General features: G+C 38.6%; 16 protein-coding genes across 26 annotated transcripts; 8 read left to right on the forward strand and 8 right to left on the reverse strand.

Annotated features, from left to right (window-relative positions):
* The first annotated feature begins 263 nt into the window (after window positions 1-263).
* On the forward strand, window positions 264-20,029 carry LOC128257722 (band 7 protein CG42540). The gene is given in 10 exon segments (XM_052988875.1): window positions 264-1,499; window positions 1,501-1,958; window positions 4,288-4,323; window positions 5,151-5,260; window positions 5,940-6,012; window positions 6,699-6,781; window positions 13,447-13,650; window positions 14,928-14,983; window positions 17,246-17,426; window positions 17,502-20,029. Coding segments are annotated over 10 exon segments (1,653 nt in total). The 5' UTR covers window positions 264-1,425; the 3' UTR covers window positions 17,880-20,029.
* Window positions 20,030-21,916: 1,887 nt separating this feature from the next.
* On the reverse strand, window positions 21,917-58,670 carry LOC128257196 (tyrosine-protein kinase Src64B). Of its 4 annotated transcripts, none has more exons than XM_052988078.1 (8): window positions 58,488-58,670; window positions 57,764-57,888; window positions 44,314-44,344; window positions 27,317-28,200; window positions 24,697-24,913; window positions 23,855-24,108; window positions 23,473-23,780; window positions 21,917-23,411 (listed from the first exon to the last, which is right to left on the reverse strand). In XM_052988078.1, exons 4-8 carry the CDS (start codon window positions 27,579-27,581, stop codon window positions 22,797-22,799), a joined length of 1,659 nt encoding a protein of 552 aa, XP_052844038.1. In that variant the 5' UTR covers window positions 27,582-28,200; window positions 44,314-44,344; window positions 57,764-57,888; window positions 58,488-58,670; the 3' UTR covers window positions 21,917-22,796. The 4 variants fall into 4 exon arrangements, with proteins under 4 accessions (XP_052844038.1, XP_052844037.1, XP_052844039.1 ...); XM_052988077.1 differs by having other exon boundaries at window positions 57,764-57,960; XM_052988079.1 differs by lacking the exon at window positions 57,764-57,888.
* Window positions 53,463-55,613, forward strand: LOC128257195 (nucleoporin Ndc1). Its single transcript, XM_052988076.1, is given in 2 exon segments — window positions 53,463-55,009; window positions 55,011-55,613. Coding segments are annotated over 2 exon segments (1,806 nt in total). The 5' UTR covers window positions 53,463-53,770; the 3' UTR covers window positions 55,578-55,613.
* A 625-nt stretch (window positions 58,671-59,295) lies between the features above and the next one.
* LOC128257518 (histone deacetylase HDAC1) lies at window positions 59,296-63,920 on the forward strand. Its single transcript, XM_052988564.1, has 4 exons — window positions 59,296-59,539; window positions 59,973-60,085; window positions 60,235-61,480; window positions 63,359-63,920. Exons 1-4 carry the CDS (start codon window positions 59,497-59,499, stop codon window positions 63,520-63,522), a joined length of 1,566 nt encoding a protein of 521 aa, XP_052844524.1. The 5' UTR covers window positions 59,296-59,496; the 3' UTR covers window positions 63,523-63,920.
* Window positions 63,921-64,458: 538 nt separating this feature from the next.
* LOC128257964 (axotactin) lies at window positions 64,459-135,175 on the reverse strand. 7 transcript variants are annotated; one of them, XM_052989290.1, is made up of 22 exons: window positions 130,075-130,137; window positions 128,210-128,584; window positions 121,098-121,672; window positions 120,118-120,391; window positions 118,090-118,309; window positions 116,633-116,768; window positions 114,412-114,696; window positions 106,874-107,404; window positions 106,520-106,716; window positions 102,090-102,422; window positions 101,182-101,714; window positions 97,796-98,010; window positions 96,549-96,948; window positions 90,025-90,272; window positions 89,203-89,658; window positions 85,087-85,287; window positions 83,384-84,007; window positions 81,366-81,547; window positions 80,657-80,986; window positions 80,024-80,339; window positions 79,505-79,641; window positions 73,083-73,948 (listed from the first exon to the last, which is right to left on the reverse strand). In XM_052989290.1, exons 2-22 carry the CDS (start codon window positions 128,218-128,220, stop codon window positions 73,556-73,558), a joined length of 6,597 nt encoding a protein of 2,198 aa, XP_052845250.1. In that variant the 5' UTR covers window positions 128,221-128,584; window positions 130,075-130,137; the 3' UTR covers window positions 73,083-73,555. The 7 variants fall into 7 exon arrangements, with proteins under 7 accessions (XP_052845253.1, XP_052845252.1, XP_052845255.1 ...); XM_052989289.1 differs by having other exon boundaries at window positions 128,210-128,643; window positions 130,075-130,134; XM_052989293.1 differs by lacking the exons at window positions 73,083-73,948; window positions 130,075-130,137 and adding an exon at window positions 64,459-64,996 and having other exon boundaries at window positions 128,210-128,643.
* Window positions 70,094-71,196, reverse strand: LOC128257967 (uncharacterized). Its single transcript, XM_052989299.1, has one exon. It carries the CDS (start codon window positions 70,568-70,570, stop codon window positions 70,217-70,219), a length of 354 nt encoding a protein of 117 aa, XP_052845259.1. The 5' UTR covers window positions 70,571-71,196; the 3' UTR covers window positions 70,094-70,216.
* Window positions 86,944-89,039, forward strand: LOC128257965 (polyglutamylase complex subunit TTLL1). Its single transcript, XM_052989296.1, has one exon. The coding sequence runs from the start codon at window positions 87,401-87,403 to the stop codon at window positions 88,850-88,852; it is 1,452 nt and encodes a 483-aa protein (XP_052845256.1). The 5' UTR covers window positions 86,944-87,400; the 3' UTR covers window positions 88,853-89,039.
* Window positions 108,678-110,828, reverse strand: LOC128257966 (uncharacterized). The gene is made up of 2 exons (XM_052989298.1): window positions 110,095-110,828; window positions 108,678-109,449 (listed from the first exon to the last, which is right to left on the reverse strand). The coding sequence occupies exons 1-2, from the start codon at window positions 110,638-110,640 to the stop codon at window positions 108,838-108,840; spliced, it is 1,158 nt and encodes a 385-aa protein (XP_052845258.1). The 5' UTR covers window positions 110,641-110,828; the 3' UTR covers window positions 108,678-108,837.
* On the forward strand, window positions 117,544-124,693 carry LOC128257968 (uncharacterized). Of its 2 annotated transcripts, none has more exons than XR_008267925.1 (2): window positions 117,544-117,779; window positions 117,869-118,063. XR_008267925.1 is itself a non-coding variant. In XM_052989300.1 (2 exons), the coding sequence occupies exon 2, from the start codon at window positions 124,284-124,286 to the stop codon at window positions 124,548-124,550; it is 267 nt and encodes an 88-aa protein (XP_052845260.1). In that variant the 5' UTR covers window positions 117,544-117,779; window positions 123,701-124,283; the 3' UTR covers window positions 124,551-124,693. The 2 variants fall into 2 exon arrangements, 1 of the variants encoding a protein (XP_052845260.1); XM_052989300.1 differs by lacking the exon at window positions 117,869-118,063 and adding an exon at window positions 123,701-124,693.
* A 186-nt stretch (window positions 135,176-135,361) lies between the features above and the next one.
* On the reverse strand, window positions 135,362-136,631 carry LOC128257268 (mitochondrial 2-oxoglutarate/malate carrier protein). Its single transcript, XM_052988215.1, has one exon. It carries the CDS (start codon window positions 136,561-136,563, stop codon window positions 135,658-135,660), a length of 906 nt encoding a protein of 301 aa, XP_052844175.1. The 5' UTR covers window positions 136,564-136,631; the 3' UTR covers window positions 135,362-135,657.
* A 263-nt stretch (window positions 136,632-136,894) lies between these two features.
* On the reverse strand, window positions 136,895-138,069 carry LOC128257255 (mitochondrial 2-oxoglutarate/malate carrier protein). Its single transcript, XM_052988199.1, is given in 2 exon segments — window positions 136,895-137,271; window positions 137,273-138,069. Coding segments are annotated over 2 exon segments (936 nt in total). The 5' UTR covers window positions 137,960-138,069; the 3' UTR covers window positions 136,895-137,022.
* Window positions 138,070-142,000: 3,931 nt separating this feature from the next.
* LOC128257281 (serine-rich adhesin for platelets) lies at window positions 142,001-264,039 on the forward strand. The gene is given in 10 exon segments (XM_052988234.1): window positions 142,001-142,677; window positions 190,322-190,372; window positions 213,724-213,794; window positions 227,142-227,243; window positions 227,657-229,868; window positions 255,354-257,344; window positions 257,346-258,377; window positions 258,794-259,189; window positions 261,231-261,458; window positions 263,544-264,039. Coding segments are annotated over 6 exon segments (5,988 nt in total). The 5' UTR covers window positions 142,001-142,677; window positions 190,322-190,372; window positions 213,724-213,794; window positions 227,142-227,243; window positions 227,657-227,659; the 3' UTR covers window positions 263,676-264,039.
* Window positions 143,823-144,838, reverse strand: LOC128257289 (uncharacterized). Its single transcript, XM_052988244.1, has one exon. It carries the CDS (start codon window positions 144,390-144,392, stop codon window positions 143,970-143,972), a length of 423 nt encoding a protein of 140 aa, XP_052844204.1. The 5' UTR covers window positions 144,393-144,838; the 3' UTR covers window positions 143,823-143,969.
* LOC128257293 (uncharacterized) lies at window positions 147,606-148,355 on the forward strand. The gene has a single exon (XM_052988247.1). It carries the CDS (start codon window positions 147,822-147,824, stop codon window positions 148,113-148,115), a length of 294 nt encoding a protein of 97 aa, XP_052844207.1. The 5' UTR covers window positions 147,606-147,821; the 3' UTR covers window positions 148,116-148,355.
* On the reverse strand, window positions 162,171-162,924 carry LOC128257292 (uncharacterized). Its single transcript, XM_052988246.1, has one exon. It carries the CDS (start codon window positions 162,610-162,612, stop codon window positions 162,271-162,273), a length of 342 nt encoding a protein of 113 aa, XP_052844206.1. The 5' UTR covers window positions 162,613-162,924; the 3' UTR covers window positions 162,171-162,270.
* On the forward strand, window positions 219,469-220,332 carry LOC128257291 (uncharacterized). The gene has a single exon (XM_052988245.1). The coding sequence runs from the start codon at window positions 219,677-219,679 to the stop codon at window positions 220,061-220,063; it is 387 nt and encodes a 128-aa protein (XP_052844205.1). The 5' UTR covers window positions 219,469-219,676; the 3' UTR covers window positions 220,064-220,332.
* Window positions 264,040-272,542: the final 8,503 nt, after the last annotated feature.

Raw genomic sequence — 272,542 nt, forward strand, 5'->3', positions numbered from 1 at the left:
CATTGTCGAACTTTAGTTAGACAATATTTTTTTTTTTAAAAACCTTTGTTCATCTACCAAAATGTTCGAGCTCAATTTGTAAACTCCTAAGTTTTGAAATGTGTTTTCTTTTAAATATTTAATTTTGGCAAAGGCAAGCTTAGCTTTTCAAAAAGGTGTTTTGTTAGTAGACTTGGTGGTATTTCTGTGTTCAAAGCTTATGATATTTTCGCCCTGTGCACGGCGACAACCCCCCTTTTGGCGCTTAATGAAGCGTAAACGGTAATTGACAGCTCAAAGCAAAGCTCTGGAGCTGCAGGTGACCTAAAATATTCGACAGTTCGAGGGGCTTTGGAGGCGGATTCATTAGAAATTCGCAGCCAAGCGTGGCGGGCTGTGGCAGGATGTGTTTGGATGTGTTTGGATGCCAGGATGCCAGAATGGCAGTGCCGGTGCTCATATCATTCCATGCCAGTTAGCAAACACACAGAGCACAGAGAACAGAGCACTCTTGTCTTGTCTGACTACAATGGATGCGAGTGGTGGAGCAGGTGGTTCGGGCATCAACAGTGTCGAAGGTGTCATAAATTGGGTTTGTCACCTGTACACCTGCACACACACACACACACACACACACACACTAGAGCTCGTTTCTATTTCGAGTAGGGGAATGTCCTGTTTTAGCACACACTCTCTCTTTGCCTTTTTATTTTGGTTTTTGGGTCGAGGGGGTTCTAAAAACCAGCATCTTTCCATCTCTGTTGCGCATTTCCCCAGACAAAAGCTTGGCGAGAAGAGAAAGCTTCGGCGTTCCTGAAGTTCCTGAAGCCAGGACCCAATGTTTCGGGAAGTGCGCAAGGTCAGTGCAAGCTGGGAAAGGTGAAAGTTGAATCTCTAGAATCTCTGCGATGGCTGCGATGAGTGCACCTGCAATCTGCAGCAAGTGAGAGCAAAAGCTCTTTGATCCCCGATGCCTGGTGATAAGAAAGTTGAGAGCGCGTGAGTGAGCTTTGGCAGGTCCTGCTGGCGAGGATATAAAAGGATGCTGGCTGTTGGCGCACTTTCAGTTGGATTCCGAGCGAGGCAGCAGCAGCAGCAGCAGCAGCAGCAGCAGCAACATCAGCAGCGGCAGTGGTTGTGGTTAAGGCTTAAAAACCAGGAGAGAGTGCCACCGTACCACCGAAGGGAAATGGACACAGAGCTGGAAAAACTAGCTCAGCCTGGTGTGTGTGTTCAACCCGTCGTGACACAGTAGTAGTGCCAGTGTGTGTGTGCGTGTGTGTGTGTGTGAGTGTGTTTGCAAAGAACAGAGGCTAGTGCGATGCAGGCCTAGAAGTGGGCGTACCAGAACCAAGACCAACGGAAAGCTGGAACGGAACCACTCTGATTGACCAGGAGCCACCGGGAACAGCCGCCGCACTGGCGTCGTTTTGCGAGCGCGGCTTGATGCCCGATTCGATGATGGACATGGAGCATCGGGACCATCAGCTGCACCGCCAGCAGCAGCAGCAGCAATCGCATCCGCATAACGGCCAGTACCAGCACGTTTGCACCGCCAGCACCGTCATCCACCAGCCAATCGGAGGATCGGGACCGCGACAGGGAGAGGGAGAGGGAGAGGGACAGGGACAGGGACCACCAACATCTGCACCAGCAGCAGCAGCACCACCATCTTCAGTCCAACCATGTGGCCTCATCACCACTGCCCGTGAATGCCTCCATACAGCTGCATCAACAGCAGCAGCAGCAGCAACCTCAAATCCGGGAACGCGAGCAGCAGCAGCAGCAGCAGCATCACCACCAGCAGCAATTGCAGCCGCAGATGCAACAACAACAGCAGCAGCAACAGCAACAACAGCAGCAAATGTTGCAGCAACCACAGCAGCAGATGCAGCAGCAGCAACTGCCCCACAGTCATCATGCCTTAATGCAGCAATCGCAACAGCAGCAGGCCATCCATCGAGCCGAGGCGCATAGAGGTGAGCTGATGTTGCTGCTGGCTCTCATATCGAGTATGCACTGTAGGCTGTCTAAACTTGTTGCTCGGCCTCAAAAAAAAAAAAAAAAAAAAAAAAAAAAGGACCACCCCCACCCAATTCGCATTGCATACGCATAAAAACACCAAAATTCTCGATTAGATACGCCACAAATCACAAATTCGGACTTTTTTGTACATTCAATACGTATTTTCTTTCTACCGAATGCGTTGTGTATCTGTGCTTAATCAGGTTAGGTGTACATAAATGTCTATATAGCGTTTACATCTCGAAGCCATTTCTCATATGCATGCTAATCGCTTCATTAGGTCCTCTTCCGACAAAGCGGACTTCTACTCCCTGAAAAGTGCTCTGTCTCTCGCATTTGCCATGCAAAATTCAATCAGAAATTGCTTTAACTTGCGAGTATACCAGGACCACCACAACACAGCAACACCATCAGCAAGCAGCATGAACAGCAACAGCAGCAACAACAAGCTGACCTATTTCTCGAGCAAAGCTTTTTGCCAGGGGCTGCCGCTCTGACGTATGCGTTGACGTGGCGGTGGAGGGGATTGGAGGGGGTTGAAGGGGGTGGTTGGTTGTGGGTGTACGAGTGGGTTGAGTGGGTAGCAGCTGGACAGCCGTTGGCTGGTCATTAAAAAATTATGACCACACATTGTTCTCCCAGATTGTACATTAAGGTAGATTTAGCCCTTTTTTTTGTTTTCTTGTCCCACACAAATGGAATAACAGAAACTAAACAGCCAGCAGCCAAAAAAGAGGCCAAGCCATGCTCAAATAATAATATTAGTGATCGTAAGCCTAACAAAACTAAAGTGACAGTGCTACAAAAAAGAAACAATCTATAGTTTAGCAGTGAAAAGGTTTTTTTTAAATATTTACTGTCTTTATTAGCAATTAATTTCAGCTTAATTTAAAGCTTCCCGATACCATTATCTCTATTTCAAATATCCCTTTTTTTGTGTATCTAGCTTATCACGACAACAATTAGATTTAGAAACATTCCTTAAGCTGAACAAAATGTATTTCACTCTTCGTACCTTTCATTAAAAAATCATGACCTAATTGGTCAGTACTTTCATTTGTTTGTGATACCATTATCTCAAATTGGGGCATCCCAGATATTATGTATCTACAAAATCATGACCTAATTGTTTGGAAACATTTCTTAAATTGTTTGTGATACCATTGCCTCAAATTGGGACAAATTTTAGTATAAATATTCCTGAACCCAAAAGCCCATGACCTGATCCACACATTTTTTTGTATGTGGTGGGTGTGAATTAAACCCACTTAAAACCAGGCTTAAGGTGATGCAATTAGGGTCAGGAACCCATTCATCTAATTACAATTTCAGCAGCTACTTTTTCAAAGGCTCTTCCTCCATCGTTTTATCATTTTTATGGAAGCAATTTAGCTATAAATCTATTAGGTCTGCGGTCACCAGCCTCGGGCGTAACACACAAATCCAGAAAGCCTTTCATCTCGGCGCCAAACTCTCGGATTGCGCCTGGCACATTCAAATCGCAATTATTCTGAAATCAATTTCAATAAAAGTTTGCTGCGGTGGGCCAGGAGTTTGGAAAGTGCGAGATGGAGGAGACCAGAATGTTTGGCAGCTTGTTGGCTTAGCCAGGCTCTAGGATTCGCCCATCAAAAAGTTTTCCTTTTCTCAGTGTCGCTTTTCATGTTTTGTCTGTGTGTGTGAGTGTGTGTGTGTACTGGAGTGAGTGGGTGGGTGAGAGAGCTCGTTAAAAACACTTTGCTGACGTCGCCGTTGCTGGGTGTTGGCATTGTGGCAACTTTTCAATGAACTGTAATTGAAACTGAAATGCAAACTGTGCCGTGCCGTGCCGCTAATTGCCAGCAGCTGCAGCTGAACTGCAGTCTGCTAACTGGAAACTTAAAACGGGGAAACCAAAAAACCAAAAACCAAAAAACCAGAAGGCAAACAAACTGCAAGAGCAGCGCGTAAACAGCATTTAAATGTGTGGCATGAATAATTTATGATTTTTCTTCGTTTTGTAGTTAGTTGGTTTTTCAGTTTCGTAGTTTGTCGTTCGAGCATGCTATTAACCCAAAAGAAACCACAACCAAAGAAAAAGAAATAAACATATACTGCATGGCATGGAGCAGCTAAGTAGATCCCCGGATCAGCAGAGCACTCAAAACAGACGAACCAGCTCCCAGAAAATCAAAAAAAAAACAAAAAAAAAACAAGCACACCCATTGGCTAGCTGCTGATCGAGCCGAAAAGCATTCCCCCCGATTAATTTCTCTTGTTGTTCGATTTATCGTATTCTTGCAGATACACAAGCAAAACATTCACATGGATTTCTCTATTGTAAGTCGCACCAATTTGGACAATGCCCAAGAAAAAAACAGAAAAAGATCCCCACATCCCACAGCCAAAATCAAACAGAAAACGAAACACACAAACAGACACACGAAGGCTACTTTTTAACCTGTTAACATAACTATACTCTACTTTCTATGTGTAACTTTCTATAACTATAAAGTACTATCTATGAGTATTTATTGAGATATATGTTTCCTTTTTAATGTATGCACACTCCTTGTTTGCCTGTATTTCGATATCCGTGTATCCGCCTCTTTTTTCTCCGGTGAGCGCACCTAAGTATGCTACAGATTTTTTTCAAACTCCCCAAGAGAACAACATTTCAACTTTTACGACGCGACGAGGGCCCCATCGAAATTATGGCGCGTCTCAAGTATCAATAAGCAAAATGGGCGACTTGTTGCCCCCTTTCCACAGAAATCTTGCACAAACTTCAATTTTCGGCTAAACTTTAAGTGTAATACGAGAACTCCTTCGTAATGAAGAATGCCCTCTTTTTTCTGCTCAGTACTTTTTTCCGACATTCTGTCTGCGATTTTTGTATGCGCCATGCGGAGGTCTTTCGTTTAAAGATTTTTTCGTATTATTCTTTTTTTTTTTTTTTTGTTTTTCGCTGGTGCTCAGCGCATTATTCATGTAACAGTCTTGGCTTTCCACACCGAACAGAGACCAAGGAAAGCGAGGAAAATACAAAACGAATTTATAGCTTAAGCCTTAATTTGCAGCATTTGCTTTGAGCACTTGATTCCATCCTGCCATGCTACATGTATTTATAAGAATATTTCTCGTTTTCTCGCCACGTTCTCTCGCAGCGGACGAGGAAATCAGCGATAAGGCATCAACATGCGGAAAATTGTTAATATTTCTCTCCGTGGCTCTTGTGATAATGACGTTACCCTTCAGTCTCTTCGTCTGCTTCAAGGTAAGCATTTATTTCATTAAACTTAATGCATTTCTATGGTCTTCTAATTACATTGTGTATAATAAATTTGACGAGAGGTTTTCAAACTGAAAATGTGCATATTTATTGAACTTTAAATACAGCTGCTTGCAACCTAAAAAAATTATAATATTTCACAAACATTAAATTTGTTTTACATCTTAAAGTAATTAAAAAGAAATTAAATATTAAGATGATTATTATCATTTCAGTTACGTCTGAAAATCAACACACATTTAAATTATGAACATTCAAGCTACAAAGACTTTAAGAGTTTATATTTGTTTGTAAAACGCGTTAAGTGACTTATTAAAAATCATTACGGAAAACCTAGTTTTTTATGCTATTTAAGCGGATAAACTATTTTTTTAAATTTTAAGCCTCTTAGAGACTGGCAGATTAATTTGCAAACAAAATGGAAATGAATAAATGTAAGTTAGTAAGAGGATAAGCATTTGCTTTTTCAAAACTATAATATAGTACATAATAAAGGGCATTTTTCAATATGAGAAAAGTAGTTTAATTGATTATATATTACCTAAAACAAAAATCATTTTAAAGAAGCTATTAAGCCCAGGGTATTTTTCAGTTGTATTGTTGTTACTTCTCCAAGTTTCAATTTCGTTTCATGAACATTTTACTAACGTGGCCCATTTTGCAGGTGGTGCAGGAGTACGAGCGCGCGGTTATCTTCCGTTTGGGTCGTCTCATGCAGGGCGGTGCCAAGGGCCCAGGTGAGTACTGACTGCAGTTTCAGTCAGGTGCAGGCTTTCAGGTGCGGTGGTGAGGTGGTGAGCTGGCGATGAGGTGGGGTAACGAGTCTATGCAAATTTTAGTGCCGCTCACTGGCGACATGAATTTGTGTTAATTGCTGCACTTGCTCCAAATTAGCGACTCTGGGGCGGGCTTCTGCTCTGTCCGTGTGCTCTTTGCTTTTGTGCTCCCATTCCGAGGGAGCAAGAGATTACGCAAATCGGGGCGAACTTCTTCCACAGTTATGACACTAGTTTGCATAATTTTTGAAGCATTTGCTGGCTACTATGATTTTCTAGCCCAAGGGTAATCATCGAAAACAATGAGTCTTCTCGTCAGAGCTCTCAAGGTTTTCTATTTTATTATTTTCGTAGCAAAAAATACTCTTTTTGAAATCATAAATAATTTTTTTATACTCTAGTTTATACATACATTTTTTTAACATTTTTATTCTGTACCTTTGTACTTTAAATCGAAAAAGTAGTTATTAAGAGCCACAAAATATAAAGGTAGTTTTTTTTAACAGAAAAAATGGAATATTATATTCTCACATATAAGTAAATGCTCCAAATCATAGTTTTTTTTTAGACGTGAAATCCCTGTTAGCCAGTGTAGTTTTCACAGTATCTCATAACGAGCGTTTAAAGCATCTGAACCATAATTGCAGGTATCTTCTTCATCCTGCCCTGCATTGACTCCTATGCCCGTGTGGACTTGCGTACCCGCACCTACGATGTGCCACCGCAGGAGGTAAGTTCCGGTCACAGTTCCGGATGGGACCAAACTAATAGTGCATAAAAAAAAAGCAGCTATAACCTGCACTGGCAGCCCACAAAGCTGCTGGCTTCTTCGATGTTGTTGTTGTTGTTGTTATTAACCAGAAGTGGAAATCTTTTAAGTTTATATACTTCAAAAAAGTCCCCCGAAACCCGAACCCCTCACACACAGACATACACACACACACACATAAATGACAACTTAAATCGGTGCCAAGTAAAGCGGAAACCAATTAAACTTTTAGCTTTTGCCACAAGTTATTCCAGCCGACACGTTTGTTAACAAGAGATATATATGTATTATTTGGTTGCATTTTCTTGTTTTGTGTTTTGACCAAAAGTAAAGTACACTCACAGCCAGACACAAAGATACAAAGCTACAGATTTTGGCCCTGATGGCGGAATCCGCAAGTGAAGCTCGGCTGAACACAGCCGGAATCTGAGTTGTTGTGTGGATTCTGCTGACAGGACACCCACACACATGGCCACAAAAAGCCAACCAAAACACCCAGGCACACACACTTACACTTACACTTACACTTACACACAGAGCTACAGATACAGATACACAAGGATACAGGACGCGCAACTGGAGCGTGAATTACGCATACGCAACGTTGTCTTTCAGTTTCTTCGTTCCTTTTCCTTTGACGTTCCTTTTTACCCCTCGTTCTTGTTGTCGTCGCATGTCACGGTGTTTACTTTTGGTTTCTAGTTTTTTGTGTCTTTTCTTTTCGATTTTTTGGTTTTCTTCCCGCTGCAGCCCATCTATCTCTTCAATTTCCCTCTATACACTCTATATCTATATATTTCTATGTCTATGGCTATCTGTATCTATTAACGTATCTATCTTCACTCCCCAACCAGCTAAGAAACCCTCTTTCTAACCACTACAATATCAAAAGAACAACATCATCAACAGCAAAGTGAAAAGAAAACCATTTTGTGTTGGCCACATTTATAGTTTATTTAATTTTTTACCCACCCACATTTCGAGTGGCTGCAGTCCATTTTGTTTTTATATGAAAACGGAAAAAGTGGTTCTAACACCCACAAAAGCAACCGTACACACACATTGAAACACACTTTTACATTGCTCTCTCTACTCTCTCTCTCTCTCGTTGTTGTTGTTGTTGTTGGTAGTCTTGTTGTATCCTATATATATAAATATATATTTTAAATACTTTGTATGGTACTTGTTGTCGTATTGAAGTTGAACAATGTTGCAGAATTTTTATTATTATTGCCATTGGTGTGCACTCAACCACGCGGAAAAACATACCTTTCCCCCACGCATACATACACACACACACACTCAAACACACCCACACAGATACAGGAGTCTCATCAAGATACGCGCTCCATTTATTTTTGGGAATTTTTCATCCTTTGGTTCGCTTACTTGATCTTTTATCGCAATCAAGCCCAGCCCGAAACCCCACACTTTTTTTTATTTTTACCTGTGCATGTTTCATTGTTCGCTTCCCGGACTTAAATGAAATATGGAGAAGCGAAAAAAGCGAGGCTAAAGTGAATTTTAAGATAGAAATAATGGTAACTGGTTCGATTTCAATCCGCCGGCTTTTCAACCATCTTGCTGACGTCACGTGGAGCAAACTCACTCACACTCATATACGAAAACTCACACACCAAAGCCAAAAATAACCCCTTTTTTAATATTTTTCCTTTTTTTTTGCATATCCGCCAGCATTTTCGTGTTCCATTTGAGTTTGTTCGGTTTTTTGTGTAAATCGCATGAAGGCCACTGCAGCAACGATGAAAACAAGATGAAAAAAATGGAAAAAAATCCCCAAAGCCATCTCGTTGACGTTGTTATTATTCACAAACATCACAAGACACACACAAGCCCAGATTTACATACACATTCACCCGAAAATCTCCCCTTTAAGTGCATACGAAATGCGATTTTTGCGCATCATTTCGTTTTACTTTCATTTTGGGTTTCTTTTCGTATTCATTTTGAATCATATCGTAATCGTTATCGTAATCGTATTTAGTTTTTGATGTCTTTTGAACATTAACTTCAAGTTATTACAATTTGCATAGTTAAAGCTCTGATTGTCTCCTGCAATTAGGAATGAAAAAACCCAAACCAAAAAATTATCAAAAAAAAAAATAAACTACAAAAAGAAAAGTGCCAGAATGCATATCAACAGAAAATTTTATCTCTCTCTATCTATCTGTCTGTCTCGCTCTCTGTGTTCAGCCGAGCACCACATATGCATATGCAAACGAATTGGTGGGCGGGGGCGGGGCAAAACCACAAAAGAACTGTACGCATTACGCATTGGCTATCTCTCTCACACGCACACATATGTCCCCTCTATCTGCCTCTCAGCCTCTTTTTCTGTCTCTCTAACTCTCTATCTCTGTTTGTCACTCACTGTCTGTCTCTATCTGTGTCTATTCAAAAAACGAAAAGTTAATGAAGAAATGAATGTCAAATGTTTGTTCACTGAACACAGGGTGCTGCACTCACACAAACGCAATTTCCAAGACCACCCATCCACACAAAGACAGCAAAAACACCAGAACACAGAAAAAAACACCAAAAATAAAATGTAGGTCTTGCGTAGCTTAAAATGCAAGTGGAACCCCATTAAAAACTAAACAGAAACACTGTTATTTGCACACCCTCCCACCAAATTATAATCTGTCTATCTATATACCTCTCTCTCTAACTGTCTACATCTGTCTTGCTCACTCTCCTGCTAAGCAGCCACAAAACCAAACCGATCTCTCACTGTCTCTCTATATCTCTCTCTCTGTCTTATCTATCTATACGTCTCTGTCTCTATCTGACTGTCTATCTTACCCACGCTCTATACAAAACTATATTATATACTACCTCTCTCTGTCTCTATATATCTTCATATATATTGATTTTGTTTTATGAGCTATGTAAGTTTTGTTTAGCAAAACCATATATAAGAACCGGAACCAAAACAAAAACTAACCAAATACCAAAGCAGAACCCTCAAACGAATCACAAAAAACTAAAAAAAATTACTATCGAAATGCACTTACTTGATAAACCCCCACTCTCCCCTGTTCGGTTGAGCGTTCAAATAATTTTTGAGAGCATGCTAAATATATATTTTCATAAGTGTCTATTTTAAAAAGCTTTCTAACTGTCTTAAACGAAAAAAACCAAACAAACAGCCACAAATTTTTTATATTGTTGGTACAAACTGGAAAACAAATGGATAAAATCGAAATAAAAATAAACCACACAAAAAATATAACACACACACACAAAGCACACACAGACATCAAACATTCGCCGTATAGTTCACACACTCACATACAGCTTTTAGTTTCTATAAAAAAAAAAAAAACATAGTCACAGAACAGTACCAACACCACCACCCCCGAAAAAAACCACCCCGTCCAAAAAAAAAAAAAGAACAACAACAATTATGTATTGTACAACTAACTAATTAAATCGTTACCATTTGATTTGTTTGAGCACAAGCGAAAGGACGCACCCCTCCCAAAAAAGTATGCAAGAAAACACATTGTATATGCGATATATATATCCGCACAGCGAATATACATATATACATAATGTCGAGTTCATCTATGTGTGTTTTGCGTGGTTTAAGCTGTTAAAAAGTGGTAACTGAACTCCTGCACGCATGCAGGCCAAAAAGCCAAAAGCCAGAGCATTAGAAAGAACGCTAAAAGCGCCTCCCGCCCGCCAAAAACGTGCTAGAATCGTAACTGTAATAGTGATAATATAGTTGCCATATAGTATATCAAAAAAGAAAGTTAAAGCTAGAGCTAGTCACAGCATCACAGCATCAGCATCAGTAGTTGCCCCATAGAATAGGCTATAGTTAGTTATAAGATATTTAGTAAAAAAAAATTTGGAACCTCTAGCAAAATATATTAAAAGAAACAACGAAATAAAGGCTAACCAAACTATTTTTTTGTCGAACTAACACTCTGACTCTTTCAAACTGTCGCTCTCTCTCTCTATCAGTTTAGTCGTTAGATAATAAAAAACCTATTCAATTCAGTCCATTCCCAAAAAAAAAAGGTACCAAAATCGATTCAATTGCTGACAAATTCCCAGCATCAACTGTGCAAATTGTAATAAATAATCTAATTATGTTTTCTTGAAAACTCATTTGTTTGGGTGTTACAGTGTATAAACTATCGTTTGGAATTTTCATTTCACTTCATTTCATTCACTTCCGGTTCCCCTTCTCTGTACCTCAATTTCTGTACTCTTGTTTCCATGGTTTCATCATTGATTCCAGAACGTTTTCACATTCAATTCTGTTCTGTAAAATGCAATGAACAAGCGACGTATCCCACCCACTCTGCCATCACTCCACGCCACCTGAACACAGATCACAGCCCACCACCCACCACCCACAACCCACCGCCCAATCACCACCCTTTGACTGCCACCACCCAACTATTGTTCGAAATAATAAGCCATTGTTCGGGGCAAAATGATTTAGGGCTTTGTCCATGGAGCAGGCAGCAGGCTTTGGTTGCTCGAACGGCATTCATAATGAAGTGAATCGTGCATGATTAAGCCAAGGTATGCAGAGCGAAGGCCCTAAAAATATTTCAATAGAATGCACACAATGCACTGCAATGCCCAATTGAATTTCAGGAATAATTTGCTTAGCCCATCAATTAATAGGAATTAAAGCCGACTTAAGTATACTACCAGAGTAGTATACTGAAACTCAAATTTATTAATCATACGCACTGTGGCCACTGCTCCAAAACTAAAACGCACAACGAACTGAGGCACATAAAAGGTAAATAAAATAACTTTCGGAGAATAAAATGAAATGCAGTCAAAAGATAAAAATAAAATTAAACACACTTAACTACAGTTTATGACTGCAATATCACACACACGCCCCGTGGACCAAGTCTTGAAACTTCTTTTCTACTATCTCTGTTATAAAATATTTAGAATAGAGAAAAATTAGCTTAAATACAAGAATGGAGCTCCCCGGCTCCAAAAGCAAAAATTCTACACATAGTCTTCAAACTTTTACAAAATAAGAGCCATTTATCCTCGCATAACAAATAGAATAAATCTTTCTAAATTCAAATGCATAACTGGAAATTGCAGAAATATTTATTTGCGACCCCGCCTTAGAACTTCTCCAATTGCTGCTGCTCACATTTCAGCCGATTCACATGCAAAATGCTTGAGATTTGCCTTGCCGAAAGTTCGCCCACAAAAGGCAGGGCTTGGAAAACCCTCGAAACTGGCCGAGTGGAAACGATGACACTAAACAACATTGACACCACAGCTTCAGCTTTGTAGAGGCCGTAAAAAGCGGTCTAGACTACGCTGAACAATGTTTGGGCAGGTCATAAAACGTAAAGCGCTCCGTCGTTGAGGGAACAACTTTTTTGCCACTGGTATATGTGTGTGTGTGTTTGTGTGTGTACTTGTGTGTGCAAGTGCGGGGAGATAGTTGGGCATAAGTTAAGCCAACTTATGCGAGCAGGGCCCTTGGCCAAAAGGAAAGGAAAGAAAAATAAAAATTTGAGAATTCGATTTGGGCATCATGAACCGAGACTGACACCATTGGGGCAGGGCAAGTAAACTTGCGGTCAGGATGGGAGAAATCCAACAACAGGGTACCCGAAAATGTGTACATAAACCGCCCACGACCCCCCGTCACATCTCTATTCCCCCCCCCCAACCCTTTTCTCTCCCACTTGATGGAGAGTAAGACCTTTTCTACAAGCGATTTAATGCCTTCGGTTGTTAAGTTTGTTAAGCTTTTGAGTTTTCTACTTTCTTGGCTTATCATTTGCGTCGCTTACACATGTACTCGTATAATTTGCCCACTCTATGTACCATAACTTATACACTGTAACCTCTTGAGCTCTTGAGTTTTGCTCCACGTAAGACCGTATCGCTATTGCGAAGATGATCGAATGCCACTCGAGCAAATAAAACTTGTGTCGGCAAATTGCTAGGATAACTCTCGCTGCCACAGGATAAAGTTCGCTGAATGCAAAACAATGCGAAAAGACTTTGGGACTTTGGGAGATGCACAGACACAGACACAGCAGCACATTCAAATGCAAATGCATATGCACAAACCCACAGATGCAATAATCAAAATGAAAGCACTGCTTTTGTGTGTGTGTAGGTTTTTGTGGTGTGTGTGTGTGTGTGTCTTTCGACATTGTCAGTCCTCCGGTCGGAGGCAAAAAGTTTTGCACTCCCTGCACTTAGTTCTATTAGAGAAAAGCGACCCTACCCAGCGGCTAAGAAGCCAGCGACGTTCAAGTCAAGTGCATTCGCATTATACCACTCTCTCGGCTATAAAGTGCACAGCAGCCGCCGCAACTGGCCAGCCACTAATACAGATACAGATACAGATACAAAATGCCTAGCTTATCACCATAGTACCACCCACCATGTATTTCGAAGCGCCTCTATCTGTATATACGCACATATTTTTTACGTCTGTGTATGTGTTTGTTGGCAACAATAACAAGCGAATAATACAAATAACTAACAGACCAACTACAACAATAGCAGGAACAATAGAGAAAGCAAAAAAGCAATGTCCCCAAACCAAAACAAAAAAAAAAAAAAAAAATACCCACTGCATCTTGTAGGTTCTCACAAAGGATAGCGTTACGGTTTCGGTGGATGCAGTGGTTTACTATCGGGTATCAAATGCAACGGTCTCTATCGCGAACGTGGAGAATGCTCACCATTCGACCAGGCTACTGGCACAGACTACTCTACGAAACACAATGGGAACTCGGCATTTGCATGAGATACTCAGCGAGCGTATGACGATTTCCGGCACAATGCAGGTGAGTTCAAACCAGTTGACAGTTACCAGTTGGCCCGGCCCGCCGACAAACTCTCTCTCTCTTTCCCTCTCGTGAGACGCGACTCCGTTGAGCTGCTTCCTCTAATTAACTTAGTATACCGACACAAAGAAATATGCATTGTAGAAAATTAATAACAGCAATTTGCTTTCAAAATGAGAAGAAATTTTAAAGTTATATATTTGCAATTTTATGAAAAAAGAGCTTGCATTTTTTTCGTCATTTATAAGTGCCATTGTGATGAGATGCCCGGCGTTGGGCGCCATTTTTGCTTCCAAATGCTCTACGTTGGGCGCCATTTCCATTACCGTTGGATTCAAGAAAAAATCCTCCATTTATTACCCACGAAGATAAAATCATATTTTTCTTCCGCAAACTAACCAAGTTCTTACTAAATCTTTTAGAAACTTTTATCTCCATTTGAGAAACCACATTATTTCTTTGCGTGTACAAAGGAAACGAGAAAATCCACGCAGAATAAATGCAGCCTGGCAGCTACTTGCCAGTTCCGTCTGCTGACAGATGACATTTAAGTCTCTGTTTCTAATTATGCAGCCTTAAACCTTAAAGTTTGCGGCAAAACTCCGTCGGCAAAATATTAATTGCGAAATATAACAGCTGCCAAAGGCTATGTCTGTCGGAATCCGTGCCTGGCATGAGAATAATCTCAGAGCCAAAGCGTTTTTTCATAGCTCCAAATTGAAAAGGCAACGGAGAGGCGGTAAAGTTTGCGAGCCGCATATCTTAGCAGATGCCAACTTAACCCAAATTCCATGGCAAGCCTGCAACGGGTCGTTTTATTTATTTATTTTCCATGCCATATGAAAAATAGTTCAAAATCAGGCGAAAATCTCGAGCAGCATCAGCGTGCATGGTGCACGGTGCATGGTGCACGTCGAAGCGAACATGTGCAAAATGCCAAGTTGCCATGGCTCCTTTCACTCCCCTCGACGATGCCAAGTGCTGCATTTTTAGTTTTTCATTTCAAGGATGCTGCACGACCCACAAACAATGTGCGGCAAAATGCACTAGGCGAAAGGGGAGAGGGTGGGGAACAAAAGCAAAACCGAAACAAAACTGTTAACGACCTGAAAAACGCGTGTAAACAAAAACTAATGTATTTCTACTGCTATTTCTCACACGGCTCATCCACCTCCAACCGACTAACCAACCAACCAACCAACAAACCAACCAACCATTCAACCAACCAACGACTCTATTCTACCCACCCAAACCACCTGGCGTCCAATCATAAACAGGTTCAACTCGACGAAGCCACCGATGCCTGGGGCATCAAAGTTGAACGTGTTGAAATGTAAGTAGCACAGGTTTTTTAACCCCCCACACAACACTTGCAGTGGCAACCTGGAAAAGTTTCTATGTCAAGCTATAAAAGTAATGTTATAAACGACGTCTCACCTCGCCTAGTCCAAGTTGATATGGTCTAAAGGATATTCAAAGCAAGCTTTGCCTTTTAGTGCTACTTGGTACTCATGGGGTTGATTTGTTTAAAGGCAACGGATTAGTTTTAGTGTTTTCCAATTTTATAGCTTGGGGCTTTCCAAAAGGGAAATCGAGATAGTGTTCCACTTAAATTGTAAACGATTCAGAGTGTAAGCTGATTTGAAAGAGCAATTTCTAAAATGTACTAGTCCAGATAACTTTAATAGCTTGTGCTTCATTGACACACATTTCATTGTAAATGGGATATTATAATTTTTGAACAGGATTTTGGCATTAAAGGATTATAATGTTTTTAAACAATTTAATTTATATATGGTCATTGAAATAAACCTATGAGAAACATAACATAAAAATATGTCTATGAACAAGAAATGTTATAAAAGCGGAAGAAGTACTAATATTATTATAAATCATTTTTTAAGTTAATCTAAATTAAACTAAATCTGGTAAATTTTATTATTACACTATAAATATAAATGGTTATATAAGGTGAAGTGATTCATTTTAATTTTTTAGCTTATCCACTATCAAAACTAGTCACTTTTAAGATAGCACCAACTTACAAACAAGTTTTTCCCACAAAAAGGATATAACAATTCAGCCAATTGACATTTTATCTGACAAATCGAGCATTTCTGATCCTCTAGAAGCCCAACATGAACGTTTTGAAACTCCAGATGCCCATGCTATTTTTTGCTGACTAAAGTCCTTGGGGTGCCGAGTAATTCCCAGCTTATATAAAATTTGAATTGGCTAGTTTGAGCCCCGGCAAACATTGTCATAGTCCCAGCAAGGCCAAAGCATTAGAGCTGGTTGGTTATTTGTTATATTTGTTTTACCATTTTTCCGGGCGTTTATCACAATAACGCTGGCTGTTAGATAGGAGTGAGTGGGAGCTGCCCTTTGTCTGCTGTCACCGAGGCCCTGTTGTTATAATTTATTATTTGCCGCTCACGGGGGGCAAGTGGCTACTTTGTCTGCTTCAGTTTTCGCAGCGCCAAGTGTGTGACGTTGGCATGTCAAATGCTCATACATGGCCAACACAATATGGCGAAATGGAGGAGCCTGCCGGTGTGATGGCCATGTTCAAACAGCTGCAACAACTTGACGGCTGTGTAATTGTTGTTGTTGTTGTGGTTATGCTGCGGCATGCTACCTTTACGCCAAAAACTCCCACTTCCCAATCCCGCCTACCAGCAAAAACTTGGCCGTTTTGCCATGAAAACGGTTTCATTTTATGGCAGTTGTTGAATTTTTCATTATTGCATCTCACTTCTTACTTTTTCGCTGTCTGTGCTATGAAATTGATCCGCTGCCTTATAACATCCTCAAATGGCCAATAAAATGATGCGAGCAATTGTGATGGTGTTTATGAGTTATATAACTCGATTTAAATTTAGAGACAAATAGGGTCATATAAATATTGTTTGATAAATTTAACTTCACGGTTCGTTGGTCGTAAAAAATGTTTTCCAAGACCGCGGTTGAATTGAAGATGCCCCATTACGCTGAGCTGTGAGGCACATTAGCATGAAGCTCCACACTTCTGAGTTGATAGCTACCAATTTAAAGAAGCACTTGGATAAATAACTTTTATCTTCAATTTACATTTAAACTTTGTCATGAACTTAGATAGTCTTTAAGAAATCAAAAAGCTAATGTTAAACTCCAAAAATATAAATAAACTAGGTTGGAAAATATATTTTCAGAAAAGTGTTATTGTTTAATTTGGAAAAAATAACCAATAATAAAAAATTGTATTGGATTATTTAAAAATTATCCATTTTATTTTTTCAATTACATGTATGAGTGAAAAAAAATAAATTAGCGAATAGAAAATCTAAACTTTTTAAAAAAATTTAAACACATAAATATAAAATAAATAAATAAAAAACCCTGACAAATAAGAGTTTCTATTCCTTAAAATGTCTTTAAAGCTTGCTTGAAGTTTGCCGTATAGGGATATAGTTTTATACTTTTATTCCAAAATTCATGAGTTGAATTTTTCTGAGTGTGCGAAAGCTAGTGGAAGCAAAAGTGGTCTTAGCTGAGGGCTATTTCCGCTATCTGCAAGTCACCCGGACTAATCTCATTTTCTCCATCCACCGAGCAGCAAGGACGTGCGTCTGCCCGTGCAACTGCAACGTGCCATGGCCGCCGAGGCAGAAGCCGCCCGAGAAGCCCGCGCCAAAGTCATTGCCGCCGAAGGAGAACAGAAGGCGTCGAGGGCGCTTCGCGAGGCGTCTGAGGTGATTGGCGATTCGCCGGCAGCCCTCCAGCTGCGTTACCTGCAGGTGGGTGTTTTTTCAAGGGATTTCCTAGAGATTTATTATTGATTTAAAAACCTTAAATCCTTCAATTCGAATCAGACGCTCAACACCATATCCGCGGAGAAGAACTCGACGATTGTTTTCCCGCTGCCCATCGATTTAATAACGTATTTCCTGAAGACCAACGAGGCCTCAACGCAGAAGAACGCTCGAGCGGCAGCGGCAGCAATTGGCAATACACCGCCACCATTGCAGCTGGCACCGCAGCAGCAGCCATTCCAACAACAGCAGCAGCAACAGCAACAGCAGTTCCTGCAGGATCCACAGCAGCAGCAGCAATACCAGCAGCAGCAGCCGCAACAGCAACAGCAGCAGCCGCAGCAGCAGCAACAACAGCTACAGCAGCAACAACAACCGCCCCAGCAACAACAAGATCAGCATTATCAGCAGGGGCAGCAGATCTCATCAGCCATGTAAATCAGCTTAAGATCAGAAAAAAGATTCGGCCTTGTCGACTCGAAAATGCCCTGCACAATTTGAACAGAAACTGCTGGGGATAAGCTTAAAGATTGCATTTAAAGATACCTCAGGGATCTAACAACATCGACGTCTCTTCGTAATAAATGCTTACCGAATATCGATAAAATAAAAATTTGTAGCTGAACAGGCAAGTGTTTTTTAGTCGGCAATATTCCATTTCATGTTTTAGAAGTAGGTAACTCCATAAGACCTAAGAATATGTGCATAATGCATATTTTTGAGTTGCTAACTTGTGGAAAATGAGCTCATAGTAGGTATTTAATATTGGGAGAAAGAAATACATTTATTTTCCTGGGGTTGACAAAAAAGCAACCTTTAGGCAACACCCCTAAACAATGTAGAGTCGATTATTTGTGCAGAGCATAATCAATTCAAAAACACAAAAACAAACAAACGGAAACAACGATTCAAGAGAATCAAAAAACTTAGTTCATAACACCGATAAGTGCGATTCGAATTCGTTAGCCGGCAGCAGGTCCTTTTGAAAAACTGGGGATCTGTGGTCAAATAGTTACGAAAATACAAACCTAGAATAGTTTCATACGAGGCGAAAAATAGAGTTTAATATTTGTAGCTTTACGACCAGAGGATGCAATTCTAAATATTAAATGTAGGACTTAGCGGTGCAATTCAAGATTACCACACAAAATTTAGATCAAATCAAATTACTTATTATCAGCAAATACAAAATTCAAAATCCCCTCATATAATCTGTAGTCGCTTAGGTGAAAATTCTAAAACCAACCAGTTTTGAACGCCTCAAATTGTGAAATTTTAGATAGTCAAAAATGGTTGGTTTGGTTTTGTCTTTTCACACCACAAACTAAGATATCTGCAGATTATAGTTTTTTTTTTTGTTTTTATTGTTCTACAAAGGTCCGTTTTTTTAAGGCTAGTTATTCGGAAAACTATTATCTGATTACTTTTGTAACCAGTTTTTGAAAGTATTTCAATAATAAAATATTAAACGATATTAATTGTTTTTCCTAAATTACACAGTCCTTATTTAATTTTTGATTATTATATTAAATTAGTTAAATGTTCATACGAAAGCGTAACTTCGTATTTTTCTCGATGACATTCACTTCATTAAGAAAACGGGCCTTCGTTGAACAAAAATATATCTCATAGAACCGTTGACGAAGTCGTTTTGTAAATGTTTATCAGTAAGTTGTTTGACCTGTTAATTATGAACGATTCTGATGACTTATGCTGTATACTAGCTATGCAAATTAACGTATAAGACATGATTCAGGTTAGCCCGCATATACTAGAGTTAATGTTGTCCACAAACCAATTACAACTTTATAGGACTTTAATGACTCTAGATATGAACAGTTGTACTTATATGGTACACCCCATATTCCTACAACTAGTACAACTGTTAATCTGTTTCAACTGGAGTAAATCCGGTAAACTAGCCGATTTTTTTGATAATTGTGGGTTTAGAAAGATGTTCAAAAGACTACTATCGTCTTTTAAAACTTCACTAAACTCACATGCACAAATCAAATCTACTAGTCAGTAACGTTCGTAAGTCAAAAGTACGAATGCCAAACAATAAATAAGAGTAATACGAATTTATTGTACATACAATAAATAAGTAGGTACAGAACTGTTTTATCCATTGAACTTTGACACCAATTAAAATTGGATATTATTCGTATAGGATAACACACCACACACCACACACAAACACTAGCAAAGGAAGTATATAGAAGTATTGTCTCTCTCTCACGAAGTAGCAAGTGGCTACTTAAATACGTCTACTTGTATGTCTATATGTCAGTAGATGTCGAAGTATAACAAATAAAACTAAACTAAAGTGCATTTGCAAAACACAGAAACGTTTACTTTTTAGCGCACTTCATGGATTACAAAAAAAAGAGTTATTGAATTAATTATATATACATATACAAGCATTACGAATTACATATTATGTACAATTTTGCCTTTGAAAAATTTTTAAACGGAAACGATTTCATTATTCACATACGATTAGATATATGTGTAAAGGAAAAATAAAATTTCTTCAACTTTTTTGGTATCCAAAAGAGCAAAAACAAAAAGCAAAGCTGGTCTTTTATTTATATATCTAAAATCATGGATGATACTAACACTGGTAAAGAACGTATTAAGTCCAAGTACATCTTACTCAATTTAAATATATTTAGATTTTTATCAATTGCAATTTTGTATTATTTTTAATAAAGAAACATTTTCAAATCCTTGTCATTTCCTTTGTAAATTTAATGTTTTTTTAAATTTATACCATATAAATCTTTAATATAATGAACATGTAATATATAATTTGGAACTCAAAAGCCAGATAATTATTTCTTTTCCATAGTTTTATAATTGTAAAAAGCTGAGTTTTAAAAATGGTTAGTCCTTGTGGCAAAAACAGTGTTTGTTTTAAGGTAAACAGAATTTATTTAAAATTACAAAGCTGGTCCAAGATAATACCCAAAATATAATCAAAGTCCCGAATAAAACAACCAGTTCTTAGTTATTACATATTTTTCAATTTTATTAGTTATTATCATTATTATTTGTATTATGCATTACACACCTAACCGACTTAACGGACACATTTCTATCATTTTACATCAGCTAAATTCAGTTTCCATTCATATTTGCTTCGTGAATCTGCGTACTAAACCATTATCCGCAATACATGACAATTCTCAGTTGTGTCATTACTATAATTATTCATCCGACATTGCTATTCGTGTGTGTTTTCAGGCGATAACCGCTGGCAGCGCATGCGACACGCCTACCCAGGCAAAAGGCTGAAACATTTTTAAAATCTTTCAATTTGATTGCCGCAGTTTGTATAAAAAATTTGTGAATTTTTTTGTTCTTGTTGTGGTTAATGCCTCGCGTGCCACTTGCGCTGCCAATGGCTGTTTTACTTTGTTTTTATTTAGCTGCCACAAAATCATTCATTATTAGTTCGGTATTATATTATTCAATTTAATTTCTCGTTTATTTCTACACGTTATGTCAAGTTTATATACAAAAATTCATCAACTACGCTAAACAATTTCAGTTTTGCCTGTGAATTATAACAATATTTTAATTAATTATTTGCAGTGATTCCGTTGTGATTACGTTGAATGCCATTTCATACAATGATTGGTTGTTGTTGTTGTTCTCGTTAGTTTTGTAAGCCTGGTTATCCTATAAACTGATCGATCTCTGTGTGTTTGTATGTTTACGTGTGAAATGCTTTAAGTTGCCGTAAAAATCTTCTTTACAAATACATATATCTCAATACGAAATGCTAAACTTTGGTTTTATGCTACAGAATGTGCAAACAATGGCCAACACAATATATGCTATATGTACTATATCGATGAACGACAAACTAAAACTATAACAAAAATCAAATAAATTAAATAAAGTCTCCTCATCAATCGATGCGATGTTCGATTCATGTGTGTGTTGTGTGTGTGGATCTGTTCGAGTCGGTCATCTAGAATCTAGAAGCTAATATAGGTGAGTGTTTTGTGTGATTGATTGGTTGATTGGTTGATACGTTGATACATTGATCGGCTAGAATCTTTATCGTCTGATATTTTGCATTTGAAACCCTTGAGATAGCAGTTTATCCTTATGGCTTGTGTCGGGCTATTGATTTGGGCTGCACACGCAAGGAACAGCAGGTCTGGAGAGGAACTAAATGCGGGCCAACGCTGCAGGTTGTACATCAATAGATATATCTAGACTACATGGACAGTGCCCAATCGTGTTGCTTGTGCTTAAGTATACGAACAAAGAATAAACAATAATTTTGGCATAAACTTAAATGTACTATAAACATTCATTGGTTCAATTGCTAACAACGAAATACGTAAAATGCGTTTTTTGTTTTTCCTTTTCAATGATTTGTACAAAATGCAATTTTCGCTTTTCTCCTTTTTTTTTTCTTAGCCTCAACTACTCGAGGAAGAAGCAACATGTTTTATTTATTTGTTTCGGGTGATAGATCATCTAGATTTTCTGGCTTGGAAGTAGAGACGAGGGGTGGGCGCCACCTTATAAGTAAATGCCATCATTGGAGTTTCTCATTAGCAACAATTTGAAATACGTAAATGTTCGATATCTTGATACGGATACGGATTGATTGAGTCAAATAATACTTGGCTTAGTCGATAGTCGTGTTTGTGTCCGTGGAAAGTATCAGAAAAAACTATTCAGCAGAGGAGGGAGTTTAAGATCAAAAAGTTCTAGTTGTAGATTGGATTGGTTTGGATTCGATTGTTTATACATAAAACCTAAGCACCGATTAAAGTAGCGTTAAATTGAAGCTGTATTCGATTTGAAAATTCAATATAGAGTTGCCATCCATTTCTTTCGTGTTCTGTTCGTTCATGATTTCTTCGTATCATTTTTTTTTTGCGGCCCGTTTCCGTTTCTGGGTAAGCTTACAAAACTAGTTAAATACTTTCTATTTCCATAGTACATACAGTTAGGTATATAAATTATAAAATAGTTTTGCGTGTAAAATATAAAATTTTGTTTTTTCCGATTTTAGTTTTTTTTTTTCGCTTGTTTTGTTGGTTTTTTTTTGTTGTTTGTTGCTTGTAGTTGGTTTCTGAATTGTTTAGATACGCTTAAACACATACATATACCATACATATAGAGTTTATGTGAGTGTGTGTGTGTGTTGGTTGGTTGGTATGCAACTATGCCATTAAAAAGACTTAAGAATTATAGTAAATATGCATATAAATGTATAATATATATGTATAACTTTATATACTATATACTATATATATATATATATCGTACGTGTGTGTATGCCAGTGAGAGAGTGTAGGTGATGTGTGTGATTGGGCTGGACTGTTTTTAGTCTTGCACCTCTCGATACGGCACCTCGGACGTGACCGAGAAGGACTCGAAGTAGTGGTTCAAGAACTCGAACGTCGGCCGCTTCTCGGGCACCGCATCCCAGCATTGGAGCAGCAGCTGATAGATATTGTCCGGGAAGTAGTGATTCGTGGGCTTCGGCATACGGAAGCCGCGCTCAATGTTCTCGATCACCTCGCGACTATGCATGCCCGGATAGGGCACTTGTCCGTACGTGAACAACTCCATCAGCAGTATGCCATACGACCAGACATCCGACTTGATCGAGAACTTGCCGTAGATGATCGCCTCGGGCGCCGTCCACTTGACCGGAAACCGTGATCCCTGCTTGGGGCAGTACTCATCGTCGGCGATCACACGCGCCAATCCAAAATCACATATCTTCGCCACATTATTCTCCCCGATCAGCACATTGCGGGCCGCCAGATCGCGATGGATGAGCTGCTTGGACTCCAGATACTCCATGCCGCTGGCCACCTGCGTGGCTATGTAAATGAGATCCTCAAAGTGCAAGTAGCGGCCATCGCCCTCGCGCAAAAAGTCCAGCAGACTGCCCTTCGACATGTACTCCTGCACAATGTAGATGGGTTCCTCCTGCAAATGGTTACGAATCATTAATAAAACATAGTATTAGATATGTTTTAAACCCACTTACCTGCGAGCAAACCGCATAGAGGGCCACCAGGCGATTGTGACGGAACTTCTTCATGATGGCCGCCTCCTGAAGGAATGCGGCCGTGGACATGGTGCCCTCGCGAAGTGTCTTCACCGCCACATCGATGCTGTTGCGCCACTTGCCGTAGAAGACCTCGCCAAAGTTGCCGCGTCCCAGTTTGCGCAGCAGCTGAATCTCGGAGCGCGGAATCTCGTACTTATCGCGCAGCTCTGGTCCCAAGTCCCACATCTGCGGTTGCGGTTTGGGGCAGGGACGCGACAGTATGTGACACAGGCCAAGAGCGTTTTCTTCAGAGATAAGCAAATAATTTAATAGGTTTTACAGTCACACACACACACGTGATTGTAGGCTCTATACTCACTGCTATATGCCATGACGAGGGCCTGAAGCGAGGGGAAAGTCTGATTAGTGGCTATGTAGTAGCCACCATTGTCCAGCGGCTTGATGCGGTAGTGCTTCACATGGTATCCACGTCCGTCCTCCCAATCCTTCACGGACAGCGAGTAGCCATTGGGATTGTGCTCCGAGGGGCGGACGAGGAAAGTGCCACGCGGATTTTCCTCGGCCAACAGCAGCTTATCTGCCTCTTTTCGCAGCACGTTCTCAAAGAACCAGCTGAAGGTAAAAGAAATTGTTTTAATATTTAATTTATATGCAAGGTGCATAGCATATTTTTATGAAAGCTTGCGGGAAGTGACCGATTTTAAAAATATACTTTAATCTTCAAGGCTTTTAATCTTTTAAGCATAAATAAAAACCAACTTTTCGTCTTCATTATCGTTTTAAAAAAAAAACAATGAAGTGTTAAGTTTTTAAAATCGTCTTAATCTTAGTATTACTAAAACTGTGATATTATAGAAATTTGTGAAATTTACATCTTTTTGTGGCATGAATACCGATTTTGATGACTTTTTTTTTTTGGGTAGATAAATAAGTAAATGTATAAGATATATTTTTTAATTTTTTTCATATTTTTTATTTTAATAAAGGATGTAGCTTTAATTAAATTTAAGGGACAGACGTTCATCTTGGCCACTAAAATTATCCAAATACAGATACTTTACAAAATCCTTGGCTAGCCTTAAATCATTTAAATCTTGAGAAAACTGGCACCATACACAGATACATTACAAAATCCTCGCACAAGCGCTCTTGTAAAATTACCTTAAATCATTTCAAATTTCAAGGAACACAGGCACTTACTCTTCGCTGTTGACGCTCCGCTCCTCGGCCACAAAGTTGAGCGGGATGAGGCCCTCCTGTCGGGTGGTCAGATTCACGACGCGCCACCAATCGGACTCGGTGTCGTCGATGACCTCCATGCGGTCGCCCTTCATGAAGCTCAGATCGGATTCATCGCGGGATTTATAGTCGTACAGGGCCACGACCACGCGCTTGAGCACGACGCCAGGCACACCGGCTGGAAAAAAAAAAAAAAATAAGATTGAAGGATGGTGTAGAAGAGGTCGAGTTAGTGACAATTTTCGTCTGGCTGGGCAAATTTGATTTGCGTCCTTAAATTGCAATTTATGGCGACAAATTGGGAAATAATATTTTTTTTTTCATTATTATTTGCTTTGCCTATTTGACTAACCAATTTGCCAGCGCCGAAACTTAATTAGAATTTAATGAGTGTTAAAGTAGATAGTATGGGAGAAATGAGGGTGCCAAAATGCAAATTGCAAATTGGATAGCATACTTTTTTGGAGGCCATAAACAACAAAACAATTTCATTTCATGCCTTGTGCCCGCTCAGCTGCCAAGCCACAATTTTTGGCGCTGACTTGCATTTGGCTAATTGATTTAGCCCACACAGCAAGGCAACGGCAACGGCAACGCATAAATAAACTGCTCTCGCCGCCGCTTGCCAGTTGTCAGTTGCCTTGGCCGCTCGCTGCTGCCCTCCACTGGTCGGTCGGTCATCCCCCTTTTGAATCGTACCCCCTTTCACCACACCAGCACCAACACACCCATGGCAATGCAGTGTTCGTGCTGACAAAGGCGGTACAAATCACTGGCCAAGCACTCAACCTCTTGATGGGTTTACACGACCTAAGCGGCTTTACCGCCATAAAGGCGGATGGCGGATATATACCAAGTATAAAGCAGTACTGTCATGTCACGGATAGAAATGCCAGCAGTTGCAGTTAATCGGCTGCCAGCGAGGTCTGCATTCTCAACTAGTGGCAGGTCAAATAAAAAATAATGCTGCCATTCTATTGCTACTCAAATGTGACAGTTCCATGATGGGAATATCACTTTGCACTGGTACTGTCGAAATATGTCTTTAGTTTGGTTTTTAAAAATAAAAGAATATTTAAAATACATCTATTAAAGTTTTCCCTATCTGTTGTATTTTTTTGTGATTAATATTCATTACTAAAATAGCGTTATGTTTTTTTGTGGAAATTCAGAACAATTTTATTTGCATTATGGAAGGTTTTCTCTGTAATTTAGCATTTTCTTTTTACTAAAGTAACATTATGGCTTAAGTAATAGCTCTAATCGTTTCCAAATATATAATGACCTTCAGATAGATGATAACCTTTAGCTAACAGTTAAGTAAATGAATGTTTTCTTAAAGACCACTTAGTTATAAAAATAAAAATCTATGTTAATCTAACACAACAGCTTGAAGCGACCCCATTGTTTACATTGCTAATTTCTTTCTCAGGCAATTTCCCCCTCTGAACATTGCAATTTGCTGGCAGCAAATATAAATAGATGCCCCTGGCAATTAACAAAACTCTTCCTTCAGCTGCAACAACTCCTGGCCCAACTCTCTGGGGTCTCGTAAAGAAACGCAATGTCGTCGTGTCGTGTCATATGGTATGCAATATCGCCGTCAAGGTGGCATTAAGCCAACACCATTAGCAGGCACTTCCCGTCCCCTTCCATTTTCTGGGCCACGCATCCGAGAAGTGGTCAAGGTTAACGACTGTCATCGTATTACCACTGCAAATATGAGAGAATTGCGTTGCCACCACCCGTCAAATGACTTGACTCCACCTCTGATCCTCCTGGGAGGCGAACTCTAATTATGAAAGTGCGGTACGGGTAAGCAGATGGTAGGTGGCTATGTGGCAGGTTAGTAAGTTGGCTGGTTGCCTGGTTGCCTGGCTGCCTGCTTGCCACATCATGCAAACACAAGGCCAACCAGCGGGAAAAAGCCAATCTCTGTGGCAGGCAAAAAGTCAAATTGCTAATTAAAAGCTGGAATTATCACTCCACCCACCGCCCAGGAGAGTAACAGCGCAAAGATAATTACTAATGCATGATAATATGTAAACAAACAGGGAAACTCCAACAACATGAACTTCATTAATATGAAAACGAATGTTCAACCAGTAAAAAAAAGTTAAATGTGAAACAAGTTCTTAATTCCTAGCTGCAATTTTTCATAGTTTTAATTAAATTGTGTTATACAAATTTGTAGTAAAACTGTTTGAGTAGCACAAAAAAATGATTTAAAATAAATTTATTTTATGGCAATATTTAAAACTTGTGTAGATTCTATCAAATTTTTTATGCTTTAGACATTTAAAATCCTATTAAAAAAAAAATTAATTACACATTTCATTCAAGTGTTTCAATATTAAAGACAATTTGATGTCAAAAAAAATCCTTTTTTTGTTCTACGTTGTTTGACTTTCAGATTCATAGATATAGAAAACAAATTTTTAAATTACACATTTCAATAAAAGGGTTTTAATATTTTGTTCTGCGTTATTTGACTTTCATATTCTTTGATACAGAGTCTTGACTATAATTACTAATGGATGATAGTACGCATATTAGATTGGGTTATCCGTCAAATACTCACTTGGTGTGGTGCGCGGCCTGATGATGTCAACGCCGCCCTTGCCGCCGATTTTCAGTGGACCCCGATGATTGGGGTCGGGTGTATAGCGCGAGTCCAGCGAACCCCCGTTGTTGTGCTTCTGGCCGAGAACGCCGCCCATGTTGCCGCCGCCGCTGCTGTTGAGGTGCGTCTGGCCAAAGGTGTAGTCGGATTTCTTGTAGCCGCCCGTGGGATAGGCGAGTGCCAATTCCTGATCCTGTCGCTTGCTGCAGCATTTGTTGCCCATGGCTTATCCAAGTACCTCCCGGCGCGAACTCTTGATCTTCAGCTTTATGTGGCGCTTTCACTCTTAAATTATGCTCTATTCTTAATTAATGATGCTACTATTATGTTATGTTTTCAGCTTCAGTTGGGGCAACACATATTTTGGCAATTAACGAGTTGTTGTTCCTAACAATAATTAAAAATTTGTTGCAGCCGTGTGTTGGTTGTGATTCCTTTGTTCGGTTACTTTATGGTAAGTAGTTTAAACTATCAGTCAAGTTGTTGGGTGCTTATATTTTGGGCCCCTGCCTTAAGTTTGCATCAAAAGTAGCAATTGGAGGGCATTTGCATTAGTTCATCTATCAACTGCTAGCTGCTGTGTCTTATTGCTGTTGGCCGAGCTGCAAAAACGCATTTCGTCTTGGATATATATAAAAAGTAGCCAATGCTGCTGGTTTCTGGTTGCCAGTTGTCAGATGTCAGAGTTGCTGTTGCATTCACAGCTGCAACTGCTGCTCGTTGATTGAGTTGATCCTTGCGGTCTGTGTGTGTGCCTGTGTCTGTTGTTTGTGTTCCTGTGTCCTGCCAGCAATTTCAGCCAGCGACCGTCTGCACATTGCTGGCCATCGGTCGTCAGTCACCTGTGAGCCGGAATAAAAGTAAACAAAAGCAGAGAAACCGAAATTAGTTAGTGTTAATAAATATTCATTAAATAAGCATTTCGCCCAGACAAAGGTCCCTCAGCAGCCAGTCACTGACCCGTGTGCCCATTCAGCCGGACAGTTGCCTTTTGCCAATTGTCCGGCATCCTGTGGCTTCCTAAACGTTTTTGGCACATTATTACACTTGACTTGGCCGGCAGGCAAAGCCAGTTATACAGTGAAATCCCCCTTTAGAAGCTTTGGGTTCATCAGTCTCTAATCATTTAGAGATGCCCAGAGATTTGAATATTAAATTAAATATAACATGTCATATTTAATTGGCTTAATTTGTTTGGCTTATTAATATTATTATATGATTTTTGCCATTCATTTGTCTACAAATTTTATGTAATCAGTAATTAGCTATCTGTATCTGATATAATCCGTAATCTGTTTACTGATATAATTAAAATTTGCTGATACAATTATATTTATGCCATTCTGAAATAATAGCCGCTTTAATTACCATTCTTCACCTTGTGCTAAATGAAATTTATTTGTAGCAATAAAATAAAGCAATTAAGCCATTCAGCCATTAAGTTAGATTTTGTCTTGTGTAATATGATAATGTTATATAAAAAGACCAAAGTATTTTGGAGTTGTAGTCTTTAAAGGAACTACTTGCATTTTTGTATATTTTAGTTTAATAAATAATTTAAATAATTTAATTAAATTTGTGTGCTTACAATGATACAACTATTTAGTAAAAGTAATAAACTGCAATTTTCTTTATATTTTATATATATATTTAAAAATAAAACTTTTAAAAATCGAAAAACGAATTATTTATTTTTTTTTTTGCTCCAAAATCCCAATCTTTTCTGTTAAAACTCACTTTTCCTAATGAAATTCCCACAGAGATATCGCTGTTATCAATGTTTCTGACTTGGAAAACTCAGCACTCTCATCTGCCGGAGGCCAACAGTTTGCACACAACCTTTCGACGATGCCACAATAACCACAATACAGCAAATGCAGGAGCAACAGCAGCAACATCAACCGCTGCAACAACTGCAGCAGCAGCAGCAGCAACCATAACAACAAGGGCCAGGACGCAACCATTTGAAAGGATGCCAGCTGGGCAGGCTCAACTTCTCTGTGCCATTGTCTATTGACTCAAGCCTGGCAGGCATCTGTTTATTGTTCAATTGGATAATTATGGTCTCCAATGCGGAGTTGAGGATGGCATGGGCGTGCGTTGTGAGGCAAAGGTTGAACCACTCGATGGCTCTGCCACGCTGCCACTCTAATACTCTCACACTCCCCTGGCAATCTAGATTGCTGCTGCAGTTTCCAATTTTAATTGTTATTGTTGCGCATTTGTTGTGTGTGCGCAGCTGGCATGAAATTGTCGCTCTGCCCGGCAGTTGCCAGGATGCATTTGCGGCATTAGCTAATATCCTGTCATTGTTCCGGTTCGCCTGGCATGGCATGCCGTCAATTATTAAAGCCATGTTTAAGGCGAGACTCGAGTGAGTGCTCGGGCGACTCTTCAATCCTCAGCAAACAAAAAGGATGCACACTCGGAAAATCAATTTTCCACAGTTCTGGGAATTTACATTTGTTTAAGAACATAACCCTTGATCTTATTAAATTAGAAAAAATTTAGTTCCCTTGAAATAAAGGTTACCATTTACTGTCAAAAATAAATACAATTTTGCAATTTACTATTTTTATATATATTAAAAATAAACATATAAGTTTTATTTATTTGGCTTTACTTACATACTATTTTGGCAAAATACCTCATATTGCTGAGCATTGAACCAGTTTTTCTTGCAGTACAACTAGAAGGACAAACAAAATGCAAATGCTGGAAAGTGTTGCCGACTTGACAGCGAAGAACGGCAGTCAACAATTGTCTAAAGTGTGGAAATTGTGCCAGGACAGAACATTTGAACTGTCTGGGTTTCGTCGGCGCGACGTCTGCGTTTATTGTCCTTTCAACTTGATAAACACAACGTGTGGCGCTTTAAAATTCGCCAGCAACAGCCATAAAAGTTTGAATGGATTGCGTTTGCTTGCCCATAAAAAGTCAAAGTTTGTTTTTCGGCGAGTTCATGAACCCATTCGAACAGTAGCAACAACAAAACCGAAAAAGTTCCACGGGGGTCAAGCAACCTTTATTATTTTGAGGGTCGACGTAAACGAAACAGAGTAGCCAGCATTGAAGCTTCGCATAATGTTGGGAAATTCTACACAATTATGGCGCAGCTTTACGAGATGTACTTTAAAAGTCAGTGACTGGATTATATTTTACTACCCGTTCAACAAAGAGAACGCAACAGTTGAAGCGCTTAGGATAGGATAAAGTGATAGGATAATGCTAATAATGTTATCAACAACTTACAAAGATGAGTCAGTGTTTTCACAGTATTAAAATAATTTACTTTGTTGTGTAACGCGGAATGGGAACAATAAGACAGTACTGTTTATTACCTGCACACAAATTATATTTACTTTATTTATTAAATAACAGTAATAAAAAGTTGGTTATATTCTAGTGTCTAAAATATCCTTTAAAAGGTTTTTAAAATAACCCAATAAAACATTTGTAAATCGGCTTTCCCAAACGAACTTTTTTATTTTTAAAAAACATTTCCTAGAAATTTTGTTTGGTCCTTCTGAATATATTTTATTCGCATCCTATTTTTATTTAGGGTATTAACACGTCCCACCAATGTAAATGCCATAAAATCCTTCAGGATAATAGTATTCCCACTTTGATGCTTTTTGTCCCTAGACCGACAGGTGGCACATAGGACTCACAGGATTTATAGACCCCACGCACCGCCATATCGAAAAACCCAATCCAAATGGCCGATTGGGGATTGCTGGCATAGAGTTGGCATCGAAAAAGTGTACGAATATATCATAGTTGATGGTTTGTGATGGCCAGAAAACGAGGAGTAGAGCTGCCAGTAACCAATTTCTGGATTTCCACCGTTGACAAGCGATACGGTTTAATTTCTCCAATATGTGTGTGTGTGTGACATGAAAATGTAATTTTCCAGTTTACTTTCTGGGGGATAGTAAACGGGTCATGGGTTGTCGATGGTGTTGTGTTGTTGCACAAGAGCAATGAATTTCCATCGTTGAAGTTGACAAAACTAAATGAATACTTAATTGGATATTGCGGCTTTGAATGCGCCCGAAAGACGGCAACACGAATATGAAAACTTGTCAGTTATGATGCGTGCGGTTGTGTTACGATATGGAAATAGTAAATATGGGTTAAATAAATCCAGTTCTCTAAGCTAATTAATTTTAATTTAAGGAATTGTGAGAGCAAATTATAATATTCGGATTATAAAATTTATTTATAGAAATTAGAGAATTGAAAATTGACTTAAAACTGTTCCTGAAAGTTTTGATGATTTGTAATAGAAATCTCATGCAAAACGTGAAGGAAAATATGAATCGTATATGGTATAAAGCCAAGCATAGTTCAAAGCTCAAATTTTAACAACAAAGGTATCAACTGCTAAAAACAGAAATTCATAAAATTTAATCAAAATGCAGATCTGTATAAATAACAATTTATGCAATTTCTCTTTTGCCTTCTGATCCCCAAGCATTTTAAACAAAGCTTTTGAACTACATTTTGGCCAAATTAACAATCTGCCCCGAAATAGTTGCGTCAATGGTCTCACCACTGTCTAATAAAATCAAATATTATGCAAAAGAATGTGATTCCCCTGGGTGGTGGGTGCCAAAAGCAACCGCATGTCAGGCCAAATCCTCGAGGACATAAAGGCATTAACTGTAAATGCCGTAATGCCGTCATTTCCCGATGACAGCCCCACACACAAAAGCACAGAAACGAAACACACACACTGAGTAGAAATGTGGAGCGTCTTTGATAAGGGGGGTTTTCGGGGGTTGGTTGGCAAAATGGAAATGGAAATGGCTCTGTTTCGCCCACATTTTTTTATTGCGCTCCATTATTATTATACTGGGTTTGCCGCAGCCCCACTGCCATCGTCCCTCGTCCTTCGTCAGCTGTAGCCACATTGTTGCCTACTTAAAAAGTCAATTTGTGTGACGTCCTAGTTGTCATCCTGTTGCCGTGTGGATGCCGGCTTTTCCGCCCTCGAACTCCTCTCCGAAATTTTCCCCCCATCATTTGTCTTATCTGTGCGTTCAACCCAGAGTGATACAGTCGTTCACCTTTAAGCGTCACGTGCTATCGATTAGTCCATCTAAAAGAATTACACAAATAAATACACACACAAACACCGACATCTGTTGGTTCGGAAATGTGTGCCAATGAAATTTCCCTCATCTAAGTAATGAAGAACCCAATAAATTCTCGATTTATGTATCTCACAAGTGAACAGGATGAGCTGGCTGTAGATTAACTAAAGCATTTCACATTTGACGTTGACGTGACATCGAAATTGAATTTGTTGCATAAAACATTGCATTCAACCCGTTTGACTGCCTTCCTTCCTCGACTCTTTAATATTAAATGGCACTTTACTTTAGAACGCCATAAATATATGCAAACATAAATATATCATAGTGTTTATTGGCACGTACTGTGAGCTTTTCCACGCTAGCAAATAAATATCAATTTTTATACATTTATCCTTATATCGATACAGTCATAAATAATGCATTAAGGGAAAAGTTCACAAAAAACAGGAAATTTATGTTGGCATTATGGCAAAAATGTTGATGAAATTATGACATCTCGATGGTAGCGTAAAATACTTTTAATGAAAATTAAATTGTTAATCAGACAAGTGGAATATTTTGTAGCCAATTACGAATTAAATGGCAATCATTTTAAGTTATTTTATTGAACGAAAACCGGAAAAAAATGTATTTAAAATTAAACCGTAGTCTATGAGTATCAATTTATAGAAAATTACTTCTTGGAAGTTGGATTTAATTGAACTATGTCTGATGATTCCCAAATTGAAATGGAACTTAATGAATGAGAACATAAATTAAGCTAATTTATGCCAGAAGCAAATGGGAAGTTGACAGCCAGATATAAGGGACCAATCAATTTATTTATGCAAGTATCTATTACCAACTCCCTGAAACACTTGGCACGGAACAGATCTTCCCGTCAGATTCTATTTACGAGGGTCTGCTCTTGGCAGTGTAACGATTTCCGTTCTCTGCCTACGAGACCATTAAACAAATGAACTAGAAGCAATAATCATAATAAGCCTCCCCCACATCACATGCACTGAGAAATGAGGATTTATATCAGTATTATTTTAAAGACAAATATTTAGTAACTGTAAAAAAGTATTTTAATCCGGGAAGAGGCTGTAGTTGTATGTTTTTGCGTTATATAATTTTTATAGTATTTTTTTTTACAGGAAATAGTTTACAACTTTAAAACATTCCTTTAGAATCCTATTTATTTCAACTGTCTTTCTCACTTATTAATCATTTAATCCTTGAATTTATAACCTTCTTATTGTAATATATGTATAATACTTTAACGCACCATATTTTCAATATTTTAAGATTTATTGATTAAGCATTTATTCAAGTGTAGTTATATTATTATGGTTTTGTATGGTTTGACCGACTTCAGGGCCAGTCAGACGACAAGTTCATGTGACAAAAATCAATCAGATGGCGTGAGCAGCCGCAACCATATGGAGATTAACGCTATATATAGACTGGGAGAAAAAAACAAAAAAAAGAGAAGTACCAGAGGGTTGGAGATGGAGAAGGTTGAAGGGAGTAGCTTTATAGTTTGTATGCACAATTAAAAAAAAGTCACGTACTTGGATGCAAAAAATACACAACGACTAAAAACAGCGGGAAAGATTAAATCAAAGGCAAAAAAACAAATTGCATGGAAAACAACCTTTATTGTTCTGTGCACCCTGTAAATTAGTTCTGTGTGAAACCAGCATAAAATCTCATTTTCCGACTCCCCCCAAAGTTTCATTAAATCACAATAAATCTAGCCTACGCCAACCATAAAGCAAAGTTTCGAGTAGGGTATCCCTAGGGTGTTATGTGGCCAAAGCTTACTGTAGGGTATTCTAACTGGGTTTCGGTTGGTACAGATTTGCAGATTTATATGTTGGCGCTACTACAACTTCTGATTCCCAGATGTACGGCGTAGGGTTAAGGAATGTTGGGGCCTTACAACAAGGAAAAAGGGGGAAAAAAAGCAGGGAGAAACGTGTTTTGTCTAGGGGCGGATTTAGGGGCGTGACCCGCTTGTAACGCACAATTTCACGCAGTTTTTTGTTGTTGTCCGCAAACGTGAGGGCTATCAAAAGGAAAAAAAACTCCAAATATTAAAGCTTTATAAGCCGAAGAAGGAATATTCTTATAGAAACAAAGGAAAGGTTTAAGAAAAATATTTTCTAAATGAACGCAATAAGGAAATACTAAAGTAAAAGCTAGAAAAACTAAACAAATATATAGCTTTTTAAAACGTTATATGTTTATCCAAGTAATGTGTATGTTTAATTGATTAACATTGTTTTTTCTGGATGTTTATCTATATAATATGTTTTTCTGGATATTTATTTTATAAGTGTTTTGATGTAATATTTATATTTATGTTATTTTTATATTAAAGTAATATGTTTTTGCGTTTGTAAATTCGATCCCCCAGAGCGATTAAGCACCAATCTGGCCCTACTGTTGATAGTACCCTCTGTCAGAGCATTAAAAGAGGCTGTCTGATGAGAAGATGTAAGGGGAACCGGAAGAGCTGCGTGATCGGAACGCATAACACTTGCCTCCAATGATGAGCGTCTGCGTGTTCTGTGTGGTCTGGGTTTGTCAACCTCCGAGGGGCGAAAGCAAACAGCGAAAAGGCAGGACGCGAACCTCCTGAAGGGAATGGGGCGTGTTACAACATCACGAGATGAGCTCATTACTTTAATGGGTTGCCACCTCCTCAAACGCCTGCGGTTGCGGGATGCCAGGCAAACCGACAGACATCCTGCGGCTTATTCGCGTTTATTTTAATGAAATATTTGTATGTGGCTAGAAGTTAAAAGTTATGATTTTTATTGCGAAGAAGACGGAAAGGGAAATGGATTGTGTGGATTTAACAGGCGGCAATCCAAAGACACGTAATTAGTTCGCTAAATAAACAGAACCGCTGTCAAAGAAGTTGGACGAATTCGCAAACAACAAGAAATAACCCAGAAATCTAATTACCGTGTGAGAAACAACAGCGGGGAATGGCAAAAAAAAAAGGCAACAAAAAATAAGGAAGCAAGGATTACGGCAAGGAAAGTTCAGAACAGGAGTTCATTGCGTGCCCGGACATCAAAAAAAAGTGGGCAAGAAAACCCAGGAAAATTGGGGAAAAAGCGGAAAGCAAGTTGCCAAAAAGGAGGCGTGGAAAGGGCTGAACGATGACGAAATCGAGTTGCTGAAGAAAAATGTGAATTCAACACGCCGATGGAGTTAGTAATAAAATTCTGAACGGTCAAACATGCCATAGATGACGTTCTAGAGGCTATCCCTCAGGAAATAAATTGTTTGCGAAATATTTAAATATATTATGGGGTAATAAAGTGAATTAAATCCTTATCTGATTGCAATGCATTTTACTCAAGGGATTATTATAGTAATCTGTGCTATAGCTAATTTTGTGACGACAATATTTTTCTTTTGCCACTTTTAGTAAGCTCTACCATATTTGCATATTTTTTCGATTTCTGTCCATTAATAATTGCTTTGTTTTCTACGATTACAGGAATTTAAAAAATACAATTAATAAAAACAATGAACAACGTTTTTGCCAGCTCCAACTGAGTTGTGCCAGTAACTGAAAACACTATTGTTATCGTATCCATTTTTCCTTCTTTCCTCTTAAACCGACGGAATATGTAATAGTTACAATTGTTGGTAGTACAAACAACCGTAATTTTCGTCAACAATAACACGAGTTGCCTTTTCATAGCCATGAAGAAACTTAATTGCAGGTTAAGCTGACGGCAGGGGAAATGGGAGTGACTAACTAAGGAAAGTTTCAATGTGGCGGACTCGTTGCAATATTAAAACAATATTTGTACGCGATTAGATGGCAGCAAACAACACCCACAAGGACCAAAAGTGGACAAAAGGCGAAGGACGTGGCAAATTACAGCGCTCCGGGAAATGGCGTTACGGCGCCAGGATGACGCGGCGAGGTGGCAATATTTACACGCTTTTGTTGACCCGTCCGCGACGTCAGCACTTGGCTAAAAAGGCTAAAAAAGCCGTCAGTGACCAGTTAAGTGGAGGCAAAGCCCAGTCAAGTCGCTGTTGCCAACATCAACGTCGACTCTGGACTGTCGATGGCCATGACGCCAGCAATAGCGGCACACACAATGGGGGCATTAACGCCCGTATCCTGAATCCTGACTCAATGCCACACGCAACTTCTAGCGAGTTTAATTCAATGTGGGGCCAGGCCAAGTAAATGAACAAATCAAATATATAATCCAGAAATTAGCAGCCCCGTGTTTGTGGTAATAATCCATAGGCGGCAGTAATATCCCCTTCCTGTGTATCCTGCTAATTATTGTAACCTTTCACTTTATTACGATAAGAAATATGGTTTGAATATTTGACATTTTCCGGCCACCGTTTTAATATAATGCCATGTGACCGATTAATGCTCAGTTTTCTAACCGATAAGTAATCTCGTTGTATTTATATCTTTACGGCTGAGAGGATGATGCTAGATAAGATAAGATTATATTAATAAAAGAAGTGTTCAATGACCCACAGCGAATACAGTGACCTCTCCGAATAAAACAAAACACCAGCTGAATTGGCTTATAAATAATTAAACTACTTCTTTACAAAAAATTGTTTATTTTATGTAATTAAATGGTTCATTTATACTGTGTATAGTTTAAAGCTGTTATTATTATGCTGTAATTAAATGCTATGAAATATATTCTATTGCTACCTGCTAAAATTTAATCTACACTGCCATAAATATTTTTTAAAAACTAATACTAAAGCCTTGCCATCGATAGTTTTGATAGTTTTTAATGAAATGCTTGCTTGACTATAAATAACTGCCTTAAAATTTTTAACGTCTGGTGTGGCATTCGTAGTCGTTAAACGAACACTATTTATGGATCTACCTCGCACACAGTCTGCTGGCTAACTCTTGGAGGTGGAGTTTCGACTAGAGTGCAGCAATTACTCAAAGTTTTTCCCCAATTCGAAGTCTTGTAGCCATTGGCAGCTCATTTCTCATGTGTGGGTCCCTCATCGCACTTCCAATTGGGTCAAGCGCGGGATTTCGACACCCAAAAATGTATATGTGAGGGAATCGAAGGGTACGGGGAAAGAGGGTAGAGCGGTATTTCAGCCCACCGGCTGATAAGCCATTAAGCCTCCACGTAGCAGTTGTAACAGAAGCGGCAGCAGCAGATGCGGTCGCTTATCAGACAACACAAAATTTAAGCGGTCGAGAGTCGTTGTTAGTTGACCCCAAAACCCAAAAAAAAAAAAATAAAAGTGAAATGTACAAACGAATATCGATAGAGTGCATTTAATGGTCGTCTGTGGAGGAGGTGGGTTCGTTTATCGCAGTCGTTGCTCCAGGTCTTTAATGGTAGTCCCCTGCTATCGCTTTCGTTCAGAGATGGAAACACAGTGACTGAAATTGTTTTTTAGTTGAATGTAAAGTTTGCATAGCGACATACCTATTTTTTATGTTTAGAAAAGTTTTGAAGAAAATACTGTATGATAAGAGGAGTCTTCCTCTTTACTTCAATAATAATTTATATTTCCAATAAATTAATTTCTACTTTTAAAGAATTCAAGCTAAGTAAGTTGGATTTATAAAGCTTGAACTTAATTTTGTAAAATTCTGTATGTTTCACTTCTCTTTATTTTAAAACCATTCCATTTTTCACGTTCGTTCAAAACATGACAACACATTTTTCCCATCACTAGTCAACAACTTATGGTATAACTTATCACACAATGAAATCAACAAGACAAATTATCGAAAATGTAATGTCGCACCCCCAAAACACCAAAAATTTCAGAAGCAGAACTCGGCATGTGGGCAACAATCGCGATCGAGAATCAGAGAAAGAGCCAACCTTCTCTTTCACTCTGAACGTGTTGGCTGCATTTGCATGCATAAACACATGACGTGCTCCACATTCGAGTGACATTTGTTGCGAGGGGGCGGCGATGGGGAGCTGCAAAAGTGTTACACGCAACAACAACTGAACAAGCAACGAAAGGTGTCCAAAAAAATAAAAAAAAACTATATTCTCAAGTTTACGGACTATGGGAATACCTTGTAGTTAATGCTGGAAATCAACACTCTTTAATTTCTGATTAAGAATAATAATTACATTATAAAGCAATAAGGATTTATACTTTTTTGAGTAATGAATTTTAAATAATTTTTAAAATTATTTAAAGCAAGCTTATTAACTTTTTTGTCTTTGAAAAGCTCTTAGAAACAAGATTAATTAGCTTAAACTTTTTCAATTTGTTACCTTTACAGTAACGACCTGATTATTCGTTTTTTATTCGATGTGTCACAAAAGTTGCAAAAGCACATCAAACTCTAGCTCCTCGATACCGTGTACCAAAACTAAGGGGAGAAAAAAAAAGAACAAAATGAGGCTGCAAAGCCTTGTTGCCTTTTATATCGCTGCCATTGCAATTTTGGCGCAGTGCAACGCAAAGTGTGGGGCGAAAATGTGGAAAACTCGGAGGGTGACCGAAGGAAATTGGGGCAAAAGTGCAGCAGCAGCAGCAGCAGAAACAGAAGCTGACCATGGGGGGATTATCATGGGAGCCGGGCTAAATGTCATTAGAGCCAGACTAATTGAATGGGCGATAATAAAAATAAAAGGGGGGAGCTTGAGAAGCAGAGAAATGCATGCCAGATAGTAAAGCCAATAGTGAAAGTCTCTATTGGGGCATAAATTTAAATAACCATACAAATTGCTTTGCGATTTCCATCGAATAATTCCATTTGCAGGATGCGGAGGCAAATTTTAACAGACTTTCAGTTGGAAGCGAGGCAAAAGCGGAAATTTCCCCAAACATCCGACTGAAGTATTTAATTTCCTACTCAACGATGCAGTCTGAGCTTCAGGCTGCCAGTGATGTCATTTCTGTGTACGTGTGCAGACATTCTAGGGGGTGTTAAATCAGGGAAATGGGTAAGTGGGTGGTGGTGGGTGGTGGGTATATAGACCCAGCCAGACAGCAGACATGGAGGGAAAAGTCAGGGGGTCTCAGTCAGGTAGCGGTAACATAACATAACATAAATAGAAAACAGCCACAAAGGCTTGACAACGCGACAAAGTTCTGTTCGAAACCGCCTTCTCACAACACCCACACCCACCTTCTTCAAACACCCACAACAGCCCACGTTACACCCCCAGGGACATATCAGGTACATCCTGCAACACTCCAAGCAACCCCCGCAGTTACATACGCGGCAGAAATTATGAATGAAACGAAAGATAAGCAGAAGAGCAAGCAACACAAGGGGGAAGCAAAAAATGAAAACAAAACAAATTCTTAAACTAACTAAGAATGCCATTAAACGAACTTGAAATGCGCTGGAAAATTCACTTTAAAAATTCTTGTGCATTATTTTAAAAACAAATATTTAAATACCTATTTAAATCATTATGGTTGGGTTTTGTATTTAAGGTAGGTGTTACACAATTTTGACACTGTGAGTTGTCCGTTTAAGAGAGTTTGTTGTCCGTTTAAGAGAGAAATGACTGCTAAAGAGTTAAAAATCCTTTCCTTTGGTTCCTTAACTAATTTACTTAATTAATGAAATAAAAAAGCTATGTTTTTGTTGGCAGTACTAGTTCAAGCATCTTTGCAAACGAGCCGCTGTAGTCTGTTATCAAAATTGTATTTCATATTTAATGAATAGAATTTATGCTTGTACCTCTTTCTCTCATTAGCATCAGTGGCAGATACAATTTTTTTTTTGTCTTAAAACCCGCCCTTTCCAACTTTGGAGCTAAGTTCCAAGTTTGTCACAAAGTTATAATGCTCTCATTAGGCTTGAGGAATATGCCAGGACACAACCGGGGACTGGGATTCAGCCGGTTCTTAGGGGTGGACTGCGGCATTCTCTCCGGCATTCTTCCGCTCATTTCCCCAACTTCAAATGCAGCACAACACAGCGCAGAACAACAATGCAGCTCAGTTTTAAAAGATTAAAAAATGTTCTGTGGGCACCAGGAACTTCAACATCATCAGCAGCATCAACAGCAGCAACAACAGCAGCAGCAGGACTTTGGCACAGGATGCAGTCTGGGGGCATGAAACTTTTTAGCACTTTTATTGCTGCTGCCACTACAGCAAACTGTCTGAAACAGACAACAACGGCGGCCACACTTTGCCATCAGACGGGACGACAGGCACAAATTGTCAGGTTGTTGACGAGTCAGTCGCTGGCTGATGTTGCTACCTCTGCCAATGTTGCTGCACTTGCAAGTTGCAGCTGCAACTGCATTTGCCGTCTGACTGCAGACATAAACAACAATTTAGAGGAATACAATAAACAGCAATTCTAGCGGGGAACGCAACTTGCCACTCGCCCTGGTCATAAAGCAGGTCTCTGACTCTATATATTCACCGAAGACAGGGGGAAAATCCATCAAAGATACGTCTACCTATGCCGAGCACTGAACAAATATTTTTAAGGTTTGAATGTTTGCTTTCTGTATACTAAATATTCATCCTTTTGTCCTAAGAATGAATAACAATAAACAGTTTTCAATATTAAAAAGTAGAAATATTCTTTTAAAGGATATGAGGGTACACCCTGCAAGTAATGGTGTGTAAAATTTCATGCATCTATCTACTCTATTCAAAATTTGTTTTGTCAAATTCAATGTTATATCAAGATATCATAATCATTTACATAAGATGTAATAAGAAAATATTTAAGGCAAGGAAGAGACCTATTTTCAGGTGATTCAATGATCTCCCATGCTTATGTTTTTAGCTCCTTCTCATAAGATTAATCCCTAGCGATACACTTGAACAAAATTAAACTACTCATTTAAGTTGTGATTACCCGTTGCGCTGCCTCAAGTGGCCGGCGAGCAAAGTGTGCTTATCAACACCAGAAAATGCAGAAAATGTGGGCGTGCCCAACTGACAACGGAAGCGGTGCAGTGCAAGTTTAAACAAATATTTTATAGAGCACACACGATGGCACCCGGCAGCAGGGCAGCATCCGAAGCTTCCTCTTCAGGTGCAGCAGCTGTGGGTTAATGCCGGCATTAGTGCTGCCTGCCGTGCGATGGTTTGTGTGTCTGGGAGGGCTTGACATAGTTTGAAGCGGGCGCTTAACGCTGAGTTATCTTAAATACAAACACACGCACCCGCAGCACAGGGGAAAACAAACACTCGTGTTCAGAGCTGAAGTTGATTTATGCAACAGCTTGCCAAGGCAACTGATTTTGCACTGAAAGATTCAGGAAAATAAGAGCATCAGTTTGGAAGTTACACAATATAAATTAACTATATTGTTTATATTAAAAGGTTTTGCATAACCTTCGGTGAAACCTTAGACTACTATCTAGTAGAGCAATTTCTCATTGTCTGATGTTAAGGTTAATGCTACATTATGACTTATGACCTCAACAGTGAATCATAAAACAATTTGTAAAGTTTGAGAAATAAATACACTTATGCTCCGGTTAAAGTTCATGTTACAATATACAAAAACTATCCAAAAACTAGCCAAAAATTTGCCCAGTGCCTGAGACACACTTGCTGAGTATCATAATTTTATAAACTTAAGGCCTTTACACCTATTAAATGAAAGTGTGTGGGTGTGCTGCACACTCGAAAAACTAGCAGCGCAAAATTGCATTTCATCCCACAACTGGGCCAAAAGGAATGGGGATACGCCACCGCCGCTCCTTTGGTTTGTTGCAAATTCATGAAATTTTCATCATCATTTCATGCTGCAGTTGCAGCTTGCACTTATGTGCAGCTATTTTATGCATGAAACCAAATAACAAACCCCCCACCCCATTTGCTCCCCTTGGGCTCCGTTACTTCATTAATGGCCAAAAAGAAAAGCGAGAAGGCAACAAAACAGCAAGGCGAAAAGCAATCGCAAGTAAAAACAGCCAAAGAACAAAAATATAATCCGCATAATTTTTTGAAGGGAATGCAGTAAGGCGGGCGGGCAGGCGCTTAACCTTCTCGCCTTACCCGCTGTGGCACATGCGTTCCCGTATAATTAGTCATGAAATCGGAGACCCGAGACGTGCCGAGGGTTTGTCTAGGCGGCATTGAAGGGTTGCCCCAGTCCCCTTGGCCCCCAGAAATCGTATACCCAACCGGCCGCCAGATGCGCTTGGCTACTTGTCGCGTGTGTCATACATTTTAAACAGTGGTGGTCACTATAGTAGCATTAAATGTGCCTTTGCGAAATTAAACATTAACATCAATTAAATTTTAATTGCTTTTGATGGGCCAATAAAACAGTTGTTATTTATTAACTACAACAACTAACCAATTTCACAAAACTGCATATTTTAAAACTATATATATATATATAACTTAGTAATATAGCTAATTAACTGGTACCAAATTTCAGATGCTATTTTATTAACTTCAACTGTTTATGCCTTCTTCTACTTCGCCCCAGCATGTGGCCCAGGTGATTCGAACACGTTTCCACATTATACAACAAAAGATCCAAGGAATGCATTGATGGCAAATAAAAAGGGAACGGCGAGTGAGGAGGTTGCACATTGCCAGTACTGGCAATGCACCAATGACTTTCCCCTTTAAGGGGGCATGGATACATCACAAAAAGCTAGAGCCAGCGGACCTTACAGCTGCATTGCGTGTGGCGCAGGCAACATGGTAATTCGATTTATCCATGGAAATCCGTCAGCGGGAATAGAGAACAGAGAAAACAAACACTAAGCAAGTTTTCTAATGAAGATTGAAAACGATTAGAGGACAAACCTAATAAAAATAAACCGACTCCCAAACAGACAAACCAAAACTGTTGAAAAAGTTATCAAATCAGAGGAAATGATTACTGAAAATGTCGTTTAAAAATTCGGTTTATCCTATTCCCTTTATGCATTGTTTTGGTATAGATTTTCACATTTTTATGAAGAGAATAATCTAAAGATTTATATCCGACATAACTCTAAAATTCCAAGTATAAAATAAAATTTTATGTTTAAAACCTTAAGGCAACTCTAGTATGTTTGCCAAATCTGTATCAATAAGTTCAACATTACTATATAAAACTATCCTGCGAGATCACAAATGTAAATTTCTTTAGCTATAAACTTCAAGATAAAACTTAGTGATTTATTTTTATGGTTCTCTTTTGGCCTCTAACGAAATTGTTGCTTCGGATTGGTCAATTAGCTGCAGATGTGTGGATATGCACAGAAATTTATTACCAGTTAGGAACATGTCAAAGATATAATAACGGATTTTATGCGGTCATAAAGAATACAACTACGACTACTTTGCTGGAAAACCTTGGTTTTAGGCCTATGGATCTTGGTTTCTTGTTTTATTTTGCGCTTAAACAACTATCAGAAAACCAGACCTAACTCAATTCAAATGATTTACGTATGCGAGGCGGGGATTAGCGGTGGCAGGCGGTCGGGCAAGTGCCGAAAAACTCGTTTTGGACTCCACTTCAAGAACTGGAGCAAGCTACTTGAGTATCCACTGTTATTCCAGCATCTCTAGCTCTAGCTCCATCAGGTTTTTGATGCTCATGTTTTTGCTTTTTGAATTGAGCACACAGCTGGCAAGCAAAAAGGAAAATACTGTGGACCAAACAAAAAGAATAATTCGCTATTTATCTGGGCGTTAGGGGCAAAATAGGAGAAGTTAGGCAAACGAATAGAACCGATAGACAGATGAATGCAAAGATAAATGTGCTCCGCGAATTCCCGCTGCCAAAGTGGAACAAGTTCAAAAACGCCCGCGGTCATGTGACAAAAACTTGGCAGTCTAAAAAGGAAAACCCCAAATAACCAAAAAACCAAAACCCAACAGAAAAAAAGGGAACACTTTTCCATTAGTTTTTTGTGTTCTACTCACCTTTGATTCGGTCAAAGTTGGTTATCGCAACCTGCAATGAAAGAGAGATAGGGAGTTTGTCAGTTATAATCAAAAGTACTGTTAAATATATTAAACACTTTTGTATAGATATCGGTGTATTAAAGTATATATACACATATATATCCATGGAAGTAAACAGATTTATTGCTAGAGCTCTTCCCATGCACATTTTCACATCCGCATCGCGGCTTATCAGCTGCTGCTGTCTGACTCGCTTTTTTACTCTGACTGACTGCTTTCGGCGCAAACAGAAAAAACAAATAAAGAAGGAATAAATGTAATAATAAATCAGTGAACACATTAATATTAACTAGGAGATACCTAGTGAAAAAACCATGTCTTTGTAAATTATTTTGCAATATTGGGGAAGTAACTATGTGTATGAATAAGTATAATTTATATTATTGTCTTTCGGTAGTTCTTAATTTAGTACAATTATTGTACCGAACCACTGGTTGGCTCCAACTGAATAAATTGAACTACTTTCCCCGAAAAACGAAAAATAAATTTAAAAAATAAATTAAAATCCTGAAAATAAACCTTAATCCGGTTGAGAGCCGCCATAAAAATTGTGTTAAAGGACCATAATTGCCGTTTGTTCCCTTTCTCTTAGCCCAATATGCCTTAGAAAATGTGAAAATAATGGGAATCGAAAGAACGCGACGATGACGGCGACGCAGCTCAAATATTGATTTTCATGTTTGTATGTATAAGAGCATATTTCGTATTTATAACCCCGCAGAAACTTCATTTTTATATGCATCAGCCGAATATGCGTAAACACAAAAGACCCAAAGCAAAACAAAACAAAAGAGACCCAGACCCTGAGCTTTTTTAGCTGGGCCGCGCCTAAAATATTTCAAACACGTCGAAACAATTGCCAAGAAAAGGCGCTAAAACAGAGCGGAGGAACAAAAAAAAAAAAAAAAACAGAATAGAATCTAGGAAATTTGTTCTGTATTTTATGATATGAGTGGGAGGACCAACCAAAACCAAAACCAGAATACCCAGTGGTAGGGGAGGTCTTGTCTTGTCTACGCCCCCTTTATTTTTTTCGTTTGTTTCGAGCAATCACATTTACAGGACGACCACCCCTACGAACTGGTAGGATTTCCCTTTGTCTGCCAACTTCCCTCGTTTTTATCCTTTTCGTTGCTGAAATGTTCACGTGACCTGCTTGCCAAAGTCAACGCAAAAACGTCTCAGGATGTGTGGATTGCGCCTCGAGGCATTTTGCTAAGGTTATTTCCAGCAAAAGAGGCGCCGCCTGACGCTATAAGGCAACTTGGGCTCGGGCTCAGGCTCAGTTCGAGTCGTTGTTAGAGAAGCAGATGTATCACTTTCGGTTTCCGTCAGTCAGCTGGATTTCTCTCATCCACATGAAGCTATACCAGCTGTCGCTCGTTTTCTCCATGTCAGTATATCTGTTTCCTCGTTTTGAAGAGTGTACGCCCCAAATAAAAGCGTTGAAGCGGCGGCGAGGGTCATGCACACTTCTCATGTTTATTTTAGATCGGGTACTTGAAGATAGCGCGAGAAACAAAATTTGAACAAACAGTAGGGAGCAAAAAAAAAAAAAAAAGAACGAACGATGGAACAACACCCATTTTATTGGATTTTTTCTAGACCAATGACTTTTCACCATACCCCGAAATATCAAAGAATACTAAGTACTCTACATGAAGCCAAATTAGAACAAGTTATGGCTACTATAAAAGTTGTTCATTAGCTAGATTTTAATTTGGGATAAGGTACTTAAGGACTTTAAGAACATTGAAAAAAAAACTCTTCAAAAAAAAGTGCATAAAAAACAGAAACTAAACAAACAAAAAAATAGCTATTTCTGATAGATGGACATCCTCAAAAAGATTTACCAGTTACAAACCACACAATTTTGTTTGCATCATTTCAAAGTGAAACCGCAAATGAAATCAAAGCAAAACTCAAGTGTTGACCAGATAAGAGAGTCTCAAGAGATCTGTTATATGGCGGCAAAAAAAAATAGTTAAACTAAAAAGCTTAGGCATTGCACTGAAAAAAAGTCAACTCTTAAAAAATGATATTTGGAAACTAAACATGATAAAACTCCAAAAGAATTTAATCAAACGGAAGTCAACAAAAATAGATTTGCAAAGGAAGTCATATTTTGGGAATAAGCTGTTAGAGGGTAAATATAGATATCAACTTTAAAGAAGTGAAAATATTTAACAAGTTGGCTTATCAAAAAAAATTTTTCTGAGAACTCAAAAAGTTTCGTCATAGAATTGACGTCAAATCAATTAATTGACGTCAAAATATGGCGAAACCCTATTTTTTCAACTGCCAGTTAAAATTATATATTGTCAATGGATTAAGGGGTTTCAATATTATAAATAACTATTTGTTAATGCCTTTTCTTATATAAGTTCCCAATTTTGTATCCTGGTCAGGCCCAACCTACAAAAGGAAAACAACCGAATCGAATACCCATAAACAACGAAAGCAACATGTTTTCGGGCCGTGCTAAAAATGCAATTTATGTGGCACGGTGGCAAAAAGCGGCAGCAGCAGCTCTCGAACATGCAATATGGACATGTGAACAATTTTCCGGCAGCACAGCTGCCTTGTACAATCGATGCAAATGTGGGAAAATATTTTCTGATAGACCACACGAAAGAATTAGGAATTTGAAAATTATCCTCCTCGCAGCGAAAATAAATTGCAATTTACGAACAAAATATTTGAGAAATGCTATAAATGGGAATCGAAATTGAATATAAAACATTGGAAAAGAGAAAACGAAGCAATTTAGATAGAAATGTTTGTTGTTTGTTTGTTCGAGCTGTTTGTTTGCTGAGCAAACAGCAGTAGACTATAAAGTAAATTTGAGCTTTTATTTCATCCCCTGCAGAGTGTTAATTGAGGAGGAAATTGTGAGTGGCTCTTTTGCCCTGGTCAAATCCCACTTTGGCCTGGCTCGTGACAAACCTACATATTGATTTAAAAAATCTATGTCAAATTGATTACAGCTGCATCACGTAGCCTAGTAAAAAATAGAGGGGGAAAAAAAAAACTGCATTGGATTGAAGAAGCGTTTGGGGAGCGTTCTGGCCTTCCATTCATTTAATTCCAGTTCACTTGAGTTCAGTTTCAGTTTTGGCTTCTACTTCTGCTGCTGCTTCTGGCTGTTGCTGATTTTTCCCCTTTTTTGCGACGAGTGCAGCCCACTTTAGACACAATTCCAACTGCAATGCACTTGAGACAAAAGCTCCGGCGCAATGCAGCAGGAAAATGGTAGGGGGAAAATCCACGAGAAGAGGGGCATTGAAAATTCTACCCACCCAATTGAAAATGAGAACGAGATTTCGCTATCGGCACAATCGCAGCGTGACATTTTGTCAGTCGTTTGGACAGTCATTCAATTGAGGCAGTTGCAAAGAAATAACTCGAGTCAAGCTAAAAAGTGGAGACAAATTACTACTTCATCAGTGGAAGTGCTGCACAAAAAGTTTGTTCTAGATTCCAGTTGTTGTAATTGCCATAAAAAATGTCTCATGATTAAGTATCTAAACTCTCTATAGACGATTATAAAAAATAGGTGTTTTTTTCTCGATCAAAGAATGGGTTTAATGTCTATACTGAACAAAAACATATACTACTTTTAGAAGCAGTGCAAGTTTATGATTTAAAGACTTTATTTCATATTTTTAAATTAATAGCAAATAGCTTTAAACAGAAAAAAAATCCCTTAAATAAGCAATTCAGTTTCCTCAATAAATTTCTATAAAACCATAATTTAGATAAATTAGTTAAATTATTTTTCTTTATCAAAACTTTGCCATAGAAACTATCAAAGGAAAACAAATTTGTTTATTTTTTCTTTTCGATTTTTCCTATATTTTTTTCTATTACCAGCGTTTGTGTGGCGCCTTCATGCCTTTATGCCAACTAAGCTGAGCATGAAATATGCTATGAAAATTTGTAGCTGTCTCCGAAAGGAACACTCATTCCTCGGCTATTTTTCCACCCGCCCACAAAGCGCATTTGAGGAGCTCAAAACCCCTCTGAACTAAACTAAGTTCATGTCGCGCATGTTTGCCTGATGTGGCTACAACAAAATTTATCACGTATTTGTCACAAGGAATTCACGTGTTGGATACAAATAGTCGGGCAAATGGAAACAGTGCTCAAATAAGCAGAAAACTTTATGAATGACTGAACATGAATAAAGGTGCAATAATAAAAAATGTTGCACAAAACTTGTAAGCTAAAGAAAATACATTTGTCAGGGAATTTATCAAAAATATCAATGAATTAATCAAACAAATGACTCACTTCATAAACGGCTTTAAAAGTGTTAATCTAGGGGATTTTACACCTTTTTGTTAATCAAATAATTCCCCAGCCTTGCATTTTGCATAAGTTAAACTATTTAATTAGACGTAATTATTGCTACAACTGGTATCTTTTTGATACGGTTCTGTAAAGCTGTTTTTATGACCCTGTTTTGCACATTTATCTCTCTAAAGATTCCTGGCAGCAGTGACTAATTACAAACATTGTACCATCTCTGCAACTATTCCGCACACACGAAATTTCTAGAGTAGTCAAAGGAACTACATCCTGCAACCAAAGTAGCCGGCTAATGTCTCTTCTAAGCACTGGAGGAAAAATAACTAGAAAATTAAGAGTTAGAAAGCAGATACTCAGATGTGAGTTAGGGAATGACTCTCCCCCTCAAAAGTTGGAAGTTTAACTTTTTAATTTCATTTGAAGGTTTTGAGTAAGGAATCTCTGTGTGTGTAAGCGTGTGCGAGTTTGTCTAAGACCTCACAGAAATGTGAAGTTGTCAAGTTTGCCGTGCGTTTGGGGAATTACCAGCGGGAGTGGGAAATGAGGTAAAGAATGAAGGGTTGCTGCAAGCATCTCGAGCATTTGCTTTATTCGCTGTCATTCTGGAAATGCCTTTGCATCGAATTTACTCAGCTTCCACACTTCTCTCTACTGACTACACTTGGAAAATACACAAGTATATGCATTAAAAAACCCAGAAAGTCATATAAAGAGTGGTAAAAAGGAGTTTGCATACATATCGAAATTTATAAAAAAAATTTTTGTCACATGTAATTAAATCAGAGAATCAAAGCATTATAAAAAGTGTTAAAAATGATCAAATTCCAGTTAGTAAAATCAATTTTTAAAAATTTGTTTTGACAAATTCTAACAATTAGAAAACACATTTTAACCTATAAAATTGACTTCAACAAATACTTTTTCCTAAAAATAAATGATTTCCTAAGAATAACGAATTATTATTTAATTTTATATTTTGTATACTTTTTTTTATCAGTGCATGGGTTGTTCTGCAGAGGGAATTGTATCTCCCAAGACAGTTATTGCGGCTATGGCTTTGCCTGTGCCCCACTTTCGTGTTTATATTTATCTGGCTGGTGGTGGCCCGAAGCTGCTTCCTGCCGCCGACAAATATTCACATCCTGGTAGTGCTACTGCTCCTTGGATGGCTGGCAAATTCACACCTTGTACTGCTGATTTCGAGTTCAATGCACGGAAATTTCATTTGAATATTAGCCCCAGCAGAGAGGCAGAGATTGCATTTGGAATCGATTTGCCATTTCGTTGGCCTGTCACAGGCAATAAGCAAAGTTCCCAGGCCCCTTGGCTCGTCCGAGAAAATATTTACAAAACTTTGTGCCAAAAGACCAATATAAGCGCGCAACAGTCTCATTTTTCCCTATTTATTGACTATCTCAGCTATTTCGCTTTGAAGGGATTATCCAAGTTTTTGCCGCACACATTAAAAGCGTTCAACTTCAACTCGATTTTCTGGTTTTTCTTTTTTTTTTTACGATGGCGGTTGGAAGCCGAGAGTTGAGTTCAGTTATATTAGTTTTTGCCACGCTTTTGTTATTTATTTGCCAGAAATTACAGAGAGGGAGAGAGAGCGGAGCAGCGGGGCAGGGCTTTTCGCCTCATAAACTTTTATTGTCCTGATCCTTGTAATTAAAAAGTTTTTACTAAGTCGCAAGGCAGAGCGCTTATTTTAGTGTCATCCTATAAGTTTGGATGAGTGGCTTGAGCCTTCGAATTGGGTCGAGTTTTAGTTGCAGCTGCAGTTTCTTATACGTGACCGGCACTCATTAAAAGTGCCCTACTGAACGAAAGGATTAATTGAGCCGTCGGGATTATATTTTGAAGCTATAAGTTATTTCATGATTTAATATAATTAGAGCTAAATATAAGATTATTATAATAACGGCTTTAAAATGTAAATTTTTATTGGAATCACCCATTACAATAAACTATTTTCTTTAAATTTTAATGAATTCTTTTCTATTTTAATTAAATAGTTAAAAATGGTTATTAGAAATATTGTGAATAAAAAATACACATAATATTGTTGATAATGTAACAACTATTTTATTTAAAATTCCCTGTAAAAATGTCCCATATTTGACACTTCAATCTGAATTGAATTATTGTACTTAAATTCTTAAAGATTTTCTTGGCAATTTTTTAAAAATTTTGTAACAATTTTTTAGTGCTGAACAATATGGTCCACAGTTTTTGCCAATGTACTTAACTTTTGACCTCCTATTTTACGTGTATAATAAAATAATCCGCTCAGTAGTTTCAATCTAGAATTTTACCCGAATTAGTTTGTTTATGGCCTCAGAGCGTCAACATAAACGGAATAACTACATGGGGGAAAATTTTTGTTTTCGGTCGGATGAATCGACAAAGGAACATTCGAATGGAGGAAAAAGTAAAAACTCAATTTATGAAGCGAATACCAAAATCTCCCCTCAGCTGCCGCAGAAGGGGAGTCAATGAAAAATGCGATTGGAATGCCAGAAATGTTTGGCTTCACCTGGTCAGCAGCCAAATTATTGTTCATCTCTGCCAGTCAGTGTGTGTTTGAGCGTTTTTTTGCTGCATGGATGTGGATGTGTTTTTGTGCTCTAATTGGAGTAACAGAGCCGCAAACTTTCTGCCTCTGAATGCCGCCCATAAAAGCAGCTTTATGAAAATCGATAAAATCGAAAACTAGCCAACACACAGCAGGGCAACAGAAGCAGAAATAGGAAAAGCAACAACCACCGCAAGCTCACACAATTGAACACACGAAAAAGAAGTATGATATTTGGGAAACGAAATTGGGAATACCCTTATTACTATTAAAGGTGGATAGGATTATTTAAGCCCTAAGGTTCTAAGGTTCAGAGTTTCTCTACAAAAAAGATTAAGATACATAGCTCTTAAACTGCCGCTCAAGTTTCCTTAAATATATATTTAATAATTGTAACTAGTTTTACTGAGTTGAGTTTTACTCAAAGTTATCTGGGAATTGCATGTTAACAATCTGTTTTTGCATAAAATCGTCAAGTTACAATCACCACAAGGACTTTAAGGATTCTAAATAGTTCCTAAAAAAAAAATGCCAACTTAAAATAGTGAAACCCTCTTCAAGGGTACAAAAACAGTCCGTTTGAGTCCGGAAATGTGTACGACGGTACGTGGTTTTGGGAATGCGAATGGCTCGGAGCACGCGTCATCGTCGCGGCCTCTCAATGGCAAGGCAAACAGGACGTGGGAATGGTAACTGGGGGGCAGGACGAATGGCGGAAGGTGGGTGAGGGCAGCAGGAGGAAGCAGAAGGGGAAAGCCGGAACAAAGCTCGCCGAGTGCGAGAGCGAAACAACCACCGACGACGACGACGGCGAACGATGCAAAAGTTGGCGGCGGTTTATGGAATGAAACAATGTTTTGTTGCCCAGCGGATGTGCACTGATGGTAAGCGGTGAAGTGGGGAGTGGTAAGCGGTGAAGTGGGTATTGTCTAAGTGGGGAGTGGACAACTCACAGGAGCTGGATGCAGAAAGATAAAGAGAGATATATGGCAAGAGGGAGATAGAAGAGCTCAACAAAACAAATAATGCAAATGTTTGCAGCGTGTACAGATAAATTAGTTGAAAATAACTATGTTTAAATTTATTTAATATAATCAGATTATTTACAAATCTATTTTAACCTTCCCATACCAAAGTTTTAAACTTAAATATTTGATTAGCTTCTTACAATATATGGAACTATTTTATTAAGAACTGTTACAAAACTTTTATAAAAACTTGAAAATCTAGATCATATCATCCCATGAATTTATTAAAAAACTTATCAAAATAAAAACCCAAATGGAATTTTAAAGTTTAAAACTTTCAAATGTATAATTATATATATAATTATAAGAATTGCTTTCAGTGCTCACACATATCTGACCACTTCAGGTTCCATTTGTGAATTTGGTGTGTGTGTTGCCGAGGGGATTCCCATCCTCCTCGTCTCAATTTTCACGTTGATTTTGCCCGGCTGCAAAAGCTGCGAGTGTTTTATAGCCAACGACCTGTGCTAATCCCATAAATCTAATTGGCCCCGGGCCTCGCTCTACTCCTGGCCAGCTTTTGGGTTAGCCGGTCACACACAGGCCGATATAGCAAACAGGGGGGGACAAGAGCAACATCCTCCACAAAGTCCATGTCCATTTCCATGTCCATTTTCAGTTCCCGTTCGAAATACGCTCTACACCCGGTGGAAAATGCGCCTGCAGCTTGACCATTAAATGTGACTGCAAACTTTTCTCTGGCTGGCAAAAAAAAAACGTAACGACATTAGTTAGAACTTCAACTGGGAGCAGCTTCTCTACGAGCTCCACCTCTATTTGATCCCCCCTCAGGTGGCTGAGCTCCAATAAAGAGTCGCTCGCCGAATAAAAACAATTGCGAATGCAATGTTGTGCCTGCAGCGGCAACAACTTTATTTTTAGCTGCACTTAGTCCTGGCTGACTTGTCACCTGTATAGCACAAAAAAAAGAAGCAACAGCAACGGGGAAAACATATCTCAAGGGAAGTGAAGCTTGAAAAACTCTAGAACACTCTACTCTTTAAATCTCTGGGATTCACAGTTTTAGTACTTAAAACTTTTTAAAACATACATTATAAAATCAAATTTTTGTTTTATTTGTTCATTTGAGAATCGTAATCCCTGAAAAGTTCATACTGTTAGGTGGCCTTTTAATTCGGTAGTATTAAAAATGTAAATTTAATATGTAAATATAATTCTCAGACTTTATCCTCTACACTTGCCAATTTCCAACTATCTCACAAAATAGTACAACCTTATGTAAGGGTAACCAAAAGAAAAACTTTAAATTGGCATTAAAACTTTTGAACTTTTGGAAATGGGGGCGGTGAGGGGTTCAACGAGGGAGTAAGTTGGGTCAACGGCAGCCCATTAAATAGATTGATGACCAGGCCAACCGACTTGGGAACTATGTCAATTGAGACAGTAAACTGACGGAAAGAAGGTTACAAGTTGCACCCAAGCAGGCGTAGTACATAAAATCAGCTTTGTGCCAAATCAGTTCTATTATTTCCATACAAAAATGTCGGAGCAAAAGGTTGAGACCACTGGCTTTGTGCCCCAGTACTTTATATTGCTGCCCCGAAAGATCAAGAAACTATTGCTATATCGCTTTTTTTTTGCTACATTACTGTGCTCATGGTTGGACTATCAGATGCTTGCGATTTTCTTGTGCATAAATTTATTTGAGGTGAGACGACCTCTGCTTTCCCTTAAAGAGATATTAGGATGGACCTTGTTTTCAGTCTATACCTCGATAATGATGTTGGTTATACGAATGTGCATGGTTGGTTATGGTTTGATGTTGTGCCACATACATTATGTCAATCCCCGATGCTATCCGAACAGAATTTTGCGTATAGTCAATGAGCTCCCTATACGTATTTGCTTATTTTTATCGATACTCTCAATAAGTATAACAAGCAGCTGGTTATATGCGTCTTTTGTGGATTTGGTATATGGAAATTATTTGTTAGGCGGATCCTGGTACTATCTAATGACGTTTGGCTGCTTTAGTGGAACTTCCTATTTCCTTAGGCATCATGGAAGATGTTTAAAAAGATTCCCATTGCCCATGGTTAATCTGGATATGAAGGAATGCCTTCTCCAAATGTGGTGTGACCAATTGAAGCTATCTGGGAAGAAAGCATTTGTTCCAGCCTTAATATTTGCCCTGATTTACTGGCCATGTATGGGCTATTACGAAACTACTGAAATAAAAGGAGTCATTACTGGATTTACTGTGATCATAATGCAACCTACACGACTTTTCAAAGGTTGGTTGTTATCTACATTGATCCTGGCTAAATTACACATGGTGCAGGAGGTTTTTGGCTTGATTATGCAGCGACAATTAGTGTTAATTAATGATTCAAGACGCCTGCACGAGTATTTGGACATCAATCTATCCAATCTGATATTGGCTCGTTTCCAATATTTTCTCTGTATGATGAGAATGAAACCTATGACAATGGATAAGCAACGCTTTACCCTTTCCCTACCAATCGCCATAGCTCTGGATACCACGGAAATGTATGGCTTTCGATTGCTAGCAGCCCGTGATTTTTATGCCGCCATGTCGGGCAGTTTATGTAGTGAATTACTGAATCAGCCATTGGATTGTAAGAGAAATCGGAGTTGGAGTGAGTTGCGTGATGTTATACTGGAAACGGTGGATGATTTTGTGGTCAGAATGGAGTCCTGTTTGGAGACAGCTCCTCGCATAAAGATATGTAGTTTGCTGAAACATCGGAAACACCGTAAAGCCGGGAATTCGATCACTGGTTAAACCAACTGCTCCTCCACCACCACGACGTCGATGTGGATGTCTTCCAAAATGTCAGCCACCCGAGGATTGTTTGTGTTTCTATAACCTGGGAAAGCATATATACGAAAGAACACTTAGCTTTTGGAATTGTTTGTTGCTTAGATTACCAGGCATTCTGCAGTGGTATCGTTATTTTTACGACCCAGATCCTCTGGCAAAACTCAACCATGAATTGCGATGTGGAGAACCTTTGGTTTGGGCCCTTCAAGGACTCGTTTGCATCTGCGTGAGATCCAAAAAAGAAGACCGTTTTGGATTCATCCAAAGCGATCTAAGTCGAATTCTGGCATGTTTATTAAAGGTGGAGGAAAAGTTAATCGCCGCCGGGGAAAGGCAGGTGAGGGAGCGAGTAAAACTTTGCTCCAGTCATGATCTTTTAATTATGGCCGTCAACCGATGTTTGTACAAAATGCTGTTCACATTTGGGCCGCATTTGGATTTCATTATAAATAATATTACGTTAAGGGAGAACTTATGCCACAGGATGAAGTTGCTGCCCTAAGATTTTTAATTTGTTTTCTAAAATTGGATTTTTTTGTGTTACGGAATATTTAAAAAATATATATATTTAAGAGTTAAAAAAAACTTCTGAAATCATGAGAAGTACAAATAATTTGTTCATATAGTTCTTCTTTGAATATCCACCACTCACGCAATCATCTCTACTTAAATGGCATTTGTCGCACTTGCCACGCACTTTCCACTTTTCCTCGCTCTTTCTGCTCTACACTTTTGTCTCCTCTTCTCGCCCCTTTTCTCCTCTACTTTTCATTTCTTATCAATAAAACGCTGCTGCTGTGTGCATTGTTTGCTGGCTAAGTGGACAAACTCACACACGCACAACTGGCAGGGAAAAGGAACAAAGGAAGATCCAAAAGAGAGTGGCGAACAATTGAATTTTCTACTTGTGCTGCTTCTTTCTCCGCCACTTCTTTTGCTTTGACTACTTTTTATTCGTTTGGATTCTCCTTATTGCACCTCCCACGCTGTGTTATCCCCTTATCCGTTCCCTCGCCACGCTACTTTTTGATTGCCTTTTGCCTTTGTGGTCGTCCGTATCATGTAAACGCTTTGTGTGCAAAATAGAAAATGCGAAAAACAATAACAACAACAACGGCAAACAAACTGCGAGCAAAATAGAGAAATGAAAAGATCTCAACAAGTTTGCCGTTAGTCAAGCTAAGCTGATTTACTTGTTTAAGAGCATTTTGCGATTGCCATTTTGCATTGATTAAGAGGGGGTCAAAAGGGGAGAAAAAGGGGTAAAAAGAGAGTGCAGAGGTTAAAAAGCATAATTGTACACTCAAATGAATCTCCATTTAAAACCCCCACTCACCAATCAAAGGCTAAGAGACTGCTGGCGAAGCAACAATATGGAAATCTGCACTATTCAGAACAGGAAGAGTTTAACGGCTAAGATAAATAAGCTATAAAACGCAGTTTGAACCTAAAATCCTAAAATAGTACCCTTAAGAAAAGGTAACAAAGTAAAACAAAATGTACTAATTGTTTTTAAATTAAATAAAATCATGCGTACTTTAAATATTAAAAGATAAAATAATAATATAATATAATTAAAAATACAATAAATTTATTTCAAACCTTTCTTAACCCAATTTACCCAACCTACATATTTCTCATCAGAATAAATCAAGTGTAGATCAAACAAAGCAATGCGATAAATTTAAAAACTTCTTGGAACTTTAAATGTATTTCCTGTCATTTAAGGAAATCAAATTTCCCTTTTTTAAGTTTCCTTTACCCGATAGCCACTGTAAATACAAAATGTGAGGCAGAAGACAAACTATTTGTGGTCTTTATCAGCGGTTGCCCACAAAAAGAAAAAGGAGAGAAAAATGTGGAAAAAAAAGGGAAAGAGTCGCAGAGACAGAAAACAGACGGCAGCAATGTTAATTGAAGGGTTTTTATTTTTTTGGGGTGAGAGAGGCAAACTCCACTGCAACAGATAAGCTACAAAAACACCAAAAAAATCAACAAATAAAAAAAGTAAAAACAAATGTTGTGGCTTGAACTTCAAAGCACATGAAGCGATTTAGAGTAGAGGGTGGATGAGGGGGGTTTAATAAACAAGCCACCAAAAGGTAAATAAATAAGCACAAAATGCCGAAAATAGCGCACAAGGTATAAACCAGAAGGAGAAAGCGAGAGAGGGATAGAACGAGCAGCTGCTGCGCCGACGCCTGCTGTTCTTCAGCTTCTTCTTTCTACCCCCTCTTCCCCATTGGCTCTTCCTTCTCCCCTTTTTCACCACAAATTAAAGGCAATTACAATAATAACAACAACAACCAGAAATGCTCTTTGACTTTTTACAGCAGCCGGAGATATGAATAAATAAATACAGTACATACTCGTGAAAGTGAACTAATAGTAATACTTGATATATTTTTGTTCCTGTCTCCACCAATGGGGAAACTTTCTTATAATTTTATCATTCAAAATATTTTGTATTGTTTAAACTTTGTTATTCTTTCAGAGACCCCACTGTACATTTTATCAGCAGCAGCAGCATAAATATAAATGCAGCGGGAGAGCAAATCTGGCTCTCACTCTATTTTTTAGTTTTTGTGTTTACTTATTTGCGTTCATTGGCTTCTATTCTTAACGGCACTTTATGCCAAGGAGGTGCGAATGAAAAGGAGCTATAATCCGGTTTTTCATCGTACTTACCTTTTTTAATTAGAATAAATCAAAACTTCTACTGCGGATTTTTTCATTTGCTATTAAAAGCAAAGCGGAATTTACAGTTACGCCTGCCACCGTAGTTAAACTTGATGTTGTTTTTAATTCACGGTCTGCGGGCCAAAAAACAACATATATGAAATGTTTAAGTATTTTTGCTTTTTACTTTGCCCTAAAGTTCGACGCTAATTGGAGAAGAGATGCGAGAAGGCAAGGGAGAGAAAAACTATAATTAAACGCCAGCCAAAAAAGGTTTTAAATATCCTGCGGGCACAACAACTACAAAAACGACGAATCAAGAAAAATAAGGGGGGAAGTTAACAAAAAGTAACAGAAAGTTGCAGAGGGAGAGGAGAGGCGTTGGTCTGCAAGGGGGAAAAATACGAAAATCGCTCTTCCGGGAAAAAGAGAAAAACCCGAAAAGAGAGGAGCTGCGCAGGATATTTTAGCCGTCTGTTAAAACTATTAATTTTGATTTTGATGGGCACTGCGGGTTCATTTTGTTTTTCTCGTTTTTCATTTATTGGCCACTCCGCTTTGTCACTTTATTTCGATTTTAATTTTTCAACTTCTTCACTCGCCCCATGAGTGTGTGTGTGCGAGTGAGAGGGAGGGAGATGGAGCGAGAGAGCGCGTTTGTGTTTCCACTGCAACTCCATTCTTCTTTCTCTTTTTTTTACACACACTCGAACAGTGGGAGTTGAAAACTTACGCGTTGCCGTGTATTTTTTTCAATAAGCAATCGCTTTTATTTCAGCTTTCCTTTCCGCACTGCAAAAACTCCGTATTTATGCACTATTGTTTGTCGATAAGAAGCCGCCGAAAAACGCCGACAATACACCCACGCTGGAAAATCGCGTCCGCTCGGAGCAGCAAAAAAACACTAAGTGATTTGTTTTTAAAAAAACCCCTCTGAGATCAAAAATCCACTAACGCCTTCAAGTACCGATAGTTCCCCAAACAACCGATATTTATTTTATTGTGTTTTTGCTTACCTTTAGTGATGGCCACACTAGTTTATTAATAACCGGCTTCTGGCATATATTTAATTTAACCATACTATGCCTTCACATATTTTAAATATATATTCAAAATAAAATTTAATTTTAAAGTCCTGAGATTAATTTTATAGTGTCCGCAGAACAGAAATACCGAATTTTGGCTCAGAAGGCAAGGTTAATTGTATTGTTATCAGTTCATCAATTCAAACGGTTGGGCAGTACCCAAATATTTTTGAAAATTGTTAACGCTTGATCTTGATTTACCCGATTACTTTTAAGTTTTTCGAAAGTGTACAAAGATCTACCGATACCTCAAAACATTTAATTTAATTTAAATAAGCTATTTTTCCAATCCGTTGTCCGATAGTCACAGGTAGTTCAGACTATCGACTAGTCGGTTCGCGGGAATCAGCTTCCATCTCCAGCGGTTGGTACCAGGGTGACCAGTTATGACACATTTAAAATGTTTGGTATATTTTATGGTATATTTGAGAACGCTACCAAAACCGGGCGATATTTTCCTAATTCTTACGCGCGGCCACACTGGTAGTTGTTGTCCGCGTATTTTTCTGCTCTTGGCCATAATTTGCCAAAAACCGGAGCGGCGCCTAAGTTGAAAACCTCCTCAATATTTCGGGTCCGCCCGATCAACAAATAAGGTTCAAAGAACCAGGAAACATCGATTTGGAGGTGAACTAAAACCAGCGACAGAGCCGCAAAATGCAGTCTCATAGCAAAAAACGCGTCTGTTACTACTACGACAGTAAGTATTAAACAAATAAACATAGTAATAAGTCTATTAAATAAGAAAATCATGAGTGGAAAGTAGCTTTCACGTTTTTCAAGCCGATTTTGTGTTTTTTGCGCATATACCCAACTCCGAAGATAGCATTTTTGCAAATTTCCAGTTTTACGGCGACTGTACGAGCGCGTTCCGGTCCACAGCGCACTTTTCCGATACGCCCGCAGTACGCTTGTGTGCGTGTGCGTGTATGTACCTGTAGGTCTCTCTCACTCCCCGTTGTGTTTTTTGTTGCTTTTCGTTCGGGCGAAAGTGCGACCACAGCGGTCGTTCGGCAAAAGTGCTGCTCTTCCACAGACGCCTCGCCGACAGTGGCCGTAAAATTTGTATTTCGCATAGCGTGGCAAATAATTGTTTTTTTAAGTTACTAAAATTCGTGCTTTTTGCTCTATAGGTGACATTGGCAACTACTACTATGGCCAGGGTCATCCCATGAAGCCCCACCGCATACGCATGACCCACAACCTTCTGCTCAACTATGGGCTCTATAGGAAAATGGAGATTTACGTAAGTTACTAATTAATATAAGATCGAACTTCAATAAATTTAACTAAAATTAAGTTTTGTTTTTAAAAGGTAAAGTAAAAAATTATATTTTGTATAAGTTTTTCTAAGTAATTTATGGGTTATTCTAAATATAAATTCCCCTATTACAGCGTCCCCATAAAGCCACTGCCGATGAGATGACCAAGTTCCATTCGGACGAGTACGTCCGGTTCCTGCGCTCCATCCGGCCGGACAACATGTCGGAGTACAACAAGCAGATGCAGCGCTTCAATGTGGGCGAGGATTGCCCCGTTTTCGACGGACTCTACGAGTTCTGCCAACTCTCTGCCGGCGGATCCGTGGCGGCAGCCGTAAAGCTAAACAAACAGGCGTCGGAGATCTGCATCAATTGGGGCGGTGGCCTGCATCATGCCAAGAAATCGGAGGCCTCCGGCTTTTGCTATGTCAACGATATTGTCCTGGGCATTTTGGAACTGTTGAAGTACCACCAGCGTGTTCTCTACATAGATATAGATGTCCATCATGGCGATGGCGTGGAGGAGGCATTCTATACCACCGATCGTGTGATGACCGTGAGCTTCCACAAGTACGGCGAGTATTTCCCGGGCACCGGCGATCTGCGGGACATTGGCGCCGGCAAGGGAAAGTACTATGCGGTGAACATACCCCTGCGTGATGGCATGGATGATGATGCGTATGAGAGCATCTTTGTGCCCATCATCAGCAAGGTGATGGAAACATTCCAGCCGGCAGCGGTGGTGCTGCAATGTGGCGCCGATTCGCTGACCGGCGATCGCTTGGGTTGCTTCAATCTCACGGTCAAGGGTCACGGCAAGTGCGTGGAGTTCGTGAAGAAGTATAATCTGCCATTCCTGATGGTCGGCGGTGGTGGCTATACCATTCGCAACGTCTCCCGCTGCTGGACGTATGAGACCTCCGTCGCCCTCGCCGTAGAAATCGCTAACGAACTGCCCTACAACGATTACTTCGAGTACTTTGGGCCCGATTTTAAGCTGCACATCAGTCCCAGCAATATGACAAATCAGAATACGTCCGAGTACCTGGAGAAGATCAAGAACCGCCTGTTCGACAACCTGCGCATGCTGCCCCATGCCCCGGGCGTGCAAATCCAGTCGATACCCGAGGACGCCATCAACGATGAGTCCGACGACGAGGACAAGGTCGACAAGGACGATCGCCTGCCGCAGGGCGACAAGGACAAGCGCATCGTGCCCGAGAACGAGTACTCCGATTCGGAGGATGAGGGCGAGGGCGGCCGCCGGGACAACCGAACGTACAAGGGCCAGCGGAAGCGACCGCGTCTGGACAAGGACACCAACAGCAACAAGGCCTCCTCGGAGACGTCTAGCGAGATCAAGGACGAAAAGGAGAAAGGTGCGTAACATTTTCTTGATAAACCGATTCAATTGGGAATGATTCACCGATTCAATCAGCGATTATTTTGTATTTGCTTAGATTGAATTGTTATTCAAGGATTTTTATAAGACTTGGTGTCTAAATACTGGAAAAAGTCCACGTACCTCATGATTTTGGATTTTTATATTTTTCAAGCATTAGTACTTTATATGTTTGTAAAAATATACACAAGTAGTACTTAAACGTACTTTATTTAATATGTATGCATATATATGTACATATTTAATTAGATCATTTTTTGTTATTAAAACGTAATTCTTATGTTTATAAAACTAAATTATTATTACCGCCACTTCTTTTTAAATTTTGGCGCAAATTCTTGGCGCCAAATTTTATTTATATGTTTTGGTGCTGTATGTATGGTTCTTATATGTTGAACTTTAACTCAATACATATCTATGTACATATGCAATGAAGATCAACATCAACAATGAAGATCAACGCGCCAATCCTAACGCTTTTACATTTGCACAAACTTTGGCGCCAAAATTGTTGCACTCAATATACATACATACATATGTACATATATTGTACATATGATTCTGAATTATAAGTCTAACGACTTATATTAAACAAGAAGGAAAGCAAACTTCGGCAAGCCGAAGTTCATATACCCTTGCAGCTATTGCATTAATTAAATACTTTTGAAAACATTTAAATTATGATTTACTTGAGTATGTGCTAAAAAAAACATTGAAACTATGATTATTTGCAGCTCAATTATTAGATAGTTATTTTATATATTTTTATTATTTCTATGGGAGCTATATGCTATAGACGTCCGATTTTGATAAAATTTATACCATAATTCTGAAATAATTAAACATTGCTATATGTCGAAGAACTAAACAAAAAATTAAAAAACAGAAAAGTTATAATTTTTTTCATTTATTTTTCCGATTGTTCCTATGGGAGCTATATGCTATAGTCGTCCGATTTTGATGAAATTGAAACCGTAATTCTGAAATATTAAACCATTACTATATCTCGAAGAACTAAACAAAAAATTAAAAAACAGCAAAGTTATAATTTTTTTTCATTTATTTTTTCCGATTGTTCCTATGGGAGCTATATGCTATAGTCGTCCGATTTTGATGAAATTTAAACCGTAAATCGGAAATATTTTACCATTACTATATGTCGAAGAACTAAACAAAAAATTAAAAAACAGCAAAGTTATAATTTTTTTTCATTTATTTTTCCGATTGTTCCTATGGGAGCTATATGCTATAGTCGTCCGATCCGGCTCGTTCCGACTTATATACTACCTGCAATAGAAAGACAACTTTTGGGAAAGTTTCATGCAGATAGCTTTAAAACTGAGAGACTAGTTTGCATATAAACGGACGGACAGACGGACAGACGGACAGACGGACATGGCTAGATCGACTCTCCTAGTGATGCTGATCAAGAATATATATACTTTATAGGGTCGGAAACGTCTCCTTCACTGCGTTGCAAACTTCTGACTGAAATTATAATACCCTCTGCAAGGGTATAAAAAACAACACTGCAGAACCGATACAAATGATTCGGTTTTGGTTACGGTTATTTCAATTGCTTTTTAATTTAGTTATTGTTTTGGTTAGGCAAAAACAAAATATTTCGGTTCGTGTTTCGGTTTTGGTTACGGTTTTAAATCGGTTATACCGGTTAAGACTAACAGTTAGGAAGCCAGTTGGATACCCTGATACCAATTGAGCTAAAAAAATGTATAGAAAAAGGCTTCTTCTTATATTTATAATTTTATAAATACCTTTCTAATGATGATCATGTTCAAGGAATACTTTTAATGTTATTGAACTCCAACTAATTTGATTATTATCTTCTTTAAAGGTGATGGAGCTGATGGCGAGGAATCGACTGCGTCCAATACGAACAGCACTAGCAACAACAACAGCAACAACAAGAGCGATAACGATGCCGGCGCGACGACTAATGCTGGATCCGGGTCGGGATCAGGATCCGGGGCCAAGGGCGCCAAGGAGAACAACATATGACGTGGCGGCCGCAATTGGTTATAGAAGCCAATTAAGCGACCGCCGAAGTACAAGCCGCCGGATTTTACCTAGCGTCGTCTCATCCCGCCCTCAAACCACGCCCCCTGAGCCACGCCCACGGCTCCGACTATCCGCCCCTTCATAAGTTCCCCATGCGATCAGCTTCCCCTTACTGTGAGTTCAGCTGAAATCCATCGCTTTCCATAGGGGATAATTCAGTTATCAATGGGCGGGACTTAAACTCATCGTAAGATAAAATACAATTTATTGTAAGAAAGTCTGTGTGCAGATCGAAAGTGTATAAGCTAAGCAAACAAGTGAAAAGCGTACGTATAAGCGATCCCATGTGGCGAATCACGCAGAAACTAATCTAATCCAATAAATATTTATAAATACGATTGGACTTTGGTTATTTCTTGGGGTTTGTGGAGTTTTATTTCTTGAATCCTACAAAAAAAAAAAAATAAAACAAAGCTTTTCACACAGTCTTTTCATAACAGATTTTTTTTTAATATTTCCTATGGTTTTTATTACTTGTTTGATTTTTTGATAGTACGCACAACCATTAACTGATTGTTAACAAAGTTAGTTTTGTATATAATTAAATTTAAGAACCAAATGCATACTTGCAGCTTTGAAATTATAATAACTTATAATTATAGTATATCCTGCGTTTCTGAATAGAAGCATACCTTACTTTGTTCAAAAATTTAAAACCAAACACTAATGTTTAACTTTTTATTTGAATTGTCTTTTTTTTACTAAATTTGCTTTATTATAAGCCATTGCGCAGCAACTAAAATTTCCATTTCCTTATCAAAAATTGTAACTTATATCTTCTTAACAGAATACTTACTTTAACATTTTTAATTTATTCTGGAATTAATCAAAAACAACAACCACGTTTAACAATTTATTAATTTTTAAACCAAGGCTAACTAACAATTTTTAAAGTTTCTAACCGACACAGAGTTTCCAAGTTGAGGTTGTGGCTTTGGGAAAGAGAATCCACTGGGCGGTTTTTCCCGCCCACTAGTTGACAGTTTGTGACTAGTCTGCGAGGCGTTTGGGGTTTGGGGTGGACTAGAGGCGGGGTGGGGCGGAAAAACTGGCTGCGGCGCTAATCCAGCGATAATATCGAGTCGATGCTGGTGCGATTACTGCGCGGCTGCACTCGTGGTCCACCCAAGTAACTAATTGGATTCGCGAACTGCCGCTGCAACAGTGAGTTTTCTAGGAAAATCGGCGGCGGTGGCGGGGGCCTCACTTTCGTGTGATGTCGTCGCAGCGGCACCAACGGGGGCAATTTTCCAAACGGCTCGCCCTCTGGATTTTCCAACCCATTCGGTGGCAGGGTGGACCCTGTTCGCGCATTTGTGGCGACATCAAAGGACTCGGGCTGCTGCTTTGGATCCTCTATGTCATCGGGCGCTTTGTGGCGGGATTTGTGTCTCTGCGGTTGTTGCTGTTGCTGCTGCTGCTGCTGCTGATGCGCTTTCTGGGGGAGATTGGGCATGAAAATGGCACCAGGACATCGGGTTGGAACGGACACAGATGCAGGTAAAGGGTTGGAAAAGCGGGGGCGGGGCGGGGCGGTAGGAAGGGAGAGGTTCAGGAATTTAGATCAAATATTTTTCAGGGTTTTATTCTATTTGGCTTTAGTCAAAGTGACGTTCAATGGACATGGACGGTAGTGAGAGGTTCATGTTTGTGTGTGTGTCCAGAGAAGAGATAAAGTTTTATAATTATTTAAAGGCTTTGAGAGATAGAAAATAGTGGGAGGGAATGGCGGTTATTCAAGCTGCTTTTGGTCCGGGCAAAAGTTTATTTGGCATTTTTTACGGTATTTTGGCACCTGTCGTGATTTGGCACTTTATTTTGTTAATATAAATGCACTGAACTGACGTGGAAGTGTACACCTTGAAATTTTTTACGATTTTTTTAATTGGACCTTGAATAACTAGCTAAAAGTATGAGCTCTTTATATCCAAATAATGAAAACTAAAATATTTATATACTGTTAACATAAAAAGGTGTCTTATGGGGATAATATAATCAGAGAAATAAAAAATTAGTTTTACTATTTTTCTAAAACTATAGGATACATAAAAACGGAGTGTTCTTAGGTGGCCCCTTTAAGGTTTCATTAACTGGATTGAATTTAAGGTTTCTAGATTTCACACTATTTAACCTGTAAGAAAACATTTGCTTATAAATAACAAGTTATTATTCTAAAAAATATTATATTTAAAAAAATGCTTTAAACATAATGTTAGCCGGCAAAACGTCTACATTTTTGTTTTTATTATTTTTTTTATGTACTTTAATTTTAAAGTATAATGAAAAAACATAGCGTCATAATTTGAGTTTTTGAAATTTTCAAAGTGTAGGTTTGCGTATCAGAGTTTAGTGTGTGCACCTCGTGTATTGCATTTTGGATTGCGGAGCATGACCTGCCTGGACCCCGTCCAAAATCCATTTTGCTGCCCCATATAATCCCTGCCCCAAGGCTCTGGCCAACAAAGGAGCCACGTCAGTGCCCGGATGGTGTCTTGGTTACACGAAACCCGCCAGTCACTTCACAGCATTTTGTATGGCAGCCTCACAACTCATACTTTATGTCCCCGGTTCACGGTCCCCAATTTCGCCCCTCTATTTCCACGAACAAGGGGCGTGGCTTCGTCAGCATCTGCCCAAAAACCAACTGCAAGGAAAGCGTCTAACGCTTTTCAGTCAAGTGCAAATATGTTGGGCAAGCGACAGCGATGCATTTACATACTCCCATTGGAGGATGTTAGAAAAGAAGGAGGATTCATGACCATGGAAATATCCTAACCAGGATATGAAACATTAATAGAATTTAAAATAAACTTATTTTAAATAATCTAAACAAAGCCTAATATAATAAATTAACTAACGGTGACAGCAAATAACATTTATTAATTCTTAAAAAGTGCCTAGAAGTTAACTAAAATGGCAATTTTTAAGTTTAGCTATTTAAGATTAATTTAAGATAATTTTAATAAAAGCCACCTGAGTAAGTTAAACACGAATATACAAATCTTTGTTAATTGATGACAAAGCAGGTCTTAAAACTGTAAAACTCATTGCCATTGGGTATTATTATTATTATTATTATTATTTTCATACTTTTCCATGTTGCATTTGCATGGACCCATTTCAGTTTCATTTTCGTGGAATTTTATTGTGCTCGCCTGAAGGTTACATGCACTGGCATTGGAAGTGGTGGAAACAATAAGCAAAACTTGCACTTTCATGCAGCACACTGACACTGACACACATCCATTTGCCCCTCAACCTGCCACGCCCCCCGGTTTACCCGCCCCAGCCCAACATCTAGGACCCTTTGCAAGCCATATTATGATTGTTGTTCTGGCATTTTTCATTGCATATGCCGCGGCGCATGCATTTCGAATATGTTTGTATTAACGTACTTTGCCAAGTCATCATCCATAGCTGGAATATTGCAATTTATTACCTGCTGGAGGAAAATGTGAAAATGTTGGTACAAAAATAAAATAAATTGTGTTTTTCTATTCTTGGATTTAACTTTAAAAATGTTTCCGAGTGCAGTTTTTATCATCTTTAGTTTCTAAATAATTAAACTCATACGTCTTTAAAATGCGTTTTAAAAATAAACTTTTAATAAAACAAAATTAAAATTTAAAAATTTCAAAATTTATAAAACTTTTTCTTTGAGTAATAACTACAATAATGACGCCCTTGAACACACGCACAATAACCCATATACGCACGCATTTGGGAAGGATGGCGATGGCAATATATTTATTACACATGTTGAACAATGTAAGCACAAGTTTTGCTGCTCATTTGGTCGATGGTCAACAAGCAAATGCCTTGTTAACCATTATGGGCCATGTTTTAATGTAGCAACACACACACACACACACAAACGACAAAAAGCACAAAAAACGACAATAACTTTTCGCATTAAATGAATGCCAAGTGGCATTGAGACACTGTGAGGTAGAGGAAAAGCGATGGAAAGGGCGGAAAAATATGGGAAAAAGCGAAAGAGCCGAAACAAAGGAAAGAAAAAGTTCGCTCTTTCAACTTTTCAACGCGGAAATTAATAACAAATTGCTTTAAGCCGTCATGACGATTACTCTCTGCCACTGCCTCCATTTAATAGTGGTGACAATTTGGCATTTTTACGATATATTTATTTATTTCAAATACTAATTTCCAAAGTTAAACTTCAAACGTGAAATTTGTATTTATAGGTTTTTCTTTAATATTTTTTTGTTAATTGCTGAAACAACATTTTTTGTTCTGACAACTGAAAAATCTTTAATTTATTAAAGGCTTTGAGAAAACACAAAAAATGTTTAAAATGATTTGAAAATAATTTAAAAGCCCATTAACCTATAGGATAGCAATAAACTAATCTTTTTACGTCAATGATATTTGAAAAAAAAAAATTTTAATCAAAAACACTCACAATAAATCCATTTTTCTTAACTTTTTTAGTTTAGCTTCTTTTTTTCTTATTAAATGCCAGCACTTTCCACTCGATGGAAGCTGAAAATCAGTGTGGAAGCATAAGCACATCTTACATATATCCTGTTATTTTTTGTTTTCCTGGCAGCGCCTTAAGTCCAGAATGGACATCAGAAAAACTTTTTCCTGCACAATGAACACTTCATTGCGCACTTGAGTTAATTTGTCAAGTAAGCCAAGACGCATACATATGTTAAAATTATTGAAAAAGTTTTTGGAGTGGCAAATTGGCAGCGAAAGATTGTGTTGCTTTTGATGGGTTTTCATTAAACACAGGGACTAGAATGAGGAGCTTTCCTTTTGGCCCCGCATCTGCTGCTGGACCATGGCAATTGTTGTAAAACATGAATAATGCATGCTGTAAAAGTTTAATGAAAATGCACGAAAAGGAAACGCCACAGATTCGCCACCAATGGAAACAAACAAACTGCGACCGACACACAAAAAGTTGCAAAAAAATAATTAGAGCTAGAGCTGCCAAGCAACCGAGGCAATTGGCTTCTGTACCCATTTCCTTTTTTTTTTTTGCCTTTTCTGTATTTGATATTTGGGTTTCATGGATTTTATGAAATTTGAAAAAGTAGAAGGGAATATGTTAACGTTAATACATATAAATACTTTTTTTATCGAAGGTGTAAAAGAGTTAATGACAATTTTTGACTTTAAAAATCTCACTTTAAAAATTGAAAGTATGTATTTTGTTTACATATATGTATGCTGAAAGAACAATAATCAATAATATTTAATCAAAAATGTAATATTCATATTTATCCTGACTTCAGTAAAATCTAAATATTTTTTTTGTTACAAATATATATTACAATATTAATACTATTTAAACTATAAAATAAAATTACATTTTTGTTTAAATAATATTACATTTTTTTTTAAATAAATTTTGTCATAAATTTAACCAATTTGAAGAAAAATTTGTTTATTTTATATTTAGCTATTTGGAAATATCCATAAAATAAATTTCGGATAAATTGTGTAAAATTCGCAGCTGCGAGGCATTGGAAACATTCCAGACTCCTTGGTGTCCTGCTTTGTTCTTACGCTCCGCTTTAGATGAGCTGCACTCTCGTCGCCATTGGCCTTCGTCCATTATCCTATATACTGGATCCTGCTGGTGTTGGTGTTCAATAAACTGTAATTCGTGCGCCACTTTCATGTGCATTCATTTGTCGCCTCACTTACACACTCTCACGACACAACCACTCAGTTTCACATATATATAAAGTACACACACACACATCATGTACACACTCAACTCCGTTCGGTGGTGCACATTGTGCTTGGCGTACATGGCGTATGAGTGACATTTAATTAAAATTTATGTAGTCTAAAAAGGCAAGAATTTTTCTACACCCCGCCTCTTCAAATTTATGCAACGCCCCATTTTGTTTGAGTTGTATTAAATGTTCGCAGTTTTGCAGACCGGGTTTTTGGTAATCATGTGCAAATTTGTTTTTACACCCATTACAAGTGCAGGTCGACTGCCGACGACGACGACACTCTTTGCTCCCTGACAATTACGACTGGGGAATACGTATACATGATCAAATATTTAAATGGAAAATTGCACTTTTGCCGGAGCAAAGATAAGATGTGAAAGTGAGGGGCATTTTACTTTTCTGCTTCGCTTTTACAAATGACTGAAGCTTAATTTAAGTTTCATTTAACGTTCAACACTATCTTCTGGTTGATCGCAGATATTCTTAATTGTAATGGTTGGGCATGTTTATTTTAAATGGAATTTATGGATTTTAAGGATGTTTTTTCTTTTTGTAAATGGTTTAAAATGTACCTATTAATTCAAATATTTTACTATTTTTCACTTCATTTAGAGAGCTATTTTCTGTATGTGAAGTTTTCCCCAATTTTTTCTCTGTCATAAAATACAGTTTTTAATTTAAGCATGTAGCTAAAAATATTAATATTAATTCAGATATTTGTAGATTTTTCATACCATTTCCAGTGTTTTTTTTATATTTATGTGGTTAGTGTTTCTCAGTTTTTCTTTTGTTAAACAATACAATTGATTTGATTTTACTTAATTTTTATTGATATTAATTAAACCTTATTTACAATACAATTACTATTAAATAATCACTTTGCTGTTCTTATATTACTTAATTTTATTACATTTCGCTCATTTTTTCTCCTTGGCTTGCTGCTTTTTCTTGATCATCATCCATTGATGAATTTGCATGCGCCGATAGTACAAATGTCGCTGCAGATTCTTTTTGAAGAGCGTCTCCCTGGCGAGAATCTCCAGATCCTCGAAGCTGCACTGCCTGATATTCTGTTTAGTCCTTTCGATTAATTCGCTCGTGAGGTGAATTTTGGTGGCAGAAACCCGAGAAACGTGAATTTTTCTCCTTCTCAACTCTTCGCGGTGCATGAACATTGCATATGCGGCGGTGGGAGATTTTGGTGGCGATTCCTGGGAAGGATTCGTCTTCGAGTTCTCCTTGAATTCCGTGTTTTTCTGGATCAGACACATCTTGTCTGTGCGATTGCTTAGCTGCGTTTGCTGGTTGCATCAGCGTTGCTGGCTTATTTTATACGCAATCCTTTATTTCTGACCTGCCCATTCATGAGGCCCATCCTCGCAGGTCAATCGGTGTTCGCAGGCCAAATACTGACCTGTATGCAGTTTTTTTTGTCATTAATTTTTTTACAGCACGCGGGTGGCAGTGGATTAAAAAAATGTAATCCCATTCATTACCTAAAAAGTGTCGTAAAGTGCTCGGGAGTAGCGAAAAAAATACGCGTTCATGGCACAACTGGCTCGCTAATCCGGATATATAACCGGATTAGGACAAACTAAACGGTTTATGGGTCAGCCGTGTCATCTCATGTCCTTTCTTTTCCTGATTTTGCGGTCTCATCGATTCTCCGCCAAACACTTTGCATGCTGCTAATCCTTTCGCCAGTATGTCCTGGCAATTAGCGTCATAATGGAGCGACAGCTGATAGGTCTCTGTTTTTGGGAAATTCACATCGAAATGGGTTGAGCTGTATAGCCGGCGGCCAGGACATTACTAGCTGACCCAATTTGTAAGCATTCAAGCCAAATATTTGACTTTGATCACCAGCCACAACCGCAACTTCTTTATTATTCGTCAGGCGTACAGTGGAATTAATCATTATCGTGTTTTGAAATTAGCTACTTTAAATTCCTATTCCAAAACTTTTTATACGCAGTTTTAATACAACTCATCCAGATATTAGGAAACAGATTAAAGGTTATTTAAAGAAGGACAAATTCGAAAAAACTTTTTTAAAAGTTTTTTTTTCAAACATAGAACAAAAAAAATAAAAAACTTTTTTAGAAACGTATATAAAAAAATATTTAACAACTTGGCTTAGTAACTTTGTCTGCCCTATAATTTTAAGCCATTGGCTATCTGATTTAAATAATCACATCAGATTATTTCCACTGTGCCTTGGCCTTGTTGTTTTTTCATAAATTTATGCTTCAGGGCAAAAGGGCGATATAAACTCATTACATTGGCTTGACTGCTGTTGATGTTGCTGCCACTTTTGATGGGGCCTGCTGCTATTGCTTATTCCAGAGCATTCTCCATCCGAAATATTTGGCGTTCGTTTTTGGGTTTCATCACCCAAAAAAGGATTTTCTGGCCGGACCAGGGACTCGCTCTATGTGCGAAAATCACAACATTTTAATCTCATAATCTGAATTTATGTGCAGACTCAATTTCGTTATACTTAACGACATTTTATGCGGTTATTTTATGCAGGCAGGAGCCGAAACTGAAGGAGCTCAAGGGAATCCCAGCGCCAGACTAGCTATATACAGTAAGCTGCCCTTTTCCACACACACGTCGTTTGCGGTTTCGCTGGCACCCTTCAAAGTAAGTGAAACAGCACTCAGAGAAATAATAGTGCATATTTACAATACATTTAAGGAAATTAAAAAAAAATTTTATATGAGTAGAATATGTTTACACTTTGGCCTGAACACACCAAATAGATTTTTTGTATATTCTTAAGACCTTTTTTAAATTTTTGAAGCTAATAAAAAAATTGTATTCTGAGTACAAAAGTTTATATTTTGTCTAAATGTTTGGGTACCAGTATTGTCATAATTATGATTTAAAATAAAACAAACAAAATAAATTTCTTTTAAATTCTAAAGACGTTTAAATAATGTTTAAAATTCTGTTTTTTTTATCGAATGGTACAGCAATTTTCTCGCAGTGCAAACGTTAAGTACATCAAATATGTGTGAGAGCCAGTGCATGAGTGTCTGTGCGTCTATGAGTACTTGAGATTTTCTATGGTCGCACAAAACACATTAGTTAAAAGTACTGACCAACAAAGCCACTAACAAGCTGTCTCCCCCCTGAAAGCCCCTCGTTTTCCCCCATAATACACACTATATCGTCAGTTTTCCACCCATTTTCCCCCCACATATTGAAGTGCCATTATGTGCGCTTTACTTTTTCCATCTTCTCTGAGACTTCATTGCTCCTTGTTGTTGTATCAATCTCGATGATGCTGCTCGCTTGTTGTTGTCGTCAGCATTTTGCTGATGGAAAGTTTTTTAATAAACGCATTTAAATGAATTGATGCATGGCCGAGTTATTCTACGTAATTTTTCATCATTTAATATGAAACAAGTTAAAGTTGTGTTCTCATTTTCCGGCCAAAGAACTTTTATTACCTTCGTATATCACAACAGTAAGGAATGGAATTTACAATAAACAAAAAAAAAGGGAAATTGCAAAAAGGGAAAGAATGAAAGTTGTGCAATTCTTAAAACTTAATGGAGGCAACTTTTGCGTACCGACAAAAGCAATTTCGAGCTTAACTTTAAAAGATCAATTTACATGTAAGTTTATGAGTTTCAAAGGGGTTATTCTTAATTTGAAATGGCATTTTTTCGTTAATTTCTTTTAATTACACAAAAATACTTTTCTTATGAAAATAAAGATTTAATTTATCAAAACTAACTTTAGTTTTAATAGTGTGTTTTATGATTTCTACGAAAAACTCTTAAATGACATAGATACAATATATATTTCCAACTAATTCTAAGAATAGTTTTGGTTTCTTTTTGTCCTTGTCCAAATGTATTTAAACCAAAGTCTTAAATTCCATGTCATATTTAATCAACTTTTGGCCAAATTTGTGTGCAAGTTTCGTTTGGTTAAATTTGATGCAAAAAGTTTTTGCCATTTTTTTTTTCGTTGAGGAATATTCATGTCGATGGGCAGACAGTTTTCTTTATACACAACAATTCAAGGACTTGCTTCTTTTCAATTTGTATTATTTGCTTTGCCTTTGTCTCTGTCGCACTTTGACTTGCTTTTATTTATACAAATTGCTTTTGTTTTTTGACTCTCGTCTCGTTCTCGTGCCTTTTGTGCCTTGTTTATTCAGTCCTGTGTTGTCTTGCCATCAATTTGCCTAAATATTTATGCTTTTATACAGCTTTTCTGGCACAATTTTTTGCATTCCGTCAGTTTCTGGTGGTGGTGGCCCGTCTATTGACGCCATGGTATCCATTTTGTTTGCCACCACCACCCGGCTTGCGATTTCCATTGCTGTTGGTGTTTGTACTACTGCCGCTACTGCTGCTGTTGGCCAAATCCACATCCGTTTCGGCCACGATTGGCGGACCCCAAGAAACTTGTCGCCGCACTGTTGCCGGTCCAATTCCAATTCCAGCTCCAGAGCCAGAGCCAGAAATGGATACTGTGCCAGCTCCTCCGGAGCCACCATTTCCCCCCGATCCTGGTTTTCTCCGCTTGGAACTCAGCTGCTGAAGTGAACCGCCTCTTTGTGGCAGTTGTCGTTGCTGCGGCAGCTGCTTTTGCATTTCATGTTGCTGCTGTTGCTGCTGCTGTTGCTGCTGTCAAAGTGCAGAAATGTTTCGTATTGCTTTTTATTAAAAACTTTTTCGGCTCATATTTTTTCTGTTCGGGCCACGGTGGGTGCTTTTAAATAATCTTCATGCAAGAGACATTTCTTTTAAGAAAAGATTTTCTTTGATTAGTTTTGTTTCATTCCATTCGTTGACATACCTTCATGCTGGTTTTGTTGGCTCTTTTTTAATTTGCATGCACGCGAAATTGGTAAAGCTCACTTGTTAACAACACGATTTGCCTATTTGATGTTAGAGCAAGACAAATTGAAATTCGTCAGCTTTGGTGTGCCTTTTTTGGACAAGGTAGGGAGAAAAATTCCCTTAACTAAGGACCCATTCAAGTGCGTAATTTGAGAAGGAGAACCAAAGCCAAGCTCTTTGTATTTCACCCGTATTGTTCTTCTTTAAAGTCATTGTTTTGTTGTGCACTTGAAAAGCTAAGTGAAAACATGCGAATCTAATTAAAATGTTTTTTACAGAGGCAATCAAATACTAAATACTTTAAATATAGTCTCGAAGTTTTGAGAAGGAATTTATAAAATGGAAAGGAAAGTAATTGAAATTAAAGAAAAGGGAAATTTATCAAAAATTAAAAAAAAGCAATTAATATAAATGCCTAAACATTGATTTAAATCAGAGGCAATTTGAAAAATACAATTTATTTATTAGCTTTTTTATGGAAAATTAAGAAAATTATTTGCCCTAACACCTCAAACCCCATTTTTTAAAGTAAATACAAAATTATCTGCCTCAACACTTTAAATCCCCTCCAATCAACGCCTCCCCGCTATTTATTTATTCGATTGTGGCCTGCGTTTTAATTTACACATCATTAGCTCGCTTCGACTTCTTTGTCTTCATTAAGATTTATATAAAACTTGAGCAAACAGCACAAAATCTGTGCGATGGCCTCGACATGTGGGTGCTGCCAGTGGGTTTGCTTTTTCGGTTGTGCATGTGCAGTCTTTGTTGTTGCTGCAGTGTGTGGGGGCTTGGGGTTTCGTTTTTGCATTCTAAGCTCGTAATGAGTTTCACCGCAGCATTGTGGTAGCTGGGAAAGTTAAGTGCGTGCTGCGTTTGCGGCAGGCCAAAATGAACAGCGGCGGCAGGCGGGCTGTGGAAATGCTGGAAAAGCTGGAAAAGCGAGCAAGAAACGGAGCAGAAGCACCAGCACCAACACCAGCAGAAAGATGAAAGAAAAGTGCAAAGACGCCCACACAAACAATTTTGAATAAAAAGAAACTTGGCATGCATGACGGGAGAAGCCTCAGAAGAAAGCAGCAGTACGAGCAGAAAACACCCACCAGCTGAGGCACTTGCACTTTTTGGTGCTGTTTAAACAAAGGATGCAGCTTCCCCCTACGACTTTCTCTACAGTAAACTACCGAAAAGTGAAAAGTATATTGAAAAAATATATGTAACAGATATAGTATGTTGAAAAGATTTTGTATGTATTTATTTATATATTAAATAAAAACATTATCAGTATGATGAAAGAAAGTCTGAAATGGGCAGTCTTTAATATACTAAGTGTTTATAACATACTATAATTGGATATATTATAAAGGATTTTATTAATTCGCATATTGAACATATTAGAAGAGGAATTTTTAAGAGGACAAGAATACGAGAATCTATTTTAGACCAGAGATCGTTTGAAAAAGAAACTTTTTATATATTAAACATGGATTAAAACTGAACTTAAATTTTATTTAAATTGAATAAAATTATTGATTGGAGTGTAAGGCATATAATAAGAGTTAAGTAAATGATTTGATGTTAATTATTTAATTTTATGTCAATTGTTTAATGTTTAAGTAGCATTTTTGGTATTGTAAGTCATGATTGCATGAATATAAAAAAATATTTTTGTGTAAACAAAATTCTGTGCAAAATAAATAAAGGTACCTTTAATGGATTATTTGAAAGATCAAAAATAAAAGCGACCTAGTTAATCGAATTAAATTTTGACGGCAAAGTTATTTTCCTAGAAAACTCGTTTTAAAAAGAGAAATTCCCACCGATCAGCCACTGTATTAACCCCTTTTTTATGGAGCAACCAGCAGACTCACACTCTTTGAGAAGCGAAACTTTTTGATTTTGAGGCAGGAAAAAAGTTTTGAGTGCGCTTCAATTTCGGTTGCTTTGCAATCAGGCTCGCGTAGACGCCGCAAGTCAAGTGGAAATGTGGAAAGCGGCGGGGAAATGACGGGAAAATGTGGGCCAAGTTGGGTGTCGGCGGTAGACAATGCCGCACGCACTTTGCGCTCCGCACAACTTTCGCCATTTTTTTGGGTGTCACCAAAAGCGCCATGAAACTAACACAAAAAAAAAACCAACAAAAAAAGGTTGGAAAATTCATCGCCAGATTTGAATGTGCAGCGATTGGCCCCGAGAAAATGCCGGGAAAATTCAATTTCGCTGCAGCTTAAGCTCAGACAAAGTACATGCTAAGTAAGCTCAAAAGTAACATGCGACCCCCTCGATAGACACTTTTCCAGCTAAAACTACATGAAAGCCAATAAGTTCAATATTTTGCTTTTCCAATTTCCCCTTCAGAAAACGAACGAGGGCGACGGAAAAGGGAGTTCGAACTTCGGTGGAAGTTTGTTTTTGGGCGTGCCGAAAAGTCGATGCAAAAGTTGAAAGTTCTTGCCGCGTTTGTTGCTTAGTTGAAGGTTTTGTCTTAAGTTTTCTCTGGCCAAAAGAGTTTCTGGTCACCGCCAAGCATATACAATCTATATAAATCATGGACAGGCCCTTGATAAGCAAGCAGACCGGCTTTCCCATCATGCACCCATAAATTGTGTGGCCTGCAACAATTGTTATTCTTGGGCCCAAGTTCATTGCAAAAAGCCAAGTTTTTCTTGCAAGGGATTTCCCAGATTTTCTTCAACGCATATTCATTTGGCAAATGTCCTCTAACAAAGGAGTAGAAGGGGTGAAGTGGACTCACATCCCCCCCAAAATGCAGTTCAATTTATTTTTGGTTCGGAGGTATTTTAACTTTTTTGCTGGCCAGGGCGCTTTTTTCTATTAAATAACATTTTAGACAATTGGCTTGGCTGCAAAAACCAAAGGAGGAGCCGACTGCCCTTAGCAAGAAATTGCATTGATGCCGCTTAAGAAATTGTCCTGGCCACAACAGCCAAGCCAAAGGTTTCATTTTGTTGGTTTTTTTTGGCAAGGCTAACAAAGGAAAAAGAATTGGCCATTATACAAAGAAAACGGGCTAAGAGAAGACATGAACAACCACACACACACACACACACACACACAAAGAGAAATCGGAAACTTTCAAAGAGATGTAAAAACTATCAAGTAGCTAACATTCAAGGGTCATCCAAGCACACATTAAATGCTCCAAATTCGTATTATGCTCAGGGTTGAAGAGCTTTTTCAAAGAAATCAAAATTAATTAGGTAAAAAGTAAGTAGATTTTTGGTTTTATTTTTAGCATGTTAAGAGACTCTTAAATAAAGTACTTACAAAAATAATGTAGTTATTTAATGTTAAATGCAACCTAGCTGTAGTAAACTAAACCTAGCAAAATACTTAAGTCAAGGAAGGCCCTACAAATATTTTAATGAATTTTTAATACAGCCACAATAAAGCTTAAAATGCAAAAGCAATCTAAATCATTTAATTGATTAGCATAAGAGATTCTTAAAGCAAGTAAGAAAGACCAAAACCAGTTTTAACCATTGCCTCAATTTAATTTACCATTTAATTAAATTAATTGCAAACGCAATTCAAATCATTTGTTTTCTACTGCCACACAAAAACTATAGCATATTTTTTGGAGTTCGACTGCATCAATCACCTTCGCTGCAATTAATTCATTCAACTTGATAGTGCCTTTAATCGGCTTATACAATAATTGAGGAATAATTAAATTGAAACGATTGGCAAAAGCATTGTTCCATCCAATACCTATTGGCCTGGCCAATTTCGTCGCGATAAGCCAATTGTCAATAGTTTTTCCCCTTTTCTCCTTTTTTTTTGTTTTTCTCGGTTGGTTTCTGTTAAATTTAATTAAACAGTCCAGCCGAAAGCGCATTTAATATCAACAATTAAAACGACACGCACAAAAACACATTCGCTTACGCACGGGTGTGTGCTTTACCATTATATTGTGATTAAATATTTTTAAAATACACCAGACCGTGTTTGTTGCTATCCAAATATGCACACTGAAAACGAGGGAAATATTTTCACAAGTTTTGTTTATTTAGTTAAATTCAATTAAATGCATTTTAATTAAACAGAACATTTACCCCAAGTCGATGATGGCCGCCAGGCAGTGTGCAAAAGAGAGGGCACAACGCTGGCGCACACATGCAGACATGCAAAGTAAATAACTTAAAATGCCATTAAGAATATATTTCAAATGTTAGGGTCATGCTGAAACGTTCACGAAAATTGTTCCTATTACATATATAAATTAGAGTTGTCGAATAACTATTTACTTATTTATTAAACCAATCAAATATTTAGCTGGTTAATAAATGGGAGTTTGTTTACTTATTCAAAACCATAAAGTGACAAAATTTTTTCTCAATTTAAAATTTAAAGGACAATGAACGATATATTGTATTTGAATGTAAATTAAATAGACCAGAAAATATTTCCTTATATATAGATAACTATTAATTGACTTGTTTTAATCCCGATGAGTTTTGATTGAGTTGATTTAGAAATTGCAATTCATTTTAATTTTTAAAATTTTTAGGCAAAAAGTAAAATAACTTTTAAAGACTTTAAGTGTAAAATACATACATTTGTTGTTTGGGAGCCAATTAGTGATTTTATTTAAAAATCGGAGTATAAATTTAAGGTATGAGTTAAAATGTCTTACAACTAAAATAATATAAAATTTAGAAATTAAATAATATTGAATAATCGATATAAATGTAATGTACTTATTTATATAACAACAGGTCAAATAAAAGATTTCAAAGTAAACAAATTAAGAACAGACTATTTAAGAAACAAATGGACCTCTAAATTCTTAAAGTAATTTGCAAAAGAGGTCCTGGCAACATTGCATTGTTAGTAATACTCGATATGCTATTGATAAATCCCTTGAGTGGCAATTACCGTCGCTTTCCAGTCGTGTGTAACCCTGATTGTACTTGACATTATAACATTTGTTTATCCAATCTGACTGCTAATGTCCCCGTTGACTGTCCAAATATTAGTGCATGAATATGTGTGTGTTTGTCTTCCGGGATGTCCTTGCAATTGCATTGTGAATGATGCACTTTCATGCCTTACAGCTGTATGCCCATGTATTTGCAGGCCATTTACTTTGGCTTACATTATGTAATGACAAGCTCTTCCACTTGACTTGTGGTGTGTGTATGGTGTGTGTGTGTATGGTGTGTTGTGTTTCTGGGTGGATGAGTGCTTTTGGGTGTTATTTACATGCCAATGCCAAGGCCGCGCCTCTCAGCCCAATTCATGCAAATTGGTCTCGCTGATTGTGACTATTGGCGCCATTCTGATAAGGTTTACACTGGGTTGGGGTCCTCTGCTTACCGGTAGACTTGGCACCAGGACGTGCCCCTCATCCCCTGCAGCCACCGGCTCATTTTGGGGCAACTGTCCGTTTTGGGCGGCGGGCAACTGAGCTGATGGCTCTGAGGACTCTGCCTTTGCCTCCGGCTCCTTGGAAGCTGCACAGAAAAAAAAACAATGAAAATTAAAACTTCTTTGTTATACATTTAAAATTATAAATAATATTCTTAATCTTGAATGGAAATGTACGTCCTGCATACAACTTTTAAGAAATAAGACATTCATCATGATTTTATGTTTTAACATTTTAAAAATTTTGTACAATATACTAAATTTAGAAACAAAAATGTACACCTCAGGGAATCAGAAGAAAAAAGCTAAAATTATATACAAATACGTTTTCTGTAGAACTTTGTAGTCTGAAAAAAAGTAAAGAGCTGAAACTTCTGCTTTTAAATTTTGTTTCAGTGACAGCGGTCCGAAAGCCAATTTTAAATTGTTCATATTGTGTGGGATTTTGAGTGATTTATATGGACGCACCATTTGCTGGGGCAGAGGAGTCGGTGGTGTCTGTCGTCATCTGCTCAGGTGGCTGAGCCTGTGACTCCTTCACTTCGGTGGCAGGTGTATCCTTCTGAGGCTCCTCTTTTTCGCTGCTTTTTTCTTCAATTTTTTCCACAGGAGTCGGAGCTGGAGCCTCGTCCTCCTCCTCTTCCTCCTCTTCGATGCGCGAGGCAATGTCACCGTTTTTGGACATGGCGGTGGGAGTGCCAGGCTGCGTGGGCGTGGCACTGCCGTTCTTCAATATGCCCACCAAGGGGGCACCATTGCCGGGCTTTTTATCCTCCTGCGGCAGCTGTGATATGCACAAAAAAAGAAATTTAATTTTAAATTTGGTAAACTTTTTATTTTTAAGATACAAAATTTATTATTATTATTATCTCATTATGATTATTAATTCTGGAAGAAAGGTTTATTTTTTGTCTAAACTAAAAATGGTCTATTTTATCAGTGCACTTCAAGGAAGTTATTGAATGGTTGATTATTATTATATTGATCTCATTATTATTATTAATATTATTTCTGGAAGATAGGTTTATATTGTATGTTGTTTGCTCAGTGCACTTTAAGGGAGTTAATAAAGCATTATTACCGGCTGAGGCCATTACTTACCGCCTTGTAGGTATAGGGCGGCAGGCCATTGCCAGCGCCAGCCGTCACACCGCCCAGGAGGCCGGCCTTAACACCTGGCGACTCGTGCATTTTGGTGGCCTGCTCCTTGGACCAGATGATGTCCTCGTCCGTCTCGCGCTCGATGCGCTTCTTGTAGGCCAAGTGGCTGCGATACACCTCCAGCAGGCAGCAGATCACGATGATGACGAAGACACTGGTCAGCGTGAGGAAGACGACCTGCGTGGAGTCCTCCTGCTTGTTCTCATCGTACACGAATCTCGGGACGTAGGGGACGCGGGCCGGCGGCTCCTCCACCCACGGCTCAGGAATCTGCGATACACAGGTAGACAGGCAGGGCATTCATTAGCACAATTTGTCGCCTGGTTGCCTCGGATAATCCGATTCCCAAAACCCCCTAACAGGCATTCTCCCTCTTTGCACTGACAGAATAATTTACTCTTAACTTGAAGATTATTTGACATTATTCATTTGGACGAATTTTCGGTACCGAACAATGTAATGCAAGTAATGAATAAAATGACATTTAGAAATCGGTCTTTAAAGAGTTAATTTTTTTGTTGTACCCTAAAGTTGGCTTTACAAGTTCCACGTATTTATTTTGCAGTGTGCTACTCAACATACCCATAAAAAGTATTTTTTACATTGTCTTCACAAGTTCCCCATAATTTTTTTGCAGTGCTCTACCCACCATGCTGACGTTGACCATGGGCTCCTGGGTCGGCTGCTCGCTCACATCGAATTTGGCGTTGCACTGGGCGCTACGCACTCCCTGCGGATTGATGACCGTAATGTTGTCGGCGGTGGACTTTGTGAATAGCATATACTCCTCGAGTGGCTTCATAACATGCCCGTTCACCTGTATATAGATGTCTATCGATGGCCAGTTGGTTTACCCAATTTGCGGTGGTCGTGCAGGGGGGTTGGGAGTTGAAATTTTCATTAGTATTGGTCATTAATTCAAATTGAAATGCAAATGTGTGTGGATGGCGGAGTGGAAATTGGAATTGCGTTTGCCATCTTGGCTCGGTGGGTTGGGCTCGACTGACTCTGACTTTGGCTTTGGTTCCGCCGTTCCGAGGAGAAACTTTGGGGTGGCAAGCCATTCGTGCGTGTTTGATGCCCGTCCCGAAATTAGCAATAACATTTTTAATGCCTATCGGTAAACTCCCACAACGCCGACGCTCCCTGATTGTGTATTTTGAGGGGAGTACTCTTCCAAATTGGCAAATTAATGGCATTTCTAGTGTGTTTAAATGATAATTAAGGTCGCGACTTAGCTCTTGTGTGTGCCTATTTGATAGTGGACTTTGAATATACAAATTCAAGCTACAGTTGTCGATGGACTCCTAAGGAAATTAGTGAGAAGTAGTCATTGTTTAAAATAATAATTAATAATTATTTTTCATATGATTAAACCCAACATAATTTCCAGTATTTTCATTAATTTTACCCCACTGTGCCAATGAGCTTAATAGTCTTTGTTATTGACCAAAAGTAAAGCACTATAGTTCGATATTTCTTTAATGGAATAATCAAGGAAGTTTTATAACCCGCCCACATGTGGTGTGGGCGTGGCCGGTTGAACAGCTGTTTAATGGGCGGTTGAGGAAAGTGGAGATTTTGGTAAGAGCCTGGTTGAATTTTTAATCAAAGTGCTGGACTCTGTGCTGCGGTTTGGAGTGGCAGCAAAGCAGCAATTTAAATATGAGCCACTGTAAATCTTGAGAGCAAAAAGTGACAGAATTTATGGCAACAACGCCACGGCCACGGAAATGACTTTTTATGGCAGCGAATAAATTTAATTTTTTGGTCAACAATGTGAAGTAGTTTTACGCTAGCCCCCTCGGCGAGCACTATCTCTCCCCTGCCCCTCGGAATTTTAAGCGCTCATCTCAGTGAGTTCATAAAGTTGGAGCAGTTAAGCAGAGGACACACTGCGAGAAAATCTAAGTCCTTCATCGTTTTTCTTACTTTTGTCAAGATTAAACTATATTATACAAAATAAGAAGGTGCAACATATTTATATGTTCACATTTTGAATCAGAATTATTTCTTCAGTTCATTATTTTTTAGCGATATATTATAAACAAATTTTTTTCTGATAGTTAAATATCTTATTTGCTGAGATTTCTCTTTACAAATTAAAATTGAACTTTGGGCTAAACAAAATTTTGAAAGATTGAATTATTTAATAATATTTTTAAAGCTCTTTAATAATGAGCCGTATTTTTAGCTTGTCAAATATTAAGTAAATTTTGAAAGAATTCGAATCTTTAAATAACAAAAATAATTTTAGCGAAAGTCCTTAAAAATCCTTACATCTGTATATTTTCATGTGAACTTTATTTTGGATATTACTGATTGGATGTTATTAATATTTTTGTTAAGATTTGATTTATAACAATAATAAACAATATTGAATAATACATTTTTCAAAAACAGTTTCGTAATATTTAAAAATAAAGAAAACAATGAAAACATGAACAGTTTTCCTATAAACATTTGGTGAGTATTTAAAAAATTCTTCTCCTTAAATCATTTTTTTTAAACATCTAAAAATTTTCTTGTGTACTTTATTTCGGATATTATAACTGCCCTTGGTAACAATTTTTTTGGTGAGCAAAGGGAGGGGAGTGCAGGGACATGTCACTTGATGAGACCGAAAAGAAATTAATGGCGGACGGAGATAAAATTTACGACACTCACTCGACAGGCAGCCGCTGTAGCTCTTAAAGACGGCGAACCGCGAGTCCGTGCTGTTGATGCCGCCGATCTGGACGCGATTCGAGCCCGCATCGCCGCCAGTTGTGAGGACACGAGCGGCAAACTCGGTGAGGGGCACCTGCTCGCGATCGATGAAGAGCTGCGATTGGGTGCCATTGCGCACATAGTACACCGAGTGCCTGGCACTGTTTAGGAAATTCCGATCGATCCGGGCGCCCACCGTGCGCCCATTGTCGCGATCCTCCTCCAGCTGCAGGTAGCCATCGGAGGTGATGGCCAGCAGGAGGTAGTAGCTCCGCTCCGCCTCCGTCTGCATCAGCAGCATTATGCGATTGGCCCGTCGCAGGTCGAAGGACGAGAAGGCCAGCTGCAGGCGCACATAGTCAACGCGACCTGTACCGGGCAGTAGTTCGAATTTTCGCTGCAGCGTCGATTCGCCACTGAAGTCAGCTCCCTTTTCTTCGGAGCAAAATTCACCCAGGAAACTGGTGTGTTCGCAGTCGCAGGTCGAGAGTTGCTCCGCGAAATGCTCCTTGCAGGTTCCTCCATTCTTGCAAGGCTCTGCATCGCACTTGATTTGACAATTGGGCAGGACTCCTTCCTGAGCTGAAATTAAAAAGAATTTAGTTAAAGAATTTAATGGGAAAAAAGTAATAGAACTGAAACAATAAATAAATTTTAATCAACAAAAAAGCGTATTTAAAATGGGTTTTCATTTAGATGGCCTTTCATAAATTGTTTGAAATCTTAAAAAACTTGGAAGTTAAATTTAGTTTATTGCCCCATTAAGGAGTATAACTTTGTAAGCCATTAAAATATGTTAATTTAAATTTAAATTAAAGAATTAAAAATTATTATTATAATTCATAATTTTCAGCTTAAGCACATTTTAAACAGAATTTGAAAAACTTCCACATTACAGCTATAACAGGTATAATAATAAAGGTAAGATCAGTATTAAAGTTGATTTTTGCACAAAGTTGTATTTTACTTAAGTGCATTAATACGAATTTTTTAATGTCTACGGATTCGTTTGAATTTTATGGTATTCTCCTCAAATCAGTAAACTGGAATTATAATATAAATGATTGTGTAGGTTTTTGTGTCAAGATATATGCAACAATAATGACATAATCTCCTTGAAAATTCATTTTAATTTGCTAATTTCTACCATCGGTAGTTTGCCATCTCGAGGTTGCCCAACAGAAGCACTTTCAAGGCAAATGCTTTCGATTGCCAATGAACGAGCAGGTATTGAAAGGAATGCCATTCTAACTCAAAGTGTTTACATTGACTGCGGTTGCGTTTAATCGCATCAAAGTCAGGTTGCAATTTCCGCGATACGTGGCCGCATAAATCATACGCCATGTGGGCCGGCAGCTTATCGCAATCGCATTAATCTTGGCGCGGCCCCAAAGTGGCCTGTGGCCATCTCTCTCTTGATTTTCGCTGGAGTCCCCAGCACTTAACGGAAATTGCATGCATATTAAGTTAGCCAGGCCGCCAACCACAGATGCAACCACACTGGTGAGGAGTCGATTTAGTGGCCCATGAATTAGAATCCTACGCGCAGGAGAAGGAGTAGGAGCAGACGTATCGAAATCCAGAGGAGCCACACTACCAAATGGCATTAGGGCCGACCGAAAATTGCACTCAGTGAAAATTGATTTATACTGCCTACTTACTGGGCGCTATATTCCTTTCATTGATTTCCGCCAAGTCGATCAACTGCGTTCCGATTTTCAGGCCCCGCACACAGCCGATATAACCTTCGAGGGTGGGTGCATCCACATTGGGCCGCAGCAAATTCGCCGGATCATAGCCGCCCACGTGGAACTGGAAGTACTCGGTGGGCGGGGCTGGGGGGCGGTGCGGCGACAGAACCTCTGCAAATAAACAAAATCCAATGAGTGTGGGTGGGTTGTGGGCAGAATGTGGTTGGTTCTGGATATGCTCTACACTAAAACAGAGGCTGAAATGGTTTCAATTTTAGTTTAAAAGTACGTTATCTATAACAAAATATATATTTAATATATCTCATTTAATAAACAATTTTAGTTTGCATAATTTTGATTATGCTTTAATTTAAATTAATTATTAAATCATCCAGCTTATAATAATAACCTTTTCGTTTATGTCCTACACTCTTACTTATGATTCAATTTCCAAATGATGTGAATGAGGTAGCCTTGTTACCTAATTAAATTCACGAAGCTATTAATATTAAAAAAAATGATATTGTCTTTAAAAATGTATTTTTGTAAATAAGATATTCTTACAAAAATATTGTTACAAAATGCTTTTATAATTTAAACAATATAATGTCCAAGAAAGCTTTCAAAATACCCAATGTTATTGGTCGTGTACATATCGGTGCAGTTTGCTTTATGTTAGCGCGTGTGTGTGTTTTCGGGTGTGTGCGGAAATGAGCCTTCAATGCCGTGGCATTTCGGGTTTTAGTCGGCCTGCCGGACATAGACACAGACACATACCCTGAATCAGACCCAGTCCCAAAACCGGATCCAGACCCGGCCTTTTGAGGTTTAGGCCCATCAATTTCGAGTTTAAGTTTGTCTAATTGAAATGTTTGCCAGCCAGCAGAACGCGCCAAACTAAACTGAATGGAGCGATCCGGTGGCTGAATTGCCACAATCTAGGCTTTGCTGCAGTCCTGTCCGTCTGGTTAACGCATTTAATTACAAAAGTGCTTATGTGTTATTCTGTTCAAAGTATTGACGAAATCGCATTCTCATTTGCCACCAAAATGAATTTTCCAGCGCAATCCTTCAACCATATTTCGGGGCAGCGTGGAGTAATTATGATTGATTTTACGGGGCAAATCGCTGGCATTGAGTTACGGACAATTTGATTGATTTTACCCCTTTTGCCAATTGCCAAGTTGAGCTCCATGGACTGAAATTTTCCATTAAATTCAGTTGCAAGGTGAACTGGGAGTGGACTTAGAAGTTCAGTAGTCCCAGGGAAATACTGTTGCCAAATCGCAACCAACTGGTGTAATTGAAAAGCGGTTGAGTGGAAAGGCATTTGAAAATTGTCTACTGATGCTTATGATGTTTATGATCGATTTAGTTTGCGCTGCTTACATTAATGCAATATGCTTTTGGCGAGTAGAAAATCAATACAAAAGTGTTGTTCTAAAGTAAAGCCTTACAACATAAACTTTTACTTAAATTAAAACTTTGACTAATTACTAAATGAATAGTTGTCAAAATAAATCTCATACAACAAAATATGTTACGTAAGCTTTTAAAAAATGTAATAAATAGGTAACAAATCACTAAAATTTTTAAATTTGTTTAATAAAAGCTAGCTTACAAATACCCCTATTTATATTTATTCAAATATTACCAGCTTTATAAAAAATCCGTTCAGATCATAATCAACTCTATATGCATTTCCCTCGTTTAACAACAATTTCCGCGTACTATCTACCATTGAAATGCCGTTGAATTTACATATTGAGTGAGCAAAGCGAAATAAAAACTTTGAACGTTTTCAAATATCAACAAACTACAAAGCAACTCGTTGTTTTTATGCCATCGAGCCAAAACTTTATCCATTCGCATGGAGTTTATTTTCCAACAATTTTCTACCGAGTTGAACGTCCACTCTCAAACACACACACTGTTCGCTGGGAAATAGAGAAAAAGACTAGAATAAAACTGCAGAGAAAAAATTCAAGTGCACATAATTTGGCCATCACACAGTGCGCACAGATTTTGTGAGAGCGAAAATTTTTGGCATTTTTGCAGCTTAACTTGCTAAACTATTTGAAAATTTTGGTGCAACGCTTCTGCCTCTACACCCATTAAAAAAAAAAAACAAAATAGTTAAAGAAAAATCAAAAGGAAGCGCAACCGCTTGGCAACCATTACCGACCACCCCCCCCCAAAAAAATACCACCACCAAAAAGGGTTGTGAATAAATTTCGGCTTTGTTGGTTCAATAACTTGAAGCGTTGGCAACCCAACGGCCAAAATGGCCGTTGTGTGGGACATGAGCCAATGGACCCGGACCGACAGTCTGCAGCCGACGGTCCGCTCGAGCGGTACACTCATCACGACCGGTACGCGTACCATCATGTACGGTCGTCAAGCGGGCGGTGCCAATCAATCGGTGCTTAATGGCGCCTCAAATGGTGCTGCAAATAGTGGCGGTGGTGGCGGTGCCCTGGGACATGATAAACTAAAAATTGGCTTCTGCACGGATCTGGACAAATCGGTTTTGGTCAACAATTTCGAAAAACGCGGCTGGCATCAGGTGAACGGCGACGATGATTGGCATTTCTATTGGGCCGGCGTGCAAACCTGTCGCAATATCTTCAGTGTGGACAGTGGTTATCGAATGCATGACAACCAGATGATCAATCACTTTCCCAATCACTATGAACTATCACGCAAGGATTTGCTGGTGAAAAACATTAAACGTTATCGCAAGGACCTCGAACGAGATGGTAATCCCTTGGCGGAGAAAACGGAATCAAATAATTCCAGTGGCACTAGGTATTTGTATCTGGATTTTGTGCCCACCACATTTGTACTGCCAGCGGATTATAACATGTTCGTTGAGGAATATCGAAAGTTTCCGTTGAGCACGTGGATCATGAAACCCTGTGGAAAATCCCAAGGAGCGGGTATATTTCTAATCAACAAGTTATCTAAACTGAAGAAGTGGTCGAGGGAGGCCAAGGGTCCTTTTCATCCACAAATAGCCAAGGAGTCGTATGTCATATCCAGATATATAGACAATCCCCTGTTGATTGGTGGTAAAAAATTTGACCTCCGTTTGTATGTCTTAGTGGCTTCTTTTAGACCCTTAAAGGCATATCTATTTAAGCAGGGTTTCTGCCGATTTTGCACTGTAAAATATGATACAAGTGTTACGGAACTGGACAATATGTACGTACATTTGACCAATGTGAGTGTGCAAAAACATGGCGGTGAATATAATACCCTACACGGTGGCAAGTGGTCAGTGCAAAATCTGGCTTTATATCTGGAAGGAACGCGAGGAAAAGAGGTAACGGATCGTTTGTTTGGAGCCATATCCTGGCTTATAGTGCACTCCTTAAGAGCCGTGGCTCCTGTGATGGCCAGTGATAGGCATTGTTTCGAGTGCTATGGCTACGACATCATAATTGATAATGCCTTGAAACCTTGGCTGGTGGAGGTCAATGCCTCACCTTCGCTGACTTCAACCACTGTGAATGATAGAATACTGAAATACAAGCTGATTGACAATATATTGTCGGTGGTTTTGCCCCCCGATGGAGTGCCCGATGTGCGCTGGAATAAGGTGCCCAGTGCAGATGCATTGGGTAACTTTGAACTGCTCATCGATGAGGAGTTGGCCGCCCAAGATGAACAGCACCAAAATAGCAGCAGTAATGCTCACAGTAAAACCTCTAAAATGGGCAGCCGCTGGAAGTGACGAAAGTAGGCTAGGGGAAGGGATTCATTGGGTCTTCAAAAGTAATACTAGTCTGCTCTAAATAATGCCTATCAATATTTGTGAAAGTACATTACGTCATATCAAACTAAAAAAAGACTTAAATTAAAATAGCAATGTAAACATAGAACTTAAAGTGGCTTGAACACTGTATAATTGTTTCTCATAGAAATAAAATAAGACTTAAAGTGAAATTAAGAAAAATGTGTGTTTGGCTCTTAGTATAATTTAATTCAAACATTTTTAATTTACTCAATTGCTTACCTAGTTGAAAATATATAATGTTTATGGTTTTTTCTTGTTTTAAATGAGGCCAAGTAAATTAAACTTACCTTTTTCCGGATTACTCCACGGTTTGTTGGCATATTCATCTAGGAGTAGGGTTCCCCTATCGATGCTCACACTACGCTGATTAACATGCATTCGAGTTTCCTGTTCCCCTCGAACAATGGCCACTTGAATGCTTTTCAAAGAGGCCATCAACGTGTCATCCAGCAGAGTGAGATTTACAATTTCATCACCATAATTGTACAGGAACACAATCTCCCTGTTAATACTGATGTACAGGTGCACAAAGTTATTGTAGTGATCGTTGGCATAAAGTACGAGAGCATTCGTATCGTAGGTTCGCAGATTGATCAGTAGATCTTGGTTGAGTATGCCTTTCAGGACATCTCGCTCGCCATCCATTCCATGCATAAGGATAACTGGCGTGGCACCCACGCTCAAATAATTTCGCATCAGGAAGGACTCTCGGTTGATAAAAGTTAAAGCCTTTTCGTTTATGTCTGCGAAGAAAAGATAAGCGATTGATAAGCTCCAGTGATATTATAGGATTGGAAAAGAATAAATTTAAAATAATACTATTAAAACAATGGCTTTTATTTCTATAGAAGTTTAAAGTACAGGAAATTTAAGAACTTTTATAAGTGTACTTATTTTTATTTTTTTATCTCAATTTTTTGGTAGAAACTATATTTAAAAAATACTTCTAAATTTGTAAATAACAACAATTATATTTAGGATAGAAAAATTAGCATAAATATATGAGAAGTTTGTTATTTGAAATTATCGTTATCTTGTTCCTGAATGAAACTACTTAATTAAAGTAGCAATATTGACATATCTTTATATTTATATAGTCTTGCACTCACTTGTCTCGCAGAACTCGCCGATGTGTGCCCAGGGATTGTTGCAGACGCACTTGAAGCTGCTCCAGAGCTCCTTGCACTGGGCTCCGTTGCGACAGGGCGATGGCACACAGGATGGCTTGCAGTCCTTGATAATCTCCGACAGATGCACCGACATGTAGCTGTAGATGTCGAGAATCTCGCCGTTGACCACCAGGCCACGGAAGCATCCAATAAGGCCGGCCTTAACAGACAGCTTCTTCAGCAGGTCGCTGTGGAAGCAAAAAAAGGGGAAAAAAATGGGGTTAAGAAATGGGAAAGTCAGCTGCGGATTACTTTATATTATGAATTGTCGTAAGTATTCAATAACTTGGCCACTTTGGCTTAAGCTGCGCCAGCTGCAGTTTTGCCCCCCATCGATATCGCCCCACTTAGACAAACATAAAACATCATCGGGGAACACGTCCTGGGTCCTGGATTCCATATATATTTACCCAGTCCGTCACTCACTTTATGCAAATAAATTGTGACCCGCTCAATCGTTTGGGACGCATTTAGTTTTTTAACTTGCCGAGCTGAAAATCGATGCGACACCCTCTATAAAATAAAAAGTTGACGGCGATTCGAGCGGACATCTGTGGCAAAAGTTTTTCAACTTCCCACTTTCCATTTAACTTTTAAAGAGGTAAAAGTTATCTATGTTAAAGAGGTTCGTCAGCAAATTAAACATAAGTTATTTGCAATGAACTTCTTAACACAATGAATAATATGTAATTGGTATTCTATTTTGGCATATTTTGATGTTTATTAGAGTAGATGTTAAAGTGAATGTTTTTAAAAAATGCTTAGTCTTGAACAATAAAAAAAATCTTGTTTTTCTAAGTTTTAAGATTTTAAACTTTTAATAATTATTAGTTAAAATATTATTATAATATGTTTTTTGTTCTGTTATAGTAGTCGTTTAAAATAACTTGATCAAATTATACTTAATTTAAGACATGGAACAACATTAATCTCCTCCTATAGAAATTTTACAAGTGCTTTTACCAAAGTTGAATTTAAAGTTTCAAAAGGGCATCTCAATTTCTTAGCTGCTAACTTTAAACTCTATCTTTTCCTGCACTTTCTTCTTAGCGATTCCCTTTTATTTCTCGCAATTTGCAAGTTTTTCTCCTGCACTTTTGGCTTCTTTTGACAACCCCTCCCCCGCTCCCGCACACTTCCTCGCCACTGCCAACAATGAATTGGCCAATAAAATTTCAAGTGTAAGCTTTTGAAAATTAAAGTGGCGGAAATGTCTTGTTTATACGCGTACAGCGGCAAAAGAAAGTTGCTCAAATGTCTTTCTAAATTATGTAAATTTCATTACGAGACATTCCACCCACAAACCCCCTTTCTCTGATCCACTTTGGCACCAGAAGTCGGCAAAAGGATCCCAAGACCCCAAGTGTTGTCATGAAGTGAAATTAAAATACTTTTTCCCAACAACAAAAAAAAAAGTCTTTCAACTCGGTTTTTGGGGTTTGCCGTGCGCCTTTTCTTGAATTTATTACAATTTATTTTCGCTTTCTTTTCGCTTTTACATGTAATTGTTTGCCCAGCGTTGCGTAATCGTTATTTAAGCTGTTAACTTATCGACGGACCGAATTGGCCATAATCGGTCAGTGAGCAGCTCCAACTTCGCCATTTGCATTTACCGAGTGCACTTCACCCACATTTAGCTTTAGTGTCCTTGCCACAAGCGAGCGAGCTATTAAGTCATTAGTTTTTGCAACGTGTGCTGCATTTCTTTTTGCGAGCATGTCACAAATGCATTTTTAATTTTTTTTTACGTCAACTGCCACACAGACGCAGCCTTGCATACATAGACAAGTGTACCGGGAAAAAGGGGCAGTAGTTGCTAGGAAATATTCCCTTGAATAGGGAAAATAATCCAATTTCTATAAAAATAGATCTTAAATTTGGTAGAAAAGATAAACATAAAAAATATATTCCAAAAATCTTTACATTGGGAAAAACCAAAAAATGATTGCTTGTTAAGTTTTGAATTTTAAAAGTTACTTTAGCCTATTAAAATTGATAAATTTTTAGATAATGGTCTAGGATCTGCTACCTTGAAAATTGAATACAATACAATACAATCAAATACAACTTTAAATTTTTGCTCGAAGTTACATTTAAATATTGGAAACATATTTAGTTTTTTTTAAAGTGCAGTAACGATGTAACAGGGACGTGTGGTAGGACACGCGTGTCGCACGCGTATGCAAAATGAAATTTAGCGCTTTGCCTTGCAAATGATGTGCCGCCGGCTGCTCTGGCCTGGATGACACTTGGCTAAAAGGATTTGTACGGCGGCTGGCCAAAACGCGAGTTCGCAAGGGCGGCAAAGGCAAACAAAACGCGAAAAACGAGAAAAACGAAAACGACGAAATTCCGCGGAAATTAACGGCAATAAAACGCAAAAGGAAAAGAAGTTTTTCGGCCAGGAGGAGTGGAGAAACAGGAGCTGCAGCAGGCGATGTGCATATCCTGGCGACATGCAGGCGACGGAAATCCTATTAACGTTGCAAACGCGCAAAGTGCGAAGCAATTAAGAATTTATTTAACGCCGTCACAAGCAATTAAGCACTTTTCATTCATTCATGGCCGCCGCGACAGCAACACATTTTACCACCCAGCCACTACCATATATATATATATAGTATAGTATGTGGGGATATATAGCCCACTATCTACCCGATCCTCAACTCCCCAACTTCACAAATCCCCCAGGACATCGTCCTGTTTCCTGCAGCGCTGAAAATAATTCGCATATTTGGCACGCCAGTTGCCCGTGTTTTTCCCATCGTCATGTGCTGCCCCATGCGGTGCGGTGGTAATCGATGGCCATGCAAATGATGAGACGGACATCCCAGTGGCAAAAGCAGGAAAAGGACCTGCAGGACGAACTGCTGGATTGGCAGCTGCTGTCGCTTCCTAAACAACACGACAACGACATCGAATCGACATCGACATCGAATGGAGGAGCGCGGTGGACCACATGCAAAAACCGATTACAACAATCATTAGCAGCATCGGCCATTGTAATTTTTAACCCCTCTCCCTTTGCATAAATTTCCATGCATCCTTGGCGGCATTTAAGCTGTGTGAAAAGCACTGCTTAACCCATTAACTGAATGGCGTTGAAGTTTCCCCAAAGTGTTCACAGCATATTTCGGAAAACTTTCACTTTTCCATTGATTAGGGGTGAAAAACTTTGGAAAAAAGGGGACACTTTTACCGTTCAAAATGCTTAGGTCGGCTAGAAAGTAATTTTAAAGTGGGTTAGCTTGGCGAAAAAGGGGCTATTAACTTTATCCTCATAAATATCGAGTCGATCGAGACTTTAGTCGAGAATTTCAAAAATAATCAGCCTATTGGATATGAATAAATATTAATGATACTATTAAATACCCCAATTAAAATAAGAGTAAAAGTCAATAGATAATAAAAATTTCATATTCTTATAAAACCAATATTAAAATCAAAGGTCGTTAGATATGACGTTAAATATGATAAATATGTTTGTCCGATTTGAATTAATTTAAGGTAGTCATATTTAATTTTGTAATTTGGTAATATTTAATTTTAGAAACATTACAAGTATGCCCAAAAGTCATTTGTTTTAAAGCTATATATATTTATCATTTTTAGATAATGAAAATTTCATAGTTTTATAAAATCAATATTAAAATCAAATGTCATATTCAATGTTGCTATTATTTTACAAACTTTTAAGTAAAATATTCTAACATACAAAAATTAATATTTTAAGCTTATCCGCAAAAGCTATTAAATTTAAAGCTATTGTTATTAATTTTTTCTTCCTTTTTTGGAAAAATGTTGATTAACTCTTTTATTTATGAGCCTCAGCCGCTGATTCCGCTTATTGGCTTACGTGCAACCTTATTCAGCACTTCACCTCCGTTCGTCAGAATTTCCCTAGCAGCCTCCGAGGGTAAAGCGCATCATATTGCATTTTCCATATTACTTGTATGTTTTCGCACAGCTTTCCTTTCCGTTCCGTTCCCGTGATAAATAAATTGTATAAAATGGCTCAGTGAAAGCGGATCGAAAGTGTGGATGGGGCACTTTAACGTTAATTACTCTGCGTGTTTACCGCTCATCGAAATTTTATGAGTGGCTCAGGGATGTACAGAACTTTTCGGGGTTAAGTGCCAATGAGCAAACATTTCCCCCCATGCATGTACAATATATGTATATTTCAATTTGATTTTTATACATTTTCAATAATTAAAAAAGAAAAGCTTGCACATGTGAACACACTGAGAGACCCCTTGAAAGCGTTTTTTTACCCACATCGCTTCATCTATCTCATGAGCACGAGCATCCGGCGGTCCTGGCTTCATGGAAACGGGGGAAAAAAACTTTATAAATTATGCCAATCAAGAATAAGCGCGTTTTAAGTGCACACTAACTTCCTAAGGGGAATGAAATGGTAGAGGTCGCATCTGAAAAATTCTGGGAAAGCCACGGCCAACAGATTTCGCCCCCTTTCACGCCCTTCCTTGATTATTGATAATGACTTTGGAATGAATTTTCGGCGAAAAGTTAATTTAATTATGGCAATTCTTTTCATTTTCTCGAGGGATTGTGTTTTCCGAAAGCAGTTTAAGCATACAAATTACACATTTGATCAAGCCAAGAGAAATTAAAGTCTTTATTGAATGTTTAAATATGGGGAAACGGAATTTGGAATATTATTGATGCCTTAAAGTATATATACGTACTGTTGCCCAATGGCACACGTGTCGTTTGAGTAATTTTTGTGTACGTTTTAAGACCGTTGCGAAACGCCTAGATCTTAAAATTACAATTACAATTACAATTATATTAAATGGTGAGGGCAAGGTTTCTTTATCATTCACTCATGAACACACAGTTTGTTGTTTGATATGAATAATTTGTTTTTTACTGTAAGTTACATTACTTGTATTTTTGTATTTAAAGCCAAAAACTATGATTGAGTTCAAGTGTTATCAAGTTTATGAAAAATACCAAAATTATGATTATAACATAGATTGGGTTGTTTTCGTTTAACTTGTAATAGTAATCAAACCTACAAGAAATTTCATTAATCCTCACTCAAGACATTTTTTCAATTCCCCATAGTAAACAGCTGAGTAAAGAAGTTTAGTTTTCAACTGAAAAGCCTGAAAAAGCACAGAAGTTAGCTTTGCTCATTTAAATACAAAGAGAAGGGCAGGAAAATGAAGATTTTTACGCCCCCAAGACATCGGTTTATGCCATTGAGCGTGGCCAACGACTTTCAACAATCCGTAATTAACTCATAAGTGGGGTGTCCCAATTATCAATCGAAGTGTGTCGGCCAACGGGCCGTGGCATGCCCCACCCGCAGGGCAGCAATATAGCAATGGCAATCGACGGATTCCATTTCTTTGGAGCCCTGTCATTGTTAGTGCTGCTTGGCAGTTAGTCGCGCGTTTATAATTAAAACGTAATTGCCGCAATAAATTGCACAAACCGCAACTGCCAGCGGACACTCCGGCTGCAGCATCAGTGCCACAGCTCTGAAATAGAGCTTTTCCCGTCCACTGCCATTACAGCTGCCACCGATGCAGGCAGCCATAAAAAGAAATGTCTGATTACACTGGGTAGCAACAACAAATGTTTAAGTAAATAAATATCACAAAGTTGCCATTCTAAACTTTTTGAACGTGAAATTTACTGAAAACCTTAATTTTCCCATAAATTATTCACTTTCAGTTTCACGTTTAAATTTTTAAATTTTAAATGAACATTTGTTTGAAAAGTAAGTGTAAGTAAATACTTTAAAATAATTCAATAAAGTAATACATGAATTATTTAATTACTTCCAAGTACTATAAATACCGTCAAAGTGATAAGTCGTAAATTCAGGTATAATTTAAGAATATATATAATCAGATTTTGTTGCCATCTTTCAAGCTTTTTAATACCAAAAAACTAACAACTTAACTGAGGAAACATAAAGCTAAAGTTCAGATAGTAAAAAGTTCTGATTAACAAATCCAAGGTTGTTATGGTCTTTCTAAGTACATGCAAACCATAAAAAAATATTATGCTTATTAAGTAATTTAAATAAAAATCGTTACTTGAGAGTGTTTTTTTATTGTGTCATTGTCATTTATAAAATCCAAAAATAAAACTGTTTTTTCTTATTCCCAAAAGGTGTATTACATATTAAATTAAGGTGATAAATTTACTCAAATATAAATCGTTATTTGAGAATCATATTTTAAACTAATGATGTGATTTTCATTTCAAAATGTTAAAAATAAAACCGTTTTTTCTTATTCCTACAAAATATAAAAAAAATATGTTTAAAAAAGCTGAGTAAAGCCCATTAGTTTTTTATAAGCCGTATCAAAAACGTTTCTATTTGTGTTTGTAAATTACCCCATCATTTTAAAAATAAAGTAATTTTAAATATAATTTTTGGTTGCCCAGTGTGATTGGCAACCCTACTCCTGAGATATACTCACAATGTGGCGCCGCCGATGTACATGCTGCCCTCGAACGGTCCGAACTCCTCCTCGGGCAGCAAATCGAGCATCTGGTAATCGGTGTTTATCATGAAGCGCACATGATACTGGTTGTAGTCGATCCATATTTTATGCCACTCGCCGCCGTTCAGCCGCCGGTGCGAGTTAATGACCAGCTCGCGGGTGGTGCCCGTGCTCAGTGTGAAGGTGAACGTGAGCTGGTCGTCGCCGGTCAGGGCCACCATGAACGAGGGGTAGTGGGGTCGGATGGGTGGCTGGAACAGCAGGATGGCCTTCTCGCCGGTGGTCCGGAACGAGAAGGCGATGTCGCCCTTCCGCCAGCCGGGCACCTCGATGTAAGACTGCGATGTGGTGAAGGTGACCACGTACTTCTGGGTATCTGTGGGTGAAACAGTAGGAGCGTCATTAACTACTTGCTAATAGGAGATGCAGTAAATAGCCATGGAGTGACATGAAATTAAGACAGTGTAAGCAGAAGAGAGCTGAAAAAATGAATAGGGGAAAATAGATAATCAGCGGTACTATAGAAATCACTTGGATTTTGAAATTGCATACTTCATATTTTAAGGCCAAATGTCCAAAAAAATTTGTTCCCACCCACTTTTCTAAGTGATCTAAAGGAGATAAGTTAATCTACTTTTAAATGTTCCTCCCAAATTTAGTGTAAATTTTTTGGACGATTTAATAAAAATTAAATTTTTAAAAAATGACTTAAGACCCGAACATCTAAGTTCATAACCTTGCTTACAGTTAATAGATTTTAAAAGGTTTAACCCGAAATCTTTGTGGTTTAACTTTTCAAGAATCTAAATTTAAATGTTATTCAAATTTTAAACATGTAACCCTTTATACTAAAAAAAAGCATAGCTAAACCACTTCTGAGTCTTTAACTTTTCTCGCAGAAATCCGATTTTATATATTTTTTAAGACTGTAAGTTTTGGTCATAAAATATAAGTCGAGTTTCTGGCCAATTAAATGAAATTAAAATTTTTAAAGACAGCACATAAAATCTAATTTGTACCATTTCCTTCAAAATTAAAGTGGCTAACCAAAAACTATTGATTTTTATAAATTTTTTTTGTACTTTGTATCTTGTATTTTAAGTGTATTTCTCTAAAGATTTATATTTTATATATAATCGGACTTATAAAATTTTTTTTGATTTGATTCGTGTTCTAAACATTTCTGTTTTGAATTCTTATCCTTAAGTCCACAATTTACTCACTTGTTTCCACGCACTCCAGGGGACCCAGAGTGATGCGGCCCTGGGCCTCGTCATCCATATCCTTCTGCTGCAGGAAGTACATATTGGTAATGCCCAGGCTCTGCGGATCCTGGTAGTAGCCCTCATCCGAATTCCATTTGTTTTCCTTCACATCGCAATTGCATGATTGATTCGGGTCCACGCACGTCTTGTTAACGGAGCACGGGCAGGCGCCTCTGTAGAAGAGTTTGGTCCGGATTTCGGGTTGGTTTTGGTGTTGGGTTGAGGGTGGTGGTTCCGAAAAAAGGTGAAAGGTATTAGAAAAAATTCGCATACATTTGCATACATTTGAGCCGCAGAGCTGCCGGCAGTTTGACGAGCCCGTTGAGTGACCGACTGAGCCACATCCGCCGCCCTGCGTTTTTGGCTTTTCGTTGCGCCATTTATGTAGAAATATTCGTTGGGTATCAAACAATTTGGGGACGTATCAGTGACAAGCCAATTAAGGGACAATCAAGTTCATTTACTAGGGGTAAAGGTAAAAAGGGGGTTTATTTAATGGGATGTAAATATTGAACAACGTGGTATTTTTCCGTGGATTTTGGGAAATCTTTGTAAATTATATTAGCTAACATACGATAATTAATTGGGTTTAAGAAAGGTAAACAGAAAGGAGTTTATTTTCCCAGAATTGGGTTTCATTAAGACTGTTTTCTTTAAATTGCTAAAAATGCTTAAGAACTCGCGTTTAGGTTACATAAACAGAAATAATCGTAGGTGTCACTTTTTAGCTTTACTTTGTATTTTATTATATATTTAGGTTGAATTAAATGCCTTTCTTTTTTTTTTGGGGAAATATCTTTCCGTAATTAGATTAATGAGTATCCAGTAAACCACATATTGTTTTCTATGAATGCCACTCCTTTTCCGGCTTTTGTTTGCTGCGGTTTGTGCCTGCATGTGCCGCTTCCGTTTCCGTCTCCGTGTTGCAAGATCCGCAGCAAAGCTACCGCAGCAGCAGCAACACAGTTGCACACACACACAAACCAACAAACAAACGATTCTGTCAAATTTTGAATGAGTAAAGACCAAACTACGAGCCAATGATGGATGGCCAAATGGTGTGGGCCAACACATGCACACCACGAATCTAGCTAGAAGTTAACCCATTTTTTTTTTCTTGACCCAGACTATGCTTTTCTGCATTTTTCGGTCGTAGCCAACCGAAACGCCATTCATTCATGGAGGCAAACACAAACAAGAGCCAAAAAAAGGAAAGCGAAACCAAAGTCGGAGCTGTTAAGGTTTTCGAATTGATTTACTGAAAGCGGAAATTAGTGACGCAGGCCGAACATAACAAAAACAAAGAAAGTGCGAGCAACAAGCGACTGGAAATTGCTGCCACCAGATGTTGCCTACTTTGCTGCGCATGATGTATTGTCAAAAACGGGTTCCAACCAACCCGAAACCTCCATATTGGGCCAACCTTTGGCGAACTGAACTCTTGAGTGTGAGGTCTGCCAAAGAAATTAGGCGGAAAGACTAAATTTGTGTGCTCAAAGCCATTCATTTTAAAAAAGGGCTGCCATAGCAAGAAAAATTACCCGGGAAAACTTGTAACGAACGAAAAATGAACAAGCATATGAATAAGAAATCAGATAGATCGAATAAAGTTTACCCGCTATATTGATTTATTTTTATTTGATAGGAACAAAAAACTATGAATATAAAAGACATATCAAAAGATGTGAATTATTATTGGCTTGATCATATAAAAAGTGTTTTTAATGAGTGACAGTAAAAAGTATTTTTAAATAATATTTAATTTCAATGGTATTACCTAAGCATTTTTTGTTAAAAATGCAATCTTTTTTTTTCATATAAACCAAAAGAATTTTCCTGAATATACCCTTGTTAAAATATATAAAAACAAGTGGAACACAAAATGAATTGTTCGACAATATGGCTGAGCTTAAAAAAAAGATATGCCGCGACTCACTCATAAACCTTATTAGCGCTGAGGCGGAAACATATTTGCCTGACATAAATACCAAACTCAGGCTTTTTGTTTTGCACTTTTGCAATTTATGCCGTATATTGGCTCATATGCCGTTCTACCCTTCGGTTCGTTTGGCTTTTTTAAGGGTTTCGCCATTAGTTTACCTTGGATAAAAGGCATTTGGCAGCCGGTTATGCTGCTTAAATTTTCGGCACCATAAAATTTTATGCTCCAATGCATGGCAACAAATGCGGCAGATATAACTTTGCCTTACGAGAGTTGGGGCTTAGGTCAAAACAAAAAAGGAAGCAAATTTCAAGAGCTAAACCAACACTAGATCTTGGTCAGTTCAGTGGGCCGAAGTCCATGACAAATTAAACTGGACAGATGGCTCCAATGTACAAGCATACTCAACTGACAATTGTGGACGTGCGTTGGGTCTGTCTAAAATACGTATATCGATGCCTTATGAAAGTGAAGCGAAGTTGCAGTCAGTTTTCCCTGGGAAATAGAGCACAGCATCTGTATGTGATGGGTAAATATGTCAGTTAGCATTAAGCATAGATTCCTGACTGGCATTTATATTATGCATGTGCGAGCAATTAATTTAAGTTTCGTTTACAATTGAAATGCCAGCACGAAGAGCGTGAGTTTCTTGCCACCTCCATACGTCCCCTCGGAAATTTCGGATTTATATTGTTGGATTACCGCACGTACTATATAGTCCACTGGAGCAGAACGTACACACAAATGAAGGGGGTGTGAGGGCGGGAACCGGTGATAATCCAGGTTGCAACAACAAGTTAAGCAAATAGACTGCAACATTAATTGTGTGGCCAGCGGTTGGCCAAAATCGTCCACTGGCATATGCATAAGCTAAGCTACGAACAGTGGGTAGGAAAATCGACTTAAAGGATATTTAACTGGCATTTTATTAATTTTAATACCTAAAATACAGATATCATAAAAGAAAAAACATTCGACTGTGTTTTGTTTATTTCTCCTAATACAAGATAGTCAAACGATAGTTTGGTTAATCAGAAATTACTTAAAAAGGTGTCTAAAAGTATGAAATCATAAAATAACGTAGCCTTTCCGTAAGTTTCGCTCGGACTTTCGGACTTAGTATATACTGTTGCATACTTTTAGACACATTTTTATAATTTTTTGCCACACCGTCGATATTTCTGTTATTTCTTATTATTTTTTTAATGATATTTAATAATGACTTTTAAGTTCTTAATATGAATATAAAAATTAATTGAAATCAAGTTATCCACCCCATTGTACCTATAGCCCTGCTCCTGTCATCCAATTTTGTGTTGCTTGCGGTGACGGGGCTCAGCACGTATATCACAAATTCCCCCCATGGGAACCTCACAGAACCAGGTGTGATTCTATTGCTTACCTCTTGACATTGCCCAGGAAGTCAACGGTGAGATTCTTGGCCGAGGATGTGAACCAGGTGGCCGAGTGAAGTTCCAACTGAGCCCGGTAGCAATCGTACTTGATGTACTGTGTGCAGTACAGTGAATGCGAGATAAGTTCCTGCAGCATGTGAGGCGAAAATTCCCTATATCGGATGTTGAAACTGAAGTCTGTTTCCCTGGCAGATCTCACATCCACTTGACTGGGTAGATTGTGCTCAACAATCGTTTTTGTGGCATTTTCAAGGCTCTGGAAATCGCATTTCACATGTGCCGGTGGGAAAACACCATTGCCATCGATGTCGATGAGATAGACATCCGATTTAGTGAATCCAAGCAGGGCCAGCTCCTCGCAGGTTTTTCGGTATTTGGTAAAATGACAATTTTTGCCTATATAACCCGTGTGTTTGCAATCACAGGTCACACGATCGTCTTTTACAAAACACTTGCCACCATGCTCACAGGTATTGGGTCGTTTGCAGGGATCTATGTAGTTGCAATTGTCTAGGGCGACCTAAAATAATTATAATAGATTTATATTACCACGAAAAAATATTAAAAAGTTTTTGCAAAAAAGATAAATAGTTCTTAAAAAAAAAACAACAAAATGCGGACCACTTCAAACTCCATTTTACAAAGATAAGCATATATTATTATAAATATCATATCTTTATTGAATTTGAAACCAAATTTAAATTATATGCTTTAAAAAAAAAAGACTTTTTAAAATCACTTAGAAATGTGACTAAAAGCATGCAGCAATATAAATAAATATATAATCCGTAGATATAATATGATTAACGATTTTTTTTATTACTGCATACTTTTAGGCACCTCAATTAGCCCTAGTTATTTCTGTGTTTAGTTCATAATAATGAGTAGTACTTACCTCTCCCACAACCCGTTCCGTTTTGACCACATGTCGTGGTTCAATCAGATGTCCATTGATCTCTATATCTCGTATACAACCGACCAAACCCATGGCTGCAGATTTCAGGCTACTGCCGATGATCAGTTTGTCGCCAATGTTAAAGGTCAATCCATACATTTGGCTGAGAGTGTGGCGATAATCCACCGTAAACCGTATTTCGCCCAGCTTATAGTCCAACTCCACGCTGTGCCATGAGGTGGCCCTATTGATTTTAATCGTGGTCGAGTGCGTTATATTGTTGTTCACATCGGGCACCAGATCGAAACTTAGTTTGTCCGACGTCAGACGTATCTAATGGATGGGCGGCCATTTTGCAATTTCCGTTAGACGCGCATTTCCGGTGGAGTTGGAAATGGCGGAATTTTGTTTTATCGTAGCCATTGTCGCCGCCAACGGATGTTGCACGTAGTGCCGAACAAAACCCGAAGCCGCGCATTAGCGTGTTGCCAAATATTTGTTTTTGTCATCGACATGTAAAAGACGAGGGGAGTTAGAGGAGAAGAGAGAAAAATTCAAAATTCTGTTAGCATTAGGAGATCTGACTGTGTGTGTACGCGGAAATAAATCAAAATGGCGCAAATGCCTGAATGCAGAGCTGTACAGCCACATTCAAATACCCGCCTTCCCAATTCGGCGCGCCCCCATGAACACATTTCAATTTAAATGCCTTTGTGCATTAGCTTCGCTTAAATCATATTACGCATACGCCACTTGGCCACGTTGAGTTTTGCATTTGCCGAATCAATCGGACAGTTTCAATGGGGTCCGGGGAGAGCTGTTGTTGAAATTGCTGCCCATTAATTTGCAGAAATTCGACGAAGGATTTTAGAGGGGTTTGCGATTGGTATTCATCCACGAATCTTTATCATCCGTTTCGACCCCCTGTAACCAAATTGCTCAGTTCTTGGTGTCATTTGCAGTAATAATTATTATTGGCAGCAATCGACTATGAAATAATGCTGGTATGCTTAGTTGGGAACTAGTTCCAGATATTACAATACCTTAAACCGTGTTTCTTTAATCGTACAACATATCGGTTTAAAATAAACCTTTTTGCTAATTAATTGAACGCCAATGGTAGCTTATAGTACATAAGATCTACAATATTTATAGGCAAACAAATCTGACAGATAACCTTGCCATATACTATCTGTTTGAAAAATGGTAAGCCATAACTAAACTAATTCTAAGCAATAAATATGTTTTTTTGCCTCCCCCTACTGCAGTCTATTATTTTTGGATATTGTAAAAAAACTTTTAATTGAAATTTTATGAACTTGTTTGGCTCTGGTGCTGCAACACAGCTCAGCACAATTGCAATTTGTACTTGTCCGTATAAATAAATGTACCAACAAGCTGGCGAGTGTGAGTGTGTGTGTGTGTGTGTGTATACGCCTTATTTATCTACGCTCATTGTGAATTGCGCTTTTGCGCCGCTTATGCGAAATGGCAAACACTCAAATTTTATTGCATATTTCATTAGATTTTTGTCAGAGCGTTATGTATAAAGGCAAACACACACTTTCCCACCCAATCCACCGTATCCACCCGGACATTCGTCGCTTTCTGTGACAATATTTCAAATGATTTTACTCCTCCGTTGCCACCGCGAGTTTTGTCGTTTTGTTTGCCTATTTCGCCCATTTGCGCGCTGTCAATAAATTCGATTTTCGATTTGTGATTCGCGATTTATGCGGGCGCATAGTTTTTATGTCACACCCCCGAAATCCAAACCCGCTATGCAGCATGTGACATGACATCCGATGTTGCATACACTTGTTTGGGCTCTTCCATGGGTGTTTTTATTATTTTTTTTTTTTTTCGGGGCCTCCCACAAATGTCAGGGGGTTTGAAAATACTGTTGGCAATTTATTAGTTTGTTGAGCTTCATACGCAACACGCAGGTGGCAATTTTGTGGCCTACGCCGGGGTAAATAGTAAATAAATAAAAGCTCGTAACTGATGCGTTTTTGAAACTGGCCAAATGCAGATAGCATATCGCGTAAACATAAAGCTGCGGTCAACATAGTAGCTATAGATGTTGCTTTCTACGGGATATGGGATATATTGTTTATTTAAATATAAACCCTTAAAGAATTTTCTTTTTACGAATATTACAGAAATTGCCCGAGTTTTAAAGTCACTTATGAAAGTGTCTAACAGTATGCAATATATTTTTAATCGAAAGTCAAATAATTTCCTTTGAATATAAAAATGGAAAAGTTAAAAAACTTAGCTTCTGCAAACCATTTACCGAAATTTAAATCCCCTCGATCTATTAATTTTCCCCAACTGTCCGCATGTCCGAAGTGACTGGCAGCATTTGAATTATTCGGGAAATAAAAAATATAAACAAAGTCATATTATGAAACCTGACATAATCAATTTAGTATTAATTTGGGTGCGCATAAATTGTCAAACGGCAAATATCAATGGCAAATAAGCCGTAGAGTCGTCGATGCAAAATTGAATGGCCTGCGGCATAAATATTCATTGGCATTACAACGGAAATTTTATTGCAATGCCAATAAGTCAGAGTCTCTCTGCAATCACATTTTGGGTTTATTTTTCGGGGGGGTGCGACTTGCAATCAAAAGGAACAAAATCAACAATAAAATGCAAATAAATACGGCCGGGCACACATGAATATTCCTTTTAGTACATTGCCGTACATTGACAAGTAACCAAATAAACGTTCTTGGACAGGCCAAGACAAGGTTTGTTTGCTTAAATACAGATAAATGCTACTGACATCTCTATAAACGTCAGTCGACAGAGAGACTTATGTGTAGGAAAAGTGTGGGAAAAGGTTAGGTTTTCGGGGTAGCATTGTTACTCGACTGGCATTAAACTGTTCAATTGTTTTTGTAATCGATTACAACGCACTTTCAAGCCGGTCTTCAATCTGTTTTGCCCAGTATCTCTCTGCTTGTCTGGTTATAAATTGGTATTTCATGGAAACATTTAACTTCCATTCAATTGTTGTTCGATGGCCATGACATAAATTTATAAAAGTTGTTTTGTCAAATAAAATGGCAGGCCACAGAATAGAACAGAAAAGAGGATTCTAGGCAATTGTGGCTAATATCCTTGTGGTGAGTTCTTTTTGGTCTTATTTTGCTGCGCCTAAAAATGCTTTTATTTGCATTTATTTGTTCAAGAAATTCACTGAAAAGAAAACATTAATATAAGTCTTTGAAAATTATTTGAGGTAATCCAATTAGGTTTCAGTTACCATTTACAAAAAGAAAATGTGTCTTTTTATTTGCTATATGTTACGTTTTAGTACAAAATATCTGCATATAAATGTAAATATTCGTGTCCAGTTTTTTCAAGCATGAATTTATCTTTATGAGTCCTTTCTATATGAAAAATATTTATATCTCATGATAAAACAGGCCTATGCATCTATGTTTGTCTTTCATGTTAAACCATTTTATTTATTTGTCCTCACAGAAGTTCATGGTAAATACAGAAAATAAATATTTAAAGAATATGCAGTCATTGCAAGAGCACACAATCGCCTTGGGCCACCGACGAGATGAATAATGCCAAACAATTACAAAACACTAAGCTCATTTGACTTTTCATTGCATTAGCCGGAGTCGAGTTTCACTCAACAGCGCTTAAATTTAATTGCATTTTCCGCATTCCCAATAGCAGTCAGTGTTTTTGGTACATTTTCGTTAGCCCCACAATGTATGCTACACTATATATATACACACACACACACATATGGAGCCTGCGAGTCCTGGAAAATGTGGGAGTTTTTTGGGGTGGGGTATTTTGGGTTGGAGCCCAAGCAATCGCAATGCAAGATTCATACACAAGCCAGCACAGAAACACACACACACACACCCACATGCAGTCGGCACAACCACAGGCACATTTGATTTGCATTTCATTTTCTCAGTCTGCTAAGTCGTCTTAAGGAGCACGTCGTCGGTGGAAACGTCCAGCTGTTGTCTGTGTGTGCGTGCTTGTGGCTGTGTGTAATGCGTGTGTGCAGCTCAAATGCTTAAGCAGTGAGCATATGAATGTGCACCAACAGCACTGGAAAAACAAATTATACATTTCTTATCGAAAATAGAATTTGTTTTTTTATTGTAAAAATTTAAAAAAATTTAGAATGAATTTATAAGCTCTAAATCTATAAATTATAATGTGTACACAAGAAAATGTTCAGTGCCTTGAGTTTAAAGACGCAAGATGCAGTTTCCCACCGTTTCAGACTTTGGTTTACCAGGGGTTTTAAGATGCGTTACTATTTAGTTTATGTATAGATAATCAGAATAAATATAAAACCTCCACCTAGACTAACATTCACTCTCTAAAAACCCCTTTCTCTTGGTGCACAGATGGATAAATGCTTGAATGCTCACACTTACCTCCCAGAAGCCATTTCCGGCACTGGTAGTTACGTCACTGTAGGCCAGCACTGCTCCCGGTCGACTGCTGCGGAAATCGAATTTAATATTAAATTCTTCGGCGTGATTTATGGGCCACCAAATGTGTGATGTCGCAAAGGGATAGGTGATGGGTATGACATTCACTTCGTTCTCGATGAACTCCGCCTCCAGCACGCCTGACCCACAAACCGAAACGGATGGATAGATAGATATATAGATATATAGATAGATATATATAGATAGATAGATATAGAGCGACGGAGACTCGTAAGAGAATGCCAAATATGTCAACGGCAAATCGCAATACTCGATATTAAATTGCACTCCACTCACCGTGATAGTGCACCTTGGGATTCCCCCGTTGTAGTTCGTACAGAATGGAGATGTCGTTGTAGTAGACATACTTCAGACTGCCCACGAAATTGTTATGGGAGGCCAGACCCTTCTTCTTGTGCAGTTCCGGTCCTCCTCCGAAATATATCTCCGGATCGAAGAGTAGATTCCCACTGGCTGTCGCCGGTAGTTCCAGTACCTTTTGCTGTTGATCCAGGATAATGCTCACCGTCCGTTGTTCATGGAGAATCGTTAAATTGTGCCAATAGCCTCGGGTCAAGTCGTCTGTCAGTATGGTACTCATCACGTTGTCGCCAAAGTCCATTTCCACATGAACCGATTGGTTTTTAATGGCAGCCGCTATATACTGATGCTTCAGCGACTCACCACTGGCGTAGAACAAAGCTGAATCGTCGAAATTTGTTCGGAACATCAGACTTATACGCCTGGTTGAGGAATGAACGCGATCCTTCCAGTCGTATATCCTGTAGGATACATAACTCGCTCCTCGTAAAGTAATAATTGTGGCCGCTGAAAGAAACCAAGTCGATTTTATTTATTTAATATTTAAATCTTTGGTTATTTGAGGTCTATTTACTAATATTTATTTAATGGACTTTATTTAGTTCACCTAAGACCTTGAGCAAACTTAAAATCTTTAAACCTTTGATGTGCTTAAAATTTATTTAAAAATGTTTATGATTTTAGTACTCAAAAATAGTTTTTTTTTTAAGTTTGATGGCATCACAAATATTTTTAAAAATATGTCAAAATGTCCAATATTTAATATGACCAAATAATAAATAAATATTGTTTCATCATCAACAAATCAAAACGAAAATTTTAATCCGAATATTTATACATAACAATAGCCACAAAAAGTTATTGCTAAAAACACCTGTTAGCTCTCTCGATGGGAAAAAAGTTCGTTTACTTATCTTGCATATTTTTATATTTTAGCATAGGTATTATCCGCCCGAGTACTTGAAACTTTGACCCTTGTTTCCGTTTTTTTTATCCCCATGCCACTTGTGCATTATCTGCTTGCTGTACACAGAACAAAAAAAGAAAATGCGGAGAATAAAGCTTCAGTGGACCACAAAAATAGATTATTTTGTTTGCTCTATGGCGGCCTTTAGGCATTTGCCTGATGTTCGCTGGGGTTGTGTCCTGTTCCCATCTGAACCAGTTCCTGGCCTTCTGTCCTGTCCGTGGAACAAATGTGCAAATCGTGTAACGCGCAATTTTCAAGAATTTTTTTGCTGCCGCTGGTGGTGCAGTGGTCGGTGGTTATGATGGGTGGATGATGGGTGGTTGTGGGTGATGGCATGACAGCAGCAACGTTTTGGCCGCTTATCTGACACTGCACACGTGTGCCACGCCCAGCCGATAACGCATATCAACCCACGAAATAGCCCTACAGCTCCACACTTAGAGATATTTTTGATTTACTATGCTATGTTTATAAATAGTAGTTCGAAACAATTTTCTAGGATTTATTCGAGGGTTTATTTTTGTTAATAAAAAAAAAACAATTTTACAAAGGAAAAGCTTTGGTTTCTATGTTTAGTGTTCATTAAAAAAGATTTAAGACAGACTTAATTTTGTTTATGTATCTTAATTGTATTCTTTTCTGTAAAAACCGATTTAAATTTTAGGATGTAAAATGGGCGATTAATTTAGGAATCAATAATTACCAATCCAAGACTATTTCTTTTAAGACTTTTCTCTCGCTTAATTCTAAAAACATTTTAAATTAGAGCCGTTGAAAATAATTTCCCTATTTTTTCCCAGTGCCCAGACCCCACGCAGATATCAGCTTACTTTATAATTTTATTTGCATTTTGTTGGAGAAAAAACATTCTGCTGCATTGAAGCACACACCTATGTGCTACAATTTTTCGCTGGGCTTATGTTAATGCAGGGGCATAATGAGGCAGGAAATATATATATATGGAGTCCCATTAGAGCAGGCCACACCGTGTGACAATCACGGTTTTTTTGGTCTTGCCATTTTTGGTGCCGAATTCGTGGCAGTTCTGCAGGACCCTGAGGCCACCGCACACGCGTCCAAAGATGACCCGCTGCCATGGAACCACCGATGGCTTGAAGCTGATGGTGTAGCTGAGCAGACCCTGGGGAAAGTGGCGGCGATAGTCCCACGGATACGAGATCACGCCGGTTAACTTGCTGGGATCCAGAAAGGAGTGCTTCACACTGTGGTGGTTGCGCAACGGATCGTTGCTGCCCGGCACCAGTTCTCCCTCCATCCAAAGATTCGAGAATATTCGCACAAAACTGTGACATCCTACATCGTTGTGGGTGGCCATTCTCACGAATTCAAGCACCACCTCGGGACTCAGTTCCGTGTAAAGTTGCAACAGTAATCGGCCCAAGAATTGGTTATTCTCGCGAACAGCCAGGTCAAAATATACGATGGGGCGCAGCAGGACATGGGCACTGCGTTTTCCCAAACGAGGCGATGGCATATAAGGCATAAAGGTGGATACTGTTTGATCAGAAGCCTTCTGTTCGAGAGGCTTCACAGGCGCTACCCAAGCACTGTGCGAGTCCACCTTTGGGGTAAAGGGTCAGACTTAGAAATATTTCAATTCTTAAACAAAAAAATGTCTGGCTTCTAAATAAGAAGAATATAAGAAAAAAGTTTAAGTACAGAACAATAGCTTTAAAGATTCGAAAGCTTCAATCTTATTATACAAGTCGTTTGTGTCTTTGTTTATAACTTCTTGGTAATAAATAACTTTCTGTGTCGTTTCTCTCTGTTTTATATATAAATTTCTTGATTATTTAGAAGAAATAAAAATGTATAAACACGTTACAGCCCATTAATCCTCATTAAAAAAAACTGTGCATATTAATATGCATTCATAGTAGAGAACCTTCATTTTAGATTCTTTCTACTGGTAGTTTAGATTGCCATTAAATATTTTTTAAAGTCAAAAGACTTGAAAATACATTACAAGAAATTTTATTATGAACTTCATTGCTGTATAAAGCTGCGCATTTTTTTACCCTTATTATTGAAGGGAAAAACGAAAAATAAAAGTACCTATATATAATTATTTAAGATATCTTGAATTCTGAGGCAATATTCCCAATATTTTTGGTATCATTAACTATACTTATATTTTATTATAATTTATTTTATTAATTCCAACCTAGTTAATGGTAGTTTTTCCCTTAAACTCAACTTTACCAACCTTAGACTTGACTGCCGAGAGGCGACACCCCAGCTGCCTGTTTTCCTGGCTCAAACGTTCGGCGAGAGCACGGATCTTGATCCGATTCGGCTGAAGGGCGGGAAAATTGCGGTTGAAGCTATCAACGCAGCCCTTCAGTCGATTGGTCTTGTTGATCCGTCCAAGGAGCTCGAGGTTTTTGCGAAAGATGTCTTGTTTCTGATTGAATTCGTATGTTAACTGGTTGCGATTTATAATGCGAGCCCGAAATCCAAGGGAATCGCCAGTGGATTTGATATTTTTGAGGCGCCTATGATCGATTTGCGCCTGTCGGATTTCAATCATGCTCTTATAGGTGACCGGATTTAAGTCCGCCTCCTTGCCCGCCGATCGCATTATCCTTCGCAATTCCGAATAGGTGGGCACTTTGTTGTTCATTAACTTGTCGCGCACCTCTTTGTTATTCATAACCAGTTCATGGGCCACCTTTTGTGCCCGAAACTTGGTCCTTCGACTAGTTTCAGCGTTAACAAAAAACTCTGAGAAGGCAACTCCGCGTTCAGTCATACTGATCGGTTTCTGGGGAACTACTGTACACAGTATTGATGATTTCCGCTCAAGATAAACTTGCAAATTTGTGGACTCAAGCAATTTGTGGTAATGGGTTTGTTTGTATTATTGTGTTTGAGCTAAACAAACTGAACACAGAAAGCAAAATGTGTATGTCTTATTAACGAAAAGCCAGCTTAGATGGGGTAAACATATTTAGAAGATTATGTAGATATAAATTTCAAAGAAAATATACCCTTAAAAATGACAAATATGGGAGATGCAACATAACTATTTGACATAATATAACCCAGTCTTAATTAGTCTGACTGTATGAATTAATCTGAATCGTATAAAAACATTTTTTTGGTCACGCTAAATCGACATTTTAAATTTGAATAAAAACGATGCATAGATGTCTGGTAATTCAATTTATAAATAAATGATTTATTAAAACCATAGCTCTAATTAAAGGTGTGACAAAATCATTAGGCCAAAACAGACCGCAAACCGCTATTTTCGGTTTTTTTTTGTCACAACATAAACTAGCCACAAAATTAACACATAAACTATATTTAACAAAAAATATTTTTGGACATTTGAAACTAAAAGGGGGCAATAAATAAAAGCGTCAAATAAATAAAATTATTCTGATAAAAATGGAAATGTTGAATTGTGTAGGATTGAAAGCAAATCATTTCACAAATGCCTGTGCAATTTTGGTTTGAATAGGACCAGAAAAATGCTTCTCTGCCTGCTGCATCATAGATGCCAGTTGAGCTGACCACTGTCTGCCAAAGTCAAGAGATGAACTTAGCCCGGCCCGGAGTCATCATATCGGACATCACATCACATGTTGCCCTCCCTTTGGTAGTCCTAGTCCCTCAATCTGTCCTGTTTGCCGGCATTTCAATTCGTTTATGCCGGAAGAAGGCGAAAAATCTTTCAGAAATGTTGATGCCTGGGTTTTTCGAATGGGCTAATGATTTCCCCAACTGAACGCATTTCGTTGACACTTTTAGCATGGAAAACTGTAAAATCGGAATGAGTGTACGGAGGGAGGGGCTTTTGTGGAGAGAGGTATTCCGGGTGAATTGCACATGAACAGACTCGTCCTTGTACTGGCAGTTGTCATTTTAGTTATTGCATTACAAAAGCGTCTGCGTTTGATTATGTCTCGTGTACCTCGTACCCTGTGCGAATTTTCCCAATTTTCAAACACTGAGAAAAAAATAATTCTCACTGCGGAATATTTTTGTATTTTTTTTTAAGTATTGTAATCACAAAACATTACTCCAAATCGACCAAAAATATTTTTAAAATGAATGCGGCAATTCTGACTAAGCTTGTTTATTAAGAGTTATCTCAACTACTTACAACATAATTGCTTTTTACTGATAATTACTGAGTCATTTAATTCCTAATTATTATAACACTTATATTTTGGAATATTAACACAATTAAGTTAATAAATATTTAATTATCAAAATAATTACAGGACCTAAAAAGTTAAATTTTTTTTCGAGACCTATTGCTCAATTTTTTTAAAGAGGATTTTAAAAGACTTACGATTTTAAAATAGAAAAAATTAAATCTTGAAAACTTTACCTGAACTTTTTAAGCAGTAATAAGCAAATTTACCAAAATTCTCATGTTAAATTTAATCTCATCTCATAAGTAACATGACGGTTTTTTAAATTTAATAGGCATTTAGTTACTCGAGAACCAAAATGTAGAGATTAAGATTTTTAGGGACCTTCATCTTTCTTAATTTAAAATTTTTTAAAATTTTGTAACCCCTATTTTTTTTTCTGCATAACAGTTCTACCGCTTGCTATGTGCGAGGTTTTAATGGCCTGACACTGTTTCCGTTCCAGGAGCAGTTCAACATGCAACCGGCAAACCGGCGGGCGATGGGCGATGGGCGGTGGGCGGGAAAAGTGGGCGTGTGGGTGAGGTACATCTGTGTAATTTGCTTGCACTTGCCGGCGCTCGTTACGTAATTGTGATCAGTTGCGCTGTAAATGCTTGACAAACTCGCACGTCACGGCGGTCGCTCGTTGTCCTTGACAGACGCCATTTAGACAGATATGGAGCGGGAAATTCGGAAAAGCGAGGGAGGAAAGCGACATAGAGGGCACGCGGTTTTTTCCAAAATGGCCAGTACTATCACGGCTGCTGGCCAACCGTTAGCGTACTTTTTTTTTTTGTTCATTTTGCAATTTGCAGCTGTCCATTGCATCAATACTCCTCCACACTTTCCCCAACATTTCCCCTGGACTCCGCTTAATTCCACTGCCACCCGCGAAGTCTGGATTTTATTTTGATTTTTCCTTTTTCCATCGCTGGCATGTGTTGGTCATCATTTGCATGCAAATTTTTAGCAAACATTTGAAATGCAGGGCGGCTTCTTCTAGAGAATGCATGTTAAGGATGCCCTTACTACAGTTAAGTGTAGTTAGGTAACTTGATTTTATGATTACGGAGATTTTTGTGGGAGATATTATTTTAAAATTTGGCTTTTATGATTTTTGAACGGAAAATTGTATAGAAAATCAGAAATTAAACAATGGAATAGGATATAAGATATTTGGTAATATCAATTTAGATACATTTGTAAATAATAACTTTATTTAATTTAACTGTTAATAAAGTACATACAAATTTGTTGTATTATTTAATAATAATCTTTAACAATTATTACCTATTAATATATTTATATTTTCATTATTCGTTAAAGTTAAGAACAATCTAAGCAACTAAAAAATAATTTGAAATTTAAATAAAAAATTTAATATGCAAACCCTATGTAAACAATATATTTAATGCATTCCTTTTGTGGCGGAAAAAGGCTAACTTCCATTTTCGTGCTGGATTGCGAATTTAGTGCTTCGAAAGAGCCCTGAAAATTGTGCAATGTCAAAAACACTAAACGAGCTGCTCAATTTTTAATAGGCTTGCCTATATAATGGCCTCGCGTGACTTAATTGAGATTATGGCGGCCTGGAATTGGCTTTATGTCATTAACTAAATGTCGGATGTTGCTGAAGGGAAGGGAACGGAAGGGAGTGGAGGGATGGCAGCTATGGTGGTCGTCTCTATGGGGTGTATATATATTGAGCTTAACAAACTAATTTTGCGCACATTTTGCCCTGGTGTGGCCCAAGCTGGCCGACAGTCAAAAAGTCAAACACTATTTTGCATAATTTATGGTCAGGTCATTAGCGTGTTTAAAACTGTAGCGGCCAAAAGGGGAGGGCACTGCCAGTGGCTAACCGCTAGTAAACAAACATAGTTTATAATTAAAACAAAATGGCGCCCCTAGGGCCATGTCCAGATGCAGAGATATATTGGGATTTAGACAGAGCTAAATGGATGTGAATGACAGTCGGAAAAATTTCAAAGCAAAAGCATTAATTAACATGTGTTCTTGCGTTTTAGGTTTGGAATTTTAAAAGGTTCTGGATTTAGTTAATTTCTGGCACTAGTTGATTTGTAAAAGGCATTTATGTTAAATTAAATTGAAAATTCTTATTTAAAAAGAAGTTTCCTTGTGGAAAATACTCAGTAAGAAGTACGTTTTATAAAAATTTTGTTTATACATTAAAAATTCAATTTTTTAAATATTTTTTAAACAAATTTGCATTAAATCCTATTTATAGTTTATTTCTATTTCAAAAAAATAAAACTTTTGCATGATCTTTTATATTGTAAAATCTAAATAAAAAAGTTTCACTTAAATTAACTGATTAGTTAACTTGAGGAATATTTTTAAAGTAAAGTACTCACTGTAGATGTCGCAGTGCTCGCCTTCGTAGTGGGTGCCAAAGCAGTCGCAGGATATGCCGCCGTAGTGGTTGATGCAGCGCGATCCCACGAAGCAGAGGTTGTGCCGGGACTCGCACATGTCCGAGCATCCTTCGTTGACGTTCTCGTGCTTGGTGGCCACCAGGGGGGCGATGGGCAGGAGGTCAGAGGCGGCCTTGCCGGAGCTCAGCACCACATTGCGGATGCAACCCACAAAGGACTCCGTAATGTATTTCACGCCGTGAAGCTTCTCCTCGGAGGAAAGGCCTGCGAAATTGCACAAGGGACGGATGGGGGATTGGTCAGTGTTTGGTCTTGGCTGGGAAACCACAGATTAATTAACATGCTGAATATTTGGAAATGGATTTCGGCTATATCTGTGTGGGCTCTAGTGGGCGGAGTGACCATGTCGGACGGCCATAACATAATTTCGTTGTTTACAGTTGAAAGTTTTGATGGGATTTTTGGCCGCTGCTGCTGTTGTTAGAGATTTAAATATTTCTTAATTAAAAAAGTTGTCTCCACTCAGTTTTTGGATCAGCAAAGAACGGGCTAAATAAATACGAGCAGGGAGGGCGACGGGGATTCCGCAATTATTTATGGCCATAAAGAAGCTTTACTATTATTTTAAAATGATTTTTTGTGGTTGTCAAAAGTTTTGATCTCTCGGCAAAGAAGCTTAAACTATTCGAAATGCTTTAACTTTATTTGATCAAGCCTCTAATTGAATTTAGGTTATATATTTTAAAAAACATATTTACAACCTGCTCAGATTAAATTTTATAAGAATTTTGTGTACTTAAATGGTAAACTATTTGTGTTAGGCACACATTTTATAACAGCAATTTCAAATAAAAAAATAATATATATATTTGCAATTTATTTTAGCAATAACTGGAAATGGAAACACGATGTGCAAAATTATTTATTTACTTATAGACTTTGACCATAAAATGCTTTTAAAGTTTATTGATAGCATGCTTTCCATTTCGTTTTCACATTTCCCTTTCGCCCATCATTTGTGGGCCAGTCTCAAGGGGCTTCCTTGAAATGCAACCACAAAAAATTCATTTTACCAGGCTGGCAAAAAAAAGATAATATGCACCTACACCTTCTATATGCTTCAGCTTCATTCAATCCAAAAACACGCTCAGCGGGGGCTGGCTTGGAAACCAACAACTAGACCAACATCATCAGAGCGCAATCAATGGACCATTCTGTCGGCCAGCTCACAAAACCCTTTTTCCATGGCCTCTGGTGTTCGCAACGTGAAATAATTAAATTTTCAAATATCGCACTAAAGCAGCTTTGAAAGTCATACATATGAACACTTACAAAGCCTCGATTCAATGGGAAATGATCAAGTTTAGTTTGGGTTTGCTCACTCGACTTATTGAACTGATACACTTGAGGAAAAGTTGTATACTCTTAATCGGTTGAATTTAATACATTTATTATGAAAAAATATATTATATATTGTATATTACTGTAAAGTTACCTTTAAGAATAAATTTTAATTTATTTAAATTCAGTCAACTTTTTGAGCTGACGCTCTTAAGGAAAAGTTAACATTTTTAAATCGCTTTGACTTTCAAATTGTGTAATACCATGGAGTTAATTTCAAAAATTAATTGTTAATAAAGAAAATAAAAATATAGCATGTCAAAATCGCAGGAGAATTAAAGCCACTTTTGTAGGTATTGAAAAGTGTACAAAAGTGTGTTTTTTGCTAAGAAAACCAGATAGAAAAAGTGTGAGAGCCAAAGATACATTATTTCTTGTGTAGTATTGATCTATTTCTTAAATGTACTTCAAATTAGATTTTTACTAAACAAAAAAAATTGTATCAATTATATTTTTCATAAAAAAAAGTTTCAAAGCTCTATTATTTTTGTGTGTGTATTATGTGAATGTGTACGTCGTCCCCGGCAAACTGCAAATTCGATTTTCAGTTTTCAGTTGCACATTTTCCGATTTTTCGTCAGCGCTCTTATGTGCTTTTCTATCCCACATATGTATATATGTATACGCGTACTAAACTTTCTATGTTCCACGCTGATGCGCTGGTTTATGTGCGAATTTCGCGTACGCGAATCATTGCATATATTCTCGGGCGTTACCTTTAATATGATTGATTGTGGGGGGGGATTCGATGGATTTCGGATGAAGAGGGAACGCATACACAATTGATTTGGGCACTCACCTCCGACCAGGACCACCGACGGCAGGTTCGTGGAGACGCCGTAGTTGTACTCGTGATTCAGTCCTTTCAGATAGACCTCCTCCTGACTATTGTCGACGCGTGCAATTAATCTTGCGCCATGGACATCGATGCGCACCTGTGCAAAACAGACAGCGAGGGATCGGTTAGCAGCGTAAAACCAATAAACCAGCTAGCTATGGTACTATGGCTCGCCCAAGTGGGCGCTGCGACGCAGGGGCGTGGCATTCACATACAGACAAATGATAAAAATTTATGAATTTATGCGTTTTGGCCCCGAGTAGAAGTTGCAAGTTTTTGCAAGCGGCAAGCGATAAATTGTTGTTGCGCTACCGCTGTTGTTGCTGCTGCTGCTGCATGGGTAAAAATCTACGAAAATGAATTGCAACTGCTGTGCGCACAAACTCATAGCTGGGATCAGCTGAAATTCATTAGGAATTTGCGTGTTATTTATGAGTGCTTGCATGTGTCTGCATTTTTGTGTGCGTGTGCACTTTAGGAAAAGCTAATTAACAAAACAATTGTGATTTTAAAAATATTAGGGTAAGATTTTTTTTTTATTTTTACTTATACCAAGTAAAACTATTTTGTTAACAAAAACCTTCATAGAAATCTTTCGGTTTCTTAAATTATTTTATATTGTGTCTAAAAGTATGCAATATACAATTTACAATATATATTTTAAATTCGTTAGTACGATCGATTCATTAAAATAAAGGACTTTCCATTTTTCATTGCATACTTTTAGTCTCCTTTACTGATTACCAAAAAATATACAAATATTAAAATAAATATAGTTTTAATAAAGTTCATTTTCAAGAAACAGCAGTTGCTTTGGAAGTGCTGCCAAATGATTGTTACTATTTTTTTCTAAGTGTGCTTTAGCACTTTCTGTATGAGGGTGTGATTAGTAGGGGATCTGCTTGTTTTAAATATGAAAACATGAACTAAGCTGGGCTGCTGTTGCTACTACTTTTTCGGTAGCTCCTGCCATTGTTATTGATGATGATGATGCTGACGATGCTTGAGGGATTGCGGTTAGCTACATGCGTGGAAAAGCAGCAGCAATAGCAACGGCAACAGCAACACCAACAGAAGCACCATGCAACCATTGGAGCCCATGTCCGAGGTGAGTTAACAAAGTTGAACGCACATAAATCAACTTGCTCGCTTTGTTATAAAAGTTTGATAAAGCGTTTTGCACACATGCACCGGCAGCACACATTCCGCATTGCAATCTTGCTAATTGCTTGCTGAACGCACGGCCATGCTAATGTTGGTCCAAAAACGCCAGCTGTTAACCGACTACCAATTACCCTGGAGAGCCCCCAAGGAGTTAAAATCACTCGGAAGTCTGATAGCCCCGCCGGAATACAGCATTCGACCGGGTTTCTTTCGAGGGCCTCTGCCAGACTTGACCCCGTTTTTGGGAAACTCACCATCACACTGTGCCATTCATCTCGATTCAGACTCTCGCCCACAGTGACACTCGTTGAATGCTTGCCAAAGACATGGACCACCTTCAGCTGGCCCTTCTCAACAATCACATAGAGTGCATAGGGGTCCAATATAATGCGATCCGGATTCTTAACGTTGTGATAGACGAGCAGGCCGTGCGGCAGTCGGGTGCGGAATTGAAATGAAATCTCACGGCAAAGTCTGCAAAGACACAAAGACGTAGAGCGGGCAGTGCATTAGCATTAGTGTTGCAAATGTGGGCAACAAATGTGGGTTAATTTTAAAGTGGATTAAGTCTTTTAATAATAATAATCATAACGAGTTAATTTGGAAAATATTTATCTTTCTTTTTATTTGTTCGTATTTTCGTATTTTCGAATTTCTTTAATTTTTATCTTTTATACCCAATTGCTGCGATAGGCACAAAAATCAATAGGGACTTGATATCTTTTGTAAATTTACCTAAAAGTATGCAGTGAAAAATATCATGTCGTTTTTCAGAAAGAATTTCAGACTTAACATATATTGTTTGAATTGATTTTAAAACCTTTCAGATTTTGCATTTTTTTCAATTTATTATTTAAAAGTTATAATTAAATGAACCATGGTATATTCATGTAATTATGGGATATTTTAATAAGTTCTTTGTTCCTAACGACTTTGCAATTTTCGTACTAATTAATGGTAAATCATCTTTAAACCATTAAAGCGGTCCACAGTTTTGACCATAAAGTAGCCAAGTTGGCCTCCCTTATTAGCATATGTGTAAGGGCTAGTGTGTTTGCCTGACAGAGTTTTAAATTTATTTGTTCTTTGCTCTTGACTGCTGTTGCCATTGCTGTTGTTTGTGCTGCTCCTGCTGTCGGCAGCCACATGAGTTACAATTAAAACTACAGCACAAATTGCGAACTTGGCCAAGTATGTAGCAGTTACTGACCAGCAGCAACAACGATAACAAGAAGAAGTTCTATATTTGGCAAAGTTATGTTTAATTTTATTTGCCTGACTGTCTTTATGTTTGTCCAACATGTGAGCACACACTCTGCATTTAAATAATATTTTTTATCTTAATTTAATATGCAAATGTCAAATGTTTCTAGCCAAATTGAATTTTAAATTTAACAAGCCCAAAGATCTTGGCCAAAAAGTTTTGGCAATTGAGCAAAAAATTAACTTTTGACCTGGTTCTTGGGAAGCTTTTTTGCTGCTCTGCCTTTTCTGCTGGTCTTTTGTTTGTTTTGTGTAAGCTACCGATAAGATGTCAGTCCCCTAAGAAATTTGTTGAGAGAAAATCAATTTTCAAACTGTGAAGGCAACGTCAGTTTGGCTAATTGCCCTCGTACACAGCTCTCACCATTAACCCTTGGGTATCACAGTATTTTATGAAAAGCTTAAAACATTTTTTAGACATTATCACTTCGGTTGTCAGCTCGATTTGTTAGGTTTTACTCCCGTTCACTCAAATGCCAGATTTAATTGTTGTCTATTTCGCTACAGACTTTGTGTAAATAACATTAGTCACGCAATCAGAGTACATGGAAAACATTTTACGGACTAGTTTTCCCGAATAAGTAATTGTTGCAACTAATATATTTTTTATTAATGCCTTAGTGAAACTGGTTTTTTGACGACGTAATTGTTAAAATTATTGCATAAAAGAAGTTATTAACGTGGTAAAAATTAAATGATTGTAAAGGTGTCTAAAAGAATGCAGCAGTATTCGTATTAAATATTTCGGAATTCCTGAGTAAAAATGTGTTGTATGTTGCATACTTTTGGACACCTTCATATGTGATGTTTTCCAAATCTTATAATAAATTAAAACCTTCTGCAAATTGTTACTTTCGAAACTTTCTCATGAACTTTCTGGGGTTAAGGGAATCAAGCACTTTTGAGCCGAAAGGACAACAATCCGCTAAATGACGCGGCGTTGCAGGGCGGCGAGTTGAAGTGGCATGCAAATGACCTGGGGCTGCCACCTGCCAGGTGGTCATTCCCAGTCCACTCACCTTAATTGAAATGTCTGTATGATGTCGCCGTCCATTTGGATGAACGTGTTATTCTTGGCGAATATGAAAGTTTTGCCTTGGCCCGTCTCCGCGAAAGTCAGCTCGGGGCCGCGCTGTTCGATGGGCACGGGTGTGGTGCCCTCCCCGCCCTCGGCCCCGCCCATTCCGTCCGGCGATTGGGCCGGACTCTGGGTGTACGGCGAGCCGAGGAGCATGGAACTCTCCGTGGTGCTGGGCTCACGGGTCGTGGACTGCAAGAACGGCGGCAGAGTGTCTGCAAGAGATGTGACGTCAGTTGGGATTATATTGGGATCGAACCTCGAGGTGGGAAGTTAATTGAAATAACTAGGCTTATAGCTGGATTACCATTGCCACTACTTGACCAATATAATGTCTGTCAGATAAACTTAAATATTAGTTTTGGAATTTTATTAATAAGTTTAATAAATAATTAGGCATTAGCTTATCAAAGGCTTGACATTACCAAATTTGACCAAGAAAATGTTTGTTTTTCAAAAAGTGTTAATTTGTATTTACAAAAAGTAAGTGAGAATTTTCCCAATTTTTAATATAAAAAAAATTATTAAAAAAAATTATTTGTTATTTTACTTAACCCATAATTTAATTAAACTGCTGAAAATTATGAAGGTACTTAACTATGGGAAGTTTGATTTAATTATTTTCACGATGGGTGTTTGACATGCACAATTATAAATATTCCCTGCTATTTATTGTGCATATTTAACTTGCTTATACAAAGTGTGAGAACGATGGAAGGCCACAAAAGTGTGTGATTTTAAATAACTTAAAAATATGACCATAAAAATTGTATACATTTTTTAATAAAATGTATGGTGGCATGCATTAAAGCACCTGCTGCAGTGTTAAAATGTATATTTTGTATTTTGCCTTCCTTTAAATTAAGCCGAATAAAGCGTTAAATTACAGTTTTGTTGGCTTAATGACTTTTTTAGACTTACGTGGCCCGCCGATGCAGTGGAAGAGGCACTCCGCCTCGGTGCCAAAACGGTTCTGCGGATTGCCCTCACAGCCGCCCCAAATGAAGTTGGTGCACTCGTTTGTGGTTGGCTCGTAGCGCCACTTGTAGATGTACTGCTTGCAGGGACCCGGATCCCCAGGACCGGCACACTTCTCGTACGGACTGTTCTTTTGTCCTTGGACCATGGCAGAGTTGTTGCCGCTGCCGCCGATATTACCACTACTGCCGGCGGCACCGCCACTGCCGCCTGCCGGCGAACCGCCCGCAGAGGTACCGCCCCCCGAATCCGGTACTGATTGTCCACCGGGGTTGCTGCCGGCCAATCCAATGCCTCCGGTCATACTTATGTTGCTGCCGCCTAGATTGCTGGGATTTCCGGCCACGAGGATTGGCGAAATGCCGCCGCCGGCAGCGACAACATCCGTTGAAGTCATGTTCGGCAGGCTGAGGGCTGCGCTGAGCTGGGCGGAGCAGATGAGGGGCAGTAGCACCAGGATATGCGGGCAGGCCATGTCGAGGACGGAGGACAGGCGATGGCCTACTTTTCCTTGCAAACTGCAACAAAAGTAGGATATATATGTGTAAATTAAGAATCGAAATCATGCTCAAATATTAAATAAGATCTCCAAAATGTTAGTTTATAAACATAGAGTGAATTAATAAGTTTAATTTTGATTTTCGTCACCCAAAATCTCTGGCTGATCTGTTATACAACTTTTTAACAGCCGAATTAAGCATTTATTTTTGACACAAAGTAAAAATATAAATCTATTCTTTGGGAAAACAAATTCTTCTATATAAATTTATATAAAATAAAAGAAATATATATACATTCAACCTCTCCAGTTATTATAACCAGAATTGAGTGTCTTCATCCGATTCTCGCATTTTTTTCCCACCGCATCCTTCGCTTTGTTCATTAGATTTCCTTGTAATTGCACAATAAATTTACCAAGGCAATTTACTTGCATGTCACAAGAGCTCGGAGCAGAGAGCAGATCTGAACAGAGCCATCACAGCATTTGATTCCGGCTGCTGAAGAAGTTTACTATTGTCATGTGCGGCACTAAAATCCCATTTACATCATCGTGCTCATCATCATCAGTCAATGTCTCTGTTCTGTGTTCCTCAGAGGCGACGATGCTGCATTTCTTGATGCCATTTAGCGAAGAGGAAAACGAACCAAGTTTTCTGCTTTCACTTCCGCCGGAAATGTGACATACACACACACACACACACACCCATATATATATACTGTATAAAATAGACACTAGCTGGAAGAAGACGCATGAGCTTGGCTTGATTTACAAGTAGCTTAGCACCATCAAACGAAAAAAGTGTCAAAAATTTCAAAATAATGATGCGCACAGTTTACTCTAAATGGAATGGAGCGGTAGAGAGAATTGGGCGGAAACTAAAGGGAAATAGGAAATTAAGTTTTTCATAAACTTCCACCCGGAAAACTTTGAGAGCTTCAGAGGGCTCAGATTATGGTTTATGCTGGGAAATTGGTTCGTCTTCTATCTCTCTACGGGCGGCAGTTTTTCGGTTTTTGTCTGCCATTTCCGTTCATAAGCAATTTTTAATTGTGGCTTTCGTTGCCCGGGCAGCATGAAAAATGAGCGCAGGGTCGAGCAGCCGTACGGAGTTCATGCGAATTAATAAACCTCAAAGTGTTGGTGTGGCATTAGACACGGGTCCGGGTTCGCATCGGGTTCCGGGTCGGGGTCATAGGTCGGGTCCACACGGAAAAAAGAGTTTACAAGTTGGAAATAATGTATCTGGGAATGGGAAAAATTCAAAAGGCAAGGCAAAGTTCCTTAAATGGTCTAAAATGTGACTAAATTTAAAAAAAAACTTGTATCTAATGTTTTGGTTAGTGGCTTAAAGTTTAAAAAAAATAGAGCACCTTATACATTGTTAAATAATGTTAGTATATCGAAACAAACCTTATTTATTCCTGATCAATAATTGTAATTAAGAGGTAAATAAAACTAGAGAAGATTATAAATTTTTAAATAGTGTTGGTATATCGAAACAAACATTATTTATTCATGATTTATTTATTGTATTTAAAAGGTAAATCAAATTGGATTTAAGTGTGTTAAAAATAAATCACATTCTAATAAGAACACTGTTCAAGCATTTATAAATTTAAAGAAACTCCCTTTATAATTCAAATAAACTTGCAATAGTTTATTAAAGTAAAGAAAAATAAACAGCAATATATAATTTTTAAATTTAAAAAAACATTTATGTTCTACTGACTTAATAAAATATGGCAGTTAAAAGATTAATAAAACTGGAATTGTCTGTATAACTAATAATTAACATTGAAACAAGGATATTGTTTAATCATTTAACAATCAAATTTTACTGTTGTGTAGCATTTGGATTTATTTGGCCTTTGTTATTCTCCATTAATAATAAAGATTTTATTAAGGATTTTCTCCTACGCGTTTCACAACAATATGTTTTACATTAAATTGAAGTTAAGATTTATATTACTGATTTTTAAAGTTATTCATTCAAAATCATAAATTCGGAATACCATTCATCATTATATATGGGATTTTCCCGCAGTGAAGTCTCATGCTGGCAAAAATTATTGATGCATATGCCGGGCTGTCCAGGACGTGCGTGCCATCCGGTCGTTGAGTGGGTCCAGAGGGTGGGATGGCGGTGTCCTTTAGATGGATGGCCCAAAAATTGCATTGGATTTCGGTTGCGGAGCTGCATGACCAAGAAGTTTTTCTGCCTGCCACCCTGCAAATCCCCCTTCCATTTCGGACCCATATTCCTTTCAAAAGTTTACCTAACTTTGCCAAGGGGGATCCGCTAGGCAACGCATCGCCTGTCGACCATATGGAGGAGGATTTTGGCCTAAAGTGCATTAAGGTACCGGCACGAAGTACGAGCAGGAGAGAAGAAAACTTGGGCCGGTAAGCCATCTGTTACCTGCGTTAGAGAGACCTAAGTCCGACACTCAGGTAAAACGGCACCGCCAAAGGATTGGCCGCGAAAAATCGGAAAACCCGCAGGACAGGCAAAAAACGAGATAAACAAGACCTGGCATGCATGGCATAACAGGAGGAGGTCCTGTGGAGGTCGTTTAAAAACCCACCCACACTCAGACCTGGCATTCATTCGCCAGTAAGCCGCCAGCATGGAAGCATCGGTCGCCTACGCTTTATTTTTGCATCGCCAGGAGCTGCAGCGCCGCCAGATGCTCTACATCCAAGTGTCCAAGACCAAGATTCAATTGACCAAGGAGCTAATCGCCGAGCAGAAGCAACGATTGTCCAGCTGCACCCCCGAAGATCTGCAGATCCTAAGCAGAGAAACCCAGTTCAAGCGGCAGCTTCAGCAGAAACTCAAGCACCGGAACAAGCAACTGAAAGCCATTGCCAAGCAGCAGGAGAGGCGAGGATGATCCAAGCCAAAAGGGATGTCTCCACATCCCTCAGGATTACCACTTTAATTAGTTTTAGATTAACGCAAATGATGTGTGCCTTTACTTAGTTTAGTTTATTTTAGTTTTACGCTCAAAGAAATAAAATTTCCTATGCAAATCAAGCCAAGTTGTCTTTGGAGGTACTCTCTCTCTAAAATATGGGGTATACAAGATTGAAGGTAATTGACTTATTTTTAGGGCCAGGTTTAGTCCATTATTCCTTAATATAGGAAATTATTCCTAAAACCAAGGAGATTGGTTTTCTGAGTGTAGTTAACTAAAAAGCGAAAGATTTATGTGGTGTTCTAAAACAAAAATAAATAATTTAGAAATAATCTTATTACTCATTTCATTGACACCTTAATTAGACCTGCAATTAACTGGATAAAGACATTAATTTCTTTAATTTTCATGTTACTTATTGTGACAGTCAATAATTCCTTAACTTATACTTTCTGATTCCAAAATAAACAATTCAAATACAAAAATATTATCTCATTTATCCATTCAATAAAATGTGCAATATTTTAATAAGCTCTTCTTTTTTATTGACAATTTAATCCATCTATCAGCTTACGGATATCAATAAACTGCCTGGCGAATTTTATTTATACAATCATTCACTTTCACTTGCGGTTCGTTATCCATCCACCACTCAACCATTTATTTAAGCTCTTCCAATTTTTTACTAACCCTATTAAGGGTATTCATTGATCGATGCATTTTCCGCGAAAGTTTTTGCACTTTCCCCGCTCTGTTGGCATTTCCTCCTCGCTTTTTACCGTTTTCACACAGCAAACGCAAAGCGATTTAAATTGAGCTCGCGTACGTTGCACACCAACAACAACAACAACAATAATAATAGCAACAAAAGCAACTAGTATCTACAACAAATAGGAGAGCAACAACAAAACGAAGTAATAATAGCAGCCTCAGGGAATCCCCTTCCACCTCCACCAAACACCTCCCGCGAAATTACACGTTTTGTGCTCAACTTTGCCGCCTCCCGCTCTATATAGCTATATATATATATTCAGCTATAGGGTGGAAAAAGTAGAAGACAGTGGGAAAGAAAGCGCACAAGGCAGGGCGAAAAAAGGAAAGGGAAGGAGGGCAAATGAAAGCAAAGTGAAGTCAAATTAAATTAAATGACAGATGTCTGACATTTTGATGGTCGTGCGTGAGGCTCTATGTATGTATGTGTGTGTGTGCAATATAAACACATGCAAATAGTGCACTGCCAAAAAAATAAATTTTTATAAAATATATTTCCATACCTAAACTTAATATGTTCAAATTGATAAATGTATTTTTTTATAATTTAAAACCTTTCGTTTTCTTTTTCATGATTTATTACTTAATTCCTACATGTTATAAATGAAATACTTGTAATCTCAATGACTTTTATCCTTAGTTTTACGTGTTGTTCAAGCTAAATAATGTATTTAACAAAAAAAAAAAAACAAATTTAGATAGCTTTCGTCACTCATTTTCTAAAAAAATAATCGTAACTTAAAAAGTATCAATATTGTGTTTTCTAGTAAATGCAATTCGTCTTTCCTTTTCTTAATTTATTATTTTAGTTGTTAAAAATAAAACAGAAATAATCTGAATACTTTTTATCTGGTGTTGAACATTATCTTTAAGTTATAAAAATGTATTTTTAAATTGTTTTAAAATTTACAAATTCCTTTCCCATGATTTTTTTTGCAGTGCTCAAACGTTAGTGCATGTAAATGTCAAGTTTCGTAAGGCAAAATGCACATGCACTTGCAGGGACAATGGCTGGGATCGATGGGTGTTCGAGGGGGCTAAAAGGGGGTGTTCGAGGGGGTGTCACCGGGTGTACGTTGCTGGTGTTGTGTGCATGGCTCCCAAGTGTTGGTCGCGTAAGGGTAATGAATTAAAATAACTTGATTGCATGAAATTGAACGAATTGTTGCCCAAGGAACTCGCGGGACAGAAAATGGAAATGGAATTGGGAAATGGATGAGGGGTAGGGGACAGGGGGCAGGGGACAGAAAGGAAAATCGTGTGCAGAGCGAATGCAGCTCGAGGAAATTGCACTCCTTGTGCGTCATTCTGTGTGTGTGTGTGTGTGTGTGAAAAATATTTACTGAAATTTGTATATTAAGTGACGACGACAATGGCAAGGACAACAACAATGGCCTTTGCCATTGTTGTTCTAGTCTTTGATGCTGTTAGCGTCACGGTCGCGTACGCCAAGTGTGAAGTATATATCTTCCGCATATAGTATGTTCACATAAACATACCTACACATGTGTGTGTCCCACAATAGAAGTCAGGATGCATGAATGAGCACTGCTAACTGCGTGGGAGGATTCTCGACATTTTCAGGACCAAGGAAGCAAGTGGCAAGACAAAGGATACGAGAAAGGAGGTGGAAAAGAGGGGTAAAGAAGGCGGAAGGTCGAGAGACGAAGCGAATGCTGCAGGCATTTAGCCGTTGTGTTCTGCTTCACTAGACGGACTGTATGCGACTGAACTTCACAGCGAAGATTGGCTAAGAAAACAAAGATTAAAGTCTGAAAAATATTTTCTTTTTTCTATCAATGGAGAAAACCTGCAGTTTTTTTTACCATGTCTACTTTAGTCATTTCAAAAATATAACATTAAGAAATCTTCAAAATAAACTTGAGTTTTATAAATAATTCTAACTACCCTTTACTATTATTTACTTGTTTCATTCTTTAAACAAAATCATACAAATTATACACAAATCATAACTTAAGTGAATAATAAAATTTTCTCAATTAATAAATGAGTAAAGCTAAGCAATCTAATCAAGTAGCGCTATAACTCAAGCTGTTGGTATTTTATGTATATACGGATATGCACATTTTATGCAAATACAAAATTTTAAGCTGTCACATTTTAATTAAAACTAATAGCTAAGGAACAATTTTACAATTAAGGCAACAGATTAAAAAATATATTATATATTATATATTATTTACTTAAAATGCAATTTCTTATGCATATATAATAATTCGTAGTTATTCGAATATAATATAAACAAATTTTCCATTTCATTCAAAAACATCACTTAACCCTATCCTTTATAGTCCATACACACTGTAGTGACAAAAGACAAAACAGACAAGGTTTGTGCGAGCATTTTCGCACTAACAAATTCAATTATTTGCAAGCACTTTAAAAATGATTTAATGCCTGTCGTCCGTTGTCCGTCGTGGAAGCGCAACACTGAGCCATTAAATGAAACTATAAATGTTTGCATTTAGCAATAGTTTATGTCACACACTCACATTCGCCTAATGCCCAGTAACATGGCTTAGAATACCAAATGAAATTTATACGCCTGGCTGGATGCGTTTTGTTTTGAGTTTAGTTTTGGGACTATGACTGTTTGCCTGTCTGTTTTCCCGGGATTTCCGTCTGGCCGGCTCCATATGCATTATAATTGCCTGTTATTTGGCCATTGTATATATAATTATTATTTAATTAGCCTTGCACTTGCTGGGGCTATCAAATTATTTGTTTCTTAGTTAGGCAAAGAGTGCATCGCCGAAGAAGAAGCGTGCAAGGAGTTTTAATTGACTGTTACTCAGGCAACTTAATTTTCTATATAGTCTTTATATTAATAAATTACTCCTTACCGCAGCGGCATGTCATAAATCCATCGTAAATGAACCACTTCCTTGCACGCAGTCAGCCAACTTCAAAATGCTTTCCTCGGACTTTGTTTGACTATATTTTATTTTTTGTATTTATTCATAAATTCCCGAGATTGTTATTCATTTTGTGTTATATCCTCTAAGCCTTATACTTTACAAGTAACAAAAGTTGCACTGTGTTTCATAAAATTGTTAAACTAGACTTTGCTTTGTTATTATCAAATATTTTGATTGTGCACACTTTTTATAAATTCCCAACCTTGATGTAACATTTTGATTTAATTCCTTTTTTCTTCTGTTTTTGGTTTTAATAACATAAAACTGTTGTGTTATCAAATTTCTTGTGTATTTGATTTGCTTCAATATTTGCACAGAATTTAATTAAATAAATGGCTAAAAAATCATGTAATAATAAACTGAAAAAGAACAAAGGCTATACGTTGAATAAACTTGATTGGTAATCGGTGAGTTTTCTTTACAGCATGATTTTATGTTGATCCTTTTAGTGCATTTAAATGCAATTTGTCTGTAATTGGTAATTTCTTGTGGCGACACATTAAAGGCTTTCATTTAATTTATTGATTTACAAAACAAAACCTTTTTATTACGTTGGTGTAAATTAATTGGCGTCATTTACATTTACCTCGCACTTGTTATTCCATTACTGGCCATGTTTCACTGGCGTATTTTACAATAATATTTATTTAAATGCATTTCCACCAACAAGTTTGTTATTTTTATTAGCTAAAATGAGCATGTTAATAGGGGAAGCACAAATAAATTAGATTAGTTTTAATTTATCTTCATACAAAAACGAGAACGGTTTTTAAAATTTCCATATCAATTCACTTTTGTTGCGGCTCTAGCACTCTCAATATCTGCATTTATTAAATTAAATGCGCTTTCATTTATGCATTTTTATTAACTGGCCAAAAATGGCTTAATTACATGCAATTTATACAAACGAACACTCGAAACGATTTCAATAGATGGCAAAAAAGAAAAAGAACGCACTGCACTAAAAATGCAATCTGCAGTTTATCCTGTTTAAGCGATGATATTCCAACTTATTGATTTAATTTGCTTCCTGTGCGCTGAAATCATTACGGACGAAAGAGGAGAACTTGCGCAAACACATGTCGATTGCGGGGATTCGCGTGAATGGGAAGACCAAAGGGGCTAAAGGGGGCGTGGCAGGGTCATACACTCGAGCGTAAAACGTTGCCCAAAATGAGGTCAAAGTGCGCTGGCGTTTTGCGTGACTGAGCGCTCGTTTTGCTCGCTCTCTATACGAGTATATGTATATTTTTGTATGCGCGATGGCTTCAAGGATGTGTCGCTGCAGTGGTATCGTGCTTTATATTTTCACTATTTTATTTTCTGCTGACACACACACACACACACACACACACACTTAAACTCAAGCTCGTTTGAACTCATCCAGCTCTGTTTGTTTGTTTATTTGTTTGGTTGCCTGTATCCTGCGGCTGATGAATCAACTTTTGCCTTTTACTCAAGTCACGAAACACAAACCGAAAAACGCACCGAAATCAAGCGGTCGAGGATTACATTTGCGTGAAAATCAGAGACAATCGAATACACACGGCCCCGACACGCCGGAAAAGTCGAAAACAGGACACAGACAGAGCAGCGACACGGACACCGAGATCCGGTTAAGGACTCGCATCCCCAGAAGGTCTCTTGATTAAACGAGATTCGACCAATTCGTACGGTTCAACCAACGCGACGTATGAGCAATGCCAATACGAATCCTTTGAGTTCAGAATTGACCCCAGCCGACCCGTTCACAGGTGCCTTGCTAATTGCTTGTCCAGGATAATGAATACTTCATTTGGAGGAGACGCTCCTTGCTCTCTATTTCGTCGCCATTTAATCCACTTGCCTCGAACTACGCGGTGCGACTAATCCCAGCGACGAAATGTTAAAGCAACGACGACGGCTTCTAGCTAGTTAGCGTGCTAAGCAGCAGAAACAACAATAGCACACCCAGACACTGGGAGAAAATATCATAAAAATACAGTCACAAGATCTTAAGAAAATGTCCTTAATCTTTGATTTTTTAATATAATATGAAACCAAAAGGAAGGGATTTTATATGCTTATTAAAAGTAAAACAAATCTATAAACATATATAATATATATAATTTATTGTAGAAGTGATTTCGAATCTATAACGTTTTGAATTGTTATCAAAATAATAGAGATCAAGCATGGAGGTATTGTTTTACACTTAAACAAATTAAATTAAATTAATGAAATTAAATTATAAATTGAGTTTCTTCAGGTCTAAGAAATAACAAAGAATGCAGAAGTAACCTAATTTTTTTCCCAGTCTAGACTAACATTGGTGAGGAGTGGCTGGTAGAGTGGGACGTGATATACGGCATATGAGACAACGTTGTCGTGCGGTCTTGTGGTGGTTATGTAGTGGGTGGCGACTTAAGAGGGGCATTGGGTGCCTTGGATTGCCCGGGCGATTTGCTGCGGCTTAGCCATTAAACTGGGCACATTATTAGTTTAAGTTTGGTCCGGACTTGGGTCACTGCTACGATTAACCGTAATAGGCGTCAATTGGAAAATTACCGTCGATCTGCCGCACATCTGAGGCGATGCTGCCGGCGACAATGTATCTGTATCCGTATATGTTGGGTGTTTAGGCTCTGATTGTATTGAGGTGGAAGACAAAAGGCCAGGGACTAAGATTTCTCAGATTTGTTTGGTTACCCCTTTATAGTTTACTCTACAGTTTACTTTGTGTATTTTTGACTAGATAAAATATGTTAAACTAGGTTTTTATGTGATTTTATAAATGGGTTAATGGATTAAAGTTTATGTATAAATTACAACCTAAAATAACATTTAATTTTATAGCTTTTAAAATTTGATTAGGCCCAAATTTAATTTTAAAATTTATTTAAGAAAATGAAAATTAAGTCAAAAAATAAAAGTTCCTTTCATTTTCTTCGTTTATTGTCGAATTATAATTGAAATGTAACTTTTTTCTAGAGCATCATGCCGTCCGATGTCCTTCCATATCTTATGTCTAGCCTTGGGCTCTCAGTCCCCAGTGTTATCTAAATATTTGATGACTTTTGCTGAGGTTTGTGCCGCTCATTTAAAATTCAATTTATTTTTGGCAGCCGCCCGGCCAAGCGAGAAACGAAAAAAGAGTCTGTCACAAAATTTGCATTACTTTTGGCATTGATTTTGTGTATGCACGGAGAAGGGAAACGAGACAGATGACTTGGGTCGCGAATCTAGACGGGGCATCGCGGCTCCGTAATTCGTGTGGCAATTGTCTTAATTCGAAAATTGCAACTCTCGCGGTCCGCCGTAGACAAATTGTGGCCATGCACGAGTGTGTACGCATCTGGGCAACCACGATAATGATTGTGTCCCAAGATCCGACCAGATGACAGCCACAATTCTATTTTGTTGCTGCTGCGGCTTATCTGTTGCCCATCAACGGGAGAGCAAATATATTCGCACATTAAGGAAAAATATATTACTGCTTTTAGACGCTTTGAAGTAGTAGTAGTAAAATTAAAGGACATTATTTTTTGAGTTTGTTAATTTTAAGCTTGTTTCCCATTTTTATAGAATAAAGAACATTTTATAAAAATTTTCTTTGAACATTTTTCTCACTGCACGAATCTTACATGTATGATGTATGTGTATGCTTGTCTCTTTTCTGATAAACGATGACAAGTGAGATTTGTGCGGCTCGGTCAAACGAAAAATTGGCGATTGACCTTTGACCCCGGCTTTTGCGTGCTTACTTTCGAGATGGGCATTTTTATGGTTGTGAATTCATTAGAGGCGTTCGTTAATTTGCTTATTAGTTAATTGCATTTGATGCTCGAAAACATATAAAAAGCGTGGCGCGAACAGCCAACCACAGATCTGCTGTCATGTGATCGAAAAAAAGCGAGCGGCGAGCAACGAGCTTATTAAACCAGTTATGGATGCAGTTGTGTGTGCGGGTGTTTTACAACAATAACAAACTGGGGGACTTTAGATCACGTGCGGTTTTGCCGGCCCGTTATGGGCTATGGTAATGACTTGACACAGACTCACAGAAACACACGAATACCATGAGAGGTGTGCCCACTGTCTGTCTGAAGCTTTGTCATATCAATTTGCAAAGCACTAACTGAAAAGTGTAAAGCTGAGTACAATCACTGTGTCAAGATACTCGCAGTTACACCTTTAAAACATGAATTACTTCCACTTAATTTGCTATTAAATTGGAGCATATGTTCTGCTATCTGTATTTAATCAGCCTATTCGCATTCATTAAAACACTAAAGGGTGTGTGTTGTAAACTGTCACTTAGATAATTGGTTTTAAGTGGCATTGTTGACTTTTTTGTCAACTCTGAACTTCAAGATAATTCAAACTGTTTAAAATACAACAAACATTTATAACAACAATTTTCAATACAGATTACATTAATATTAAAAAAGATTTATTCAAATGAAATATTAATTTCATTATTAGTTTTATTTACATTTACAAGACCGCAAAATAAGTACCTGAATGTCGACTAGCTGGGAAAAAACAGGCTTAGCTCTTTAAATTCGATTATTGTGATATTTAATTTATCACTATAGATAGCTATATTTGTATTGTCACAACTTCAACCGCGTTCAGTTTTTTGTTGACACATTTCTGTTTGCCCTACCAATTGTCCACTCATTAATCGCTCTAACCAAACATTAACTACATTATTGAGTTTCGTTCGGAAGGGCGAATTGCATTTTAATTCGATTTCTGCCGCTTGATTTCCAATTAAAATTTCAACAAACAACAAATCGCAAAAAATTCGAATGACAAGCGAAGCGTGTTGGCGGCGACTCATTGTTTATTTTCCGTCATTTGTTGACAAATTAATATGCAGACAACATGGAGCTAATTAGAATTTCTAGTTCAAATAACCCGACAAATCGTTTCAACTGTCGTTGCCGCAAAGCGATGGGTGAAATTGGCAAAAATAGACATCAAACGGGTTGAAAAACATTTAGATTGACGAGTGATTTAAATTTAATTTGAATTTTACTATTATGTTCTGTATTTTGTGATATAATTTGGCAACTAAAAAACTACTGAAATCCTTTTAGTTTAGCCTAGAGAAAATATAAAAATTGCTTATTATTTGCCTTTGCCTCGCGCTTTACTTCCTAGCTTTTGGTAATTACCATTCCAAGCAAACATATGAAACTTTTAATTGCCCTAAGAAAAAGTCAACAAGAAGTAATTAAATAGAACTAGAGCAAAACCTTGCGCGTCATTATCTTCCTGTTATCAGCGGTAAATATCCACAAGCACTGTGGGGATTATCAGAGATTCAAATGGTAAATGCCGAATAATTTACGCCCCTACCCACTAGACATTCCCCACCTGACAACCGGCAATTATCAGGCGTTCAGATGTTTTCCCTCAACGGTAATCGAAGTGTCAAATCAGACGATTGGGAAAATTGCAGTTTACTGCGAACGTCTAACATGCAAGCAGATAAACTTCGAGATAAGCAACATTCATATTCATGTAAACAGATTTATGAGGTCATAATTCTAATAAAGAAATGGGAAAGAAGGGAAAAGTTTAAGATATGCGACAACTTAGTTACTTAGTAACTTGTTGTTAAATATGATTTATGGCTAAAGGGAATTGTCTTGAATTATGAGTTGTTCAACATAGTTAAATTTACCTTTCTTTTAGTCTAAAAAAATGATGATTTTTATCTTTTAATCAGGTTGCTAAATGTTTTATGTTTTTTAATACCAAAGAAAATCCTGAATATTTTTTAATGGTCGCCATATCTTTTTTCTTCCTTTAAAAAAAATTTCCACAAGAACAATATATACCACTGCAATCTACGATTATAATAAAAAATGAGGTTCCCGCGGGGTTTCGAGCACTCAGACTTTATGACTAATTTGATCGGCAATCAATGAACCGTTCGTAAATTTGGCTGGAGATTCAAGCAATCAATCAATCATACTCGATCGGAGGCGTCGGCGATAGAACTTTTCCTATCGCCACAATCTGAAGGAGTGCCCACTGTGCCGCCATAAAATCAAGATAGATACGGATACAGATTCTTATCGGGCCAACTCACCTGTGTCGAGTGGTTCCGTCGGCTATTCCAGCGATTTACAGCGCCCAAAAGGTTTACCAATGTCCGGCCCAATTCACACCATAAATAATTATCACTTAATTACCGATTTATGTGTCTATCTGGTAAGGTAGCGCACACATAATTTCATTTGCATAATTTTATTTATATTTGGAAAACGGGACGGGCACGATTTATGCAGCACACAAAGAGCACATTCAGCTGGCACTTGTACTGAGCGCTGATCTCTACAAGTCGTATTTGTATTTGGACGCTAAATTAACACTTCCGCGGCATGAACTCAACGGTTGATTCATCCCCAAGTGAGAGATTTCCTTCGCAGATCTCCGGCGGCGAACTTAAGTGGCTTCAATTGAGAGACGCCGCCCGGCTTCACTTGGCTTTGCTTTGCTCAGCTCCCTGCCACAAATCAGAAACCAGAAGCCCAAAATTCCAAATTCGAAATCTGAAATCACCAAGGAACCCCGATCTCTACCCGACTGACTTACTCAACCGTGACCGCTCGCGAACCGCTCGATCGCAACGTAGGAACGCAACTGACTCGGCCAGATTACCGGACCGGCTGATCGGCGGACTGATAAGCCCAGCGGTACACAAAGCCCAGCTGATCGTTGGAGCGGGACGGATGCACATGGATCCAGTGGCGAATCACTTATAGCATGCGATATAAAAGCCAGATCGTGCAATTTATAAACTTAGAATTTCGTGCTGGCAAACTTTATCAACTTAAGATGGCCAGTCGATATTCCAAAAAGTTTATAGGTTCTTGTTAGCTGAAAATCAGGTCCTGAAAAAATACTGCTGTTGATTTAAATTAAATTAACAATTAAATTAAATTAGAAATTTGAATAATGAATGAATGAGATATGCTTAAAGGTCAATTTTTGGACACCTTTCTGCCAGCTTTCTAAGATTTGTAAATATATGACACAGAATTAAAAGTCTGTCCAGTGTGCATATTTATTAGATCAATATCTATCGATTCATACAAACATTTTTAAAACCAAATCAATATTTTAGAAGTTAATAGCTTAAATGTAAATTTTTGAATGTTTGTAAATTAGAGGTGCTGCTTGCTCCTAGTTTTTTATTCACGACAAGGCAAAAAGCCGCAGTTCAAACTATAATTTAAAATAATAGCATATCAACTGATTCGAAGACCCAAATTTGTCTTTATATAACTTTTTAACTCTTGTCTTGCCTTGAGTTTAGATGAAAAACGTTATGAATAAGCGGTGACTGCAAATTTTGAGTAAAGTATGAAACAAACTCAAATATTCGATTCCGACTCGTCACCGAGCACAAATCGCTTATAGGCCTTGGTGAGCTGTTCGAGGAATATGAACGCGAACACGGTGTGCGGCCCAATTCGGCACAGGTATGGGGTGAAACCCTTCCATAAGGAAAAGAAACCCTCGTTCCTAGAGACCCTCAATAGGACATCTATGGTGCCCTTGTACTCGCCGCTTTTCTGCTGTTGAATGCGCGTTTTGGCCATGTCCAGCGGCATCGAGGCAATGGTGGTCAGCAAACCGGACATCATGGCTGCGCTGATGTGGAGCGGAAGGCCAGAGACATACTGGGCAAAGATACCCTTCAGCTGGGAGTACGAGGCCAGCTGCACCATGTTCACGACCATGGCTCGACCCACAGTGGGCGTACAGCCCTTCCAGAGGCTGGTCACGCCCTCCTCCTTTACGATCCTCACGAAGGCGTCGACCACGTTCTTGTAGTTTCGCCTCTCCGCCGGCGGCAAGCGGTTATCGGACATCATCCGGATCAGAGCCAACTCCGCCGGATTGCCAATCATTCCTCCGAAGGCTCCCGCCAGGACGCCCATGCCCATACTGGCCAAAACAGTGGGCGGTGCATTGAACCTTTTGCGATACGCCTCGTTCTCCATTTGGTAGAACCCCATGCGAGCCGTCGTATAGGTGGCCTGTCTCACCAGCCCTGCACTCAAGCCATTGTATAGGGCCACGAAACCCTCGTTCTTGAATGTTTTCATCAGACAGTCAAGGGAACTCTTGTACTCTCTCGTGGTCGCAGATATCTGCATCCGAGTCTTCACCAAATCCAACGGCTGCACAATGCAGGTGCCCATCATCCCGGCCAGACCACCATTGATATACATCATATAGCCGGGAACAGACTTTTTCTCAACTTTGTACGCCATGACGTTAATAAGAAATTTTAAATTTGTAAAAATATTAAAAGGCTTAGAATGACACTCTTTGCTCGAATAAACCTGTGTTAATAGATTGTATCTTAGCCTACTTCAATTACATATTCTATATGTGGTTTAGATACAAGTTATACAGAAGTTAGTTCAAAAGTGCATCCTTCAATACTAGAGAGAATATACAACCCAAACAAAACCATTTAACTCTTAATAAAATATTTTATAATGTTCATTACATTGCTTGTATTTCACTCAATGTCTTGATGACCCCTTATCATTATATAAAACTCCTTAAATATTTTTTCCAAATTTTTTTGTTATACGGATAATTATTTTTGTATATAAGATGAGAATAATTATTTTACAGAGCACACATATTTTACAGAGGCATAGCGAATCAATTTCAATCTGTTTGTGGGTGAAAAAGTTGACACAGGATTGTGTATGACTGTCCTAAGTCGTCGAATCGGATGGTGAATCGCCAAGCACATGTTTGTTGTAGGCCTTGTTCATTTGCTCGAGGAAGACGAACGAAAAGACCGTGTGTGGACCCATGCGAATGAGGTACGGAGTGAATCCCTTCCACATGGCGAGGGCTCCCTCGTTCTTCAGCACCTTCATCAGGACATCGATGGTGCCACTGTGCTCCGGCTTGCCATCGATCGTTCTCATCTGCTGGATGCGCGTCTTGGCCATGTCCAAGCGGCATTGAAGCCAGGGTGGTCAACAATCCAGATACCATAGCGGCACTCAGGTGAAGAGGTAGGCCTTCACTGAGATGGCCACGGAATTGGTCCTTCATCCAGGAATAGGAAGCCAGTTGCACCATATTGACCACCATGGCACGACCCACAGTGGGCATACATCCACGCCAGAGCGTGGCCACGCCCTCATCCTTCACGATCCTCACGAAGGCGTCGCCCACATGCTTGTAGTTACGTCTGTCCTCTGGCAGCAAACGATTGTCGGACATCATTCGCACCAAGGCCACCTCGGCAGGATTACCAAACATGGCTCCAAAGCCTCCAGCTACTACGCCCATTGTCATGCTGGCCACCAGAGAAGGATCACTTTCGTAGTTCTTGCGATACCAGTCCAACTCCATTTGGTAGACACCCATCCTGGCCGTTGTGTAGGTCGCTTGTCTCATCAGTCCCGCACTCAGTCCGTTGTAGAGGGATAGGATGCCCTCGTTCTTCAACACCTTGGAGAGCACATCATAGGAACTCTTGTACTCGCGAGTGCCCAGAGTTCCGGACATCTGCATTCGGGTCTTGAGCAAGTCCATCGGCTGAACAATGCAGGTGGCCAGCATTCCGGAGGTTCCGCCCATCACGTACTTCATGTAGGTGGGCACCGTCTTTTTCTCCACTCCATAAACGAGCGCCATGTTGGACAGGAAAGTTGGGTTTTATAATTCGGAAAAAAAGGTGCTGGAAAGTAAGAGTGTGTGATTTGAAGTGAGCTAAATTACAATGTGCCCCCAAATAAAGTTGACTTTCCCAACAGAGTCTGCTTTAATGATTAAGATTTCAGGGACCCTTATCATTATTAGTTTAGTTTTAAAAACCGCAAAATAGTGACTATTCATTGATTTTTATTAAACTTAAACTTGTTAAACTTCTCGTTTTTTTGAAGACTAACTAAATACTCATAAAAAACGGATGGTTTAGTTTAGGACACACTCCTGAAAATAAACTACAAGCTGTATTAAAGTGTAAATATTAATTTTAGTTTCATTTATATATCGAATAAAATGCATTTTATTTTAATACTCATCTAATTGAGAATGTTTTCATACCCAACAGTTAAAAATTCATGTTATAGTACAATAGTTTAGTTTCCATGCATCTGTTTTCGGATGTAAGTCAATAAAAATTGGTTAAGCAGTTTGTTTGTAATATCTTTTTTATATATACCCATTTTAACCAAAGTAACATTGAAAATTATTTCTGAAAAATATATATTTACTACAACCCAAATAAACATGTTACTCTTTTATAGAAACCCTTTCCAAACAGTTTGCTTTCGACTAAAATGTGAGATAAACTCAAAGGTATCTCTACCCAAAGTTAACCTAACTGATTATGGCACAATGAGTACCTCTGGGCTTTGGGTTACCTTGCGGATTTGGGTCGTCGTGGCATTGATTTTAATTGTGGCAGTTAACAGGCCAACACCTCCGGCCAATTAACGGACCTCTATAATTTTCCTCACCAGCCAGATAATTGTGCCGCTTTACGGCCACCCACAAATTAACGACACCCTGGCAAGCGGCTTATTATCTGCACATGACTCGTTGCCAATCCAAAATCCAACCCTTCAACTTCTGCATCTCGCCCGGACACCACCCTTTTCACCATTAGATGAGCACACACAAAATTGCTTGGCATCGTTGGAAATGCAATTAGAGAGCAACTCAAACCGAAAGAACACTTTGGATGAAGGCATACGAGAGGCCCCCAATTAGACAAGCCGAAAATTGTTATGTCAGGGCAGGGCAAAAACCAAAGCGAATTTCATGTACTCGCAAATGACGTATCGACAACTCATTGCGGGCTAATTAAGAACTCATGCGGTGGCAAAGACCAACAAAATATGGCAAATAAGGGAAAAACGAAAAAGCGCTAGGCGCTGATTTTCTTCCCGCGAAAGCGTAATAAAAAAGTAGCATGCGATATCGCCATTACTTCATATTTACCCGCCGAAAAGTATGCAGGAAAATGTTCAATTTGCCAGTTCACAAAAAGTCCGCTGATTAGATGACGGCGCCACAGTGGGTTAATTATCGATGGTACAGTAATACCTCAAACCGTATATACTTAAATGTAATTACATATTTATAAATTCGAGAAAAATCTTTCTTATGAAATCTTTTTATTAGTTGATCTCGAAGATTAATCTAATTTATTATCGATTAATGAGGGAAGTATATTTTAATACCACAAAATTTAAAACATTAGAGCTTGTCAATTTCTTTGTTAAATTTTATATAACGTTAAATGCAACGTATTTGTGTAGTTTTCTATATTCGTGAAACTTAATTATCAGTTACTGTACCCCTCTGTACCATTAAAAAGTATTTTGATCAAAAATTTTCCCTCTTTTATTTAATTTAACATGTTGATAATTTGACTTTCTTGATAATTTGACTTTTCCAAAACATTTCTAGTACCTCAATGAGAATGAAGGATATTGGAAATACATTCGGCAAATTAAGATAAACACACACAGAACCCTCTCTAAAACTTGAGGCTTACTTATGCTAACTTGGCTAACGATGCAAATGTTGTTATCAAGCAGTTTACAACATAAATACTCTAATTATTTATGTGCATAAGTAAAAGTGGGGCAACAGTCTGCAGCAACTGCAACACCAACAATAACAATAACAATAACAATAACAATAACAATAACAATTGCAACAATGCAATCAAACAATCAGAGACAAGCTCGCTGAACTGAAATGCCAATTGTGAAAATTGTAAATAAATATTTAAACAGACGACGGGCAACAACAAGAAGTCGGGAAACTACAATAAATCAGATCATATCGGCGGCCGACTGCTGCGGTTTCAGTTTGTGGTATACTATATATATATAAATGTTCATAGCCATAAAGCTATTTGGCAGATCTATCGGCAGAGCAGCCCTACAAGCGTTGAGGGAAGGCATGTCGCAGGGAAAACTGCGAATAGCTAAGGAAAAATCGCAGAAAGCAAAAAGCGCCAGCAATAACACCAAGGGGAACGACACAACGACAACGATGACAGTGCTGATAGTAGTCAACGGAGAAGGAACGCGGAGAAGTGCTTTGATATCCGAAAGAATCGCCTGAAAACCACAGAAATTCACGCTCAAGCGAACCGAGCTGAACTGAACTAAGTTGAGGTGAAGCTGCTGCTAAAAGCAAAATGACAATAACAGCTGCAATTCCTCGGGCAGCGGGGGAGATGATATGGCCCTGTGTGAGAGCCGCAGCCAATGACAAAAAACTAACTACCACACAGCAAAAAAATAAATAAATAAATAGAAAATAGTTATTAAAAAATTCTTAGAGAGAATCAAAAACCTTTACCAATTGGGAAGAAAAAAAGGCATTTGGTTAATTTGACTTGATTTTTTGAATAAAATATTTCTATGCCTTAACTAGAAAATTAAAAATGTTTATTTAATAAATAAATATAAGTATATATTTGCAATATTATACAACCTTTATTTATTAGATTTGTTTAATAAATTTTACTTTAAAAATATCCAGCTTAAAATTAATTAATTAATTTATAAGCTCTAATCAAATCTCGATTTTGCATCGGAGTTCGATCTAAATAACTTTGTATTACTATAAACGTCAATATATACGTATAGCGTTTGATTACATTCCGAGTACGCATTTTTCGGAGCCTTTTGGCCTATATCGGCAACATTCAAATTTCCTCTTTAAAAAATGCCTTTTAATATTTTTGAATACAAACATAGTAAATAATATTTAATACTTTGACATTTCGTTAAGAAATTTAGTTTTCTCATTTAAGTAAGAAGATTACTTTACAAACGCATAAACTATTTAAAAAACTTGTAAACTTTAATTGTAAATGAAAAATTAGAAAAAAATCAATGCACACTTGCTTAACATATTGATTTACCTTTATCTACATAAATGTAGTAATCTTAATTGAGAGCAGAAGTTATATAAATTTAACATTACCATATCGGCTTGCCTGCTTTAAGTTTTATTATAGCCATTAAAAACAATTGTTAACTTTTCCCTCGGTGTACGGAAAACGAGGCATTAAGTAGCGAACCGTTAAGAAGTCATTCGAAGTTGGGTAGACCAACAAAAAAAGCCTGAAGCAACTTTAAGCCGCCTTGCGAGTGAGGGAGCCAGCGCTAGGTGGTAATTTCTGGAGTAAACAGAGCGAATTCAGAGCTAAAGCCGAAGACAAAACTTCGAGTGAGAGCAGTGAGAGCTGCGATCGTAATTGCGCTGGGCTAGAGAGTAAAAGTCTTTGGGCAAACGAGAGCGACGAGTAGCGAAAGTTAAAGCCGAATCCGGAGAGCCAAAGATTAACCGATCTAAGAGAGATGAACAAATAACACCCGAAAATAAAAACACAAATCTTCCGGGGGAAGTGTGTCATCAAAAAATCGATCATTTGTTGTCCCTCTTGCTCCCTCACAAGTTCAACGCACAATGCAAGAAAACAGTTATTGTTGGACAATAAATCAATGGCAACAGATTCTAAGCCCACAGAAAAAAACGAAAAAAAACACGAGGAAAAACGAAAGACTCAGGCAACGAACTTGCGATCTTCGGAGACGAAGATCTTTAGCTCTCTTTTTTTTTCTAGAGAGCGGGAAAACGCGATCTGCTCGCTTTTCGAACTCGGAGCGGCGGGCTTTTCGAACTTCAAGCTGTCCGGCAGCTGAAACTTTTGGTCATTCGTCAGTGAACCGTCGTGCAGCTCGAAACGCGACGCGATCCGTTGGATATAAGTATACTGTCCAAACAAATACATAAACTCGATTCTTCTTCGCCGAAGAACGAACGTTTTCCTTACGTCTTTGTGTGTGTGTGCGTGTGTACGGTGCGTTGCGTTGCGGTGTACGTGTTACCATTTGCATTTTGGCTTTTTAGTTTTTTAGTTTTGTTAACTATTCAGCTTATTAACTCGCTTTTCGTTCCATTTCGCCGCGTTGCATTTTGGCCAGCGATTGCATTTCTCGGTTTCGTTTTTGGATCGGCTTTCGTTGTTTTTTGGATATGGGGGGGGCCTTAAAATAGCCTTTTGCCGTAATTACTGGGCTGGCCGCAAGAAAACGTGTTTGTGTCTAAACTACAGTTACAACCAGAGCAGCAGTTGCTGCAGCTGCATTTCACTCAAAAGTGTTTGCCGAAATCGAAAATAAGAAAGAAAATATAGAGTTTTCGATAAAAAGAGAAAAAGAAAACGACACTCGGTCAGTGCGTTATTCTTCTATTTGTTCGCCAGTTAACATTGTGCTCATAATTTATTGTACCCAGCGATATGCAAATAGAAAGCAACAAATCTGTTCAGCAAGTGGAATATTTCAACGTTTAATTTGGGCCCCAAAACACCAAACAAGGTAAAGCAAATGCATTTTAATAAACGAGAAAAAGAAATAATACAAACTATAGATATAAGGTGCCCAAGGGGCATAAAGCTAATGAGGCAAATTGTGAAAACGTCAGAACTGCTCTGAACTTGATTTGGTTATATATTCATTAGTATACATTTCTCCCGCTGACGATTTGCATATCAGTCGATGATGTCGCAGGTTCATAACTTCTGTTTTGGTTGTTCGAAGAAAGCCTCGGTTAGATCATCGCATCGCACAGCTCACGTTTTTCCCGAACAGATCGAAGTTCCTTCTTCTGCGAACCCCTAAATAACACTTGCTGCACGATTGAACTTTAAACCGCATTCTTGGCCTGACTGCCTCGTTTTTTCTCGGCTCTCCGGCTCGGACGCATCTATCACAGATCGGTGAGTTTTGGCCAATTTTCAATGGATCGATGGTGCTTCGTGGGAACTTTTGACTCTTGAGCCCGAGTTCGCGTTCGAGTTCGGGCCTGGCATTTCGCGGCACACATTTTAGCCCTGGCTAGCTAGCAAAAACAGAGCCGAAAAACAGGCTTACAGAACAGGAATTTCCACTCCTACAACAAATTCGCCAACAATTGACATTTTTGTGTAATTGCCAGTTTTATTTCTGTAATTTTCGATTCGAATTTAAAAGAATTTTTGGATTTTAATCGTTCCAATCAACTGAGAGTTTAAGAGTTTTCTTAGAATTCAATCTTTAGAAGTATATGAGTATGAATAAAACATGAAACTCAAATTTTTATTTTGATAATAAAATGGACAAAGACTAAATACTTTATTTTTGTAAATTGATTTAACATTTACTGGTATGATTTTTAAATGCAACGTTAAGCATTTAAAAACTTCTTTCTAAAATATTTAAGCATTTAAAAATTTCTTTCTAAAATATTTAAGCATTTAAAAATTTCTTACTATATTTAGCAAGTCTAAAAAAAAAAAGAAACAGAAGGTTGATTATTTGAGTTGTCTTAGATGGCAATAGTTTATTGTTAAATCAAACCAAAGTATTTGAAAAAGGTTTCGATATTCTAATTCAAGATTTTTTATACGCTTTAATAAAATTCATCCAGTTATAACCCCACTAAAAAAACGCAACATTTAAGTAATGAAAATTCGTGGTATTGCTTTTAAAGTGCTATTTATTTTGTTTTCTTGTTTAAGTATATTTTTGTGTATGTACAATATCATGTTCTATGATTTTTAATCGTCAACAATTAAGGATAAGTGTGTTCTAGACTATGGAATTTGAAATTGCAATAGAATAAGTTTGACTTAGACAAAGATTTCCGGTCCGACGATGTCCATCTTGGGGGGTCCGCCACGGGAGGATCGGGGTTTCGGTGGAGTACTCGGCGCCTTGACACTTACAGCGGCTTGAGTCTTGTTGTCTTTTTCACCATTTTTGGTGTCGTTGGCGGAGGAGGACCGTTTGCGTCGCATGGTCTTTAGCTGTGCGCACAGCTGCTCCTTGTAGACGAGCTCCCTCTTGCAGGCCTTCAGGTCCTCCATGCTGCAGTTCTTCATGTGGCGGATGGTGCGCGATACCAGGCCATCGATTATGTGGATCTTGGTGCGGGACAGCCGCGTGGGTTCCGCATGACGGCGGGTCAGTTCGCTCTGGTACTGGAACAGCAGATAGCCCACGCTCGGACGAGCTCCGCGTCGGTGGCTGACGGCATTACGTTGGCTTTCCATTTCAGATGATTATCTTTATTTTGCTTTTAGATTTTAATAAAGACAGAAATCTGTGACAGAGCGAGCTGTGACTGCTTGGCAGTTAGAGCTGTGAATGATGTCCTCTTCCGCTTTGCCAGGATTATTTATATCTGGGGCACAGGTAGCTTACTTGTTGACCCGCCGACTGACCTGCTGACTTGTGTGCCCTACGTAATTACCTGAAGTGCTTCGGTAAAACCAGATCCTTTTCCTCTCTCCATGTTCGATCCCTTGTAAAATTGTTAAATATTTGACATCTCAGGCCAAAGTTACACATGCGAGGGTGGCTCTTGGCTTTGATTCGTGTTTTCGTGTTGCGCGGCATTTGGCCAAGTGGAAAATGTTTATGGCCTGACCTTTTGCTTAAAACACATTACTGCTGAGCTAGCCACTGAATTAATATGGGGATAAGAGAGAAGATTACAAGGTGACTAAGTGTCTGCGGATTTTGTTCAATCTTTTTGAGCCTTGATTAACTAGTGAACATCACTTGCCAGTGGAAAATTTATCAATGAAAATCTGCTTGCCTTGAAAAATATATGTTTTTGAATGGATTGAAAAGTTTTATAGTACAATTGAGAGCATTGTTGTTTTAATATTTAAGGAATTTTAAACCCTACTAAAAAAAGCTGCTTCTCTTCCATGGTAATTTTTTATTTTAAAATTTAGTTAATTTAAATGAATTTATTTATTTTTTAAGTGTACTTAATTAACTTACAAATTTGTACTGGTGTAAGCGATTATTTGATTAATAAAACATAAATTAAAATTTAAAACTTCTAAAAGGTTATAACAAAGATTAAAGTAAGTTCTAAAATAGCTCGCAAAGCAAGTCTAAAGAAATTTTAAATGTACTTGCATTCCGCCCTTCAGTTTTTAAGAATTTCACTCAATAAAACCATTCCCGAAGAAATGTTCGTCGTTTCAACCCAAACCCTCTGCAACTAAACAAATTCCCTCTCAACTCTCGGCAAATGAAAAACATTTATATTTAATGAGTTGCCAAGAAGTGATAAATATAATCCCAAAGTGGTACTCGTTCTCCTTTTTTTCTGCGCCACAACTCACGGACTGAAGGACTGCGTGTTAAATATTTATTTATGAACGAATGTCTGCGACCTTGGCTTGACCCCCCATCCCCGCTATCATAAAACCGATTTAATGTGGGTTGGTTAGGTGATTTTAAAAATGCTTTTCATGTAATTGTAATTTCACTTAACGTAATTGACACGCGGCCCCCGCTCTTAAAACGCCTCGAATCAAGTTAATTTCAACTTAATTACGACGGAAAGAAAGTGAAAATTCCTTTAGCATTGTCTGGGGCTTATCAACGAATTCTTTTAAGGGAAATTTATTGAGCTGCATTAAGCCCGAATAATAATGGTAATAACAATAACAATGACCAGTGAAAGTTGCTTCGTATTTTATGGTAATTCTTGGGGGCTAAATAAATGATGATTCAATGGCCATTTGGCTGCTAAATGCAAGGGTCTGCGATAATAATGACCGTGATACAGCAATCATTATGATTGTCTCGTCTGGTTGATATACTGTACACTGGATTATATGCCTCGACACGCACAGACTTGGTGCCCCCAAATCCAGATCCATAACCCAAACCAAAACCAAATCCATTTCGTCTCCCGATTCATTGAGCGCGTTGAATTGGAAGCTGTCGGCGAGCTGTCAAAAGCAGTTGGTCAAAATGGCTTCTAGCCCGCATCGCATGGCCTTTTTGGCCAGCCCCTGGGCCACCGTTGTGACCTGTGCCTGCCTACCTGTTAGCCCACAAATGAGCAGGAGGATGAGGTCGAGTGGCCTCGATGGGGCCATAAAACGCTGATGCTGCACATTTGCTTAATCCGGCGCGTGGTCTTTCCCAAAGTTCTTAATCCGGTTTCGAAATCCTTTTGTTTTTGCTACATTTCAGCTACTAAGTGCAATTATAAAAGGATTATGCCATCTCTGACCTGAAGGAGGAACCCTCGACCCGAGAGTCGAGCACATCCACTTTTGTTATGAATTACCTGGAAGTAGTTAAGTTGCAAAAACTCTGGTCTTTTGGGAACTGCAGTTATGCTAATGATTTACATTTACATACGCATTTGAGCGTTCCATGCAAATGCATACGACACATGTGTAAATAGACGTACTTTACGTTTATGCCACTCAGGTGGTGAGTCACAATACTCTGCTTGTGCTGGCTTACTTGGAAGTGGCTTAAACTCTTTTAGAGATTCAACTCTGGAGGTGCCCCAAGAATTCTTTGGAATGGTGGTCGGTGAAAGGTTTGCTTTGGGCTAAATGCAATGAACAAATACAACTTCTTGGGAACACTGCTAAGAATTTATGGGAGTGCATGGTTGAGAATGCGGTGGGAAAAAGCCATTACAATGGTTTCACAATGTGGTTCATTGTAGTAAACTGTCTATTAACTTAAACATCTTGTTAACAAATATTTTAAAAAAATACTTGAATAAATGTACCGTTAAACATTTGAATCCAGAAGTTAAAATTTTAATGAAAGAGATTTTGGAAATACGCTTGAAAGTGTTATTTATACATCGTTTCTGATATAAAGAACACATGTCAAAAAACAGTGCTGCCTTTCTTAAAAGACCACTGGTTTTGTCTAAAATTGAAATATTTGATCAGTCGTAGTTAAATATTTATAAATATTCCATGCTAAAATGTAGTAAATAGTTCATTGCAATAAATATATATAGTTAAATACTACTAAATTCTTAGCACAACTTATGGTTTAAATAAAAAACGTACTATAGAGTCGTTGTGTTTTTCTTAAATACTTTGGGAACATTTATGAATATTCTGTGAGCTAAGTTTTGCACATAGCAGTAGATAAATTATTTTTGTAGAAATATATAGTGTATATATAGTAACTAGAAAAGTATGTTTATGTTTATAAAATTTCCTTTTACTTATATATAAATATATATATTTTTAAATATGTAAATCTGTCACCTGATCAAGAACTGCTCAAATTCCTACCTCTAAACTCCTTTCCAGACATTTCTGTTGCAGATTTTGAACAAGTTAGTGCAAGATGCCCAGGTGTATGCTCCCTTTATAATCCCGGTATCATTTTTACTCACATTATGAGTGATAATAATTTCTGGTCAACCGAGCGAAGGCTTAAGATCCAAAATGGGGATTAGGCTGGATTAGGTAATGAAATATTTTGGCACAAATATTTACAGGGAGACAGACAGCACTTGACCTGTTTTGACCTGAGAACGGGTCACAGGTATCAGGTAACTAAACAAAGGTTCGGTTAGATATATAATAGCCACTGGTAGGGAAGGGAGGATATCACTCGGCGACGAGAAGTAACAGAGAAAGGAACTCCTTACTTTCACCCAGCTTAAATCTATATCTGTTAATTGAACCATGGAGCACGAGAAATTCCTGAAGCCCACTGTCACCTATCACCTGTTCCTGTACCGCGTCGAACTGGCCCGCCGGAATGCCCGGCAGCTGCGGCTTTCCCGCACCAAGATCGAGATCACGGACGAGCTTATCTCCAATACGGTGCGCAACCTGAAGACGTGCAGCATGGACGACCTGAAGGCGGTCAACCGGGAGCTTCTGTTCAAGCGGAAACTGCGGAGCAACGTGTCCAAGCTGAGAAAGGAGGCCAAACGGCAGCAGAAGAGCGAGGAGAAGCCACCAAAACAGGATTAGTGGCGAATCAATCAGACCGCTTTGATTTATTGTATGTAGCTTGTGTAAATAAATACTATTGATAAGATTTTTGCATTGAAAACGCTTTTGAAACTTGTTCTTTTTAATGGTACAACGGGGGAGAAAAAAAACTGGTAGCTGATTCAGTCTGGCTGGGCTGAGAGCTTCTCGTTTGCATTGAACCGTGGGTACACTGCAAAAAGCATATACAAATGTTGGAAATAATTATTTAAATTGAAATGATAACGATACATTAACATAATGTAGGGAGCGTAATTATTATAAGCAATATTCAAAAAACTCAAAAGTAAACGGAAATTTTTGAATTGGTTTATCTTTGTTTAGTAAAAATTATTAATTTTCTGTATTATATATGATTTATAACTTTTTTAGGCGAAAATATATTGATTTCAATTATTTCTTGTGCAAAGTCGATCGAAATTAAAAATTTTATACTGGTATAAAAGTATTTTAGCTTCAAGGACCTTATGGATTTGTTAAGAAAGTCACATAATATTTGTAAAATATATCAAATCAGTCCGAGATATTAAAATGTAACCAACTTCATACCTTCCAAATTTGTTGCGAATGTAATTTTTTGTTTATTTATTTATTTTATTATAATCGACTAATTAATTTGTAATATTATTTATTCTATTTTTAAAATACATTTTGATTTTCGGTGTACAAATTAACGGCAAAAGCAAAGCAAAGTCACCAGAGATCCGCTCGAAAAAAGACCTCTGACAGTCGCTGACCCAAACCAGTTGGAAACTTTATGATCGCTGCTTTTGTTATTTCTTCTTAGATTTTTTGTTTTTGCCAAGCCAACTTAATTAGAAATTGCAAATGCAATTAACAACAAGAAAGGAAGCAAACTTCGGCTAGCCGAAGTTTATATACCCTTGCAGTCATAACAATTATTCGGTATATTTATTTGGCACAAAATTATTATGACAGCCATAGTATTACAATTTTAATTTAAACCGATATTCTGAAATATTAAACCATTACTAAATGTCGAAGAACTAAAAAAAATTAAAAAACAGCAAAGTTATAAGTTTTTTTTATTTTTTTCCGATTGTTCCTATGGGAGCTATATGATATAGTCGTCCGATTTTGATGAAATTTAAACCGATATTCTGAAATATTAAACCATTACTAAATGCCGAAGAACTAAACAAAAAATTAAAAAACAGCAAAGTTATAATTTTTTTCATTTATTTTTCCGATTGTTCCTATGGGAGCTATATACTATAGTCGTCCGATCCGGCTCGTTCCGACTTATATACTACCTGCAATAGAAAGACAACTTTTGGGAAAGTTTCATGCAGATAGCTTTAAAACTGAGAGACTAGTTTGCATATAAACGGACGGACAGACGGACAGACGGACAGACGGACATGGCTAGATCAACTCGCCTAGTGATGCTGATCAAGAATATATATACTTTATAGGGTCGGAGATGTCTCCTTCACTGCGTTGCAAACTTCTGACTGAAATTATAATACCCTCTGCAAGGGTATAAAAAGCAAACGGCCAAATGCCAATGTTTTAATAAAATTTTAATTCGATATATATATATATATATATACATATGTGTGGCGGTATAGAGATATACCAAGATTGGCTGACACTGAGCGAACGCGATGGAAACCAAACCAAACTGGTTCGTTGCATAAATTAACCAAAAGTCAGCGGCAGCGGCAGTGGCTACAAAGTCAAAGAGTCGAAAAGGGGGCGGTGTGGGAGCAGCAGTAAAACGAGAAGAAACAAAAAGTTAGCAACTTGCTAAAAAGTCAGCGAAATAAATAAAAATCAGCCAACTTTAACAGACGTTAGCTGAAACAGTTTTGCCTTTGTTTCGAATTCGTTTCCTCTGCACCGAGGTCCGAGCTCTAGACAAATTTATTTCGTGACATTGTTCAATTTATGTGTGTGCCCGGCTCCTCGGAGATGTTTTAATAAAGCAAGCAAGCCCAGTTCATAGATCGCAACAGATGTCGTTGTTCGGAGTTGCTGGCGCCAGCTCTCGATATAATTGCGGCGATCATTCTTTTTTTAATCCCATAAATCATAAACTGTTGAAGTTTTACTGCCGATTTTTTATGGCTTGAAAATGTTTATAAGCTTACATCAGCAACAAAAATTAACTGCATACTTATAAATTTGTATTTAAAACTGTCATAACGAACTGTTATATTTATAACAAGGCTTTTATTATATTATTTGATCTATTAACTTTAACCTTTCAATTCGTAGCGAATGGTTTTCCTTTCATATTGTTTTAAGTCTCAATACAGCAATATTTGTATAATATTTAATAAATAATTCTTAATTATACAAATTGTTTCTAAGTCCTCTGTATTTTCTATATTATTTCATAATTCATCAAATGCTCGAATTAAAGCAAATCAAAGATTTCATGCCTCTCGCTTTTGATTAGAATTCTCTTTCTCCACCAATCACAATTTGTTGGCTTCAATAATTCATTGTTTTTTGCCGCCGTCAGTGTTTTTGGCAACGATTATTGAAGGACAGGCGGGCTTAGAATCACAGGCAGGCGGACAGACAACTTGAGGTTGCTGTTCTACTTGACAAATGGATTTCTGTGGCCTGACCCACCGCGGCACTGGCAACAAATTCGTTGCGGCATAGGAAAATCATCAAATCACGACTTTGAGCTCTTTTGATTGACATGCACAAAAAGGAGCAAAAGCAAAAAGCGAGAGAACAAACATTAACGGCAACAACTACTACCGCCGCCTGCCTGATTGTTCATAATTAAAGCCAAACGGCTCGAGGTTGTTGGCAGTAAAAATCGCAAATTTCGCAATAATTCTTTGGCGTCACCAGAGTCGCCAGTCTCTCGAGGTGACAGAGAATGAATCTAACATTTGGCTCGAAATCACCGAGGAATTATCTCACACACTGCATTTAGATATATAGGTAGGTGTACCACATAACCAATACGCCCCGTTAGCCAGAGCGCTTATTAACGCATAATTAGAATATTTAGTGTGGCTCGAAGATTGCATCCCGCCGCGAGTAATTGCTCCGATACCCTGCCTTAGTTGCGCTCGGATACAAGTGACATAGTATTATTTGGCACTGAAAATAAATATTTCATTTGCTTTCGATAGAATTTGTTAAAGTCAGGAATGGAGTTTTCCTTAATATTATTTTTTAATTTATTTTTAAAAACTACAAAATGTCTGTGGGCACCTATCTTAAATTCTGTAAAATAAAAAAATTTTTTTGAAATTTAAAATTTTTAAAATTTTCTTGCTTGTGATGTTATTATCGTATTTTTTTTTTTTTAAGTGTGCTCATTTCAAGTTAAGCCTCATTTAGTGCCGCACTCTGTTACCATTGCCACGAACCAAATGACCAACCCACCAGGCCGCCAGCCTCCCCTGCCTCTCTTCCTCCCCCTTCCCCTTCCCCACCCCCTCCCACTCCTCCCTTCCCATTTTGACCGCTAAGCTTGTACCGTTCACTTTGCGGGCATTTCAGTCGCCAACGCCAGTCGACAAAGGCAACAACTACAAGAGCAACTAAGGCAACAATTGTCGCATTTGACATTTAGCTACAATTACTTTTTTTAGCCGTCTTTCGTTCCGTTGCTTATATTTGGCATGACTCGTTGGCCATATCTCCCCCTTTTCGCATTTCCATAGCGCGAAACTTGTTATAAATTTAAAATATGCACACTCTTTTTCCCCGCCACTTTTGTTTTCAAGGTGTTGCGGTCAATTAAATTGCGACAAAAAATGTTTTTTCCTCGTGCACAGAAAAACAGCTGACATGACCAGAGATTCGCTGGGTTATTTTTAGAAAGTCGATCACGTTTATGGGGGTGGGGGGTAAATCGATTTAATTTAAATGTGCTTATATGGAATGGTATTGGAAAATGTATTGGCTTACTGTGGATTTTCATAGACAACATGAGTTTGGGATTTATTAAAAGAGTTTATTTGAAATAAAGTAAATACAACAGAGCTGGAATGGAGTTTAAAGCTTTATTATAACAATGCAAATTAAACCGAAATCAATATTAAGTTAAATAATTGCTATACAACTTCAATAGATACTTATTTTATACTTCTATACTACTATATATACTATAAATCTAGAGTATTACATAAAATTTATATTTTATGCTACAGAGATTCCCTCTGACATAAACTAAAAAAATTTGGTATTGTAAAATTTAAAATTCCCAAACGAAGACCTGTTTAAATTGTCCTTTTCTGGTGGAATTTCCTTTGTTACTTGCAACTTCGCTCTGGCCAAAATCGGCAACCTGATGCCCCTGTGACTTGCATTGTGTCTCGAAGGTGTGGCCGTTGCACTTATCCATTATGCCACATCCATAGATATTCTGCGGTGGGCGTAAGCCGTTGCCCACAAAAACTGGAATCGGAATTGTCTGCATGCCGACTCGCAAAACCGACTTCTTTGGGGCGGCCCCCAGTGAGTGAGCCTTTCATAACTTTTGGCATTTACAATATTTAATCATATTTCGTGAGGACCGTTGGCGGGCAGAAATGTCGTTCGACCGTAACTTATGGATACCCTGCGGATGGGCCTGCATCTCCATCGCCATCGCCATCGCCATCTGCATCTTTCTCTCAGCAATTTAACCGTTTTCATTTTTTATGCATGTGCATTGCATTTGTAGCTCATTTGCATTTGCGGTTGCTGGCGTCGTCATCCTTGCGCTGGGTGTCAGCCATGCAATTTGCTGCAGAAAAAAAAACAAAAAATGAGATGTGCAAAAAAAAAAAAATGGAACCGAACGAGTGCCTGGCGCCGAGCATTTGGCAGCATTAAATTTAATTTTATTAAAGAAAAAACTTTGCTCTCATATGCATGTGTGTGGGAATTGAGCAAATGACAACAGGCGCAAGTTGCTGCTGCAGTTGATGTTGCTGGTGTTGCTGCTGCTGTTGTCGCCACATGTTGTTGACGTGCATGTTGCCGCGGTCCGCCTTTGTTTTATGGTCTGTGTGGGTGTCTCCCCGAACTTCGATGAAGTTTTCCGTTTTCCTTTTTCCGTTCTCCAACGAGATTGAAATTGTAACAATTACGTTTATATTCGTATTGCAGCTTGTTCCTTGCTTCTTGCTTCTTGCACTTGTGAAACCAATCGGTTTTTGTGGGTTTTCCTGCTTTCAGAACCCCCGGAGCAAGTCTTGATGCTCCTGCTCGTCATCTTAACCTGTTCGATGTTGCATATTCATTTTGGTGCCCAAGGACATTGGACATCAGACGTCGAAAGTCATCATCATCAGTAAAACGGCAGCTGAAGGGGATTCGAAGAAATATACATAAAGGAAAGAAACTTAATATAAAGCAAAGTGTATAAACAAACGAAATATTTTTATTAATTAAATTTAAGGTTTCGAGAACCCATGGCTATTTAGAATATTTTTTATTTGTATATAACTAAATTTTGTAAGAAAGAAATGGCTTTAATTGCTAAATTGCTAAATTAATTGCTTTAAGCATCTAAACACATGCAAATTCATTTTTCAAAAAGTCAGCAATGAATTCAGCATTTATTTGTTTCTCTGTATTGGCAGAAGAAGAAGCCGCCGTATCGAAATGCTTCTCATCATCATTTGCATATGTTACACTTTATTTATTGTTGCGGTTGTTGTGTTTCTCTCTGTTATCCGCGCATTGCATTACAAAGAAAATGGCATTATAGGTGGGGTATACCCACTATAGTGGGGTGCCCAAATGTGCAGAAGAGCAGATATAACTCATACGCAATGTTAACCTCGCTCTTTCTTGCTCGCATATTTATAGCAGTTACGTGAGACTTTGTTTATGTGACAATTGCTTTTTGTTTCACAGCTCGGCTTCTGCACACGCTCTCGCACACATGTCTGCTTATTCATTTATATGTTTTTTTTTCTGTTTCGTTATAATTTTTTTTTTTTGGGGAGTTGTAATTTATGCCATTTGATTGTGCAAGAATTTTGCAAACATTTGCTGTTGGCACCTCCAAAACTCGTCTGATGAATGGAAGCCTTTCAAGTTCTCCCTGAAGTTAATTAATTGTGCACTTAGGAAAAAAGTAAATCACAGTTGTTAATGAAATTTTTGATAAATGGGTTTAATTTGTAACCATTTTTATGGTTTTTGTTGCACATATATATAATTTGAAGTAACTTTTTGGGAAATAAATTGTACAAGATTATACAAAATTGTTATTATCAAATTTTTATTTGATATTTACGAATTAAAAAATAAAGGACTTAACTGTTTAGTTTAGTTTAGTTCCAAAATTTTGAAAGCTTATGAAAACCTAAACGGTTTCGCTACCCTTTTATAATCCCTCATTAGCTCATCGCTAAGCGCCTTTCTATTTCTTATTCTGTGGAATCTCTCTATAATGAATTTTTATTGTAACTTTTGAGGAAATAACCTATTAAATTTTAAATGTATTAACCTTTTATTTTAAAATGAAATAACTAATTAAGTTAAAAGGAGAAATGGTGAAACCATAAATATCATTGTAAAAAAGAAAAATTTCTTTCGGATTTATGACTGCATTTAAAAAAATAAAAAATAAACTTGTAATGCTTCCTAATGACATGCTCCTACTTTTTAGTACAGTGAACGCCTTCTTTCCTAACCAGTAATGTTTTTGCTCTCGCATCGCCTGGTAATTGAATAGAACTCAGCCCCCTTTTTTTTCGCCCAGATCACTTGCTGCCCATTATTGGCCAACAATCGCGGGGTTTCGAGGAAAGGAGGGGAGTGAGGGCTTTGGTCTCGGACTGGGCCGTATCATTTTCGCATTTTGATGTCCGATTACAGGCGGCAACGCTAACTAGAGCAGCAACAATAGAAAAAAAGGTACAATGGCGGCAGAGGCAACCACTGTTATGACAGCGACTGGCTGAAGCAAAAGCAATTTGTTGCACTCACTCAGATACACACGCACACATGGATGCAGAGTCGCACAACAAGCAGCTACCAGATAGAATTGTATCTGTGAGAGACAACTCAATGCGCTCAGTCCGCTGCTATGAAAAATGGATCTGCTCCAGAAGATTTCAGTAATCTCGTCCGTCACACTTGGCCGCTCAAGTACAAATTTATGAAGACTCCACCGAGGAACAGCCCTCCCTTTTTCGACCATGTCCAAGTGGGTCTTATTAACTTGTTCTATGCAGCAGTCAAGAATGTCACGGTAGAGTGGCCAAAGTGTCAGTGGATAAGACATTCCGATTGCCGGTGGTTATGATGTAAGTTCAATAAATTTTCCATTGCAACAATGCCCAGACAATGGCAGCCGGTAATCAGTGTTGTTGCCTCAGCTCATTTGCATGGCAATCTTTTGCGAAATCCCAGCTAAATGACTCTCCTCTATTCCCTCCTGTGTGAAGAAATGGGCGTGTTGTTGAAAGCGCAAAACAATTAATGTGACTGCGATGGGGCTTAATGAACTTTTGCAAAGAGGAAAAAAAGGAAAAAAAAAAACATTTTAGCCAAGTGGGAAAAGGGAAAACCTGCGATTGTCTCCATCTCCAACTCCACGGATCGTTATCCCTTTCACATTCGATTTAGCATTTAACGGCCCACGAAATCAGCCATTTCCACAGCGATTTCCACTTCCATCCCGACAATTTCAACACAGCACACAATTTTCAATTAATTAAACCAAAATTATTCCTGTTGCTTCTGTTGCTCCCCGGAGGAGCCTTTTACAATTGACGTAAAATATAATTAAAATTGTTCGTGTCAATACGCAAAGCGAAATCGAAATCGGAGTTGAGAGGTTTGCAAGTTGCACAAAAAGTCAACGCGATGCGACGCATTCAATCAATGCGTGGCAGACAAAATGCAAAAATGCACTTTTATTGTGTTTTAAAACAAATTGAAAATCCAACAGTTCGGTGTAGAAAAAATGTTGGCATGAGCAGAAAATCAAATACCAAATGGTTGTATGCTCTGTAAAAAAGAAGTCCGAAATATGTTTGAAAAGGGAATTAGGAGGAATTTCCTGTTAACATAGAATCAGATTTATTTTAATTACTTCATTCCGAACTGAAACAAAAACTCTGCACTACTTAACTCTTCTAACCTTCTACTAATTTCCAGCTTAAATATTGAACAATAAATGAGGTATTAATTTGTTAAGATTTCGAACATCACCCAAAAATGTTTATACTGACCTCGATCTGTCTCCGCTCATAAATTTCCATGTTGCCATGTCATATGATAATCAGAATTTATGGCTTAATTGCTAGATAATAGAGCAAAGAATTAATTCCCATGTTCCCATGGCATTTATGGCAAACAAAGCCCATCATGTGTCAGTTGAGAACAGTTTTTGGGTTAGGGTATTTCTGCACACATTGCTGTGTAATAATAAATATTTTGTTTGGCTTTTGTTTATGTAAAGCTTCGCTTTCTGCCAACGCTCTCTGCCTGCCATTTTTTTTTGCATTTAATCTTGCATTACACCCGTTGCAGCTTTGATTTTTGCTGTTGTTGGCATGTAAATGGACTAAAAGGGCGGGGTTTTTGTCGCTGCATTTTTACGCCTGCCTAGTTATGTGCTGGCAGTTTTTACTTTCACCGTCGCATGCAAAAGTGTTGTATAAATTTCAGTTTCAATTGGCCCCCCCGCGGAATGATCGATGTCGATTTCGAGCAATCGGAAAGTGTCAACCTAAAGGTGGCCGATGAACATGCACCTGCATTGCGACCCCAAACACACATCTTTTCACCCAGCCTTCACAAAACGCAGCGTCAACATCATTATGGTAGTGCTTTTGCTGCTGCTGCTGCTGCTGGTGCCTGATTTCTTTTGACGAAAGCGCAAAAATTTTCCTAATGATGCCGCGCAAATTCAACTGCAACTAACTGTTTGCTGTTACCTGTACTCTACACCCTGTACCGTACCCCGCCGATTTTCCGATTTTCCACCGCCGACTGCAGTAATCTGGTCATGGCCAACGTGGATGATTGTTGACTTTTATGATTTCCATTTCTTAGCATTATTATGGACGTGTGGCAAATCAGCAGCAGCAGCAAATAGAAAACACCGCAGTGGCAGCTACAACTACACCATCTCCAGTCCAGTGGTACAAAAAATCAATAGAAAATCCCCCGGATGGACCAACTCAACTCTCCCCCGTGCATCTGTTGTGCGTATGCCATAAATCGTAACAATAACCACTTGCCACTTTACCAGACACCGAACAGACATCAACGTCGAGTTGGATTCGTATTCGAATTCGGACTCGGACTCTGATTCGGACCTCAACTCGGACTCAAAGTTGGACATGGAGCAGCTGGAGAAGGCGGCATACGATTTCACTTGACTGACAAACAGACATAAGCAAAGTGTTTGGCTTCAGCCATATCCCTCAAGTGGCTTTCTAAGCGATGCCAAATGCCTGCAACATGAAAAATGTGGAGCGAAGGCATTGCAGCAATGGCAATGGTAGTAGCAAAAACAACTCAATGCCATTATCATTGGGCGGCAAATACCCAATTACTTGTAATATACAGCGTGCTTGTATGCACTGTATTGCACTGTATATAGCACCTGTATCTCGGGATCTTTGCGAGTTCAGGGTACCCTCTTTGGTATGCCAACTTCTATTGCGATTACCAAAGATTCCCCATTCATTATCAGCCATAAACTTTCAGGATACAAGTTCTTTCTTATAGCTGTGCTTTTAAAATCTGCTGGATCTCAGGTTCTATTAGAGTTCGGGGGCTTAATTTTGGTATGCGAACTTCATTGATGTTTGTGATTACCAAATTCGTTTTATTTTTAGAGCTGCTTTAAACGTTAGCTTAACATTCTTATTGGGTATTTTAGGACATTCTTATAGCACAACCACTTAGATCTCGGGATCTATACGAGTTCGCGGTACCAATTTTTGGTATGTGAGCTTCTTTGATGTTGATAGCTATAAAGTACTCACAGGTTTTTGACTCTCCTTTTATTCTTACAATGACAGTTAAAAATGGCCGTAAAAATAGACTCACTACCGGGTATCTTTTGGGTCACAGCGTTCATCACTCTCATGTGTTTTATAAGGCTGCTCGGTCCATTTAGCCGCCTCCTTCCATATTTTCCCATCCGTCCTTCAACCCGTGTCCAGTGTTGTGTAGTGTGCTCACAAATATTGTCCCACACAACTCATAAAAAGCCCATTTATAACTGTTAACTTGTACAAAAGTATTTACAGACGATTTAGCAGCTCACAGAATTACAACCATCGCCACACAATTGCAATTGTTTATTTGTGTTTACTGCTCTCACCCCGCCCCCTTTTCGCCCTCCCCCCAACCACCCCAATGAAATTTCCCCCTTTACTGGCCTGCTTCTTCTGCTTTGGACTACAACTACACCATCTCCCTTTTGGTAGCAATAAAAAGTGTTGTTATTTGTACAATGTTGTTTGTTTGCGCCAGAGTGTGTTTTTTGTTATGTTTGCTATTATTTTTGCTATTATTACAGTTGTTGTTACATTGGTCGTTGTTTAGTGGGCAACACAGCTGCTGCTGACACGCAGAATTCAATGCAACAAGAAGAAGCCCAAGTGCAAAACAAAAGCAAAAAACTGGAAAAACAAATAAACCAGTAGTAGCAGCAAAATCATCGGGAGAACTGAGAAAGGGTGGTGGAATCCAAAGTTTTCCATTGTCCCATGGTTGAATGAACATAAAGACGATTGTACAAAGAGATGGTGCAGTAGGGGTTAATGGTAACATTTGGCAAGTGGCAAAAATTTTGAATCCTACAAAAACATAGAAAAATTTATATGATCCCCTAACTAAATTTATTTGAAAAAGAAGTTTTATATATTTATAAGACATTTAAATAATTTTTAAAAAATGTAAGCTACTTTCAAAAAATATATACCTGACCAAAACAATGTTTATTATTGTAATTTATTAAGAAGTTGCTTAATATTGTTGTTCAGTTAATTTATAGAACTTTTATTAAAACAAACCAAAATCAACTATTTGAGCATTTTATATAACTTCTTTAAAGGCCCCAGTTGCTGTTTGTGTTAATGGAAATTAGTTATTTGCTCTCCATTTTGATTTTAAGCTGATTGCTAACTGAGCAAATGTTCCAACATATTTTCACACATTAATATATTTAAACGTTCAAGCATTAATTGTGTTTAAGCCACTCTGATGAATAATTCCGAAGCCTTTTGCTCTACAGAAATAAACAGAGCTCTTGGCCTCTTAATTAGTTAGGTCCACAGCATTAGAATGGGTTTTAACTTCTGTATTTTAAGCCGCTTAACGATTTAGCAAACCATCTTCACCTAAAATACTTGGTAGTCAATAGGAGAATATCATTACGAATAGCCCCATTTACTTTCATTACCTAAGCCATCGCATCAATAATGATAAATTAGGGAAAGTGCCAGGAACAGAGATTTAAGCTTCTTTGTTAGTTAAACATCCACATTACCATTCGTATTAAAATCAATATTAAAACAGCTTATTTGTAAAGCACATAACATCAATATACCAGCAGTTGCTGAAATGATATGAGCCGAAAATAGGTAAAATACGTAAATGAAAAGAAAAGCCGGAGCAAGGTTAGTTTTCATTGTTCGTATTTGTTTTTTCCGGCATTGCCATTGCCATTGCAACAATTACTGCAGCGTAAAATAAAGGAAAAGTAAACAAATGCACTTTATCTGCTGGCCAACAGAGTGCAGCAGCATTTATAGGAAAAATGGGTTATGAAAAACAATTTGAAAAGGTATTAAATTTATGTCAGTACCCACCTCAGGGTTGTTGTAAAATTTTATATGCACAAACGCAGAGAGCTGGTCGCTGTCAGCGGAATTTCTCATATTGATTTTGCCTTAAATAATAAAAACTATTTTTTCCCCACTCTTTTCCAGTGTGCAGCGTTTAATCGCCGATGGATAAAGTGAGGTAAGTGAAACAAAAAGCCAGAAGGGTAGCGTTTTTGTAGCATTGCTTATTAAAAATAGCTGGCTGCAAAAAAAAATAGCAAGCTTAAAGTGCATGGACAGAGACACAGACGCAGTCACGAGGCTTGTTGTAGTATTTTTCAAGAATTGGGACAACAAGGCGCATAAATAACCGACATGCCAACAAAAAAAAAAAACAGACGCAGAAAAAGCCTGTAAAAAACTAAGCGAAACTCGCCAAGATACTGCACTTAGAATAGTAAACAAGCGATGGGGACTGGGGTTGGTACACAGGGAGATAGTATATAGTATTATTAAACATAATCAAAATTTAAAACTTAAAAAATATATATATTTTAGGGACTTGCTAGAAACAACAACATTTATTCCCAGATTAAATGTTATTTATATATCATTAACAATAGCAAAAATAAATGTTTTTAAAGTGTAGCCAACCTCTTTGAATAAGCGTTTTTTTTTTTCATGGTAAATAAATTCCTCAATATTTTTACAAAAATTAAAACAAAATACTTTTCAGTTACCTATTAAATGACATTTAAAAATTGCACCCCAATGGATAAAAGTAAGAACTATTTTATGTTAATTTGTAGCTAAATCGTTTTGCATTTCTTGCCGTGTGGGTGCAAGAACCGAGTCTGTGTAAAGGAATTGCAACTAAATACGAGAGCTAAGATGAAACGCAATGCATCCCGCCCACCTTTGCCCGCCCCCCGCCTCATATCCCCCATTCAGCCCACAGTGGGAGCAAAAAGAAAGCGCACATACCGGTTTTCCGCGGCCCAGAGACAGTACGAGTACGAGTACACGGGGACAGGTTTATTTTCCCGTTGGGACTGTGTGACAAATCAAGCGAGAAGCGAGAGCGAAGACAACAACCGCGACCGGAGAGAAAAAAAAGACCATAGCCTTCGTACGCGGAAAACGTCAATGGCCAGGAAAATTCTGAGTGGGCTGAGGGGGACGCGGAGGTGGAAAACTGTGTGCAAGAGGGACGGCACACAGCTGCGACGCTCTGCGTAATGGCAGCAGGAAATTGAAAAAAGTTGCCGCGCGCTCACCTTTGAGCGGCTTCTGTTGCATTTCCTTGCCTGTTCTTGACGCTTTTCTTTTCGATGAGGTATCAGGGAAAATCCGGGTATACGTTCCAGCCTAACAAAATAGTGAAAAAAGGTTTCTCCGAAAAAAGTGACTACAATTTTAAAATGAAAATAACATTTTATTTTCTTTCCCCTGATTTCAATTTTCACTTCAAAATAAAAATAAGGCTTTATTCTGTGTAAAATAGTTTTTTATAATCTATAGTTTATGGCATTGACTAAAAATTATTCTCTTAAGTATAATTGGAATGTAAGTACAATAGTTTTCGAGTTAACTTTTTTGCTGTCAGCAAAAAAAAACAACAAACTGGATAATAAATATTAAATTTATTGCTTTATTTTTATAGTGGTTGTTTGACGGAAATATAATTATATTTTATCTGGTAATTATTAGTATGCAAAGTTTACTACTGGGTATATTTATGTCGCCATTCGGTCATCATGTTGCACTTTATCCTGCACTTGACAGTCGTTCCCACCTTTACCGCCTAAGAAAGAGTGTCAAAAGTCAAACACTCTTGCTTGTCTCAGCCCCAATCTCTTGAGTTGTGGGAGTCGCACAGGGACACGGTTTGTTGCTGATTTATGGTACTTTATTTCGGTTGGCTAAAACTAGCTTAAAGTCACTGGCCTAGATTTGAAAAAAATATTGTCTCCAAGGGAATAAGAAAATGGTTCAAAAGGTGTCAATTATTCTTAAGTAATTCCTAATTGACTATGCATAGGGCAAATTATTAAAATTAAAAAACAGAGACGTCTTTCTAATAAGCCTTATGTGGTTAATGATGAGTTCTAATACAAGACTAATAAAATTGTTATGTTTGTATACAAATTTATATTGAATTTTATTTAAAAGTATAATGTTATTTTTATATCACAAAATATTGCCCTGAGGTGCTTTTCGAAACAATATTCTTAATGTGTAGATAAGAGTATAGAATATTCCTAAATTTCCTTAATAAAGCAGTAACATGTGATGTGAAAGTCTTGATTTTCTTGTTTGTCTATTCAAGTTATCACGTTCTTAAAATTACTTAATATGATCCTCAATTAAATTAATGACTTCCGCGTTAGACCATAGACTATAGCCTATAGCTTGCCGATTTCCTGGAGATACTTTCGCTTGCGTTTCTGCTGCTTTTCGAGCTGCCGCCGCATATTGGTCTGCAACCTGTCGCGGTACTCGCGTTCCCGGTCCAGGGCATTCATCTGCTGGGAACTGGCCTCCGCGTCGAACTCGAGGTCAAAGGCCGTCTCCCACTGACGACGCTGCTGCAGCTGGATGAGCTCATTCGTCAGCTGCAACTTGGTGCTGCAGATGCGCATCAGCCGCCGTTTGGGGCGCCCCAACTCCCGCCGATGGAGATACAAGGCATAGCTCACGGATTTCTCAATCCTCTGGGAGTTGCCACTGCTCGAATAGTCTTGCATTTCTGCTAAAATGTATATTCTCGTCTCTGGGTCCTTTGGGTACTATGCAAATCGAAACACTCTCGTCGCTGGTTTGAGGCCAAATGACGCAATCAGTGCGTGTGCGGGCGACTTTTAAGTCAGTCAGGTAGTTCGATCTACATTTCCCGGCTTTTCCAAGCCCATGCCCCAGCAGGCAGGTATGCAAAAATCCTAAATTTATTGCCGCATATTGTAACTGAAGAGCTCAATTAGCTGGGCGGATGGCTGGGGGGCACATACCTTATACCTTTGTACCTTATACCTTACCTGCAGCTAATCTCGTGCCGCGACTTGAACTGATTACGTTTTCCAGCTCAGTGCTCAGTTGTTGCCAACGGTGTCATCGCCAGCAGGCAGAACAGAGAGCTCCAGGTTCAATGCAAATGCGCTTTGCATGTTGCCGCTAATTGGCAACAGTTGTCGATGCTACTGTTCTTTCGCTGCCACACTCGATTCCCTCTAGCCTCGCTGCACTTGGCAAAAATTGCATGAAAAAGAATATTAATATTGAAGTCTCCCAAGGCAAAAGCAAATGTAAAAACTTCATTTAAAGACAGACAAAAATGTTTATAAAATTGATTCCAACATTTTATTTTGTGCAGAAAGTACCCAAAGTATTTTTTGGGCCTTCCCGTTTAAGGAAGAAAATAAAATGTTATTAAAACTTATTTGATTAAAATGGATTGACTTATTGTAAAGGTATACTATTCTAATATCGTTATATAACGATAAGTCTTTGATGTAAAAGGCAACATTGTGAAAACTTCAATTCAATAAGTAATGCATTTCCAAAGATATTTCTTTTTGTGTATGCTGTCAAGCTTAAAATAACTAAAGTAGATATAATAAAAAGTAAAGTGATTTTATTGACTTTCTGAGACCGAGACCTTGATTTCGTAAAAAACCACTTTAATATTCTATGAGTTTTCCTAGAACTGTGTTTCCTAATTTAATACGCCAATAAGAAACTACTTAATATCCAAAAATAAAATGAATTACCTAAGAATAAAGATTTTGTCTAATTTCAAGGTGTGATGTACGTAATTTCCAGACTTCATTAATTATTCACAATTAGTTCTCCGTTTACTAGAGCACATTCTCGCCTTTGGACATTTTGTGTTAGTGTAAGTTTTCAGTTCTTTTCAGTCTTTTTCACTGCGACGTGACCAGCGTGATTGATGAACGCCGTTATGCTCTTACGGCTGCCATCGAATCGAAGCGGCCCTGCGAGCGGTACGCGTTTAGTTTTAGTTTAGTGTCCAAGTCCATGTCCACATCTATATCCACATCCATGTGTGTAATTCGAGCGCATGCGTCGCTGCCTCACAAGGTGTTGCATAAGTCGGCGCCATAAAATGAACCGGCAGAAAAACAATAAAACACACCAGCAAATTAGAAATTACCTTTATGTGCAATACGAGGTAACGTAGAAAACAAAAAACAAAAAAAAAAGCAGAAAAAAATGGTAACAAATTTACACACAATGGGCAGTTAGTCTGTGGAAGGGGCATTGCCTTGTGGCAAATGTGCGTGGCATTACATCAGCGATTTCTTTTGGCCAACTCTGCATCTGCGGCCTCATTAAGTCGGGTTAAATCGGAACTGTAATATCCAAGCTTGGGTTAAATCGGAACTGTAGTTGTACCATAAGTTGCCAAGGCAGTGCGGAAACTCTAAGGCCACATTACTATTGCAGATCTGCCAGTGCGTTGCCAAGTGATTTCCCTTTATTTACGGAGGAAAATTGCTGCTAATTAACCCACATGGCCGGGAGTGTGAACTGGAAATTGCTCTCCAGCTTGTCCATCCAGTTCTCGGCCAGCAAAACTTTGCAGTCCAGCTGCATTACAATGTTATCCAAATGACAATACGGACAAAAAAAAAAAATATATATATACATATGTATGTATTATATATATACTAGCTCCCTATAAACTTTTGTCGGGTAGCGACAAATTTCCAACTGGCAAAACTCCATGTAACAACACAAAAAATGTATATATATATATATGCTGCACTCACACAGAAAAATAACTATAACAAAGCAAACAAAATGCAGAAAAAGAATGTTTTCCACATCAAAATGCACATAAATAATAAATGGAACCAGCCAAACGACCAGAACAGGAAAAACGGACGTACAAGGCTCGGATCCTGGAAACAAAAGCGAATCGAGATGCCAGAATCTGAAAACTGAAACTGAAAACCGAGAACAGAGAACTGAAAACTGAAAAACTGAAAAACAGAGAAACTGGCAACTAAGAGAACGGAAAATGTTGGTCAGCAGGAGCCATTGTTTTTTTGGGACAACTGTTAATAATGAAAGCGCTGGCGAAAATTATGAAATTAATTTTCCAATTTTAATTATGCAACAGTGGCCAGCTTCTCTGTTGCAGCTCCTCAAAATGCAAATTGACTGGCACATGCAGAAAGTTGTGAATGGGAATGGGAGTGGGAAACCCCTTTGTGGCTGCATTTGCCCACTGGGATTACCCCACTGTAACCCTTTTCCACCCATCCATTCAATTTGGGCCAACACAGATACAGACACAAACACACACACTCACTCGCTTGCAGTTACGCATCCGTGAGATTTCAGTCGGGCGGTCTGCTCAACTTTGATTAGAGTTAAGCCCCAAATTAGTTGCCGCCATTGGCCGCGTTGATGGCCCGACCTTTAGGCCCCGTTAATGCTTCCCCGGCCAGTCGCTTTGGATTGGAGAATGGGCTTCTCGATGAAGTCATCCAGATGGTAACGGATATGGAGTGGGCGGCTCAGATTTTACAGTGATATATATTCATAAGCCTTGGATAAAGAAAGTAAGCTGAGAAAAATAGGTTCAAATTGAAAAATGTTAGGTTAAATGTTAAAAAAAAGTAATATTTATTCTAAAAATAAAAATCAAGCTTAAAAAGTTTTGCCCACCAACAATTTTTCTTCAAATGTTTTGCGTGTTTGTTCTCTTATTTTGTATTAAATAAATTTTAAGAGATTTCTAAATGCGAAAACAAAAATAGACCTTGGTCACTAATATATTGACTACTTCAATTAATTTTGTACTGTATGTTCATTCTTTCTTTATTCACAAAATGTTTTAAAGCTGTAGTATATAGTGCTGTAAAATATGTTTTGGATAATAGCTTAATTAAAGTTCTAAATAATCTTATTTTAATATTTTAAATTCCAAATTAAAATATTATCTTGTATCTTGTGTATATGTTGCTTAATCTTAAACTGGTCAAAATCTAAGCATCTGAAAAAAACAATTAACTTGTAAAGTATTATATTAAAATTAATTTGGACAAATATGTTTTAGCTTCACTGCTTTTGTTTACCTTTTTCTAAATAAAATTTGTTGAATAACTTACGTTACCAATTAAATATACTGTTTGATAATAGTTAGTCTTATACTGTTAAACCCCTAAGCGTTTTAAAGAGCTATAAATTATTCGTATTATTCTTTTGTTAATTTGTGTTAACAAAATCCCTGCATTTAGAGCGCGACTCCATCTGTCGGCTGCGGTTAATCCGGGCACAAGTGAACCTGGGACACAGATTGGTAAGTCGTTAGGGCCGCAAACATGCACACACAATCCGCCGTAAACAATACGAGTGTTAATCGTTCCGATTCCGGCCCAGATGTCCGCCGGACAAGGCCGAGAACAACAGCAACAATGGCCGAATGACCGAATGGCCGGAAGAGCTAGAGCGGCACTTCCGAAACTTAGTTGATGCCAACTTATTAGCGAAGACCGTTTAATGGGTCCAATTAATGTCAACCAAGTTGGCGGCGGCGGCAGTGATTTCTGGGCGATTTTCTGTGGGCGCCTTTGGGCCAAGAGTGAAATTCAGTCGAAACGAAAGTTTCGCTGGCCATTGATTGGCCCGCTTCGCTGCACGCAAACAAAAAGCCAAGTCCGCATCGGCAAAAACTTTTTCGGATTGAACATTTGTAGAAATGCATAAAAATTAATTAACAAGCAGGCAAGCCAGTAAGCAGATGCCGTCGTACCGAGCAGTTTTGGCTGAAATTATTGTTAGCCATTGGCTTCGAGCTAGCTGCTGAAAAAATTAAAGCAAAAGCATAAGAATTTTTAATTGGCTTTTCTGCTTCATCTTCTCTTTGGCTATTGTTGCTATTATTCTAGTTGTATTTGTTGTGTTTCCTACTCAATGCCGTCGTCATCGTCGACTTCTCGCACATTTAAGCCTAATTAACTTTCTACTTAGAGCTCAGTTTTCATCTTCTCGCTGCCGAGGAGAGTGGATCTACACTGGGGGAAAAAGCTTAAATATGTTTTTCCATGTTTAAAACATGTTTATATTTGGCAGTAAAAATTAATAGTTGAAATTTATTAAAATGAACATAAATAAATGTACATTTTATGAGTTAGATATGATTTTCAAAAGAATGTTAGGTGTTAAGAGAGTCATGGTCTAAAATTCATAGAGTAAATTTATCTTATGAAAAAGTTAAACTATTTTAAATTTAGGCCAGCACAAAATATTTTTATAAATATATATATATAAAAAATAACTTTTCTTAAACCTGTTAAATAAATAATAAATAATGGAATCAATGTAACTAGAAAGTAGAAACGTTACAGATTGTTTTAAAATCGTATATTTTTTACCTTTTAAGTAAATTCTTAAATTGTTTCCTTTTTTTTATTTGTCAAATGTTTTAGTGTAGGCCTTCTTAAGCCAAATTCGCATTATTCCTTGATTTGGCTCTCTGTGCATTTTGTATTGTTGGCTTTTTGTTTTTGCCCCTTTCGTCCCGTTGTACGTTATTGTGTTGGCCGCCTTTTGCTGCTTTTGGTAGTTTTGCTGTTTTTTCTACTCTTGCACTGCGTCAACTTCTAATTTCAGTTGAAGCCTCCGCTGTTGGCTTTGATGATGCCAGGGCCAAGTGCAGAACTTGCTGCTACTGCTGCTGATGCTTCTGCTGCTGCTTCAGCTGCTCAAACGTGGCTAACAAGGTGAAAAGTAGGTGAATGTTAAGCAGCGGCACCAACAATGTTGGGAAAAACAAAAGAAAAATGGCAACAACACCAACAATGACAAAGAGTAAACAACATTTAGCGAAAGAGTGGAGTGAAAAAAAAAACACGACACACCAACAAAGGCAGAAGACAAAACGTGCCAAAAAAGGGTTAGAGCCAAAAACAAAAGACAAACAAACCAACATATTAACGTAAAATGTTGTTGGTCCGCCAATGTTGCCGTCGTAGATGTTGCTTTTGCTGCTGCTTCTGCTGTTGCTGTTGCTGATGGCTCCGATAAGTTGCTGGTGCTACTCCGACAGCAGCAACTCAGCTCAGTCTATGGCAGTCTGGGATCTGGAGTATATAGTTTATCTACGGAATTTCCATCTGCCCCCACCGGAAGTGCACATTAAGTGTTTTTAATTTCCAGTTTCGCACAACTTGAGAACTGTTTGCGAAAGAAAAGCGAAAGGCGCGGGCGTGAATGGAAAGTGTTGCTGTCGTGGCCTCGCACAAATCATTTTGGCCCATTCTTAAAGCTGTCAAAAGGAGACTTGTGAATCGCTTACAAAGACCCACTAAAGAAAAATTATTACAGGGAGCAATTTATGTTGGTAAATGTAAGCATATAATTTATTGTTATCATAACAAAATATGCAAATTAAAGTAACTTATAGGTTGAATTAAAGTAAGAAAAGTGTATAAAATTAAACATTCACTTTTATTTAAAAATTTAGCAATTTCTTGCATTTTTATATAATTTGAAATTAAGAGGATTTAATTATGAATGTTTAATAGTTTCTTGTTAGTATTATTTTAAGAAAAGAAAAAATGTAAAAGTAAAATTCAAACACAATAATTTATACTTCTTTTAAAATTTAAGTTTATAAATTTATAAATTTATTTTTTTCTGGTTTTGTATATAATAAACCATTGATTGAATATGAAGAGGTATTTAAATTTTGAATTAATCGCGGTCTCTTTGTTAGTTTATTACAAACTATTATTCTTTTTTTATTTTGTTAATTTTAATTGTCTGTTTTTTGTAACAGATTTTTATCAATAATTTGTACAAGAGTCAAGGACTGATGTCGAGCATGGGTGTTGTCAGCTGTAATGAAAAGCTCTCTGGCCTTGAAAGTCTCTCCTGAGGAAGAAGATTAAGAGCTAAGTTTGCGTGTAGTTATGATGCATTTAATTCCGAGATACAGACAAAGCTGCAAAATTTTCCTGTTCCCTGAAACTACAATACTTGGCAAGAGATTGCATCAAATGGAAGAAAATAAATGCAACAACTACCATTTTTAAAGCGAAGATGTGTGAGAGTTCATGGGGTGTGTGCTTACCATTTTTTCTGCACATCGTGTTTCGGTCTGAGCAACGTTAAGCTTTATTTTTATTTCTTTCAGTATTTTTTTTTGCAGTGGGGTTAAGCAAAAAGCTTTACAAACATTTTCGTGTGAAAAATTTGATTAAGCCTTCGCGCAGGCAGAACTCAATTCGTTTTTACATAATGATCGGATTTAACGAAAAATTTAATTTCTTATTTTGGCTTGCCCTGTCGCTGACTTTGACATTAATCATCTTTGTAGTGTGTTGACTGGCCGTGAAGTGTTAGCCAGCTGATGAGCCAAAAACGGACATGGACAAACAGATTTAAAAACAATTTACTAAGCAAATGTGCAGCTAACTGCATTTGCCGAACGCTACTTGAATTATTCATTTCGAGCCTGCGGGGATAGTGGAATTTAAGTGCACTGGAAGATGCGGGCTTTTAGAAGGTAATAAGCGAACATAGGCTAATTGAATTTTAAAATTTGTAGTGTAAATTTTATTAGCTTAAAAATTTTAGGGAACAATTAAAGGATACATTAAGCAACCCAAATATTTTACAAATCATTATTTGAGTTTAGGTACTAAACTTTAAGACACGTGCAAGTTCTTTGACATTAAAAACTTAAATTTTTTTTAAATTTATTTAAATTAACCAAAAGTATTTAAGCAAATTTGTGTATTTTTTTTCTGTGTGAAACTAAGTGCAGTACCGCTCTTTCCAATTTTAACGATTCAGTGAAAATGTCACATAGATTACGTGACTTTGATGCGATTGACATAGTGGCGAGATTTATGCGTGTTCCGCCTGGCAGGTGGGCGTGGTCAGGTGGGCTTGGTTTTGGGCCCTCACGAACGTGTGTTGCCTGAAATTACAACGGGGCAAAAGAGTCAAATGAAGAAAAAAGCAGGCAACAGCGCCCACAACTAATTTGAATGCCTCGGCGTGTGTGTTTGTCAGCTAGTTGGACGCATCGCTAACGCTCGAGTGGAAAAAGTGAGTGAGTGAAAGATCACGACCAAAAAGTTGGCAGCGAAGGCGGCACATGAAAGTTTACGACGTCGCATCAACAAAATGGGTAAAAATTGTTGGACACACTGCGCACGGCTATCTTTTGTTTTTGTTTACTAACGTCGAAACTTAATGGCCAAAGAAAAGCGAAACTGAGGAAAAAAGTGAAAACCTTAAGTGGGCGCGGGCTGGTAAGAATTCTTTAATCGCCGGTGAAATGGCGAAAAAGAGAGTGGGTTTAAGTGGTAGAATCAGTGGATTTAATGGTTGCTTGTGGTTGGCTTAATGCGTTAGCAGAGGCTTTGGGTAATAACTAAAGCAAATTTTTGTATTACGTTTTTAAATTCTTAAAAATTTTATGTCCAACCTATACTTTTTAACGGAATGTTGCCAAGGCTATCAGTTTTTTAAATTCTGTTTATTATTTTAATTAATCAGTTTTTTATGCCATAATCTAAATTATTAGGCAGAAAAGCTTTGTATAAACTTCTTAAAATGTATAATTGTATAATGGTGACAATTCTTTAAATCACAATGCAAATTAGATTCAATTTGTAAGTATTTTATTTCTTAAATTCTTTCAAAACTTAAAATACTCACAAAGATTGTTAGCAAAGGGCAATCCTTAGAGGTGCAGACTATTATGTTTTTATACCTTCATCTTGTTTCCCCTTTTGTCAACCGATATACTGTTGTTAATCCCTAGCTAAACCCAAGAAGAACACATAATTTTGTAGCTTACTCTTGGCCTGTCTGAGTATTTAATATTATATTCTCAAGTTCTTGTTCTTCTTTTTGTATTTTTTGTTGTGGCCACTGAGCACTTCAAAGTCTTCCATTTCCGCAGTGAACAGGTGCAGAGTTCTTTAGCTTATTTTTTTACCCCCCAGCCTGAACATTCTTCCGCTGACTCGGTAAGCAGTATTTTTATTCCATTACAGTCGGGGATTGTTTTTCGCTATTCAATTTGTCACCGGCATTTGACTAATTTCCTTTCTACGTAATGCAACGAATTGCAAATGTTGAGCATACGCACTGGTGTACAGTGTATACCCCCTGCTAGCCAAATATTTTAATATGCAGCGTTTTGTTGAGCCATTTGCAACATTCTTGTAGCTGCCACCTACTCACTTGCTCGTTCGTTCACTTGCTCTCTCACTTACTCATTCATTCATTCATTCATTCATTTCATTTATTCGCTGCACTCGTGCAACTTTCATTCATTCAAAACTGCTGGGAGAAAAAAATCGTAAATAAAAAGCGCAAAGGCTGAAAAATAAAGCACTCGACATGCACACATAGATATACTCCTTCTGCCACCCATTCAGCCAGACCCAGACTCAGATACACAGATACAGATACATTAAGCCATGTAGCCATAGATACAGATACAGATACAGATAGAGCTACAGCTACAGACATTCTTTAGCCGCCAGCAGTAGAGGAACATTTTTCTGCACAATTTATGTCTTTTAATGAAAATGCTAAAAAGAGAAAAATACATGTATATGCGGGGTGGAAATAAAAAATGTTAAATCAAAAAGAAAAGCAAGAAAAATGGCGCTCAACACGCTAATAACTTTTCAAAAGGAAATGTGCAACATATACGAATGTATGTATAAGGTATACATATACAGACCAGAGCTGAGGGCCATAAGTTACAGCAAGTGTTGGCCTTTTTGTAAAGGCCCTTACCAAATTAGTCTGCAATTTGTAAAAACATTATGTCGGCGGTGGCAGGGGGGTAGAAGACTACTTTGCTTTCGGCGTTTGCGGCTTTAAACTCAACCCCAGACATTGGTCAGCCAATTTGCCTTTTTGCCTTGGCTAATTATATATCATTGGCGGCACACATGCTGGGCCTGGTCACCATTAGTCAAAAGGGGAAAAGATATAAAGCCAGTAAAACCACTAAAAAAATCCAAAGAAACAACAAAAAAAAAAACGGGCCACCAATTAGCCCGGTTACTGCAATCACTGAATGCCTAGTTCACATCAAATTAATTTGAGCTACCCAAATACCCGATTCCAAGTACCTGCATACATACTATACTATTGCCATTATTAGTTTTACGACTTGGTCTAAAACATTTCACGGCTTAGACCAAGACAAAAGCAAATCCATTAACGAAATTGAAAAGAATGGAGCTTGAGCCGAAGTAACTGGACAAAAGCCGATAATGCCTGGCCAAAAACGGTATCTTCACTTGGCCAGCAACTCGGCATCATTGTCCCAGCATTTTGCTTGATGTCTGCCATTTCCTTTGAGCGCTCTAAGCTCAAATTAGTTGTTTCTTGGTTAAGTTCACATTGAATTAATTCAATTGCGACGACGAGCGGAAAGTCGAGCAGTTTGAACGGCCTTTAACTGCAAATGATTAAAAATTTGAACAGACTAATCTTGGGTTTCGACTTTCTACTCTAAACTTTTTTTTTGGTGGGAAATGCAAAACTACATTCCATTGTGTTTTGCGAGTAATTAAATGGGAAGACTGCTTGATTTTATTTTAATTGGATTATTTAATAATACAAATTATAAGTTTAGGAAAGTTCATCTTACCGTTTTTTTATATTTCTATTATCAGGTGGTTTTTATTAATAAATATCGCTTAATGTTATTGTTGCATTGTTATGACGGATAATAAGTTGTTATGCAGAGCGTCGTTTAGTGTTCATTTTCAAAACAAATGCTTTATTTTCTTTTGCTTTAACCCTCTCTATCATATGTATTTAAAACGAACCAAACCTTCATTTATATTTCATTTGCTTAGGTAAGCTTTGGCTTTATCTGTAACACAATATCACTATATTTCCCCATTTTTGTTTGACTCAATATCTTAAGTTCCATATTTAACTACCACTTACGTGACCGATCGAGATATTTTACAAAGCAAACTTATAAACAAAAAAAGCAGCAAAGGTCAGCAAAAAAAAACGGCAGAAAAACAGGCGATACAAAAAGTTTGCCAAAGTAATTGAAAAGCTGAACAAGCAAACTTTAAAAGCGGAAGCCACTTGCAAAAGCCAACTGAACAATAGGTTGAAAGAAACGGAATCTAAAACACGGCTCATTTTTCAAGTGTTTCATTATCTTGACAGAAAAAAGTGCCAGCTCACTGAGCCAGTCGAGTTAAAAAACTGAGCCCAATCGATCTATATTTGGCCACATAACACCTCTCGTCTAATTGCCGTGGGGTCAGCAGACCAGACGGACAAAAAGAAGGTAACAAAGCAATGCCCACAAGTCAACGAGGCAACGCCATCATCTTTTTATAGCCAACAAACATCTTGACACAGTCGCTTGGGTCGAGTCACAATTAACGAACGACTGGAGACTGACATTGATATTTGATGTGATGTGATGTGATTTGATTTTGTATGCATTTGTAGCCTTTTGGCCACGCTCATAATTGTGTGTTTGTTGCGGTCTCCGGACAGTTATTATTTAAGCTTAATTCGCAGTGGTCTCTGATAAAGACAAAAACGAAACGCAACTCGATTCAAGTTGGTTCGGTTCGCTCTTAGCCTTGACTCTTGAGCTGCTTGGCCGCTTGGCCGCTTGACTTGGCTTTTGCTTTTGCCGTTGTTGTGTTATTGATTTCGAAGCCACACCAACAACAAAATGCGCAACAATGGGAAATAATTGATCACGTTCATGGTCCAATTTGGCAGGAGTTCAGTGGGTTTGGCAGCATGGGGTTTTTCATCTGCTCAGGGTTGCAATCTTGCGAGTAAATAAGTTTTCAGCCCTCCCCCGATACCAGATGCCAGAACATTGAAACTGGCATTTCTTTTGCTTGATTTCAGAGTAAGAAATTAAAGGTATTGTGGTCTTTAATCCCAAATGGAGGACAAGGTGCTAAAGCATATTTCATATGGCACAAAAACTAACTATAAGTGGGCCCAGCCAACTTAAAATATTTAAATGCACATCCTTAAAATAACTCTGTGATCTATATCACTATGGAGGGCAGTACTTGTAGTGACGAAGCGCACAAAAAGAGTGTTAGTTTCTTGTTCGGCACGCTGCAATAAACAATAATAATAAATAATTGAATCATTTCTCGTCAAATAATTCGATATCAGATATGACTTTTTTACTTCTTTAAATGGGTTTTTTGCTCTATTCATTTGTATTAAAAACTGATAAAAAATGTTTGTGTTCGTTCCATGAAGTTTTGTTTATAATAAAGTTTCTGATATCAGTTTGCTGTGATTACAAAATAGTAATTAGTGATTCAAATATAGTTTTAAATTGGGTTTGGCAATTAATTAATCTTCTTTAATGTCAATTTTATTGGTACTGACTAAATTCCTGGACAAACCAACTTAGAAGAGAACGTTGTGATTAATTGTTTGCCTGTAGCACATTTCGACAATATAAGACTTGAATCAACATGTAAAAGCATCAATTTAATGGCAATTACTGGTGTCATATTAAAAATAGCTTACCATTGCGCATTTCTGCTATTTCCACAATCATTTAAAACAACTGCAACTGCAGCTAACGGAAGTTTCTTTGGGCTACTTGGTCATTGAGCAACTTTTTTCTCCCGGTGGGCCATTATTTGTTTTGTTTTTGTGTTTGCCTCGGCAATTAAGAACGCTCAAAAGGAGCCGAGCTCGGGTGAGCCGGCCCAGCTGTCTGTCTCCTTTGGTTATTGTGGCAGCTCCGCTCTGGCAGCCTCATCAATGTCGGAAACTTCATCATAGCCCCGGGCGATGTGCCATGTGAGAGGGTGCGACTTTTTAAGACCCCCTCCCCCACCCCCCTTTTCAGTTCTGCTTCCGCATATGCTTCATAAACTTGCCATCTTGCATTGGCCTATAAACCGAAAGTAACACGCTCACACAGATACTCAACACACACACACACACACACACACATGCCCAGGGCAGACATTTAAGACGAGTTCCCGGTACCCTCTTCCATTTTCAGTTTTCTACCACTTTTTAGCAGGCGTTGACTGGAAGCCACAAGAAAAAATATTTGACCTACATCAAGTTTTCAAGTTGCTTGTTTGTGTTTTGTCTGCTTCTTCTCGTTTTACGTCTTTCTTTTTTTAGCCAGAGAGGCTTCTTCTTAGCCATCATCATCATCATCATCATCATCATCATTTTTAACATCATCTTGTTGCCACGCTTTATTTCTGCCTTTACCGGCTTTGCCTTGTTGTTGCTCTTTTCAAACCACAATATTTGCGCATATTTGGTCAACTGCATTTTCTTGCCTCCACTCCGCCTCCGTCTCTTTCTAGTCCCCTCTCCACCCGTCTCTTTCGTTATACATCTGTCTGTCCTTCTCTATCCGCCTGCGCCTTGATTGTTTTCAATTTGGTACGGCATTTTCATTAATTTTTCAGCATCTTGTGTATGTCAGTGTGTCGACGTCTTACTTTCCTCCACTCCGCCCACGCATAAAATATTGAAAGACATTCTGCAGGCTTTGGTGCTGACCAGCCAAAGAAATATCCACAACGTCCACAGCAGAAGCATCATCAACGTGGGCAATGTCACTTGGACAAAAAATAATACATTATGTATACGTTTTTAATATGGTATTTTCAAATGCAATCAAATGTTTCATTTGGATCTTTAAGCCTGCAGAGAAAAAATTTAGTAGAGACCTAAAATATATATAGCTGATATGATTATAATGTTTTTAATGATTCAGTTGAATATTTGAAGCAAACATAAATATACTTTCTTTCTTTCTATTTTGTTTATAGGTAGTTTTCAAAATAGTAAAATAAAATCACTGAACGTTTAGTGTTTAGTGCTGTATAATAATTATTAGTTTTAAATTACCATTCTACATATTTTGCTAATGGTTGTTGCAGTGCACAATTTGTAGTGGTCTTTTTCTATAGCTGAACTCCATTCAAGTCTTTTATTCAGGCACGCACTACCCCACCCACGTGCTCACATCTTTCCCTGATTCATAAAAAATTTGAATTTATTTTGGGGGCTAACATTTTTGTTGTCTCTGTTTTGGTTTCGCTTTTATAGAAAAATTTACATATTGGGCCGAGGGCTGCAGTGGCTGTAAAATTGCAATGGTTGCCAAGGCAGACCTACCACCAACTGTTTTTTTACACTGAATTTTTGCTACGGGGAAATGCTTACGAACTTAAAGTGAATTTAGCTTAATAGAGGATAATTTCAGCGTTTTGTTCACAGTTACTTTGGCGTTAGGCGGAGTTTCCGCTTTTAAAGTTGCCCTGTAGCTATGACTCAGTTGGCTTCATATACAGCGATTGATGGAAACATTGATGCTTGAAAATTTTGAATTTTGTCACAAATAATTTCCTTTAATTAAGTTTACAATTTTTGGTTTTAAAATATGTAGAAAAGCCCCATCTTAAAGCCATCTAATAATGTTTTCATTTTTATGAAAGTTGGCTTTTAATAGAATTTAAAAAAAGTATTTAAATTTCATGAAATTTAACCAAGAAATAAATGTTGTTATGTTACTATCATAAAAAAATGTAGTTTTTAAATGTAATGATTTGTTTTGTAAGTTAAGCACACATTTTGGTTGATGGTAAGTTTGGGTGCTTACTTTTCCCGACCTATTTTTCTGACCATGGCTGTTGACGTGTTTTATAACCGGCGGATTAAACGTGCAACACTGCCAAATCGAAACGAGGCCTGCAGGGGGCACCTCTGGCCTGAGGTTCAGCTCAGACTTGGGTCTCGACCGCAGCCACGGTTTCCACTTCGCCTGGCACTGGCCATAGATCGCTGTTGGGCGTGGGTGTTTTTCGGGGGAATGCGCTCCACTGAACGGATCCAAACACAAACGCAAGCACAAACAGTCTCGGATGCAAATCACTTGCGAAAGGCGGCGACTGGCTGCTTGGCTCATGCAAATGAGCGCAAAATTAAATAATTAAACCAACGCCGGTCCATTTGGACGGACTGACAATCATGACTCGACTTCGCAGGCTGCGAGTTGCAAGTTGCAGGCATGAAGCTGCAAGCTGCAAGCTGCAACTGTTGCACAAAAACCCGAAACTGGCACAGCAACTTTTTCTTTGAACCAGAGTCCGAGACGGACTTGCAGCGTTTCGCATGTGGAGCGTTAATGAATTGCCATAGCGGAGAGTTGCACTGGAAAAAATGGGGAGTTTTTTTTGTGAGACATTTTGGGAAAGTGAAAAAAAAGACAAATAATGTTCTCTTTTTTCTGGTTTCGTTTTTAAAGATTTTAAAAATTAAAAGAAATGTAAAAGAACGAAATTCACAAATGCATATACTTTTATATACAATCGGCATAAGAATGATTAAGTTTATTTCAACATATTTTATAAGGGAAAGTAAAATTAATGATTTTTAAAACGATGTAGAATATATAAACTTAGAAAACGCTCTTTTCTTTAAAGTCTTGGTTAAAACTTCTAAAAAAAAATGTTCTTTGATAGCTCTTACTATTTTTAAATTTTTTCTTAGAGGATATAAAAGAACAGATCACGCAAATATATACAAACACAATAACACAATAATGAATACCTTTTTTTTAACATTTTTTATATTAAAATATAGAGCCTTGAATCTAAATAAATACAACTTTTAATTAGAAAAAGAAATTAAAACATGTTAAATTAAATATGAAGTTGTTTGCTTTTAAATATTTAAAGAAAGATATTTTTCTCAGTGTGCAGACAGAGTCTAAGTCCGAGATCTGCCGCCGCATTAGGGTGCCGTGAACCGGATGGGAATGGTTTGGAATCGCGGCAGCTCAAGAGCTCTACTTGGCAATTAAAAGCAGCCAATTGTCGCCTAAGTTGGCCAATGTCCACAATGCGGGCCGAGAAAAGTCTCGCCGCAGCGATTGCAAATCATTAATATATTAACATTTAATGCTGACTGCACTCGGCGCTGAGCACCGGTGTCCCACTTGGGTGTCATTCAACCGGATCGCTCCGAAATCGCTCATACGCCCAGTGAGTCATACTCTAAATTTACCACCCCAAAACGAAACTCTTGCTGATTTTTCGCATATCAGTGCTAAAAAGTTTACTTTACCCAAACAATTTCTCTCTTTTTTTCGTTTCAGGTTAGTAGGACAGAACGAGAAACACAAAAAATAAGAACTGTGACTCGGGGCGTCTTAGGTTCACTCAAGGTAATTGTTTATAATTGGAATTATACAGCGATTTGCTCTGAAATTCGAGTTCAGTTTCAGTTCGTTCGAGTTCAGTTAATGCGACAGGCAAATTGCCAGAACAGGAATATGGCAAACATCACAACAATTCTGTGCCAGTTTTTATGGCAAAGCTAAAGAAAAAGTGCCGGAAATAATTGTCTTAAGTAGTTTGAACTTTGCGCATAAAAAACCGAGAAAAGAAAAGACTAAGTTAGCCCGAGTAACAGCTAAGTGATTCGCATTCAATGTTCTACAACTCGAGCAACTTATTTTCATGTCAGCGATGTCAGTTAGCGGATTTCGAGGTCATCAAAATTATTTACAGCAAATTAAATGTTTTCCTAACTCAATAATTTGCCCAAGTACCTGTACTTTCTCTTCAAAATATCCAACGAAATTTTGAGAGATCCCGATCACTTGCGAAACATTATCATAATTAGAAATGAAAGTAAAATCGTGGCAACTGTGCGTGGGGCCATGACCTGGCATAAAACTAAAAAATATTCACTCCATCTTTTGGATTGGCCATGATGGGGCAAAAAAGTCAGGCAAACAAAAATGCTTAAAACATAAATAAACAAATCAAATCACAGGAGGGGGGGAAAACTGTAAGAGCTTTTTTTGTGTGGCTTTTTTCGAGAGCGTTCTTGAAATTTCAATTCGGTGAATAGTCAATTTTGCACAGTAGCCAGTTTATACACATACATGCGAGTATATGTAAATACGAGTATACTCGGACGTACGCTCAAAGTCATAATCGATGACTCCCCAAAGTGCGGACCAACTTCGACTCAAACTCACTTTCTAAAAATGAGTTCAGTTCAATAACAATTTTTGCTCTTGACAGATGAAAATATTTGGTTTGATAAATGATGCCGAGGCGCGGCGCATATAAAAAATCATATTTATACGTATACGAATGCTGGGATAACTATTTTTGATATATTTTACTGCATGGACCTGGGACTGGTCTCTTCCAAATTGATTGCCCACAATTAAAAGTTAAATATTGAAAATTAAAAAGCGAATGCCAAACGCTACAAAAAAGCTCACTCGTAAAATTTATGATACACATATACATCATTTTTTTAAATAGCTCTTTATTTTATTTGTAGCAATTATTAATGCAAACACAACATGAGAAAAAAATGGGAATATTTACATATATTTCACATGGAAAGCGACAATTTCGTTTGCTGTCTCGTGAATCTTTCGGGCTTTACGTTTTATGCATAAATCATTTCCTGCGTTTTTTAAAACACTATTATAATTACATTTTAATTTATGCAAATATGTGTATATGAAAAATTAGCAGTAGCTCGTTTTGTTAATGTTTGTTTTTTACGTGCGTATATTTGCTTTAACTAATGACAACGTTTCCATATGCACAGCAAAAATGAATCCTAAAAAGTTGGCTCGTTTAGTTTGTTAAACTGAGAGTTAAGAGAGCTTAAAAAATTACAACCCAAACAATGGCAAATGAATATTAAAATTAATGGCAAATATGGGTAGGGATAATGTGAGTTCAAGAGCATATACATTATTAGGTTTTTAACAGCAAGAGTTAAATGTGGGAATTTGGTAATAAGTATTTTTTTAATCTACACAAATGGGATTTTTATAAGCTTAGTGTAAAAGCTTTTAAAAACAAACACTTTTTTGGTTAATAAAAAATGGTTTTCTCGCGGCTAAAGCTTTATTTATGCCAAGTTCGTTTTCCGCCGTTTGTCAGCTAAAGACCATAAATAAAAGCCATGTCTTTTCCCGCTTCGCACGTGGAAATAAATTCGTAAGCAGCTTTTCGAATATCTGTGAAGGGCCTTCACCACTCGAGCCAAGAATTATTTCACTCAAGAGGCTGTCAGATTGTCGGCAGCAAAAACACACGCAAAAACACACACAAGCAATTGTTAAATTTCAATTTGAGGCTTCTTCTTCCTGTTACATGTCAAATTGCGAAAAGGAAAACTTTTGGCCAACATTTGACTGCCAAGCTGCTGCCGAATGACCTTGTCTGCTCTGAGATTCAGATTCAGATACAGATACGAATGCGAATGCGAAAACCCAAAAACCCAAGAAACACAGTCGTTTATCTTGTGTTTATCGAGTGGGAGCATCGGAGCTTTAAATGTTTGCCGTTTTCACTTCCGTTTGAAATCAACACATCAGAGCCAAAGTTCAAAATCTTAAATGACAAAAACAAACACCTGCAGGAGAGCTCTAATTACATTTTGAGTCTCATATTTCATAATCGTACAACGGTTATGTGCCTATATCCGCTGGCCTGTCTCAACCCATAAATGTATCTCATATTTTTTGCGCACAATTAACGACGTTGTTCAATAGCAACCACAGGAGTATTGGAGCGGAGTTGTTTGAAAAGATACACAATAGAGGTGCACGAGGGAGAATATATATTGAATATATTCAATACTGAAGGAAATAAAATATGTATTCATAATCCCAATACAACCGCTTTTTTTCGAGTTTCGTCTTTCAAACTTTTAGCATTTTTTACTTAAAATATATAAATATATTTTCTTTTTGAGGCAAATATATTTATACATACACGACAATCACAACCGCTTTTAAGTGAATCAATCTTTTTACCTTTTTAAATATATCAAAATATCAATATTATTTTCTTTTTGAGGCAAATTCGTAGGGTATGGAATATTTGGTTTCTTATAATCCAAATTCGCCACATCTCTATCATTTACATTCTCTGTGGTGACCTGTCAATATGGATTTGTGTCTGATCTTCGTCTTGCCTCCCCCCCCAGTTAATTGTCGTTAATGATGCAATTATGGTCTGCCAGATGGCAACAATAAGATCAATGAAATGCCAAACGAATTTGCTTAATAGAGCACAAGATAAATATATAACCCAAAAATAGAGCAAGACAGCCCAGCCACTCGACTTGTCAATCAAAATTTGATCAATGGGTTCAGCGGAGCGGGCTTTTGGATTTGCATCTGTGTGGGCGGATGTGAGTCTATGGGACAAGGCTATTTGACGCCTCTAATTGAGTTTTGTAATGCAAATCACTTTCGGTTTTTTTCCGTTTATTCCGTTTCACCGTTGAAATAGATAGTCGAGACCTCGGCCATATATGCGTATGCGTCAGCATGACAGAGGAAACTCAATCAATCTGAATTGTAAAGGCGGGAAATAGGGTTTATATAATTATACATCTTTATGAATACGCATACGATTACTCATCAGGGGCGGAAAAAAACAAACGGATATTAAATATCATGTGTGCAGCTGGAGGTCAATTATGAATGCAGTAAAATACAAAATTAGTAAGACCTTCTAAATGAAAGGAAATATTTTTTCATAACCAAATTTAATGATCGATTTAATGATCTTTTATTGAAAAATTAGGGCCTTTTTGGGAGACTACTTTTTATAGCGTTTATGATCTTTCTAATTTGAATATTAATTTTTAATAAACGTATATTTTTAAGTTCTTAACTTAATCTGAAAAGTATCTGTAAAAAGTTAAAGGTTTTCCAAGATTATATATAAAATCGAAATCATATACATTATATACAATAATTTTGGCTTTGTTTTATTTAAAAAAGTCAATCTTTATATTACTCTACTTTCTCAACACAAAAGCAAAAGATTTTAATATTTAAACTCCCTTTACAAAATATCCCAATATAGGCACCATAAAAACTGAATTTCAGACTGGATTCCAAAAAATCGGATCGAACCAGTTCTGAGTCATCGGGGCAACCGGCTTTTGGCAAATATTTTTATGGCTAGGCTGTTTAATTGCCGCCGACTAAAAAATGCAAAAATTTAAATTTTCTCAATTTACATTACGCCCCTCCAAACTCCGCTCCACTTCAACAGTCCCCTCATTTTTTGTTTGACTTTGTTGTTTTCGCTTTCAGCTTTGTCTCGCTTAATGTGCTGTTTTTTAAGATTTATTTAAATGCATTAAACTTTAGAGGTCAACTTCCTTTCACCGGCGACGATGACGACGACGTGTTGGCGGATCGAACACGAGACGAGATAACGGCCTCAGCTTCGGTTCGGTTTCAGTTTCAATTTCAGCTTCAGCTTCAGTTGCGACTCCCTATTCAGGTCTCACCACAGCACAGAAATCCGCAAAATAAACAACGTAAATATTCGCAAAATCAGCCGCAAAATGTGACATATGACAAGTTGTTGGCTGTATTTCAATGCCATTTGGTCCGTTGAGCCTTTTTCGTCCGCAAACACACACACATATATGCATATATGTATCTGCTCGGCTTTTGTAATTTTCCATATGACCTGAAAACAAAAAATTATTGAATGTTAAGAAAATAAAATGCTCATCTGCAAGTTCATTTAAATTGAAATCCTTTGCACCCGCACCCGCACACACAGACATTGTCGTTGTCAATTTTATGAAAAGAAAGTGAACAAGGAAGCATGTCAAAAAGTAACTGCATAAAAGTTCCTTGTAAATTTAATAAACTTTTATGGATGTGGGTGTTTGGGAGAGTGTAAGCGAGTGTGTGTGTGTGTGTAAGGAGCAGCTGTCGTTAATGCGTGTGAGTCCTTGTTGCCCTAACCAATACTTTTGCTGTTGCTGCCGGCAAGGAGCTCGACTGGCACCGAGTGATTGCTCCATGGGGTGCACTTTGGCTGCTCCTCGCGTCTTGTCAACCATGAAAAAAGGACCAAAAAAGCTACCAAACAGGAAGGAAAAAAAAAGAAGTAAAAAAACGGAGAGGGTGATGGGAGGGGGGAAAACCTACACACACACACAAAATAAACTTTTATTGTATCCGCATTTCAGTGTCACACGACAACGGCGACGACATTTTGCCTTTCCTTTCTTACTCCCATTGTGAACAAAGTCTTTCTCTTTTGCTCTTGTGCGTCGGCAAAAGGTTCAGTTTCAGTTCAACTTTTGCCACATGTCAGAGATTGATACTTGCGGCGAAAGTGATTTATTTACTGGCCTGGTCCCACTTCCTCCAAAACTCCATGACTTCAACTCCAACTCCAAAATATCCGATACACTATGCTATACCACTGATATGCAGCAGAAGATCCCTGACGTAAATTGAGCCAAATGGTTGGCTCATGGCAATTTGATAATAAAGCTGTCAGCTGATGTTACTCCAGCTGCCAAGGAATGCAGTCGAACAGTTCAAAGTGCATTCACAATTTCCCAATTCGATGGCTGCCAAAAGAAATGAACATTGCTATTATTTGGGTTACAGGCACTGAGAAAAGGAAGTACTTGAATTTACAATTTAAAAAATAAAATATTCCTAGGGAAATGTTTATCTAAAAATACAATTATAGAGCTCAAAATGGTTTGAATTTCATTCCATGCAATAATTTGAAACCAAAAAAATAATTTTTAGACTAGCTTTAGTCTTTGCATTTCTTTGGCAAACAACATATATTTTAATTGACACCTAAACTGTTTTTTTTTTGTTTTTTAATTTTTTCTCTTGGTCTATTTGAATGTAAATTTCTTCAAGTGTAACTATATTCTTGATTGCTTATTTGTCTGATAGCTTAAAATGTATTTTCATTTGGACGGAATAAATAGGAAAATCTAGATTCAGAAATGTTCAACAAATTTTATTGTTTGAAATATGGAATAGGTGTTTTCATCTCTTTTTTCATTGAAGTATTAGTTTCTTAAATTGTACCTTAAGTGTTTTCACCTCTACAGTTTCAAGATTTCTTATTTGTTTTAATTAGTTTTTTTATTACACTTGTAATTGCTTAAAAACCAATAAAAAACTCTAGCCTCGTCTGCCTGTTTTTCGCTAACTGTCCCATATGTGACCGTAAACATACTACCCCGCACAATAAGAAAAATCAATGTATTGATATTGTCTTCTGCCCATAAAAATGATAAATAAAAATAGCAAAAGCAAAAGCGAGAGCAACACAGCAGCAGCATCCATTGATGCAATTGTTGCAAATGCAACAGCTAAAAGGAGCGAAACCGAAACCAGTTTTCCTTTGTCCACCGATCGGCGAGGGTACGGAGATCGAGGGGCATTTCCCACACCGACTTACACTAATGTAATGCAAAGTTATCGTGGCCATTGTGTGCGGCAAAGGCAAAACGAATGCAGTGCAACAAACGAAAATGACCCAAACCGAACCGAGAAAAAATGAAAATGGCAAAGAAAATAGTGCAGCAGCAACACAAATAACATGAAATGGTGGTTCCACTCCGTTTCCACGGGCAATTGAAAGCTAAAATTGCATTTTGTGACTGCAGTTACAGGCAAGCTGGGAGACGAAGGCGGAGGCAGCTCCAAGATGCTCGCTGCTAACAGTGAAACCACCCGCAGATGGACGATCCCAAGAGGGCCAAGAATACCGACTAGACTTGGGTACTTAACAGGTTCTGGGTATTTTAGAAAAGAAGAGAAAAACGGGAAATGCCGAGAAATTAAGGCAAATTACCAACTAAGAGGTAGTTACGGAAGTGCTTTGTTCAGCGAAGGTAATATTTAAGGAAGCCAAGGGCCAATTATCATCTTGGATCAATGAAATATAAATAAAATATATAAATTAAAGTTTATTTAACTGAATTTAACGATTTGCAATAATAAAAACTTTATTGTGATTTTACAGCTAGCTTAGATCTGATTTGAGAGAAAAACGTGTCCCTAAAAAGTTTACAAAAGGTAAAGTCCATTGTTCGTCTAAGAGAACAAGCTGTCCGTTTTAGTCAATGTAATTGATATATGGCTAAATTCTCTTCTTTTTAATGGTAATGGGAGATATTATTTTGATTTACTTTAATATCATTGAATAGACCACTACTCTTGGCAAAGCTTATGAATAATGAAAACCACCATCAAAAGTTGTCCGTTTACCGGAGATTCCACGTTACCGCTTCTTATAAAAGCCATCTGCCCAGCTCTCTAGCCTTGGATCAGCTTCTCCAGTGGCTGGCTGCGTATTGGATTACCCTGGATGCTGCCCTTGTCCAAGGGAATGGCATTATAACTGAGCCATGCAATTTGCATAGCTGCAATGGAGCCACCGCCTCTAAAAATGGGAGGGATGGGGGGGAGTAGATGGGTCACGAGCATATAAATCAATCGAAATGTGTAGCTGTATTCTATATTTCATTTCATTCCATCAGCGTTGCAGCTCCTGTTGGTTTTTCCGGGATGTTGAGTCACACAATCCGCGAAAGTCCTGCTGTCCTGTCCTGCAGCAGCAGCAGCAGCTTACAACAACATTCGGCGGGGCTTTTGTCGCCTTTTGTTGGGTCCTCAAATTGCTGCCAATTTGTTTGTGGCTAGCTACCATTTTGGTCGTTTCTTTCCTTCGTTGCCTCGTTTTTATTTTCCAGCCCCAGAGCATTGTCCATCTATGGAGTGCCTCGGTTTTGGGTTGGATTGGGCTGGGTTGGGGATATTTTTCGTGGCCCCCTTACCATCGCTGGCATTGCATTTTGTATGTCGCATGTATTTTCCGGAAAAGGGAATGGAAATGGGAATGGGTCTGTTGTGAGTCTGGAACTGGGAGTCTGGATGCCCGGCTGTCGCTGCCGTTGTCATTTGAGGTCAGTTTAAATGGTTTCCTGTCAGTTGCGGTCTTCGGTTTACCAGCAAACGGGCAACAGCAGCAATGCCGGCCATCATTTTGCATACGTCGCACAATATTCAATAAAGTATTCATTCATATTTCTGCAGGGATTCCCATTTTTTGTTGACTGCTCCTGTCTCTGGCAATAACTCTTCAAGTTATCGCTCTCTTCATATTTTTGTTTGGCCGTATAACTTTTCCAGACCATTGCGATTCTGTTGCAATTGCAGAATTTAGCCTTGCATCGCGCTCCAATTGCAAGTTACGGCCTTCAAAACATGAAAAAAAAAATATATGTGCAAATAAAAGAATCGCTTTGCCTCGGCGCATAATTAAGCGCATTTTCTTCTGGCATGAAAATGAACACCTCAAGGTGTCGTACGGAAAATGCATTGAATTCAATACGACGTCTGCGAAATGAGATTGTGGCATCGCGGTGGTGTTGCAGTTGCATTTGCTTTTGCTATTGCTCATTTAGGTTTTATTTTATGCCACAAATACCACAAGAATTGCAACACACAGCCAGTCGGTGACTATGACTGACTGACTGGCGTCGACGAATGTGACACCATGGGTTAGCTCGAGTGGAAATGCAGCAGCAACAGCAGCAACAGCAACAGCAGCACCAACATCAACAGCAGCAACATCAGAAGCCCTATGCATTTGCCACGCTGTTTCTTTCTTGGTTAGAGTCTCTGTTTTTGTGTTTTTGGGGCCAAGCACTTGAACATGATAGGAGCTTAGCCGAGTCAGCCATGCCAAGCGGAGTTTTGTGGCAGCCAAACATGTAAGTGGCACATGCGCGGCGTAAAATTGCAAATGCCAGCAGCAGCAGCAGTAGCAGCAACTGCGTTAATAATACGGCTGTCTACCTGGAGAACCAAAACCAGAGTCATAGTCAGAGTCAAAGTCTGTTGGCTACCTGGCAACCACACACACGCTTACACACGCCGTCCTTCGCCATCCCTTTGGCCGTCCCATGTGGCGTATGCGTAATGCTGCCTGGACAGCTGACATGTCCACATCCTTTCCGCTTGTTACTGCATACGAATCGGCTTTTTGGGGTCATCAATCCGGACGGGCAGGGGTTAACTTTAATTTTGATTGATGGAAAAACAATTAACGAATGGAATGGTATCACTTTTCATTGATACGCAAAGTGGGTCATAAAAAGTAAAAGGTTTGGAGGTAATATATGCATTAGTGCATCTGTCCTTCAAAAGGATTCTGTTAATAAATATTGAATACTTTTGACAGTTTTTGTGCTTCAATTAATTATTTATTAAAGGCTTATGTATGAAATACTAAACTAAATAATGAAATTTTTATAAAGGCACGCTCGCAAACCGCAAATACTTTATAAGCAAATTTTTTCAGTCGTCATTTTTACACAGAATACACAGATTACAATTTTTAAAATACCTATCTTATTGGTTTTCAATGTAAACATTTGCGTTTTCATTTAATTAAAAGCCGTTTTTTTCTATTACCATTTTTATATATTAATTTTGTAATTTTAAGCTTGCTTTGCCAATCGTTTACTTTTATTAAGCAATAATAAAGTTAAAATTTATAATCTGATTGTAATAAAGTTAAAGCTTGTTACGCCAATCGTAAGCTTCTCTAAAGCATTGATACAATAATTATTGATGACTAATTGAATCTACAAATAATATCACAAAATCTAAAAAGTTTCTTGTGTTCTCCCTTTCTTTTTTAAATTCTTTATCTTTATCTCCGCGACTGCACTCTTAATAATCAATATTGCCTTCCTGGCCGCGTTTAACGCTAATGTACCGATCCCAATTGCCTGGCGCTGACAGAGGAGAACAGAACCGAACCGAACAGAATAAAATAGAACGGGGCCGGGCCAAGTCCTGTCCATAAACAGAATGACATGGCAGCCAATTAATGTCTACCATGTCACGGGTTTGCTGTGCCCTCTCTGCCAGAGTTGCCTGCGCGCCATTTCCCCCACTCACTGCTCACTACTCACTACTCACTTGGTTTTGCTAACGAACCTTGGACCGTCATCATCATCGTCGTCTTCTGTGCCAAATGGGCAATTTGTTGTCGTTTATATAAGGCGCATTCTGTGCATTTTCATTGTTATTATTGCACCATCTCTCTGGGCTCTGCCATATGGCCCCCTCTCTTTCTCTAGCCAGCCAGCTGTCTCTTTCTGTGGTTGCCACTGCCATCTATGCTATCTTCCTTGCACTTCCTGGCCACACTGGTGTATATTAATTTTGATGCTGGGGCCAGAAAAGTGCACATTTACATGCAGAGCGGCATTTGTAATTTGTGGACTCTTAGCCAAGTACCTCCGACTGGCACGCCCCCCTCCCTACTCCCCCCACCTTTCTTTTTTTTGGTGGGAGTAGTAGTAAGCCATGGTAGTCCGTAATTGAGTTCATGTCATGTGCTGGTGTCGAAGTCTATCTCGCTTTGGCCTCTGCCTCTTTTAATATTCCTTAGTTGCCCACTCCCCCGCTGGCCAAAACTGCTGAGAGTTGCACTTAAAAATATTGTTGCATATTATTCTTGGTTTTCGGGCGCAAAAAACAAGAGCAACAGCAATTCAAAAATCTCTCGCGGGGCCAGCTTAGCCAGCGGCAGTCTGGGGAAAACTGAAAATTTCTATAAATCCGCACTTATTCCCAAAACAATAAAACGCGCAACAATTGCGCCCATTCGCTCTTAAATAGTGCAACAGCAACAACTGTGGAGGAGGAATGTGGGGAAGAGGGGGTTGGTGGGTGGTGCAGCAACAGCTATAGTCCATATTAGGAATGCCATAATTCAGCGGCGAATGGCTGGGTCGGCAGTCCTCGGCTCGAGTCCCTGCTAAGCCCACTCTTGTAGTCATTTGCCTGGGACCTAGACAAAAGCTACGGCAGCAGCAGCAATAGCAACAGCAACACCAGAAACAGCAGCAACATCAGCGGTGGCAACTGCAACCCAGTGGGCAGCAGCAATATACTGAGAAAAATTAACGAAATTAGCTATCCACAATATAACCAATCAAATGGTTAATGTTTTATTTTAAAAGGAGTGTAGAACTCACCATAGGGATTTTTTTAGAAAGAATAAAATAATATATTTTAAAAGTTACAAAATGGAATTTAAAATAGGTGCCCAGTAATGATAAATATAAGAATTAAATTGAAGTTTTGGTCCGGAAGAATACTTTGCTTGAGTCATTTGGCATGGAACATCGTAAAACCTGTAATTGATATAAGCTTACGCATTGATATTTTTAAAAAGAAAATAAATAATTTAAAATGGGTTATATTTATAAATGTTTTATGTTTTATTTATAATTTGTGCAACACATTTTTATACTATTTGTATTCCATAAAGAAAATTGCATAAATATTTGAAAAATTATATATTTTTAAACTTGAAAAGAGAGCTACCTATTTATTAAATATTTCCAATTATTTGGCCACGTGTATTAGCTGCAGAATGTATGCCAGCAATTTAGACAACTTCGTTGGGTAGCGCAAGCTGGCTAAATTATCAAAAAATGGAAAAGCGTGAAACAAAAACAAAAGGAAGCGATAACTTGCATCGCTGGTGGAGTTGAAAACGGGGTGAAGAGGGGGGTTCTTGATAGGTGATGGGGGTCCTGAGGAAGGGGCGGGGCTATTTTCGGGGGCGTGGGCACACAAACACAATAAAACTTATTTACGAGTCACGACGGCGTGGATGCAGGGGCTTCAGCGTAGTTCATTGTAATGCACTTAAAGGGGGGCCATTTCGCAGGGGCGTCGGGCGGAAAAGGGGTAGGGGGGGAAGGGGCGAACAAGATGCGCGCAAATGATATGCAAAAAAGGGGGCGAACGTTTTGGTTAAAGGGTAAATGAGTGCGCAGCGTGAGGCGCATGAATGAAAGCGCCCGAGCCAAGGAAACTGGGCTGGGAAAATCGCGGGAAAGCGGCGGGAAATTCAGGCGGAGTGGCGACACAGAGGCCAGGGTAATATAAATGAAGGCAACAAGGGGCAGGCCAGAGAGCAGCAGCAATAATATAATAATAACAGACACGAGCAGGAGCGAAATCGGCACTGAACAAATTAAGCAAGGGCAGAAGACTGCATATATTTATTTTATAGAGAAATTAACTTCAAATAGTAAGTAAGGTACTAAAGAAATATAAAAACCAAGGCATTTTTATTGTATCTCTTAGATTAAATTTAATGATAAATGAACTTCAAATAATTAATTAACACACAATTAAAGCAAACATTTGAATGCATTAAAGTTTTTTTTCGTAGGAATAATTAATGGTTTAATTTATATTGTATTTCTTAGATTAATTTTAAGAGCTAAGAATTAAGGCATATTTAAAAAAAATAAACGCTCAAAAAATCATTTTCATAGATACCTTGGTTCAGATATACTAAACTATTTTTCTGCTTATATACACATTTTCAAATATTGAAAAAATTTATTATGATTAAAACTTATAATCTTACATATTAATAAATTTACAAGTTTTTTTATACTATCTGCTTATATTATTTATATCAAAAACATTTTACCCATTTATTGACATTGTAATGAAATATATTTCGTTAAGAATACCAACTAAAGACAAACTCATCTTTTCTTCCATTACAGTTACCCAAGAAACAGAATTGGAACTCACTCCGCGGCATTTTCCCTTGAAAGGTAAGCGTAGTCCCTTGCATCCGCTGGTAATGAGTCCGGCCACGCCTCTTTAAGTTTTAATAAGCGCGCCCATTACGCATACGCCCCATTAGCGTGCGCAACATGCGTTGAGCGGCACAATTTTCGTTCAGTGCACACGGTGCAAGAAGGTCCAAATGGGAGGGATTGGCCAAGAAGATGGAAGGGAATCGGGGGCGTTGGAGCAGGAGTAGGAGCAACCGGAGTGCGACTTGCGACTGGATCCTCGTCACAGTATGTAAAGTTCTCAGTAGTCAGTGAAATTGCTGCCCGTCTTGTTTATTGTTGTTGTTGCTACTTTGCTGCTTGGTGTTGGCAAAAGTGTTGGAAAGTTGGCTAGTATTTAAAAAAAAAAGATATTTTTTTGAAAGGAAAGTTGAGGAAAACGTCTTAGTTTTTAATCTTCTTATATAAGATTTCGGGCATAGCCCTTCGATTTAAAGCAGCTTAAATATTGTAGTTCTTACAAATGCTAGATATTTAACAATAATTTAAAAAATGTTTATTAAATTAAAATTAAAGAATCCATATGTACTACAATGTTTATGAGTTCAAATCGTTGATAGGTTTATAATAATACAAATTTGTAATACAAACTTTTAGACAATGATGGTTATATATATGCTTATGGCAAACTTTAATTTAAATTAAAAAAAAAGGTTTAAAACTTACCAGATATGGAGAAATGCTATTTAAAATTTTGCAGCACTAGGTGTGTCATAGAATTACCAAAATTAAATATTTTTTTTAATATGTGAGACACTGTTATTGTTTAAAATACAAATTTAGCTATTTTCGTGAGCTCCTGATGAATGATTTGGCAACTCTGGCCACTGGTGTTGTCGCTCCTGTGTATTTCGCTACTGCAGACGTGGCTGCTGCCTTTATTAAGGCGCTTTATGGTCGACTCATGCTGCAGGGAAATTGCACCTCCATCGCGCCATCGTCGCCGCTGTTGCAGTAGCATCTTCAGCCGTGTTTCAGCCCCCCGGGCCACCGATATTTATGGCCGGCAATACTTTGTGCGATTATTTATTCGCTTCTTTGTTTGCCTGCTCTGCTCGGTGGGTCGAGAAACCATATGAGCGGACGTCGCGACTGCACATGCAAATTGGCAGCGTGCGGGTGCCAAGGCTCATTAAAATGTACGCCGCACCAAAAAAAAAAGGACGAAAAGTGGCCAGAAAAATAAAGTAAACAATATGCATATCCTTCGAAAGACGCCGGCAAGGACATCGTCATCATCTCTTGTGTGCGTGTGTGGGCGTAATCGTGTGTGTAATAAACGATAATCCATTATATATCAATTTTTATCGCACTCAAAGTCGGGCTAAGAGCATTGTCGCTATACTTTATGGCTCCGACTTGGGGGCGAAAGTTGAGTGGGCAAGCTTAAAGCGGGCATGGTCCTTAAATAAAGTGCCTTCCTGCTGACGACTTTATATGGACTTCTTAGTGAAGACGAACGATTGATTCTTACTTGATTTCAATGCCACCGAATAAGCTTATCCAGGTTAGTCATTAGACTGTCTTCTTTTAAATTTAATTATTAAGTAAAAGACAGTAGCTAATAAGTGCCTTTTGGTTAAAAAAATATGAGAGAAATATTTTTCTTATTACCTTTTATATTGACATTATTTTGATATAAAAAAACATTTAAAAAAAGAAAATTACCCTACCATTTTGTATTTTCCTTATTTTTCCTGAATTTAAACCATATTTAGTTGATAATAATAATTGCTAAGCATGACTTCCTTTAGTTTCTCTAGTAAATAACTCATAATCTTTCTCGTACTCATTAGCCACCAATCAGGGAGCGATATAGGAGTCAAAAAAAACAACTTGCTGATGACCACAGAAATGTAACAAACCGAAATCAGTTTAACTGTAATGCGTCACGCCAAATCGTAGTTAGAGTTTTGGGCTTCAGTTTGGCCAAGAACTTTTGACAGTAACTGTAAACGCTAAGCGCGTGTTTTTTTTCTATTTTGTCGGCTACTAATTAACTGCCGCAAAATTGACGCATCATCATCCTGCTCATCATCGAGGGCAAAACTCGATACCTACAAGCTTTTGTATATATATATATATGTATATATACAACGTAAGTCGGGCGTCATTATAGCGTCTTTTTCGGGATCCCCCCGCATTTCCCCAAAACACCCACCAACTGTTTGCATGTGGCTAGCGCTCCTTGGTTAATTAGGAAGCAATATTTAACGTTAATGCGAAATAAATCGCAGCCGAGTAGAAAAAGTCGATGGCGATGCCCGAAGAAGTCGCTCACTTAATTATGTTGACGTTTATGCCGGCATCTGCCATCAGACACCCACACAACATAAGCAAAAAGGGCGGGGGAGGGGGGCTTTTCTGAGATGTGTTGGTGGCGAGAACCCACCAGATCCCCCAGTGGTAATCATTATTAATGATGACTTTTAGTTTACAAGCTAATTATTTGTTACTGTTACTTCCACGGCCATTGGAAAAAGAGTGTGGGGGCGAAAATGTTCTCAGCATTCGCGGGCCTTACACTCACAAATAAAAAATGGCAAAGCTTCAGTAATCGTATTAACTGGAAAATATTTACAAATGGTAAAGTATCATTTGATATTTTAACCATGACCATTTGAGGAATTTATTCTGAACTAGTAACTCTCTTATGAAGAATTTTTTAAAGCTGAAAATAATGAAGCAGCAACCTTTAACATAAAAATAAAAAGAGACTTAAATATTGAAGCATTTTAGTCAAATTATTTTGTTTTCATTCTTAACAAATACCTTAAATATCTCCCTTTGCAAATGACCCCTTCTTTTTCCAAGTGCCAAGTTGGCTGATTCTCAATTTTGAGCTTTCGGCGCCTTTCGCTTTGAAATCGTGGTCGTAATTAATTTATTTTATAGCCTGGCAGCGCTCCGCTTTTTGTTTGGGCTCTTATTAATTACCAGTTGGTGTGTGAAATTTTTGCATATTATGTTTGCCGGCTCAGAGGCCAGTGGATTGTGTAAGCCGACAAGTATTGAAATTGTTAGCCCAAACGATCTTTGATCTGAAATGGTAATCTAAACGATTTCAAAATGCAAATTTAAGCTGCTTAAAGAAATATGAACGCAGGAAAAAAACCGGGCACAAATGAAGTCAGAAGTCGAGCGAACTGAATGTGTTTGTATGTAAATCAATCGCTACGCCCACAGTACAAAAACTAGGGTCGGTCATAAATAAGCAGACATCAGCGAGTCGGGTTAACAATGAATGGATTTTGAAATTGGGTCACTAGAATTGCGCAGATGCAGCGGAAGTTGATTTGGCCTAGATTGGTGGACTTTAAAGACGCTCGGCAGAGTGTCATAAATAGCAAGAGATAAATTAAGCTAATGTTTCCTTCAATCAATGATCTAGTTTGCTGCGAAATCGTTAAGCGGAAAGATACTTAGATAAACAACGACCTACTTTTTATCCAGTCTTGGCGAAATATTAGCTACAGGTACAAAATAAACAGTCATGCGAATATAACATTATTTTTCACAGAGTGTTATTTTATATCACATTGATTTTCTGAATGACAGATTTAATTTTCAGAGCTAAGCCCATAAATAAGTCAATATGTCGCTGATTAAATATTATTAAGTACACAAAATACCCATAATACTACTTGCAAACATTTAATCTAACACGAAACCGAAAAATCACCGGCATGCATAAATTAACGTGCAATGAACTTAAACGAATGACATAAAGTGTTATGTACACAGCAGTAATTATGAAAATTTGCATTAATTCTCCGGCTGACAAAAAATAAACTCTGATGACGTTCATTCGCAGACAATGGTGTCAACTGTGACGAAATTGTTTTCATGATTTGTTTTGGTCTTGCGTTTCAAAATTACGCAAACGATCGCACGACGACAGCCAAATAAAGAAAAAATCAACAGAAATGTCTGCAAAGTGCGTGGGAAGCGGTTAACACGACATCGAGAAGGCAAAACAAAAGCCCGAAACCCAAACAGTAGCGAAAAAAAACTGATTACAAAATAGCAACAATAAGGCGAACAATGCAAGATGACGACAAATTAGATGCAGCAAAGGTAAAATTAAATAAAAATGCAATTAAAATGCACAGCATTTTCTGCGACGATGGAGAAGGCGGAGAAGGCGGTGGCGGTGGGGTTACGTTGGGAATAATTAAAACAATTTTCCCCACACTCGGTGTGTGTGTGACACAAAACAAAAGCGAAAGTGTTGAAATATTTATGCAGAAAATGCACACAAAAAGTGAACCGAGCAAAAGGTAGCGAGCGACAAGTGTCTCCAGCAATATAAAGTAACACTCGTGTTCGTACGATATAGTGATAACCGACCAACAACAAGTCGAATTTTTATTCGCATTTTTAATGGCACCAGCAAACGACTACGAGTTGTGGAGCAGCTTTAAGTGAGTGGATTGAGGAGTTTTGAAATGAACTAAATGAAAATCTCTAAGTAACGAATTTTCATGTCAAAAATTAACAGAGGATACGTTGTAACAAAAATTATTGCAAATTAAAAAAAAGTCTCATATATAATAAACTTGTGAATTTTCATGGCAAACATTAAACATTAAATTGCACTAGAAACCTCTTCCTTAATTTTTTTTATGAAATGAGTAAGTCTTAATACCCAATTATCTATAATTATTAACCAAATAAGTAATCGTATATCTGCAACCTCAAATGTTTTATAACTAACAATAAATCATGTTTTTTTTAAGAAACGTTTAAAATTCGCAGTTAATAATTTTAGAAAAACAGAAGAAAAAGGTATTGAACACACAGGAGATTTACGAGGATGCCATTAAATTACTTTGATATCAAAAATATTATTTAATATAACTTTAATAAATTATGAAACTAATTAATTGAGCCTCTTTTTGCTTAAAAATATAAGTGCAAAACTTTTAAAGTAAGCCTCGCCTTCTGCATTTGTATTTTAAACGATGCACGAAATGTGTGACTAATTTCTGCCGTTGTGATGTGTTGTTTCTGCGTTGTTTTTGTCCATTGTTGGACAAAGTTGCTGCTGTGTTGCTGGTTTTCTGGTGTTGCTGCCGTGCTGGTACTCGTATTGCTGCCTTTGCTATGCATCACGACGCATGCGCCACTGCCGGCGTCGATTTGCTTTTGCTTGTCTGCCGAGCGTCTGCCTTTCGGCTGGCTGATGTTGTTTGTGTCGTTGCTGCTGCCTTTTGGAGGTAATTAAAATGGAAATTGCATTCACAGTTGTTGGCCAGAGTGAACAATGCACGAGTGTGCCACGTCCGCTGCCACAGTTAAATGCGCTAATAACTTTATTCAGCCGTTGTCGCTGTGTGTGCGTTGTTTGCATAGTTGCTCTGCTGCTGTAACTGCTTGGCATTGCAACATTTTGGCTCAGATTGTTATCGTTCAGAGGCAGGGGCAGTGGTAGTGGCTCCTACAAGACAATCGCACGGAAATGGCAAATGATGTTGTTACCAATACCATTTGTTGTTACTTCAATGCTCCCGATTGTCTGTTGGCAACTGCTTTTTTTATGTCTGGCGCTCGCATTCAAAGTTCAAGCGTGTGAAGGGCAAACAAACTGCTCAAAATAAAAAAGCAAACATCCAAACCAAACAACCAAAAACAAACATCCAAGTAACCGTATTTTCACGCAGATTTAATTTAATTTTCTTGTGGCCATAAAAAAAGAGTGAGGCAAAAACGTTGGATTTGGATTGCCCGCAATTTATTTTCGGATCCCGGACTCAAAGTTTTATGTGCAAATCGAAATGTCAATTAGCGTTAACCTTAATTTACATGTCCATCTTATGCAACCAAATCGATTAGGGTCACGGGTAAGATGGGAAGTCTTTACGGTAATCTTCTCCACTCCCAACCAAAAAAATGGTAATAAGATGGTTCTTTGTTTAAATTGTATCTGACTTTACAGCTTGTAAATTAACAAATTTAGAGCCAAAAAAAAACAGTTTTCCATCTTCGCTTTTGCCCACAATGACCATATTCCCTACTATCCGCTGGTGACAAACCACAATTGTTAACGATTATGGCCAAAAACACATGTCGAACTGTGACCATAAATGGAAATCTCGTTGAATGGCCACAAATTGGCAATAGCCCCGTCGACAAGCTGGAAATTATTTATTAATAAACATAATAACAAGCGGAGAAGAAACGGCAGAGCCATAATAAATAGAAAACGCACGGAATGCCAATTAAAATTCAAGCCGCATCGCCGCTTAATGTCATAATTATGAGCCAACTAAAGAGATTTACGTATATTTTGTTTCACAAAACTTTTTGGCCGGGTGCTCGGCCTGCTCTTGGTTAAATTTGTTATTAATATTGTTTTTCTTGTTGTCCGTTGGCTGATGGTGCTGCTGGTCCCTGTGCGTGTGAGATTGTTGGCCAAAAAAAAAAAAAAAATAATAAAAGTTGCCGACTGACATCGATTATGCAGGAACAGGAAGTGGCACGCTCAGCTCCTGAATATATATTATGAACACATTTATATATATATTAACGGAAAGCAGACAGTTGACACGTCAACTTCTCGGCGTGTTAACGAACAAATCTATCTTCGAGGCGTACAAAAAATTGTCATAATTAAAGCATCATGCCACCATTCGGTAGTCAGTAGTCGCCAGTCACGAGTCACGTAACAGAAATAGCTAATTCAATTTGCAATTTAGCTCTCGCATAAAATTCCACGGCAAATTAATAATATTCAAAAAGTCGCAAAAAAGTTTGCGAGTGGGGAAAAAAGTTTTACTTAAATTGTGGTCATAATTGTCGAACACTGAATGCAATTAATCAATTACTTAAATGTTGTTAAAAGCCAGCCAAATGGAATACGGTTAACAAAAAATCAGCTAATTGATTGTGGCTTCTAAGGTGAATTGTTAAAACGTAGAGTAAATGCACTTATTGGTTGAAATTATAATTTTTTCGATGCTAAGAGTTTAACTTTGTTTAAGTTTATTAAGTGAAAACATGCTTGGGAAATATATTCTAGGCAGCATTTATTATGATTATTTGGGCATTTATTTTTTAAGATGGAACTTTATAACTTTGTAGCACAGTCATGTTTTAATAAGGTTTTTGTTATAAAAAATAAGTAAGTAAATAAGGTAAATAGCTTAATCATGTTAAGAAGACCATAGTTTTCAAACACATTTCCTGTCTGACAAACAATCAATAATACCAACCAAAAAAGTATCGGTTTTTGAGATGAAGAATAATACAAATTATATCGAACCTTAACTCTTTTCAAATGTTATAATGATATTGATTTCGAAACACTTGAATGAGTTTACTAAGACCCTCTTGGAAGTTCACTCACTTTGAACTTTTCGTTCCCCAAAGGATATTTAATTTCCATAATTGTGCATAATTGTGGCCCTTCGAAACTGCATTTAAAATTGAATGCGAAAGGTGGTGTGGGTTGATCTGTGCGTAATCTATCCAGGAAGCCAGCTGCCTGAGCGTTGACCTGAGGTTTATTATTCCGCTGCCTCGGTCTCTGTTGCTCTCACCTGCTCTTTCCCTGTCGTACACAAATACACAAACGCACACACACACATATACACATGCCCACACAGACTGAAATTTAATCAAATAAAAGCTAGAGGCAATTATCCTTTAAACACAATTAATTAATCACGCAAACAAACACACGCTCGCCGCGTTACTTACACATATAGTATTTTGTTATTTCGAGCGTAAAGTGCAACAATTTTTCCTGTGCCCCGTATCTTTTTTGTGCGTGTGTGTGTGCCGCAATATTAACATATCCTGCGTGTTTAAGTTACGCATAAAATTATATCCTGATTGAATTGCCCGACCGGGAAAGTCTGGTGCCCAGCGTCCACATGGCCACATAAAATATGCGATTTTCAATAAAGTTGCCATCAGCTTGTTTGGTCCCGGGCATAGGCGCCAAATTGGAGGGAGTGGCAGTTCCTTGGCATTGTCGTCGCGTTAAAATCCGCACCCACGCACATAAATCACGTGCGTGAATCTCTGTGAATGTGTTGGCAAATGGGGGCGGGAGGGGAAGGAAAGGGTCACAGGGTCACGGCAACTGTTGGCAAACGGAAAATCAGGAGGAACCGCCGTCGATGCTCACATATCTACACAGTGCAAAAGTTATAGATGTTTCTGAAACCGATTTAATGCAGTATATTCCCACAGCATCGGTAAGGCCACAGATTGAACAGATTTAATTATTTATTTAGAACCATAAAAGCACAAATTATAGTCTACGTTATATAATAAACATTTACTTAAATATGGAGCAATTTTAAAAATATCTTGAAATTAATGTTTTATTTTATTTGTTTTTCTTTTTAAATGGTTTTTTTTTTAACTATATATTTATTTAAAAACTTAGACCTCATAAATCATTAGTTTAAATTGATTTAAGCATTTAAGACAATCAATGTTTTTTTTATCATCAAGAAATTAAAAGAAATCGATGAGAATATATATTTATCAGTGCATTTGTACGAGCTAACGGCCTATCGGCTGCATTGCATCCACCTGGATTTTGGCCATTGTTGATTTTCCTATTGTTGGTGTTGTTTTCCTGTTGTTGGGTCTTCGACATTGTTGTTGTTGTTGTTGTTGGGCACACGTGTCAATGGCAGCGCGAGCACATTTTCACTGTCGTGTTTAATTAGAGTGCTGCCCTGGAGGTGCATCCATCCATTTCCCACCCTCTTTTCCGCCGCGTCCGCCACCTAAATTCATTGTCAGCCCATCGCTTAGGCCCTGTCGTTTGGGCCAACTGGAGATTGGGAGTCAAGTGCGTTTCGTGGACCCTAAACATACATATAGTACAGGCGACAACTTAAAGGTGTTAATGACACTCGATTGAAGCACAAAAGTGCTGTGGTCACGAAGGCGAACCCATTAGTTAATTGAAATCTGTGCGTAATATGTTGATATAGGGTGAACTTATAAGTTAATACCAATAGTTATTGGTAATAATTATTAATTTTTAGACTGCCCTTCAAAATAAAATATTTCTTAATTTCTATGCTTTGAAAATTTGTGTTTGTGTTTTGGTGTGCTTTCGCATTCACAGGATACAAACAGGCTTTTTATTTTAGAAATATTTGTTCACTTCAATAATTATGAATTCAAGCAAAAAGTATGGAATACAGCCTGTAAAAATTTTACATTTATTTCCTGTTTTTGACAGCATATATTTTTTTAATCTCATCACTGTTTAAGATACAACAAAATTACTATTTATTCTCATCACTGTTTTAGACACAACTAGATAATTATTTTTATGCATAATTTCAATGCATTTTTATCAAGGCTTAACTTTAAGCCTTTGATCCGCTTATAATGCAGATTTCATAAATCAACACTATTTTATAGGCTGACTGACTGTTATTTATTTAGGGCTTATAGTTTCCCCATTATTTCAGCGCCTGTTCATCCATTTGAATGCTCTTAACTCATGAGTTTAACCTGTCGCAACAACCCTTGCTCCGCCCACAAAATGCAGCCTGACACGTGATTGCTCGGCAATTTCCACCTGCCCTGGATGATTTAACATTTTCCCCATTGCGTGCTATATTATTTAGTTAGGCAAAAGTGAATAGCCGCTGATGGGGGTGTGCATATATTAGGAAAGAAAAAAAAAAGGAAAGAAACTTGCAACAAATTGAACGATTTGTTTGGTCCAACGCCTCGTTTGTTGCTCATACGCCGCGGGCGCCAGCATTTTAGCCCGCTTTAAAGTGCAATCGTTCGTTCGCTTTTTTCTCCTTGTTTTTGGCCTGCACATTTCTTATCATCTAAAGCACATAAACGTGTCATGGGCCTGCTTGGTTGCCATTTATGGGCGCTTAAAGTCAATCCCGGCCAAAGGCGAGATGGGAAATCTGTAAACTGAAGAGCTGCGTCGGATGGGAAACCAACGCACATTGCTATCCCAGCCAGCCAGTCAGTCGTCGAACCGGCGAACGAGAGCTGCCAATCGTTGACATTGCAGGCCAGTCTTTAACCGAGGGCCACAAACCGAGAGCTGTAATGGCTAAAAAAGACTGGGCCCATGGAAAGCGACTCGCATGTCGCCCTGTCATATGCGCAAATTAGTCGTTAGCCGAGCTTTGGCTTTGCTTTGGTATGGGTTTGAGTTTGGGTTTGGGTTTGGGCCAGCAGTTGGCCCGGGAGTTGGAGATTCCGACTTGAAGCTGCGGCGCGAGTTTAATGACTTTGGCGTTAGACGACGGCGCTGATGAGGCGCATGATAATGGCCCTGATGGGCCGCCTTCTTGTCAAAGTCGGGAAGTGAACGTTGCAGCTGGATCGTTCTGTTCTCGTTGGCAATGGCAACGGCAACGGCAACGGCAAATGTCAGGCAAAAGTTTGCCGCAGAGCCAAATGTGCTCCTCATATGCACTCCAATGCACTTCGGCACACATGCACTGGGGGAAAAAGGAATAAGAAAAGTATAGTTTAATGATTTAGCAAAAACAATTTAGCATTAACAATTTAATAATAAACAAAACAAAGATATTTCGAGTATAACAGGACCATTATTGTTGAGGTATTCAGAATTCTATCTTTAACAAGACATTATTTACACAAAAAAATAAGATTGGTATTGCTCAAAGCAAGGGCAAACTATCAAGTTCAAACTTAAGGAGATACTAAGCACTTGATTTATGATAATCAAAAATGATTTACTGACTTTTCAACGACATTTTGTATCGACAATTCCTATAAACTCTTGATTTTTCAACGCTTTTCCTCCGTGTAAAGACTCTCACTCGAGAAAAAGACAGTTCCGGGCTCGGTGTTTTGTGCTTTTCACATAAATATAGCATAATTAGCATGTCGTTGGCATTTGAGCTGTATGTCCCGCCCTTCGGCCCAGCATATTGTCAACGCTTATGGGTTCCTTGACTTCGGAGTCGACTCACCTTACAAGTTGCGGCTTAGTTCATTTGATTTCACTTCCCACTGATGAGTGTGTGCTTGGAGCATCTCTGCGGAGTTGCATTCTGGATCTGCCATTAGCGTGGCAACTTAGACAGAATTATGCAATCATCGTCTTGGAGCTGTTTCACCGTTCTGTGTTTGCATCTTTCCCATTTTGCATTTCGGTTTTAGCTCAGTTCCTGAACGCTTAATTATGCGAGATTTTTGCGACTTTTGTGCGTCTCATGAGCTAGGTAAAGTCTCTTAATTTACGAAGAAAAAGAGACAAACTGGTGAAACTCGATGAAACCCCTTAGTCGAGAGCCAAAAAGGCTGAAGGCAAAATGGTAATTGCTAATGCCTCGAATTACGGAAAACATGTGACATATCAAGCAAGTGTATGCTTCAAAAGCTACTTGTGGGGAAATTGAGTGAAGGAGGTTAAGAGTCAACTATTTGAATGCGTTTTCAGTGAGGGAGTTAGTAGCCAAGGTATTTAAGTGCATTTCTTGTGAAGGAGGCTGTGAAAAGTTGAGTCTTATCTTTTCGAAATGAGGCGGTTACTTTTTCAGTTCATCACGTTTTAGTTTTTCATTTGCTTTATTAAAAAACACATATTTAATATAAATTTATTATTGTGTTAGTCACCTTTAGTAAACAACAAAACAATGAAAACTGCATTTACAATCTAAATAATTTATAACAATCTAAAAAAAAATATGCACACAACCGATGGTTAAGTGTAACGCAACCATAATTATTTTATGGGGTAATCAAAAGACCACTCCACCGATTTCGTGTCTATAGATACTTGGCCATCGTTTACATAATCCAGCAAAGATACACATCCGTCTAACGATCTATACTCTCGCATACGTAAGATGCCCGATGACGATGATGATGATGATGATGATGGTAACTTTTCCAGCTCTAATTGACATGGAATCTCCGCCACTCCTCCTCCAAATCGAATCCCCGAGATCTCCTGCTGGTGGTGGTGCCACTGCAACCTGCCACTTTGTCTTCACTTTCTTTGGCCAAAACAAAACGAAACCAAATCAAGACGTGTAATTGTTGTGTTTCTGTATCTATGTATATTGTGTGGATGTATAGCAACTTGCCTTGCAGTTCAGTTTCACTTTCTATGCGGTGGCGACACTTGCTGCGGTGGAAAGTGCTGCTTTTAGCTGCACTTTTTCGATGTTGGTTCGCCTTGGCCAAGTGTCGTTAACCCAATTTGAAAGCATTTGGCCAGGAGACGTCAAATGCAAATATGCAACGCAGGCAGACAACTTTTGCTTTCGCTGCACTGGCCGGCAAAGGAAACCAGTTCAAAAGTTTGCTAACACTCGGCGGCTATTGGCCGATGTTGCAGCATATATATATATATATATATATATATATACATATATATATATTCACATATCGCCCAATTAGGGAATCTCCCTGGCCGGCAATTAAGTTGATAATTTTATCATAAACTTTGCATATGCCCGGGTCAAGTGTGTGTGTGTGTGCGTTTTGGGCCAAGAAAATCTCCAACTTATGAGCTATAAGTGTTGCCCTGGGGCGCCCCAAGGACTTTTGCCCGCAACCGCATGAAATTGTTGCAAATTGTTTACTGCAATTTGTCTTGGCCAAATATTTATAGGATACGCTGGCTGGCCCAACGAAAATATTATTCAGCTGGCGAATTTATGTGGCCCGAGCTGGGGAAATATGAAATGCCGAAAATTCTCATTGTCAAAAAATGTGTGTGTGTACTCGGTCCGAACAATTACGGATTGACATAGGGCGGCGGCTGCGTTGCCTGTCACTTTGGTCTAGACTGGGCCATAAATTATGCAGGCCAGCAACAGCTTGTCGGGACTCCAGGACTCGGATTGGGGCAGATATAGACGCCACATCTCGGGACGTCGGTCTTTGCCAGATTGTTTTTCATACACCCAACAAAAAAAAAAATGGTTCTAAATGGGTAATATTTGAAGAAATTGTAATACCAAATGCGCTTCAAGCCAATAAGTAATAATGAATTTCATGTAAAGGAACGATATTTGTTATAGCTAGTACTTGCCTAGCCCATATTTACATTTTTGCACTGAAAAATAAATATTCAAATTAACGAAACTCTTGTTACAAGAATTCTTAACTTTTGAGTATAATAAAGTTCTTAGCTAGAGGCTTAATATTTTTAAATGTACATATCAAAATGAAACTTTTTGTATCAAAATCGCTACTTGCTATATGAATTCTAAACTATTATTTTTAGTTATTGACTTAATACTCTTAAATGTGCATATTAAAATTCAAATATTTTTGTTTCAAACTAATGCCTTAATACTAATTTCAGTTTATTAATTACATCCAAGCTAAATATTTTTTTTTAGAGATTTAATAAATTCTATAATATGCCTCAATTTTTTTTTTCGGAATTCGGAATTTTCGGAATATTTTGATTTTTAAAAGTTCTTCTTTATTTCTTTATAATATTTGTTTTACTGTGCATCGATTCCCCAACTGCCCAAGCACTTGAATCCGGAATCAGTTGCAATTTGCATGTGGCGGTCAAGAGATGCCGATGTCGATGCCCCTTGCCGCATTTTCCCAGCACTTGGCCCAGTTGAGTTTGAGTGTTGCCAATCTGAGAGTATTGGCCATCCATTGCATAATCATTCGTCGGTCAGCAGGGCCTGAAGAATCTTGCCTGAACTTTAACTTTGTGCTATTTTCGACTTTTAGCTGGGCATACAAATAAATAGCTTTTGGGCCAGCAGCTCAAGGGTATCCGTATACACTTTTTGTGCTTTATGCAGTTTGCACTGGCGAAAACTTTTTTGTGGTTTTCAGTATTATTTAAATTCTGTGCGGCCGGCAAGCCACCTATCAATTTTCTGAGTAGAACTTAAAGCGGATGGCAATTTCCATAGCAGCAGCAGCAGCTGCAAAAGTGTAAAATAAATTGGCAAATATATGCGAAATATCGGCTATGAAAAGCCAAATGAAATTGATATGCCATTGAGGGTGGTGGCATTTTGTGAGTTGATTTTTGCCAATTTATGTGGCAGCCGAGAATGTTGCAACAAAATATTTAAACACGCCAAACGGAAGAGGCAGGGAGAGAAATGCAAGTGCTCTGCTAACGAGGCAAGCCAGCACTTGAATACACAAAATACAAAATACAAATCGTCTATAGTAATATAGGTATATGCATTTGCTTTAAGCCAGCACTTTATGTACATGCCCAGTCAACAACAACGCACAAATTTTTAATGTCAAAAAGTCACAACACAAGCGCCAGCCAGCACACAGCACACACATGGATATGGACATGGACCGAAGTCGAACCCGAAGCCAGGGCACTAGCTTGGCCAATAAATTCTGTCTCAATCAATATGGCAGAGGGGAAGGGGCACGGAAAGGGGAGGGGTAGGAGTAGGGGGAACTGCAGCATTCACACGTATCCGCCAGATACTCGGGCACACGCTCACCAGCTCACCAGCTCACTCTCAACAGCCGCTGCCGGCGTTAGATAAATTCTTCCTGCAATTCAATGCGTACACAAACTGACAGCAGCCAACTGGCTCTTGCTATTGGCACAGTCCCTACGTGCACTGCTAAAACAATATGTCAGTTGTTCTTTTAAAAGAAAAGTATTACAGCTGACTTCGAAATTAGGCACTTTAGTACTTATAAATAATTTTTAATACTTTAAAAGTTACAACAATTACTTGTTTCTTAATTTAACTTTTTAAATACATTGTCATATAAAAAATAATATTCAAAGTATTTTTCAGAAGATATTCTCAAATTGAAAATTGAGAAAAAAAATGTTTTGCTGCATATTGCTGTCATTAATAAAAATGATTAGATATTATTTGAAATTGCTAAGTTCTGTAAAAATTTAAGTCATTATAGATCTGCTTTCTTGCATGATTGATTTAATTATTTATTATTATTAATTTAATTATTTATTTTTATTTATTTATAAGCAAGAATAATTATTTCACTAACAAAAATGATCAGATATTTTTAAAAATTGCTAAGTTTTGTAAACAATTAAATTAAAATTAAAATTGTTTCTGTCACCAACAAAAATGATCAGATATTTTTGAAAATAAATTCTGTAAACAGTTAAATCATTATTGAACTGTTTTTTTTCTGTGTTCCTATGTGTATAGAACTAAATTTACACAAATATGCAGTGCCCTGGCTGGCTTTGCCCCATCCCCATCCCCATCCCAGCTTGCTGTCGCGTTCCTGTCAAAGACGATATCTTATCTTCATTTGCTGAACTGAACCGAACCGAACGGAACCGAACTGAACTGAAAATTCTTAGCTGGATCTTCATTGCCTTTCCTTTTTCGCCCCCAGCTCGTTTTGGCGCATTCCTGGCAACGTTTTCTATTAGCCAGCGCCTTTGTAGCCTGTCCAAAATCATTTGGGCTATTTAACTTTTAAGACTAATTAATTACGAAACGACGAAATGAGCAATGTCCGAGCGCAATGCCGCCGCTTTGACTGTGAAGTGAATTGTGAAGTAAAGTAAAGTTAAGTTTCAGTTACGTGGCGCAGCATGCCCATTTTCTTTGGGCTGATTTTTCTCGACTCGTTTTAATTACTTGGCCGTAGCCAACTCAAGTGGCCGGGGCGCATCGATGTCGACTTCTGGCGCAGCCATTGCGGTTAAAAGTTAAGCTGCTCCCAGGCTCCTAAGTAGCCGTGGCCATCTTCTGTCCCAATCCCATTCCCGTTCCCATCCTCGACCATCTTCATCCATCGCCAGCCAACTCCAGCCATTGCCGTGTAATTGACGCCGTTTCCATGGCTCTGTGTGAGAAAATCTTCGCCTGCTTGAGTTCATGAACTTTGCCTCATTTTATTCTGGATTTCTTTATTTTTTTTTCTATTTTGTGGTTCGGCCTTCTAAATGTTCTCACTTTGGAATGAGCGACTTTAAGTGTTTCGGTAGCCGAAAAACATTTATGTGAATTTAAGTGAGGAATGAGAGATTTATTTTGTCTTTATGTGGGATTTGTTTTGGGCGTTTTTCTGGCTACCACTGTACGCGACATAGATTCTAAAGGGAGATTCTAAATAAACGCCAAACGGGAATTTCAAGTATTTATATCTGGGATATATAAACGAAAACCAAGATCATTTGATTAATTACACAGATTGTTTGAGTTTAGTCGAAATGATTTTGTTCTTGTATGATTTGAAACCAGTTTTGCTGTGGACCGTAAGTTACAGTACTTTATGAGGGTTCCCCACTGAGCTGCCCATCTATTTTTGGAGCGACTGCATTGTTGCCCAAAGCCGTGTGTTTACTGTTCGAAATGCCACTCAATTTGGGTTTTTTTTTTGAGTCAATTTATCTGACTGTTAATTAAAAAATCAATGATGACGTTGATTCGACGTCGACTCGTCGTCGTCGTCGTCAATTGATAGATTGAGAAATTGAGCCATTCAACTTGAACTCGGCTATTAGGCAAACGAGATTTTTGTGAGTTGTCGCCGCTGCAATTTACAGTTGCTCGACCGCTCCCCGAAATCTCTCCACATGCCCCCGCCCCTTGTCATCAACATAATCCAGCTTTTTCAAGCCAATGAACGAAAAAGTTGTCAAAAACAAAACAAAACAAAATAAACACAAAAATTTAAGCCTGCTCAGGTAACGCTCAGTGACCGCTACTTGCACGAAAATGGCGTCGATTAGCGTTAATCAATTTGCCAGTTGCTTGAATATATATATATGTGTATATATACATAAATGTATATTCTCGGGCTTACACACATCGTAAAGTGGCACAAGGTCTGGTTTTTGGGCTTGAGCTTGTCAGATACAGATACCATAAGATGTATCGCATATACACAGATGTAAGTGTAACGGCCAAAAGCGGATCAACTACTTTTCGCCGGCGTGTTAATGAAAAATGCGTTGGCCGCCGGCGGCAGAAATGGTGATGATGAGGGGGAAGGGGGTGTAGTGGGGCCAAGTGGAGGAGCGAGTTCATCAACGGAGCAAAAACCTTGTCGCCACGAAATGAAACGTGTTCCATTCCTGGAAACCTCATGTGTGTGGGGACAGGAGGGGAGGGGGTCAAAGTCTACTGCTGTATCCCCCTTCTGTATCTGTCACTTAACCCCCATTTCTGCTCCTATTTGAGCCCCCTTCACCCCCCCTCCGAATCTCAATCTTTTGGCCACGCACGAAAGTTGTTATCGCTGCCACAGTTAGACATCGAGACAGTCCCTGACTGCCACTGTTACCCACTAGACGGATATAGTAGCTGGAGTTAGTGGACTAAAATGGTGGGAGATTAAGTACACTCAACGAAATTGGCATGTGAAATCGGCATGCAAATATGTTACGTACTATAGGATCCGTGGTTGTTCAAATGTAATTCAAAAAATGTAAATACCTGCCAGTTAATACGTACCACTATGCAGAAATAAATAAATAAATGTATTCTACAGAAAATGTTTATGCAGCTTAATGCCTAAGATTTAATAAAGTTATTTTCAAAAAAAAAAGCTTTTTTAACTAAATATCTAAGCTAGCTATTTGTATAACATTTTTCTTAAATAAATAAATATACTCTATAGCAGACCTGTCAAAATATGAGGCACTAAATTGTTCATTATTTTTTTCGGATTTCTCAAAAGGAAAAATTAACAATTCTAAAGTATTTAAAAAAAATTATAAACAAATAATGTATAGAAGTTTTTATTATATATATTTATTTGGATTTCTTAAAAGGAATGCTAAACCGTTCTTAAAAATTGATAACACTGTTACCTATTTTTACAGCCTAATAATCTTAAGACATTAAACAGCCTTTTAACTTAGATATTTCCCATTGGCTTAAAATGGTTTTTAAATATGTAAATAAACTTAAATTTTATTAACCTTATAACCAAAGTGTCCATAAAAGGGAAGCAAAAATTAACTATTATTTTGCCAAGTGCGAAGGTAGCAGGAGAAGTAGTAAACTCTGGCTCTATTGGTCAGCAGGGGCTCTTTCTTCCGAGGCAGACAGTCCTGCAGGCATTTAAGTAAATCGCCTGCGCCTGCCTTTGTTTTTCTTCTTTTTGAGAGCACTTTATGGTGCGTTTAGTATTTGTGTAGGCTTATTGTTGCTGCTGGTACGATGTCGCTTAATGTTTGCTTTTAATTATCAAATCAACACATGATCATTACGCTGCCGACAATGGCGACAATTATCTCGGAGATAACGATGATTATAATAATAATGATGAGGCCGATGCTGATGCTGCAAGCATTTCACAAGGCATTAAATTAAACATTTTATTTGAACAATTTTTATGCATATTTGCCAAGCATTCCCCACATTGACTCAAAAGGCAAATATTATTGTTTACAGATAAAATCGAAAGAAATGGAAAGGCAAAAAACGAGGAAGCAATAAAAGTTGTTAAGTTAATTTTTGTTTGTCATTTTAAGCGAAATATATTTTATGTGATTCACCCTGGGCTCGACAATTTAATTTCCTCTCACCTTTTCCCGTTTCCGCATTAAAAAAAGTGCACACTTTACTTTTGGCTAATCAAATCTCGGCCCTTTTTAGCCGACAATCGATGGCTGTTTCAGGTCGATAAATCAGCCAACGAAGTATTTCATTGTTATCGCCGACTTCCATCCGCTCAGATCTCATCCCAACCGATACGATACGATACCATGCCATACCGATCCCAATTTCAATTCGTCCCCGACTGTTTTCCTTTCACCTTTCGAATTCAATTAACTGCAGCTGACTGCCAGAGACAATCTACCAAATTCGTTAAGCAAATGGAAGAGCGTGGGAGTTTGTGTTTTTCAAGACCCCCCTCCCACTGGCAAATATTTGCCATCAACATTTTTGCACGCTAATTTCCTCTGCAAATTTTTCGGGGCTGTGACATCACGCGCGCAACGCATAAAGATTGCTGGGGGAACTGGCGGAAAGATAGATATTTTTAAAATGAAATAAAAACACGAAACTGTTGCAGTTCACTAGACACACAAGCACACACACACACACACTGAATGGGGTGTGCTGAAATTTCGTCACATATTTTTGCGTAAATTGCCGGAAAATCGCAAATCATTGAAGATAAACATCCAAGTCAAGAAATGAACAGAAGCCAAGAAGCCGTCGTGGAAGATGGGATGAAAAGCGGTGGAAATGTGGGAAAGCAGGGGAAAACCGCCGAACCAAATATCGAACAATGTTAAGCAAACACTCACTCAAACACACAGACAAACAGAGATTCGGCGAGTTGTGTGCAAGGCGAAGGCAATGGCAAAGGCGAAAGGCATCCACCAGGCAGCTGAAAAAAGCGATGACGGGGAAACGCTTCAAAAGCACTGAGAAAAATCAATAAAAATTAAATTCAAAATCTAAGAATATGTAAATAGTTAAAAAATCATTTATAAGCCAAGTTTTAAAGTAAGATTACACAAAAAATTGATGAAGTTAACAATCAAATTTCTAAATTACTTACAAAGTTAATTAAGCCGCTTAAAATCCATAAAAATTTTTTGATTGTTGTTTTGCAGTAATATTATTACTAATATATATATATATATATATTATAATTCATACTTTTTTCTCCAGAATAATATTCAGTTTATTTACTTAACTGATGACGAATTTTCACTAAATGCAAATGTGATGAAAGCTAATTAACAACGCTTTGTTAACAAAAAATTTTAACCTCGAGTTTAGCAAGCGATGATGACATACATATACTGAGCACTCAAACAGGAACAATTTGTTTGTTTGTTCTTAAAAATGAAGTTGAGTTTTGAGAAATGAAAAATTGTCATTGAAACTAATTGAATGAATTTTAAACTATCGGGTATAAAAAATGTATCAATAAAATGTTTATTAGATTAATACCATGAAAGTATTAAAATAAAGCTTAGGTGGCTTTAAAATAAGGCCTTAGACTACAGTTTTGAAATAGAAATGAAATTAAAATGTATAGTGGTTATATAACTTAGCAATGAATTAAATTAATATTTATACTTTATAATACACAGTATGCAGTTTATTTTCAAGACACACTTATTAAAAAAATTTCATTTTATTTTTTTTTTTTGCTGTAGAAATATGATAAAATTTAAAGGATCTTAGATTACAAGAACCCCATTTTTCCGAGTGTATATCAGAGGCTCAGTTCTGCGGTCGCTGCCTGTCGGCAAGCCTTCGATGCCAATAAAATCGGGGCAGGGGCAGGGCAGGGCAGGGGCAGGGCTGGGGCAGGGGCTGGGGCAGGGGCGAGAAAAGGGGCTAGTAAAGGGAGCTGGGGAAATGGGCCAAGAGTGCACTGAAGGGGCGATAGAGATAGACTAGACAGAGGGCAAAAAGCAGAGGCTACGGCTGCTGGGGCAGAAACGTTTTCGCAACGCTTGAATTGCCAGTGAAGTGGGGGAGTTCGTTAGCGAGGGGGAAAATCGAAGGGGCTTAGTGAGGAAAAGGGGCTGCCCCTTTAACTGCAACAAGCGGAGCTGTCTCTGGCGTTGCACTTTCCGCATCGCAATTCGCTCGCTTTCCACGCATCTCCCACTGGCTGCAGCTCACTTTGCCGCTTTCCCGGGAAAATGTGGGGGGAGAAAACTGAAATCCAACATTTGGTAACCCAGCATGCATGGAGTCTTGACGTGTTTATAAATATTTATATATCCCGCTGAAAGGAGACGATTATGCACCAGCCTGGACTGGCTCTAAGCGAACCCCAAATTCAGATTCACCTGAGTTTTTGGCCACGCTTTTCACAGCTGTTGCGGTAGATATCAGGTAGATATGTCTTAAATTGAAGGTTACAGTGGTTGTTTATACAAATTGGTTCAATAACTCAAAAACATCATACTTAGGTAAACAATTTTAAGTTTCAAATCAATAAAATTTTTTTAATTTCAAATTATTATTCTTACATTACATTTGTACAGAACAACACGGTTTTATTTAAACCAGTCCGGATTATATATTATGCTTTCAAATTACTAATTATTTATTTAGTTAATATCACTTTAGAATGAAAACAATGCTGTTATACCTTTTTAAAATACAAAAAAAGTACAGGGCTGCTTGTATTATAATCGTTTATCCACTGCACTTAATCCGACTTTTATATCCGGCTCCAGTTTGGAATTCACCAGGCGTATCTAATCAATTTGGGCCAATATTTGGCCACCTTGAAGCGGAGGAGAGACTGAGATTTCGAACGAGATTCGGATAGAGATTGAACCCGAGTTTGGGCTTGTAATTTGTATTTAGTCACCGGCTGCTCCGCTCCCTTCCAGCTGATTTCACTCGATATGCAGCCAGATTTCTGGCTCGGCGGCTGCTCTTTAGTCTTCACTCTTCAGTGTTCAGTCTTTAGTTCCTGGTTCCTAGTCCTCCGAAAGTCGGAGTCCCATTAAATTGAATTTAGTTTGATTGCATTTGATTGTAGCTTATCAGAGAGATTTATGCTTCGTTAACCGTGCAGTGCAATTGAAAGGCGGCAGGATGGGGATTCGGATGTGGTACAGTGCGGAGCATTTGCATAATGCCAATGCCAGGCAAAAGCTCAACAGTTTTTAATTAAGCCGTGTGCGTGTGTGTGTCTTGGCGAGAGTGAAAAGCGTTATAAATAGCTGCGAGGCCTTGGGCTCACCTCGGTTCACAACTGATGATGACTGCCACTGCTCCTCGTCGTTTTCCCGACTGAGATGTGGTGGCCTAAAGTGCGCACTCATTTTGCCATTAGTTCCAAGGAGCGGCGGCAGCGCTAGAAAACTCTCACTTTGGACTATTAATGATGATTCGCACGGAACAGTCGTAAACTCAGGTCTCAAGCCAAACAGCATTTAACCCTGTGAGTTAGCAGCGGTTTTATAATTTTACCCGCTAAATTAGTTATGTTTGTTGAAAAGCCCATAAATACTGGGGCAAGTCAGAATCTTCGAAGGTTGATTTAAATATTTATAAATCGAAAAATCGTATTATAAATAAGTTGTTATTTATTAAAGCCTACTATTTGTTTGATTTTATATCGTTTTGCCAAAATTGAAAAAGTTTCTCTTTCTTTTTTTTGAAATTAGGTTGGATGAGATTTCTATACCGCACCTGATTTTATTACCTTTTTAGAATTTAGAATTTACTGAAGCCGATAAGTTTGATATAATCTAACGTAATTTTTCTCTTAGACAAGCTTATAAACTAAATTATCTTACATTTCTTGCTTAGGAAGAAGCCTTAAATAATTCCCTAAAATAACTCACACAATTATATATACATTTTTTGCTTTTAATTGAATTTCTATATTTTTTCTTAATCAAAATAAAGCAGTAAAAATTATTTCTATAATTTTAATACAATTTTCTCATTAATTAAAAATAAAATGTAAAGCTGCTAAAAGGTGTACCGTTAGAGGACCAAACAAAATGCAAGGGTTAACATGCGACCAATTCAAGTCAAGTTGAAATATCATCAAGATGGATAGAAATGATGCCGCGTTAATTGCGGCGGCCTCCAAGGCAAATGCAATTTTGCCTTTACTTTGCTCGTTGAGGCGTTAAGCTGACAGTTGGCCATCTGGAGCCCCGCCCCCTTTTCTTTCCCTTTCACCGCCCCTTTTCCCCTTTCCCCAAACCCCTTTCACCTGCAGTTTATCATTTGGGCCTGGTCCTGACGCGTGATGCGTTTTGATAATTGCGTGCTGGCGCAAAAGGGCCAAAGTCAGTTAAATGTATATACATATCGGACAAATATATATTCAGCCGCAATGCTCGCATCGCTGCACAATTAAAAGCTGTCAAAATTTCACTTTACCCCCACGAATTACTCGCCTTTTGCTTTGTTTTCCGCCATTATCATCAACGCCCATTGCCTTTTGATTGTCTTTGCATTTGCACAATTCAGCGCCAATTTTAAAATCATTTTCACACACGACTGCATCCCACCTCGGCCCCGGAAATGTTTACGGCCAAAGAAATCAACGCCCACGCCCACGCACCCGCACAGAGCAATACTATACTATAGTAATACGATAATGAAGTTTTCCAGCATGGGGGTCCGGAATTTCCACCAACCGATCCGATAGGCACGAAGCGTCGTGTTTGTTTATCTGCAGAGCGGCGGCCAATGCAAATTCAGCCGCCAATACAAATAGAAATAAAATACAATAAAATTAAATTAAATAAATTCAGGCCTTGCATGGCTGCTTAATTGCGCGCAACTTTCAGCGGCTAAATTAAACGTAAAGATTGCAATTGGCAATTGTTGTGTGTGCATGGTGCATGGGCGATGCCAAAAATTCAAATATCGCATACACTGACTGCCGACCACTCAGCATTAATAAGATAACAATTTATTTATGTTTACTTGCAGACAATAACAAAAAGGCAGCAAAACCAACGAAAACCATTGAACAAAACGGCCAAGACACTGAGATTAAGCAGGTGAGATAAAGTATGAAGTATAATGTATAGCGTACGAATATCTCAATATGCTCCACGTATTTGCATGGCTTAACAAGTCAAATTTAATCTGTTTTGTTGTATTTGCTCTTTTAAGAGACTCATTCGTTATTTGGCTATTTTGTGTGCCGCACTCAAACAGATTTGGATTTGCAATCAAATATTTATTTATTCCTTCCGTTTGAGAGTCAAACTGTATTCAATAGTTGCTCAGCGAACTAGTTTAGCAGCGACCTTCGACTGCATATTTTTGCTATTGTTAACTTTTCAACGAGTCATATTTTACCAAATGAACTTTGAAATACTTTTCAAAAATCTTCGTGTTTCTTAAAAATTGTTTTAGTTTTTGCCATTTGTTCTAAGCTTTTCGCAAAACGATAAATTTCCAATAACCAAAAAGAAAATTCAGAATTTTCTATTTAAAATTAATTTTGTGTACAATATATCTTTTTCAAATTCAAACAAATTCTTAAAGATCTGATAATTATTCTTTTAGTTTTTGAAAGTAAAATATTTTATTATTAATTTTACTTAAGCTAATAAAATACAATATGATTTTATACATCTTATATGCATTTATATAAGATGTTAAATTGAAAATTAAAATTCAGACAACATTTTAAAGATACTTTAATTATTATTGTTTTATTATCTCACTTATAAGGGATATAAAATGTAAAAATTTGTGTATCAAAAATGACAACTCTTATAAAATATATTTAGAAGGCTAGAATTATTTTTATCTGTTGAATGCTTGTGTTATTGAAATGAAAACTGGTAGAGTCTGCTGATAGCCTTGTCTTGCTTTAATTAAACTCAGTGCCAGCAGGAGATCAGCATCGCTCATTAACTGTGACCGAAAGAATTCCACTGCTCTTGACCAAACTCAACGCGTATTTGAAGTGCGTAGCGGCAGCCTCGAAAGTTTGCGATGCGGTCAGCGAAGAAACGCTTTGCCCACACACAAATAATCATTGCTTAATACTCAAAACTTTTGCGGGGAAGGCAAGGGAAGGGATACCGCAAGGCCAATCAAAGCGTCATTGAAACGGAAACGGAAACTGCAAGTCAAATGGCAGTCAGGCCACAGGAAATGAGGCGCACAAGTGCCCGTGGAAGAGTGCGAAGAGGTCGACCACAGTCGCTGCTCGGCGACCGCAAATTAACGCGAATATTCCACCGACTCACACTTCTCGAATATGCACTCCCTTTGACTGTGATTCTCATTCAGATTCTGATGAATTATTAAACGAGTGTCCGATGCAGAAACATCATCGTCATCTCCATCTCCATATCCAATATTTTTCCCGAGCTCGTACAGTGACCAAGGCAACGTTTGTCAACGTCTGCGGGTTCGAGTTTTGGTTTCTGGACCAGGGCTTTTTCGCCCTGCCTGAATGAGCGCTCAAATGAACACCGCAATGAATGTGCGCCGCATGACAAATACGTAAAGTTTCTTTTGAAATTAAGCAGCATTTGCTGCCAATTCTTAACTACATCAGCGCAGCGCAAACTTTGTCCTCTCACCCTCTGATGAGTAGTTTTTCCTTTGGCTTCCGTTGGTTAGTTTTTACTGGGTGTTGGCTGGCACACGAAAAAAACTGGCACTCACTTTAAACCGGCATATAAAACTGGTATTTCTTTGAAGATTATAATCGATTTTATAATATTAAGATTGTTTTTTTTTATTAACAAACAAAACGGTCATATAAATGTGTAATTAAATATACCTAATAATTGAGATATCCATTAAAAAAACATATAATAAAAAAGTTTTTAATATATTATATTGAGTTATTCAAGGTGAAATTACAAAAAAAAAGCAATTCTTATGTTATTAAATCGCTTTATTTAATATTCTTGATATTTAGTTATGTAACTAATTCACAGATAAAGAAAATATTAAACAATGTTTGAAGAGCACAAAACTAGTGACAACAAACTATTACCTTAGTTTTTAATGACTTTTTGCTCATTTATTAATATTTATTTTCCAATAGATTTTTAATTAAATATTTTTTGAAAACAGATTTATGATATCTTAGATACATTAGATTAGTCTTTTAAACAAGTTATATTTAAACAACTTTGAACAGCACCCATAACATATGATAACAGAATTCATCATAATCCATTGGCTTGTTAGTAAACTTACGTTTCTTAAAATTAAAAATTGTAATTTAAAACATTAAAAGAAATAAAATCAATTGGAAAGATAGCCAGAAAGTATTGTAGTAATAATTTAATTTTTATCCGTGTATCGGCAGCCAAGAGGAGCTTGCTCATTTCAAACTTTTGACACAGAAACTAATTTTGGCAAGCGGGCGTCAGGCAGCCAAGCAAGACGACGATGCTGGAGAAGAAGTCGCAGCCCGAGAAGGAAACTCTAGCGCTGCAAGCTTCTCTGGCTTTTCCGACTAACCAAGCAAACGCCGTTCCCTGTCCCCCTCCATCCTCCTCTTGGTGTTTGGTGGCTTTTCATTCTTTTAGTGATTGCAATATTTCATTGCCTTTGCGGTTCGTGTGTTGCATACTTTTGAGCGATGTCGCCGAGGTTTGCCTTAATTAATTGCCACCACTAAGCCACTCCCGCGTCCCATTTTTAATCCGAAAAATTCGCCAGCTGCATTTTTCGCATGTGCCTTGCATTCGAATGCCGCATTTGACTTTGAATGGCGGTTTAATTGTCATTTGATTTGATTTATACCGAGAGCCAGCAGCAGTGCTAGGGCTGGCAAATTAACGCATAGCTGGCACTCCGACTGCTGTCAAATCAAACGTACCCCCGTCAACTGATTTATGACATTTTGATTAGGCGATAGGTGTCGAGAGTCCGGCATTTGTGCCTCCAAATGTTGTGACACAAATCCAAGGCAGTCGAGGGTTGAGTAGGGCTTTAAGCACTCTGTATGATATGTGCAACATTCAATTCAATGTGCCTTTGGCCCCAACTCACCGGCAATCCCAGTTCCTGCCAGTTTGTGGACCAGAGCTCACCTTAATATGTTTCAATTTCATTGTGCACTCAGCTAAGCCTCCTCCGCATTTACTCCTCCGCCAAAGCCGGAGGAGTAAAGGCAGCTCACTTGTGCATACGATATGGGCAGCCAGATGGAGAGGAAAATTTGTACAAATATCCCTGGAAAATAAGCCATTAAACGAGGCCAGAAAGTGGGCATTGAATGTTTGCCCATCATAAATTGGCCAAAAATTGCCTGCAAATTGCACGGCAAGAAATAAGTACGAATCCATGTTTGAAGTGGATGGGTAAACATTTACTTAAAATGCGATAATTGGAATCTGAACAACTTAAAGCTGTAACAAAATGTTGTGTGCCATGTTTTCTGATGTATGAAAAAAAGGGGAAATAATATAAAAATATATATTTTTAAATATAACAACTAAAAAATATCTTGTGGTCTTTTTAAAAAAACTAAGAAAAAAATATTCCATCATAATTTAGTTTATTTTTCTTAATTCTTGTAACTTTAAATTTCTGCGAATAAAAATTATTTAACGGGCTCTACAATTCTGTTTAAATATGCAAAATGAACAAAAAACTGTACTTCCTGGTAACTTTTCTTTTTATTTATTACCGTTCATTAAGAACCCAATCCCCTTTCCTTTCTTTATTAGCAAAGCAAAGAGAGGAAAAGAAGCAGTTGCTGTGTCAATTACACGGCTAAAATGTTCACACCTTTCGTTAATAATGCAGCTGCGAAATGGAGATGCATCCAGCAGATGAAGATACATTATCCAAGCGTCCAAGGAAGTGCGCAAAAGAGCTCAAGCAGATTGCATTTCATTTTCAATTTAACTTGCTTTTATTTCGAACTGCTGCTGCTTTCGCTGCTGGTAATACCGCCGTTCGAGCTGCCGGTCTTTGCAATTACCATCGCAGGGCAGACAACAGTTGGAATTACATTTTCAATATTTCCCAGCAGCCAAAAGCAAAAGCAATAGCAAAAGCAAAAACATGAGAAGCATCAGCTTTATTTTTTCATTCGCTCCGCTCCAGTCCGTTCCGCTTTTGCCCTTTTACCGAGATTCTTGCGCACTATGTCCATAAATTTTTAACTACAAGCTCTTGAATGCAATTACTTTTCAATCTTTTTTTATTTTTTTCCAGCCCCTTCTTGTCTAGTCTGGCACCCGCCCTATATATGTATGTTATATAGTTGAACGCGAAAATTGCTTATTTCAACATTCAACTTTGAAAAGTTTCGTTTCGTCTCGTTACGTTTAAAAAAAAAAAAAAGAAAAAAAAAACGGAAAAAGTTGCCATAATTTTGCCAGAGGTCTATCACTTTCTTCCCTTCATCTTCACCCCGAATTTTCCCGCCTTCCTTCAACTGGCTCGACTTTTATTTTTGTTGCCGCGTATTTATTTTAGCGCAGAATGAAGTAGGTTAAACTTTGTGTTATTTGATCAGGCATTTGACATGATGGTTTATGCAAAGGCAAAAAATGTGAAAATATGAAAAAGCTGCCCTGAAATCTAGGCGACATTTTCCATTCCATTTTCTCCTGAGTGCACTTTGCATGTTCTACTATTAATGCCCTCCACTGACAAGGCAGTTATGAAACTTGATCTCAGCAATTTTCAAGTGGCAGAGTCATTCTCTCTACACAAATAATGCATAATGTAAGCGGGGGAGTAGCTGAAAAAATTAGGGTGCTTAAGGGCTTATAGGATATGGAAAAATATTAGTAAAATCCTGCCGTGCAAAACTATATTTTAAAAAATATACCAAAAGTAGAAGTAAAACTATAATATTAATACGTATATAAATATAATTTGAATACTTAAAAACCACATATTGGCAAGCTGATCAAACTTTTTCGTATAACATTAACATCGAATAAATTAAAATTCTTGAAGTCTAATTACACTTAGTTTAATTTAAAATGTTACAAAATTTAAAAAACAACAATTAAATACTTGAAATGTAATTGTAGTGAAATTAATTTTATAAGTGAAAATTCTATGACTGTTTTTTATTAAAAGTTCACTGAATAATTCATGTGTCTTATGAAATTTTATGTCTTATCAATGATTTGGCAAAAGTAAAAAACATTTTGAAGTTCTTATTAATTAAGTAATTTGTTTTACTTTAAAAAGCTCCAATTAAGGTAACCTTTTGTCCTAGTGCTGGATTTCAGTACCCGTAATGATCATCGAGGTGTCTGCCGTATTTCTCAGAGATCATTAATGAATCCTGAAAGGAAAGGCAGCTGCAACTGTCTCCGCTCGCTAATCCCGCCAGTTATCCTTCGCCGCGGTTCACGTTCACCCTTTTTCGCGTCAGGAAAATGCATGTTCATCCGGCAGCCGCTTGCAAATATCTTCAGCTGCTTGGGAAAATACGTTGTGTAATGTCACTTAATCTTTTTATACGCGCCAGTTGAGATGTATATTTTTTGTTGTAAATTGTCGGGGCGTCCGCGTGGGCGGATTAGTGGAACGGATTAAGAATGAAAGTGTTTGCAAAATACTAAAACTTTATGACCGGCAGCAGATTAAGAATGAATTGTTTTTTATTATGCCAACCGAGAGGGGCATAAGTCAAATCAGCAGGTAACTTGCAGGTAAAAAAAGTCGGGTTGGCAAAGGGTCAGGTAAATTTTGGCAGAAGGATGGTAGTGCGGGGAATGTGTATAAAAACCATTGTGGGTGGTGAAAGAATCATCATTCGATCTGCAAACGTTGAACAAGCAACATCGGATATATTATTCGCAACTGCATATTTTCAAGAGCAACACTTTGGATTGTTTAAAACATTTGACACAGCAAAATTAAAAATTTGAAAAAGCTAAAACACAATTTTTCAATTATTACGGAAATCCGCATTCATCCAGCAAAAATGCCTCGCTACCAGAAACTTATCAACGAAAGCGACGGCGACAGCAAGCCGGCAGCAACTACCAACCAGCAACAGCAGCAACATCGCTATCAGCAGCAGCAACATAAGTCGCCGAGCGTGGGTTATCACCTGTATCTGTACCGGCAGCAATTGGCGCAGAAAAAAGTGGAGTACATGAGGTTGTCCAAGGCCAAGTACATCATAACCGACTCACTTTTGGCCAAAACGGTGCGGAATTTGAAAGGCTGCAGCGTCGACGAATTGAAGACGGTCAATCATCAGATCGTTTTCCGCCACAAACTACGTCATCAAATCCAACGACTCCGAAAGCTGAAAAGTCTGGGCATCAAGAACGCCAATCCCAAAATGGAAAGTACGGAACTGTGAAATGGAGCCACAACAACACGATCAACAAGAGCTTTAATTAACTATGTTTGAATCATAGTTTTAAAAAAAAACTCTTTAATAGCTAACAAATTTGTAAATCTTTTCGTAAGTTATATTGCGCTAAATTAGTTAAGAATTTACAAAGCTTATTATAACATTAGTTTAAGTGGCGGGCACTGCATAAATTTTTAAATGTAATATAAGGCTTGTATTTTAAAAGTTTAGAAAACAAATCAACAAATACATTAGCTAATTATAGCTGCTTATACAAGAAAAGTATGGTCTTCTTATTAATTTCCTTATAATTTTTTTTCAGAAAATAACACAAAAAATTGCAATCATTATATGGTCATTATTTTAATGAAACTAGTTATGTCATTAATGATAAAAAACAAAGCAAAAAACCACCACATTTTTTACACTTAATAAGCACCATTAGCCACTTCAAATTAAATGAACGCAGCACCGACTTCTGTGCACTAATAATATCAATGATTATTCAATTAATTAGCTAAACAGAATGAAGGTTTTTAAAATTATATTCATTTACTATGCTAATTTATACACTATTTAATTTTTATGTAGGTATTAGGCTGTCCAAACAGTTTTGATTTTAATTATGGTCATCCAAAAATTTCAACCACTTCGAGTCCATTACTTTAACCACAGTTGTATATATTATTTTTGGAAATATTTTGGCTGTCACAATTCTGTTGTCGCCTGCTCAGATTTAGACAACGAAATAGATGTGGCCAGAAACAACCTCAACGTAACTATCAACTGAGGCCAATTTGTGGCAGCCACTAATTGAGTTCTCTGTGCAGATCCGTGACACGTGTCAAGACAAATCATCTCAGCTTTTCTCCCCTTATGTCTCGGCCGCAAATCATGGGAAATTTATGGCATTTTGGGGTTCAATGCACCCGAAAATCCCATCGATTGGCAAACGCATTTTTCACCAGACGCCAAATCGCACATGCGACGCGATAAACGCGTCCCATGAATGATTGGCGAGTTTTTGGGACAGCTTTTAATTGGAAAATAATATTCACAAAGTGCTTTACACTTAACTGGACACCGACATCATTATTTTCACTCAAATAATATTAATAAATGCCGCCTGGCACCCGCTCTACGCGCGTAATAAATAAATGGCGCACATAATGCCGCCAGTAAGTCAATTTTATTATTGAAATGAGTTGCGAGCAGCGAGTTGCGAGTTGCGATGTTCAAACAGAAACCTCAGCCAAAGTGAATGTGAGTGTTAACAATTAAAATATAGTACACACAATTCACCGGGTGTTTGTGTGAGTGTTGTTTTACATATGCTAGCAATTATGCAGTCGGTGGGCGATGCAATTTGCAAACACTCAAAAGTAGACTATGAAAAATGTCGCGCCCATTAAATTTTCCACACAATCAATTTCGTGGCTGGAGGAGAGCACTTTACGCATATGTTAATTTCTATAAAATTTATTTATTCATACACATACTATATATGTTTAATGACAGCCACATCCCGTCGAACGTTTCAATTTTAAAATTTAAATCAATTTTGCATCTTGTGAGGCAAACAACTTAAAGCGACAGCAGTCGATTAGTGCGCTTCATTATGGGCATCGTTTTCATTATGTTTATTATGAGCAACGGCCACCTTAGGGTAGGAGCTCTGCCGCCCCCTTTTCCGAGCCAACCGCCAAGGAAACGCCTGCGTTGCCGGCCCGTAGTCGAGTTAATGCAATAAATAAAATTTCAACTGCACCGTCGGGCATGTTTAGCCGCATGAAAAGCGACAGTAAGCCGTGCCTGCATAAGAAGTTGCCTGTTTATCTTGGCCCGGTCTTTGCCTTTTGTTTATCCCGGTGTTCAGCAGAGGTCCTGGTGCCCCAACAACATAACAACTGTCCCAAGTCCCCTTTTTTTCCAGCACACTTGCTCATCTGTTACACAGGAAAAGATTAAAGCTTAAAAATAACATTAGCGGTTGTTAGGCATTACATTAAAATATAAACTAAAAAATGTATTAAAATATTTATTATAACATACATTTCCCTTTTGTGAATTTAACTTAAATAACACAAGTAAACCATCTTCGGAAAGTTAAAGTTTTCAATAATTTGTATGATATTTAGCATAGCCGTCAAAAATTAAAACGAGGAAAATAAATACATACATAAATTTAATGATTTACTCTTTCAATGACTCTTGTATCAATATTAGAAGTAAATTTAATCTCAATTAATTTTTATAAAAATAAACACTTGGTCCAAGAACTACATTGGGCTTAGGGTATGATAACATTTTAAATACACAACTATTTCTGTCACTTTGATATGGGTTTCCCCCTGTGTACTTTGCTGTCACTAGATGGCTGTTTTCTTTCAAAAAGTTGCTTTCTCTGCTGGCCTTGTTGTTGGTTCTGGCTCCGGCTCTGGCTTTGGCATTGGATGGTGCCCGTTTGGTTAGCGCAGTCGCTTGGCTGCCTGCTTGGCTGCCTGCTTGGCCAACTGCCCTAATGAGTTAACAAAAAGTTTTGCTTTGGCAAAATGCGCAGGAGTGGGGCAGGAGTGAGCCAGGAGTTGGCAGGAACTGCCCAGCATGTTATACAAATTGCAGGGACCCTGGACAAAACTGTCATCAACGTGTCGTCCCTTCTGCGGCGGTTGCATGAGGCCAGAGAATCGTGGCATTATGGTACCACTGCCACTGGACGACTTGGGCTGCCAGCCATTTGTTTACCTATCCCATTTGCTGGCATGTTGCATTGTTGCCTGTTACTCGACGACCAAAGCGAAAGTTTTCGCATTTGCGTTGGTGTAGGAACTTGCAGCAGAATATGCATTTTAATTAGTTTAGCAAAGTTTTGCAACTGCGGCCAGACAGTCTCCGTTTGCGTCTGGTTAATTGCGTAAATTTAATAGCTGCTCCTGCATCTGTCGCCGCACTTTAAGGCAAACGAGGTGTGGGTGTGTGTACGTTAACTTGGCTGGCAAAAGTTTGCCACCGCCTACGGCCTACAGCTTACAAGCAAATGTACCACAAAAGTTGTTAACATTTCACATTTCACTAAGTAGCAAATTCAATTAGTTTGCTGTCTGTCGACTCTCCTCGTCCCGTTTCAAAAAGCATATGTAAGTTTTAGTAAATTACTTTAATGCCCCCAAAAGTTGCCTTCCCGTTTCGACTTCGCAATTTATGTCTTTCGTAATTTACTTAACTGTCTGGCGCATAAATTAATTTGTCTAAGCATAAATCTGCCGACTGTTTGCCGCTGCATTGTGGCCGGCCGAAACGAGGCTGCAACTGATGGCCCGTTTGGCATGCCAGGCAGGAAAGATACCTCATTAGGTTTTTCAATAAATTTAATTCAATATAAATAGAGTGCCGGCTCAGACGGGTTCCGCTGCCACTCAGCCGTCTGCCGTCAGTCACTTCATCTTCGTCTTCGTCTTCTTCTCAGTCGCAGTCTCAGTCTCCATCTGCTTCCGTCGGGTTCTTTTGGCAAACGCCTGTGGCAGCAACATCGGAGCAGGAAGCAGCTTCAAAGTTGCACACGTCGCCTTCACAGAGGACTTAAGGCAGTTGATGCTGCTCCTGCTCAGGATGAAGCTGCAGCTTCCACTACAGCGCTTGCCACACGAAAATCCCGGGGGCCAACCACTAACAGAAAATGGGGAACCTCGAACAATTTTTTTAATGAGATGAAAGATGAAAAATATTGATCACAATTAAACAAATATTTAATTTTTTAACTTAAAATAATTTTTTATTTTAAAATAGTTAAAGATTAGACGAAATTAATATGAATTTAAGCTTTTAAGCTTTTTACCTTTTGTTGGAAATCAAAAATTTATACAAAACTGTAAACAATGTTAGCAATTCTTAGCTAATTAAATTAAATAATTGTTATTACCTTATGAGTGATATTTCCTAAAGTACCCAATTTTCCTCAGTGATTTAAAAATCATAACACAGTTAATCAAGTATTGTTTTAAAATTCCAATTAACTTTTATCTACTTAGCTTTTTATCAGTGTTTTTGTACCATGCCCTCAGGGCTTCCTGATCCCTTTTCAGTATCCTCCCAAATTCCCTTCCCTGCTTTATTTTTCTTAGCCTGAGCTGAGCTTAGCCGAGCGTTTGCAACGCGTAAATTTGGCGCTCCAAAGCGGTGATTATGTCGTCGTCGTCTGGTTCTGCTGCAAAACCCTTCTCCTTCACCTTCTGCCATTTCCTTGGCCAATTTTTCGAACTAACTGCAACGTTGGCGCCGGCGACGTCATCACTTGAATAAATTAAGTTGCTGGCAAACAGCTAAATGAAATTGGTAATTTAGAGCTGCACAACGGAGCGTATGCTTGATGTGTCTGCGTAACCTGAGCAACGGGAGTTGCCCGTTGGTCGTTCAGTGTCTGCTGTCCGCTAAGCCGCTTATGGCATGATCCCAATCCAACGGGCAGCAGCATATGCTCACATCAATGGAACCCCCCCCTTTTTGCCACAGTGTACTTTTCATCGCAGCTTCTTTATTTCGCCTTTGTCTCTCTGTGCACTGTAATTGCATTTTAAATGTTCGCACACTGCAAATGGGCAAATGATTACTGGAATTTATATTAAACTTTAACCCCCGGTCACTTAATTAGCCCGACTTCGACTTCAGATGCAGTTTCGATTGGGCGTTAACTACTTTTTCATATGACCATCAATCTGCGGCATGGCCAAGTTTCGAGGGTTGGCTGGTTGTGGCGGAAACCGACACCTAACTACCGAAAGGGGCCAAGACAATAACAAAATCGAGGGCAAATAAAAAAAGAGGAAAACTTTGTGCACAGCGAGTGAGTCAACTTGGAAATATATTGAAAAATGCAGTAGTTCCTTTTTTCCTCTCGAAGGAAGCAAACTTTTGTGCAACTTCGTTGCGTCCTGGCCCTTTTCCTTTGCCTTTGCCTAAACTGACGTAAATTTATAATGACAAATTGCATTTGGCGCAAATGCGGCGAATAAAAAAACGTGGCCAAGCGATTCGCCAGCAGTCGTGGCCAATTGAGCGTGAAAAATTATGAAGCTGGAATGGAAACGGATTAGAGCAAAGCCAGCCAGCCAGACAGTCAGAGACAATCAAAGTGCTTAATTACAGCTTAAATCCGCTTAAATGCAAATTCTTCCCTCTGATTGCTGATTATGCCAAGTGAAAAATGAATGCGCCAGGTAAAGAAGTCGCAGACGAAAGCGAATGGCGTTAACAAAACTATCGAAAAGGGAACTAACGAAATGCAAATTTACATAAAAAGAGAAGATATGAAGAAAGTGTATTAAGTGATCTGCAGGTGCTTTAATAATCTTTAGAAAATTATGATTTAAGCAAAAAGAAGGCTGTTTCAATTATAATTGAAAGTTTCCAATGTCCTCTTAATAAGTGAAATTTATTTTGCATATATTAAATATTAAATCTATCAAAATTCGATGGCCATGGAATTTGTCAACTAAAGTCTCTTTGATTTTCCGTCACTTCATAAAATTAATTCAAACAACAAAAGAAACAAACTTTGGCAAGTCGACGTTTACATACCCTTGCAGCTATTGCAAAAATCTAAACTTGTATTTATCTCTGTATAAATAAAATTAAAGCTTAATAAAAAATGTAAAAATTAAAGAAGTAAACATTTTTTTTTTAAATTTTTGTGGCTTAAATTTCAGTCATCCCCTGTCCATGTTGCTGTTGTTTCCATTAATGTTGCTGCTGTTGCTGTGTTTCATTGTTGCTGTTGGGGTCATGGCAGCACTCCCACTTTGCCCACGGGGCTCAAGCGCCACCGCGTCCAGCGATAAAGCAAAAAATGACACGTTTTTAATTTTATTTCACACCTACACAAGGGCGGGCGGCGACAAGGAGCCGCTGCTGCCATGTAATCAAAACTGCAAGAGAGCAACAGTCACAACACGAACCACTACTGCTGGTGACAACAATGCAACTAACTGAAAGGCAGGTAGCACACAGCACACAGCACACAGCAAGTTGAAGGCGGAGAAAAATTAGATTTATCACGAGTGGTTGCCGGAAAAATTGTCAACATTTATCAACATTTTTCAACGGGACGCGAACGTGTTTGCAGGCCAAGAAACCGAAAACACACAGAACAATAATAAGAAAACGCTGGCCAAGACTGAGCCGGGCCAAAAGACTAGGTCCAAAGTGTGCCAACACCTATCGCGTGGGAGTTTGCTCCGCATTTTGATTAATATCCATTGGCGCACTAGCAGGATGCAGCAGCAACATCACGCCAGCAACTGGCAACTGGCAACTAGCAACAGAAAGCGGCACCAAACACCAAGAGCAACAATCGCAACAATCGCAAAACAGGAAAACAAGAAAAGATTCTCGGCCATCGCAGTTGTCCAGTTGTCCACTGATTGTGAAAAGTGGTCACGATGATGACGAAAATTCACTGGCGAAATGAAAACAAAGTTGCCCGCTTTTCCGACCCAACCACTGTGTAGGTGCTACTCAACTCTCTCTCTCTCTCTTTTTCTGCCAATCTCTACAATCTCCAGTGAAAGCTGGCTGAAAAGAACTTTCCAAAAAAAAAAAAAAAAAAGAAAAGTGGCAGAGCCTTGAATGCGGTTTATATTCTTTTGACTGGTTTATTTGATTTGGCAGCCAAGGAGTTCGAATAAGCTGAAGAATTGTGAGAAATTGCTGGGGATTTGTGTGTGGCAAATTGAGTTTCTGGCATTGATGCGATTGCAGCTGAAAAGACACAGCTGGCCGAAAAATGAGCGAACATTTCTAATTATTTAGGGCCGAATTAATTAAGGTAAACATGAAATATCTCCAGGATCAATTTCCTGCCTAATCCTGACCCATTTCGTTGGTCCTCTTTTCATTAGCAAACTCACAGGCGAAACACAAACATTAGATAAAACCCAAGACCCAACAGTAAAGGGCACTACTCTTTTTCCCCCCGCCTGCACATAATCGCATTTTAAACTTTTTCAATAATAAAACTTTTCTAAACGGATTTCCCGCTGGACGCGTTGCGCTTTAATAATTTTTCCGTTTTTTATCTTTTTTATTCCAGGCAGCAGGCGGTTTTCAGCTGATGAGCAACAAAGGACAGAGTGCATCGGAGCCATTAATTTAAATTGGGTATTATGAGCGCACTAGCAACAAGGACAGAAAGGTTTGCTATGATCTAAAACCTAGTGTTTTTTTTATATTATATTATATTATATTATATTTATTCTCTATTAAAAATAAGATTACTTTTATAAATTTGCATAGTCTAATTACTTTTCAAAAACATGATGGTGATATAAAATGTTTAATCCAGCAATATTTATTTTCAAACTTCTAATTTTTTTGTTCAGTTTTTATATAATATTTTTTTTATAATTATATACTATGCTAACATCTATATTTAAAGAAACCAAAAATTTAAGAGGATACTAAATTTAACAAAGCTTAGAAAGATCAATGAAAATTTAAGCGAAATTCGCATATTTTTAAGTGGCGATAAATCTTTATTTTATGTTTCCTTGATTTCCTTCCTTCCTTCCTTTGATTAAGTTTTGTTTACTTTTTTTTTCCATGCAGCTCATGTACGACAAGTCCAAGAAATCGTGGAGTCAGCGGCTCAAGACGCTCGGCAGCGGTGATTCCGTGGACAAGAACGCTTCGCTAGCCGCCGTCAGCGGGATGCAGGCCATGCAGCAGTTGCAGCTGCACATGCAGCAACAGCAGCAGCATCAGTTGCAGCAGCACCATCACCAGCAGCAGCAGCAGCAGCAGCAACTTTTGACCCACCATGGCCACCACCAGATGGTGACCGCTTACCAATTGCCACCGGTGCCCGCCGCCGAATTCCTGCCCAGCGCTCTGTCACGTTCGATGAAGTACGCGGAGCCATGGATCTACGGCACGGTGCGCGGCATTCCGGCCCGCCCCTCCTACGGCTACCATCCCCATGCGGCGGCGATTTTCGCGGCAGCGGAGGGCATGCCCGGCTCAACCGCCCTGGCCGTGGTGATCTGCTCCTGTGCCGAGTACTTGAACGGCACGAAGCGCGACGTGAAGAAGGCCAGTGTGTGCAAGAAGTGCAAGGGGTCACGCCTGCCGCTGGCCACCATTGGCGGCGGCACTGGGGGCACAGTGCGTCTGCCGGCTGTCAGCGGGGCCGGGAACGCCCGACGACCCACCATGGCGGCCACCATGCGGGTGGTGAGTGCCACCAAGAAGTCACGTCCCTCCATTCTGGATCCGCAGAAGGATCCCTACGACCTGATGCGACGCACGCGTCTGCTGTCGCCGGAGCCGAGCTCCAAGGATGCGGATGGCAAGTCACGTAGTCGCAGTGAGGCGGGGGTGAATCAGCAGTCCAGGGGTCGTACTCGCACACGGGCTCCTGCCCCACCGGCCCCCACTAACCAGAAATCTCCAGCAGCAGCAGCAGCAGCAGCAGCGGCTACAACAGCTGATGCCACGGATTGCTGGCTCATGGAGGACAATGAGTCGCTGCTCCAGAGCAGCGGTTTGGCCTCATCGAGGGCCTCCAGTCGGCGGTCCATACTGCGCTGCCACGTCAATCCCTATGACCTGATCTCAAGCGAAAGTGTTAAGCTGCCGAATGACCTGAGGAAGCCCCATGATCACTTCAATGTGGCCGATGCCCAGCTCAATGATGACCAACTGGAGCGAAGGCGAAGCAGCAGCAGCAAGTTTTACAGCGGCAATGTCACGGCCATTGCGGGGCAAAGGATAATCCTGGGTGATAAATCCGGCGATAGCTCCGATCCAGGTGACAGCTATGAGCGAATTATAGTGCTCTCTGGTGGCGAACCGACATCTAATGGACCGCGACGACCGCCGCGCAATAAAAAGGCGGATGAGCCTGCGGAAACAGCCACAGCAGCAACACCAGCAACAGCAATCACAGTTAAGCCCAAGGCAGTGGCTCCCATTGAAGGGGAAAAACCAGTGGAGAACAGTGATTCCACTTACACAGTGCTCACTGTGACGCCCACTTCGCCAGCCATCAAGTCGATTTTAAAGCGCCCCTCGACTCTGGAGTTGCCTGGCGTTGCAGTGGGCACAGCCACCACCACAGCTCCGTTGCCACTTCCTCTCCAGACGAGTGACAATTCTGGCCCCGTGACGCCTGCGGGCAAGTCACAGTTCTATATACCAACGCCGACGGGGACAACTGCCACGCCCACGACCCACAGCACGCCCATGGCCACATCAACACCTACACCTACACCCTTGGCAGCCGTTGCAACAGCAGCAGCAGCAGCAATCACGCCGGGTTCACGCAAAAAAGTGCAATTTATGGTCGAGGATAAAATCATAGCCACGACTGCGACTGCGACTGCAACAGCGACAGCGGCGACAACTGATGACAGCGATGCCAGTGTGGCAGCAACGAAAACAAACTACGAATACTACAATCGCAAGCGAAATGCAGCAGCAGCGGCAGTAGCAGCAGGAACAACAGCAGCAACAGCAACAGCGACAGCAGCAACATTAACGGATCAGCAGGAGGCAACGCTATTTGCGGCTGACGTTGATGACGAGCATAACTTTACAACTTCCGCTGAGGCAACTCCGTTCATAAAGCCGGATAGTTTGCATTATGAAGATGTTCTGCCGGGTCCCCAAATATTTGACAGCAACGAAAAGCCAGCTGGCGGCGAGTCCTCGTCCTCGTCCACGTCCACGTCCACGTCCACGTCCACATCCTCCAAATTATTACTGCCAGCGGATGGGTCGCCGCATGTCACTGCGAATCCTGTCAGCGTTTTACCAACTGGTGAGTACTGCGAATTACGCCCGACAAACCATCAACCAGTTGACTTTTAATTATGAGTTGGACTTTGGCAAGGCCAGCACTTTTTCATCTAGGTTTGTTAGTTAACTCGATTGCAACACAAACGGAAAAATCTGTAAAAAAAAATTGGGGCTTAAATTATAAAAAACATAAAATAAATATTAGTATAGTTCTTAGAAAGTATTTCGAATGAAATAATTTCCATGCTTTTTAGTTGACTTCTAAACTGTTTAAAATTTTATTGTACTCTTAATTTAAAAGTCTTTTTTGGATGTGAAAAATAATAACGTTCAACATTTTAGTTTTAAACATAAATATTTTAAAAATGGAAAGATTTCTAAAAACATATTTAACTAAAAGCCAATATTTTATGCACAACTGTATCTTTCCATAGTATTTCCAAGGACTGAAAAATATATGTCTCTAAAAGCTACGGTTTTAAGGAAAAATGCATAAATTTTGCAAACATTTTAATTTGTATTTTTGTAGATATTTTATTTGTGTGTACTGTTTCATAAATGACGTGCTATTCAAATCCCAAGTGAAAAAGCGACAATCCCATTCGCAGTGCCTGCCATTTTATTTCTATTTTTACTATCTGTCTGCCATTTATGCACTCACTCACTGGAATTTGTTTGTTTTTTAAGTGAAAATCAAAATGCTGGCATTGTTTGCTAATTGCTCATCATCACGGCACGGTCTACGGAGTTTGCCACATGCACATTACGTATACGCAAAGTTGTCGGCGACACTTTATGTATTATACAAATTCGCTAACAAGCATGAAAACTGTTTTGGCCAGGGGTTGTATGAGAGCCAATTGAAATGGTGACATTTCAATGGGAATGGGAATGGGAATGAGTGGGTGGAGGGGTGGGTTGATAAGGGAACAGGGGGGGGTCACACCTGGTGCAAGTTCACGCAGGGGTTAACACCATAATCAAGCATCAGACGGAGCCGCAGTCAAACCCTTTGACACAGTCCCCCTGTCACCGGCACACGCTCTGCCGCCAACCCACCAAATCACCTACTAAGTCACCCACTCCCACCCCCTTTACCACCCACCACCCACAGCACGTAGCTGAGCGGCAAACAAAACGACAGTTACAACAACTACAACGGAAACGACTAGCAGGCCAAGTCAACGTGACATTTGCACCCACAAATGGAAGCGACGCATGGCGATATGCCAGCGAACTACTACTACTACTGTTCAACTATTCAACTATTCACATTCAGGTGGGGAGGCTCAGAGTGGGCGGTGCGATGGGGGCGTTGCACACATGTTCGACTTCATTCAAAGCAAATTAACAGCCGGCATCGTGGGGTTAAGCCAACGGGGAGCGGACCTCTCATAGACAGACAAAAAACTTTGCATTCAATTAAATTTCAACGGTGAAGAAAAACTTTTGTCCATCAGGGAATCGAGTTGAGTTCGGTTGAGTTGATCTCAACTAAAGTCAAATGAGTGGGCATCAGGATAAAGACTGTGGCCTACGTTGGGCCACCTGCACAAAATAGTTTAATTAAAGTTTAAGGCTTATTATAAACCGACTAATAGCTACCACAGATATTTACTGTTTGTTATTATACGAATACATAATATTAATATATTTCGGTCTTAATATAGTTATTTTAAGCGTATAAATCGACTTAAAGCTTTTACAAATTAGTTCATTTCTTATTCTTCGTTTTATTTTTTAAACTTAAAATATTTGCCAACAAAGTTTTAACTGATTGAAAAAGATTTTTTTGTCATTCTAGATTCTTAGATTCCATTTAAAGCTATTTAAATATTGTTCGAAAATTTGTTGTCTATTTTTAAAGTAAAATAAATATGATCTTAAAATGGCTAACAATTCCAAGACCTTGCAGAAATGTCATCTGTTCAACAATCGCTGAATGTGCCCATTATTTTTAAATCTCACATATTTCTAAAGTTCCCGCTGCCATATAGAGTCTTTTCTTTCGGATAACAGTTAAGAGGTTTTTCTCCGCAGCTCGGGTATTTCAGCAATGCGAACAGACAATGCCAACGCATCGCTAAATTCTGAAGAGCCCAAAGCCACCGGGGCGTCAGCCAAGCAGCCACAATTGCGATGACTTCGCTTATGGCTGTCTATTATGGACAAAAGGAGTGGGTTCAGCGGGAGGTGGGGCAGGAGGAGGAGGAGGAGGAGGAAATGCCTCACAAAAGGTGACATGGTCGTGGCAATGGCGCCCACGTGTCCCCGCAAGACAATTACAAAGTTACTCCTGCGCGCTGGCTGCCTGCAATTTGTAGCATTGTTTGCCGCGAGTTAAAGCACTTGGAACTTTGCAAACTATTTTTGATTTGATTTTTGAAATTGGTTCTCGCTACGGGCGCTTAGCCACCCACCGTATTCCATATTCCATATTCCATTTTCCGACCATCAGGCGACCGCCTCCCGAAATGATTTATGTCGCACGTGTTGCATGCACCGGAGTAAAATCATAGAAAAAAAAACAAAAAAAAGCAGGCGAGTGGGTCGCCAGACAGGCCAAATCGCAGTGAAAGGTATTAAAGCGATAGAGTCTGGCCGCTTGACGGTGAAATCTGCATTTCTAATGCGCCAACGCCAACGCCGAAAACTTTGAGTCATGACCATGGCCTGAACTCGCCGGATTATTAATATTTCATATTTGTCTGTGATAGGCGAAAAGAGCGCCTCCATTTTGGACTTCCGAATGGAATTTAAATAGAAAAGTAATATTTTTAAGTGGTTCAGGCTTGGGCAAAACTTTTTGACTTTCTATTAAATCGATAGGTATTTATATGTTCGAGAAAAAGTACTCATTCATTGGCTTAATTTTTGGTTAAGGTGGGAAAACTTTTTATTATTCGTTAAATAAAACAAAAGTAGAAGTTGATTCCAAATAAGAGTTGCATTGAAAAGTTTTTATATTCATTTAATAAACTGCAATTCTCGATTTAAAGATAAAAAATAGTTTAATATAACAATAAAACTCTCTAAAAAGGCCTTTTAATTTTATTTTAAACAAAATAGTTAATGGAATCCAAATGTCTCTTTGAATTCTAATGAGCTTTATTATATAGCATGTGTTTAATATTTTGTTAAAATTGTTCCTGCTCCCATTTAATCCAATGAACGGGTTTTCCTATTTTCATTCATCAGATTCGTATATTTGATTTGCACTTTAGATGGATCATCTTTTTTGCTTGCCTCGTTTTCAACATCCGCTCTGCATAGCCAATGTAAATATTTTAAGGCAAATTAATTTGCGGCCACTTATTACAACTTGCATAAATTTCAGTTTAAATGCAAGACACAAACTTGTGCCTAATAAAATGAAATTGCCTTAATAAAGGGCCAAAAGTAGCCTTTAATTGAGCTAATCATAAAATGTTTTAGACCGAGATCCGAGTTCCGAGTGGCGTTGCGTTGCGTTGGGAAACATTTCCAATTAACACGCTGCCGACAGTTCACTTTCAAAGGAATTTCCTCCCAGGTAGATGACATTAAGTCATTAGCATTTCTGCAAACCCCAACCCAACTTTTTTGCAATTGGGTGAATTTTTCTTTGCTTTGCTTTCCCGCTCATTGCAATTTGCTTCGCTAATGTTTCTTCACTGTTTTGAAACGTCGCTCCATTCATTTAATGGCGTCTGCTTTAAATTTTCTTTGCCATGAAGTGTGAATGGGAAAAGCGTTTGGAAATGAGATTTTTAAATATGACCAGCAATTGTAATTCCAAATGCCAATAGCAGCAACATCAGCAACAGCAGTGGCAAAATCCACAGCAGCAACATTGTTACATTTTGCATTTTATATTGCCAAGCTCAGCGGAAGTTGAGCCTCATGTCTTCATGTACTTTGCATATTTACACTAATAGAAATTGTGGCAGGCAATTGAAAAAACGTTGTTGCTGCTGTTGTGGCTATATGCCACTGCTGTTGCTGCTACTAGTGTTGCTGCTGTTGCTGCTGTTGCCGTTGCTGCTGCTGCTACTGCTGTTTTATGGACGGCCATAAAAAGTGTCGCAGGGACAGGGGGCGTGGCAAGGGGGGAGGTGGCAGTTTTACGGCCATGCTTCTTCTTCTTGAGTTGCTGCTGCGGCTATTTTATTGTTGCGACAACAGCAACATCACTAGTGTGTCCAGGCTTCGGCCATTCCTCAAACTTAATATATCCTGTTTCCTGATTTTCATGACGTCCCTATAAGTGGCCAACAAGCTCTTGTCCAGCAACGGCCGCATTTTCTAGGTTTTCCCCGAGTTTTCCTTAACCGATTCCCACACTAACCCCTAAGACCCTCGCTTATGCTGTGTGCCATTTTCTGCATTTAAGTGCAATTCTATGCAAGAATGTGCCGACATGCATATTTGTGCTAAAGCCATTTCCCATCTCTTCTGGCTCGCTTTTCCCCAGTTTTCCCCATCTTTTGCCCCCTCTCTCGGCTGCCATAAAATGTTCGTTTTGCCAGCCAATGCATACAAATGCCTGATGCGCTTTTTGCATTACAACAAGAACAGCAAAGTAAGTGAATGAAAAAGGTAAAAGGAAAGAAAGGAGAAAGACAGCTAAACAACAAACAGAATGGTACATTTTCTTGTCTTCATGTGTGATGCGCGCGACAGGGGACATTCACTTTTAAGTTGGCATTCCAAAAAATCGCATTGAATCTTGACCAAAACAATGGGGACAAGTCTCAGACACTTTTAAAAAGCCAAAGAATATGAAGAGCATGAAAGTTTGGATGGAAAAAATGTAGAACGGGTTAAAACTCAGGGGAAAAGCATGGTAGATTGTGAAAATATATATGAAAGAATGTTTATAAAACAATAGCAAGGAATGAAATATTAGATATAAGTTTGGTTTTGGTTATATACACAATTTTAAACGGTTTTAAAAGTTGCCTTTAAATATTTTGCTTTTAATTTTTAAGATAACTCATATTTTTACACAGTTCTCTAATATAATTAATAAGCATTGCATAATTTCCCCAAATGGTTATAAATTCAAGCAAACAATATAAAACACTGCTTTTATCACTTTGCCAAAGTTTTGTTAGCCAATTCGTTTTAGATTTCGCAAACTTAAATAAGAAATTAGCCAAGCCATAACCCAAGAAAGTTTTCCTGCTCTCGGACAAGATCTGGCCATTTAAAGCAATTGTTGTCGCAGTTCTTCCTGTTTCTATTTCTATTTATATTTCTATTTCTACTTCAAATGCTGATGCTGTGCTGCCATCGATTTAGTTGCTAAATAAATTAAATTTCAGCATGTGTGTGTTTTTGGCACAAGTGCAAAGCCACAAAGTTTTTTTTTGGAGCGAGAGACGAAAAAAGACAAATGACTAGTTCTCTACATTTTGAACTGAAATAAATCGAGTGTCACAGTCGATTTCGCACAGTGCAGGTGAATGTAGGAAAATCCATCACTGGGAGGTTGGAAAAATATTTGGCATAATAATAAAAGTGCATGCTGTCTATGGCCAAGGGTCTGCTGCAATTTTCCGATTGCCAATGTACCTTCTTTTAGATGTTTTGGGAGATGTTGTCTTGCTCTTCGGGCTCTTGTTGTTGGCATGCAAAAGTTGCCTTTTGTTTTGGGGTTTTAGACAAAATGAAATTTCCTAGCTGCTCTCTTGAGAATGTTGGCCACAGCAAATCAAAACCGCAACGTTCCGGTGTGTGTTTTTGTCGATGGCGAACACGAAATGCCACTTCATCTCAACGAGAGCGAAAGAGAGAGGGCCCAGGCAAGTGAAAGGGACAGCATGATTGTTGTAATGAAACGTAACGAAACAAATCAAAGCATGTGGCACGTGAGTAGCTGAACATGCTCATCTCGATATGGCTAAGCCCCTGACCAGTATGTTACTACACAGAAAATATTAAAAGAGTTTCACTTTTTACAAAATTAAGTCCAAGTTATTAATAAAAAAAATTGGAATTTCAGCGATTCTTTCTTTTGAAAAGCTACAACATATATTAGCTTAATTTGAGGCACATTTGTTTTATCCATTTTTATTCTTTGCTATTTATTTCATCTCCATATGGTTGCTATCTATTTTTAATGCCAAACAAACCATTTATAATTTGTTTTTCTATTGAATTTTACAATTTCTTGCTGATTTTATTTATTTATTCACTTTCACTATATGTTGGGACAGTATTTTTTATCAATTAATATTCTTTACATAATGTTTAATTGTTTTAGGAAAACTTGAACTTACTTTGTTTAAAGCACAATGTTATTACTGTGTACATACCTTCTCTTCCTGCCTGCCAACTTTTGCAGTTGAAATTGTAAAGTACACGGCTGGCTGTCGTCGAAGTGCATGAAATGCTTGCATATTACTTGTGTTTCTTTCTGCTCTGCTTCAGCTGCCTCAGCTGCATCCCCTCGATCCCCTGCGTTGCGGTTATTTTCCTTTTGATTGGCTGTATCCCCATCTACGTGTTGGGGTCACAGGAAGCGACCCGAGGTATTATTGTGAGAAAATTGTTTTGACCAGGCGGCAGATAGCAGCAACTTGCAACGACAAACTTTCCGCAGAGTGCAAAAGTTGTAGGTGCAAATAGTTTTTGTTCTCTAATTTGCCAATCAAAAGTTGAAATTAGCGAATTACGACTGTCAATCGAATGATAGCTATTCATGTGTAATTTTACCAGCCATCATTATATATTGTTATAGTCAATCAATCATTTTTCGTTCCATTCAATTTTCACTTTACTTAAAATATAAATATGCACAAAAGATTTCCCTTTTTGTCCTTGCAAAGTCCCATCTTATAATTATCCGTAAAAGCAAATTGCATTAGGAAACTGTCAATCAACTGGCATTGCTTTCAATCGAAGGAACTGCCAATCAATCGATCAGTTTCCAACAACTCACTCACATTTCGTTTTAACAATTTGGCAAACAAAAAAAAAGAAAAGTCGATGACTACAAGTTTTGTGCCATTTACAGTTTTTGGCAACTTCTGTTGGCAACGACATCCGTCAGTTAGTCAGCTAGTCAGTCAGTAAGTCATTCAGCCAGTCAGTTAGTCATTCAAGCAATCAGTTGGCTGATGCCCCGGGGGCGGCCTAAATGTTGACACTTTCATTTTTGCCGGCACATGCTGTTGCTGCAAACTGCAGCTGCTGCGACAAATATTTATTCATATTCATGGGAGCAAACACAATTTTTGTTGTTTATTTATCGCGCCTCGCCTCGCCATTGGGGGTGTGGCAGCTCCTTTTGCCCGCTGCGACACTTTTCGCACTGCAGTGTGGCAGCCTCTTGCCGAAAAATCAACTGACAACTACACGCAATTTATGGCATTTATGTAAAAAGCAAGCAAACAAGTGCTGCAATTTTTGTGTTGCATACAAAGCGGCCTTCATGGGTGGCTGTCAACGTGGCCGGAAAAATTGGTGGGTGGTGTATGGGTGGCACATTTTTACCCAGCTTCTGCGCTTGGCATTGTGCTGAAAAATCAATTAACTACACTTTGAAATGTTACGTGAGCGGCAGCCGGCCCCTTTTCGATATTCGACCCACCTTTGTGGTATTATAAACTGTTGCACTATATGTATTTTATATATATATTTTTGCAACTAATATTGAAATTCCGGGAGCGTTCGGGCAAATAAAAGTAAATCTGACGCAGCTGCAAGGTAAATATTTAGTGAACCGGCTCAGTCAACAGGGGGGGTTTTTCCTCGTTTTTTTTTTGTTTTGTGCGAACCCAAATAGCCATGACGCCGACAAGTGCACTTGACAGCGCACTCCAGAGGGCAGAAGGGGCCGGAGTGGGCGTGGCATCAGTAAATATTACGGCCGTAGTCACGCAACACGGACGTCGGCAAAAGGGGGCAACAAACAAAACTAAAAAATAGGTTCGTACTCCTGCGCTTATAAAAATGCAACTAGTTCCCGGCATAAAAGCCCATGAGCTGGATGACTGCGGATGTGGATTCAAAAGCGGATGCGGATGCGGATTTACCGCCCACACACACACACACACATGGGAAACCACAAAAACCTGACTTGAAGGGGTTTCGCCCTACATTTTTCCCTAACTTCTTTTTGGTGCGTACGAACAAGCGCCAAAGTTATGAAAACAAGGATAAAGAAGTGCTGGGTCAAAGGCAACGAAGAAAATGAATTTTCATTTGTCTGTGTATACGCAGAAATATGCAACAGAAGCCCCAACTGAAATCGACAAAGAAAACAGAAAAAAAGAGACTGAAATAGCCACAGATAGCTCGACTTAACGTCCTCAGATTCAGTCAATGCAGGAATATAGGAAGTTAGTTATAAAGGGGAGGGTTGTAAACGACATTCCATTTCATTTCAAATCAAATCAATTTCTTTGGCAGTCTGCATTGTGCCTCAATCAGTGCAACTGAATGTCAACTATTGCCAGGAGTAGGTGAAAATATGCCATGACAAAAAGGTTTGATGAAAAATCGATTTTTTTTTTACACGGCGTTGTACAATAGTTAATAAAGTGGCTGCTTTTTGTTAGGGGGTTGAAGCTTGATTCTTTTTTTTTGTAGAACCTACTGCGGCTTATTTTATTTAAGTGATTTAGTTAGAGTTTTAAAATTCCCAGAGTTTTCTTAACCAAAAAGTTCTTACTTGAGTGCCTAACAATTTATTAAGCATTAGAAACACATTACACTTACCCTCTTTTATTATGCTGTACTTATATTTATGCTTTGAGTGGCTAAGCTTTTCTGGGTAATTTTTCTTCTGACAACTTTTCTAAACTAACTTGTCGGAGATCCACCTTTCACCCAGACTTTCCCTTTTTCCTGCTCAAGATTCGTTCCATTTCCAGTTACTTGTCTCATATTTGCCTGTTTAGCTAGTTTTCCAGAGTATGAGTATGTATGTCTGTGTGAGTTTTCGTGTTTGCCAACTTAACAACAGTAACAAACAACAGAAGACCCGCCAGCAGCGACAACAGAACGGAACGGAACAGAATCCAAACCCAAATCCTAATCAGAATCAGCGGAAAGGGAAGCTCTACAAACAAACTGGGAAACAGGAAAAAGAAAATACCCGCGTTACAGATAAAACAAAAATTATTTGCATTTCACCTGCATGTTGGCACCTGATTGCGGCCGGGCTGTAAGTACCCCACCAAAAATGTGTCGAACACCAGCCACCCACCAAAGTCACAGACTCCGCCGATATTCTATGTCGGCCCATCGTTTAGGATTTTGCACAGGGAATAATCATTAGCTTAATTTCACAATTTGTAAAAGTTAAGATATTTAATTTAAGTTAAGAAGTTAGGAAATTTAAAAAAATTATGTTTTCATTAGTAAAAACCTTAAAAATGTGTAACAATTAAAACGAAAGCTTTAATGATATATATAAAACCTTTTTTTAATTTCAGTTAATTTAAAATTACTAAAATTGCATTAATCAATATAAATCCTTTTTTTTTTAATGAAATAATCATAATTTAAAGACAAATGTTGCATGTTGTTACATTATTGTTGCAAATTTTCCACTTTAAAAACTTAAAAAAGGTTTCAAATTTTGAAGAAAAGAAAATGGATGTCTGCCGATCATATAAATACTTACTTATTTACTTTTACAAGCTGTGTGGCAATTAAAGCGAATCTTTTAATATTAAAACTTATTTTAAATTTGGGAATTCAATGTTCTATATATATTGAATATTGCTTTAGTTTTCTACACTACAACTTCACCATTGTGATTCTCATTTAGTTGGTCGCTTTCTACAGGACTCAAAAATATTTGTGGAGCTTCGTTTGGGGGAAGGGAGGAGTTGCATGATGCATCCACCTGCAGCATTTGTGTAGGTGTTCTGCAAACACGTGGCAAAAAGGGAGCGGAGTGGGCAATAAGGGGGATCGCTTGCTTCTGTCTATTTGGAGGGACAGCCACTTCAGTTGCAGCGACATCAGCACGTGCATGTCCTGCAACAACAACACCCACACAAAGCCTTCTTTTACCCACTTCTTTTTTCACCAGCCACATTGGGGTGTCATGTAGCCGAGGCTGAAATGTCAACAGTTTACTTTGTGCCATTTGGCGCACGCGGGGATTAAATGGGTTTTGGCTGCAGCTGTCTTTGACCCCGACCAACCCGACCACGCCCTTTGCCGCCCTCTTTTGAATATGACAAAAAATTACAAAAAGTTGTGTCGGCAACTTCAACCAGAAGTCACTTTGATTTGGCCACAAAAGCCGAGTGCAGAGGTGAAGAAATGCCGGAAGACTCGCAAAAAAATATTAATCGCGTGCTCGCTTATCTGATTTGTGGCTCCCCCTGGCGGGCGGACGCTGACTTCAAAGTTGATGAAGTGCCAGAAAGCTTCCGCGGCACTTGACACCGACTTCCGTCCTTCACGTCACCCCACCCCTCCACGAATTCTAATTCAATGCGCTTCGAGTTGCGGCTACACTCAAATCGCACATACGCCACGTGGGCCGGGAGCCCTGGAAATAGGATCTTCGCCTTGCTGGTGGGCCAGGGCATAAATAAAGGCAAATACGCAGCACGTTAAAATATATGGCGTACAAAACGTGGCGGAAGTGTCAGCAAAACAAACCTGGAAATGAAAATATAAGTTGAAGAAGTCTGAAAAACTAGAACGAAGTCAAGATGCTCTGGGAAAGTAATGCGATTTAGGTTAGGTAGTAGGCAAAATAAACGGTGTTGGGAATTCAAATGGTTTTGGAAATGTGTTGGATGTTTTCTAGATTTTATAGAAAGAAATCTAATATGAAGGAATATTGAATAATGCCTTCTGTTAATGGATTAGTTAATACTGAACTAGACAATATCATTTATAATATTTCCAGTTAAATCAAATCATGTAAGCAAACAAAAACGCCTTAGTTTGCTGTAGAGTAAACAAAACAAAATGCTGTCCACTTGAGCCAAAGCAGCCAGGTATCGCAATCGCAGGCTGAAGGAGTCCCCTTCCACTTCCTTTTGCCATTACGCACGTGATTCATATGCAGAGCTCCTTATAAAGTGTCCTTTCGCTGGCTCTCGCCACCATTTTTGTGTGTGTGTGAGTGTGATAGGTGTGCAGGAGCCTTGTCACAATAAATTTAGTAAAAGTGACAAATATTTTATGCTTAAGAATAATTGATGAAGTGGCTACAAAGCGGCGACGCTTTCAGGAGCAACGAGACACGGTCACGTCGAAGCAAGTTGGCCAGGTTGTTGAAATGGTCTTGGGGTACGCACAAAAAGGACCCGACAAATAATAAAGCGCTAAATCATAGCCCCGCTTAGTACTTTCAACTGCCTTCTAACAAAAAAAAAAAAAAATTAAAGGAGGGCAAAAACTTGGCCAGGAGAATGGCTGTCAGTTATCTCATATGTCCTTGCGTAGGCCAAAACGAATGTGTGCGTGGCAAATAAAAGCAGGCAGCGCCGGATATTACGACATATTGCTCCGTACACACAAAAATTGCGCCAAGGATTATGGCACTACATTACAGGACTCGCAGCAGTCCATCCCCGTCCTAAGCCCCCAGATTTTATTCCCCTCTCATGCCCTGCATATGAATGATGGGCATCATTTAATCATTGTCTATGACTCCAACACCTCCAACAACGCAGGACCTGCGAAATTGGGTGTTTTGTTTGCCCGTCCTGTTTGTTTGTGTGCTGCGCTTGACATGTCCTTAGGTCTGTTTGTCCTGGAATTTAACGCAGAAGTATAGTGTATACTAAGGAGCTAGTTGCATTTAGCTTTAAGTTATGTACTCGGCAACAAATACCCCCAGCGAGCATTATCCAAGGCAAACAGAAGGTCCACAGAGAGCTGAGGCTTAACCAAACAATTCAGATAGTTGCGGGAATTAATTAGATTTGGGATAAAATAAGATAATCAATACTTGAAGAATCTTAGGCAAAACCGCTAAGGAAATAATTTGATTAATTTACCATTTTAATTCCATTTGAAACCGTATAACTTCTATATTTATTATTTCTTGGTTTTTCAAAAAGCAAGTTTCTTTAAAAGCTAAATGTCCGTCTTTTGGTGTCTTAATTCCGAAATTAATTAGTTTTGGGAAAGGGAATATATATAGTTATATAATAAGATGATCGGTACATGAAGATTTAATCTTTAGCATTAGATTTTAAATTTATTTACTTAGGTAGACTTACCTTGCCTTATTCCTTGATGTTTAAAAAACGTAGGCTTTTTTTTAGCTACATCGTTATTGCAAAAATGTCCCTCTTTCCGTGTTCCACTAAAAACCTTAAAGACAACTTAATTCCACTGCTTAAACATAAACAGTTTTTCCTGCCATACCCCGCCAAATTTCAATTTTCAGCATATGCAGATTAGCATCCATTTACTTGGCTACATTTTTGCGCCTTTTAACAAACAATTATTTGCCATGAATAAATTAGCAGGACTTTGCGACCGCCCGCCTTCTTTGCGACCCACTGATGCTGCTTCTGATCAATTTAAAAGAAGTAATAACATTTAAAATTCAAATGCAAACAACACACAGCATGGGGGGGCGAATGGAGCGGCAGCAAAAAATTGAGCTAATAAAAGTGGGCGTGGCCGTAGGCTAAAACCTTGAGACACACACATATGTAGAGGAGCAGGGGAAACTGGGCGGGAAAAAAGTAGAGGAGCAGTAGGGGAGCAGTAACCGCGTTGTCTGGCTGTGCCGGCACTTAGATGCCCATCATGCCTGCGGGCCATAGACAGCAACAACGATTACGACAACGACAACGACAACTTGGAGCAGTTGGGGGCAGAGTGGGAGTGGGGGGGGGGGGAGCCAAAGGAGCTGGAAGCCTGGTGGCAGGACAAAACAAAAAGCGCCTTCAGCACATCTATGGTATATGCGAAATTAATTGTCTGTTTGTTGCCAACAAATTTGAATTTAAACCGCATGCAGGGCACTCCAACAGCAACGAGAATAGCTGCACAGACAGAAATAATTGAATCTTATAAGCAGCAATCTATTTATCAGCATTAAATAAGAAAGGGATTGTTTGTAAAACCTATAAGACAGAGAATATTTTTTTAAGAGAACTTCTGACTTAAAATAACTTAAACGTTTCATCCTAGCACTTATAAATTAGTGCTCTAGTCAGAATAATAATTTAAAAACTTATAAATTTAGTTTTCCTAGACTAAAAAAAAAATACCCATTTGTTCGAGCTTGCTATCTATCCAATTGATCTAATCAGTAATAACTGTTTTATTTCACAGGATGTAAGCTGATTGAACTATCTTTACATTGTGCAAAGCCTACTTTATTCTTAGGTCTAAATAAATAAGTCAAACTGTTTTTTCTCAGTGCAAAAACAGCTGAAATGTGTGAAATGTAAGCAGGCAGTCAGGCGGGAAAACGTCGCACGCCCGCCAAATCCCGCATCGCATCGCAGCTCGGCCGAAGCCGCTGTCTGCCCGGCGACTTCGACTCCGATTCCAGTTGGCTGTATTCCTGTTCCTGCTCCTGGTCCTTTTGGTCATTTTGGTCCTTTGCTCCTTGCACTAACACTGGCACTGGCACTGCCTCCCTGTTGTAGTTGCCGTGTGGGTGCGTTTGTTTGCTTGCGAAAGAACTTGAAGTTGTTGGTTGGGCTTAAGTTGCTAGTAGCTGGTAGCTGTTGTGGCTGTCGCTCGCTGTTGCCGTCATGATGTTGCTCCGTTTCACACAGTTGGCCATGCGGTTTGCTAGCAGCGCCGAAAAGTTCGGGAGCCGCTGCTGCTGCTGGTGAGGCCGGCAAAAGAAAGTTTCCCACGCAATGTCCCGGCAATTGTCTGGACGAAGGTCCTGCGGGGCAGAGAGAGGATATAGCAGGACACTCCTGCAAGGCACACAAAGCACACACACAAATACCGGAGGACACCCTCACACGGAGGAAGCAAATTAATTGCTGCTGTTTTCGGCGCTTATTTGTCTTTGAAATTTGTTTCATGCCAGCAACTGGACCCCAGAATGTCCTATCCGCCATGGTCCTCCGCTCCCTTTTGTTGGCTCTCTTCCTCGCCGTTTGTTGTGTTTGCCTCCTGCCTATTTGCTATTTAAATTTAATTTGCATTACTTAAAGAATTTAAAAAGCGAAAATTCCTCATGCGTAATGCGACAAGCACTCCCTGTGTTTCCTCCTCGCTTTCTGTTTCTTTTGAGCAGCTTTTCTGCTTGAACATTTTTATTTACTTGCGGCCGGCCACTGGTAATTTCTGTTTATTTTCGCAAGTTTTTTACGGCCAGACCCCGAATACTTGGTATAGTTTAATTTTTTTATGCCCTCTACCATATCTTAAATTGTTGAAATTGCTGACCCTCCTCTCTTACGCTCTGTCGTGCGGCACAAAAATAATAATAATATTGCTGACCCAAGATTGCGCATACGCACCATTGGCCAGTGCACAAGCGAACCCGTGTCTGGGCACTAAATTGCATATTACCGCAAAATCAATTTACATTCCTAAACTGATTTTCTGAGCTCTCTCCCACGCGACCGTGTGCGGTAGGAAAAAGATTAAATTAAAATTATGCTGCTGCTGATGCCGGTGATGCTGCTAGCTCGCCAACCTCCAATTAGAATGGCAACGCGACACTTGGCTTTAACCCCCCCCCCCTCCCAACTCGAACCCAAAACCACCTACCCAGATCTCATATGGGAATTGCTTTCTGCTTTGCCAATTAACCCGCTGCCTGCCGCAAAAGTTACGTTAAGTAAAAAGTTTTAAAGTTTTATGGATTCAAAGCGGTTGCACTTGATGTATCCGCACTCATGGAATTTAATTTGCAAGTCGTTTTGGTGCTTAGTGATTTGGAGAAATTAAATAGGAACTTTGCGGGAACTTGAGCTCTAAATATTCTAGTTATTCGTTGGCAAATTTATTTCCCTCGCTTTACTATTGTTGGGAAAGTTTTTGGGATCTACTTGGATTCACACTCAGCGAACTAAAAGGTAATAAGAGGGGAGGTGTGTTGAAGGCTACTGTTTTTATATTTAATTCTAGTGGATCAAATTTATATGGTAGAGCGTATATTACAGCTATAAAACTATTTTCATCTTAAATTAAAATTTGTTAATGAAATTTTCACTTTTAGAATACAGTCAAGCTTCACTCACTTATATTTCTACTTGAATATGTTCATAATGATTTTTATAATATTGCAGCTTAAAGGAAATTGGCTTCTGATTGTGCTTTTATTTAAAAAGTATTTTTATTCAAAGTCAAAAAAATTAATCAGCAGTGTCCCAAAAAAGAAACATATATTTTTAAGGATTGACTAAAGCATTGGACATTATTTGGTGGGCTTTAAAAATACTTTGCACCCATTTATGTGATTTTTATGGGGTAGAGAATTGATTACGGTTTGGAATTCGCTTGAAAGTGATTTCAATGCCATTCGTTTTATTGTGATTTTTCCGCCCAGCAGCCACAATGGGTTAAGCGGACTTCTGGCCATTTTCGTTGGCCATGCGGCGAGTCGAGCACGTAGACAGGTGCTTTTGGCATGGGCCACATGGCTCATATCCTGGCAGCGATTTCACTTTCGCTTCGTGTGCGTTGCGCTGCGTCCTGGCATTCTGGCGTCCTTGGCTCGCTCACGTCGTCGGGGCCATTTAAGCCTTAAGCAGGCCACTTAGTGGTGCGGACATAAATCTGTGCACCAAATCCGAGCAATTAAATGCATCGTAATTTAGCCCGGTCTCCATTCTCCGAGCTCCAAGCTCCCCGAAACCTCTTTACTGTGCAATTAAGTAGAAGTGCGCAGACCGATTTCCCGGCCACGCCTCCTGCCCACACTCACACACTCACAGACACACACACGCACACGTGTAATAATCTGTGCCGTGAGCTTTCGCCATTTTGTTTCGCATTGCCACGCTCCACAATTTCTTATTAATTGACGCGAATTTATGTATTTGCCACGCGTTATTGCTGCCCCCGAAGAAATTAAAAAATATAAACAAAACGCGTTTGTTTTTGGGGAAAGGGAAAGGGAGGTGAAACCGGAAAGAGCAGGAGCACCAGCCACATAAAGCACACAAAGCGTATCGGGTGAGGAATGGGCATCCAGTGGCGAGATGAGGCGGAGACAAACAACAAACGCATTTTTATGGCACTTGGCATTAGGGCTGGCAACAGGAAGTGGGTGGCCATTGGGAGTGGGCGTGGTTGAGGGGAGTGGGGGGAGGATGGGCCACCACCCCGGGCGTTTTGTAATAATTTGTGTGCTTTTTATTTGTACTTTGATATCCGAGCAAGAATCAACGAGCTTTAATACTCTTAAGAAAACGGAAGTAATAAAAGCGGAAGCTTAAAAAAAAATATATATATAGTTAGATTTGAATGGTCCCTGTGAGAGGATTAGAAATGAATGCCTTACATAAGTGCCCAAACTCCCATAGAAAATATCATTAATGTTTAATTTTAAATAGTCGAGGCTTTGAGAGTTGTTTACGGTTTTTGTTTACATAGGCTAAGCTATTTAGGATCTACTTATGTGGGGATTGTACAATTTTGTTTTAACAATTTAATTCAAAATTAACTCACAAATTATTTTTTTAAATATTTTTTAATAATTTAAGTCCTAGTAAAAACTAAAGCATATAAATAATTACATTTCGTTGAAACCGTTACTAAATAAACGCCGTTCTTTTTAAGGAAAGAATAATCTTTACACAATAAATGCAGATTTTCAGCATAAGATCACTTTTAATAAATTCAATTTTTCGCAAGAAATCTAGCCCATAATCCAACACCTTTAAATAGGGCATCTCCGGTTCGCCCGTTTTCCAAATTCTTTTGGTTTGCCCACCCACTTTGCTTTCGCCGTAATGTTAAGTTAACGTTGGCCGCTTGTTGTTGGCCGTTGTTATGGCCCCGTTCGGATGTTGGCTATTAGAGGACCATTAAATAATTGCTGGCAATTCCAGAACAACACAGAAGGCAACAACATTTTTGTGCTTAGCTCTGTTCTGTTCTGCTCTGGTTTCTTTTTATTAAAGGCATCTAATTGCAGGCAATTTGTGGGGCTGAGATGGTCAAAGTGGTTGCGAAACTTTAAAAAGCAACATCAACTCTCGTTTAATAAACAGAAACCGAGGGGTTGGGCGAATGTAGAGTAAAGAACGGCAATAAGCGTATTAACAAGGCCCGCACACACACCGACATAATCGTAATAAAGTTAGCAGACAACGGACAAAACCGCACACGTGGCCCTCCATATAGACGGGCCGACTGACAGGGATTTGTGAACCAGTAACCAAGGACTGGGAACTGGGGACTGGCGACACACAATAGCACACCATAGTGGCAAATCCCATGGCCGAAAAGCCCGACCAAAAACCAAAAACCAAACCCCAATGGGATGGCTACTGCACGGGGTAGGGAAAATTGTAACCGCAAAACAGTGCAAAAACCGTACAACAAAATGCAGTTGCACCAACTGCAAAACTCTCAAACTGCCATCGCAGTTGCGAAACTTGTCTGCTGTGTTTTGGCCAAAGCTGTGAAATTAATTAAATAATATTTATTTGTTGTAAGAATTTATTATGGGATGTACATATGTACCATGCTCGACTAGGTGTGAAACTTTTGCCTTACCGTTTTGGCGCAGACAAAGTCCAACACTTGAATACAAACTCCGAAAACTTAACTTAACTTAATTGTTAACTGTTGGAGGACGAGTTAGAAAGGAGGAGGTATTCGGCAGTTGTTGCTGTTGTTGCACCACAAATTGCAAATGAACACGAAACTGGAAAAAAAGTTACCCATGGCGTATACGTAACATTTAACCCTTGCTCCAATAAATAGTGCTTGGAATTTAATCGGGTAAAGTGAACTGAACTAAGCTTTGCCCTCCCCTTTTAATTGATCTGATTTACAAATTGTGCAGGGCGGAACTATTTTGTGCATTAGAAATTCACAATTACTAAGCTTTTATTGGGTATAAAACTCTGTTTTTATTTTCGGAAACCTTGCCCATAATGATAAAACCTCGTCAATTAGTTTTTTAATTAAAATAATATTATTGACACTTAACAACAGATGGTTAGATGCCAAACTAATTCCCTCTTTAAATTAAAACCATGGCCTCAGCTTCAAAATAAAGTCTGTGGGCCGTTTAAAGATCTTCAACTGGAATCGTCAGCACTCTAATTCCCCGCTCTTGCGGTTTTTACCATAGAGCCCCTGGCTTTGCAATATTTAGTAATCTGCATGTTGTTTGGATTGCCATCTCACATTTCTTTCATTCAAGCTTAAATTTCCGGCTTGAATTTCCCCCTGCAAACTGCTCGCCGTTAAAACTTGCTACCTTAAAGTGCGTAATGAAGCTCTCTACTTGAGTGATTCAAGTTTCCTGGTTGCCAAAATGTTTTATTCTCCTTTATTTCCTCGAAATTCAGCTTGCATTTTGCACTTTCACCGAGCGCTCACCATCCTGCACCTCCTGTTTCGGAGTTTCCTTTTGTTTTGCCGTTGCCTTTTTTTTTTTAGCAAAAATTATCGTAAAAGAATTTTACCTGAGCTACGTGACTGCTGAACTTAATATCCGTTTGTCATAAGCGTTTCTAATGCTCACACAGCGGCACACACGTATACACCAATGTCCAAATATACGTATGTATATCCTTGGCTGCACTTAGCCGGGCTAACACACACACACCCACTTCTTTCACGGGGGCACGTACAAATGCCTGCCAGAATCGCTGACGGGAAAGGGGAGTTCAAAGGAGGAGGGGATAGGTAGGATTAGGATGGTACGGATCCCAGGGGACTTCAGATACGATCTACAGACAGGAACTGTAAACTTTCTATGCGCTCGGGCAAAACAAAAGCCAGCGACATTTTCAGCTAAATTAAGTATTTTTAGTATTTTTAGAACTTGTCTGCCAGTTTTATACTGGCTCTGTTGTGCGTTACTCCAGAGAAAAACAAAATAAATTCTCAATAAATTTTAGCTCTTAAAAATAATTTTAGAAAGAGAACGTTTTGAGACACTAATTTCTGACGTTGTTGCCATTTAACAATTTAATTCAAGTAATTTATTCATTTGAAATATGAGTAAATATTCCTTAAGGTTTTTTTAATGCTTAAACAAAAACAGGATACCTAATATTTGAAAAATGTTCTAAATTATTCTAAGAAATTTAGTAAGATTTTTTATTTTATATATTTTTATATAATTTATAATTTAATTTATATAATTTAAAATTATTGTTTACCTTGTCTATATAATGAAGTGATCAATATAAACTCTTTAGTTAAATAATTTTAAATAGTTTTATGAAAATACTAGAAATTTTATAAAAATATGTAGTTAAAAAGCATTTCATCACAAACTTGAAATGTTTGAAACGAATATTGCTATTTCTTACGAGAGTTTAATGCCAAGGAGACCGCAAAAAAATTTTCTTTAAAAGAATGCCAATATTTTGCTCTGTGTGAAGCACTCGATTTCTTCTAATTTTTTCGTAGTTCGCTGTTTTTTTTTCTGCCAATGCATGCGAAAACTTCGCAAGTAGATTTTTGAAAGGTTTCTGGATGCGGAGCGGCGGTTTAATTGCATTTCGCCGCGCTGCCACGCCATCGTCCTGCTAACCCGACTCTCCAGCTCCTGTTTTCAGAAGGTTCCTTTAAATAATGCAGCGCATTGTCTGAACTGCAGGTGGATCCGCCAGGGCCACGCCCCTAAAATGTTGGCCATAAAAGGCTACTCCTCCCAACAACTCTTGCTCCTACATAGATATATAGTATATATATATATATATATATATATTCTCTCGCGCTTTGCTCAATTTTTATGACATAAAAGCGCCAAGACTGCCATTAAAGAAAAGTGTAGCACGCTTCTTGGCGCTGGAATAGCCACGGAGATTTTTTCAGAACATCTCGTGCTGTTAGGAATTTTCCAACACATTTGGCAAGCGAATGGGGCTGAGGCGTAGCTGGGGAATCGGTTTGTTTTGGCCAACTCCACTGGCCCTTTTGCCAGAGCCATTTTCATTTCCATTTTCGTTTTCATTTTGCCCTCGCTGCTTGCTGTTGTCCTTGTGCAAATAATTTCACTGATAAAGGATTTTCAACGCATCTTATGCTCGCTGTTTGCACTTTCGCAATATGTTTGCCGGCAGTTTGTTTTTGCTCACCGCCCAAGAAATATATATTATATGCTTTGCCTGCCGGCACACTTGCATTAAAATTAATAGCTCTCAAATTCTTTATTGTCAGTCCTTAATAAAATGTTATATATCTGGAATTAAATTTTATTATGCTTGTTTTTTAACATATAATAAGAATGTTTTAACACCATTTTGCTTATTGCGCTTTGCAGTTGTCTTTAATATAAAGTTAAGGGCTTTACTTAAATTAAAAGTTAAATAGACAACATTAGACTTTTATTTAATAACATATTTTAACAAGGCATACAAGTTTTTTAATTTATTTAACTTTCTGTTAGGAAAAAAATTTAATTAAAAAACATTTTAATTAGTTTTAAAAGTCTCTCATTTCGACCTGAAGATATTTCAGTAATTAGAGACACATTTATTCACTGCTATTCTTTTGATGTCTATTGTATTTGACTGAGAAGAAGTCGCCGGATGCGCCTGTAAGTAGTTTACGCGCATTTAAAAAGACGGTGCACTGGCAACATAAGCAGCAGGAGTCTGAGTTGCAAACTGCCGAAACAAAGGAGCCGAGGGATGGGTGCAAGGATTCGAAGCCAGGACAAGGAAATGAATGTTTCGCAGGCCGGAGAAACGTGCAACTGCAACAACAACAGCAGCAGCAGCAGTAAATGTTGCTGCTGCCTCTACCTTAAGCTGGACTTTGTTTTTTTTTTGTTGCAGCTGCAATTGTTGCTGTTGCTGTTGCTACTGTGCAATGGGCATTGTTTGCTCGTTTCACAGCCAAAATGAAACTCAAATCAACTCGTGCATTTCTAATGCGAATTTATATGTTTTAACCCGACGCTGCCTCCATCAAAATAGCAACTGCTTTCTGACATGTCCGGCTAGTAAAATTTGTGCCCTTATTGAAATGAGCCAAAATGTACACAATGTTTGCTCTGGACCCAATAATGTTGCAGCTGTAAAAGGGCGAAAGTGCACTAGAAAAAAATGTCTGTTCATTTTCTATTCAAAATTAGTCGTTTTTATAAACTGAAAAATAAATATTTTAAGTAGCTTTAAATAAATAAAATGGTCGAAGAATATGCAAACAAATATTTTTTAAAAATGTGCATTTAAAGCACAAAAAATAATTGTAAAAGTGAGTAGTTAGTAAGTAGTAGTCTTTTTTTTCTGAAATTCTGCATCATTTGTACAGACATATTTGGAAACATCAATTGCAGCATCATCAAGTTTTTGCGACATTCTTTGCTCTGTATGGCGATTGGGGAATAGAATCGCAATTCCAATCGGAATCCGTGTACGTTTACGTATCTCAATCCCTGCTCAGCCACTATAATTTCTTTCTTTCAGCTTTTTCCCTCTTTTCCCTATTTTCCGGACCCTCTGAGTTTCAGAGTTTCCTCGGCAGATTGCCAGACTCCCTTGGAGTCTCGAATCTGGAATCTCGAGTCTCTAGTCTCGAGTCAGTTTGTCAGCTTGTCAGCACATTGGAGGAGGGGTGGCCGGGAAAATGGGAAAAGCGGAGCTACGCTCACATCGCCTCGGCCATGGCTTGCTTTTGTTACTCATTTATTTTGATTTGTTTACCATTGCGATTTATATTTCTTCGTCTCGCTCAGCAGAATGGCTCAAAGGAGGGACTGCCAGCGTGCAGAGCAATAAAATTAAGCTCGGATTTATTGACCCATTTCAGTTTGACTTGCTGCCATTTCCCTTAACCCCTCTCTTTCGGCACTCTTTGTTATGCATGGCAACTAAATTAAAATGTTTTTACTAATCCCGACAAGTTACTCTTTTAATTACTTTTTCTCCTCAAACGAACAAAGCCGCATGGGGCAAAAGGATTCAACTCCTCCAATTTGCCATCTCACAATCTCACAATCTCGCAATCTCCCGATTTCCCATTTTCACTTTGCTTACATTTTCCCTGCTTCGATTTTTGTTTAATTTGCCAACTAACCGAAAAAGTCAGTAACCTATTCTGCACAATATTGATCCAATTTAAGTGTGCATTTCAAAGTTAACAATATTTTTAGCCACTTGGCTTGGCTAATTGAATTCTGTAACAAAATTCAGCTCTAATAAAAATGTTTGCTTTGTCTTAGCTATTTTTGCTTACTTGTTTTTTTTTTTTTTTTGTATTTTCCCAAGAGGTACCTAGACCAAAGGCAATTAAATAAATGAAGGCTTTTGTATGCGCTTGGCTTGTCAAATTTGGGATTTATTTGTTGCTCCCTTTGTGGCCCTTTGTCGAGAGTGTATTACAAGCAGCCGAGCATCGCATCCAACTACAAAAGGCGTTAATTAAATATTTTCGCTCAAAGACAAGGCGGCAACCAATTACAATAGTCGGCAACTGCGCGACTTCCCAGCGACAATGGCAGTGTAATTCTCAACAAAAATCTCATTAAGTGGCAGCGCAAAAAGAACAGCAGCCGAATCACAGGCAGAAAAATATATCATTCAAAAAGTGCAGTAGTAGGTTAACGCGGAAAATTTATATAATAATAAATTTAAAAATACAAATTGCTTGCAAATATTTTGTACAAAAACTACAATTTAAGACCAGTTTAGAGAGCCACAAAATTATTAGATTTGTGTACTAAGTTTGATTTTATTTAAGCGAGAGTTTACAAATATAAAATACGTACACCATATACTAAAAAAAATAATCAAAAAAATAATTAAAATAAATTTACAAGTAAAAACTTCAAAGCTTAAGAGTAAGAGAATATTAAAGAAAAGAACTTTAAATTATATATATATTTAAAAAATTAAAAAAATAGATCACATAACTGTCAAAATAATCAAGCACTTTACAACTTTAAGTGCTCACATTTTTCCCAGTGTACAAAAGGTTTGAAGAGAGCTAGCAGACAAGTGTTAGATGAAAAGCGAGCTACCTTTCGCCACTCGAGCTGTATCCATCGGATCCAGATCCACTGCTCCCCATTTTTGCCGTTTTGCAAGGCAAACTATTTCGAACGGCGGCTAATGCGATTAGCAAATCGAAGGGTTGTCGATTGAAATTCAAGTGGCTGTCGCAATTAATTACTTTCATTGTTCGCTCCAGCTCGCTCCCTCTGCTCGCGGCTCGTTTAAGCTGAGCTGCTTGTGTCGTGTTGTTAGGTGTTTATTCGATCCGCTTTCGGGTTCAGAGTGCACCGACTCAGCTCCTTGAATCTCCATGCCGATGACACTCATTAACATAAAACGCAAAGGTGGCCGCAACCCATAAAGCCAGCTCACTTTTCGCACTCATTAAAACGGCGTTGGCTTTTGTATACTGTATTTTGTATTTTGTGTGTGGGTCACTGTCCGGATGTCTTATCATTTTTGGAAGAGGGATGGTTTGAAGGGGGGGATATAAAAGTGAAATGCGAGGGTTATCAACCCATTTTAGGGCTGACGTCAGCAGCGGCACTCAAATTTCGGCTGCGACAAGTAAACCCTTTTTCGCAGCCTCAAAACATTTAAATGTAATCTATTATCTTAATTCCAACACAAATTGTTTGGAGCCAGCCACGTCCGCGTCTTGGTCGCGTCGCCATTCAGCAATCGTCCTTGTGCGGGCTCTTAACCCGGCTAACGAAAATAAAAGCCCATTTACAAGCCCACTGGCAGTCACAGTCACAGTCAAGGACTTGAGCCTTGAGCCGCCTGGCAATTCAAATGCCACAGGACACTCAGGACACTCAGGACACACAGGACACACAGAGAGCAAGGACAGCTGGAAAAGCGCTGAAAAGCAAAGCTTATCGGCCGCAACGTAAATCACCCAATTTACCATAAATAAAGATACGTACATATTGTCAGCCGTTTGGGGGCTGGTGGTGGGTTGGCTTTTCGGTGGTTTTTGGATGGTATTTGGCTGCTTTTGGGTGGTGCAACCGCAAGCGTGGCCACCGTCGAAAACCGAAAACCAAAAGAGCCGAAACAAAACACCTTATCGCGAACAGGCACATCTTTAAGTGGCTGTCAACGGAAGTGGGGAAAGATTGAGGGGGTGGCACCACTAAGTGGGGACTGGGGGTGGGGGTGGATGATAGTGGGGCTAGAGTGGGTGGGGCAACGGTTTTGTGGGGCAACTACACCATTTGGCCAAACATAAATCTGCATGAACTGAACCGAGTGAACGAGTGAATGTGCTGCCAGGAAGATAAATAAATAGCCATTGAGTCGATGAGGGGGATTACCCCGAATTACAAGCAATAATAGCTTAAACACTGTATAAATAAACACAAATAACAATAAGGTTAAGACCTCAAGAAGTTAACAATACCTTCGGAGTTCTGAAGCTGGAAATTTGTAGCCATAAAAAGCTTCAAAATAAAAACCTTACTTTGTTATTGCTTTAAATTGTAAATTTGAGAATATCCTCTGACTAAAAGTATTTTAAAAATCTTCAGAATTTTAGACTTGGTATTTAGAGTAAAGTGCAGATACTATTAAGCATTTGAAAAAAAAAATAAATTATAATATTAATAATAAAAATACACAAACAACAATAAGATTACGTTCTCAAGAATTTCGAAATCCCTTCGGAGCTCTGAAGTTAAAAATTTGCAGGAATAAAAAACTTAAAATACCAACGTTGGGAGTAAGTTTACTCACAATAAATAATTTACTTATTTTAAATCCTTAAAACAATTATTTTGTAATTTTATTAAATTGTTCATTAAAGAATATTCTCTGACTAATCTCGTTAAAAAAATCTTCAGAATTTTAAACTTGGTACTTAGATTAAAATTCAGTTAATTTGTAAATTTTTACAATTTTAAGCTCGTGTAATAATACAAATTTATTTAACTTAGAGATATTTAAAATTGCATGAGTATGAGTACTAAATAAATGTTTCCAAATAGAAATAATGTACAACAATGTATTTTATTTGTACCATTGACCATTCCGATGGCATGTATGCTATATAACTCACCCACAAAGTTATAATTTCAAAAGTATCTCAGGTAATTAAGTTTTTTGTGTGTTTATCAAAGGAATTTTTAACTTTATTTTAAGGTACTTTTTTAGAACCAATAAAAATCTGGCTATAAGCCTTCCCAAAAGCCATAAACTGTTGCCAACTCCGCTGCACTTGTTGTCTACCGCATTTGATCCAAGTTAAATCCCCTTCGGCTCTTGGCTATTACTCCCATGATCAGGCAGCAGTTAAGGTTGCAAATGTGGGTGTGGGTGTGGGTGGGGGCTGTGGGTGAGGGTGTGGGAGGCCACTCTGTATCTTGGCCGGGGCTTGCCAGTCTTAGATTTACTTTACAAAAGCAACATTTTGCCAGTTGCGACACGCCACTCACCAGTGTCACCATCTAACCGGCTTGCCATCTACTCTTTTGCAGGCACATCAAATGGAGTGGGAGTTGCAGGAGGAGCAACACTACCAGCAACACTATCAGCAGCAGTACCAGCAACACCAGCAACACCAGCAACACCAACAGCAACACCAACAGCAACAGCAACCCAAAAGACAGCAGCAAATCGCGATTATGACGATGATGACGAGCACAACGACAAGGATGAGAGTCACGACAACAAGCCCACAGACTTTACTGAAAGGGAGCGAAAGGATAAGGACAAGGACAAGGACGAGGATGAGGGAACAAGGATCTGGAACTGGGAGAAACTGATGCTGGAGAAGAAGGAGGATGGCGTTGCCAAGCCTGCGGCAAGTCAAAAGCGTGCAGCACAAACGACACAATCGCGAAATCCCATCAGACGGGCGCACAGTGAGCGGCATTTGTCGACCGCGCCCTCTGTTGCCACCGCCCCCTCATCCACCCCCCCTGGCCACGCCCACCCGAGAAACTGCCACTCCATACCAACAACTCCAGGCAGTGGCTGGGTGCCGTCACAGCAGAATGTCATTTTAAATTTTAAGGACACAATGGCGCTGCGCATAAAAAGCAACCGCAGCGACTCGAGAGATTTATTTCAAAGGCGACCGAAGGAGCCGCCACCACCGCCCCCAAAAGGGGGAGTGGCTAGCAAAGGATTAGAGCCGCCTCAGCCGCACGAAATCAATAAGTCGCCCCAGAGGACAGTGGTTCGGGTGGCCCCGTTCAAGCAGCGGGTGGATAGCTTCACCCACGAGGTGCATCGACTGAAGATCTCGCACAGCGAGGAGGAGGTGGAGCTGCGCCGGAGACCCAATCTCTTCCAGATCCCATCGCCCCATGAAGAGGATGCGGCTCCCAAGAAGACCTCTATACTGATTAGTGGCGATGATTGCTACTCCACCATGAATCTGAGTGCGGATGCTGCTCAGCCTTTGTATCAGTCCTCGGTGGTGGTCAATAGCCACTCGGCCACCAGTGTGTGCATCAGTGTGAGCAGTGCCGAGGAGCAGGAACAGGAGCTGAATCAACTAAACACTCTGCGCAGCCAGCAGCTGGGCCCGGGCATAGCCATCATACCCATACGCGGAGGCAGCGAGGTGAACCTGCAGCGGTCGGTGTCCTGCATCTCCTCCACCTCGAGTAGTTCCACCTCGAGCAGCAGCAGCAGCAGTGGCAGGGGCAGGACCTTGATCCGCCTGGACTACGACAGGGAGCGCAAGGGTTCGGCCACCAGTAGTACGCCCATCAATACGCCGCCTGTTATTAGTTCTACCCCAGCCACTCCACCGCCAGAGGAGCTGGTGCCGCACGAGACCGAGCTCTTGAAGATCCTGCGCAATCCCGTGGAGGCAGTGAAACTCAATTTGGTTCCCCATGTCTGTGGCCTAAGGGCGCCCTCGCGGGAAAGCGGTAAAACCAAGAAGGGGGAGGAGGTACTAAGTACTGCCCCCACCAAGGAGCCCAATTTCATAGCCAAACTCCTGAGGGATCCCATGCTGGGCCAGGTGGCCGATGGCCTGGAAACAGAGACGGTGGCGGAGCTCATTGAGAACTCGCTGCAGAGATTGCAGCAAACGCGCCGGGGCATCGACATGAGCGGCACCAAAGACCACGATGACATGAACCGGCTGATCAGCGCCTCGCTGCAGCGCATCCGCCTGGAAAGACAGCCGCATCCGGTGGCGGCCACACCTGGCAGTGCAACCAAAGAGGAGGACCGCCTGTCCAATCGGGGCAGCATCAGTTCCGCCAACAGCTTTGCCTCGGCCCACAACTACGAGCTGTTCGACTTCGACTCCGGAGCAAATGGCAATGAGTCGGATTGCTATCAGAGCTGCTCCAGCGAGTTGACAGCCTCTGGTGTCCTGGAGGAGGACTCTTTAAAGGATCCTGAAACCGAACTAGATCCTGCCACGCGGGCCAAGTTCTATCAACTGCTGGTGGATGCCACTTTGGCCGAGATTGAGCACTCAACGCATCAGGATTTGGGCACCTGACGCGGAACACCACTACGAATCGATTAGGCACAGTGGGGATCCCATTTACGAGGAGATCCACGAGGTGCCCCCGCCTCTGCCACTCTCTGCTCCGCCGCTGAACGATGCCGAGCTTGAGAAGAAGGCGGCCCGTTCCATCTTCGAAGGAGCCTCCAAATATGATATACTCTCCTATTTGGTGGACGCCAAGGAGCGTGGTTTGGCCCGCGAAGAGAGCTTTGATTATGGCAACAATCCTAAGATAATAGAAGAGGAAGCTGCCGATACTCTAAGTGATTTGGACAAGCGACAGGCGGAGGAGCGGGAACGGGAGCGGGATAGTGGACAGAGCAGCATGAGTTCCCTGTCGCCGCCACCACATAATTTCATATGCGGCGGAGGAGGAGGAGGAGGAAAGTCCTCTGGCAGCGATGTGGAACGCCAGGACTCGGGCGTGGGCTCGGAAACTAGTAAAATCTCCCGTAGCAAGTACCAGGCCACGCCCACCGTACTCCATCTGTGCGAGGATTGCGATGGAGCCGTGGAAATGCAGGTGGGCGATGGCGGAGTGCTCTATGCCCCATTAGTTTGCCGCAAGTGCGGCAAGAAGCGAGTGGAACGCAAGGAGATCATCACCGAGATCGTGGAGACGGAGGAGAAGTACGGCAGGGATCTGCAGATCATACTGGAGGAGTTCTGCCACCCCATGCTGGTGGCCGGCCTGCTCACCCAGGAGCAGCTCTCCGCGATCTTCCTCAACACGGAAGATCTGCTCGAGAACAACCAGACGCTGGCCGAGCGCATGCGCGACGCCCTGGACATGTCGCTGGAGCAGGGCGACGACGACCTGCTCACCGTGAACATCGGGCGCATCTTCCTCGACTTCACCCAGATGCTGCACGCCTTCGAGAGCTACTGCGTCCGCCAGGCGGGCGCCAGTCTGCTGCTGGCCAACCTCGAGAAGGAGAAGGAGCTGCTGCGCATCTTCCTCAAGGTCTCCCAGATGGAGAACGCCGTTCTGCGGCGCATGAACCTCAACTCCTTTTTGATGGTGAGTGTTTAACCAAGTATTTCTTACTTAATTTAAGATATTTTTGCTATATATAAAGGCAATAGATTATAAAATAGGTAATTTTTGTTTAAAAATAATAATAATAAACAAAAATTACCTATTTTAAACTTAATAATAACCATGCAGCTTTGGCATTTTCCGGGAAAAATTAAGTTTAAACCTAAGCCGTATTAAACTTAAAAATATTGCATTAAAAACAAAACGGTCTACTTATATATTTCGCATAAATTAAACATTTTATGATTAAATCATGTTTTATTTTAAACAATATGCATTGTACTTAATATTAAGAATTTATATTGTGAGATATAAAATATTGAATTAATAGTTATGTAACATTCCAATTATTTATCAGTTTGTGCTAATCCTTATACTATTATTCTAATTTCTAATAGGTTCCTGTTCAGCGAGTGACAAAATACCCTCTCCTCCTGGCCCGTCTTTACAAGGTCACACCCACCCAAGTTGATGGGCGCGATCTGCTGAAGCAGGCCCAGGAGAAGATCGAGCTGCACCTGAACCACATCAACCAGGAGGCCAAGGATGTGCCCACCAAGCTGTGGCGCCGCATCAGCTCCTCCAGCCCGAATCGACGTGCCTCCTGCGAGATCGACATGATCAACATCAAGCTGCGCAAAATGGCCATCGATGTCCTGGAGTGGAACCACGACGAGGTGCGGTTCGCCATGGAGGGACGACTGCTCTACACACAGCCCACGGACAGCAATTGGAAGAAGGCCCGCACCATCAAGTTGACTCCCGTCAACGCCTTGTTGGTTACGAATGGCAAGGTAAGAACTCAGTCTAAAACTCATATCAATTTTTTTTTTGCTATGCCTAAAAATGTTTTCTGTAAGCTATAGTTCTAGTCTTTAAAATTTTATAACTTCCATGTACGTAAACAAACTTTTTTTAACAAAAGAAAACGTAAATCGAAAAAGATTGCTTTCCTTACAGATTTTAGAAAAAATGTTGCAGATAAATCGAGAGATAAAGAAACAAATTGAATAAGAATCATATTTGTTTGTAAAAACTGTAATAGAGGTTTATGATTTTCAATTAATAATATAAGACAATTTTTTTAAAATTTAAACAAAATTTAATATTATGCTTATATTAGTTTAATAACATTTTTGCATATGTAACCTTATCTTAAGACAAAACTTCTTAAGCAACATACTTAAGGTCTCTATTATTTTTACAAAATATATAGGAAGTTTTAGAATAAGAAGGTCTAACTCTTGAACAAATTTAACTATTAGGCTTTTCGTAATTTTTTTCTTACAAGGAATTGCAAAAATTGGTTGCTTGGTCTGACTTTTCCATGCCCAATCCTTTTCTGTAACTCGGCTGAGCACCTCTTGTAGTAGTTCACTCTACTCCTGCTCCTTTACCTCCTCTTCGTCCTCCTGACTGGCCACATTCGACAGGCTTCAGCAGACGTTTGGGCGTTTGACACGGGCCAAGATGGCAAAAGGCGATTGCGATGGCGATGGCGATGGCAATGGCGATGCCAAGGCAATTAGCGAGCGACGCCATCCAGCTGCCTCCGTGCGGCGGAGCTGTCCGGAGCTGTCTCGGATTTTCCGGCTGCCATGGCAACACTTTTCCGTGCGATAAAAGATTTCAACAAATCAGAGCCGAGAGCCCATTGAACCGGCACCGAATCGAGCACAGAACTAGTAGCCCTTTCGTTCTGGCTTTTTCTCCTAATGAAAAGTGCTTATCCCAGCAACTATCTGGGGCCCAAAAAACAAAACCGTTTTCAGCTTTCCTGGGGGGAGAGCGGCAGAGGAAAGTGGCATCCTGCCAGGAGTTTTGGGATCGAGGGCGTAATCGGCATACGGACGCAGTGCGTATGTCACATGTTTTGTTTGGTGTTTTTCCTTTTTTCTTTTCTGCTCCGATCGGGGTTTTCGTTTTTTCCAGACAAAAGCACAGGCACCCTGCTCTAAATTTTATACCCGGCCTCGACCGCCGACAATTGCTCAATTCAAGAACGGTCACCATCTAGTTCGTTGCCGGCTCTCTTTTTTCTGGTGGTTCTGTGGCTCCAGTTGCTCCTTCGTGCCGCTTCCTGTGGCAGTTTCTCGGTCTGACAAGCTTTGTGCGTTTGTTAGAGCCTTAGCTAGGATAGGCCAAGCCACACTGGGGGAAAAGTCAGGAATTTAATAACAAAATTGTGTGTTTAAGAAGGGCCAGTTCTTTAAATGTTCCATTTAAAAATATGATAAAAGATTACGGTAGCTAAAGACCACTTCAACTTTTTTAAAACATAAATCTACATAAATTGGCTTAGGCTTCCCATTATTATAAATCCAGCCTTTGTTTATTTACAACTTGTTATTTTTTAGACGTTATTATGTAAGAAATTTAAGTCTTGGGCAAAAACATACTATTTAATACAATTTAATTTAAAACATATTTTCATTAGAATTAAATAATAGATATATATTAAGTAGTCAAAACATTTATTTTTCATAGCTGCTTAATTTATAGTTATTTAACGAAGTAAGCAGATATTGTTATAACTATTTCAAATCATCAACTTCTTCATTCCGGATAATTAAAAAGAAAAGAGTTACCAGTAAATTATTTAAGATATTTTAAAGATAGAACATATTATTGGGCCTAACTTTTGTTAATATTAGATATCACATACTTTTTCTCTGTGTTTTTCCTGCACCTTCCCTCTTAGTTTTAATTTTGTTTAGTTTCGTTTTACACTATTTTCAATTTTTCTTATTCTGTTATTTATTTTTTCACCAACCGACATCGCCATCGACGACAACTAAAACTAAACCTGAAACAACGACAACCGTACAACAACAGCCAAGTGCCAATTACAGGGCAGAGAAGGCCATGTCGGAAAAACTGAATTTCCCGAAGCACACGGGCATCCGCGAGGCCTCGCTGCTTTTGGTGAAGGAGAAGTGCGGACGGTACACGCTGATCCGGGAGCCGCTCTATCTGGACAGATGTGTCGTGTGCAGCGAAGCGGATTGGGATGATTATTTCGAAGTGCAGGAAATTTCATCGAAGGACACATTCATATTCAAAGTGAGTACGAGAGAGTATCGGTATCGGTACGGGTCCGGGTAAGGGTATCGACGGCAGGTCCTTTGTTTTCCACTCCAACTGGCCAAGCCAATTCAGTAGTCCGAAGTCCGCAGTCCGTAGTTCTGTTCCCGTTGAGTTGGCTTTTGAATTAGTGAGCGTCCGCCTTTTGACTGCACAACGCAGACCAGTGTTTGGGCTTCGTTAGTTTGCAGCTTAGTGTGGGCATGGCTTTTGGTAGGAACGGGTTGGCAATGATAGTTTCTGGCTTTTTTTCTGGCCGAGAATTGCGGTAAATAGAGCAGCGCAACAGGAGAGTTAACCAACCTCGAAATGGCGTATTTCAACAACATATGGAAAACATTTAAGAAATGACGGAATATTATTAAAATAGTTATAGGGTTTGGATAAGATAGAAAAAAGTTAGATTGTTTTATAATTTACAAAGGTGCCTAAAAGTATGCTACGAGAATTAGGATTAATCCCAACACACTTCAGGTGTAACAATGTAGTTTGTGATACATACTTTTAGACAGCTTTATAAGGATTTTGATAATTATATGTTTTATTTATTTATTTAATTTATTTATTTGTTAAACAATTATATAAATTACGCAAATGACAATGCAATATATTCAAATTTAAAATTTTCCAAATGCAAAAGCAATACAGGAACATCCAGATGAATCAGCTTAAAGTGCTTCCAGCGCAGTCACCTAGGAATGTAATAAAAGTCACCCTTGGATAGCTCCTTCATTCACACTCGCATGCTCATAACCTTTTGTTGGGGAACTGCTGGGAAATTCCTTGAGCAAGGGAACAAGGAAGCTGCAGCACAATGACGAGTTTACCTTTACCCGAGGACGAAAGTAAAGCAATTTTAATAACAGACAGAGCGCAAAAAGCGTATGCAAAAATCCATTCGAAATCTTTGCCCGTCTAATGCTTGTAGCATCATCCGACCAGCCATCCAGATTTTAGTCATGCAAATTTCCATTTTTTTATTTTATTTTTTTTTTTTGCTGTTCAGGGCCGGCTAAGCCATCGCAGGATGGATGGGGAGAGGGTAGTGGCCGGGCCCGCAGGCGGAGATCCAGATCCTTTCAGACGCGCTCAGGCAGCGCACGTAGAGCGGCTGCCAAAATGAATGACATTTATTGAAATACGTTATATAAAGAATGAAAGAAAAACGCACGGGAGCGCAACAAAATGGCTGCGTGAGCTCCGCGGCGGGAAAAGGGCGAAAAAGCAGACAGCCAGACTTTGGGACACTGCCAGCCAGACAGAGATTCGGTACAGGCTACAGTTCACAAAATAAACATAATGATATATGCCTTTAAATAATAATTCAATTTATCTATTTAAATATGGTTGTTAATGGTTAAATATTGGGATAAATCATTCTAAAATGCAACAAAGGGATAATAATCAGAGCTAGTTTGCGATAGACAGCTGTCATTTTACCAATGCTTTTAAATACAACATAAATCAATTAATATATTTCGAATTTCCGGCATATTAGTAGTCAACATTTAAACCTTTAAATTGGAAACTGTATGAAAATGTTTTTTATTTATTCCAACAAATTTTAAATATGTTCTTAAAAAAACATTTGTATATAAAGAAAAGTGTTATTAATTTACTTATAAATATTTTAATAAATCTTATTAGGTACATTTTCTTTCACATTCTTAAGGAAATATAATAATTTGTTTGTACTTTCTGCTTGAACTTTTCTGGGGTAAAAGGAATTTCTTAATTAATAATAAAAATTATAAAAGCAATCTGGGTTTAAGTTTTTGACCAGTGTAGGGATAACACTACGTCGTAGGCATTTTGAGGCAGGCGGCGCATAAATTGAAACGTTTAGTTCCGGCCAACTGAACGGCTGACAAGCGCTGGCACACTCGCACACACACCCTCACACACACCCGCACACACTCACGTGCGTATACGCACTCCACGGGTCTTGTCAAAATGACAACAACCTTTCTGGGTGGAAAATTGTGGGAGGGGAGGTCAGGGGCCACGCGGACCAGTCAATCAAATACGTCTAACGGGTTTACACGCCGCTTTATTTATTCGCAGGCGGAGGACGGAGTGCGGACGAAACAATGGTACACACAGCTGCAATATCACGCCCAGGGCATGGGGGCGTGGCGCAAGAGGCGGAACGCCCTGGCCAACATCATGATCAACGGAATGCTGGCGAGGAGTTAGCCTATCCCCATCGCTATCCCTATCTGCAAACCCAATACCCGCAGGACTCCGGATACCGATTAGAAAGGCAAAAAGGACGCAAAACTCAACAATTGGTTATGCATTTAATGTGTATTTATGCGCTATTAACCAACGAGCAATTTCTTTTCGTAATTATAATTTAAGTGATATACAATTGAATCGAGCACGCATAACGCTAGTTAGTGTTTACATAATACCTATATCTATATCTATGCCTATACCTACAACCTACAACCTACAACCTACAACCTATACCTATATATATTATGCATAACCAATACGTACACACGAATACCCTGAATACAATGCAATAAAATACCATACATTAATTAAAAACTTCTAATTGCGCAATAATTGAGGGGCTATTTGTATTTGGTCTTGCGTCATAAATCCTGCCTGTGGCATGTCTATTGAAACTCCATCTGGGCCAATCTGGAGGAGCAGAAGGAGATCATCCTCAATAAATCTCACGTTTTTGTATTATTTTTAAATTTAGCACCAAGATTTATGGAGCAGACGGAAAATTGTATAGGGAATCGAGGCACGCACGTGGCCCAGACTAAGTCCAAAACAATTACAATCTCTGCCGAAAAGTGCTCGGCATAAAACCATAAAGCATGGTAAATATTTTCGGCATTACAACAGGCCATTGAGTACACCGCCGGGTTGATTAAACCATTTTAAATCCCATGAACTCATATTTGGTCAACAACAAAAAAACACTAAAGTGGTAAGGGCTCTCGGGTTTATTATTTGTTTAATCACACAAACAACAGGGCAGATTATTATGGTTAAACACGAAACGGTAATTGTTATGACCAGCAATTGCTGCGACAATTGTAATGGGCAGAAACGAAAACGAGACTAAATATGTGAACGGGCTTTAGTTGTCGGGCTATATATATCTATATCTGCGTTTACCTCTGGTTTAGGACTTAATATATGGATATATTTTGCTAATGGATTTGGGTTTTATATTCCAATGCACATAACGAAATAATTCATAACGATTTTATCACTATTATGAAATTATTTATGGTGTAATATTCATGTATGTATCTTTCTATCATATTTGCTTATAATTTAATAATATATCGGTACTATACGTTCACATAGTTATTTGATATGAACAATTTTTAACTTGCCCGCATGCTTCCTTTATATGTATTTTTTTGTTCACCTAGCAAAATTTACCAACAGATTTCACTATTTTATACATATTTCCTTAAAAAGATTTATTTTGACGTTGTCTACTTTTGTTGTCTTTCTTTTAATATGTCGGCTTTTTTTTTTTAATTTAAATTCATTTTAATATGAGTATTTTCAGAAACGGAAAAAAAACAATTGCAGTTTGCTTATTTTCTTGAAAAATTATGCCAATAATATTGCATGTCCATGCTATGAAAATATGGGCATTATTTAATGTTTATGTAACCTGAGTTGAGATAAACCCAAAGTCTCTTTTTCCATTCTTCTTTTGCGTACGTAAGTATTCAAATCATCAACAAATTTTAGCATATTAAAGTTTTGCTTTGTGTAGCATACATTTTAGGGCAGCGCTAAACTGTGGTTATTAACATTTCATTTGTTTACTAAGCCATCTAACTTTATTACATCCAATGCTGTTTATCTAGATTCCAATTCCAGACACTCTACATGCCAAATTGTATATTGGCAACACTCGACCTCGTCTCTTTCGCATTTTCCCTGCGGTTAACCCACATAAACACAACACTGCGGACACATTGAAATTAGTTCGGTTAAGGCGATGGCAAAATAATTTCCAGACTCGCCTGCGGCGCATCAAAGCCTTTGATGGCTTCCGTTGTAAATTATACTAATACGCCACGTAAACAAGTTCCAAATCCTTTAAAGCTCCGCAGGAAGGCAAAACTAGGGAAAATTGAAAAACGCCCGACCAAGGCGACGGTCTAAGGAAAATGTTGTAGCCACCAAAGGCAAAGGCAATAGCAAAGGCAACGGCACAGGAAAACTGCATGCTGAGCGCAATTATGCTGGACAAACATTTACTAGTCAGGCGGAGCAGCCATGACTGCTGCACAGAGAGAAATTTGAAATTCCACTTATTGATATGTTTATACTATCTTAACCTTTATTTACATTACTATATTTTCTAAAGTTGATAAATTTGAAAAATTGTTTAGTAAAGTTGCAAAATGCATACTTTAAAATATGCATACAAACGCTTTTATATTATTTAAATTAAAAACGACTTATATCAGGGTCTTTTCTAGTTTTTGCATAGTTTGTATTCATATCTAAATAATGTGGGTCTTGAAAACATAATTATTATTGTAACAGAGCATTATAAATGTTTTAAAATATCTAGACAAATATGAAAGTATAGAGGTAAGTACAATACAATTATATTTAAATTAAATTAATATTTGAAATTGTCCTGTTATTTTTCTCCGTGCACAATCGGTTGGTGGCAGGTGGGCTTGCAGGTCGGTACTTAGCATCCACCTTGGCTCATACACTCAAAACCCTTCCGATGGCCTTACTACTTCCACTGTTCAGCTCCGATGCTTGCCAAACACAGACACAGTCATAGTCATAGTCATAGTCAGAGTATGAGCCGAAGTCAGAGACTCCGGCCCAAGTCAGCTGGAGATGTTGACTAGGTCGTGAACGTGTTACAACAATAGGGTGTCTCGATGGCAGGATGGCAGGATGGGGGAAATGGCACTGCGAAAGGCAGCGGCACTAGCTAGCGACTAACACTAACGAGCAGTTAAACAAGCTTAAGATTTGCCGACGCAAATAAAAACACACAGCCGGAGCTGCGGAGTTGAGACCAATCCCAACCATATAACCACCAATCCCGCCCAGAAATTGCTGCCAAGCGGAACGGATTTGGGAGCGGGAGTACGGAAGTGCGGATCGGCGTGCAATAACATAACCAAGGCACGTAGCACAAACACGGTACATTATATTGTATAAGCAGACTTCATTACGGTATTTAAACAGAATATCCACAAATTCTGACATGCCAACTGGGCACCGTGGATCAAAAACCCCAAAAAAAGTTTAAATAATACAAAAATATCGGTTTGCTATCATTATGACTCGCAGCTATCATTAAAAAGAAAAACAAACTATTATTTTGTAAACATATGTTTGTTAAATTTCCTGAAGTTTCAAATTAATTTTTAAAAACAAAACGATTAAGCCAAAAGTACAATTTTTTATCCGTGTAATTGTTTTCCCGGTACAAAAAACACCTAACAGCCTTCTGTGGCTGACTTTCGTTGATATTTTTTCAGGCCTCCATAAATTGAATTATCTGCTTTCAGAAATTCAATATTATTGCCATATAATTTCGGTGCTCGATAATTAAAGTTTTCCTTGCTGTGCTGGCCCCGAGAAAGTGTACGCTTTCATTGGCAAATTAAAATGGAAGCCACATAAGTGGCGGTGTTATTGGAAAACTTCCCGAACTTCAAACATTTTGGCAGCGCAACTTTTGCATTTCACCCATGGTGCTTGGGGGCGTGCCAATATCCACATACCCACATCAAAAGTCGAATTGTGAGTGGAGCAGGAGCAGAGGCATTGGAGCAAGTCGAAGGCGAACTATCGAACTATCCGAAAAGGACCGCAAGTCTTCCCTTTCCGTCCGGTTGAGCGAGCATCTTGTAAAAAATGCATCACGTACTGCGAAGGTTGGCGTCTGATTCTCGACTCCCGGTTCTCGATTCCCGATTCCAGATGCCTGATGCCTGGCAATGTGATTAGACCCCAGGCACTGAATGCACAAACTTTTCGGGCGAAAGAAAGGCCATTTTCCCTCCCCCCCCAGCATATGCTCCCTTCGGTTAGAACTACGGATGGGCAATAAAAATTTGTCGCCAGGCCAATAAATGTAGAGCATTTCCAAAAAGCCAAGAAGCCCTGGCGCGGAAGAACTAACCATTTCATAGCTGTATTTAAAATGCCGCAAAACTTGCACACCACAGGACCAAAAAAAAAATTAAAAAATGGAAACGACACAATGGAAAAACAGGTGAGACAAGCTAACTCTGGGTCACTTTTCCTGCTCCCCCTCATGCTCCTCCTCGCAGTGCTCCTATTTTGACCGTGCGCAAACAGATTTGAAGTAATAAAAAATTGAAATTAAAAGTTCCACTTCAGTTGACCACTTCACCAGGTCACCGCGAATGGCGATGCCATGGCGACACAGTTTTCACACGAAATAGGTCGTAAAAATTATGAGAAAATTCGCGGTTAAAGGTGACCAGTGAGCACGGCCAGAGATGGCAGCCATTTGAGGCCATTATTTGGTTGGCGAAATCCGGGGAATATTGCGATAAGCACCATTTATAGCGTCATCTCTTTCATTTATGGTTAATGGAATTCTGTTTTTCAGATATGAAAAGATTTTTTCGGTTAAAGTTTATTAGCTTGCTTCTGGTTGAAGCTGCTGCACTAAAAGTTTTAATTTAAAACGCATATAAAACGAAAAGGGCTGAACCTTTTTAAGTAAAATCTACACATTTTGAAACCATTTTTGAATCATAGCTTATCTTTGTTCTTACCATTTGTAGAAAATGTGCATAAGTATTAATACTTTTTTATTGATTTTAAAAAGGATAATGACAAAAAGACTTTACAAGTTTATCCTTTTGTGGTCTGTTGTGCGAAATATGTAAATATGCTAGATTCGTAATAGCACTTGAAACTTTTCAGTAAGGTTTTCTACCCATTTTATTCTCGATTTGCCGGATACACAATTTAAGGGAAATGTGCTGTCCGAAGTTTTTTTCTCCATCTAACATCACTGATATCCGCTCTAAGGTAAACTTGTTCTACCATAACCGCCCACTCACCGCCCACTTTTCTATCCACTTCAGCTGGCTGCTCAATGAGGTCAATGGGCAGGCATTTCATTTCCATAATTTTCATTATTTCGCGCTTAGAGCAAATCAAACAAATCGTTCTACAGGACTAAAGGAAATTTTTAATTGTTTGGCGCCCTTGTCATTTGTGTGCCTCTTTGTGTATGTGTGTGTGTGTGTTGGTGCTAGTGCAACTTGTGTGTATGTGTGTATGTGTGTGTGCGTCTTTGGGTCTAATCAAAATTGCTGTGCACACATATTCAGCATATTTCACACATCGTAGCCGACAGTGAGCTCATAAGAATAATGTGCGACACGTTCGGGCATAAACCGAATTAAGTATACGCCGCGTTTGCCAGGCAGTCAGCCGGGTAGCCGTGGCAGGACCTAGCCCGGAGTCGCAGAGCTCGGAGTCGCAGAGCCGGAGCCAGAGTGTCGGAGTGCCGGAGTGCCGGAGTCCGAGCCGCAAAACCAACCGCACTCACACACACGTAAACACACTTACGCCAAGTCGCATCTTTATGCGTTGTAGCTGCTCCAAAGTGGCAAGCAAACACCCCAAACGCCCACAATCTAAGCCCACTGCCACCCCCTGCAGCATGTGCTAAATATGTATGGACAAAAAAAAATAAAATAAAAAAATAAAGTAGCAAAAAAAAAATGTGTGGCAAAAAGTTTTTGTGCGCACGCCGTGGAAAGGCCAACGTCTAAGTGAATTTGCCATAGTCAAATTTTGTGCGGCTTGCCTTAGGTCAGGTCTGTGAACTACGGGTTACCGAATACGGAAAATACGGCATATACGGCATATACGGACTACACGGAGGACTTTGAGTTGCCCAAGCAGAAACACAAGTGCCGCTCTTGCATGAATTGCATGAAATTTGCATTAAATTGTGCCTGGCCCAAGCTCATTCAAACAATTTCGGGGCCAGCCGCACAATAAAATCCCCAATCCCGAATTATTAAAATTTTCAAATAAATCACAAATTTGACCAACATCCCCAAAACCAAAAAAAAAAACAAACCCAAAACGACAGCAGCTGCCGGCAAACATCGTGACCGACTGCCGCCGAGTTCAGTGTGTCAATCGAAGGCGAACGGACTGCCGAGCGGTATTTACAGAGAAATCCGCTGACAAAAGCGCGCGCTTGAGCAGTGACTTGAGTGGCTTTGGAAAATCTCAAGAGCAAATGAGTGATGGTTACTCAGGTGCCCCTCAATTTGGCGAGGAAAAACTCATGCCACGGCAATTTTCCCAGCAGTGGGCAAACGGGTAAACATCAAGAGGATGATTGTTAGCTTTGCTACCACCAGAAATTCACCATGAAACTTGTGGTTCAAAAATGAGAGCTGAAAAAGCTTTTCTTTTTGTCTGTAAAAGTAGTATTTAGAGGTTATGTTCATGTAAAATTCCTGTAAAAAGCTATTTTTGGTATCAATACTAATAAAATTGTAAGTTTCTTAAGGACAATTTCAAATTTTAATAGAATTTTTATAATAATACAATTTAATGAAAATGAAATCGAAACAGGAAATTGTTTTATTTTTTATTCAAATATATCTTGTTATCAAATAAATTAATTTAATAAAAATGTTCATCGAATTTATAAAATAATAGACTTTTATGGAAATTAAAAAGAAATAGAAAATGTTGTTTTAAGTTTGTTTTTATCTTAATTATATTTATCAGTCTATAACGACCTTAATGTAAACTATTTTTAATACAAATTCTGGGACTTGTCCTGTTATTATAAATCAATTATTCGTAAGTGAGATTACCAAAAAATAGTTCTCCGAAATAAACCCATTTTTCAAACTCATTTATATTCATGACCCTAATTACACTGTTTAAGTTTTAGTTTTCCCGACAAATTGACCTTCTGTTATCCGAGGAGAACACTTGGGCGACAATTGGTCATCGACTGAGCGGAAGGATCTGCCGTCCGTTGGAATCCTTTAAAACGGCTCCGTAGGCTCAAGTTGCTGAAACGCTGCTAAGACGCCAAGATGTTTGCTTAGCTGGCTGGAGCTTTAAACTTGGGGGAATTTGCATACATTAAGGGTGTTTTGTTATTTGGTTAGCAAAAGGCAATTCAAATCCTTTTACTTCCGCTTTAGGCAGCAACGACTACGGCAGAAGACAGATGCGACTGATAGCAGGATTCACATTTGCACCACCGCCCCGCCTCGCTTTTCCTCAACCCCTACCTCTAGTTTTCCCAACCGTATTTAACGGTGACGCGTGCGTAGCGTATAAAGAAAAATATGATTACATATTGTTGAATTTTGAGCAGCGAAAGGGGGTGGGAAGAGGGGGCGGAAAAGGGTTGACATTTTTTGTGGGGCCATGTCAGAAAGCGGTGCCCAGCCACTCAGAGGCAATCAGCTCCGATTCCCTCATCCACACGGAAAACAAACCCAATCAGTATCAACTTTTTGTAGAAAACTATAAAAACCATGACATGTTTAACTGTAAAATATCTGGGGACTCTAAGAGTTTATTTGAAACATTTTTACATATATAAATACGAATTGTTATAAGAAGGTTACAAAAAATCTAATATCTATATCTAATATTAATTTAAAAAATTAGAAATATTATATTTTACTGTAAAATAAAGTAACCTCCTTTTATAAGTATATACAAATAGTTAGAAAAGAGCTATAATATTACATAGTAACGTCAAAATGTCAAATACTTTTCTGTTTAATTTTATTTTCAACCTCTTTTATAGAAGTAAATACAAATAGTTATAAAAGAGTAATAAAAATCTAATATAAGTAACATATTGATGTCATGTATATATAAAAAAAATAAATTAAATTAAATTATATCCAGCATCTCTGTTAGTTTATTTTAAGACACGTTATAAAAATAAATACATTTTATATAATATGATTATACAAATCAAATAAAAGTATCACTTTTGATGTCAAATATTTTTTAAAGTAAAATTAAATTAATTTAAAAGTCTTTTTCCCAGTGCAGCCAACTTCCAAACAAATAGCCAACAACAAGAGCCGATGCGACAACAAGGGCAACCATGGCGGCATTCAATTTTTAATATTTGCCTTGCAAATGTTCTATAAAATGCATTTGTTGTCTACAAGCCTCCAAGCCTGCCTTCCTCCCCCGGGATTTCCAACCACCCCCTTCCTCTTTCATTTTTTTGGTGGGCGGAAGAACCGGAGACCGATGACTGGCGGAGGGCACACAATCGCCCAACAACACCCGAAACTACTACAAAACTGCGAAACTGGGAAACTGGCAACAGGAAGCCGCCAGCGCAGGGCCAAAGTGGAAAAGTGGGAAAGTGGGAAAGTGAATGGAGCGCGGCAATGTCAACACATGGAAATTGCAAGGACAGGCAGCGGCAGCGGGAAAAAGAAAGGAAAACGGTGGAAAACCGAAAAGGAAAACGAATAGCAGCAGCCAGAGTAACTATAAACTGGAATGATATGGCCAACGAACATAACATAACCACACGGACAAAAAATGCACTGAAATTATGATGGATTGAATTTTAAATAAAATATAACCATGAGCCTTTATTATAAGTCAACGTTAATTTCAATTTAAGAGAACACAATTAAGATCTTATTATAAATTTGAAAAATAAAATATTTGATCCAAATATTTACTATAATTTTGATTGATTGAACTTGAATGATCATTATAATGACTTTTTGTACAAAGTACATAAATGTCAATTTATTTAAATACATTTATTAAAATTAAATATTTGGTCATTTGAAAAATGATGTATAGAATACGTATTTGCACTTTAAGTACTGTTTTATTTTTTATTTTTGTTTCACATTCACTAATGAATTTCCTGCTTGCTTGTTTTTAATACTTTTTGGTTAAAGTGTAAGCAAATGATTATTTGCAGTGCAGCCAAATGGCAAGAGCGGAGCTAGTGAACCCAGTAGGACCCCAGATAGCTCCTAGAACGAAGTTAGGCTGCGCCGGGCGGAAGCAATAAA

This window comes from Drosophila gunungcola (genome assembly GCF_025200985.1).
Source record: "Drosophila gunungcola strain Sukarami chromosome 3L unlocalized genomic scaffold, Dgunungcola_SK_2 000002F, whole genome shotgun sequence".
Taxonomy (NCBI): Eukaryota; Metazoa; Arthropoda; class Insecta; order Diptera; family Drosophilidae; genus Drosophila; species Drosophila gunungcola.

Excerpts from the sequence above, each read along its gene's own strand:
- LOC128257196 (XM_052988080.1), bottom strand. The coding sequence starts at position 27,581 with ATGGGCAACAAATGCTGCAGCAAGCGACAGGATCAGGAATTGGCACTC. Across the intron at positions 24,914-27,316 it reads CAGGCCGCGCACCACACCAA|CCGGTGTGCCTGGCGTCGTG; the intron begins GTGAGTATTTGA and ends TTTTTTTTCCAG. Across the intron at positions 24,109-24,696 it reads CGGAGCGTCAACAGCGAAGA|CTGGTTCTTTGAGAACGTGC; the intron begins GTAAGTGCCTGT and ends TTTTACCTTCAG.
- LOC128257518 (XM_052988564.1), top strand. The coding sequence starts at position 59,497 with ATGCAGTCTCATAGCAAAAAACGCGTCTGTTACTACTACGACA. Across the intron at positions 59,540-59,972 it reads CGTCTGTTACTACTACGACA|GTGACATTGGCAACTACTAC; the intron begins GTAAGTATTAAA and ends TTTGCTCTATAG. Across the intron at positions 61,481-63,358 it reads CAAGGACGAAAAGGAGAAAG|GTGATGGAGCTGATGGCGAG; the intron begins GTGCGTAACATT and ends TCTTCTTTAAAG.
- LOC128257967 (XM_052989299.1), bottom strand. The coding sequence starts at position 70,570 with ATGTGTCTGATCCAGAAAAACACGGAATTCAAGGAGAACTCGAAGACG.
- LOC128257965 (XM_052989296.1), top strand. The coding sequence starts at position 87,401 with ATGGCCGTTGTGTGGGACATGAGCCAATGGACCCGGACCGACAGTCTG.
- LOC128257966 (XM_052989298.1), bottom strand. The coding sequence starts at position 110,640 with ATGACTGAACGCGGAGTTGCCTTCTCAGAGTTTTTTGTTAACGCTGAA. Across the intron at positions 109,450-110,094 it reads TCTCGGCAGTCAAGTCTAAG|GTGGACTCGCACAGTGCTTG; the intron begins GTTGGTAAAGTT and ends TTTACCCCAAAG.
- LOC128257968 (XM_052989300.1), top strand. The coding sequence starts at position 124,284 with ATGGAAGCATCGGTCGCCTACGCTTTATTTTTGCATCGCCAGGAGCTG.
- LOC128257964 (XM_052989290.1), bottom strand. Across the intron at positions 101,715-102,089 it reads CGGAACGGGTTGTGGGAGAG|GTCGCCCTAGACAATTGCAA; the intron begins GTAAGTACTACT and ends TAATTATTTTAG. Across the intron at positions 84,008-85,086 it reads TGAAAGGAATATAGCGCCCA|CTCAGGAAGGAGTCCTGCCC; the intron begins GTAAGTAGGCAG and ends TTTTAATTTCAG.
- LOC128257268 (XM_052988215.1), bottom strand. The coding sequence starts at position 136,563 with ATGGCGTACAAAGTTGAGAAAAAGTCTGTTCCCGGCTATATGATGTAT.
- LOC128257289 (XM_052988244.1), bottom strand. The coding sequence starts at position 144,392 with ATGGAAAGCCAACGTAATGCCGTCAGCCACCGACGCGGAGCTCGTCCG.
- LOC128257293 (XM_052988247.1), top strand. The coding sequence starts at position 147,822 with ATGGAGCACGAGAAATTCCTGAAGCCCACTGTCACCTATCACCTGTTC.
- LOC128257292 (XM_052988246.1), bottom strand. The coding sequence starts at position 162,612 with ATGCAAGACTATTCGAGCAGTGGCAACTCCCAGAGGATTGAGAAATCC.
- LOC128257291 (XM_052988245.1), top strand. The coding sequence starts at position 219,677 with ATGCCTCGCTACCAGAAACTTATCAACGAAAGCGACGGCGACAGCAAG.